This window comes from Urocitellus parryii, chromosome 5 (genome assembly GCF_045843805.1).
Source record: "Urocitellus parryii isolate mUroPar1 chromosome 5, mUroPar1.hap1, whole genome shotgun sequence".
NCBI lineage: Eukaryota > Metazoa > Chordata > Mammalia > Rodentia > Sciuridae > Urocitellus > Urocitellus parryii.
This window is the reverse complement of record NC_135535.1, coordinates 165706828-165987837: the sequence shown is the minus strand read 5'-3', so window position 1 is coordinate 165987837 and position 281010 is coordinate 165706828. Positions and strand designations below refer to the sequence as shown.

Sequence of the window (281010 nt, the reverse complement as noted above, 5' to 3'; positions counted from 1 at the left end):
CAGCCCCCTCTGCCTGCCCTGGCCCCCTGGCTCTGCCCATCATAGCCTGGCAGCCTCCCTGGGCATCATCTAGTACAGGCCCATGTTTCATGGAGACCTGGATAGAAGCCAGAACCCAGGCCCAGTCCTTCAAGAAGCACCCAACTTTCTTGCCATTTCTATCCTTGGAAAGCTCCCAGGAGCCCCTCAGGGGTAGGGGCAGCTCTGTCCATCTCTTCTGTGCCCAGAGCGAGCAAGACAAGTTGGCACCTGTGTCTTCTCTCCACGGACATGTTTCTCCTTCCTCCTCCTGGAGCCCTGAAGTGCGTCCAGTTGCCCTCCCACTTCTCCCTCTTGGACAAGAAGCCTCCAGACCTCAAAGCCAGGAGCTGAGCATCGTCCCCTCTACCACCTTCTCTCCATCCCCCCTCCCTGTTCTGGTCACTAAGCTGAGCCCAGCTCCACAGCCCCTCTGCACCCAGCTCCTGCATCTGGTTGGACAATTTGGGGTTCAAATCCTGCCTTGTAAATCCAGGACCATGGCATCTGCTGTGACCTGTCTCCACCTCCCTACCCTCATCCTGGGTGGGACACTAGGTCACCTGCCTGACTCAGTTTCCTCCCTTGTTAATGGGAATGAGAATGCTCACCTACCTACCAGAGGGTTGTGGCCAAGATTAAACTGCATAAGGCAGACAGGAGCTTGGCACATGGGGCACACTCAAGAACTGTTAGCCACTGTGCTCATCAAAGAGGTGGTGATGGCCACCTGGGGCCCCTGGATTTCTCTCTCGGCCTCCTCCCATCCACTTCTTGAGCCATGCGCTCTAAAACCTGCGTCCTGACAGGCTACAGGACCATGCCCACACCTTGCCTCAGAGCAGGAACTTGGATCTGTTGATTGTCCTTGGCCTACCGGCCACTTCCCTCCCTTCCCCAAGTACCCACATTCTGTTAGTCCAATTCTTTTGACTGGGCTTCTGCCCCAGTTCTGTTGTACTGTGGCAAAAGGCCCTTGCCAGGCACATAAATTTCTAGTCCTCCTTTTCCTGGGAACCTGACCATAGTCCTGCATCAAGGTGCAGACCACTTTTTATGGCCTGCACCCCCTGCACAAACTAGCTAGCCCCAAATTCTCTTCCCTGTGCTTTCCTTTTGCACCCATCAGCTGGTCCCCTTCTGCCCTCTGGTGTCAAAACTTGAGAACTACAACTGTTTGCTGGCTGGCAAACCTGTACTGCATAGGAGATAAATGGGGATTTTTTTTTTTTCCTTTCCCCCAATCCCAAGTGAGTCCTGATCTCCTTAGGCCTCAAGCTTGAGTAAAATTTCAAGTGGTAATATCGTGCTTTCTCCCATTGAATGTAAAAACAATGCATGCACAATATGAAGTGAAAACAACAAAGATAGGCAGAAAGATGTGAACACCCCAGTAGTACATCATTGTTTGTAAAAGTCAATCTTTTTTTTTTTCTTAATCACCTTTCTGTTTGGCATGGTGGAAAGATCTGGAATCAGAAGAGCCAGCGTTTGATCTGGCGGCTGTTAGAGGGTCAGTTCACATCCCTCTGCCCCTCAGGTCTTAGTTCCCCCATTGATCTAAACTTTCAGGACATTGGGTTCCAGCTAGAACTCTTTACTCGGGCCCTCCTGACCTGCGATTAAGTCTGGAGTGGACAGAGCCCACAGGCTGCCTGGAGTCATCCATGTAGTACGTCTGAGAGCCTGCAAAATCCCCAGAAGCCTAGGAATATATATAGTCACATGCTGCATAATTAATGTCAGTTAACAACACACCACATATACAACAATGGACCCATAGGATTATATTGCCTCAGGTCCTTGTAACCACCTTAGCTTATGTAAGTATACTATGAGACATTCACACAAGAATGCAATCATCCTGTGATGCAGTTCTCAGAACATGCCCCTTGAATAACATGCATTATTCAAGGCGTGATTATATAAGCAATCATATACTAATATTCCTTGACTTATGTTAGGGTCAATTCCAACAGCTCCATTGTAAGTTGACAGTATTGTAATTTGAAAATGCATTTGATACATTGAATCTAACAAATATCATAGCTTAGCACCATGGTATACTAGAGTACTGGTTGTTTACCCTCCTGCTTGCAGCTCTTGCTGCTATTGCCCAACATCACAAGGGAGTGTTGTATTGCTAGCCCAGAAAAAATTTCAAAATTCCAAATTCTAGTATGGTTTCTACTGAATGCATACTGCTTATACACCATTGTTACTCAGAACATCATAAGTCAAACTATCATAAATTGAGGACCATCTGTAATCAACAAGGAATTGTCTCTGTAAAATAAGAGATCTTATAACTTGACAACAAAATCACTAATTTAAAAACACACAAAGGCTCTGAATAGACTTTTCTTCAAAAAATATATATACAAAGGTCCAATAAGCACGAGAAGACGCTCAACATCACTAGCCCCTGGGAGGTATAAAAAACAAAATCACAATAATAATATTGTGGTTTAATAATGCCACTTTACATCCACAGGAAAGGCTAGAATAAAAAAGATAATAGTGAGTATTGGGAGGTGTATGTAGGGAATTGGAACCCTCACGCATTGCTGGTAGAATTGTATAATATAGCTATTTTGGAAAACAGTTTGACAACTCCTATGAAAGTTAAGAAAGTTAAGAATAAAGTTACCATTGGTATATAAAACTATTTTTCACATTTAAGTAAAATGTATGTCTACTTTTTATATTTAAATTAAAATATTATTTGCAATTAGTCTGTGATAAGTGAAACAATATGTAGTTTACCCCAAAGAAATCACTAAAAAGTAAGATGAAGAATTAAATCTAATGAGTCAATGAGATAGAAACGGAATCACTTGGGGGGAAAAAAAAATTAATCCAAAAGAAGAAAACAGAAGGCAGATGGGACCAATAGGTGGGTGGCTTAAATTTACATATATACCATTACATATAAATGTTCTAAATATTTTGTTCAATGTCAGATTGGATCAGACAGTAATGCTCAATGCTCTGGTTGTCGGTCCACTGTCTCTTAGCTCTAGAACCTCCCTTCTTAGCCATTTGTGACACTGACAGTTCTCCCTTGCCACTTGGAATATATTAGGTTATATCAGCAGAGGGCACTGCAGAGTCTTCAACATTTCCATTTGCTCTTAGGCATCACACTTTCCCTTTCAAAACATTGTGTTGTTTGTCTCTTGTTTGGATCCTGACTACATAAAACTGACACCAGGAGTGGTCCCACGAGATAATCCCCATAAAAATGGGATTTGGAGGTTGGTTTGGTTGTGCCCCTGGACTTGAAGGCAAAGCTGAACTACCTGCCAATGAGAAATGGTATGCTAATAATTCCTAGCATGCAGTGACATCCAAACTAGTCACATGTGGCCAAGTGCCAAAAGCATGTGCCTTCAGAGGCCAGTTGGCTGGAGATCTTGACCATTGTGACAGGGATGATGACCATGAAGACTGTGATGTAGGGTGAATTCTTTTGTGGCTACTTGATTGCTTACCAAATAAAAATGAAATACGTTTATCCTTTAATTCTCAGTGTAAGTAATAGTCTGAGAACCAGAAATCTTCCATGATAACTCCAAAAGATTCTCCAGTTTCTTGTAGACACTGGGATGATATCACGTGAAATGAAACAAAAACTTAATTGTGTAGGTTGATGAATCACACTATCATTTGAGTTCAGTCTTATCAAACAAAAACTTAATTGTGTAGGTTGATGAATCACACTATCATTTGAGTTCAGTCTTATCAAGTTTTGCATGTGAAAGGGCATTGACAAGAAAGAATGGGATCCTGAAGTTTGGAATGGGGATATCTGGTTGGATCCAAATGAAAGCAACAACTTGAAACCTTAAGTAACTCTGGTCATCCCTTACCAGTGGAATTAGTTTTCTCTCCTGAGCTTGAGATAAACTAAAAATACTGTGATAACCTCACCCAGGATAGGTGCTTTGAGAAGGCACACTCGAGACCCACCACAATCACCCCCTACATAAATAGGATGAATCTCAGCTTTTTGTTCAGACATTAAACCAAACTTGCATTCCTGGGATAAGTCACATATGGTTTGGCATTCATTAGGTATCAAGTGTGGCCAGGAATCTGCAGGTTTTACCAGACCTGGGATTCCTAGAAACATTGCTTTGGGCTTTACCAGGCCTAGGAAACATCTAAGAAATTTCTTTCATGCAGCAAAATTCTATAGAACTATGCACGACAAGTCGGACAAAGGTGAATCCTGTTTGATGTTTCTACAAAGTCCTAGAACAGGGACAGTTTATCTATAGTGACAGAATTCAGTGACACCTGGGAAGAGATTGGAGAAAACCTTTTGGAAAGATGGAAGTGTCTTAAATGGTACTTAGATTAACCAATGTATGTGCTTGACAAATCATTTTCATGCACACTTGAAACTTGCGAATTTTATTGTGTATAAATTATACCTCCATGAAATCATTTTGAAAAACTATCCTGTCTTATAAAAAAATTGATGTTTCAGACTTTTAAAAATATGTTCATATGGTATCAAGTGAGCAGGTGTATGGCTCATTGCTTCATTTATGCATTAAGTATTGAGTACATAGGACAAGCAACAAGCCAACATTTTCTTTGTGTATTACTTATGCTCTTGCTTTATATAAGAAATAAGACCAGAGTCAGGCTTTTGCACAGAGTATTGGGAGGAGAATTGCAGGGAGTGGGCTTGCCTTCAGAGAACTGTTTCTAGAAAACCCTTGCTTACCCCACCCCACCTACCCCATACACGACACCTCCAGATGGAGAAAACTACACCCCCTCCTAAGTGAGAAGGAAACACTGGATGATTAATTGAGTGAATATTCACAGACTTGGAGGGATTGACATTCTGAGACCCCTCAGAACTTAGCATGGAGCACGTAGGTCAAGCTCCAAGGGGCTATCCCTCAAATTGTCACTGCTACCTGGAGTGCCCCAAGTCAACAGCAACTGGCTTTGACGTCCAAAGTTGGTAGTAATCTGAATGTGTGTGATCCTAAGACCTTTGGCAATATGTCCCCAAAAGGAGCCTATGCCATCCCTCTGGACAAGTAAGAACCCTAGGTTCTAGCCATTGCTCTGCCAATTGTCTCACATGGTCACCTGGGGCTATTACCATCACTCCTGGATGATGTGATGAACATTTACCAGTTATTATTTGGATCAAGATCCCATTCCTCAAATGAAATCCCTTTCAGGGACTTAAGTAAGAAAAAATGAAGAATATCTATGATGGCAAAGGGACTCAAGGCCCATGCTTGCTCTACTCCTAGGCCTTTGAGAAATTTTTGAAAACTACCAGTCCTGCTGAGCTCCCAGTCCACATAGCTACACCCTGAGTTCATGGAAACTCCATGATTCAAGGACCCAACCCATCACCATGACCTCAGAGTGACTACATCAGCCAGTGACTTCATAGAACCTGACTCAGGAAAGTCTGTGTGGACGGACTCTTGGTCTCAAGAGTCCAAGTCCCCTCTCTAAGGACTGCCTGCCTGACCCCCCACCATCCTGACCACATAGGGCTCTGGTGTTTAAGGAAGTTTTTTTTGGGGGGGTGGGGTGGGGAGGTACGCTGCTGGGGATTGAACCCAGGGCCTTGTGCATGCAAGGCAAGCACTCTACCCACTGAGCCTCTTAAGGAAGTTTTAATCCTCCTACCCTGAATTCTACCCTCCTTGTAAATTCAGAAACAACTGGATTCCAAGTTAGAGTGGCACATCAAGAACAGGAAAAGAACTGAGGCTCAGTGCTAGAGTGTTTGCCTGCCACACATGAGGCCCTGGGTTCAATCCCCAGCAACACACACACACACACACGAAAAGTCCACTCCTTACCTTAGATGCTGGAGGCTCCTGGGCTTAGGCATCTCTCTCCTTTCCTAAGATCCGACCCATGAGCCATGTCATCATCCTTGTCATTCCAAGTGCTGATCACAGTGATGTGGCAGGCACTGTGCTATATAGTATATAGCTCACATGGATCATACCTAATCCCTACCATCCTGTGAGGTGAGCTTCATGCACCCATCATGCACCCGAGGAAAACTGAACCTTGGGACACTCACAGGCAGAACCAGGACTTACTTGGAGCCAGTGCTCATGGTGGGGCATGGATGCTAAGATGGAGTCTGTCTGGGCCTCGGCTTCATCTCTGAAGGGGTGACAACAATAATCCCCTCATAGGTTGTTGGATGATTAAATGAGACAGTCCACACAGAAGTCCTCAGCATAGGGCTAGGGCTGTACCTCAGTAGTAGAGCCCTTGCCTAGTATGTGTTAAGGCCCTGGTTCAATCCCCAGCATTGTAAAAAAAAAAAAAAAAAAGTCCTTGGTACAGTACCTGACACTCAAGAAGCTGAAAGTGCAACAAATTTTCCTCCAGCTGGGCATGGTGGTGCCTGCCTAATCCCAGCATCTCAGGAGGCTGAACTAGGAGCATCATGAATTCAGAGTCCGCCTCAGCAACAGCAAGGTGCTAAGCACCTGTCTCTAAATAAAATATAAAATAGGGCTGGGGATGTGACTCAGTGGTTGAGTGCCCTGAGTTCAATCCTTGGTAACCACCGCCCTCAAAATTTTTTTTTTTTTTTGCTTCAATTTCTTTCTAAATCCATAGACACCAGTCTTTTGTAGAAAATAGGATTTATTATCACATTTAAGGTGAACACTGAATGTTCTAGAAATCTTTTATATATATGATCAGTAGTTTCAATTTATTCAACACACATAAAAAGCAAAGCCCACCAGGAAATACTTTCCTCCTGAGGACAGGGCACTTACAAGCCACTTCCATTTTTGACACAGTGATTCACATTGACTTGGCACAGCTAGCAATAGGTTTGTTCCCAGAGTCACCTGCTTCCACCCGCAGACCCTCCTCAAAAATGAAAGCAGCAAACCAATGGGATTCACAGTGATGGAAGGAAAGGCATCTTGGGAGTTTCTACAAAAGCCCTGAGTTATGTCTCAAAGGTCAGGCTCTCAGGTTCTGAGTCCTGTGCCACCAACTCAGTCACATCACAGCATGATATAGTGTCACAGCTTCATTTCTAGGCAATTTTATAAAATTATTACAATTAGGAAGACAACACTGAACAGGTATCACAGCCCTTTTGCAGCAAGTGGCTGTCCCCCAGGTCAAGGATAAGGTAGAAACCTTCACTGGACGCTGACCTGTCACCACCACCCATGACACAGATGAACTTGGGCTGGGCGATCATCAGCAATGCTTGATGAGGGGTGTGTGGCCTGATGTCATATTAGATGCCCAGAAATGGGGTCGTGAGGGGGGAACATCAGGAGAGTGCCCTGGGGTCCTGCAGAGGGGCGTGTCCCCAAGCCTTCCTCAAGCTCACACACAATGACAGTGGAGCCAGCACTGGCAGCTCTTTGGGGCACCTCCGTTAAGAGCCCTGGGCAGTAACCTGGGCAAGTCCTAGCTGCCGTCCCAGCACCTTGGCTGTGGGTTAGCTTAGCTGGCCACAGTCTGTGATGACAATCTTCTTGGATGTCTTCCCACTCTTAGAACCAAAAGATTCAATTTTCTTCACAACGTCCATGCCCTCTTTGACGTGGCCGAACACAACATGCTTGCCATCCAGCCTGGGGTGCGGGACAAGCAGACACAAGAATAGCACAATGTCACTCAACAGCCCAGCCACTCAGTCATGGGAACATCTGCCAATTCTGATAGACCCCACTGATCCACTCCTGAAGCCCCCAAGCCCTGCTGAGCTCCCCCAACACACTCCAGCAGTTGCCCAGTTCCCAAGACAGGTTCTGCCACACACATTGTGACCTTGCCCCAGGCCACTTGGCCTGAATCCTGGTAACCTGGTCTATGACAAGTGAGCTGTCTGTGACAAGTGTTCTGCCTGGGGAGATGATGGGATATTGAACTACACTGAAGTAAGATGTCTACGCAAGGGAACCCCTTTCACAAACAGGTGTGGAGGGACACAGAAGCCCTGAGCACCTCTTGATTTGAGAAAGTTCCAAGAATGTGAAAGGCACTTAGTCCTGCTCCAGTGAAGTCAAGAGTGTAACAGCCAAAGGTGGAAGTGGAAGGCCCATTAAAGGCTCCATGGAAGGAGAGAAGACGGGCAGCAAGACGGACCGCCCAGCCCTGACATCCCATCTTTCTTGATTGAAAGGGAGAGACTAGCAGGTGTGCATCCCACCTAGGAAATCCTGGAAATGAGCTTAAGTCTTGGCTCCCAGCCAGCTGTTGGGCCCCCAACCCCAGTGGCCCAAGGCTAGAACACTAGGGACTCCAAACAAAGAAACTTATCTCTTAATAGAAGATTTGCCAGGGAAAAGACATCCCCGGAGCCCACAGGCATGTGGGAAAGGGGGCCAGAAGGGAGTTAGCTGCAGGCCTGAGCTAACACAGGGCTCGATGAAAACCTGCCGTGAAATCCAACCATCTACTGCGGTGTTTTCCAAGGTACATCCCATGATGAGACATGGTGGCCTGGACTAAACCAGGGGAGAACCCGCTTCTACTCAGGCCAAGGTGAGCCCTGCTGGCTGCGGCACTTTCCAAGAATGTGTGGCAGAGAAACCCTCTTGTGTGTGTGCACAAAATACACAGCAATGACAATAAGTCTGATTATGACAGAGTTGTAGGACAACCTGAATTCTCCCTCAATCCTTTCACTAACTCTCTCATATAGACACACAGGAGAGGGCTAGTGTCCCAGATGGGATATGCACAAAGTCTCCTCCCTCCCTCCTTAAGGGCATCCCTCATTCCCAGAGCGCCTGGGGTGGGGAACTCACCAGTCTGTCTTTATGGTACAAATGAAGAACTGGGAGCCATTGGTGTTGGGGCCTGCATTTGCCATGGACAGAACACCTGTCAAAACAAGCAGAGGTGAGCCACAACACCCCAGGGGGCATCTACTAGGAAGCCATTCAGAAGAGAGGATGGCTTAAACCACATCAAGGACGTCTGAGTCTGCAGATCAGAAAACCAGAAGAGAAGCAGGCTCAATATGCCTGGCCTTGCTGCCTTCAAGGAAAGGGCCTTGGGGAAGCTCTCAATGAAAGAGCTGAGCAGGATCCCCAGTCCTGACTTCTGGACTTTTCCACACTCCACCATGGTCTCTCAGGGGATAACATGCAGGGTTTCTGCTTAAAGGCCCTCCCCACCCAAGTTCCCAAAGGGAAGGCGGTGTTCCAAAGTCAGAACCTGGAAGGAGAAAACTCCAGGAAAACCCAGCGGGCGCTGAAGGAAGGGAGGGGCACCCTGAGATCAGACTGCAGCCTCCTGGGGCCCGCAGCTGGGAGCTTAGAAAGGAGGACAGCAGCGCCACTCACCTGGCCCCACATGCTTCAGCGTGAAGTTCTCATCAGGAAAGCGGCTCCCGTAGATGGACTTGCCCCCAGTGCCATTGTGGTTGGTGAAGTCACCTGCCTGCACAAAAGCACCCTCTGAGTGGTCCCATACCAAGCTGGCGGGAGATGGTTCTCTGGCACTGCCAGCAGCCCCCAGAGACTCAGGGCCTAGACTAGGAAGATGCCAGTCCAAGCTCCTGGATGCACTCAGGGCCCCCCCAGCCTGATAGGCATCCAGTAAAATGAGGACTAGTAAAATAATGAGGAAAATGAGCAAAAATAAAGTATAGTATTTTCTGTCATAACAACGACCCTTAAACAGTGAGCTTTTTTTTTTTGTCTGAGGTAATTTTTAAGTAATCCTCCAATGAACCATTCTGGACTATTTCTTAGTGACCCAGGATTTTCAACATACAGCTCTTAGAGGGTAACAAGGAAGTAGCCAGAGGCCATGTTCCTGAGTGTGGTCTAGGGGAACAGCAGCTGGCTCCAGCCAGTTCACATTCCCTGTCCTGGCTTCATGTCCAGGGGTGCTGTTTGGAACACCCAGAACAGGGTCCCCCGGGGCTGGCATCCTTCCTCAGAGATTGCCTAAGATCTAGGACTTCCTTGGAGTGCTCTGACCAGAAGAATCATGTGACTGCCCTGTGCCAGTCTCTGGCCATGGGCACACTGCAGTTTTCCTGAGATGGGATACTCAGGTGAGCCAAACAACCTACCCATTCCAGCTAAAGCATCCACAGATGCCTGGCAGGTGTCCCCAGACATCAGGTCTGGGTCTCTGAGGGCCATTACCTCGTGCCACAGAAAGCTCTCCAAATTTGGAAGTCCTTATCTTGACTCAGGATAGCCACCTTAGCTCCTGCTTCACCCCTCAGCCAAAGGAAGAACTGTAAACTCTGCAGCAGAAAGGCCAAAGGGCTGGGCCTGGCTGGGCCCACAGCCACAGCCATGCCTGCCCTTTCCTGCCTTCACCCCCTTCAACACATATATAGGCATCACACAATGCCAGGAGTCTCGGCCCCAACCCATTGCCAGCCACTGGGTCAGGGTGGAGGGAATGGGGATGGAATTCTGGGCAAAATTTCAGAAAAATCACACCATCCATGCCCCTGCCTTTAGGCTCCGCTGGCCCCAGGACATTAACCCCTGACTTTGAAGGTCTGCCAAAGAGAAGGCAATCTCAACACTGCCCAGGTCCTGACCCCTGGGAAGTTCTTGCTGCCAAGCCTAATCCCCAAGCCTCTGACACAGCAATACTAACTCTTTTGAAAAACGGGTAAGACATATTACTAAAAAGCACATTCACTTAACAGAGAAAAATGCCCTTCATGGAACAGAGGCTCCAAGTTCAGGCATGCACATTCCTCTCTGCGCCCCGTCTTCCTCCTCCTACCTCTTTCTCTCCATCCCCTTTGCCCAGTGTTCAAGGGATTATGCAAAAGGACAAGGCCAGGCACTGTGAGTCTGCTGCTCCTTCAAAGCCTTAAGGTCCATTCCCTGTGCACATCTATACCCCAACCCAGCTTGTCCCTTGAAGCCATTAATCTCCCTATGCAGCTAGGCAAGGCCATCCCACCACTGGCTCTGTTGCCTAATTTCTGGGGCAGGAAAGGGTCATAGCAACCTGGACAAGCTGTGGACTCTCAGGGTGAAAGGACAAGGCAAGAGAGCAATGAGAAAAGCCCTCTGCCCCTGACCTTCTATGCAATGTTTACAATAATCCTTGGAGGCAGCACCACATACAAAGAAGAGGCACAGAGGGCTGTGTTACCTGGCACATGAAGGAAGGAATCACCCTGTGGAAGGTCGAGCCTTTGTAGCCGAAGCCCTTCTCACCAGTGCACAGGGCTCTGAAGTTCTCTGAGGGTTAGAGGGAGAGGCAGGTCAACCGGATGAGTCCCCAACCTCAGGGACTAGCAGCCTTGGGTCCCCCAGGAGGTGAGCTGGAGATTGGCAGACCCTGGCCCACTTCCTGGATCTGCTCTGCCTGACTCACCTATGACTGGGACAAGTCACTTCCCTCTCTAACCCCAGTACCCAAACATTGACAAGAGTATACAGTCCTGGCTAAGCTAACCAGGTCACTGGGACAAGGAATCCCAGGGCTGTGGGCACATTGGGCAGAAGGGAGGAGTTGTCTCTGGGAATTTATATGTGCCTTCCACTGGTTCTGAGGCTCTCAGCTACTACCAGACAGGTGGGCAGAGCCAACATGAGGCTCAGAGGGAAAGAAGGTCACCCCATGGCACCCAGCAGCTGAGCCTCAAGTGGAACTCCCACCTGATCATGGTTTCTGAGCCAAAACGCTTCCCACCAGCCCACAGGACTTACTTCACCCACTCCCTTCCATCTGGACACTAAGTTGCCCTTACCTGCTGTTTTTGGTACAACATCTGCTTTCAGCTATGGGGAGAAAAGAGGGACAAAAGAAGATAGTTAGTCCAGAGGTAGGCGCTGAAAGGAGCCTCCTCACCACCCTAATCCCACAGTGGCCAAGGAAGTGTGAGAAACAACCACATGGCCATTCCACTCCTGTTACTCCAACCCTCCCTCCAGGAGGCAGCCTAAGCAGCTATCATTTCTGGCAGCCACTTCCTGAACCCAGGGCTGGGAGGAGGCAGCCTCAGTTTCCTAATTTATCAGAAGGGACTAACAATATCACCCTGGCCCACTTCCCACTTCCGGGGCAGAACTGACAGAGGGACTGGCCCCAAACCGTCAGAGACTCAGGGCCTAGACCAGGAAGATGCCAGTCCAAGCTCCTGGATGCACAGATGGGAAACTGAGGCCCAGAGAAAGGCAGGAAGGTATGGGTAAGGAAGGGAGGTTGGAGCTCCACCCAAGGAGGCCGCTTGCCTCTCACCTTCAAAGGTCATTCTTACAGTAGATGAGGGCAGGGAGGGTACTCCCCATTTCCCAAAAGAGAAATAAATAAATAAATACCAAGGGTTCCCAGGAAACCAGATAATCCATACTAACTGACCCCTTTATTCAAAGTGGGGATAGACTAGGGCTTCCTCTCCATTACTTTGTACATCAAGTGTTTCTTGTTTTGCTTCTGAGAGAGGCAGGTGCTGAGTGTCCACCCCTAGAAGGAGGCTAGGACTGGGGCTCCAGACACCCTGCCCCATTCTCAAGAGCGCCATCCCGAGTTCACCCGGTGGTCCGGCCGTGGCCTGCGGGGTACTCACCACCCAGAAGAGAAGGGTCACAGCCTAAAGCCGCTTCTCCCTTCCATTACCCAGCACTCCGCGCCTCGAGTGTGGGCGGGACGGCTGCGCAGACCCAGGGAGCACCTGGTGTTACGCAAGGGCTGCCACGTGAGCGCCCAGCGGGCCTGCGGCCGGTACCAGACCCGACACCTAGGAGCTCAGCGCACAGACCCGGGCCTAATGGGGCTCGGCACCCTCCCCCAGCCCGCCAGCAGCGTGGCACTGGGCCTTCACCCTCTACAGGCTGACCTTGAGCTTCGACCTCCCTACAGGTCTTTCCTATCGCCTCCACAATTCCGCGGGAGGCTGCATGAGACCAAGCTGATATCCCTTCTCAGAGAGGGGAAAACTGAGGTTCAGGACCCGGAGGTGGGAGGCTCAAGGTCATCAAGCGCGCCAGGCACAGCAGAGGGCCGGGGTCCAGTGCTGCCCCAGGACGATCCCGCACGCCCTGGCCAGCCCTGTCGGGGCGAGTGGCTTACCTCCAGCACCACGCGGCCGAGTGGCTGCCCATCGGCGCCGACATCCAGGTACACAAGGGGGTTCCCGGAGGAGGAAGAGGGTGGGTTGTGGGCGCCGCCACTGCTGCAGGTGCGGGCCGCCGAGAGGCGCAGAGGCGCGGAGCGAGGGACCGGGAGCAGGCCAAACAGGCGGGAGCCGCAACGCAGCGCCAACATTGCGGGCGCGATTGGGGCGGGAAGCGATGCGAGAGAAGACTACGGCAGCAGAGGTCACACTCCCAGGAAGCGATCCTAGATGACCGGGCGCCGCCACTTTTATTGGCCCGGCCGGCTTCGAGGCTCCGCCTCCGTCACGCCCCCTCCAGGCTTGTCCGCGGGCGACCCCTACTGGCCACATAGGACTGAGCAGCCAGTTGGTGGAGCTGAGGAGCTTCAAGTCTTTTGATGGGCCCCTGACAGGACCAGAGACCCTGGGGGACAAACACGACCGTGCAAGAGGATGCAGCTCCATTTTTATGCGGATCTCAATAGATTTTTTAAATTTTCTATTTTAAAAGGAAAAAATCTGGACTGGGGTTGTGGCTCAGTGGTAGAGTGCTTGTCTAACATGCATAAGGCACTGGGTTCCATCCTTAGCACCACATAAAAATAAAATAAAGGTATAGTTAGTCCACCTAAAACTAACAAATAAATATTAAACAAATAAATAAAAGAAAAAATCCTAACTGCATGGTTAACTGCAAAATATCACCATCCATGTTTTTCTTCTAATATAATGGAAGTCTACTTTTGTGCCTTGTATATGGAGACAACTCAAGCCAAATGACCCCCTGCCACTCCTCTCCCTAGAGGTGCTGCAGACAGAAATACAGAAAGATGATTTAGCACTGAGATTTAGAGAAAGGTGGAGATAAGAAAACTGATTAGAGAGGGCAGGCAGGAGGAAGCAGATAAGCAGAGACACCTCGCAAGTTACCTCACAAAGTGACCACAGGCCTCCTTGTCCTGATCTGAGCCTATCTCTAGATACTTCTAGAGACCAGGCCCTCTTCCATAAATGCACTGTGGTCCTACAGTGCTCCTGCCAGGTCCAAAGCCCTCTGAGGCTGACTCCTCCTCCCCAAACCCACAGACTGACAGCTCTGGTCCACACCAGCCAGGCCAGGCAGCGTCCCTCCCACCAAACACTCACCCTGAAATAGAGAGCTCCTGTCCAAACTCACAGCACCTGCAGGTAGATGCACAGCAGCCATCCCATAGGGAGTGCAAGGAAAAGTGACAAAACATGACACAGAAGAGAAGGGACATCAGAGAGGGGGACCACAGCAGGGGATTTAAACCCCAAATTACTTCATACAGCCTGGGAGGCACAGGAGGCCCTTAGTAAAGGAGTACCAGCAAGGGCCTGAGAGGGCATCTGGGCTCACCCCTGTACTCTGCGGATGAGAAACTGGCCCAGAAACAGCAGTTTTCTGACCCTAGAGGATCCTAGAGTCCCGCTACCAGTCAGTGCCAGTCCTTCCAGATACCTAGTAAAGGAGTGATGATAACCCTTACCCTGCTTTCTAACCAAGTCTGTTCTAAGGGGAAAAAATGAAGGAGAAAGAGGAATTAATCAACTGTTAGCACTGTGCCCAAGAGTGTCAGTAATGGATAATGTAGACCGACTGTTTGGGGCTTGGGACTCAGACAGCAAGGAGTGTCAACTGCAGGGGCCCAGAGGCCTGAGGTAACAAGAGAAGGAAGCAAATTCTTGGAGGCAGGTGGACTTGAGCTGGGACCTGCTCTGGACTAACCTACCCCAGTCCTTGAGTCAGCTTATGGGAAGGGGTTGGGCAGCCATATAGGCAGAGCGGTGTCCTAGCCTCCTGAGCATGCAAGCTTGACCCCTTTTCTGGAAATTCACAACGCCCTTGTCTATATTTCTGTCCTAGCAGGGGTCTGGGCATTCATTGAAGCCTCAGTGGGATGCTGCCTAGGTCCCAGTCCAGCTTGGGGCTTCACTTTGCTCTGGGGAGTGGCCCCTCTTTTCTTGTGATTGTGTCCTGAAGTAAGCAGGCCTGAATGGGGAACCCACTTGCTCCCTACCCCACCTAATCCCTTAGTGTGTCCTCCAGACCCCTCTGATATTCAGACACACTGTAAGATTTGAGGGAGGGCAGTGGCTCATCTCCCAGGCCCTGCAGTAAAGCTTTCTGAGAGCCAGGGCCCCCAGCAGCCAACCCTAGCCCCTGAGCTCACACAGCCCCCAACCATATCAACAGGGGTCTTTGGAACACTGCTCTCTCTCAAGCCTGCTCTTGGGACCTTAATTTATTCCCCACCCTGATGCTGCATGAGCAGTCCTACCCAAGGAGAGCTGCTGTCATTCACACAACCACTTCTACTCTGTATTTCCCCAGCCCTAAGCTCACCTGCTTATCACATCTGCCTGAAAGGCAACCCCATTTACAGATGGGAAACACAGGCCCCAAGAATTAGGGGAGTGAATGGCCCAAAGATGGTGTTGGAGCTGCGCCCTATCTGTCTGACTTCAGGATTGGGGTTATTGCATGTCAGTCCTCCTTGCCATCATCAAGGAGCTGGGAATTGGGACAGAGTGGGGTGGGCAAGAGAGAAGTCTTGGACAGATGGTCCAGAAATACAGAAGCCGAGGAGGTAGCCAAGAGCTATGGATCTCAGGGATCAGGGAGAAAGTTTCCACTGGGGGATCAGCTCTGACATGACTGTGTCTGAGAGACAGACACAAAGATATAAAGAGGTGATTCTAGAGGGGAATAAGCCAGTGCCAACCCAGACAAGGAGAGGTCAGGGCACTGATATTGAGCATGAGCCCAGAGGCCTGTAGAGGCCCAGTCACAGAGCCTGGAGGCCAGGCTGAGGTCAGACACTGTTGGATAGCCCTGGAGAGCCACAGAAGGTGCTATGCCCCCACCCCAGCTTTCTTCCTTCCGATTATTTCTCCTTCCCTTTTTGGAAAATCAAACATCATCGTTGCCTCCTGTCTAAGCCAGAGAAAAGTTCACCTTCCCCACGGGCTTGGTTATGATGTCATCCCTACCTGTGCTGTCCTCAGTGGTATCAGGAAGAGAGACAGTCCCCAGGCTGAGCCATGGCTGAACACATGCTCAGCCCTTGAGGACACTGGGCCCAGATGAGATCATGAAGGTGTTGGCACTCACCTGGCTCCCCAGCTATTTGTGACTCTGTGTCATCCTCAGAGACAGCAGTATTTCTCCCCACTCGGCCCACGTGACTTCTTGTCCAGGGTGCAGATGGTTGTTGCCACCTGGGGATCCTATAACTGTGCCTGTAGGCTTCACAGAGCTGCAGTGCTGGGCTCAGATTCATGTTTGGCACCTGCAAACAAAGGTGCTTGTGGGAGCTGGCCAGGTGACATAACTGTGATACCGGTGGAGAAGACATAAGTAAAAAGGGGAGGGGACACTCTATCCAAATGGCTAAGGCATAACCCAGTTAAAGGGTCACTGCTGCCAGGCCAGCGCTTGTAGGTGGGACTGTGGGTCCAGAGTAGCCAGCCAGGTGTTCTCATTCTCCAGTAAAAGCTGAAGACTTCAGATGTCATGCAAATCTAAATTTTAAATGTTGGTAACTAATTTTAAAATAAAATTAACCACTAATGAGCCATAAACAACATATCTGCAATCCAGATGAGGCCTCAGGGACAAGAGTTCCTAAGTTCTGAGGGAGAGAACTGAAGCTCAGAGAGGTACAGTGACTTTTCCAGGTCACACTGCAGGGCAGTAAGTACTAGGACTATAGCCAAATCCCTGTCTTCCCTCTTTCCAAGGTCCTTTTTCTTCCTGTGTGCTGGGCCCTGAGCTTCACCCTGGGGACAGGCAGTTAGAGTGCAGTGGCCTGGGCTGCTGCCTACCTAGTAGTCCTTAGGTAGAGTAGGCCTTCATCTCTCTTGGTCCTGCTTGAGGGGCTTGGGGTCTGAGCCAGCACCTGGCACAGAGGTTCTCGGCGACCCTGCTGAGAGGCGATTGTGAGAGCTTTGCTCTGGGGCTGCTCCCCTGGGGAATCTCCAGGCTTCATGCAGTTCACTTGAAAGCTGTAGCTTGTGCTGGCTTCCAGGACCCAGATCAGTATGGAGGGCAGGGAGAGGCCAAGACCTGGAGTGGGCGGGGTGTCCGCCTTAAGGCCCAGGGTGGTGACAGGCACAATGACCAGGGAGACACCCCAAGGGGAAGAGTCCAGCTGTGTGATCAAGGTCACCGCAGGCCCCCAGGGGGCTCAGCAGGGAATGGCTCACACTCCAGCTGCCTGGTTCTGACCCAATCTCCCCAGCGCAGTTACCCAAACTCAGAAGTCCAGGGAGCTCACCTTCCAGTCTCTGCATGTCCACTGTGGGCTGGGTGACCCCAGGGACTGAGAAGACTTCCTGAGAATCCTCCACCTAGGGGAAGAGCTGGGAGGACTGGAGAGGCAGGCCGCTGGGAAAGGGCAGCTGTCCACCAGCCTGGGCCTGGCAGCGTGGGCTTTGGAGATGGCAGAACTCTGATGCAGACCTGGCTCCCCACTCCTTCCTTCATGAAATGAATCCATGGCGTCCCTCCATCGTATTTTCTGAGCCCCTGCCCTGGGCTCCCTGCTGGTCTAGGTCCTGGAAATAGGTGATCGATGGACCCAGGGGCAAACTCACATTCTTAGGGAAAAGAGAGTCAAAAGACTTTCAGAGATCTGTGTTACATCAGATGCATTACATTGCCATTTGCTAGAGTGACTGAGTCAGAGTCCCTTCTAGGGAGGCTCCATGTGGCCTGACCACAGAGGGGACATTTGGACCCAGTCACAGGTGGCTGTGTGGGCTCAGGGAAATATTCTGCTTGTTTTTGTTTTGTTTCGTGCCTCAGTCTCCTCATATATCATGACGAGTTAATAACACCTGCCTCGCTGAATTGCTCATACTAGGAAGAACAACATTACAAAGGCCCTTGAACCTACTAGGAGCTCAGGGAATCAATGAACGAATTAATATTGATTAGTGAATGAATGAATGAATACTGCCCAGCCCAGGCCAGCTGAGGATTCAGAGAAGGGCGATTTGCATGGATGATTTTGTACCTTATGGTGGGATCCTGTGGGGGTTTGTGGGTGGGTTTTTACTACTTCCCATCCCAGGCTCTCCTTAGAGAATTAATAATGCCATCCCCGCTTCTAACTGGCATATGACATTTGGAGTCTTCCTTACCTGAAAGTATACTCAGTGCCGTGGCTGCTGCTGCTGCTGGATTTTTGTTTTGTTTTGTTTTTGGTACTGGGGATGGAACTCGGGGGCACTCAACCACTGAGCCACATCCCCATCCCAGTCTTGTATTTTATTTAGAGACAGGGTCTCACTGAGTGGCTAAACACCTCGCCATGGCTGAGGCTGGCTTTGAACTTGAAATCCTCCTGTCTCAGCCTCCCAAGCCGCTGGGATTACAGGCATGCGACATTGCGCCCAGCTGTGACTTCTTTTGATCCACACAGTGTGTGAGGCTGGCTGGGCGGAGTTGCACTCTCATCTGATAGAGTAGGAAAGATGGGGGCTCCAAGTACATGGGGGGGCAGCCCAAACAGCCAGTGTTTAGGTTTGGTTTCTCTCCACTCTATAGAGAAAAAGTTGTCATGCACCCTTTCCCCATTCCCCCCCTTACTGACAGTCTTTAAGTGGCTCCCCGTGATGCCTGAGAGCCTGGTACAGTCCCCTGGCCTTGAGTGCAGGGTAGATCAACTGATCCAGATTCTAATGCACACAGTACAGCTGGCATTGATGGGTTCATTAAAGATAAGGTTATAAAGTGACGATTCCGATTCCGAGTGTCCTCTCCACCCCTCCCCACCATCCCTCCATACACAGACACACGAATCACCAGCTCCAATGTCATGAGGACACCGGGCAGCCTATGGGGAGGTCCCCACAGTAAGGACCCAAAGCCTGCCAGCAGTGTTCTTGGACATGGATCCTTCAGCTCCAGCGGGGACTTGGGGTGACCATTGCCCCAGCCCATAGCTCTGCTGCAACCTCCTGAGAGGCTCTGAGCCAGAGGCGCCCAGCTAGCCCACGCCTGGATACCTGCTCTGCAGAAACTGGTAATCCATGATTGTTGGTTTAAGCCACTAGGTGTTGGATCATTTGGTCGGCAGCAATAGATAGCTAATACACAAAGCATCTCACGCCCACCCCCAGCCACAGCCTTTTGAAGACTCCATTGCCTCACACACAGCCGATTGCTGATCTGCCAGCTCAGCAGCTTCAGTCACCAGCTGCTCTTGGCAGAGACTCCACAGGCACAGTCAGGGAGAACTGGCCTTGCAAGACAGGACTTCCTTGTCTTTGTGGAGACAGGGAGTAGGCTGGCTCATTGGTCTCATTCCTCTGAAGGTGAGTGGATGGAGCTAGAGGGAAGGAGCTGGAGGAAGTCTTCAGCAAGGGGGCTCGAGCCTCGTTTTACAACTATGTACTGGGTTCTGTACAAAGGTGACACCCTGAGCCATAGGAGATCGTTAGCCCTGTCTTACAAGTAAAGGGATGGCGGCCTTGAGAGTGTAGCTGGGTTGCCCAGGTTCACACCAAGACAAAGTGGAGAATGGAATTCTGTCTTGGCTCTGTCTTTCTTCGAGACTTGATGGGCTCCCAGTGGCGTTCTGAGATGGATTATGACAGACTTCATCTAGTGCATGAAGTCTTTTTCCAGCTAGCCTTACACTGTGCTTAGCAATATAGATCTATGGTGCCATCCTGTCCTAATGATAATGGCACAGGAGGGTCTCTGGTTCCCATGTGATAGATCCCAGGTGGCTGAGTTGGACTTGACCCCTTGGCTGACTCCAAAGTCTGCACTCTCACCCACTGCCCAGGTCTTCTTGCCCCAGGGAGTCTACCCTTGGCCTCTAGCCCTGCAGTGCCAGCCTCCCACACTGGGTGGGAATTGTGTAAAGAGCTCAGTGCTGTGGGTTCTGTACTGCTCAACTGTACACAAACCCACAGCACTGGACTGTTCACACAGCTCCCACCCAGGATCAACAGGAAAAGGAGTTGGTCAGCAGGACCCAAGACGTCCCCAAGCCAGCCTAGAGTGGCCCTTTGTGCATGCTTCATTCCCACCCTTATTTACTGTTTGCTGATTTTCAGTGGCTTTTCTCAACACCTCATTATCTAGGGAAAGGCCTGAGCCCTTGCCAAGGCTGGCTTGCTCAAACCTCACCTGACTCTGGGCTCTCCACCCAGGGAGGCAAACAGCCATAATTCTGCAGTCTCCTCTCCCTTTCTTGGTCTGTTGATTGGCGCAGTTTTCTTGAGTCTAGGGACCTGACCCTCTTAATCTCTACTTACTAATTCTGAGAACTTTCTTTCCTCTGTTGAAATAAATTCTCTTCTAATCAACAATGTTTGCCTTCTCATCGATATTGCCCACCATTGATCACAGGTGTTTATCTTTTCTTCCAATTAAAATAAGCACTGCAGCCTTAAGTGCTTGATAACAATAAGAACAGCTAACCTTTATTGCAATTTAATAAACTGCACTCAGCAAGTGTTTATAATGTTATTTATTAATTCCTGCATGGCCCTGGAGAACTAGCACTCACTGCTCTTTATAAATGTGGCCTCCAAAGCTGACAGAAGTGTCACAAGCCATTCCAGATCACGTGGACCTTCCTTCATGTTAAGTAAATGGCCAAGCAGCTGGTATTTGGTCCTGCTCTGCCTAAGCCTAGACTTTGGCTCCTGCCTTGAACATGATCTCTAGTGTCATTAAATTGTAGCATAAAATGTCAGCAGGCCAGACTGAGAGAAATCTCAGTTTATGTGACAAATATCTCAGATTTTAAGTGAGCCATGGCTCAAAAAGTTGATTGACTCACAGGCTATATTCCTAAGACAATGTCCATGTCACAGGTCCTGGATTTGGCTTTCCCAGGCACATCTGGGGAGCACAACAGAGGCCTCAGCTCCATGGGGACAGCCTTGCAAATTCAGCAGAAGTCCCAAGGAGATGGGGGCAGGGATCCTGTGAATCAAGGGTGTGCAGAGCAGGTCTGGCTTCTTTATTCACTAGAGGAGCAGGTGGGGTGGACACAGTGCCACCTCCAAAGAGATGAGAGGTGCATTGAGTCAGATGCCATAGCACAGAGGTCCCACAGCCAGGTCCAGTGGAACCAGATTTGGGTTAATTTAGGTGAAACAGCTTTCTGTCATCAATGGTGTTGCACAACAGTTTAATAAGTTTCCCGTTGCTGGAGGTGTGCAGGAGATGCCAACCAGAGATGCCCCCAGAGTATACCTACCCAGTGTGGGTGGTATGTCCAGGTGACCCAGGAGGTTCCTTCCAATTCTAAGACTCTGATTTAGTTCCCCTAATTCCAGGCTGCCTGGGGAAGAAGAAAGTTCAGTATATGATCTCAAAGTGCAATATCCAAGTCCTTTGTTGACATCTTGGACAATAAAGTATAACATGAGAAATAAAAGCCAGAAGAGAATATTGGTATATGGTTACTGGTTTCAAAATGGTTCAAATTTTCTAAGAAGCCTAGAAGCAAATGAAAGGAAGTATAAGGGAAAATGTGGAACTATTTGGTGGTCTAACTTTACTACACCTGTGCTTCAAAAAGCGCCCCTGGCCTCACTGGGGCAGAGTAACCTGGCCTTCTGTATTCCTCACTGCCCTGTTCCCCTGGGCTCCAGAGCAGGTGCACCTCAGAAATGAGAACAAAGATGTCAGTATTTGGCTTTGAACTTTCAAAAAATTCCTTAGGACCTAGACCTGCTTTGGAAACTACGCATGAATGTCCAGCCTGTCTTCCCAACTGGCCTCTACCTCTGTCTTCCCCCAACCTGCCAGAGACTCTCAGGTTGGAGGAAGAAGAGAAGGGCACAGAGTGAGACCTACAGAGGGAGCACGAGGACCCCCAGATGAGAAATCTAAAAGCAGAGGTGACTGGCGCTGAGTGGGTTGAGCCCCAGGGAGGGATCACGCCTCCTTTTCCTGATAGGTTAGGAATGTTGTGTGGAGTGTCCGTGGTCAGCTCCAGCACTCCCCCAGCCATGGTATGGCAGAGGCAGCAAGGGACAGATTTCCTGGAGACCCAAGAGGGCACAGAACAACCCACAAGCCTAAAGAACCAAAGGCCTGAACGACCAATAAAAAAAAAAAAAAAAAAAAAAAAGAACCAAAGGCCTCAGAAATAACAATAGGGGCTCTGCAACGGACCAGAGCCAGATGGAACGAAGGACGTCGGATAACACCACAGGGATCAAGAAGGACAGCTGTAACAGATGCCCTCAGCCCTGCCATCTGGGCACCTCTGGAGTCTCCAGGAACTGAGAGGCAATGCCAGAGAAAAGACAGGGCAAGGGGCTTCACCCAAATCACTAAACTTGTGAAAGAAAATTAGTTAAGTTATAGAAAAGTACATGATTAAATGGGCAACCAGGGAAGATATCTGGGATATGTGAGTGACTTTAACGCAAAACGATTCATGGGAATCAATAAGGAAAATTCTGACACTATAGCAGGAAATACCTAGAGAGCATGATCAGGCCATCCCCACAATGCAAAATATCAATGATCAATAATTATAAGAAAAAGAATGTTGGAACTCTCTAGAAGTCAAAAGCAATGTCCATAAAAGGGATGTGACGTCATTTGGCACCACTGGCCTTTTTCATTGTTCGTCATTTATCTTTAAAATACCTCTTGCTACAGTAAACAGGGATGAGAGGTGGGAGGGAAAGGGAGTGAGAAGGGAAATTGCATGGAAATGGAAGGCGATCCTCAGGGTTATACAAAATGTCATATAAGAGGTAAGGAGGGGTAAGTCAAGAGAATACAAATGGAAGACATGATTTACAGTAGAAGGGGTAGAGAGAGAAAAGGGGAGGGGAGGGGAGGGGAGGGGAGGGGAGGGGAGGGGAGGGGAGGGGGGATAGTAGACAATAGGACAGACAGCAGAATACATCAGACACTAGAAAGGCAATATGTCAATCAATGGAAGGGTAACTGATGTGATACAGCAATTTGTATACGGGGTAAAAGCGGGAGTTCATAATCCACTTGAATCAAACCGTGTAATATGATGTATTAAGAACTATGTAATGTTATGAACGACCAATAAAAAAAAATAAATAAAAATAAAATAAAATAAAATACCTCTTGCTTGTTCGTGCTTCTCTGCGGCAGCCCAGGCTCCCTCATGACTGCCCCATACGGCACCTTGAGGATGCACGGCTCACATCTCTGCCTGCAAGGAGCTCCCAGTCTGCTGCACCCTGAAATCTATGGCCCAAATGTCTGTCCCCAAGCCAATGGCTGAGTGTAGCAGGCATCCTAAGGCATCCCTTCCTGGGAGACACAGAGCCCTCTGATGGCCAATTTTGGCTAGTGGGCTCCTCAAAGGGCACCCAACCCAACCAGATTTGGGTCATCATCCTGAAAGATACAGTCCCAAACACCATCATTCCAATTGCTGAAATCCCCAAAGAGCAAAGTGCCTCAAGTCTAAAATCCAGAAAGATCAAGATCTCAAAAATATAACTCAGGAAAGAATCATTTTTAAAAAATCTTTGAAAGACTTTTGTTTTCATTTAAAAAAAGAAATTTATTGAGAAACATAAAAACATGACAGAGCTCTTTATACAATAATAGACCTCTTTATACAATAATATAGGCAATAATAGCATGCATACTCTTGCAAGCATAGAGGCTCAGGTGTTCTAACAACAGTCACAGGCATAACCGTTATGAGCAGACAAACTATATTCATAAAGAGCTGGGCATGTTGGCGCATGCCCGTAATCCCAGCTCAGGAGTCTGAGACAGGCGGATCGTGAGTTCAAAGCCAGCCTCAGCAACAATGAGGTGCTAATCAACTCAGTGAGACCCTGTCTCTAAGTAAAATACAAAATAGGGCTGGGGATGTGGTTCAATGGTTGAATACCCCTTAGTTCAATCCTCAGTGCCCCAAAGTAAATAAATAATGAAAAAAAAAAAACTGTGATGGGTTGCCACCACGTGTGCAATTGTCTGAAGAGCTGAGTATTCAAGAAAATTTTATCTTTCACAAATGTAGATACACACAAATTTTTTCTCTTTGTTTATTAAGGAAGTTTTGACCATTTTACACGCATGCACAGTGCCCGGACATAAAGTCAACATTGTGATAATGCCCTTTGCGTGGTCAAATTTGCAAAAGAAAATACACAAATGAATTTGAATTCTCTAAAAGTCTTTATATGGTTTACATCTTCAGTTTTGGAAATGATTTGAAGATGAACTACACAGCATGGAGAATTGTAAACAACGATGCTGACGATTTAAAATAATGGGAAAAATCTAAAAAACGGAAAAACTAAAAAGAGCATTCAGCCCGTGACACAGTGGGTTCGAGGGATAGGTTACAGGCAACTGCACAGAGCTGTTCCCAAGAGTGGGTGGACCTTCACAATCTTGCTTGATACCTACTTTCCCCCCTTTCTTTCTTTCAGGGCACGGCTCTCCTCGGGGAGTCTGCTCACATTCATTTGAACGTGCTGCTGTTCTTTCTCAAATTCTTTTCTGATTCCCTCGCTGACATGACTGTTCCCTCTTACATTTTCCATCTTTTATGCCATGACTCTGTGGCCGTGGGTTCAGAAGCCCCCAGCCCCCAAGCACTCACTCCCGTACAGACCAAGAATGTGCCTGGAACCGCCCTGGTGAGGGGAGCTCAACCTCACTGCACAAGGTCTTCTTGTCCCACTGTGCACATAATGATTTTTCAACCAGTCAGTAACTTCACTGGCGGCTTCAGGCAAAAGTGGCTTTAATTCATTAAAAGCCCCCAGAATCTCATCAGCTGGAAGGAACATCAACGCCGACAAATGAGGCATTTTTAAGCTCAAGTTTTCATAGCTGGCTTATTGCGTGGCCAATGCCTTCCCTGGGGCTCAGTTTCCTGCCCTCTTCTGTAGCTTCCCCCCACCCCCTGCCACCGGAGTGATGGTTTTCAGGAATTGTAGTTTGCAAAATATTCCGGATTTTAATCTTCCAGGATTGTGACTTTCAGAATTTGAATTTGGGGGAGTATGGTATATGGGATCAGCTCTTGGGAATCATGATCCGCACCACACACGGACCCTCCTTCCTCTCTCCCTCCCTCCCGCCTGCCTTCCTTCCCTCTCTCCATCACTCAAGGTCCCACGTGACTCATTGGGACTTCTCTTTCCCTCTTTCCTGCCTTGGTGTCTGCTTTCTGGAGGGGCCTGCTAACACCCACTCATGGACTGGCTTCCTGCCTTGGGGGTCCATGGCCAGCCAGGTGGGGCCCTGCTTAGGGAAGACAGAATGGACTGCAGGATGGGCAGGGGTAGCCTCAGACGGTGACTCTGGTCTGCCCCAGCCTGGGCCCCCCTGAGGACAGGCTATGATGGGGGAGCCCCACCCTATGGGAGCCCCACCCTACCCCAGGGTCCCCTGGCTAGGCCCACTGCCCAGTGGTTCTGGGCCTGCCGGGAGAGTCTGACTTCACATTCGAGGTGACTCCTATAGGTGCTGTTGGCTCTCTGCACTCTTTGCTGCTGGGCAACGAGTTCTTTTCTGAAGGGAAACCCTGGGACCACCCGCCCTAGGTCATCATGGATCATCCTCCTGGATTATCAGACAATCTGCCCCCAGGTCTCTGTCTCTGCCCCAACTCCGTGCCTAGAGCAATAGTTCTAAAGCACAGCCATCACCCCGGGAAACTCACAGAACACTCCTCACCTACTGGAGTCAGCAGATTACTCCCTCACCAGCCTCTGCTGGGCATGCAGGGAAAAGGCTGTGGGCTCTGACAGCCTGACCTACAGCTGGGCTGCCCCCTGACTTTCAGGATGACCTTGGGAAAGTGACTTTACATTGCTGTTATTAAAACATTTTCTGGGCTGGGGTTGTGGCTCAGTGGTAGAGCACTTGCCTAGCATGTGTGAGGCACTGGGTTTGATTCTTAGCACCCCATATAAATGAATCAATAAAAAATAAAGGTTCATCAACCATTAAAAAAAAAATTCTGAAGGTGGCTGCCAGGATCCAAGGAAATGGGACAGGTAAAGTGCTCAGAAGAGTGAGCAGAGGGTCCACTCTCAGCTTCTCTGCCTGATTGAGGGCCTGTCATTACTGGCAGGAGTAGATGTGGCCCTGAGGCCCCAGGTAGCAGAGCCCTGTGAGGTGGGCCGAGCTGGGTGTGGAGAGGTCAGAGGGCACGGGAGGAACCTGCTCGTGAGGGACATGAGTGGTTGCTCGCTGCTTGGTTCTGATCCCAGTTCTAGTCCCATCAGGCTCTGTGGCTGGATTGTCACTCACAGTCCTGGCCTGCCCCTGCCCACTGGCCACTGTGTAGGAGCCTTGTTTGCTGAGTTCCCGGTCCCGCCTGGCGCCAGCCTGTCCCACTCAGTTCAGCCCTTCCTCAGGGTTGTCCCTACAAGCCATCTCCCCCAACAAAAGGCCAGTGTCCTTGGGAGGGCAGGTGCTGCCCAGGCAGGACTGCAGCCTGGCCTGCCAGGGAGCTCTGGGCAGTCAGACCTCAGAGCAGCCATCCGGGCCTGGTCAGGCCAAGGGCAGGGCTGGGCAGGTTCTTGGTTGATGTTTTTGGTTTTGATCCACTGTCCCCAGGAAGAGGTCATGGAGGTAGGCCAAGGCTTGGGCCAGGGAGCTGAGGTGCATTTGCCAAGGTGGTGGCCAGAGGCCAGATGGGGGCCTCCCAAGAGGGATGCTGGCTCTCTTTCCTCCCCACTACTGGCCCCAGCTCCACCTCAAGCCTTTAGGACACAGCTTGACCTGAGGCCCAGCTGCAAAGAGCTGGAGTCTACCCCATTTTCAAGCCAGACAGGAAGAATCCACACTTTCACAGGGGAATCTGGGCTCCCCTTCTGCTCTCCCCTCTCATTTTCTGCTCTGTCAGCCCTAGAAGCTCCTGAGCAGGCCCACCGTGTGCCTCTCTGCTGCCAGTCTAGGCTGCCTACCCATCCCACAGGGCCAGACTTCAAACACACAACTGATCAGAGATGCCCTCTGAGGGTCACTTCTCTGAGCACAGCCTGGTCACAAGCAAGATTTAAGCCAGTGGTGGGCCAGGGCTACCAACCATCTCTGACCACATCAGTAAAGCCCACGTATCTAAAACAAGGGAGGAGAGAACCGTCTTTTCTGTTTGCCGCTCAGACCTGCGGGAATCAGACTATCTACAAATATTGGAAGGAGTGACAGAGAACAAGGACAAATAAATGAAAGTTTCAGAGACTAAAGAAAGCTATAGACTTCAGGACAACACGAGGATAGATAGAATTCTGTCAAGGATTTTGTGTATGTTGTATTTCCCCCATCGGGCCTTAAGCTCCTGGGGGGTCTAGTTCATCTCACTAACTGCTCCACTCTCTCAGACGCTCACTGCCCATCATCACTCAGTGGTAGCAATAAATATCAGATCACTCAATAGATGGGTAGATGGATGAGTGTGTGGATGGATGGAGGCCGGTGGATGATGGCTGAGCAGGGAAGTTGATGGACGGATGGGCTGCATGGACGAGGATGGGTGAGTAAATAACTCTGACACCAGAGGGAAGATGGAATGGGAACTGGTTTGACTCTGACCAGCACAAAACCTAAGCTTGTCAAAGGTTTCTTACAGAGGATGTCAACAGCCCTCAAGAGAAAAGGTGGATGACTTTGATTTCATGAACACAGGTCATGCCCATTCAATGGAAGACATCACTTCAGAAATGGAATTAAGAAATGAAGCCATGAACTAGGTAAGGTGGCACATGCCTGTAGTCCCAATGACTTGGGAGGCTGAGACAGGAGAATTGCAAGTTCAAGGCCAGCCTCAGCAACTTGAACTTCTGTCTCAAAATAAAAAGTTTAAAAAAAAAGGCTAGAAGGTAGCTCAGCAGTAAAATGCCCCTGGGTTCAATCACCAGTGCCAAAAAGAGAGAAAGAAATGAAGCCATGAAGTGGGAGGAAATATTAAAAATATATACACATGAGCAAATATATCTTGTACATGTAAAGAATTCCCACAAATCAATAAGAAAAGGTAAACAGCCTGATAGACAGTAGTCAAATGACTTGTGCAGGAGTTTCACACACACACAGACACACACAAAGGTATCCAAATGACTCATAAGCATGTGAGAAGGTACACAGCATCACTAATCATCAGGGAAAAGCACAGTAAAGCCCCAGTGAGATACCTACCAGACTGGCTCAAATTAAAAAGGATTGCTGGGGATGTGGTGTAACTGGAACTTTCCTATGTTGCTTGTGGGAATATAAATTGGTACAATCATTGTGGAAGACTGTGTGGCACTTATCTAGTAAACCTAAAAATATACCTATCTATGACGCAGAAATTCTTCTCCTAGGCATGTATCCAAGAGAAATAAGCATGTATGTCCCCACTAATAGTCTATCAGAACCCCAAACTTGAAGCAATCAAAATACCCATTATCAGTAAACGGACACATGTAAATGTACTTCCTAACAATGAATATTACTCAGCAATAAAAAGGAATAAATTATGGATATACGTAATAACATGACATCATGCCAGAGGAAGATAAATCATATACTGTATGATTCTATCTGCAGGCAGTGCAAGAATTAGCAAAAGCTCATCTATGGTGACAGAAGTCAGAGTTCTTTGGGGATGGGGCTCTCTGGAAGGGAACACAGGAGCCTTTTAGAGTCCTGTGAGTGCCGCCATCTTGATCTGGTGTGGATGTGTGTAAACAGTTGTAACTTGACATGGATGATGTGTGCACTCACCATATTTATATGTTAGACCTCAATAAAACTTTTTCTAAACCAGACACATTTCCTTTATTCTAGAACTCAGGGTGCACCAGGGAAGAGGGAGGAGCCCAAGGCAGTGTTAGTTCCGCCCTTCAAAGCCACAGGATTATCAGGATTCAGCGCCAGATGGTTCAGAGGAAACTTGAGGGAAGAGGCTGAATTTTGTCCGAGGCCAGGGGCTGCATCAGATGGGGAGGAGGAGGAGGCTCCTACAGGGAAGTCTGTGGGATGGGGAAGATCAGGACCGGGTGACGCACACCTGGGATCTTCCCACCAGTGTGCCTCCGGCCACGCACACCTCACCTGCGGACATCTGCAGGAAGCTTGCCAGGGGTTTCTGTGCCATCCCGTCCTACCCTTCGCTGCCCCCTTTGAAAGGTTGTGACCCCTCATGTGCTTCCTGCCACTCTCTCGAATGGTGTTCCTGGGAAGGAGGATCTGTGTTGGCTTCTGTGCCAGCTGCCAGATGAAGTCAGAGGTATGTAGGAGCAGGTGGGGAAGGGAAGGCCACAGCTGTCTCCTGCCCCCAGCAGCCTCTCCTCTGTGACTCAGGGAGGCTGAGCTCCACCTTCAGGTGCTTCTCCACCCCCTGGAGCTGAGAGGGCTCACCAAGCTCCTGCGCTCTCCCGGCAGCAATCACAGCTGGAAAGCCTGAGGGTTCAGTCTGCTGACCTCACTGAGCTAAAATCACCTGAGCCCCTCCTCTCATGAGTCAGGGAGTGTCATAAGATATAGGCACAGGTGACAGCTTGTGAGGCCTCCCTGTCGGCCATGGGACAGCCAGGACCTGAGCTGGCTCAGGCAGGAAGCTCACAGATGGAATGGAACTGGGCAGAGGGGTTATCACAGGTGCCAGGAGAGGAACCCTCAAGTTGCCCTCACCTTTTCCTCCTCTTGCCAATCAGGCAGCCATGGTGCCCTCCGTATGTCCTCAGCCTCCTGCCATCCGTCCTCCTTATTCTGCAGCCCCTGCCCTAGGACCAGGCTACAGCCTCTTCCCTTAGACCCTGTGGGAGCCCTTGCTGCCCTCCAGCCCCAGCCCCTCAGTCCAAACCATCGGAGCTCCCAGGAGGAGCACTTCCCCCTCCTGGGTCCAGAAATGATTGACACACAGTAAGATGCACAGACCTTAAGGGTGGAGTTTGAGGAGTGTTTACCTATACATATCCCTGGGCAACCAGCACCGCAGTCAAAGAGTCAGTCATTTCCATCACCTGGGAAGGTTCCTGGATCCCTTGCAGGCAACCAGCCTGCCTCCCAAACGACAAGGGTGCTGACGTCTACCCCACAAAGGAGTTTTGCGGAGTCAGGAGTTTCACAAAGAATGGAATTTCATATTAGTTACATAGCAATACTCTCTAATGTGTGGCTTCTTTCACCCACAACATTTTTCACCCCTCATTCAACTTTTGTGACTTTTATTGTGGGGTAAGTTTCCATTTTATGATTGTAACTCAATTTGTTTATCCATTCTTTTATGGGTCAATAACTCGGCTGCCCTGGTCTATGACTGCTCTGGATAATGCTCCTCTGACCTTTCGTAGACAAGCTTTTATCTGGACATATCTTTATTTCTCATGGGTAAGGAGCTATATGTTGAATTGCTGGGATGTATAGTCAATATATGTTATTTTTATAAGGAACTACCAAACTTTTCCAAAATAGTGGTCCCATCATGAACTGCCACCAGGAATAGGTGGAAGTTCCGGTTGCTCCACATATATGACAGCCCCTGGCATTGTCAGTCTTGTTAACTTGAGCCATTGGAGGATGTTTTTAAAGGCCACATCTAAATGACTTATATGTCCATCAACTGGCGAATGGGGAAACAAAAATGTGGCAAATCCATGCGATGGATTATAATTTGGCAATAAAAAGAAATGCAGCATTAGCTGGGCGCAGTGGCCAATGCCTGTAATCCCAGTGACTCGGAAGGCTGGGGAAGGAGGAATGTGAGTTCAAAACCAGCCTCAGCAACTTAGCAAGACCCTAAGTGACTTAGTGAGACCCCAATCCTAAATAAAATATAAAAGGACGGGGATGTGGCTCAGTGGTTAAGTACCCTTGGGTTCAATCCCTGGTACCAAAAAAAAGAAGAGAGAGAGAGAGAGAGAGAGAGAGAGAGAGAGAGAGAGAGAGAGAGAGAGAGAGAGAGAAAGAAAGAAAGAAAGAAAGAAAGAAAGAAAGAAAGAAAGAAAGAGGGGGGAGGGAGGGAGGAAGGAAAGACATGAAGTATTGACACGTGCTACAACATGGGTGAACTTTGAAGATATGCCAAGGGAAAGGAGCCAGTCATGGGAGACCACATATTGTATGACCCCTTTTATACAAAATCTGCAGAACAGGCAAGTCTAGAGATCCCGAGAGTAGATTAGCCTTGCTTAGGCTGAGGGAAGGGCAGGCCTAGAGGGTGATGGCTTATGGGCAAGAAGTTTCTCTTTAGGGTAACAAAGTGCTCTAAAATTCATTGTGAATATATTAAAAGCCACTGAATTAAAAGTTGCTTTAAATGGGTGTGCACTGTGTATCAATAAAGTTGTCCAAAGACCAAAACTCACCACATCTAGTTAGTAGCTACCCCCTGTGCCCCATTCCACCACCAGTGTCCTCAGGGTAAAGATCCAGATGCCCAAACCTAGAGTCATCATCTCCCTCTTCTAGAGCTGCCTCCAGATGTGAGAGACACCATCATGCCCCTGAGTGTCCGCACACGCTGTTCCCTCTCCCTGGAATGCTACCCGCCCCCCTGACTCATCCTTTCTGGTCCAGCTCATCTGACAGCCTTCCCTTCTCCTCTTCTGTTCCTTCATCCATTCCTTGATGCAACATTAGGCACCTGCCATGTGCCAGACTCTGTTCTGTACACCAGGGAGACAGCAGAAAACAAAGCAGACTAAATCCTTCGTGGAGCTGATGTGTCGTCTGCTGGACAGGCAGGGACTGAGCACTTAGCAAATACACAGTCTTGTGTTCCAGGCCCCACCCTCAAACCTCCTCCACTTCCCCATGGTGATTGTCCCCTTACCTCCTACTTTTTTTATTTTTAAATGCAGTACTGAGGAATGACCCCAGGGGTGCTCTATCACTGAGTTACATTCCCAGCCCTTTTAATTTTTTATTTTGAGACAGGGGCTCAAATTGCACAGGCTGGCCTCAACTCCAACTCCTGTGGACTTGCATGATTTAGCAGTGGGTCTCTCCTGACAACAGGCTAGAAACTCCAAGAACTCCAGCTTGCTCTCCTGGGCACTAAGGCAAGGCTGATAGTGTTCTTCACAGTTTATATCCCCTTGCACAGTTCTAATCTCATCTGATCAGCAAGCAGGGAGTTGGGGAGACACCATGTGAAGGCAGGATACTCACTGCCCAGATGAGATAATAAGACCCTGAGAAGAGAATGGCTGGATTGCACAGCTGCAGGACTGTGAGAGCAATCTGGCTTCTCTCACTCCCTGCCCTGGGCAGCTCCTTGTGGCCTGGCCATCTCTGAAGGCTGAGGATGGGTGAGCCCAAACCAGGGAGTGGTTTCAGGTCAGGCTGGGGCAGCAGGGGACAGGGGCAGCAGTGAGTCCTTTGAGCCTCATTCCCTGCCCTCAACCCAGCTCAGATGAGTCACTAACACCGAAGCATGAAGATGTCCCCTGGTCTCCTCCCCCAGTGGTCATGTAGTTCACAAGAAAAGCCAAGGACAGAGGCCTGAGGGAAGGCCTCCTTTGTGGAGTGTTTAATCCTCATGTGGTTCCAGGCAGCCCTCCTGGTGGCACTGTCCTTCAAGCCTTGACATACACCGGCTCCTTTTTTACTTGTTCCTTCTAGTCTGTTCCGATGGAAGCAGAGGTGGGGCCTACAGTATCTGGGGCCTCGTGGAACCCACATCCCTGGTCCTTTCTGGCTTCTTTCTCTTTGGCTGTCTGGGGACAGGTCCCAGATGACTGGTGGCCTCCCAAGGAAACTAGTAAGAACCTGGCTACATCTGCTCTTGGTTCCTGACTCGCCCCTGGCCATCACCTGACCTGATTCACCTGCTCTTAGTCACTTGCTTTTGATTGACTACAGATAATACCTCTGCCACGTGGGTCCTTGGATCACCTTCTCCCAGGCTCAGTCTGTGGACATCTCCAAACTCCATTCTTCCCAAGGAGGTGGATTCGAGACTCACTCTCCTGCCTCCAGGTTGCTTTTGAATAACCCTTTCTTTTGCAGACCTTGTCATTTCAGTGATTGGCAAGCTGCGTGGCTGGCCAGACAGGCCTGGATTGGCCACAGGAAGCACTTTTCTTCAGCTTGGGCCCCCTTCTGTGTTCCTGGAAATGTAGCCCCTGTGAAAGTGCTGAAGGGGGTGGGCGACACTTGAAAGTCTCAGAGACATTGTGGCTGGGAAGAGGAAGCAGGCATTAGCCCATGGAAAGCACCTGAATGTTTTCCTCACAGACAAAAGGGGGTGGTGGGGATTCTCCCCAGGCCTCTGCAAAGCTTCAACAGGTACCTCAGATTATTTTCTCCATCTCTTCCTACCATCTCCTCTTTCCTCCCCTCTTTCTCTTAGGTTACCCCATCTTTCTTGAAGCCTAAGCCCTCTGGGTCCTTGAACTATCATCCTGCTGGGACTGGCAAGGAGAGGAAGGAAGGATGGACCCCATCTCCCATTCTCTGGGCTGTGCTCTTCTCAGATTTCTACAGATCTGCACATCCGGCACCACAACAATGGCTTCCTCCAAGGTGAGGGTCTGCTCGCCATTATTGAGTGGTGAATAACCCTGGAGCAGCTGCTTCCAATAATAACTGTGGCTGGTCCTGCCCACGGATCTGGAGGCTGGCTGCATTCACCTAGGTGGCTCTGACTCGAGGGGCGTGCGGCCTCATCCAGGTAGTGACGGGGCTGGGGTCCTCACTCAGGTCTGATGTCAAGTTGAAAAGACTTTGTTTTTCCATATAATATAATTGCTTATTTATTGTAAGTCTGAAACAAGCCACTAAAAAGCTATTTCTATGTTCAGAATGTTTGTCCCTCCAAAACTGAAGTTGAAATTAATTATCAATGTAATAGTATTTGAAGGTAGAACATTTAAGAAGTGATTGGGCCACAAGGGCTCCATTTTCATGAGTGGGTTTAATGCCTTATTCAGGAAGGCTCTCTCTCTCTCTCTCTCTCTCTCTCTCTCTCTCTCTCTCCCTCCCTCCCTCCCTCCCTCCCTCTGTCTTTCCATGAAATGATGCAACAAGAAAACTCTCATTAAACTTCCCACTCTCTAGAACTATTAGCCAATAAATTTCTTCCTATAAATGTCTCTGTCTGTGGTATTCTGTTAGAGCAGCACTAAACATATTAAGACAGCTATTAAACTAGTAAAGGATTCAATAAGCCATCAGACACATGACAACTGAAAAAATTCAGAACTGATTCATATACAAGCAATAATTAAATAGAAAATATAACAGACATTGCCTCCTCAAAAGGGATAAAAATGTAAATACTTAGAGTTAACCCTAAACTGAAAGTCTGCAATACTTATATGAAAACTACAAATCTTTACCAAAGAAACAAATGCTACATGTTCTCGAATAGGAAGAAGCATTTTTTTTCTTTTTTTTTTATTTGTTCTTTTTAGATATACATAACAGAAGGGTGTATTTTGATATATTATACATATATGGAGTATAGCTTATTCTAATTAGGATCCCATTATAGATAGACTTTTTAAAAGGAATAATTAATTTTATTAGTATGAACAATAGTCGGGTATCCTTTAGCACGTTCTTTGCTTATAGTATCAGAAATAAAATGCAATTACAGAGCTCTTTATCCTAAAGTCAGAAAGAACTGGTGGATTTAAACCTTACTCCCAAACTACAATTATACCAAATGGAAATCTTGTTTAAAAAGCTGGATTGTGATTAGAAAACCTATTAAAAATATGTATTTCCAGGCTGGGGCTGGGGCTCAGTGGTAGAACTTGTGCGAGGCCCTGAGTTCAATCCTCAGCACTACATAAAATAAATAAATAAAATAAAGATATTGTGTTAAACTGCAACTAAAAAATAAATATTAAAAAATATGTATTTCCACCATATTAGTAGGAAGCATTTGGTGACTTTTTGGACCTGATTTTTAATCTCCTTCCTTCCTTCTTTCCTTCCTTCCTTCCCATTCCTGAAAAGACTTTGGCAGCCAAGGCTGGAGCATCCAGAGCTCTGCAAGCATCTTTCACTTTCTATGTGGTCTTTCCATGGGCAGCTTCAGAGGACTGGACTCCCAACAGTGTCTGAAGGTGACTCGAGGGTCCATAAGAAACAGTCCAGTGTCTCTGTGGTTTATATGAACTTGACGCTTTTCCTGACTGTAACCTTGACTTACTGGGCACAGAGAGCCCCCTCTCCTCCCAGTACTGGATTGTACTGCAAAGCATCTCTTCCATTACTGACAATGTCAATGAAGGGCATCCTGTCCAAAGCTTTTCACTTAATTCCTGGGTTTCTCCTGGATAACAGAGCTGGTGGAGAATTTCAATTTGAAGCCACTAAAGATCACACACACACCCTCTGTCCTATTTGGTTTCTCAGAATTCTTCCCTTTTCTAACAATACTTTTCTGGACGAAGTCTTCCTTCCTTACATTTTCTGTCTCTGTAGGTCAATATATCCAGTGTCTGAGCCCTACTGTGTGAGCCAGGAGTCTGCAAACTTTTCCTTCAAGAATCAGATAGTCAATATATAAGGTTTTGTAGGCTAAGAGGCAAAATTTACAGTATGATATCAGTATTTATATAATCACTTAAGATGTAATCACTTAAAAACAGAAAAATCACTCTTAGTGTATGAGCCATGGAACAGAAGCCTGGCTAGAGTTGGATCCTGGACCTGTGGTTTTGTTCACCCCTGGTGTAAACCAAAGGGGTTCCTGGGGCACCTTCCATCAGACCCTCTCTCATCATCAGGAACAGAGGTCTGTAGAGGTGGGGAACAGTTTTGCCTGTGAATTCATCTTAACCTATCAGGTGCCTCCAAGCAGGAAGTTCTACCAGGACAGGGAGAGAAAGTTGGAATTCCTTCATTCTTTCTTGTACTAGTCTGGATGAAGCCATCAGTTCTTGTTCTCAAGCTTGTCTGGGACATGCTCCTGCCTGTTCCAAGCTTTTTTTCCATTTTCCCTTCACAACCTCTCAATTCACCTAGCAGACAATGCTATTTGTTCTTTCCTGAGGGAATCAGAGCAGGATGCTGTTGCTGGCACCCAGAGCGCCCTAATGTGAATAGTAGTAGTTTCACTGTGCCTAGCTACCACAGGATCTTCTGAGAAAGCCTTCCAGGGTGCAGGAACCCAACAAATCCTGGGATGCTGGATTCCCAGAATCCAAACTATGGTCCCAGAATTTAAGATCCTACTCATTTGGGCTCTGGAGTCTCCAAGTCCTCAGAAATCTCACCCCTCTGCTTGGGGTGGGAGACATCCCAAGCTGGGAGGAGGGAGAGCTGGCACCAGCTCTGTCCAGGTCGATATCTCTTGTGACTCTTCCATTAATCCATCTCTTTTCACCAGTGCAGCCATTGCACCTTAGGCTTAGGTTGAACAAATAGCAAAGACCTGCATTTTCCCATTGTTCCTTCATGGCTAAGTTGTGTCTGGCAGAAACCTAAGTCAAACTTGCTTAGACGAAGGGAATTCCACTAGCTCATATCCCTGAAGAAGACATGGGATTGCTGGGATTGTAACTCAGTGGTAGAGCACTTGCCTAGTATGTGTGAAGCCCTGGGGTTGATCCTCAGCACCATATAAAATAAATAAACAAAATAAAGCATTGTGTCCATCTATAACTAAAAAATATTTTAAAAAAAGAAGAAGAAGACATGGGACTGACTGAGAAGCAGGGCTTCTGGGCTGCCCAGCTCTTTCTGTTGCTCTTCTTTGCCCCTCTTTGCTTGGCAGCTCCATGGTCACCTACTGCAGGCTCCTTCTCCACGTGGCCTGAGACATGACAGCCACTCCCAAGCTCATATGCACACAGCTTCCTGGCTAGAGGTAAAAGGACTTCTCCACCCTAGCACCAGAATGGAAAGTCTCAGGGAAGGATTCTGATTGGCCTAACCTGGTTATGGGCCCACCTCCTGGACCAGTAAGTTCTGGAAGGCAGGATTGTATTGACTTCCTTGGGAGGATGCAGCAGAAGCAGGCTGTGGTAGATTGCAATTGTCCAACTGGAAATATCCCCTTCCATTCTCACAGGCCTCTGTGCAGCAAGACATTGCAGCATCGTCTCTCCATCTCCCCCAACCCCTGTTGAGTGGAGGAGTCCATTTCCCCAGTCCTTGAATCTGGGCTGGTGTTGAGACTTGTTTCAACCAATGGGATGGAGTAGCAGCTATGACACTGTGCCAGTTCTGAGCTTTAAGAAGCCTGTGCACTTCTTTCTCATCTCTCAGAACCTGCCACCACCTTCTGAATAAGCCTAGGCTGGCCTTGTAGGGGATGAGAGACATGACTGGTTTCCCTATCACCCCAGTTGGCTATAAGTCAACTACCAAACATGTGAGTGCAGCCATCCTAAACCCACCTGCCCACTGACTGCCGACACGAGGGAGCCCAGGTGAGATTACTAGTGTCTTGCTCAAGTAGCAGACTAGACCATGCTGAAAATTAAGCAAACAAATGGTTATTTAAGGCCATGAGTAAGCAGTTGGTATTTCACTGAATGTGGTGGCACACACCTGTAAACCCATGGTTCAGGAGGCTGAGGCAGGAGAATGGCAAGTTCAAAGCCAGCCTCAGCAACTCAGCGAAGCCCTAAGCCACTTAGTGATATCCTGTCTCAAAATAAAAAAGGGCTGGGGACGTGACTCAGTGGTTAAGCACCCCAGGATTCAATCTTGCGTACGAAGGAAAAACAAAAAATGTAGCTATCTGTTATAGTAGCAAACGTAACTGATCTACAGACTAAATAATCATCACATCTGCCTTCCAGTTCACAATGACTGGTCCAGGGAGCTGGCACAAAGCTCAGCTGGACTCATCAGAATCCTTCTCTAGGTGCCTAACTCGACTACATTTCTCTGGATCCTTGCCATCTTCCTGAGCTCCTCTCCTACCATATTGGCAGCCAACTGCAGCCAAGTGATAGCGCTCTAACCAATGAAATGTGGGCCTGGCCCTTAAACTCACTCCCTACAGGATGTGCCTTGGTTTTTCCCCATCTGGCAGCTGAACACAGGGAATTTCAACATCCATCTATTAAAGCAACAAGGCCCGGCTTAGGGAGTTGGGAGGGGCAGACAGAGGAGCAGATTCCCAAGAGGAAGCTGGCTGCGTTCCCAGAGGAAGGGAGGGGTGCTGGCAGGAAGGACATCAAATGTCCACTCAGAAGCCGGGAGTCACCTTGAGAGTCAGGCTACAAAACCAACCCAACAGAAAGCTTGGAGAGCTGCCAGGGCAGGACCTGGGGTCCACGTCTCCTTGCCAGCTGCAGTTGAGGGCAGCACTTGTTCTTGACTTGCAGGGAAGACACCTGGTCCTGGACAATGAGCAGTAATCACAGAAAGAAAGGGCTTCCGAGTCCACTGAAACCAGGACCCTCCTTTAGTGTGACATCTCTTTCCTTTTTATCAGATATGCTTTCGGTTAAAAGCTGTCATCTCCTTTTGTTCTAATGACAGGGGTCAGAAAGCTTAACTTTTTTTTTTTTAAATATCTTTTAGTTGTAGATGGATACAATATCTTTATTTATTTATTTTTATGTGTGCTGAGGATTGAACCCAGGGCCTTGCAGGGTAAGACAAGCGCTCTACCATGGAGCTACAGCCCTCGCCTCAGAAAGCTGAACTCTCGATATCAAAAATTCATCTTTAAAAAAGGAAATCCTGCAGTCTGATGAGGAGGGAATAAGTCAAAGAGAAAGATGGAGCCTAGTAATAGATTCCTCAAGAGCAAGGGAAGATTCTAGAGAGGAATCCAGGCTTCAAACCCAACCTGGCTGCAGGTGGCCATTCTGCAGTCTTGGTGCCTCGGGGCAAATTCTTGACAGAGGAAGCCACAGGATTGCTCACTGGCCAGAGGATCCTCAGGTTACACAGGTCCATCCTGGTCTAACAGGTGAGGTCAAGGGAGGTTTGAGCTCATAAGGGACAGGTATGGCTGCCTTTCGGCAGAGGCCGGTGGCAGTTTCCAAGAAAGGAGGACGGGGTGCTCAGGAACTCTTAGGAGTCTACCATGGCATCCTAGGAGGAGAGACGGTCATTGGCAAATACACAGAAGTGTGGGGGTGGCTGAAGAGATAGGATGGTTCAGTGACAGGGATGGTGGGAGATGGGTCATGTCTTTGGGATCCTTGGACCATGTGTATCTCTGAAGGGCTTCAGGCAGGATGAGCCCTTCCAACTGCTCCAGAGGTACAGAACATGGTGGTTAAGTACTGTTCACTGGATTCTCACAGGGCTGGACTTGCATCTCGGTTTTGCCACTTAAACCAACATGTGGCCTTTAGTCAGAGGTCAGGAACTGGCGGACATTGAGGCAGACACAAACCACATCTGGGTTTAATTTGGGTAACATGGTTTCTGAGCATATTTATGTTTGCTAATTTGCAGCATATATATTTATCTGTATACACACACACATACACACACACAAACACACACAAACACACACACACACACACACACGCCCTTTGGTCCCAGCCAGTGCTCTCTAATTGTCCCCATCTCTTCATCCCCTAGCTTACTGTCTGGTTCTAATGCTCTGTGTCATTGACCTTCTGCATCAGCTTTCTGTGCTGTTTATCGTAGCAGAGAAATAATTTTTGTATCTATGTGTAGCAAGCAGAATAATAGCCTCACAAAGATGTCCATGTCCTAATCCCTGGACCCTGGCCCATGACCAAAGGTAATTAGGATTGCAGATGGAATTAAAGTTACTATCAGCTGAGCTGACCACAGGTTCTTAAATGTGGCAGGGTCAGGAATGGAAAGGGAGGAAGACTCAACCAGCCATTGCTGGTTTTGAAGATGAAAAGGGTTATGGGCTGGGAGGGGTTGTGGCTCAGTGGTAGAGCGCTTGCCTAGCATGCATGAGGCACTGGGTTTGATCCCTGGCACCACATAAAAATAAGCAAATAAAATAAAGGTATTGTGTCCATCTACAACTAAAAAAAATATTTTTAAAAAAAGGGTCATAGGCCAAGGAATATGGGAAGCTTCTAGAAGCTGGAAAAGGCAAGAGAATATTTATCTTCTAGAGATCCAGAAAGGAACACAGTACTGCTGACCCCTTAATTTTGAGCCCAGTCAGACCCATTTTGGAATTCTGACCTTCTAAAATAAAAGAGGGTAAGTTTGTGTTGTTTCAAGCCACTGACTTTGTGGTAATTGTTGATGACACTAGAAAATTAATACATCCTGTCTCTCTTTATTTTTTTATAAATATTTTTTAGTTGTAGTTGACACAATACCTTTATTTTATTTATTTATTTTTATGTGGTGCTGAAGATTGAACCTATTGCTAGGCCTCACATGTGCTAGGCAAGCTCTCTACCACTGAGCATCCTGTCTCTTACCAAAATGAGCATTAAACCAAGAAGGTAATGTCCTTTGGGAAAAATCATATGTCTTAAAGAACATGAAGAATATTTTTATTTCTTGTATTTAATTTGTCTGCAAATTATATGTGACACCTGGGTTTTTCATTCACTATTCCTGTCTGGATCTGAAGGCATTTGGGACCTGCTCTTTCAGACAATTATGATTGGCCCTCTATATCCATGGAGCCTACACCTGTGGATTCAATCAACTATGCATTGAAAGTATTTGTTAAAAAAAATGGGTCAGTACAGAACACGTATGGGACTTTTCCCCTATTGTTATTCCCCAAACAATATAGTACAACAATGATGTATGTAGCATTTACATTGTATTAGGTATTCTAAGCAATCTAGAGATGACTTGAAGTATACAGAAGGATGAGCACAGGTTAGATGCAGATACTATGCCTGCTTATGTGATGGACAAGAGCATCCACAAATTTTGATATCTGAACCAATACCCTGTGGACACCAAGGGATGATTATACATAAACTTTCTGTTCTTCACTTTTCTTTTTGTAAAATGGATCCACTTTATCTTTTTTGTCATAATAAAAAAATTTAAGCAAATGAAGACATTAATGTAGTATCTCCTATTGATTTGGTGAATGTTTACTCAATGGCACTATGATTAGAATATGAGGATGAATACATTAGAATGAGATAAGCTTTGCTGTAGTAACAAATTGATTCTTAACATCATTGACTTACTATAATAAAGGTTTATTTTTATCAAGCCACGTTTTCAGAATAGAACAGTGGAAGGCTCAGCTCCCAAGTCATTCAGGGACCCAGACTGCCTCATTTGTAGCATATGGCCTTCTGGTCACTGTGGCAGGGGAAGGCCTTAAAATGGCCTAGAAGTGACACACTTTATTTAGGCTCACAACTCATTTTCCAGAGCTATTCATATGAGCCCACATGCAATTTGATGGGGAAACACAATACTCCCAAGTGCCTAGACAGTTAGGAGAACCAAAATGATTCAGTGACAGAAGTCTCTAGTCTTCGTTTTGTGTTGCTATAAAAAAAATACTGGAGACTGGGGACTTCAATAAAGAGCTCTGTTTAGCTTATAGTTTTCCATACTGAAAGTCTAAGATCAGGCAGCCCCAGCTGGCTGGGCTCCGGTGAGGAGTGGATCATAACATGGCAGATGGCATCCCATGGTGGGGGTATATCTGGAGGGAAGGTCACACGGAAATACAGAGATGACCCACTCTCTTGGGAACTAATCCAGTCCTGTGAAACCAGCCTATATTTCTTCAGGAAGACAGTCATGACCCAATCACTTGCCACTAGGTTCCACCTCTTTAAGGTCCCAACACTTTCAATACTGTTATATTGGGGACCAAGCTCTCAGCACATAAATATTGGGGAGACAAAATACAGATTTTCTACCACAGTGTCAAGAATAAGAATGGGACTAAGGGACCAGTTAAGAAGCTGTGAATTTGTGCAGATGAGAACGCATGGTGATCATGAGTTATAACATCAGCATTAGGGATAGAGAGAAGATGCCACCAAAGAGATAATAGGAAGTAATCAAAACCTCTTGGTTAAAGCTATAGGAGGGGTTGAGATGCACTGAGAGAGACTGTGAGGGAGAAAAGGGCCTCAGGCTAACCTTTGACACTGTAAGAAAGAAGAGCTGTTGTCTCAGGTGGAGTTCTGTGAGGCAGAGCCCGAGTTGCAGATTCTTTTTTTTTTTTCACATTGATAAGACAATTTATTCAACTTGCCATCAGAAATTCAATTAAAATAGCAAATAATATATTTTTTTGCCAGTTGAAGACCTTCAATTCTAACAATGAGGCAAAGAAAACCAGCACATTTGCATGATACCAAGAAAGTATCTGGCTCTGCCTGTCACAAATTAAAATGCATAATCAGAGAAATCTAGCATAAAGAAAAGCATAGTATAGAATGATATTTCAACAGCATGTTCTGTATAGGCAAGAGAAAATGCAGTCTGAATGTCACAGGACAATGGCTGAATACACTGCAGTACATCCTTACCACATAATGTGATGCACAAATCCAGGAAGGCCTTTGTGAAGCCGATTTATTGAGGGACTGCTTGTTCACAGCCTGTGAGAGTGAGAGAAGTATGGTAAGGAGAAGGAAGAGGTGAACAGCAATAGGGTCTCCAGGAAAGGCTCTCCTTGGTTGGGCCACAGAACCAGGGCATTGGAACTAAGGCAAGATGGCGGGCATTTTATACACAGAGCTAGTCAATCATTTTGTGTGGGTGTAAACTCCCGGGAGACGCAGCTCTTGCCACTGAAGGGCAATTGACTACAGAAAGGGAATCTGTGAGCTCTTGGAATCAACCCTCACCGTAGCTGAAGGATGGGTGCATGGGCAAAACCCAAGGGAAACATGGTAGAGCTCTACAGTGTCTCCTGTTCAGCCCCTGCACAGCGCCACTTGCTTCTCACATTAAGTTTATTCTGTCTGCCTATTGACAGATGCATGATGGTCATTGATTTAAAGTGACTAGTGCAAGCTAAAAGATAACAAGCCATCTTCTTCCACCTCACAGGTGTAACCTAGTTGGCCCCTCAGCTATATCTTTATGAGCTATTCTATGCTTTCTAGGTCATCAGTTTCTAGATGGTGCCACATGAGTAGGACCAGTGGATCCTATAGTCACCAACCTACTGGCATACTGCCCCTGCTGTGACTTTGTAGCGATGCTGTATGAGAGCCTGCACCAGTAAATCACTCAGCCTGAGAGTCCTAAGATCATGGCAATGGCCTAAGGCACCATCAGAACAGCTTGACTCATACCCAAAATATACATGGCTCCTGGTCAGAGTGACTCTCTACCCTTCTCATGATCTCTTTATTACAAAGGGTCCCATGTAATAAACTTGCCACTGAGTGGATAGTTGGCCTCCTCATAGGATGTTACCATATCAGGGTCTAAGCTTTTGTCTCTGTTGATCACCGGTTGGACATTCAGCAGTAGCAGAAGCTACATCAACCTTGATAAAAGGAAGCCCAAGCTTTTGGGGTTATGTTTAGATTCATAATTGTTACCATGATCAGGTGTCCATATTGTACAAGCACTACCTGAAGGGCAAGGGGCATTGTCAGGGACTGGCTGATGTCCCTTGCATGAGTCACCTTGCCCACCTGCTTGTTGAATGCTCTATGTACATGTTACAATGTCACAGGGTGGATCTTCACGCATTTTGCTGACTCTCATAGGGCCACATGCCTCTTTCCCAAATGTCTCTGATGGTCCAGTCTTGCTGTTTCCAGCCCTCTGACCAATAGCTAACCATTCACTACCCACCGCTAGTACACATATGTTCTTATCTCAGGTCACATCTCTTGCCACGCCAATGGCCACTCAAATCTACCTGCTGGAGGGATTTCTTCTCATCATGGTCTTTCAGGGTCACCTTCATTGGGCTGGAGTGCAGGTGCAGCTCACTTTTGGCTGGCCCCATATACCAAGTTGGCCCAAGCTCTGGAATTGTTCTTCTTCATTATCGGGTGGATATAAACCCTCTGTGTGGCAGTATGTGTGTGCCAGTGGAGAGGCATTGTTGCAAATGTCCCCATTCCAAGATTAGGGGCTCGATTTGGTATAAGAGACTGTCTCGATGGGGAATTCGGCCTTTTCTGTCAACCCACTGCTCTTGCGCAGAAGCCCTCTCCCTGATCCTCACTCTGTCTGCCCTCTGGCTGCAGAAGGTAAATGTTTTCAAGGCTTCCTGCCAAGAGGTTTCGTCTGACTCTCATCCTTTGTTTTAAATTGTCGATTAAGAGCTGTGCAGAGTAATTTCCTTTCTTCAGTGCATCATTGACACTTAGCAATAGACACCCAATGCCAAGGTCTTAATTCCTAGTCATTCTTCCCTTACCTCTCCAATGCCAGAGACTTGGTACCAGCTGGGACAGTAGCCTGCTTCATCCTATCCAGTTAGCCCAGGTGACACACTGCCACCCCTTGCCAGCCTCTATCAATCTTTACCTGCCACCAGTACATCTCCAGCCTTCTGCCTGCAGAAAGTTTCCAGGAAGGAACAGTAGTGGTCACATGTGCCTTTGAGCCCACTGTCTGAGAGCAAGAGGTTGCTGGTGAGCTGGCAGGAGACGTCTCAGAGGAGTGGGCACAAAGCGGGCATGTGGTGGGGGCAGAGGAGAGTGAACAAGAGCCTGTTCCTTGACTCTCTAAGGAGCCTGTGTAAGAAGGAGGGGAAGGCATCAAAATCCAGGATTTGGGAAGCCGGGGTTAGACCTCACAAGGGCAGGGCTGAGGCCCAGACCTAGGAAGGAGGAAGGCAGGGGAAGGGGCTCCCGATGGAGTGAAGTGCTGATGGAAGAGAAGCAGGTTCTGGTGTCAGGGGCTGGGGAGGAGCTGGTCCCCACGGGAGGGACACCACCTCCTCTGAGCCTGGGCTGAGGAAGGATGTATGGCTGGGGGAAGATGGATGTGGGCCTGTGGGTTGGGTGGACAGCAGTGGGCATCTGAGGGTGGGGCCCATTCTGAGGTGGGCATGGCTGAATGGGAGGTGGGAGCAGGACATGAGAGCAATGGATGGTAAGAGGTTGGCTGGGTGACCTGAGGACCTATTGGGGCTGGAGACCCCAGTGTGTTCTGGCATCTCCCTGTGAGGCCAAATGACTCCCCCAAGTAGCATCCTGCAGGCTTCTATGGGGGCTTTGTGAAGTGGGCTAAGGGAACCCCCAAGATGACCTGTGATGTAAAGCCCAGGTGTGGGGAGGGCTGAGCTCCTGCTGCCCTGAGCCAGGGCCTTCCCGGGGCTTTATCAGTAAACTTTTCTCATCCTGGGGTTAGGGCCCCAGAAGGAAGTACTCTATCTCGGGAGGGAGAAGGATGGGCCAGCTGGTCTCTTTGAAGCCTTGGGTCAGCCACAGGCTTGTATCTGGCTGTCTCCCTGGTTCAAGGTGTCCAGCTGAAATGACAGGGAGGTGTGCTGTTTGTCGTGACGTTGGGGAACCGCACTCCCTTCCCTCTGCTCGCCCACTTCCACCTTTGGCACAATGCCATCCCAACTTTTGTTTTTAAACACAACCCACCGGTTCAACACGCGTGTGCATGTATACACACTCACACATTCACACCCTGAAAGTGGCCTGATATACTCCCTCCCTCTGTCCTGTAGGGGACACTGCTGATATTTTCTACTTTATTTTCATTCAAAAGTGTTGGCCACGCTCCGCCATGCTGATTGACAGCTTGCTGGAGGGTCAGGCTATAAGGAGCAGGTGCAGGACCTGCCCCTCTGGGAAGTGCTTCCTGTTGCCCACCCTGCTCAGTCACCCTTAGAGCAGCAGCTCCGAGGGAACGGCACTGTGTGTTGTGGCAGAGGGCAGTGCCTGTGGCTCAGCAGCAGCCTGGATTCCAGTCTTAAAGTAAACCCTTCTCCCTCACCTTCCATCTCCTACCCAAAAGAGAAACTCTGGCCACCTCAGTGCCACTTAGAGTCAAGGGACTTCTGGGCACCCAGACCCCATAGGCAGTCCGTTGCCACCTCAGCCCAACTTAGGCACACATTACACCCCTCACTCAGTCCTGCACCCTCTCCTGACCCACATCCCCACAGACATTCCAGAATCACACTAGCACATAGATTTGGGGTCCCTGCCAGCCCCCTACTTCCCCGTGGCAACCATGCCTGTTGTCTTCCTGGTGTCCCGTGGTCAGGCTAAGGGGAGTTCCAGCAATTGACTGCTGAGCTCTGCCAATCAGATTCACTTCCCCAAAGTTTAAATGGGACACACAGAAGAGCAGCCAGTCTGTTGGGTGCTGAGGCTGTGAGGCTGGTTGGGACGGTGGTCTGGGTGGGAGCCATCATGAGACCAAACCCCAGGGAAAGCACAGTCCTGGAGAAGAGAAATCCCAAGCTCCCCTCGGAGGGGATGAGGATGGGTGTACAGAGAAGCAGGTGGCCAGGCGGAGCTGGGGAGGGAGAGCAGCTGTTAATACTCCACTTCCTGTGAGGCCTGGCTAGGCCTCTGTTTTTTCACTCTAGACATTTTGGATCCAGTCACCCCTGGGGGGATCAACATGAATAGGTTCCTGCTTTTTAATCCATGGGGGACTATGGGTGACAGCCACCATTAGACACCCTGAGTCATGCTTGGCTACAAAGACCTGGATCTGTTCAGGCCCCATTTCAGCCACACACCACTCACTACCCACTCCATCTGCCCCACCTGCCTGTCAGGATCAGGGCCTGCTGGAGACAAGTTCCCGCCAGAAGCAGGTGAGGAGGGTACAGGGCTCTGAGCACTCACTTGCCCACAGCTCCCAGGGCGCCCTGCAGGGCTCTTCCAGCTTCATACCCAAAGCAGAGTGACAGGGCGGGGGTAGTGGTTTAAAAACAACAGCCAAAACACCCAGACCACTCCTTGGCAGCCACAAAATAGCTGATTCACCAAAACCTTCATTTTTGTCAATTTATTTAGAAAAAAATTAACATGGGCAAATGAGATACCTCAGTGTTACAACAGAGTATAGAAATGTCTAGCAATAGTCAAATATTTTGATCTTTAAATACAAAATAACCACATGAACACCTAATATACAGGTTTCATCTGAATACATATTTATTAGATAAATATTAGAGGTTGTCACATCATCTAACTACATACAGCTTTGCAAGACTAGAAATCACAATTAGTTTTTCTGACCAGTTGAAAGTATGAAATGATTGCATTGTACATACGATGTACAGAGACGATGACGGTTTCTGTGGGAGTCACTTCAGGCTGCACGTGTGGGTGTGTTTATGTGTGTACGTGTGAATCACCTGCGATCATGATATCAAAAATTATACAAAGTATGAATTTGGTTACAATTTTCTTCTGAAATCCCCCGTTTCTTTTCATTATTTCCATAGCACCCTAAAAAGTACACAGGTGGCAGGACTAGTAGACTGAAGCTAAATAGTACATGTAGGTAAAATAAAAACAAAACAGAACAAAAATGCTTTTCCACACAGGGTCAGAGTATATTACATGAGTGGGACAAAATGTGGAGAACTCACAAACGCTAACAAACAGGATCTAGTTTTTCCACGTTAAGATGGAGTTCCAAGCCTTTTTTTTTTCTCGTTTTGTTTTGCAAAAGAAAAAAAAAAAAAACAATACACATTCCGAGAGAAATGAATGCATCTGCTGACGTGTGTCTATTTCTCATTTACATATATACACGTCCCTCGAGTCGCTGCTGCTGACGCTGCCCTGTCTGGACGGGTCAGGCCCGAGGCCTGCTGGGAGCAGGCCTGTAGCTCTCTGGGGGTGGGGGTGGGGGTGTTAGGGCCTCCATTAGGGAGAAAGCATTAGAAGTTTCTTCAAAAATAAAATGGCTACAGGGAACATGATACATGGATAAAGCTTCAAACCAAGAAGATGGGGTGATGGCCCACAGGGGGCTCTTTCCGTCTGCCGGCTGCCTTCCACTCCACCTTTGTGGAGAGGTGGCAGAAACGTGCCTATGGGGTGGGTCGATGCGTATCATGGAAACGTGGCTTGCTGAGGCCTGTTTTTTTTTTTTTTTTTTTTTTTTTTTGAGGTTACTTATGGCTCCAAGTTGTCATCTGAAAGGATCAGGGAAATATCTTTCCAGAGCTCAGGCCTGCCTCTGCTTACAGATGTTGCTCTTATGTGCATCGGTCACTACTAAGGGACAGTTCCTGCCCCAGATGTTGTTGCTCCTCCCTCATACCCAAGACAAGCTCCAAAATTACTGTGGGAGGGGGATGTCCCTGGAGGGTGGGCTTCGGGCAGTGCCGTCCACAAGGAAGCTCTTGAATGAACTAGCTGGTGGAGGCTTGCTTGGGAGGGGGCCTAGGAAACCAGCCTGAGGTGTCCAGCCCAGAGATGGCCAGGAGAGGGGCCTGGAGGCCTCGCTGCCAGCACATCTACGGCTTCTCCACTAACGCTGTGGATGGGTCTGTGGGCGGAATCTGGGCACGCAGTGAAAAGGACCAGCAGGGTCCCAGGCCTTGTCAAGGCAAAGGATCATGGCAGGAAGCAGGATCATCTAAGGCAGGCGTCTGTCAGTCTGTCTGAAGGTGAACATTCCAGATGGTCCAACCTAGACCATGGCTTCCCGCCAGGCCACAGGCCCTGTGCAGGGACGGCCACAACACCACCTGGCATGATCTTGTACCCAGAAGCCCACTGGGTATGGCTCTCAACTGTGAACTGCCTAGTCTTCCGACTCCCAGCCTAGCCACCCGTTCTATTCGTCCCTCATCTGTACAAATAGCCCTGGTTTCTTTTTTTGTTTGTTTGTTTTTTTTTTAAAAAAAAAAAAGGACTCGAGTTTTTGTTGTTGAGTCAAGGTATTTTAAAAACACCAGCAAAGGCTATAACCAGGTCATGAAAATGTTGAATATTATCAAAGACAATACTAAAATATTCACAAAGATATTTACAAAAGCGATTCTTAAAATAATTGATTTGCATACTGAACAACACACTGTTTGAAAAAACCTTGACAACGGGGACAAAGGAAGAAAAAGGGCGGGGGCGATGGCAGCTTTCCTACAGAAAACCTTGTGCCATTTGGTACGGTGACTGCAAGTCAACAGCTGAGGCCACCTTTCTGGTATAATCCGCAGAAGAGTGCTGGAGACCACCCACCGCCCAGAGGGAGACTGGGAGATTGATGGCAAATGAGGATACCAAGAGTGGACGGGAGGGCAGGCAAGGGCCCTGGGCAGCAGCAAGAAGGGCGCCAAGAATTTATAGCTAGGACCCAGGTGAGGGGACACTCTAGCATCCCCACATGCCATGAGGCTCAGGGGCACAGATCAGCCTGGAACAAAGTGGACATGTGACAAGCTCCCAGGGGACACCTAAGCCAGATGGAGTGAAGCAGTGGAGGAAGACCAGAGGGAGCAGGAGTGTGTGCGGAGCTGCGGGTGGAGGGGGATGCCAAGAGCAGGCTGGCGGCCACACGGACACTCACACCGTGAGTTGCCTGCAGGGCTGTCCAGGTGCACTCAGCGATGGCTGGGCTGGAGCCAGGGGCAGCTTTGAGCATGGGGAGAGATGCGGGTGCACTGGCCACCTGCTGCCCAGCTCCAGTGCAGGCCTCACCCGAGCCGCCCTTGCGCCTGCCCCACCTCTCCACCAGTTACCACTGCTGTCTGGCTGGACAAATGGAACGAGGACACAGAGGGAAGCGGGTGTCCCATGGAACAGTCTTGGAGAGGCAGGAGACGGGCCACAGGAAGGAACCAGCACACGTGGAGGGAAACTGCTTGCTGTCCAAGTGCAATCTTCCTTTCCTCCAGGTGACTTCAGGACTTTCCATGTGGCCATCTCCAATCAGGGAGTAGCTTGGAGCAGAGTTGTAAGCGGCTGCCCTATTTGACTCTGGCTGGTGGCAACCCCACACCCCCCTCCAGGGGCATAATCATTTGGGTTGGGTGTACTCTCTGCCCTCTGAGGCTGAGCCTTGAACTGAGTCCAAAAGGTTGTGAAACCCTCCAATGCCTCGTCCTGTCTCCCGGGAGGCCCTGATCTCCTTTCCCACCAGTCCCCAAGCAGGAATGGCAGACCCTCTCAGACACAGAATCTTGTCCTTTTTCTCTGCTTTCTGAGAAAGTTTACAGGGTATCTTGGCTTAGAGGTCAGAGGCCAAAGTGATGACCTTTGGCCTCTGAGATGTTCTCCTTCCCAGAGGTTTGTGCTTTTCTGTGGTGGGTGGTGGGGGGCAGGCCATTCCCCTGCTGCCAACTGTCACTGCTTCTCCAAAGTTTGGGGTTCCCCAGGTCTTTGGGGGCCTTCTCTCAGGCTCCAATCACTTGCAGGAAGCTCTGGGCTGGGAAGCAGGGAGGCAGGGCTACAGTTTAGAAAGTGGAAGAACCCTTGGGGACACTGGAAGGTCATCTGGAGTCAGCACAGACAGAGGGACCTTTAGCCGCCATCAGCACAAGCCTCTTGCTGGGCCGGGCCCCCCTCAGTGGGGGTCATCCCGGGGCCTGCTCTGGGCATGGGCCCCTGCCCAGGGCATTCGGGAGACACGGGCTGCAGACTCACAGGCCTTCCGGGTACACCCTGCTCACCCTCCAGCCTGTGGTCCCTGTGAGGGGCAGCCTGAGGCATGGGCTCCCGGGTGGAAAAGTGTGTGGGACAGACGGGGTAGGAGGCAGAGTGGGGAGGGATGGCCCCAGTGGAGGGGTGGCCTTCAGTTGTTCTCAAAGAGAGATAGGAGGTCATCGTTGCTATTGCTTGGAAGGTCGGGGGGATCCAGATAAGAGAGGAGCTCGTCAGGATTTGTGAGTTCCGGCAGGAGCTGGAAAAGAATGAAGTCCAGATGAGGTGTCAACTGGGAGTGGCCCAGGGAGGGAGTGCAGGGATGCCCGCCAGCCTGGTCGATCCCCTTCCATCTGCCCCCCAAGACCCTAGCCCAAAGAGGGACCCTAGCAGTGTTGAGTGTGGGCCTTCTGGCTGCCCACACACATCCAGGCCACTGGGCCTCGTCCATGCTCATTTCAAGCCTAGGGCAGAGGAACTGGACTGCCGAGACCTGGGCTGGGCTGGGCTGGTCCTTCTCAGGCACATACATCAGCCCTACACCCTGGGAAATCCAGTGGTCTCTGCAGTGCTCACCACCCTGGTCCTCTCCCCAGACCTCCTAGAAAAGCCTGTGGCCCCCTGTCTCCTACCCTCTACCATGACACCCCCACGGGCCTATGTCTGGGTGAGAACCCAAGATGGCAGCACAGTGAGTCCCACCTGCTGCAAAGCCTCTGCTGCCCAGTGGGCCCAGGAGGTGGAGGACAAGTGTCACTGAGCGGAGGACAGGCCTCCTCTGGGGAGCGTCGACGTAGAGGTGTAGGCCAGTCACTGCCCCCAGCAACCAAGGCGGGGATGGGAACAGCCAGCGTCCTGCCCCATACCTGCCAGTCCGTCCAACTAGTGCTCAGCCTCAGTCATTCCGTGTCCCACCCTAATTTTCCAAACTGTTTAGGCCTCAAGGTGGGGGACCCCTGAACCTCAGTTGTCCCCTGATAGTGACCCTGATAGTGAAGCTGAACTTCCTGCCCCCCAGCTTCTGTCACCCCACACAGGGGCCTCTTGGAGTGAACGATGGAGCAAGCGGAAGCAGGGAATGGACAACACGTGGACAAGAAAACTGCAGACAGACAAGACCAGCAAGACAGACAGAAGGGCCCTGTCACTCCAGCCCCTCCCGTGCCTCAGGCCAGAGAGGGTGCAGACACAGAAACAGCAAGCTCAACATGGTGGGGAAGTGAGGGGAGGAGGTTGGGAAGAAGGGCAGGGACCCTCCTGTGCTGCCTCCAAAGCCCTGGCCCCAAGGGAACCTGCAAGGACCTGGGTGGAAGGACTGTGGTCAGGGGACTGTGGGGAGGGGCCAGCGGAGCAGGGGTTCTCAGTGACACTTCCCCCTGGTGGGGCTTCCTGGTTCTGGAGCCAGGGCAGACTGGCTGGGGTCCACCCACCGCCCACCCACCTCTTCCACCCGGGGCCTTGAGCCCTCAACACCCACCCCTTCTCTCGGGCAGGTCCCGGTGCCAGGCCTGGCCCCAGGCCAAGGCGCATGGTGACCCCAACTTACATCCAGTGAAGGCTCCGGCATGTCGGACGCTCCCTGCGCGCCGGCCTGACCCTCTAAGGCTGAGGAGGGGTTAAAGGTCAGGTCGCTGTGTGGATGGTTGCTGGGAGCGGCCTGTGGCGGCTGCCGGGGAGGCTGGGAAGGAGGAGGAGGAGGAGGAGCCCCACTGTGATGTAATGGAGGCCCTGACTGGCTGCTGGGGTGTGGTACGTGCAAACCTTGTTGTATGGAGGGATGGGGCTGGTCAGAACTGCCAGCGTGTGGCATCTGTGGAGGAGGAGAGAGCAGGAGAAAGAAAGGTGAGGTGACGAGGAACAGCCACGAGATGCCTGGAGAAAATGAAAACCAAACAAACCAGGGAAATAACAACCCCCAAACAAAGCTGCCCCCTCACAAGGCTGAATGGTTGTTGGTGGGAGGGGGCAGAAAAACAAACAAAAACCCTGTCCTCCCCTAAAACTGCCAGCCAGGGAGGCCGCGGAGAGGAAGGCAGGGGACCGGGCCTCTCAGGCTGCACGCGGCCCCGAAGGGCTTTGAGACAGGCGCAGATGCTGAGAGCAGGCCCAGGCCCCTCCGAACCCCTCGGCCTCCCCACCCCAGACACCATCACAACGAACAACAGCAAGGGCAGAATGAAGAAGCAAAATGGGCATGTTTCTGGGGAGCGGGGAGGCAAGTGGTGCTGCCGGCAGCGCGGTGCAGGCCCCCAAGGGCCAGGGCAGCAGAGAGCAGACGCAGACACATAGCACGGGGCAGGCGTGCAGCTCAGGCCCGGGGGCTGCACCCCCCAAGTAGGCCCAGGAAAGGGGCAAGGCTGGGCATGAAGACGATGCACCCTGCCTGCCTCCAAGGATGGAACTCAGCTGTGACATCAAAGGGTAGAGCAAGGTGGGAACTTGGGTGACCAGGGGCACCTCAGCACACTGCTGGGCCCTTCTTCCTGGCCAACCCCCTCATACCAGACACTGAGAAGGCCAGGCACCTTCAGGCCTTGTTGAGCCCGGAGTTGTCTCTAACAGATCTAGGTAATTCTTTAGCAAGCATAAGCACCAAAAAATGGGTTGTCTGCAGATAGGTGGGTAGTTAAGATTGAAACATGTACCCTGCTAGTCTGTCTGTTGTTCCAAGCAGGCCCTCCCTCAGAGCAGAAGGCCTGGCGAAGGCTCTGAATGTTGAGCCCATGCCCTTATCCCCACTCTAAACATCCCCACAGGGCCCGCAGCCCACTTATGTGCTGCCAATTGGAACAGGCAGCCTGGTGACCACATGTTTTCTTAGTCTTCTGGGCCCCCTCTCCGTGCCTGGCCCCATCTTCTGGGCCACACAGAAAAGCAGTTCTGAGTTTGCAAACAGTAGTCACGCTACCCCTGGTCTTCCCCAGACCCTAGTTCTTCTTCCTGTTTCTGCTGAGGGCTGTTACCCACTTCTGCTGTGGGCTGGCCTCGGCCCACAGTCCAGGTGGCTTTTCTTCTGGGGATATGGAGCCGCACCCCAATACGACGTGGGACAGCACAGTGCTCTTCCAGCCCCCACCCTGAAAACAGGGGATAACCACACGACCATGGGGTTTGGGGACCTTGGAGAAGCCACATGTGGGATGACCTGAGGAAGAGACTGGAGGAACAGGCCACTACAGCTGTCAGTGAGAGGCAGATGCCCCACAGTGTCCATTCTCGGGCAGCAGGAAGGGGCTCCATATTCCTGTAAATAGCCCTATTCTGGACAGATGGTCCTTGGATCTTCTGACATAGCCGTTCCCCTGGACCCTGATATGGGCTGGAATATCTCAGAGCCTGGAGGGCCAGGTGTTCTCTGAGCCCTGCTAATACGCTTGTCAACCTTAACCTGGCAAGGGAGAGTCCTTGGGCACATCAGCACCTGGTGGGAGCTGTCCAGCCAGTCCTGGCATGCAGGGTGGGGAGGAGGGTGAACTGGCTACCTCTAGTCGTGCAGGTGTGCTAGGAGTTGACCTGTGACTGCTCACCCCACCTAGTACAGCTGTGCTTCTGGGTCTGCTTGCCTTCTAGTGATAGGCCAGAAACAAAGGAACATCCCTGGGAGGCTCTGAAGTCAATTCACAGGCTCAGGTCCCCCTGCACAAAATGCCAGTGACACGGCTAACAGAAGACAGGAGAGCATATGGCCTTCCCACTGCCATCTCCCAGGGTCAGGACGTGTACAGCTTGGGATGTGTGGTGGGTGTGGAAGTGTGATCTGGGTGTCTCCTGGGTGCAGACTGCTGAAGTCCTGGGAAGCAGAGCCAAGAAAGGAGAGAAGCCCCTAGAAGTTGGAAGCCCCATGCAGAGGAGTTAACATTCAGACTCTCTGAGAATCCAGGAAGCCTCTTGCCCACAGGACAGCCTCTAGCTCGCAAGAACAGCCTCTGGCTCAGCGGCAGAGCTAATTCCATGTTAGGCATGTGGAACAGCACAAGCCAGAAGCCCCTTTCTTGTAGGTTATGTGACAGAAGATCAGAGGACTAGAGTGACCAATTAAATGTAGGTGCCCCCGAACCCTGCTGCCATGTACTGTTGAGATTCCAGACCTTCTAACTGGCTGGTATGTTCTTTGGCAACTGCCTGTCCTCCCCAAGGTGAGAGAGCAGAGTAACTGAGGCCTCGGTCAAGCTACTTAAGTTTCTGCAAAACGCTCATCATTCTTGCTCCACTGTGGAGGCTCCAGAAATTGTGCTCCATGAGCACAAGGCCCCTGTTTTTAGTACTGGGGATTGAACCCAGGGGCCTCGCACATGCTAGGTAAGTGCTCTACCACTGAGCTAATAATTTAATAATTTCCTTTTGAGAGAGGGTCTCACTAAGTTGTCCAGGTTGACTTTAACTGTGTGATCCTCTGTCCCAGCCTCTTAAATGGCTGGAATTAAATGTATGTGCCACCATGTCCAGGGATCCGTCTTGCTTACAATTGGCACACAACTGACGTAGAGCATGCCTTAGGAAACAGTTGCTAAACAGAGGAGAATCCAGCACTCTGTAGATGAGAACCCTTGAGGACAGCTGGGTCTCCAACCACTGCTGTCAGGGCTACAGGAAGGGTAGGTCTTGGGTAGCATGGGACCCCTTGCCCCAGAGAGGCTTCCCCAGCTATTTGGGCTGTGTGTTAATCATCGTGAAACAGGATGAGGAGCACAGACTCCTAGGGCAGTCAGATTTCCTAGCACTGTCTTTTGTAATGACACCCTGAAGACTCAGACCCTTGGGGAATAGGTGCCTGGGTTTGGGATCAAATTCTAGGTGGCTGGAATCATGTGCAAAGGGGTGTCGGGAGAGAGAGGGAGGCAGAAAGAAAGAGAAGGAGAGAGAAGTAGGTAGTGGTATGTGTGCACGTGTGTGTGCGATCGCCCAAGTACCCTGTGTATGTAACTAGGAGCCTGGAGCTTCCTCAATTTCCAGAAAATCCAAATTTTAGATGAAACAGTCAAGTCCACGGATGCAGATGAACCATATCAGGCCCCTTACTCCCTTCTGAGCCACCAGGCCCAATTCTTGGTTATCCCCTTTGCCAAGGAAGGAACCAGGGTACCAACATCAGGAAAGTCCCAAGGGGGGCCTTGTCCTAGACAGCTCCCGACAAGCTGGAGTGCGGCCTGAACCACCGGGCAGTGGGGAGGGTTGGGGAAGGAAGAGGTACTCACAGTTTCCTGCATGGGGTGACTGAGGGGTTTCTCGAGGGCAGCCATGTTGTTTGGCATGTCCGGGGGATGGGAGAGCTGGGGGGGCCCGTGCATGAAGTCATTCATGGATGTCCCGCCAGGATTCCCATGGGGGAAGTCGAAATTGCCATGGCCCTGATAGTTGTTGCCTGGGGAAGGAATGAGATGGGGACATGGAGTCACCCAGCGCGGTGGTGGCCACCCCCAAGGAATAGAGAGAATAAAGGTAAAAGCCAAGTCCTTGCCCCTCAGGAGGCTAGCAAGGCTCCTGCAGCCTTCCACTTCTGGGCTGCACAACGGAGCAGCAAAGACACCTCCTCTGGTGGGACAGGGTATTCTGGGGCATGCGCTGCTCTACTGTGGATGAGAGGCAGAGCTGGAGAAGGGGGACATGGCACAAGGCCAAGTCTGAGTGGTTCCTCCTGATGGCCATATTTCATAATGGGAAGACCAAAGCACAGAGGTTCTTTTGCCAAGTCCACAAAGCCTCCAAATGTACCAGGCTCAAAGTGACATGAGAGGGGACAGCAGTCCAGCTTCTTCAGTCACCACACTCTCTACCACATGGTGATGGTGAAGCTCCGAGGGTCAGCATGCTGGCACACTGGAGTCCTCAACAAGCCATGGGACATGAACCAGGTGGGCTAATGTCTCTGGGCTGCTAATCACCCAGCAGTCCTGGGGACCTAAGATCAGGGATCCTGGTTAGGGAGATGCCACCCTCTGATTTTTGGGGTGGGATATTTTTTGGACCAAGTAGCAAGCAGTAGGGGTGAAGTGTAGTCTGGCCAGCAGGGAGTAAGAGCCAGTGATGGTGAGCTGGGTAGTCAAAGGCCCTGGGGATCCAGGTACCCGGACTCTGTCCTGGGAGAGTGGAGAGTTGGAGGGACAGGGACAATAAGAGATGTCACAGAAAAACACAGAAGGGTCTGAGGGAGGCAACAGGAGAGTGGCTCTGAGGCCTTGGGCTTTGGCTGCCCTCCCCTCCAAGTGCAGTGATTTTAGGATTCCTGTTTGGAAGTATGTCACCTCTGCCTCTTCACCTTCCCCTCTGCACCTGCTGCTATCAGCATAGAACTTCTGTATCCCCACTGGACTCGGGGCTCCCCCACCTCGTCTGGCATCACCCACCTTGGCTGCTGTAGTCGTTGGAGTTGGTGCCCCCGGGGGGAGGTGGGAGTGGGTAGGGGGATGGGCCAGGGCCCAGGGCTGCAATCATATCCATGACGTTGGGCATGATCATCTGGCTGGGGCTCATGGTCTTGAACCGCTTAGAAGGGATGCCGTCAGGATCGTCCTTAATGTGTAGGTCTGACTTGATGGGCACTGGCCGCCAGCTGCACGTGGGGTCAATGGTGACCTCTTCAAACTCAGAGCTGTGGGAGCAAGGGGATCAGAGCTGAGGCTATGGGGTGCAAAGCCTCCTGCCCCATTTCACCACACGCTGTAAGAACGGAAGCCTGGTGGGGATGTTGACAGCTCTGGGAGATGTGGAGACTGAGGCTAGGGAAATGAGTGGCTGGCCTAGGGCCCTCAAGGCCTGCCACCCAAGGAGCTGCTGCGGGGGTACTGCCAGCTTCCTGTCCTGGCTAGTTCTGTTCCTTCAGAACATGTTGGAACATTCATTTGCCCCAGGTCCAGAAAGTCCCAAGATAAAGTTACAGAGAGGTCAGGGATGTGGTCAGGGTTCTGTCTGTCTGACCAGGGACGTGACTGTTGCTATCTGCACCCTCCCTCTCCTCCCCGCCCCCAGTCCCCCAATCCTGGCCACAGTCCAGCCAGAGACCACTTACTGTTGAATGGCGTTCAGGATCCCCCACATGTACTGATCCACCTCCAGGCCCTCGAGCAGAGCAGTTTTACTGGAAGAGGAAAGGAGGGCCTTGGCCTTAGCTCTTGGGCTCAAGGAAGTGGGACACAGCTGCCTGGCCCCACCCGTGCCCACCAAATCCCACCCCTGCTGCTGCTACATGGGAGGCGGCCCTGTGACAAAGGTTTCTTGCAGAGCCCATGGAACCCGAGCTCCTCTGCTGGGCTTTGGTTCTGTTTTGCTTTTTGGCAGGTGAAAGTGGCTGGAGCCCGGAGAAGGGGGACAGCCAGAGGGAGGGGGCGCTCCTCCCCTTTGCAGCCCCGTGGGGGAATTCTCTGCCAGGACAGTCATCACTCACTTGCACACAGGACACCTCCAGGTCCCTCGCTCACAATTCAATTGTAGATAGGACTCCAGGTCAAAGCACTGCAGAAGTGGAGACAGACAATAGACAGACAAATGTTGAGACGAGGCCTATCAGAAGCTGCCTTGTGCACCTTGGGGAGACTTGGAAGACTGCCCTACCAGGGATGGAGACAGGCAGAGGGTGCAGCGAAAGGCATACCAACTTGTTTGCATGTGAACCAGCCCCTAGTCCCTCTGCCTGGCACCCTTCACACCCCTGACCCTACCTCACACCCTTTGAGATGGCTTCCTGGCCCCACATCCCAGCCAGGTTGCCCTGTGAAAGCCTCTCAGAGAGGACAAGGGCAGTGTGGACTCTGACCACCCCTCTAGCCCAGCCCAGACACTGAGGACAGCTCTGATCACATCCATCCACCCGGCTGGTCAGATAAACAAAGTGACCAGGACATCCATCACACTCAACGTTCTCTCAGAAGGAGGGAGGCTCCTGTTCCCTGGCGTAGCCCTTGGGACCAGCCATGTTTGACCACAGGGTTCCTGGTGACGGCCCAGTGCCACTCAGCATGCCCTTATGGGCTGGCTCCTCACCCCTCTTCTGGGAGACCTTGCCTGAGCAGTCCCTACACAATGAATCTCTCCCAGCCTGGACTGTCCACATGCTCCTAGAGCCCTGTCACAGCCTACCTGGACTGTGACAATCCCTCATGCCCTCTCCTGAGTGCCTGCTTGAGGCAAGGCCCTGGACACAGCAGCTCACCAGGCAGAGGTGTCCCTGCTCTCAGGTCCTGGGCAGGATTCCCAGTCAGATCTACCATCTGCCAGGATAAGGACTCTCTAACCCTGATCCTGTAGCCCTGGGGACCCAGGCCCTGACTTGGCAGAAAGGGTGCCCCAAGCATAAATGATGGCTGCAGGAGTAAGTGAAGGAAGCTGCTGACGGCGTCCTTGGGGTCAGAGACAGGCCCTGCCGGCCCCTCACCACCCCTGCCCACTGCAGGTGCTTGTCTTAGAGCTGCCCTGGGAAGGCTCACCTGGACGTGTTTGCAGTCGTGGCCTCGGGCAGGCAGCTGGATGCGCCGGAATGTGATGGGGCACTTCAGAGATACCTTGATGGCCGTCTGCTCCACGCCGTCCTCCCCGTTGAGGGTGGTGTTGCCCGAGGAGGCAGCCACGCTGCTGAAGTTTCGCTTGACTGTGGGGCGGGAGGAACAGGTGGTTGAGGGGGCCCAGGGGACGGGTCTGCACACACACCTGAACACACCCTGGGTCCTCCCTGCCCCCCAAGCACTGGAGAATGGAACTCATTCTTTCAGGGGTCCTGCGGCCTGGCAATGAGGAATAGCAGCCTCCCAGTGTGACACGTGGGAATGCTCATGCCCAAGGTAGGGACCTGCAGCTCCCCAGTCTCTGCAGAACAGGATCGGCCTTGGCTAGCAATGGGGGACTTTCTGCAAAGCTCAGAAACCGTCTGGCACTTCTCTGATTTACTGGGTCAGCAAAAAAAAAAAGCCCCTCAGGCGCCTTTGCACTTGATTCTGGAGTATGGAAACGGAAACAGACGATGGCGCAAGGTGGCAGTGTGAAGAGCAATATCAGAGGAGGAGGGGGTGTCTACACCCCCTGCCTGGGGCTCTCCCCAGGACAGGACCCCCTCCCAGGCCCAGCCGCAGGCTGTCACTCCTATGCCCACCCAACACCCACTCACTTTTTGTGATGCAGTGCTCTGCAGGTAGGAGGCGCTTTTTGAGGAGGCCTTGCAGCACGGAGCGCACAGAAGGCCGGTGCACCAGCTGCAGCACGAAGAGGTGGGACTGCAGGAGAAAGCAGGAAGCCCACTCAGTCCCCGCCACTGTCCCCAGCCCTGCCCCACCCGTAGCTTCTATAGCCTCTGTTGCCATGGTCCAGACTTTTGAGATCTCACGGTATTGCATCTCTAGGAGAGAGTCCCCCAGGACCAGGGACAGAGCCCAAGAATAGTCAGTGTATTCTGGGACTTGCAAGTCTGGTGCCTGAGGCTGGGGTCATGGCTATCTCTTTTCCATGTCGACAAGGTGGAAGAACTTATGGGACATGTGGCATCAGGAATGGAACCCAGCTGGCTTCCTACCCACCCTCACCCCGTACTGCTCCCATCCTGCGTCTTCAGCCCTTCCTGTCCCAGAGCGATGGGCTTTCCCCCCTCTAGGCCACTGTCCAGGACTGTCCACCCAGCCTCCTCACACTGATAGAGGAATGTCCTTGCCTAGCTCCCCTAGTCCTGTGATTCCCAGCTCTGTGGCCTCAGTGCTCCTGTGCTCACAAGCACAGAACCAGAGCCTCTCTTCTCCTGGGTCCTCAGGGAGACCAGGAAAGCAGCGCATGTAATTCACCCCATGCAAGCTGCCCCAGTACACCCCATGTGCCAGCCCTGATCTCCGGGACAGCATGGCTCAGTCATGGTCCCAGATCAATGACTCCTAGGCTGGAGGGACAAGTGCTCACAAGTGTGGCACATACCCCTCCATGACAACAGGGCTGGTGGAGAAGGACGGTTAACTCTGGACTTAGTGGAGGTGGTTCTGGGGGAAAAGGTGGTTAGAATATGAAACTCTCATACAGATGAGGTGAGTGCAGGCCCTGGCTTTGAGGGATGCACCAGACTTCACAGAAGAGGGGTGCAGGTGGCCAGGGGAACCTGAGGAGTAAGGTGGAGATACGTGGACAGAGTGGAGTATAAAAGGGGAAGAGGCTGGGGCTGGGGTTGTGGCTCAGCCGTAGAGTGCTTGCCTACCAAGTGCAAAGCCCTGGGTTCAATCCTCAGCACCACATAAAAATAAATAAATAAAATACTGTGTCCAACTACAACTAAAAAAATAAATATTAAAAAAAAAGGAGGGGGGAGGCTGAGTCTGAGATCAGAGCACAGTGGCTTCGATCACTCTGACAGCTGTGGGGTGGGGAACAGCAACCCAGGACGCAGCTGGAGGGGACCCGGGGATCCCACACGCCCCACCCCACCACACACTCACACAGCAGCAGGCGGTGACGGTGATCTGGATGGTGTTGCGGCCCGGCTGGCACACGTGCTTGAGGTGCAGCGGCTTGTGTGAGGTCTTGTTGTCCCCACGCTCGATGGTGAGGGGCGTGGCATTGACACTGACCTGCACCGAGGCGGGCCAGTTGGTGTTCATCTGCCGGTCCTCATGGTGGTAGCACTTGAACTGCAGTTCCAGGTCGGACCTGGGGGCAGGGCTCAGGTCAGCTCTGTGAGGCACCCTGGTGCCTCCAAACTACCATCACCCCTGAGTCCTGCAGGACCTGACCCCCACTGCTGCCCATTTCCCTGCCTGACCACCTCCTCGCTCATCCTGGAGATCCTGTCTCCAGTCAAAACCCACCCCCGCCGAGGCCCACCATTCCCACATACCACCGGCACTCTGTCCATGCTTGCAGCTCTGGCTACTAGCTACCTGGTACCCGCTCCCTAAAAGGGTGACTCCCAATACCTCACAACAAAGACAGAGGGCCTAAAGGACAGACGCTATCGACAAGATCGACTGTGAGGTGGTTACACCCATCTCCAGGCCAATCAGGGGAGCAGCCTTCCACACGGGGCTCCCAGGTACGAAGTATGGGTCAACAGGGCCCACCTAGGTCTGCCCATAGGTGGAAAGTCTTGGCCCCTCCTGAATGAGTGTCCCAGCTCCTGTGTCCTGAATGCCCACTCACACAATAGCAAGGTGTGTAAGTCTATGAGTGAGTGTGGAACTGTGTAAGTCTATGAGTGTGGAAGTGTGCATGTGCCCAGAGCAGAGACCCATCTCCAGCCCTTAGGATGCTCACAGGGCAGCTGTCTAGTCCCAGGAAGGGGGAGGCAGCGTGAGGGAGCCGTGCCTGAGGATGAAGGACCCAGGGGTAGGGGGTACAGGCTGGTTCTGGCATCCAGAGACCCAGGCCCAAGTCTTGGCTCTGCGACTTGCTAGCCCTGAGAACTCCCACCCTTTAAAGCACTTCTTTAGCCTTATTTCCTCAGCTGCCAAAGGGGAAAGCAATGTCACCACCCAAGATCACAGCAGGTTGTGAACACAGGGCCTGGCCCAGGAGGGGGCGCCTAGACCCCATACTTGAGTTCCCCGTGTGAGTGGCAGTCCTGCCCAGTGGTCAGCCCCTTGCCCAGCCTCATCTCTACATTTGAGGGTCTGGCCACGGGAGCCAAGTTCAAATTCTTGACTGCTTTTTCCCTCTTGCCAACTCAGGGCCTCACCCGGGACAGCCTCCTTCTCAGCCACCTTTGTGGGTGGGCAGTCTCCCCGACACTCAGGACCTGGGTAAGTGATACTGCTTCCAGCCCCTGGGCCACTGCGAGTGTCCCAGGAGCTCCCCAGAGCCTCACACAGGGCAGGGCCCAATCAGTGATGCCGAACAGGTGAAGGTGGCAGGAAGCTGCTGCTACCACCCATGCAAGGCCACACCGGGCCCGGGGCAGTCTGTGGCGTTGTGGGAGCTCCCCCGCCCCACCTGGGCTGCGCCCCGCTACACTCACCTCCACATGAGCGTCTGGTGGACCGTGGGCCGCAGGTGAAACACGTGGTTGCTGACAGCCAGGTTGTGCTCCAGGCGGAAGGGCTCCAGCACCACGCCATCCCGCACAGGGAACGTGAGCCGCAGCTCGTCATTGTGGTTGGCTGGGTAGGGACAGGGGCCAGATGAGCCACAGGCTGCCACGGGAACAGTGGCATAGGCTCTGGGGCCTTGGGTGGGACTCACCCCCGTGAAACCGCCTGGGTTGCTAGCTCAGAGGAACTTGGGGCTGGGCCACAGAACCCCAGAAGCTGGGCTGTGACCAAGTACACACCAGGGAACCAGGGAGCCCACCTGTGCCCTCCCATGGATTCCGTCTTCTCCCCTGGGCCTCCCTGCTCCGGAATTTTAGGCTCCTCCTCCTGGCCTCCTCCCCAGCCTTTGGCCACCCAGGTGGGTGGGCAGCCCAACTTCTAAGCCCCCTACTCCTGGCCCACTGGGGAGCTCCCAGGTGACAATGACTGGAGAGGAGACTGCGGGGTCCTCACCTGGGGGTGGCGGCAGAGCGCTCATATTTGGCTTGATGTCAGGTGGGAAGGGCGGTTTAACATCTTGACTGGGGGACAGGTAGGGAGGGATGCTGCTCCCAGGGGTCATGGGGGGCGTGGGGTTCCCTGGAACGGGCGAGTGTGGGTAATTTGCCACAGGAACTGGCCTGGGAGGCTGGAAGGAAGAGAAACCACAAGTAAGATATGGGGTCACAGGGAAGGAAAGGACCTGGCTGTGGACACAGCCCCACATTCTCCAGGGCCCACGAGGGTGACCACTCACTCCCCCTAGTGGAGGAGTCTCCCAGGAAACCACTGTCTCCTATGGACTCCGCTCTCCCTGGAAGAGTACACCCCACCCTTCATCGGATCTCACACCATGAGCTGCTGCAGTACCAGGAGAATGCAGATTTCCAAACCCATTTGACAAATGGGGACACTGAGGCTCAGGGTAACTGGGGACTTGTCTAATCTACCCTAGGAGGAGAGGAGAGCTGGGACTGGCCAGGCTGCCTTCCCACATCAGGACTTGAGGCCACATCCCCCAGCCCCAACCCATGGAGGTCCCCGTCCCCAGGAGCCCTTCTCCTCTCAGTCCTCGCCTTGTTCCCTCTCAGACCCACAATCCTCGTCGGCTCACCACATAGAACTGTGGGCATCTGGGCCCCAAAGCAGATGACCAGGAGGTGTATCCCCCACCCGTGGACACTGCCATCCAGAGAGGCTGGGCAGGCACAGCGAGGACCTCTGGATCCTCCTGCTGCCCGAGGGTGAGAGGTCTGATACTCAATGGGAACATACCCTGTTGACATTCCCTTGGCTGTAGTTACTGTAGCTGCTCCCCGAGAAGGTGTTATTTTGTCCATTAAACTGTTCTGGCTGTTAAAACAAGAGAAGCAATGGTAGGAGCGGAGCGGGAGGCAGGGGCGCCCTCCCTTCTGACGGCGCTGGAGACTGCCTGGAGAACCAGGGGATGCTGAGGAGGCTCTGCCTGGGCGGGAAGGAGGGCGGAGCAGGGTGTCCCCCAGGGACCGTGTTCTGCCCCCTCCATCCATAGTGACTAATTTAGCAAAAGAGCCCAGCAAAATAGCAACACCAGCGCTGCTGAAGTCAGAGCAAAAATGGTAAACCCACGTGGCAGATGGCCGCGTACGCTGGCACGGTTCTTTGGCAAGTAAATGCAAAATAGTGACGTCTTCTTCACGCCTGAGAATGTATTTTATAAAAATCCGGAAGGAAAAGTCTGGATGCCTGAAGAGGTTTATCATAGTATTATTTCAAAAGTGAAAAATCAGAAATAACACAAACATCCAACAGAGGGAGAGAGTAGTAAATCAGGGTGAGATTGTTGGAGTATTAGGCAACTGTGAAAAGTAAGGATGAGCCAGGCACGATGGCACATGCCTGTAATCCTAGCGGCTTGGGAGGCTGAGGCAGGAGGATTACAAGTTCAAGGCCAGCCTCAGCAACTTAGTGAGGCCCTAAGCAACGTAGCAAAACTATCTCAATATAAAATATAAAAAGGGCTGGGTTATGGCTCTGTGGTTAAGCATCCCTAAGTTCCAACCGTGGTACCAATACAAACAAACAAAACAAAACCAAAAAAAAAAAAAAAAAAAAACCAAAAACCCACACAGAAAAGAAAAAGAAAAGTGAGAGTAACAGAGACACTATAGCAATAGGTAGTATGCTTATTAACTCGGATTAGGTAAAAAAAAAAGATGCAAAATTATAGGTGTAGCTGGGAACAGTGGCTTATGTCTGTAATCCCAGCTACCTGGGAGGCTGAGGCAGGAAGGTCACAAGTGTGAGGCCAGCTTGAGCAATGTAGTAAGACCCTGTCTTGAAATAAAAAATAAGAAAGGCTGGGAATGTAGCTCAGGGTAGAGCACTTGCCAAGTATGTGTGGGGCCCTGGGTTCAACCCCCAGTAACAAGAAACAAAAAGATCACAGCTGTAATAAGAGTTTTATAATGTGTTGGTTTAGAATAAAAGTTTAGAATAAAATGTTAATATAGTCAGAGTGTGTAGTTTTCTTTTGAAAAAGGCATTTCCTTATTGTTATTATCTTGTGTGTGCCATTTATGAGCAGGAAAGCCTCATCTAAACCCATAAGAACAGGAACCAAGGGGCTGGGGATATAGCTCAGTTGGTAGAGTGCTTGCCTTGCAGGCACAAGGCCCTGGGTTCAATCCCCAGCACACACACACACACAAAAGAACAGGAGCCAAGAGAGAGGCCAGTCTGACTTCCTGGCCACTGAAACAGCTCTGAGCATACCCAGAAAACCAGAACCGCCCCCACCCTGCCCTCTGGTGTCTTGGGGGGACTCATGCAGCCCTAGAATGTCACCAGTGAGGTTGAGGATATGAATGTTAGGAGGGTAGTGAGGTGCCCGGAGGTGATGGGACTCACCTTATAATACTGCCCCATGTTGACCGTGGGGGGCGGGTACTGCCCGGTGCTGGGCTGGCTCGGCATCCTTTGCCCAGGGTAGTTGGGAGAGGTGAGTGGCCGTGGGGGATTGGGGGTGGGGTACTGGCCTGGCTGGGTGGGGAACTGGCTGTTTGGTCCGTATTGCTGGTTTCCATAGTTGGGCTGTGGTGGCAGGAAAAGGAGAGGGGAGAGGTCACCAGTGTTTTGTAGCCAAGCTGCTCACTCCAATGCCGGGACCAGGCCTACCTCCCGACCACGGACCCTGCTGTCTTTCTACCCTGAAATGGCCCGCCTGGTGGAGAGGAAAGGCTGAACCCAACGATGCCGAGCCCTTTCTTGCCTCGACACCTGGGGACATTACACTCTGTCTGTCCAACTCATGGGACACCTCTCCATATGGTCATTTGTCCTGAGGCACATGCCCTGGGGACTCTCGGGCCACTTCCAGAGCTTCTCAGTCCTGCCATTTTGAGGAGGCTCTTTCTAAAGTCCCCCTCTGTGTCTCTCCTAGTGTTTGCTACAGGTCCATGTTCCCCAGGATGCACCTAAATGTGACAGGGAAATGCAAGCCACAGAATGCTCTTCCAGAAAGCTGACACCCCCAGTTATTCTGAGGCTGAGTCTGGGTAGCACTGTCCCTGAACCCCACACTGAGCAGAACACACACACGTTCAGTTCCAGGCCATCACCAATCAGTCGTCCATGCAGAGCCTGGGAGACCTCTCCAGTAAAGGGACAAGATAACCTCTCCCTGGAGAAGCAATTTAGAGAAGATTCAGCGCCACTCTCCAAGTCCAGAGTCAGGTGATGCTCAGGCCCACCTACAGCCCAGACCCCCAGAAAATGACCTCCCGTGGAGTCGCTGGTTTCTTCTTCCTTCTCTGTTGACATTCTTGTCTAAGTGTCTCTCCAGTCCTCTTGGCTTAGAGATCCAGCTGGTGACCATGCCCCAGTGCCTGGCAGGAAGCGGGAGCTCAACCAACACTCGCTCACCAAATGAATGAAGGGCTTGGGGCACACACGAGTGGTCAGCGCTGAAGGACCTTCCACGATACACACTGTCAGGACCTGGTGGCTGCTCTGTGAAACTGTGACCCTCCTTGCTGTAGATGTGGACCTGGATGGCATCTGCCCTCATCTGGGACCAGATGACCTGACTCCAGCCTGCCCTAAGGCTGATCATTCAAATGCGGAGGCGCCATAGTGAGGAGGGGGCGACCTTCCCATAGGGGTCAGGCCAAACAGGTGGAAGCATCCAGCACTGCAATCCAGGACCAGGCAGTTTGTAACGGGACAGCAGTGTTCCAGGAGGACGACAGCTTCTTCAGGAAAGATGAACAGGAACTCTTGGGGTGTTCTCCCGGGGCAGGCATCACATCGGTGCAGGTGCGGGCTTAGCCTTAATGACCAGGGCTCTGCAGTAGCCATGTTTGAGATTACCTGCCTTATGCTGGCTGGCCAAGGTTCAGCTCACAGAAGCAACCCCAGGGCAGCCAGTGGGGACACTGCAAGTGTCAGCACAGGGGGACTGAGAAGAGAGCTCAGAAATAGCGGGGGCTCTGCGCTAGGAGTGAGGCCAGCCAAGGCCTGGGAGGGGGTCCATGGTCCTTTGCTGGCCCCTCCCTGAACCAAGGGATCAAGCCTTGACCCAGCCTCCTGGATGTTTGAGGACGGCTCCCAACCTTTGAACGGCTCCCCTTTGATCACAGGACACCTCCGCTGGTGCCAAGTCACCCAGCTTGTGCTAGAGGAGATGCTGAGGGGACTGCACAGACGTTCAAGGACCTTGTGCTCTTTGGGATTGAAACTCACTGCAAGCCCGACCTGAAGGCCACAGCAAGGAACCAGGCAGGAGGAGGAAGTGGACCTGACAGAGAGCCGGGGCCTGGTGCTCTAGAAGAAGCTGCAGAGGTGAGCAAATGGGTAGGCTTCACGAGCATTCAGGACTCTGGGTCCCAGTGTCTCCTGCAGGTGAACTAAATCCACACGTGGTACCAAGATGGGCCAGTGGCTACCAATTTGTTCTCCCGTGTCACTGGGGGTCTGGTAAGACTCCCTTTCTCTGGCCTCCTGTGGAGTTCTGTACCGCCTGCAGTGTTCCTTTATGGGTTCCGGTTTAAGTCGTTTCTTTTCTGCTTTAGTCTTGGGTTCCTGAGGCAGGAGGTGTGGGTTTTGCTTCCTTGATTCTTCCCCAGCACCTCCCCTTAGCTGACTGTGTGCCCAAGAGCCAGCCACTGCACCTAGCATGGCTGAGGCTGATGGAGATGTGTCCCAGTATTGTGCAGCTGCCTGCCAATCATTGATATCTCTCTCTCTCTCTCTCTCACACACACACACACACACACACACACACACACACACACACACACACACACACATTTACAGGGCATCGTCTCAGCTCTTGCTCTTAGGGGGAAGCCGGGAAGCCCTCGTGTGGACGTGAACCCCTGTTCTTCATGCAGTCACCCAGGCAGCATCTGAGGCAGGACAGAGAGAGTAGCAGCAGTGGCTACTGGTTACTAAGAAGGACTTCTTGTACATGACCTCAGCCAGGAACCCAGGCAGCCCAGTAGGTGAACTGGACTGTAAGTGCTTTTACAAATGAAGAAACGGTGGCTCAGGGAGGGGGCCTGACTTGCTCAAGGACTTCTGGGTGGGAAGCAGCAGAACCAGGTCTCAACCCCAGGTGCCCCAGCTCACAGAGTCCTGCTGCGTGGCCCAGGTTTTCTGCTGGTCCAACTGTACCCTTTCCACGGTAGCACCCACAGCCCTGGCATCTTCAAGCCCAGACCTCCCACTGCCCTCTGCATCCCCGCAAGCTGCCGCCACTCACCTCTCCGGGGTATGGCCTCTTTATGCTCTGAATGGGAAGGGACTGGGGTCGGGGGCCTGGATAGGTCTGCTGGGGCATCCGCTGCCCGTGTGTGCCAAAGGGGCTGATGCCGGGCGGCCGGGGCTGGTTCATGCCCATGGGAGGGCCGCTCATCCCCGAGGGTGTCATGCCAGCCGCCATGCTGGCAGGGTTCATGCTGCCCCCCATGGAGGCAGGCCCCCGAGGCCCGGGCTGGTTCATGAATTGGCTGTTATACGCCTGGGTGGGACCCATCTGGAAAGAGGAACAGACCTTCAACGGGAGAAGAAGAAGAAAAAAAAAAGAATAAAATGCCACATGCATTGAAAGTGCAGGGAAGAAGGGGGGTTAGGGGAGGGAGCACTTTCCTGGGTGGCTGCTGCTGGAGACCAGGCCCCAAGGGACCCCGTCCTCCTGGGCTCACTGCTGTCCTCTGCAGGCCGCACAGGGAAGATGCAGCTCCAGGGTGTTATGGAGTGGGGTGGGGAGCAGTCACTCCAATGCACAGGCAGCATTTCCAGGGAAGCAGGCAGGGGACGGGGAAGAGTGTGCAGGGTGAGGAGGGACATGGGGAGTGGCACTGGAGGGTGGAGGCAGATGAGGATGGAGGCTGAAGCCCCTTTCCTGGAAGTTCTGGTCCTTGGGTAATGGAGACACACCCTCCGTCCACAAGGTCTGACTCAGTTCCAGTTTTCACTTCTGCTATGTGGTCCCCACCTCCACACCTCCTGTCCTGCATTGCTACGGGGGTCCTCCTGCTCACACCCCAGGGCCTTCCTGAACTGGCACAGTAGCAGATGCACCAGCGGACCTACCCAGGGCCCCGGCCCAGGCCTCCAAAGTGTTCTGGGAGACAGGTTGGTAACAGGACTATCTGTCGACACTGAGCCCACTCTTCGGTGAACAGGGGGGCCAGACAGCAATACAGAACCTCTTTCCTCGTATGCAGGCACACCAGCCCACATCGAACACACGCAAGCTTCCACATACCCGCACTGCACCCAACCAGGCTGCCACACTCACATCCGTACACGCAGTCTCTGTGTGCTTCAGAGAACACCCGGCGCACCCTGGCACCATCGGCTCTCCAGCACACACAGCCCCACAAGCATCTGCACTCTGACTTCCCAGGCTGTCTGTCCGGGCGAGGCTGGGGCAGGATGAGCAGGAACCCTTACCGGTCCATATTGGTTAATGTCCTTGTTCTGCGTCTCCTGCAATGCTGCCACAGTGGCTGTGGCCGTGGCAGTGGCTGTGGCTGCCGCTGCTGCTACTGCAGCTGCTGCAGCAGCAGCTGCCGGCTGAGTGAAATCAGCAGGTGGCCTGGTGTGCGGAGGGATGCCCATGCCGCCAGGGGCACTGGGACCCCCAGGGTAACTGCAGGGAGGAGAAGGACGGAAGAGTCAGACACTGCCTGCGCCTAAAGATGAACTCAGGACTAATCTGGGGCTGGGGGGTAGGTGGGGATGGGGCTATCCTTGGACTCCAGCTGTTGGGTGTATGAGGCACTCAGATGCAGAGACAAGAGGGAACAAGGGACTCCTGAGGTTGGCAGCCATGGTGCCACTCAGAGATGACCAGTCCCTATGCTTGGAGCCCTGGCTGTTGTGACACCCTCACCACATGCTCTTGGTTGCCTGGTCAGCTGTCCTCTAGGGGTCGCTGGGCCCCAGCAAGCCTGAGCAACTTGCCCAAGGCACTCAGGCACTGAGAGCAGAGCTGCAGATGCAGCACCAGGTGCGCCTGACACTTGAGTTTAACCAGCAGGGCTGAGGTCTGTACAGGAGCCAGGGAAGGTTAAAGCCAAGGTGGGGGTTTTGCTAGGGTAGGGTGGGCACCTCTGCTTGTCTGCGTCTGCCCTGCCTCAACATCCCTGGAACTCCTTCCTGGGGTTCCCTGCTTCCTTCACAGACCAGTAAGACACAGTGGCTTTTCCTTGGTTGTTTAACAAGCCTGGGCAAGTGGGAGAGCCCTTTCTAGCTGCTCTGCAGCTCTCCTGGTTCAGCTCTCTCGATGGCCTCCAATATAAAGATATGAGGCAGAGAAGAGTCACTGGGAGGAGTGAGAACCTAGTAGCCCTCCACTCCTGCCGGCCCGAGAGCGTGCCACTCAGAGATGACCAGTCCCTATGCCAGGACACGGCCCAGCTGCCGCAGCACTGAATCTGCACTGAATCTCAGTTGTCTGGGCTGGCTGCAGGCCAGCCCAGATAACTGAGGGGACGGCCAGGAATGAGACAAGTGTCAGCCCCTGCCCAAGCTTCTCAGGCTAGGAAGCATGACACTGGGAATTCAACTGGACCCTCGCATGTACATGGAGGGTGGACATACGGCCAAGCTCCCCGCTGCCCGCTCACCTGGCCCCGAAGCCCCCGCTGCCGGGGTAGTTGGGCCGGCCATACACGCTCTGCTGGATGTAGGGCTGGGCGGGGCCGGCCTTGGCCGAGAACTGCTGCTGCTGCCCAGCGAACTGCGGGGAGTTGAGGCCGGGGTTGCTGGTGGTCATGCCCGACGCCATGGGGTTGCCGCCTGGATTCATAGGGTTGTTGGCATTGGCCATAGGGTTCCCAAGGACCTGTGAGCAGAGAGAGTGGTTATCCCCCAAACTGGTACCCGAGGTGGCATGGAGACAAAAATGGAGAAACAGAGAGGGGGAGGGAGGAAGAGGGAAAGAGGGGGAGGACAACAGAAGAAAAGTAGGTGGCGGTGCAGAAGGACTCCCAGAGTTTACAAGGGGGTAGGCTGGGAAGCAGGCAGCGGCGGGGGGGGGGGGGGAGATGAGGGGACGCTCTGACCAAGGTCCACTAGGTCTGGGCAGTTCTGGAGAAGGGAGTGAGGCTGGGCCTGCAGCAGGTGGTGAGTACTGGACTCCTCGGTCCCTGGCCTACAACAGGGTCTGGATGCCCAGAGGGCTGGGCACACAGAGGCCCCGGGCTGCTACTCTGGAGGGCAGAGGACCCTGGCCAAGAGGCCTCCTGGGGCCTGAGATGACACAGAAGCACAATGGCTCACTCCAGCGTGGCAACCAGCCTTGAGCCTTCCAATGGGGCTGTGGCTGACAGAGGTTGGATGGGTGGGAGACCCTCTGTTAGGGAGTAAGAAGGGAGGAGGAAGGAATAAGCTGGAGACAGGCTTGACGAGGGGGATGGCTGAGGGCTTGTCACAAGGTCAGTGCATGACCTTTTTTGCTGAAGTCTGACCCAGGGCATCTAGAGTCAAAGAACCCAGACTACACAGGAAGTTCTCCTGCTTATTCATCCAGAGTAAATGTGGCTAGGGAACATCCTTGTAACCCGTCCAATGAAAGTCAATCTCCCAGGAAGGCTCTAGGATGGGGGCAGTCCACAGGGGCTCAGTTGTAGCCCTCCTAGGTAGGTGCAGACCCTAACTGGGGTGGAGATGTGCTGGCAGCTGGGTGCACCCTGAAAACAGGGGTGCCAGCTACAGCCTGGGAGAGCAAGGGGGACTGGCACGGCAGGGGGGCCTCAGGAATGAGGGGGTGCCTGGAAGAGGCTCTTACCTGGCTCTGGGATGTGTTGGTCACTCCCCAAACCGTGGTGACCACGGACAGGGAGCCGGGAGGCTGATTGGTGTTCTGCTGCCAAGGGACAGAGTCATAGGGGAATGACCCATCACTGCAAAGGGAGACAGAGGGAGGTCCTCAGGGGCTGGTGCACAGGGCTTGGGTGGGGCCATGTTCTTCACCCCATCATTCTGCCACTGCTGCAGCAAGTTCCAGGTGACCCCATCCCAGTTAGCACAACCCTCCATCCCCAAGCCTCTCGTGGCGCCTGGGACAGAACAGGTGGGCCTTGCATGGTGGCAGGCTGTACAGAGAGTGCCTCCCCCATCCCTGAGGGGCCAACCCTGTGTCCGCCTGCCTCACCTTGGCCCCAAGTCCACAGTCCATGAAACGGAAGGAAGCCGTGTGTCCTGAGGCTTGACCTACGCCCCTTCTGCAATCATGGTAACTCTGTGCAGCCCTCCAGGAAGAGCCAGGTCCCTGCACCACCTCCCCTGGGGGACTGCCGGGCCCCTTCTCAGCAGAGGCTAAAAGGGTTTGTGGTGGAGAACCTCAGCTCTTCCCACCCCCTCATAGCAGGCTGGCTACTGAGCCCAGCTGGCCTGGTCTTTGGAATGCAGGCTTCTTAGGTCACCCTTCCCTCCTGAGCGAGGACAATGCAGGTACAGGCCAACCTGCCTTAGTCCTTCCCCTGCCCCCTCCCATCTCTTGTGTGCATCTCTGCTGAGCTAATCCCCCGCAACACCTAAGACCCTCAGCACAATCAAAGTCCTTCAGTGGCTTCCAGTGTTGACAAGGCAAAGTCCAAACGCACACTGAGAATGATTTACCCACTAACTCCACGGACCCCACATCTATCCAGCTCTGCCTCTGAACTGCCCTGGACGCCTGCCCCTCCCTGACCTTGCATCAGACCTGCCAGTGCCCATCTGACCTGGTGAAGTCTCTCCAAGGAGCCCTCAGCATCAGAGCCAAAACTTAACTCCCCCCCCCCCCCCGTCCTGTCCCAGGCGAGGAGTGGCCAGCAAGGTCTCCTGCCAACCGCTGAGGTTCAGGAGCAGGGAGGGCGCCTGCAGATCTCAGGGAGGAACAGGAGCTTGAGAAGGAGCAGGTGGGGTCCCAGCCCCGGTAGGGACTGAGCTGAGGCCACAACACCCCTAGAGCCTGTGCCGGGTCTCCTGTACCACCCTGCCAGGGAGGCCACAAAGTCCCAGCACACAGGCCCCAGGAAGGGCCCCAGCAAAGCCCACAGAGCACCGTGTGTGCGCGCACATGCACACACGTGAGCCACGCTAGAGACAGGGTCTGGCAGAGGGCAGGGTGGTGGGAAACAGCTCGTGCCTTCCTTAGGAGACTCGGTCCAAGGTGAAGGCTCACCTGAGCCCTGCCCGAGGGGCCATCCAGTCCTGGAGGCTGGGGTGGAGGTGGTGGAGGTGCCGAGGGCACTGCACTCATGGGAATGCAAGTGGGTACGAAAACCAGCCCGAGGCCAGCGCTCCAGGAGGGAGTCCCGCGTGCCAGGCAGGAGTGAGGAGCCAGCGCAGCTGCTCTGGTGCCTGTGCTGCCTGGGTGGGTCCTTGGCGATGCTGGTCAGGTGGTGGGACCCTGTAGCGGGCTGTGTCACTGGGGCTCACTTGCCCTTCCCCTGCCTTGGCCACCTCTCTCCTGATCTCCTTCTGCCTGGGGTCTCTTTTCAGAGGTCACCTGTGTGGAGGGGCTGGCCCGGCCTAGCCCTGCCCTCCTAATATAAGAGCCATCTCTGCCCCACACTCCTTCTCTCCCTTTCCCTGGCTTTTGAGTATTTCCACAGCACTTTACCACAGTTATGATCATCTATTTTGTTATTACCCTCAGCAAGAGCAGAGCCCTGTGTTTGTTCAGCATCTACCTGGACCCTGAGAGTGAGCTAGACCTGGATGTCTGCAGTCCTCAGTGAATCGAAATACTGAGGGACAAGGGCGCTGGCCTGTGGCCTGTCTCTAAAGGGAGTCCCTGAGCTCTAGGAAGCTCCTGCCCACCCTGCACCAGCACAGACTTCCCCCCGTAGACCAAAGGAGGTTTCCAGGCTCGCCCTGCACAGGGTCCTAGAGCAACTCGGCCTCACTGTTCTGGACCCTGATGCCCATCCAGAGGCTGACCCTGGATGCAGGTCCTGGTTCTACTCCTCACGAGCTCAGGGTCCCAGTGCAAATCCCCACATTGCTCCTTACATAAAACGGGCAAGCATGATGCCCCCCTCTATTCCCTCGGTGTTTTCTAGGTATAGGTCACAAAAACACGAGTAGGTCAGGACACTGAGCCAGCACGAGAGGAAAAAGTGATCAAGCCTGAGCTCACAGTAGGACGAATGCTATTCCTTAACCTTCTGTGTTGGTCTAAAACACACGTGGGCTCTGGGGTACTGTGTGTCTTCACCGTAGGTCTCAGGTGCTAAGACTGATGCGGCTCAGAGACGAAAAGGCTTCCTCAATTGGAAAGTGACACACTCATGACTCATGATGTCTGACGGGGAAAGAGCAGGAGTAGAATCTGGGGGAGCGATGAACTCAGCCGCACAGACAGGATGAGGGTCAGCGCTGCTGCTGGAAGGAGGGAGCACAGACAGCAACAGAGCTGGCAGCCTGGGGACCAGGAGCCTAGAGGAGCAGGCTGGAGCAACATGGGAAAGCAAAAAAAAAAAAAAAAAAAAAAAAAAAAACCTAAGCAGGCTCTTTGGGAATCTGTGCAAAGGACCCCCTGTTCTCCCAGGGAGGCAGCTGAGCATGAGGTGGCTCCAGGGTGGCAGAGCAGCATCTGGCAAGGAGGCCCTGCAGGAGACGGTTTTAAAAACAGAGATCCCCAGATCCCTGACACTCACTGTCCTGCAGGGCTCGCAGCCCAGGTGTGCTGGATAAACACAGGTTCCCCCGGCAACGGAGCAAAACACAAGCTTGAGTCTGTTTTCCCTCCCCAGAACTCTAGCCCACAAGTTCCCACTGACCCTCCAGGCTGATGGTGGTGTAGACAAGGTTTCTGTCCTTTTAGAACTTGCCTGGCCATGCTCAGGAAGTGACCCCCCTCCGGGGCCCAGGCAGCTGCTGGCTCACCACCTCTGCAGGGGAGGCCCCTTGCTCATGGGGATACTGTGCTGGAGGCCCACAGGCAGCTCCTGACTGCCCTGCAGCTCCGTGGGTGGGCCTTGTGGGAGGAAACTGGTTCCTTCCTGTTTCGCCCACTCCACCCCAAACTCGGTGAGAAGCAAAGTTGACTAATGTTCCCAAAGTGGGCATCCCACTGCCTGGCTGGAAGGGTCACTGTCCCAGAGCAAAAGTGCATGCTGAGGATGCGTGCATATCCGGGGCTCTGCTGCTTTGCTGCCTTGCACACTGGGGGCAAGAGAGCGCACTGGGGAGCGCGGTCTTGGTCTTGGGGCCTCCGTGTGCACCTGCTACAGAAGCAGAAGTGGCAGCCGTGCTGGTGCAGCTGTGACTCATCCTGTGTGGGACAGATGCTCCTGCCGGCACTGAGGGCTCTCGCCCCCGCAGGCCGCCACAGCAGCCAGCCCTCCTGCGTCCGCCTGGACTCATGTAGTCCCAGGGCGCTACCCGGTCCCTGTGCCCAGGCAGGGGCTTGGCTGTGGTGGGAGGGAAGCCTGGGGCAATATAGAGAAGGCCCCAGGGGCTTTAGGGGATAACTGGAGACCCCTTCTGATCCCCTGACAAGCACTGGTGACCCTGCAGGCACGCTCAGCCCCGGGCAGGGGTGTTTGGCCTTTTGGGACTGCCTATCAGGGGCCACGTCCCTTCCCTGTCCTTGCCTCGCTGCAATGCAGAGGGAGGCCTGAGCTCCCGAGGTCTGAGAAGCCCACTCTGGGCGACTCTGCTCTGCTCTGTAGTGAGCCAGCACGCACCGTCCCCACCTCATGTCACACAGTGCCCTCAGCCACAGTCCTGTCCAGGCACAACCGCCCCAAAGATCCTGGTCCATCTGCTGTGAGGCGGAGAAGCTACTTGTGTGGGCTCTGGGGTCTGACTGGGGTCGAACCTCAGCTCTGCCTTTGCCAATCCTGTGACCTTTACCACTTCATTTTCCACCAGCCTTAGTTTCCTCATCGGTAAGTGGGACTTAACACTTTCCTAAGAGGAAAGGTGAGAATATGGGTGAAATGCCTGGCAGTCAGACCCTGCGCAGCTGCCCTTTCTCTCCCTCCAACTCTCCCCGCCAGCCACCTGCAGGTACCCATATTTGTTCAAGGATACACTGAAAGTGCTTAGAAGTTTTACAAATATGCTATTGATGAGAGGGGCCGTTACCATTCCTCTCGGTCAACTAAAAAGAGTTTTCCAAGCCTCTGAGGCTTACCTTGGTATTCTCCTGCCTTCCCATCTCTAGCTAGTGAACTCCTACCTATACTTCAAAGCCCAGCCTGCATACTCCCTTTCATGACTTTCCTAAGTAAAACCAAGGGCGCGTTCCTCTGTTCCCTCAACCTTTTTGTGAATATTTTATGGAGAGCTCTTCCCACTGCAGTTACAGGAGATGGCTTACATGTCTGTACCACTCCGTGGCACCCAGCGAGATTTGCTGGATGTGAGAAAATGAGGTAGGCCTGGGGTGAGGAGTGATGGACCCAGGCCGCCGGGTACTCCCAGTGCCAGTGTCTGCACAGACATTCATGGAAGGCGGGGAGGCTTGCGCTTGTAGCTGCTGCTTTATTTGGGAGAAATAACCAATTCTCATGAAGGGTCTTGTCAGAGCCTAATTAATTTCCCTGATCCGGCTGCGTTGGCCCTGGCTCCGCACAAGGCTGTAGCGTGGCTGCTAATGAAGCGCCGAGCCGGTGAAGGGCCTGCGCTCCTGGTCTCTCTAATTTAGGGGAAGCATTAACATGTTCTCCATCATCACGATTACTGGGGCCTCCTTCCTCCCCTCCCTGCGGGGAAGTCGGGAGGCTTCCACAGGAAGGAGGAACAGAAAAGACCTCTGCGTCTTAGCAATCTGGAGCAGGTGGGGCAGGAGTTAGGGGTCTTTCAATTCTTTCTGTGCTTCTCTTTGAAAAAAAGAAATTTTCTGGGGGCAAGAAGGGCTCATGTAAGCTGAGCTTCGCTGCTGCTATGCAAAACAGAGCCAGAAGCAGCAGCTGTGATGACGGTAGGGAGGTGACCAAAGTGAGGGGAGAGTGGGGCTGGTTTTGACTGACCCATCTCTGTGGGTTGACCAGGAATGAGCAATCAGGGCCAAATGGCACCAGGCCAAGGCTCGGGACAATAACGACTAATCTGTGGGACTCGAGTGTGCCAGGGTTGGCCATAAGCATAGACTTCCAGCCCCTGATGCTACGGCCCTTCTATGGATGGGAAAGCTGAGGCACAGAGAGGTTAACTAACTACCCAAAGTCACCCAGCTAGAAGACAGCAGAGCTGAAACCCAAGGCCCAGGAGGCTGGCTCCAGGGCCTGTTCCCACCTGCTACCCTCAGGGGACTCCTCCTCTGAGTGTCAAATCCCACACCTGGAACAAGGGTGGTACCCTTTGATCTTGGAATCTTCCCCAGTTCCAGCTAGCTTTAATTGTAATCAAATTAACAGCATAAACAAGATTTATTAGGCTTTTAATTACCTTTGCAACACTGATTTGCATATGGACAATGTGCTAATCACAAATGACTTTCTTAACCACTCGTTAAGAATCCAGGGGAGGAAGGCAGAAATAGTGGTTGGCATCAGGTCTGGGTCACTGCAGGGACACAGAAGGTGTCCTAGTGCCCGCCAGTGTCTGGAACCTCACAGGACCACAAGGCACCCCCTGGCCTCTCCTTCCTCTGCCACACACTGTGTCCAGTAGCAAGGACAAAGTGGGCTCCTCAAGACTTTCACAGTGTCCACATTCCTGTGGCCATTCTCAGAAACTGCCACAGGGCTACGGTAGCCCGAGCTGTCCCTGGCACCTCACTCATAGTGCTGAATGTCCTCGTGTCCCCAGAGGAACTGTGGGACTCAACTAGGCCAGCACCACGCGTGCAGCCACCACCCTGGGAGGGAGAACAAGCCGGGACTCTCAGCCTCACCCAGTGGCACAAAGTGGACATGACTGTGGCAGTTGAGCCACAGGAATCCTGCAGTCACCAGGGACCTTCCAGGGCTTGGGGGCGGGGCGGGGGGGGGATGGACGTCAAACTTTCAGGCTCCTTGGCCCCGCCCCTCTGCTTGTCCTGGGACCTGAGTCTTCAGACAGCCAGCCCCCTCTGAGCAGCACGTCCAGAGCATCCCAGAGCCCAGCTCTCCCTGGCCCAGCGTCTGTCTCCTTAACATAAAGGCACAGAAGCCACCTTCCTCCAGGTCGCTAAGGTCATGGCTGAAGGTGATGGGTTCTGTTTTCCAACTCTGAAAGCTCTCAGTCTTCTCTCCCATTTCCTTCCCCTTCCCGTTTAGGAAATTACATACGGGGCCTTAAAAGGTGAAGGGCTGTGCTGGGGTTCCCCTGGAAACAAGTGATTTCTCCCCTGGGACATTCAGGAAGGTCACAAGGAGAGACATGGCTAACTTGACCTGAGTCTTCAAACAGCCAGACCCCTCTGAGCAGCTGTCCTTGGAACAGTGCTCGGAGAAGAACAGGATGCTGGCCCTTGTTCAACTAATGACAATCTTCTTCCAAATTATTACTCCCAAATGAGTAACAGGTGGATTGGATCAGAACAGTAGGTGACCCTCTTCCAAAAAGACCCCCTTGATCACGCTGATAACTAGATACCACTGACCTTGATCTAGGAGTAGCAGGGTGACGGTGGTGTGCAGAACCCTGCTCTGCTCCTTACTGGCTGTGTGTTCTTGGGCAAGTCTACCTTCCCACTCGAGGTCCAGTTGCCCTTTCGGTTCTGCCACTCAGAAATGGGGAGGGCATTATCCAGAAAGCCCACCATCTTGCTTGGCTGAGAGGAGCCCTTATTCCATGGGACTGGTTGGTTACCCATCCATACTTAGCAAGACTTCTGGCCCACGGGGCTCTCCTTTCTCTGCAAGACCATCTGGGTCTGCAGAATAAACGCCAGCATGGTCTTTGAGCTCCCGGACCACCTGCTTGGCACTATCTGTCATTTGGCTGGACCTCTGGGGAGCCAGACTTGAAGTGGTGGCAGAGGAACAGGGCCTGGGATGCTGGCTGGTGGCTCTTTGGCTCATGGCACTTCTTGGCAGGGCCAGTGTGAATTCATAGAATGCATGTGCTTACGCCCAATCCAAGTCCTTGACAGTTAAGATCCCCGTCCTCTGAGCAGCCTCCTGACACTCGGCCCTGCTCACCTTTCTCCTTTTGAACCCAAAGTTACTTAACCCTAACCCTGCCTGGATCCAGTGTCCAGATTGCCCTGTGAGCCTTCCTTCCCTGGCTGGCTTTCTAGAGCAAAGACACTCATCATTTCCATTTGGGATGGAACAGTCTCATGCCTGAGCTCAACTGACAACTAGACCTGCAAAGGGCTGGCTGTGGTCTAGATCTGTAGCCTGATTATGGTCAAGCAGGTCTGAGGCGGGTCTCTAGTAGAGAACAAGGGGGCTCCCGTCCATCATCAGCATCCACTTTGCTGAAATGACTTGGAGGAGAGAGGGTTGGGAAGGAGAGGATACCTGGACTGACGGGTGCAGGGATTCTGGAGGGATGGCTGGCCAGGCCAGAATCCTGAGCTAAGGCATCACAAAGGCATTTTCCAAATAAGCTGCTTTGGTTACTATTCAGCCACTGCCTGTGCTCAGAGGCTGGGCCCCAGACACGACCTGCAGAAGCTGGAGCTGGAGCAGGGATCGCAACACAGGAGGCAATGGTTTTCAGCCAAAGGTGATGCACTGCTCTCCAAAATGTGTGAGGGTGCTTTTTGCTTGGTGGGGAGAGGTCAGTCATGAGAAGACTCAAGCAGACAGCGACCAAGGGAAATGTCCTGCGAAATCCTGCACCACAGAAAATTCCCCTGGCCAAATGCCAACCCGGCCGAGCAACACTGCCACAGAAGGGAGGCAGAAGCAGTTGTCAGTGTCCGGGTCCAGAGTCTAGCAAGGCAGTGACCCTGGGTGGTGGTGGGCTGGCTGTGGTACGAGGTGCCCCTGACCGAGGCAGGGCACCACATGTCAGGGAGATCCTGCCCAGGCAGGGACTGGACTTGATGAGCACTAAGGTCCTTTCTGGCTCTGAGAGTCAACAAGCCTTTAATTTGATTTATAAAGCATGGTTGACACTCGAGTGCCCAGCAGTGCCTCTGTGGTGCAACCCAGGTCTGCCTGCAGCGTGCTCTGGGCTGTGGATTCCTCGTTCAGGCTGGATAATGAGAGCAGAGCTCTGACTGCAAATGCCCCTCCCGGTCATTAGCAGGGACCCGCACAGGGAGTGCAGACAGCATGACAGGCTCCGTTGTTCCAGGGTCAGCCTGCAGAGTGCTGGAGAGAGCATCCCGGCTCAGCAAGGGACTCTCGAGATAATTAACTGAGGGAATTGCCGGGCTTGGCCACGTGCTCTTCTGAGGCTAGCGCAGGGCGGAATGGCCAGTCCTTTGGTGCCTGAAGGCCTCCAGCAAGCCTGCTCCTGCCTATGACCCCAGACTTCCGGCAGACCCAGCCCAGACTCACTTGGCTCCAAGGTGATTGACCTGAGCTGCTTCCGTCCCCACCTGGGGCAGGACCACCAGCCCTGTGACCTTCCTGAGACTTTGTATGCTCCATTTTTTTTCTGTCTTCCCAAGACCCTGAGTTCAGGACTTTTTAAGATTCCTGCAGAAGTCCAGAATCTACAAAGAAAGAGCCCCATGCAGGAACAGGGCAGTGGGGCTGGGTAAACCTAGTGTCCTTGACCTGTTCTGATGGGGGAGAAATGTGCTCACCAAGAGGATTCAAAACCCAACTGTATCTTTGCAGACGGGGCATCTTTTCTGTGTCAGAGGCCCCTTCCCAGTCCTTATGCTTGAGGGGTGTTTCTAAGGAGACCAGGGCACCCACCCGGGCAGCCTGGCCCCGCCCCCTGGTGGCCTGTGCCTGCTCACCTGTGCGACAGAGTGGGTTTCATGGAGCTCATGGAGTTGAGGGGGGGCTGCATGGGGAGTTTCCCGGGGGGGTCGCTCTGACGGCTCTTCTGATGTCGGAGCAGCAGCAGGCGGCCAAGCTCCTCACACCAGGAGGACAGCAGGGCTGCAAGGAAGGACAGGATGGTCAGTGGGCACCTGGCGGCCATGCCCTGCCACACTTGGTCCCCGCCTCACCCTCCCCGGACTGGGTGGTGTTGACGCCAACTTTGCTCCCGGATTCAAGGGACACCAGGAGACTCACTAAGTCATCTTGGGAAGCCTCAGCGTTCTCAACTGTAAGATGGGACTAGCACCTCTGAAGGAGGATTCAAACGCACCTGTTGTCAAGAGTGGATTGGAGGAGGGTTTTAATGGCTACCACACAGAGTGGTATCAGTCGGGGCAAGAGATGGAGGAGAGGGTCTAGACACTGAAGAGGAGGGCACAGACGGAGCCAAGGTAGGGACAAGGGATTAGAGGGCCTGACACGCACGACCTGTCGGGGCCTGGGTAGGCACTGCTTGCCGCCCCCAGACTTAGCCCATCCCTTTACACTTGGAATGGTCAGCTCAACGTGGCTTCTAATCATGGGCATGGTCAAAAATTTTAAGTTTGGACAAAATCCACAGCTTTCTTGGAGCCTGCTGACAAGCCAGGAGTGTCTGCAGGACTCTCCCTGAAATACCTGCTAAGCACACAAGTGGGTTCACGCCTCTTGGTCCCCACACTGCTGGGAGGACAAAGGGTTTCCATAGCAGAGGGTGGTGGGTGCTGAGCAGGAGACTGCCCAGGTGCAGGCACATGCAAGAGCTGTCTGCATCCAGGCCGAGTGGCCTCGACTGCCCTGGGTGAAGAGGAGAGAGCTTTTCTTTCATCCTTCACTGTCTCAGTAAGTATGGCTACCAGGGGCCAAAAGCAAGCTCAAGATTAGTGTGTCTCAGCCTGGGCTCCAGGCCGGCTGATCCTTCCAACGTGCAGGACGACGGAGCCAAGGTTGGAGGGGGGTCAGGAAGCCTGGGCTCTGTCACCATCTCTCTGTGTGATTCTAAGCCACTCACAGACCCTCTCTGGACCTCAGTTTGCTTGGAGGGAAAGAGGGGCAATATCTCTTGCCCTGCCTTCCTCCCCCGGCTGTGGGAAGGGGCAGGTGGAAGAAGCCAGATGGTGTAGCCCAGGGAGACCCCTCCTCAGCAGATGCCCCACTCCTGCTCCAAGCACTTCAGCCACAATGACCTCAGGGGTCGGGAGGCAGCTGACCTGTCAGAGGGCTCTGCTTAGCCATTTGGCTGGGTGCAAAGCCTATTCCCTCACTCCAAGGGTCACCCATCTGGACACCATATGACACTCTCCTGCGTCCTTTACTCCCATCTGCCCATACAATCCAGGACATTCCCTGTTATTGTTCCCATTCTACAGACGGAGCCTCAAGCAGGTTGAGTCACTAGTAACCACAGCTGGACAGTGGCAGAGACAAGCGACGGTGCCCCTGCTCCTGGCAGAGGCCTGTCATAAGGGAAAACCCCAGGTGGTCTCCTGGCTCCTCTGATTTCATAAGGAACCTTGGAGTCACTCCGACAGCATGCTCCACTGGTATTGGGGGAACGTGACAAAATACGCAGTGACCAGGAGTGGCTGGGCACTTCACAGAGTCCCCATCAGTGTAAGCCCCAAGAGGTCTTGCCAGGGCCACTGCGTACATCTGCTTGGCTCACGTGGGGAAGAAAGATGGCCATCCCAAGAAGGTGAGTGGGGGCTGCAATCCCAAAAGGGCACCTGGCTGCCTGGGGGTGGGCCATGGATGGTCTGAGTCTTAAAAGATGGGTCCTTTCTCTCTCTGCGGGGTCACCTTGCTGCCAAAGAGGGAGGAGGGTGTCAGAGAGGAGACACCCCCCCCTCAACCCCGACCTTGTGTGTCTTCCCAGAAACTGGCCAAGGTTCCTGCAGTGGGTGCCCAGCACACATCTGCTGCCGCTGGAGGGCGGGTGGCCTGCCTATTCAGAGAGGCAGGAACAAACAGAAACGCGTTTCCAGATCGCCCCATTCTTCTCCCAGGCCCCTAGTTACCGCTTCTTGTGTGGGGGCACTGGGCATCTGGAAACTCATTTGCACGCCAAGCACGAGGCCCGCCCGATCACAGCCGTGGGGACCGCTCGGTTGCCACACAAAGGACAGCTGCAGACGGTGCCGCCTGCTGCCCGCCCCTCCCCTCCCAGCCCTCGCTCCTCCTGGGTGTCAGCCACGCCATGCGCCATGGGGGACGCAGGGCTTTCCTTCAATGCCACAGGCTGCCCCCCGCTTGCTCAAGGACAGCCCTCGTCTTCCCATCCCTAGTGAAGTGGTTTTCTGTTAAGGAATAAAGGAAGGCCGCTTTGTGGCAGGGCTTGGCCGCGACCTCGCGTGGGGGAAAGCTGCATTCCTGCAAGGGAGAGGGGAAGGCGGTGCTGGCGACGGAGGTACAGGCCCTGGCCCCGCTGGCAGAGGCTGTGCCCGCACCCACCTTCTGCAGCTCCGCTCACGGCGGGGGGCGGACGCGGTGCATGTTCTCATGATGGCGCAAACCAACGTGAGTCTTTAGGAGGCAAATGCCAGGTGATGACAACACACAGGAATTTATGGCCAAAAAAGGAGACTGGTCCCTGTCAGAGGACCAGGCGGCCGGACAGGGCCAGACCGAGGCAGGTGGGGGATTACGCAAGGACAGGGTGACACGGGTCAGGCAGGGTTCTGTGTGTGCCTGGATCTCGGGTCACGCACACATCTGATCTGGGAAAGGCCATCTGCTGCAGCAAGGCGGGTCTGGCCTCCACACCTGCTTGACCTGCCTTTGTCCTGTGCCCTGGCTGGGTGTGGTACAAACAGCCCGAGGACGGGTGACAGTCCAGGAAGGTCAGGTGTGGTGTGCCAGAGTGCCTGGCAACAGGGCAGTCTCAGTCCTAACCAGCACAGCTGCCCCTTGCCTTGTCCTGAGAGTCCCACTCACCAGTGATAAGAAGGCTGTCCCCAAGTTCCCTTTCCCACATTAAAACAGCAGCTAGGATCACGCGTACCTTCCCCTTTTACAAAGTGCAGCTTGCCTGCTTCAGGGCAGCCCTGGGCAGCAGGTGTGACTGCCTCTCCTGTTGACAGCGGTGGGTGATGCACCTGTGGCCAGATGTGTACAGGCTACCTGCACAGCTGACAAGAGAGGTCACTGTGACCAAGGCCACCCTCAAGAGCTGAGCATGTCTAAGGCGAGATACCCCAAAGCTGACCGGACACTTGGAAGTGCTCTCTGGCCTTTCCGTGCTCCTTTCTGGCCACCTCCCAATCTGGGGTGTTGGCAAGGGGAGGACCTTCTGCCCAGTCAACACTGGGAATCAGAGGTCAGCCACAGCCAGGGGGCAGGTGGCAGGGAAGGCCGGCGGAGCTGGCCATGGAGATGAGCCAGAACCCCCCACCCAGGCTGCCCCCTCGCTCCAGCAGGACCTGAGAGAAATCCCCTTTGCCACCTCCCGTGGGGCAGGCCTCACACCAGAGCTGAGCTGGGCGGGGGCACCTGGGGCTCTGGGCTGCTCCTCCAGCCCCATCTGTCATCCTCACCAGCCCGTCCAGGGCCACTGGGGGCCCTTCCAGCTGACCTCATAATGCCTATAGAGGGGGCTGGGGAAGCAGTAGGGTCACCTGAGACCCCAGCTGCCGGGTTTGAGCCTCAACCACATTTCCAAGCACTCCCAGAACTTCTTGGCATACAGTGCACAACACACACAACCTACCCGTCTAAAACAATCCCTTACCACCAGGCTCCCAGCACTCCATTCCATTCCCATCTTAGGTACCAAGGCATTCGATCACCCACCCAGCATCCATTCCACAGCTTCTGAGCATCTACTGTGTGTCGGAGCTGCCGTGGGGAAGGGGACCAGGTCAGCACTCCTGGCTGAAACCCTGCATAGCTCCCACCACAGTCCAAGCCACTCAGGACAATTGCCAAGGCCAGCACTCTCCTCTCTCCTCACCGGGGAGGCAGCTGCCACACTCTGGCTCAGGGCAAGGAACCCCAAGAATCTGGGATCAAAATCCAGTTCTACCCTCACAGCCATGTGACCTTGGGCAAATGACAGAATCTCTCTGGGCCTCAGTTTCTTTACCTTTCAAATGGGCATAATACAAATGTTTACGACTTAGGATTATTGTGATACTTTCAAGACACTGATACCTGTATAGTTTAAAAGAGCATCTGGCCTGTAGGAGGTGTGGGGTCTGTGTTGGTACCTTGTGTGGGCGCAGCAGGTAAGATACCTGCAAATGCACTCTGCTCACTGTGGCAGGACAGCACCTCAGAGACGGGAGGTGGTCTCTTGTTCCTCTGTCTCTAGGCCCAGCAGGCTCCAGGGCCACCTCTCTGTGCCAATGCCACCACCTCCCCACATGCCAGTCCCACGAGACATGATAAAATTTCCCACCTCTTGGCTACTGCCTAGAAAATACTTCATCGCTTCCTCCGGGAAGCCATCGACCCCTCTCCTGGGTGTGACGCGGGCCAGGCACCCAAGGGAGAGGCTGGGAAGGCTTCCTGGAGGAGACTCCATCAGAAATGAGCCATGATGAGATGCAGTGTAGTCTAGGCGGAAGCCAAGAGGAAGGAAGGCGCTTCTGCTCCCCTGGGGTCCCCCACAGTCCTGTCCAAGTGCTTTACCTAAAGTGGCAGCAGACTGGCTGGTCCAGGCTGTGTGCTGTGGAAATGGGAAGGAAAGCACGTGGGGACGGAGGACCAGGGGGGTTTAGGAAGCAGGTCTGAGTGCAGGCACTAAGGAAGATCCAAGCTCCAACACCTGCCCCCAAGACCTTCCAGCAGCGCCCCTTGCAGCCAAGAGCCACCACAATGTCTTAGGGAAAAGCAGCAGGAAACTAGGTTAAGGGTGAGGCGGACCTGGATGGAGCCCCAGGGTGCTGGAGTCTTGGCTGCCCCGGCATGTCCTCCCTGGGGGGCCGTGACAGGCCTGTATTTGCCTCACCAGCATTTCCCAGCAGAGTGGGGGTCAAAGCCAGGTTGACCAAAGAGAGGAGGCAGAAGGCAGAAGCTGCAGTGCCCCAACTTGAGACTCGCGGGGACACTAGGTGGGGAGGGGGGAGCTGCGCCGTTTCCAGAGCCGCGGAGACCAGCCTTTGTTGGTGGCTGGTGAGGGGCTGTGGTGGAGGGGAGAAACAGGCTGGCTCTGGCCCCCACAGGGAGCAGAGAGGCTTGCCCGGGCACAAAGGGAAGGCTGCCCCTCGCCAGGCTGCGCTTCAGCTTGGAAAGGAGCAAGAAATCAGAGGCGGCAGCGGCCACAGGGAAAGAGGTGATCCTGGTGGAGCTGGGTGGGGAGGTGTGGACGGTGAGGGGAGGCCTGGAATGCTCGTTCCAGGTGAGATCTGGGAGCAGGAAGGCTGGGAGAGGCCTGGGAGGGATGAAAGGCAGTCTGAAGGAGGGGACAGGGACCCGGATGTAAGGGCAGAGCAGGCGCTTTATCCAACGCTGCAGCCCCGGGAACCACACGCCAAACGAAACAAAGGCGGATTGAGTATCAAAGCATGTGTCAGCTGCTAAAAGGCTGCCAGAGAACAGAGGAGCTGTGTGTATGTTCTGGGGGAGATTCTGAGACCCACGAGACCCCCAGGACAGCACAGAACTCAGACATGCCCAGCAACAGGCCTGCGAGGCCGAGGGCCTCTCATTCTCAAACCATGCCCAGGGGAAAGGACAAGGGCAGAGTCTCAGGCAGAGGAACCGGGGGGAGAAACCTTGGGAGAATGCAAGTGGGGCTCACCATTCCAACAAAATACCAGTGAGGCATTTTTAAATGCTTCTATACCATCAGCTTACTAAGGCCACCAGAGACACTCTGACTCAAGGGAAGAGGGTGAGTGGTCCTGTTCCCCTGCGGGAAGCTGGGGAGCATTGTGTGATGAGTAGGGGCAAGAGAGCTGGGCCCCTCTCTCCTTCCCCTTACCTTGAAGACATGTTCCTGATCCCACATCCTCTGGAATCCCAGGAGTACCTCCAGTCACCTCTGGAAGACATGCCCTGCCCCATGCCCCCCACTGTCATCACCTGCATTTGGATCGTCTTTGCAGCCGGCTCCTTTGCTCCTTGACTACTCCAAGCCAACAACCTCTAGCATCCTTGACGGTTCTCTCTGAATTATGCCAAGAGTGTCCTATCATTTGTCTCAGTCAAGAGATCTGCCTCCTGCCAACCCCCCCTCCACGTGGCTGTCAGAGGAATTTTTCCCACACATGCATTCTGGCCACCTTGGGCAGATGGGAGATGATCAATGGACACAGATGTGAATCACAGCCTGGCTGGCCAGGGGAAGGCATGGGGTGCCATGGCGTGGGCATGTGCCCCCAAGGGCCACAACAGGGTTGAAGAGGCTGGCTTCTGCAACCCCAGCACGGGGTTTAGCACATGCTCTGCAGCCAACACATGACTATCAGGTTGCTGTGAGTCACACACAGAAATAATCCAGCATGCAGGGGCAAAGAGATGGTCACACACAGAGCCCAGCCTCTGGGACCCAAAGGTGGGGGCAGTGCCCACGACCCAGTGCCCTGCGCATTTTTAAACTTGCCAGCAGCTCATCATTCCTGGGGGATACCCAGCCCCAAGGGCAAGAGTCTCAAATGCAATCCTGTCAGAATGTGTTCAGAGATCGCCAAATAAAACCCACAAAGGAGTCAAGCAACACCTGTCTCACAGCACACACAGCCATGCACAGCCGTGCAGGTAATGTGAAATAAAGGGTTTCTGGTAAAAAGGTCCAGACCACACCCTCTGACCCTCTCATCTTCTTTCATCTCCTATAAACAAAGTCCTGGGACCTCTGCTGAGGGGATGGGGGTCAGAGCCTGTGCCCAGCACCATTCCAGACCCTATTCCTGTATGCAGAAAAATGGTGGAGGGGAGAGGCAGGTATGTGGGGTCAGGGGGACACGTGGTTTGAGATGACCCAGGGCTACTCTCTTCATCCTTTCTGTAAAATAAAGGAACAATAAGGAGTCCTTCCTATTCATTGACCTGGTAAGAAGAGACCCAAGATGAAGGATAAATGAGCTTTGTAGTCACTTGAGAGATGGCAAAATCTTTTTTTTTTAATTTTTGGGGTCCTGGGCATTGGACCCAGGGTTACACTACCACTAAGCTGCCATCTCCAGCCTTCCATGATTTTTTTTTAAATTTTGAGATGAGGTTTCCCTCAGTTGCTGAGACTGGCTTTGAATGCACCATCCTCCTGCCCTCGATTCCCGAGCCGCTGGTACTACAGATGTGCAACACTGAGCCCATCAAGAGAGACGTCTTGAACAAAAGAGTCCCAAGTAGAACCCGGGAAGCTAGAAAATGCTGACTACCACCTACCTTCAGAAGGCAGAATGGCCAAAAACCTAGGCCCTGGAGTTAGATTGCCTGGGTTCAAATCTCATCTACCCACAGCTGTGTGACCTTGACATTTTCCTTAAGCTCTCTGGGCTTTGGCTTTCCTTACAAGGATTAAACAAATGCACACACACGATGCTGGTACAATGGCCGACACGCAGAAAGCATCCTATGAAAGAAACTGTTGCCTGGATGGCGAGACCCCGATGGGACCACCAGGACACAAAGATAATCCTTCCATATTTCCAGCTGCTCTGCACTTCTGCTTCACAAGGGGCCCTCAAGTGGTCGCCTGAGTTTGCAACTACAAGATTGTCAGTGGGGAAATTAAGACCCAAGATGGGAGATCCGAACACCATCACTCCACAGGACAACAGGCCTGCCACTAATGCAGGAGGATTCCCTTTCGTACCCCAGCCTGTGACATCATGCCTGAGAGTAGGCACTGGCACATCCCCAGCTTTGTGTCCAAATCTGCTACCACTTCCTGCGTGCCAACGGGCAACTTTCTCCCCTCTCTGGGCTGCATGTGGGAGTGGGTAGGCAAGCCCCTCTGATCTTACAATGGGGCCACATCTCTCAGGGCCTGGGTGGGCCTCAACCTTGACGGGGCACACTCCTCCACCCTATGATTGTGCTGTGGGAGGAGCTGTCCACCCTCACACCTGCAGCACCCTCCTGAGAAGCATGAGGCGGAGGTGGAAGCATCACCTTTCCCCAGGGCCCAGGTTAGCAAAGCAGAGCCAGCAGAGGGGAATGGGGTCAGGGAGATGACACAGGTGAGATCCCGGAGCGTGAGTCAGCTGGGAGCTCTCTGCAGCCTCAGCTGACGGGCCAGGACTTCTCCTTGGTTACAGGAAGTGTCCTTCCTTGGGGGCAGTAGGATGGACTTTGGTGGCCCTGACAGCTAACTGCTGGAACCTACAACCAGAGTGGTTTTCCCTGAGGGAAAAATCTTACTATCCTGCAAAACAGGCTGTTCCACCACCATCAGCAGCACGTGTTCTGGGTTTCAACTGCTTCTGGGTTTTCTAGATCATTCCTGCCTTCTGCTTCCTGCTCTGTCATCTCCATCACTATGTAGGCAGGAAGGACAAAACTAGGAGAAACCATCTGATGGCCCTTTGGCTTTGAGTCACTGTGACACCCTGCCCACCTCCTTGCCCTTGCATGTACCCAGGCCCCACATGCAAGGGGCTGGTCTGGGGTACAGGTGGCCCAATGTACAGACACACACAGCTTGTCCCCCTGATGCTACCTGCTCCCACAGCCTGGGTATGTCCTGCCTTCTCGGGTCCTGTGGTCCAGCCCAGGCAAGAGAAGGCCTCAGGCTGTCCGTCTCTCCAGAGCACTCTTTCCTCCTCCCACTCCTCTCCCCAAGGGCTCCTGGGTTGGCAGGAGCTGGAGTCTCCGAGTGTGTGAACTCACCCTGGGAACTGAACTCTGGGGGACCTCGGAGTCTGCAGGGCTGACTCCTAAACCGGTTTGGCTGTTCCGCACCCAGCGTGGAGGCTGGGCCAGAGGAACAGGATGCAGGGACCAGGAGGAGATGCCAGATGGTTCGAGCCTCTCTGTGGGCATCAGGAAAATCCCAACCTGAGAAATTCCCTGCCCACCTCATGCCACTTTCTGGACCTGCCTGGATAAGGCAGGCTCAAGTACAAGGACACCTCAGTTCCAGATCGAGAGCATGTTTTCATCAGAAAGTGAATCCCCCTTTGTGCTTGGGAGTTGCATCTCTCTGCAAAGCACCCCTGTCAGTGGAGAGCATCGGGCAGGGAGCAGTGGCTGGGGACTGCACCCCTAAGAGGGGCTGGCCTGTCCTTCCCTCACTCCCCAGGCCCTCACAAGCCTGAAGGAGTAGGGCCTAGCCACAACTCCCATCTTGGGGAAATGAGGTAACCTGCCTCAGGACACACCTGAGTGGGTGGCACTCATACCCTGGGGGTAGGTATTTGCTGACTATTGGGGCAAGGATGGGGGAGCTCCAGACCACTTCAGAGGGAAACCAGGTAGTTTTAATAATGAAGCAAGTGTGCGGCGGGCAAGGCCTGAGGAGCACAGTTACAATTCCCCTCTCAGGGCCCTTGGCCACAGGCCTGAGTCCTCTCTTCCCAACAGACTGACGCCAGAGGCGGGGGCGTCAGGGGCTCTGTGTGCCTGCCCTCTCTGTTCTGGGAGGAAGTGGGCTCCAACACGACAGATCTCCTAGGCCCTCGAGGAAGCACCAGTGAACATGGGAGTGCTGCTGAGAGCCAAGAGTCCCCCTGCCTCCACTTCACCCCCAAGGACAGCCTGAGCAAGCAGGTGGAGGAGAACCCAGGGGTTCAGAGCGGCCACTAGGCCATGAGGTCAGCCTCCGCAGGGAGGTGAGGAAGCTCTCCCCAGGCCGGCGGTGGGTCACCACGCAGCACTGGGAGGTGAGAGGCGAGCCACACCCGCGGTGCCCGGTGCCCGGAGCCCTCCACCCCCAGGAGCCCTGGAGCTGCACGCAGGTCTCATTCCAGCAGGAGCCACCCCGAGAGGCTGTTTTCCATTCTGCACGCACAGCCTCTCCTCTGGGCTAAACACCACTGCCCGTTGCTCGCTCTCAGGGAGCTGGAGGGCTAAGGAGGGGTTACAGGAATCAATTTCTTCCCTGGGTAATTTACTTTTCTGAGGCTTCTCAGCGGGATGCTCGCAGTCTGGCTGAGTCTTCCCCACCAGCATAAAATGGAGAGTTTGGAGGGAGGCCAGGCCCTCCTAAGACCCTACAGAGCCCTGGCTCTCAACATCTCAGCCTTCAAGAATGGCAACAGACCATAACTTTGGGTCCTAGAAGGCCTTGCAGTGCACTACCTCTATTTGCTCTGGGTCCCATGTCCAATCCCAGACCCTTGGCTCTTGACCAGGGAGCCAACAGCCAGTGACAAGCCCCAAGACCCCTCAAATGGTGGTTTCATTCAACCTTGTCTAAGCTTATGAAACCAGAGACTCGGTCTTGGGGTCCCGGTGCAGACACTAAAGCCTTGGGAAGCCGCGTTTGACAGTGGAGCCACCTGCACAGCTGCTCAGTCTAAAGAGGGACTAAGGGAGGTATGCCACGGTAACAAGGATCAGAGGCACTGGGCTGAGTTTTACTGGGTGATCTACACCTTCAAGGGCCAAGTTTGGCTCCAGCCATTTGAACCCCTTGCCTCACCCCACACTTACCTGCTTCTGCTTGCCCTGGCTGAATGACTTGGGTAACTTCTAAAGACCTCAGGTTCCTGATGCAAGAAACCCAGAGAGTAACCCTTCCTTCCGCTCTGGGCTGGTGAGCCTGAGATTTAAAGCAGATCAAGCCTGGGCCTCCGGGCAGGTAGGCCTTGGAGGTCCGAGGCGGGCTTCCTGCCAGCTGTAGGTATTTCATGCTCAGGAGGCATCTGGCACTGGCGCTGCTCTCCAAGCACGGCATGCAGTGGTGGAGACAGTCTCCCCTGACCCCACACTGTGGGAGATGACAACCTTCAAAGCCACTCTCTTTTACCCTCTCATCCAGTGAGCCAGGGGCAGCTTGCACGCTTCACGTTTCCCCATCCGGCTTCCTGGCTGGTGATTTTATGCCTTTTCCAAGAAGCCCCAAGTGTCGATTCCTTATGGGGCTTGGAAAAGCACCCTTGCTGGCCATCACGACCTCTCCAGGTGCCCAGCAGGTGCTGGAAGATGGATAACCCTGCTGCCTGAAACGCCTGACTGACCTCTGCTCATTCCACCAGGTCCTCCTAAACGAGTGTCCCTGGCGCATTTTGGGAAATGTCTGTCCATTTCATAACACTATCTGCTGTTTTCATCACAGCTGTCATTTGTTCTAGTCACACACCATTCAAAGAAGACCTGACACAGAGTGTAAAATCATAGACCACTGGAAGGTAGGGCAGGAATCAGAGAATTTTCTCTTTGATTCTTTGGGAGGCTTCTAAATATTCAGTTGCTTTGTTGCAATGAAAATAAGAATGGGTTACGAGGACTCCGTTTACATCTAGTGCTTCTGGGTTACACCTGTGGCTCAGGGCAGAACACATCTGGGCGATGTCTGGGTGATCCACATCCTGGATGGGGGACTTTCAGGGCAGGACTGAACAATTTGGATCTCCAGGCCAGGGGTTCTCTGTTGTTATGGTTTAGATATGAGATGTCTCCCCCGCCAAACTCTCGTGTTAATGCAGGAATATTCAGGGGTAAAACAATTGAATTTTAAGAGTTGTGACTGAATCGGTCCACCCTAGTTTGAATGACTGGGTGGTGACTATAGGCAGGTGGGGCATGGCTGGAAGAGGTGGGTCCCTGGAGGCATGTCCTGGAAGGACATCTTCTCTGTGACCCATTCCCCCCCAACAATCAGCTTCCTTGCAGCCATAAGTGGGGAGCAGCTTCCTTCCAGAACACCCCCCTTCCCTGATGTGCTGCCTCACCTCGGGCCCAGAGCAAGGGACTGCCCATCTATGGACTGAAACCTCGGAAACCGTGAGCCCCAAATAAAATCTACCTCCTCTAAGTTGTTCTCAGGTATTTTGTTCACAGCGACAAAAACATCCACCTGGCCAAGCATCAGAAGCATTTGGAAGGCTGGTTACGAAGCCCCAGTGCTGTGCCCCATCCCCAGTGGGGTTTGGGACGCAGCGGGTCTGGGGTGAAGCTAAAGACCCCGCAGCCTAACCCATTCCTGGGCTCTGCTGATGCTGCCGGTCCAGGACCTCATTTTGAGAGGCACCACTCTGGACCCGAGGGTGGAAGAGCTCAGAGCCTGGTGAGACGAAGGGCTCTGCTGATGTGGGATGGGTCTAAAGAGCAAAGGGGTCTCTCTCCCCTGGGGTTCCAGAACACTCGAGCCCCAGGCTGCGGCTGACCTCCCCTCGCCTTTGCATTCAAGGCCCTAGAGGTTTGACCCTGGACTCTTTCCCTGGCCTGTGGGAAAGGAGAAAGAACACTGAGCAGGGAGTCGGAAGTGGGTGGAGCCCAGGCTTCATCTATTAGTTGTGAACTCAGGGACCTCAGATAAGGCCCCAGCGGGCATGCACACCTGTTTCTTCACCTGTAGGTAAACCTTCCTCACCTAGGATTCTCTAAAGGTGTGATGGGGTAACCTTGACCATGGCCGATTCAAGACAGGCCCCGTTCAGAGCACTCCACACGCCCGCACGCACTTGTGGTCTAATTAAAGCTCCTACTCTAGGAGGTAGCACTGTTGTTCTTCCCTAGTGGCACTGGCTCTGCCAGTGGCAGGTATGTCAGCTGCATGCTCCTGAGCCTTCTCTGCCCTGGGGCCCGTGGCACAGAGTGGCTGTAAGGACTGAGTTAGGTCTTGCCAGGTTCAGCATCCCTGCAGGCTCTCAGGAAGCAGCCCCAGGTATGTCAGGGGACAGACGCAGCCTGGACCATCTGCAGCTCAGTCTGGCTCCTGGTTTCTCTTCCAGAGCCGCTGGGGGAGGGAGCGTCATTTGTTTAGGCCTCTGCAGTGTTTAATCACCACGCAGCCCGCCCTCCCTCTTCCCCCTCCAGCGCCTGCCTCTCCCTGCAGGAAACAGCTCTCTGCCTTCTGCCTCTGATGGAGGCCATGAGAAATTAACACTGCACACACAGAGAGGAGAGAGAGAAGGAAACACTGGGGCGGAGGGGTCGGGGCTGGAAGATCAGCTGGACAAGCTTGGAGCCAAAGGACTGGCTCAGCCAGACAACTGACCACCCCTCAGGGCCACAGGGTTCAGGAGGGAGGACAGCCTGGGATCTGGAGCGAACTCAACTCCCCTGGAGGAGCTAGGTTACAGTCGGGACCTTCCTGGGGGGTCTCAAGCCCCTGGAGAATCTGAGGACAGGATAGGTCCTCTTTCTCTGCCCTTAAGAGAGCCAGGTTATACAAGGACATGTCCTCAGGAAGGTCAACTACAGACCAGGCAGAAACTCGGAACATCCCTTTTCTCCATTCATCTTCCTGACAATCCTGCAAAGTGGAAATCACTGCCTCCATTTTACAGGAGAAAACTGGCACTCGGAGAGGTTAAGGAACCTGCTCAAGGGCAACCAGCAATAACACTCCATAGGGTAGAACTATTCACTTTTAATTAATAAAATTACTTTTTTACTTGCATAAGTAATACACAAATCCCACTCCCTTTGTAGAGTTAACACTTCAGGTAGAGCCCAAAATAGGGATCAGGACCCACGTCAGCAAGCTCTAAACCCATAGTTCTTCCGTTACATGTGATGACTCCATCTCACAGTTCCATTTCCTAACTCAGAAGTGTTATTTTGAAGAGGTAGGTATGTGCATGTGACTAGAAATATAGGGAAGTAGCTGGGCGCTGGGTTTGCATGCCTGTAACTCCAGCTACTCAGGAGGCTGAGGCAGGAGGATCGAAGTTCAAGACTGTCTCAAAATAAAAAATAAAAGAGCTGGGGATGTGGCTTAGTGGCTGAGCATGTGTCTAACACACACGAAAGCTTAGGTTTCATCCTCATACGAGAGAGAGAGAGAGAGAGAGAGAGAGAGAGAGAGAGAGAGAGAGAGAGAGAGAGAGAGAGAGAAAAGTAGAAAATTGTTAAGTCTTGAAAAATACAACCCCCTCATCTTCTCCCCAGGGGACCACGGCTGGTGGCTTGTGGCTTTTCCTTGCAGGGTTGTTTTATCACGAACTCACATCAGGGTTTTGCAACCTCTGCCTGCAAGGTTCTCACCCAAACACCCCCCCAAGTCCTCCCTCAGCCAGGACTTCCCTGACTTATGCATCGCAACAGGCTCCTGCCGCCCGACTGCCCCTATTTCCGCCCTCTGCTTCACTGCTCTCCACAGCACTTGCTAGCTTCTGCCTTAGGAAATCTTATCAAGCGACTCTTCACTCTCCACACTGGAACCGAAGCCAACCAGTGCCAAGCTGCCATGTGCTGCATGCACAACCACTTCCACGGCGCCCAGGACAACGCCTGGCACTCAGGGGCACGGCCTGTCAGGAGAGAGCCACCCCCTGGACAGAGTCCCTCTCTACATCTGTCTTGAACCCTCTCTGCAAAAATGCATACTTCATATCAAATGGCCTGCCACTCCTGGAGGACAGGACCAGGTCTCTGCTGTCTTCTCTCTTCCAAGGACCCGAGCTGGTCTAGGCCCCTGGGAGATGCTCAGAGTGACCTTGATCCCTACCTCACACCACAGACAAAACAGAGTGAGGGAGACCGGAACCACATGGGGCAGGAGACGCTCAAGGCTCTGGAGGGTTGGGTGACCCACGAGGAGGCGAAAGGTGGCCTCATGTCACTCCTCCCCAGTTCCACCTTCCTCTACCTCCTCCATGAAAAACCAGGGACTTTTAGAGAGACAGAAGAGCCCCCGCCTGCTTCTCCACCCCATGCAGAGATAACCAAGGAGGAAGAAACAAATTGAAGTGCCCAGGAGCCTGGCAGGGCCTCGGGTAGCTTGACTCGACAGGGCAACAGCGTTTAACGAAGCGCACCTCATCCATCACTCGGGCCCAGTCATTTAGATACTGGGCATTTGATTAAACTAATATGGGCGGCTGGGGCGAGGCATGGCTGGGCGCTTCCTACCCTCGCCTACAAATTAGACCGTCACACACAATCCGATTACTCTGACTGCCACATTTATCTCAAGAGAGGAGCTATCCATCACTCCTCAGCTGCTGGCTCTGTCGCCCCACATTAACTCCATCAGGAGGGGAGCCAAGTTCGCCTCAAAGTTTCACCAGGCAATGTTTACTAAGTCATTCATCCCGTGAGCGGCTCAACACCTACCTGCCCAGAGCACCCCGCGAAAACCCTGTTCTTGCCCACTTGAGGCCTGGCAAGGGGGAGGTGTCTGGGCAGGTGATAAAGGCACCTACAGTGTGCTGACACCAGGACCCAGAAACTGCAGCCGACAGGAAGCTCAGCCCACCTCATCCAGCTAAGACCCTGGGGCTGACATGTTACAGATCTGGTCCTCAATGTCACACACTGTGAAATGGGATGACAATGTTGTGCGTCACTGTTTCAGAATTTCTGCAATGATAGAAATGTTCTAGATTTGTGCTGCCTGAAACCAGAGTCAGGGGCACTTGACCCTATGGGGCACTTGACCTGTGGCTACTGCAACCAAGGAGCAGAGTTTAAATTCCATCTAACTTTAATTCATTAAACTTAAGTGTCTATTGCCACATGGAGCTACTGGCTCCTGGGCTGGACAGTGCAGATCTGGTGGTGGCTCTGAAGGGGAAGCCAGGCAGCCTTCACGTGACCAGCACAGGGCTCTGCCCCCCACAAGTCCTCTGCAGGACTCAGAACCCCCCCCCCCTTTCTGGATTCCAAGACCAAATAGGACAGCAGCCTCCCGCGGCCTTTGACAGAGCAACAGCGTTTAACAAAGGGCACCTCATCCACCACTTGGGCCCAGTCATTCAGACGGCTGTCACCCCTTGAGTCCCATAGTCTCAAGACGCAGGTCGTGTTCCCATTTTAAAGAAGATGCAGCTCAGAGGTAAAGATGGCATACACCATAACATAGCAGAGGCAGAACTTCATGGAGGAACTTTGTGGCTTTAAACCCCGTGTCTTTGCACGGATGCTGGTGGGCAGGCAGGGCCCCGCAGCCTCCTGTCTGCCCGCACCCAATGCTGCAGAGGCCACACTGCCAGAATCTCTTCCAGATCAGTGGCTTCCGTGTCGGTGCTGGAGGTGGGTGCAGGCAGTCACCCCAGCCTGCCCCAGCCCCTCAGCCAGGCCAAAGGCAATACCAAGCCCTCAGAGCACAGGCCCCAAAGGGGCAGCGCCCGAATTTTGGTTCTAAATATACTAACTCCAGATCAGACCCTGCCCTGAGGCTTTTGCAAGGTGACCAGGGTAGTCCAGCAGCAGGCCTTGGTGCCATGGTGACCAATCAGAGAGCTCAAGGCCATGAGGCTCTCTCCTCCCTTACAGGACACCTGTGAGCACAGGCTTGGAAGTCTGGCGGGTAGATGGGGTCAAATCAACTCTGTCACCAGGAATCTGAGGGATCCCCATTCCAGCCCTTAGTGCCCTCTCTGGGGAGCTGGCTCTTCCCTCCTGGTGCTGTGTGGGGACAGGAAGTGCTGATGCACAGATGGAACACACACGAGGAGCAAGCCCCTGCTCACGGGGGCCTGTTCACATGGTTAGTGCTGCCCGAGGTCTTGGGGGAGGCCAGACTCCAGGCCAGAGCCCCAGTCTGCCCCAGTGCTGCTCACCTGGAACAAGCCTCCTCACCCCACCAGTCTCTCTCTCTCTTTTTTTTTTTTTAAATCAACAAGTGAGTAAAATCACAAGCAGCAGCTGGGCATGGTGGTGCACCCCTGTAATCCTAGAGACTTGGGAGGCTGAAGACAGGAGGATTAAAATTTCGAGGCCAGCCTCATCCACTTAGCAACAACTCAGCAACTTAGTAAGACCCTGTCTCAAAACAAAATAATGAAAAGAACCACAGATGTGGCTCAGTGGCCAAGTGCCCCTGGGTTCAATCACCAGCGAACCCCCATCTCCCCCAAATCACAAGCATTTGCAAATCCTCAGTGAGGGTCAGACAGGATGTGCAAAGGCACGTGCAGCCTGGCCTGGTCACACATGGCAGGGTCTGTGTCCCGGTGGCAGGCAGGCGTTCCCAGTAGCTTCAGAGCAGCCTGACCCCAGAAAGCCATCGCCGCCCAGAGCAGATGTGCACCCTGTAGAAATAGCTGGAACCTAAGAGTCCAGTCTTCAGGCGCAGAGGCGCCCTGCTGGCCAAGGACTGTTCATAAACCTCAGGCTGGAGAGGCCCAGACCCGGGTCACCTGAAGCTGCCTGTGAGACCCTCCTGAATGTGCCTACAGCAGAGACCGGAAGCCCCCCCCCCCCCAGGAGTGGCTGCCCTGGCCCACCTGGCAGGTACTGTGGGCCCTAGCTGGCCTGGGAAGGATTCAGGGACACAAGGCAGCTGTGGGAGGGAGGGACAAAATGTAGGAGGTTCCTGGCCAGAAAAGCCTGGAGGGATGAAGCAACTTAGAAAAACCAGGTGAAAAGAGTGGTACCAGCTCCCTAGAACACCCCCCCCTCCCAAATTCATCCTTTCCATCATCCCAAAGGCACCCATAGCCATTCACACATTGGTATAAACGAGGGTGTAACTCTGCCAAGACAGGCAAAGAGCAGTAGATGAAGGGAAGAGAATAGGGGGGCAGGTAGCTCTCCTTAGCAGGCTGCCCCCTCAGTGCCAAGCAAGGCACTAGGGAACTCCTCATGGGGACCCTCTTCTGCCAGGACCACAGCATTCCCTCCACCCCTCCCCAAAATGCCAAAATGCCAACACTCCTTTGTTGCCACTTAAACCAATTTGGGGGTAATTCCGCAGGCAATTGTCTTCCGATTTACAATGCGGCTCTGTGATTGCATCCAGGCTGATGGTTCAGGCTGTAATTGTATGGTAATCACTTCTGTTTATGATCGATGCGGAAATCACTATTGTTTTCCAGCAGGCTTGTTAAATCAAAGAAGTGGAGGGGTGGGGAGGGAGGGTTTATTTCTGTGAGTTGGAGCCCCGGGAAAATGAAATTAAGCAGAACAACCCAACGTGGGGGAGGTGGCTCACAGGCACCCTCATGAGCTCAGAACCAGAGACAGAGACATGCAGGGACACGGAGGTGCAGAAACACATGGGTAGAGACACGGGGATGCCCAGACCTTGAACAGCTCAGGACAGAGATGGTCGGATACCCGGATGCACACAGAGATGCCCAGAAGGACCCCACTCCTCAGACAAACAAAGGAGTCAAGATGGAGATATGCCGTGGGACCCCTCTTTAGACACCCACACCCACATTTACCAGACCTGCTCTCACTTATTGTCACAGGAAGGCAGGGACAACCAGGTGCCAGGTAGCAGGCCAGGCACTGGCTGCCCCTCTGGATTGGAGCACCATACCTTCCCCACCTGGGATCTCTCTGCCTTCTCCCAGCCCCTGTCCTGAAGCCGCCCACCTGCCACTAGAAAACAGGATTGGCAGATGGCACCTGGGGGCCCAGGTGCCAGCAGCAGCTCAGGGTTGAGAGCCGACCTGCTGCTTCAGGGAAGGCAGGGAGCTGCCCACCTGGCGGGCAGAAACCCGAACCTCCCAGAGGCTGCAGTGAACAGGCCTGGGCTGGGTGGGGGCAATGCCTTCCAGGGTGTGGGGGAGGTACCACAAAGCACCAGAGGACTGAGCCCACCCAGGCTGGAGGCCACCAGCCCTGCAGGGCGGGAGCAGGTACCAGCTGTCACAGGCAGCACAGAGAAACCTCGAGGTCGCCGGCTGAGCGTGGCATATGTTTCTTCCTCTCCACACCCTTTTCCCCCAGCCAGAGTGGATGGGGACAAGTGGACGACATGCTAGAAATCAGCACTGTGTGAAAAGTATCAGGTGTTTCCATTCCAAAGCCAGCAAGGGTGTGTGGCATCCCCTCTGCCAGTTGTCCCCGTGGTGGGCCCCCTCCTCTGCCTAGCTAAACCGTACTTGGTATTTCACGGTTCTCCTTCATCCCTGGAGATGCTTCCCTCACCAAACTGGACCCCAAGGCACCAAATGTACACTGACTGCAAGTGCAGGTCTTGGTCACCCCAGACCTGGCTCTAGGTGTGGCCTAGTTCCAATTAGCCCGTGGTGACTTTGGCAGGTTGCTTTAGCTTTGCTTGACAGCGAGTGGGGACAAGCAGGCTATACCCTGTCATAGGAAAGTTGCATTTAGAGCAAGAGGGGCATTCATCAGATCCAGACAGGGGAACGGCCCGCTCAGACCTGACTTTGTGGCTTCCCTCAAACCCAAAGCCAACTCTGCTTCTGTGTCCTGCATGGTCCTCCACGAAGGCAGCCAGAGCCCTGGGATGGCGGGTGATGACCTCAGCCCATCCCTGGATAGAGGACAGGACTGGCTCCCAGACCCTTCAGACCCTGCTGGGGTCCAGTCCCTGAGCTTGCTGGCCTGGCCCTCAAACATGCCAGCCCCCCACCCTGTGGGGCCAGAGCTGGGGCATCCTGGATGTTTAATTAGGGGCTCAGCAGGGCATGACAGAAAGTGGCCGGAAAACCTTAGAAGTGTAACAATCGCTCCTAATTGGACTTCTAGGACTCATCTTAAAAAAACCAGACTGCTTCTCCCTCAGGGATTCTGTTTCTGAAGTATATACAAATAAGTGATGGTTATTCGACATTAACAACAAAGTTGGTTAAAAATGAGAATTTAAGTTATAATTAAGTTTTCTAGATGGAGAGGGAAACCCCAAGGGCCGGGCCCATGTGAGTGTGTGCATGCATAGTGGGTAGCGGTGCATACGTGGTGCACACCCGTGTGTCCAGATGGGGCACATGGATGCAGAGTTGGGGGTTATCATTGGGGTTCCAGTGTCATCCTCCAAGTCAGGGGCTCCTAAGCATGTGGTAGACCCCAGTGAGGCTCTGTTGTCTGGGCCCCAAGAGTCCCCAGGGCGCTGTCAGGAACTGAAGACCAAGGTCCTCACCTGCTTTCCTGGTGGCTGCTGAAGACAGGCCTCTGGAGGCAGAAGGCCAGGGTTGGGGCCTGGGTTCCACACAACAGTCCCACACTCCCAGCCTGGGTTCCTCTCTCACCTCCTGGAGGTGAAGAGAACATCTGCCCTGGGGAGAGAGGGCCCCAGAGATCACAGATATAAGCAGCGCCTTCTGGACTGTGAAAAGCTCTAGAAATGTGGAGTGAGCCCAGCTCTTCTCCAACTTGTAACCGCAGGCTCCAACCCCTGGCCTCTGTCTGCTTTGCACTGGAGCTTAAGTGGGGTCCTGGGTCTCGGGCTTTAGGTAAGGCCATGTGGGCCAGGAGTTCTCCATCCCTGTGCCCCTGAGGGTGATAGTAGCCAGGGTGAGTAGGCAGAGTGGTGGTGTCTCCATGGAGAGGCTAGGGCCAGTCTGTGGGGGAGCCAGGCCACCCAAGGAGCCCACTGCTCCTACCCAGGAGCCATGCCTGAGAGATGGTCCAGAGGCTCCACCTTCCCTGGGTCCTTCCACTCTGGTGCTAAAAACTGGACCAGAACCAGAAAGAAGCAGCCCAGTTTTCAGATGGGGAGAAGAGGGACCAGGAGAGGCAACTGACTTCTTTCAGGGGTGAAGGCAGGTGGGCATTCTGAAAATGCACAGCATTCTTCTGTCACCACTGAGACAGGAAAAGAGGAAGCTGTGGAGACTGGGGTGGACTTCCCCGAGGGGCCACCAAAGGTCCCTTCCTGAAGATCTGCGGTCATGTTTCTGAGGATGGGATGGACTATCTTGGACCCTGCCATTCCTGGGGTAAGCCTGGTCCCCAGTCCCTGACAGCAGTGAGGCCAGATACTCCCTCGGGGGGGGGAGGCGTACCCCAGAAATACTAGGCCTCAAAGCCAGTCCTGTTAGAATCGCTGCTCAGTCCTGCAGGAGTGTGCCAAGGGCTTGCCTGCACGCAGAGGTGGCCGCATGGGACGCCATCTCTCCTGCCACAACGTGGTGCTTATGACCAAGATTTTGTCAGGCACATGAACTCGCTGGGTCCCCCTGACAATCTCAAGGTCATTGCTTATTGCTATCTCTGTTTCTGAATGTGGAGGCTGAGACATCACTGAGCTTTAGAACAGGCCTGAAGTCACAGAGCCGGTACTCGAGGGGCTGCCACACACAGCCAGCCCTTCTCCTCCCTTGTGTAGTGCAGCATGGCAGGGAAGGACAGTGGTGACACCTGCATGCCCCAAAGGGATCAGGACATGGGAACTCCTACACTCATATGCCACATGGCCCTCCCATGTTGCAGACATACTACTGACACCCCCGTGTTCGTAAGCATGAACACACTCAAGAGAACCAATCCTATACCCTCATCCAACCAAGATTCAGCTTGGAAACCCCCTTCACATGTTGACACGGACATACCCACGTCCCCCTGCACGTGTACGTGATGCATGCACACAAATGCAAAACCCATGTCATATTTGCAAATGTTCCATCTTACGCTTTTCTTCACCAGCACACATTCCCTTTGACAGGCTCACCCCCATATCACCCTGAGATGTGCATGTGGCCCTGTACACTGGCACCTTCCAGACCTGATGCCTTCATTCTGGGATTTAAGTTCCCAGGGGGGCAGAGGCCCCACCAGAAGCCTGTTCTTTTTGTTCATTCACTCATTCAAAAACACTAGCACACATGCATTGCTGACCTGGACACTAAACGTGCAAAGCTGAATGAGCTTCAGCTATGAACTGGAAATACCATCTTTCCGCACAAGCCCAGGGTGGTACTGAGTGCTGCAGTGATGGTACAGGGTACATGGTGGGTGTCTCAGGTGTGTCCATTAATATAAGCACAAGCAGGAGAGGTACACACCCAGTGTCCTCAGCGGGATGCCTGCACACATGCCTGCCCAGCGCGAGCCACTTACTTAGTGGCTCTGGCTATGACAACAGGTCTGTGGGTGAGGATGTCTCATTCTACAGAAGAGGAACCTGAACATGCTGCCCAATGAGAGAGAAATCCCAAGCTCAAGACCCCTGGGTGGGTGATAGCAAGGCTTCAAGACACAGACCCAGGACCAGGACCAGGGGCTCCAGGACCAGGGAGGAGCCCAGGAAAGCCCAGGGAGGGTGGTCTGGGCCAGGCCTTACCAAAGGCTGGTTTGATTTGGGTAAAAGCCCAGAGGACACCACTGGGGGAACCCCACATCCTGGGAAGAAACCCTAGAGTGGAAACCTCCATCCCAGGGGCTGTTACCTGAGGAGAATTTTATCCAGGTCACTGAAGGTATTTCTAGAGAAAGTGCAACACTGTCCAAAGCTCAGAGGATTATGGGCCCCTGATGGACCTGATGCTGGAGAGGCTTAATTCTCAGGCCAAGAGTGGGCTTCAGGAAACTCTGCTCACCAGGGGGTGCCTGCTCAAGAGGGAGGCCTGGAAGTGATGGCTCCCCTGCACGTCCTACTGGCTTGCTTGCTGCCCACTGGGACCATTGGGTGGCAGTGGTACCAGGAAGGTCAGGTGCACAGGGAGGAGGTAATGCCTCCATTTCAAGGATCAAATCTGGCCTGGATGGAAGGAGCCGGAGACTGTGCTCACAAGGAAAGCAGTGCTGGACTCTTGCTCTTCCCCTGTCCTGACATGACCTTTGGAAACCTCCTTCCCACCCGCATTGGTCTCTCAGAAGTCACTAGAAACTAGTTCCAGTGGTCAAGGCTGCACTGGATCCAGGGGGTTAGGGTAGGGAGTTTCTCTGCTTTGGGTGCTACTGCCTTGAAACCCTAGGTTGATGGTTTTGTCCTCCTACTAGGGCATCCCTGGGACTGTCCTGGAGCTTTGGGGGACAGTCATTGTCAAACAACAATAAAAAAAAGACACACCTGTGCATGATAAGGGCAGTCCCCAACACCCTGCAGAGAAGCCACAGGCCTTTTCTCAGCAAATACTGAATGAGCCCTAAGCTCCTGACCAAAAGCCCCAGAGGCTCCAGGGCAGGTGGAGACAGGCAGGGCATGGTGTGTACCAAGATCTCTCAGGCTCAGGGGAAGCTGGGCATTCTGCATCTGCCACCAATTTGGATTGTGCTACAGGGAAAGCACTGCCACACAGGTACACACAGGAGGGCTGTGCAGGTGGGCTGGGGCTGTAGTGGGTGAGTAAGAGGCCCCTGCTGGGAAGGAGGAGGAAGATGTGTCCCCAGAGGAGCAGGCCTCACACACGAGCAAGGAGCCTAGGTCCTAGGACCATGCTCGAGGCTTTGGCTGGAAGAGGCTGTGTAATCCTCTCATAGCCCTATGAGATAAGCACTGCCTCCCATTCTACAAATGAGGAAACTGAAGCCTAGAGAGCGTTCGAGGCCCCAGTGTGTGAAGTGCATGAGCGAGCAGGGACGAGGTGCCAGTGAGCAAGTCTCAGGTGGGGGACTCTGAGGGTTAAGGGCCTCCAGTCCCCACTGCGGGGAGCCATGCCCTCCCCATCTGGAACCTACTGCCATAGCACTCCAGAGGAAGCCTGCCCCAGAATGCCCAGTCTCACCTCGCCTCTCCCCATGGCGACAAATGCCCAGGAAGCACCCTCCGCCCTCTGCAGCAGCCTGTCTTCTTGCTGTGCGATCTGTTCCCTGGGAGCGTGCTGCTGCCTTGCTCCCCAAGGCTGGCTGTTCTGCCTCTTGGAACCCCGCCCAGCACCAAAAGCCGGGCAGAGGCCAGGGCTTGTGGTGTGAGGAAGCAGTTTGCTGGCCCAGGACCTCCAACTCCCAGAACTTGTTTTCAACCAGGTCCTCTCCCGGAGGCCTTGGGGAAGAAGGAAGCCAGGCTTGGTGCTATGGGTCTCCCCCCCGTAAGCCCACCCTTTGTAGGGCTGCAGGGACCCCCTAAGAACTACCACAACATGGCTGGGCTCATACACCCTGTGCCCAGAACTCAGGGAGTGCCCAGGCCCAACAAACCACAGGTGGACCTCAGAGGGGAAGCTCCAGAGGGCTGTAGGCATCCAGGGTTGTTTCCCCTGAGGGAAATGAAAGTGGGTGCATGGGTGCCGGCCCTCGAGCACCTCCTCCAGAGCTAGGACATGCACTGGGTCCCCTCTGACAGCCCTGGTGGGGACAGTCCTACAGATGAGCACAAGAGGCAGATTTGAGCCCCTCTCCCTCCTCCTTCTCACGATCTCCCCTGACAGCTATCACTTAGGAGGGAGGAACAAGCACCTCCCCGGGTCCTGGCAAAATCTCTAGTTACAATATACAACGTGAAGACAGGCAGGAACAGGCCACATGAGGAACGGAGGCCCAGAGGGGGCCATGGGGAAGCCAGGTCAAGAGAGCACCGAGGCTCTCGGGCTTGGGAACCAAGAGAACCAAAAGGCAGCTGTTTTGGAGCTAAATGACAGAATTGTCAACCCAACGAATGGTAAGTGAATAAAAGCTGCCACTCATTGAGCAAGTACCACATGCCAGCCACCAAGCCCCATGTCACTAACACCCCACAGCAACACAGCCAGCTAGGTACGGCAGCTCTTTCATTGATTAGGGAACAGAGGCTTGGAGAAGTGAAGTGACTACCCCAAAGTCACCCAGGAAACAACAGATGTGGGTTTCATAATTACTCTCTGACACTGTCTTGGTAAGACTCTGAATGGCTCCATTTTAAGAGCCCTGAGGGGTTGGGGCAGGGAGGAGCTGCCGGTTGGGGTGAGGGGGTGGGTGAGGTGGGTAGAAGCAGCCATGGGAGCTGCTGACAGGGAGGCAGGCGGGTCCTTGGTGTCTCAGGCCCCCTACGGCTCCGGCCTCCCATGGAACCACAGGTGACAGCTGTGAAACCTCGGAGGCTCTCAGACACACACAGCACTGTTCAAAAGCCTCCGGCCTGATGGAGTGGTCACTAGTGACACCATTCAGTATACTGGCCACTAGTCCTGGGGGGTTGCCAAGAACTTGGAACTGGCTACTGTAACCAAGGAATTGAAAACAATTTGATTTTACCTAAAGTATAGCTCCACGGCCACATGTAGCAAGTGGTTGGTGTACTGGATAAAATCCAGGGCTGCTCTTTAAGGATGGGGACATGAAGAAAGGAAGCACTCCCTTATATCACACGGCTAATTTGGGACCCAGAGCTGGGCGGCCTCTCATTGCCTTCCTGGGTGAGAATGCCTTTGCCACAACCCACCTAGGCGCTGTGCTGGTCATTTATCAGACGTTTATGCAGCACGTGGCATTGAGGTATGTCATGGCTGGCCTGTTCCTGGACTCACAATCCAGCAGGGCTGACACCTGGTGGGCAAGTGATCACATAAGACATACCAATGTCTTGTGGTGGGATGTATAAAGGGGCTTAAGGACACTCAGGGAGAGTGCCCATGTGTGCTGGAGGTGGGGCCTGGGCAAGGCTTCTGGGTGGTGGCATTTGAGCTGGGCTGAAACACAGTAAACTGAGAGGAGATACAAGGCCTCCTCCCCCATCTGATGAGTACACATTGTATAGAGGTGCGGAAGGTTACACTGTATACCACGAACATGTGTGTTACTTCCTCAGAAAGGAAGGAAGGAAGGAAGGCCTCTTTTCATTCATTCATTCCTGGGGCTGCTTTTCCCTTCCTTGCTGAAATCCCCTGCCCAGTTCTTCCCAGTCCTCCCTCCCACACCTAGGAGCTGAAACAGACCAAGTTACAATTTCTCCTCCATCAATCGGTTTACAAACTCTTGGGAGGCAGCAAGGGTGCCTATAGAACACCAGTCACTTCAGGCTTTGTCCAAGGGGGCAGAGATTAAATACTGGGGCACAGAGAGAATGTGAGAACAGAAAGCCCAGAGGCTGTTTCCTCTCATCTGTGTGCTCCAGCCCCAGCCCTGGGGAAAGGCCCACATCAATGTCAACCTCTGGGGCCTGGCTAGAACCCCTGAGGGACAGTTAGTTCACAAACAGGTACAACTCTTTTTTTTTTTTTTTTCCCAGAGGCGGCCCTGGTGGGGGGTGGGGGGGTGGGGGGGGGACAAGTTCCATCAAGTTCCCAGAGCTCCACCACTGAAGGCAGAGCCAACTGTCCCCATCCCCCACCACAGGCAACTGCACATCAGGAACCCTGTGACAACAGACTTTCCATTCCCGCAGCAGGATCCTGACCTCCTCACTTCCATTCCTGCAACTCAGCTGCGGCCCTGCTCCTGGAAGCCACAGGAGTCCCAGGGGCTTCTGTGGCTCCAAAGCCTTCAATGGCTCCCTGATGCTCTGGAGATAAAACCTGTGCTCTGGACTGGAGTTTCAGCAGTGGCCTGACTTAACCTCTAGAGGAGGTTCTGCCCACCCATCCCTGCTTCTCCTCAAGTTCCACACCTCTCCTAGTTCTGGAGCCCGCGTCCCCACTGTCTTGCCACCTGACATTCATTCCGCTCAAGCCCCTCCCACACACTTCTAGGAAGAGTTTGGGGCTGCTCCAGCCCTAGGCCCTAAAGTCACCATTTCCTCCTTTTCCTTCTACCACTTTTTGGACACAAACCAAGACCTCTCTCCACTGCACCCCTTAGATGCCAATGGCCCCTTGGGCAGGACCCAGCTTCCTTCCTCCTTCTCCCCACCTGTCTCACATGCCCTGTTGGAGGCTAGTGGTTGAAATCCTAGAGTGGAGACTGTCTTTCAGACATGAAAGAGATGAGACAGCAACATCCTCAGGACAGAGATGAGAACACTCGGGTTCCCCACAGGGGACGTGACTTGCCAAAGGTCACACACTAATCCGGCACCACAGCATAGATATTATCACTTGAGGGCAGGGCTGAGGAGCTGCGTTTCCACCAACAGCATCAGAATTCTGTGGGGGGAACTTTGCAAAGCCAATGCCAATCACAGAGGAAGGCCCCACCCCAGAACTACCGAGTCTCCAAGGTGATTCTGGAGCCTCAGCCTCAGAGAACAGGGTTCTCCTGGCTAAATACCTTTTCACCAAACACACATCAATCACCCACTGCTGCCCTGGCCTCACCCTGTGTTGTGGGTGGGGAGAGGCAGAAGAACCCCAGCAGGGCTGCGGCGGCTCAGAGAAGGCCCTGAAGAAGTCTCCAGAGCAAAAGTCAGGACCTTAGCTGGGACTATGGAGAGAGAAAATGGGCCTGGACTTCCTAAGCCTACCTGGGTAGGGGGCAGTAGGCCAAGGGTCCTCCTGCTCTGGGGGAAGCAGGGTTTGGCCTCTGAGTCACTTTTTAAGGACCTGTGGCTATGGCTCATGAGCCTGTGGAACAAGAGCCCTAGGCATCCCTAGGTGGTTCTGCCTGGCTCTGGGGAAGGGTGCAGTCTGCAGGGGCCCTAACCATCCCCTCTCCACGTCCTCATTTAAGAGGACTGGAAACCTGGAAATGTGGACAAAGGACCTCTTATCTCTCAAGCTGCCTTGGAAAGGCCTTGAAGATCCCATTTTCTGGTGTGCTAGGGTCCATTACAGACCGCCACCCCTCCAGCCACCTCAAGGCACAGGAGCCGGAGTGCAGTGAAGTGGGCTGTACAGGACATAGGGACAAGGCCTCAGATAAACTAAACTCACCTATTGGAGCAAGGACCAGAGAAGAAGGGGCCAGTTAAATCATAACCCTCAGGCTCACAATGGTGGACTGGGATTTGCAGTGGACTGTGCAAGGGTCTTTGCTTCATCCCAGGTCTGCCCAGCCATGTGACCTTGGGGCAGCAAGTCCCTTCACCCCTCTGGACAGCAGTTGGCTGTCCTTCTCTGTCTGTGGGTGCTGCCCAGGTGTACCCAGGGGAAGATGGATGTGCTCCAAGGATAGGGGCCTTGTTTTTCCCCAAGCAGGCTCCCTTGTGAGGCTGTGGCTGCTTGGCAAGCCCTGGGAGAGTTTCCTCAGCAGCTGAGCCTTCTGGGAAGCACAAAAGCAAGCATGGCCCAGCAGATACCCCATCATGCAAGGGACGGTCAGCTCCTGGCAGAGTGAGAGCAGGGGGCAACTGGTACCATTTGTCAAATGTCCAGAAGCCTTACCCCTCCTTGGGCTCTGACCTGCACCCCTCTGTCTGGGGAAGTGCTGAGCAACCAGGCTACTGACAAGGAGCTAGCCTCTCCAGAGGGACCAAAGCCACATCCAGCAAGGTAAACACCTCCTTGCCCAGAGTGCCTCACCCTCTCAGCGCTGCCAGCACAGAACTATCTGTTCCTGAGGACAGGGCCAAGCTGGCTCTCCCGCCCGATCGATGGAAGACTTCACAGACACTGACGCCTGCCGGCACCAAGACGGTCCTCAGGGAGGTCTGAGGATGTGCCTGGGACCGCTGCCCACCCATGCCCCCTGGCTGACCTCTGCTGGATGGTGAAGCACTGGCTGAGGAGGGGTCAGAGACCTGGGGCTCCTATCACTCCCTCACTAGGTGACCTCAGGCAAAATAGAACCTCAGCTATCTCCTCTGTTCCAGGCGAGCACCTGGCTGGTCTAGGCTCCCCTCCCAGGGAGGCTTGACAGGAAAGGCTAAGAACACAGAAAGCCTCTTTATCTCTCTGACTGGCCACACACTGTCACACTCACAGACTCTGGGCTAGTGTCCTCAGCTGACATCTATCCAAGTCTCCACCCTTCTAAGCCAGAGCTGTCCCATACAACTTTCTGCCTTTGTTGAACTGTCCTATAATCTGAGCTGCCCAATAAGGTAGCCCCAAGCCTCATGTGGCTGTTGAGCACTGAAGTGTGGCTAGTACCAATAAGAAACCGAACTCTCACTCTGGATTAAATTTATAAGCAGCCACATGTGGCTAGTGGCTACCATATTGGACAGAAGTCTTCGACCCAGCTCTATCATCTCTTGCTCCCTGGTATGTGGACCAGAAAGAACCATTCAGGGGGTCCTCATGCAGATCTCTGGCTAAAAACCTGTGGTAGTGCCTCTCATTCTGACTGGCTGACCCCAGACTAGGAACTAATCTTAGTGTTCCCAGGAACTGAGGATGAGCTGGGTGCTCAGTAGATGCTCAAGCAATGCTGCTAAAGATTTAGAAGTGCTCTTTCAATCTCTCCGCCAGACTCTCACCTGCACAGGGAAACAGCATCTGACCAGCTTTCTGCTCAAGCAATCACTCAGCAGGCACTGGGAACCCACTATCTGCCAGGCACCATAGCTGATGCTGGAGAATACAGCCACAAGTAACATGCAGTCCCTGCCTTCAAAGTCTTGCTCCAGCAGGAGCTACGCTCAGTTGCCTCCATCTCCTACTGGGTAGTCTCGGACACATTGGTTTTTTCACCTGAAACTGGGGCTCACAAGTGCTTGAATGCACAAGACGGATGGGAACTCAGAGGCAAGAAAGAGAGAGGTGAAAGGGCTCTGGGCAAAGGGAGGACCATGCAAGGGCGCAGAGATGGTGTTAGGAAGCAAGTCTCAAATTCTGTGTAGGCTGCTGTTTCCGGTAAAGACCCAGATTCTCACCAAAGCATTGCTGTTTGGTGGTTTCTCACTAAGGAAGTTCAGGGTAAAAATAGCATAGAAGGGACTTGAATCCAGCTAGTTACAGAGTAGTCACTGCCTCACTAACATAAAAAAGGGAAACAGGCTTACTAGTAGCCATATGAACCCCAAGATTCACCAGCCCAACCCACCCACCCACTTTGGGACGGGGGCTTTTCACTCTGTGGTGTATGGGAAATGAGCTTCAGGTCCAGAGTCCCAGATTTGGAGAAGCCTAAGTTCCTACACACTATCTGGGGTTGGGGTTTCCCTGATTTCCGGGTGACACAGCCTTGATCACTCTATCTCCTTGGCCTGATTTCTGGCCCACTCTCAAGGATGGGCCACTGCAAAGCACTCTGGCACCAAATCCTTGCCAGCTGCTTCACAAACCCTTCCTGTTGGAAGAGCCATCAGCCATGCCCAGTGCCCATATGGCAGTCCTGCCTGATGGTCAAGGGCAGGGCACCTGGGCCCCCACTGTAAGAATGATGCTCTCCTGGAGCCCATCTAAGGAGTTGCCACCTGTCCTCTCCTAGTCTCCCCCAGCTGGCTTCCAGTTAGACTCAGGAATTGGGATCTATTTGATGCCTGGGACACCAATACCAAAGCTACATTCTGGGGACCTCCAGCAGCTGCCCCTTACTTAACCCTGGCAGTGTTCCGAGAAACCTGCTCTCCAAAATCTGGTACAAGATCCTCACAGCCTAATGTCAGGCACCCCTGGAAGGCCCCTTCCTGCACTCTATTGCAGACCCATCTCCCTCCTCCTCGACAGCTGGCTTCCCAGCAAACACTTGTCAGAAGTGCACCCACCACCCCTGGGAAGAGCGCCCTGCCGCAATGGTGGCTTCATCAGCGCCCATGGAGGTCTCCTAGTGCTTTGGAATCAGGCATGCATTCTGACAAAGGAGCAGCTTGAAGTTAAGACCCTCAGCCACTACCTGCAACGCTCGCTTTCTAGCTGATTCTTATTTTTGCAACGAGAGCCTACTGAGGACGGACAGAGCCTTGTAAAATGCCTGCTGGACAGCCAACACTTCACCTTCGAGGAAGGGGCAAAGGGAGCATCCTGACCTCCACCTCTGTGGGTGCACAAAATGGGCCCGGCGCACGCTGGTGCCACTCTCGCGGCCAAGCCTCGGGCTGACACCATGCAGCACACGGCGCTACCCACAATGCACCGGCCCTCCTCTGTCACACACAGGCACGCACACTCGCCCCCGCGCCCGGAGGGAGCCGGGGCCCGGCCAGCGGGCGCCCCGCCGCCGACCCCTCCAGCCCCGTACTTACCTAGAAGTTGCACCGGCCGCGGTCCCGCCCTGGAGCCCGCGGGGGGCTGGGGCCCGGCCTGCCGCGGCCGCGGCGAGCGACTCCGGGCAGGGTTCAGCCGGCGCCGAACAAAGGCTGCGCGCAGGCAGCGGGCGCCGCCTGCATGCCCGCTCCGCGCCCGGGCGGCGGCGGCGGCGGCAGCGGCGGCGCGGGGGCCCGGGCGGCTCCGGCGCCCGCTCGCTCCGCGCTGCCCACTCCGAGGGCGCTCCGGCTCCCGCGCTCCCGCTCGCTGCTGCCCGCCACCGCCGCCGCCGTCCGGCTACCGCACCGCACACATCAATTATTCATCTCCCGTCTCCAGCTTCCCGGGCGAAGCCAATCACAGGCGGAGGCTCCGCTAATGGGGCCGCCGCCGCCGCCGCCGTGGAGGCAGCCAGCCGCGCGCCCGGGCACAAGCGACAGCCCTCCAGGGACGGGGATGGGCCGGGGGCGCGCGGGGGGCGGGGGCGCAAGGGGCGCGCCGGCGAAACTTCCCACGGCCCGCGCCCTGCGCCGCGCTCCCGGACCCTGCGGGCGTGACCACCCACCCCGCGTGCGCCCGCGTGGGGCTGTGGACTCAGGGGAACCGAGCGCGCCGCGGCTGGGGGAGGGGAGGGAGGAGGAGGAGGAGCGCGGGAGGAAGATGAAAGGCGAGCAGACCTGCCTCGGCGTCTCCAGGGAGCCCCAGCTCGCGCGCGCCCTCCCCTCCCCGCGAGCCTAGCCATCCGCACCCCCGCCCCCCCAGCACGCCGCCCGCCGCCCGCACTCACTCGTGCGCGCAGACCGTCAGCCCAGCCACTTTGCTGCGAGAGAGCGCGAGCGAGTATGAATCGGAGGCAGCTCACATTTCAAACTTGCACGCAGGGGTGGTGCTGGTGCACGCCGCCGCCGAGCGAACGCACGACCCGACGAGTGGCGCTCCAGCCTCCGGGCGGGGGCGGCGACCAGGCCCCCTTCCCTCCCCCGCCTAGGCAATTAATTGCAAGCAACACTTGTGCGAGTGGGGCTCCTGGAGCGCTGTCGCCCGAGGGGGCCGCCGGGAAGGCGCTAGCGGTGGATGACTTCGGGCGTCTCCCACCCCTCAGCGAATCCTCCCAAGTGGTCATGCTAATGAGGGTCCACGGAGGGGCGGGGGCTAAGGGAGCCGGGCTGGTGGCCGGGGGAGGGGAGGGCAGGGGCGGGGCAGGCTAGGGGTATCCAGATTAAACCTCGGTTTAAAGGATTTTCGGAATGGGCTAGGGGGCGGGGAAGGTCCGCAGCCAGGCACCTTACAACCCTAGCACTGGGGCCCTTGTCACCCTTGGGATTCCCCGAGTTCAGGGCCCAGGGCAGGGCGAATGTGCGCACGTACTCTCAGGCTCCCCGACTTCGGGGAGTTCCTGTGCGTAGGAGCTGGTGGCAGGAGGGAAACCGGGGGAGGCTCTGCGCGCGGCCCCGCCCCGCTCCGGAGCTGCCTTCCTGACATTGCATCCTGTGGTGACCGGCCTCTTCCTTCCAGCCAGTCTGTCGCAAGGCCTCCAGGCTTTCAGCTCCAGCTTGCCCATTTTTCTTGCCCGCAGACACGGCTGGAAGCACACTCCCTCAGTCGGTTCCTTAGGGGTGGGAGCCCCTCCCTCTTTTGCCAGCACCTCCCACCTCCATCACGCCCTAGCGGGAACCTATTTTATAGCCCCCTTATCCCAGTCCCGCCCACTCGCCAGGGAAAGTTGTTTGAGTGGTTACCTAAGTGCCCCGAACAATTAGGAAGGTAAGCGAGGGCCCCATCATTCGACCCCACAGAAAGGTTGCCAGGACCACCTTTAAAATTTCTGTAGTGGGCTGTGAACTGCTGACCTTGCATTGGGAACCGACCCGGTTTGCGTCCTTTTAGGTTGCTTCCCCTGTTCTTTCCTCCTTTTCAACCTGAGCAGCTGATTTGCCTTAAACCTTCCTGTCTGTCCTGCTGCCCGCCCTAGAAGTGGCTGAGACAAATCACTTATCTAGAAATTATGTTCTTGCTCCTTGTTTGACATAAATCGTTAGCAGGCGCTAATCCCACCCACTGCCACTTGAAATATCACTTTCGGGATGGCATTTGGAAATGCAGTTGTCATGGGCTTTCCCTCTGAGGAGCTGGTTAAATGAATTAATTCATACTTCATAACTTGCTGGCTTTTGGACAAGAAGTAGCTTCCTGCAAGAGATTAATTGACATCCTCTTCCTGCTGGACCAACCCCAGGGCAGCCAAAGGAGGGACTTCCCTCCAGTTTGCACAAATTCTGGGCCCTGCTCAGTTCATCTCTTGTGGGGTTATAAAAGCTTCTTTGGGACAGTCATTAACTTACTGAGACATTCATTAGAGCCCTGCCCCTCCAAGCAGCCCCACAGGATTTGAGACCCCAAGAGGCCAGGTGAAGACTCTTCCATCTTTGCTACTGCAAGTCTCCCAGACCTCTGATTCACTCCAAAGCATGCTGCTCAGCCTAGAAAAGGACAGGACATGACACTGTGTTGAGAGCCACAGCTGAGTAGGGATGGCGCCTAGCATTTTGCCAGAAGGAGTGGTTGAGAGGTGACGCCAGCGAGTCATTAAGATGATGAAAATTAAGTTAAGCTGTGTATAATTGCTGTGACTGGATGATGCTGGATTGAAACAGGCTGTGTGTTCAGTTGTATATAGACCCCTGCTGTCCGACAATAGGGCTGCTCCTGCTGCCTGGCGCCCGATACTTTTGAGTTCTGGCTACTTTGGAGTTCCCCTGGAGTTCTCCTGGAGCCCCGGGGGAGAGCTGAGAGAGTTCCCGGGAAGTGCTCGGAGAGTGCCCGTGGAGTTCGGGCAATAAAGTAGTTCCTGTTTGAACCTACACGTGCCTGGTGGTGGAGGCTCGGTTATTTTGTGCCCAGCCAGACTGCCGCAACTTTGGCCTACATTTCAGAAGAAAACACTGCAAGAAGCCTCTAAGACCTGGTTTCTAATGTTAATCTGGTTCTAACACAATGCCAGTGCTTGCTTCTCAGTTATGTAAAATCAAAGAATTAAGCCCTCAAATAACCAGAATACCACCACCAACTCCGTCTGCCCTCCCAGAAGTTCTGGAAAATGACCATTCCTCACAATTTTAACCTGATTCTTAGTACCTTCTGAACCATCAAAGGGGACTTCTAAATTATTCTTAAGAGACCTCACATATGTTGGTATTCTACATACTTAATTCAGAAAGAGCTCTTATAGGTTGAACCAGAATTCAGACTGGAACTGAGCAAATTTGCATCTGAGTTACAGAGACCCGGTGGCACCACCTGGAAAACTTCAATAAAGACATCCCGCTGGCTCATCTTCCTGCCTCACCTTAGAGTACTCCCAGGAACCCAACTTGGGAGAAGCCCAGGAGAACCTACCACAGTTTTAGATTCCTCCCTGGTAAACCACCCCCCCTTCCCCCCCCCCCTCACGTAAATACTCTCTTCACTAGCAGATTTACATAATTAGAAGAACAAATTGTTTTTAAGCATCCATTCAGCAGCCTTCACTGGAGGCCTCCAGCCCCAAACTGGCCCTTTTCACATGCTAATTTCAGAGCCAGCTCCCCTGCTACTCAAGCCCCTATCTGGCCCACTTGGTTAGCAAGCTCTTTTGAGTACTGCGCGACTAGAATCTACAGAAATACAGTAGTCAGAAGGGTTTCTCCCTACTTGTTCCAACTCCACTTTTCCAACTTCCAAAGATTTGCTCTGAAGCCTGGGGCCCAGAGCAGCCCGCTCCACCCCCAGGCATTGCCTTGATAAGGATCTACAGCAAAGAGACCTCAGACAAAGGCTCTCTGGGCCTCGACTGGCAGGCCCTCCTCAAGCTCTCAGAGTGACCTCGGCAAGGGGGGCCTGGCCCCGGGGGGATGACTTGGGAGGGAGAAGAAAGGAAGAAGAAAGAAGGAGCTGCAGTCCTGTGCTACGACTCCTTGATGAATGCCCGCCAGCACTCGGGAGGCCTGACGTGGGATCAATAGCGGGTGGCTTTTCTTGGGGATTCTGAACTCCTCCTGCCGCGGGCCCTGGTGAGGAGGAGCCACCAATAAATCATAGCTCTGCAGTTGGAAAGTGTCCTCCAGAGAGGGGACGCTTCATCGGCTAGGGAAGCCTGTCGTACAGAATCCACCTCTGCAGGACCAGCTGCGCCCTGGGGGTGGGGAAGGGATGGCTAAGGTCAAGCATGGCAGCTCAGACCAGGGGCCTTCTCCAGGGCTCTCCAGTTCAGTGACAGAATAGGCTTTCTGGATCCTGTCCCAGCTCAGGTCAGTAAGGAGAAAAGGAGTCACGCCACCTACCTGGGATGTAGGTCATTTGGGGGTCAAAAGTGGCTCCAGGCGGAGTCACCTTCTATATAAAGCTTTGTGTTGAGGAGGCTTAGGGGCCCTGAGGCCACTGGAAGAAAGGAAGGAAGGACCTGCTATACAAAAGCCAAGCTCCCTGTAAAGAGGGCAAACAATGAACCCAGAAGTGGCTTTCTGGACACTGGGTTCTGAGCCATAGAGCTGTACTTTTTTCAGACCGTTGTGGAAACAGTGGGTCTGAGCATGAATCCTGATAACTGGGGAGATGTCGCCTAGAGTTCTCAGAGGGAGGGTGGGATCCAAAGGGATGACCCAGATAGGTAGCCAGGTGAGTATGACAGACATGAGCTCAGGCCCTGGGAGCTGCCTGTGCTGACCATTTTTGCATACCTGTCCTTCTCCAAGGCACATGGAAGAGGTCATAGGGCAGAACACAAAAGTGCAGAACTGGCTAGAACACTGGGTACACAGCTACGCTGCCCACAGAAGGCTCAAATGCGGCACTGGCATGGGTCAACTCAGTGCCTCTGTCTCAGAGACCTCTCTTGGGGCTTCTATTCACTTCTGAGGGCGCAGGTGCAAAGTCTACATCTCTCAAGATCACTGTTCCCTCCACCTGCTCTCCCTGGTCCTTTGCCCTGACAAACCTCCTCAAGTCTGCTTTTACAGTCTTGAAGATGGGAGGCATGAGTGAGATTCAGCTCCTGGCCAATGTGCGCAGCCCCACCAGGCCCCAGAACCCAGCCCACACTTGGGGATCCAGTTTGGGGGCCCATGCTGGATCTGGCTTCTGTCCTGTACTAATGCAGAGCTCATGGCTGTAGAGTGCCTGCTGGTTTCCAGGCTCAGGTGCTGCCCAGGCACTAGCACACAGGATCCTCCCTAGCAGTACTGTCTGGCCTGAGGTGATTATTATTTACATTGTACAGAAGGTAAAATTGAGACACAAGAAAGGTTTAGACAACTTTTGATGAAGGATTTAAGTTACTCTGCAACTTGGTTGTAAAGCCTGCACTGAAAACATACTATATTCTCAAAGTGGGACTCTTAAGATCTGGGAAAGGACAGTGACCATTCAGGTGACACAGCCAGTTACCTCCATGGTGAGAACTCCTGTCCCCTGTTATATATTCTCTCCAGCACACCACATTACATCTACTGAAATAATATCTTACTTTGTTTCTCTTAAAAGTTTAGCATCTGTGCATTTGGTAAGCATCAATTTGACATTTTTTTGTTGCTGGGGCTCTACCTGAGGAGGGATGAGACATGGTGCAGAATGAGACCTCTATACCTTCCAACCTCCTGTCACTGAGCCCTGCTCCCCTTCCTGGATTCAACCCCCCAGAAGGCTGTATCCCAGATACAGCCTGGGCTGCATTGTCAGAACTCTGTGTCTGGCTTCTGCCCACATCCTATAATCATTTCATTTTGAAAACAACACCACTCTCTACTACCCCACACCTCTACTCAGCATGTCAGAGAAAGCCCTACAATTTCAAGGTTATTGGAGATCCAGGAAAACCTCCTGTTGGGCTGAAGTTGCTGAGGAGTGGTGAGGAGGGGACCTATAAACCAAAAGGTCCTTCAGGTGACTTCAGCCTTGGGGAGCTGCCTGCCCTCTATCTGCACAGCTGGGGAGGTGCCAGGCCCATGCTGTATGCTACTGGGACACCTGAGCTGGATGCCTTGTGGGCAGGGAAGCTGGCAGGCAGGGTTGGAGCTGTCCCCAAGATCAGAGTACGGAATTGGCCATGCTTCTTGGCTAACTGAGGGCCTATGGAGGGAAGGGATGTGCCTGGGTTTGGAGGCTGAGGCTCAGGAAATAAGTAGTAACTAGCTAGTGGCCATGGACAAGCCAAATAGGCTCTCTACCACCCCCTATTCCCTGCCTTTGCAAAATAAGGGTGACCTAGAGAAGGACCAAAGGAGAAAACAAAGGATAAGTCAAGGTAAGTTGACAAGCCACCACATTAAAAGTAAACTGTGTGCCCCCCAAAAGTGTTGAAGTCCTAGCTCCAGGACCTGGGAATAGGACCTTATTTAGAAATGGGGCCTTTGCAGATGATCAGGTTAAGATGGTCATTAGGGTGGGCCCTAATCCTACATCACAGTGTCAGAAAGGGGAAATCTGCACACAGAGTCAGCCAGACAAGCACACCTGGAGAACAAGCATCCTGTGAAGACTCTATGTCACCACAGCCACTGAACTGCCAGAAGCTGGGAGGGAGGCCAGAATGGAGCCTGGTAGCGCTTCAGAGGGAGCATGGCCCTGCCAACACCCAGATCTCTGCCTTCTGGTCTCCAGAACTGTGAGGCCATCAATGTCTGTTTGTTAAAGCCCCCAATTTGGGGGATTTTGCTGTAGCAGCCCTAGCAAACCCACACGCACGGTCCTTTTGAAACTAAGCCACAGCACATCAGTCCTCCAAATGCTCCTGGACGGTCAGTGTAAAAACCCTGCATGACCAGTATCATGTCATCTCTGTGACCTTATTGCATTCCAGTCCTCCTCTGTGTACTCTGCTTCAGCATCTGGGCCCTTCTTGCTGCCAGATGCCCCACCCCAGACTTTGCCAGGAACACTGTTATCCAGGTAGCCTGGGCTCCCTCCCGTTCCTTCCTCCTGTAGGCTTTCCATCAGGTGACCCCTTCGCAGGGAAGCCTCCTGTCACACTGTCCTGGGCTGCACGCAGCCCCTCCTGCCACATCCTAGGACTCTTTCCTGAGTTGGCTTCCTCTTGAGCATCTATAACTGATGTGTTTCAATTATTTATCTTGTTTAACGCGGTCTCCCTCACTAAAAGGCAAGCACCACATCAAATGGGACTTTTTGTCTGTTTGATACTGTGTTATGTTGACAGTATCTAAAACATGCCTGCCAGATGCTTGGTTTGCTGTATGAACGAAACAAGGACCAGCTGCCTGAATGAATGCGTCAAAGAACGAATGAATGCACAGTGAATTACAGGCTCCAAAGAGCTATGGTGGCCCAGCTACCCCACTGCCAGCCCAGGGACTAGGTCCCCAACCTAGGAAGAATGTGGGCTATTTCTCAGGGAGGGCGGCCTGTTCAGCAGGAAGCTCAGGCCGGTTAACAAAGGGGCTGCCGGAGGTGTGGGGCCAACGCCACCCAGGCCACTAATGAATCTCTTCCCATTGATTTCTGAGTGGCCTTTGATGGGAGGGATGCAAAGGCAGCTCGAATGTCTGTGCCTCAGCAGTCCTGGGGTTTTATTGCTTCTCCAAGGACACAGCTCTGACAGGGGGCTTCCGGATGGCCCCAGGGTTGGACTGACATAAGCTCCCTGCAGTTGGAAATGCAATTTCCCTTCCTGCTGGAGCTGTCTGTCTGCTGCACACCTCGCTGTCTGGGCTGGAGCTGCCTGATTCCACTTCTGATGCTCCCTGGGCAAAGGTTCCCCAGGCTGCCAGGAGGTCACCATCCATCATGGAGAGGACAGAGGTGAGGCTCATGTAGGGAAAAATTTGAGGCCACATGCACAACCATCCGGACCCCCGTGCCCCTAAACCTCGCTGGCCTACGGTTCTCTGACTCTTTTAGGATAGAGCCCCTGCTTGCCCTGTTTGAATTGGCAGCTCATTTAGACATTTCAAATGAGGCAACTGAGGCTCAGAGAGGAGGTGAGAGCGCAGTCACACAGCAAATTAGTGGTAGAGCTGGGACAAGAACCCAGGACTCCTGGCTTGTTCTAGAAGCACAAACTGTCTGTGCCCTTGCCCACTGTAGTGCTGATGGTGTGTTCTCCAAACTGTAAAGTGCTTGACAGATATGAGGGCTGTCACTTCTAAAGAACTCTCATGCATCAATCGCCTCTGTCACATGGGGGGGGGGGGATTCATGGCTTCCACCTGACTCTTCCTCTACTCACAGGGAGGTTGGGGGTCCGACCTCTGACCCTTCAGCTCCTCCTTTCTTGATCCATGGTGGGAGTCACCTACATCATCTTTTAAGTGTGGGCTTAAAAGAAAAAAGACTCCCCACGAGTGGCAGTGAGCACCTTGTCACCTGAGGTGTGTAAGCTGAGGATGGAGAGTGGTAGAAGGGATTCTTTTGGAAGGCTTATGGCTTCCGAGGCTCTTGGTGCTTTGGGATGCTAGGTAGATGAGGTTGGGAACCAGGCCCTAGGGCTTCAGTGTCTTCTGGGCAGCAGTGTAGCTGCTTTATGAACTTCCCAAGCCTACAAAGGTCGCCAGGTGTGCTTTATCACCTGAGGCCACTGTCCCTCCCTCCTCCTGCAGCTGTCCAGGGAGAGGGGAGCTTCTCCTGGATGCCAGCGCCCTTCCAGCCCCTTGTTCTTGGCCCATGGCAGCCTAGGGGATCTGTTGGCTTCCTTCGCTCCCCAGTGTGGCCCCAGCTGTCCCCCACCTGTGGACATGAACAGACAAGCCATGTAGGAATGTCTGTCTGGAAAACATCCAAAGGTGGCCGCCAGGGCAGGGCAAGGAGGGGAGGCCTGGTGTTGAAATCAGAATCTGCAGAGCTAAGATCAGCAGAGTAGCACATGCTTGGTGCAGCAAGCCAAGTACCTCACTGAGATGAAGGATGCCTAGAGTTTGGGAGCTTGCTGTGTGAGCAAGTGTGGACCACTCTCCCTCTCTGAGGCCTGGTTTGCCCATCTAGATGCAGTATATCCCTTTATTGCTAGAGGCAGAAGCCTCCCTGGGCCTGGCCAGGTAGTCCCCAAGAAGTGTCACTATTATGACTAATGGATAGCCAGCAAATTATAGTCCATGGTGGTGGGATTTCAGCTTTATTTTCTTTATAATTTACTATATTCCTTGATTGTCCAACAAATAGAATTATTTTTGTGGTGAGAAGAAGAACACCATAAAACCATTACCATCTTGGAGTTAGATAAACCCAAAGTTAAGATTTTTTTTTCCCTGAAGGCTGCTAGGTACCATCTTCAGACCAGTAACAAGAAAGTCAAGCAGAGAGTGGTCTTGAGGTCATGTCATGTCACCAACCAAGCTTCCAAGGCCCAGCCTGTGGGTGACCCAGGGCAGGACACCGTCAGTGGGCTTTGCTGCAGATTCATCATTCCTTTCTCCACTCACGACACACTTCCTCGCAGCAGGTTCTTGTCCCCACAACCGCGCCAACCTCCAAACTGTTACCTGCTGAGGCTTTCTAAAAGGCAAACTTGTGACCACATCACTTCCTTGCCTAAAACCTTCCCTGGCTCCCTAGGGCTGTCAGGATCTGTTTAGGTCCAAGTTCCTCATATCAATGAGGTCCCTGCAAGAGTCATGCCTGGACTCCAGAAGGGCCCTGGCACTGCTCTCTGCTCTCAGCCAGAGCTGCTTGTGTCTGATGTCTCCAGCAAGTCCCTGGGAGGTGCATCTAAACCCTGGTTTGCCCAACTTTATGCTCTCCCACAATGGCTATCTGCCAAAGTGTGGGGCAGCAGCCATGTGTGCCAGCCTGAAACCAGACGGGGAAATGGCTACAAATCCAGGAGCGGCAGGGAAACTGAGTCCCCCTGCCCCACCTACTCACCAATCTCTGGGATTTTCCAGGGGACCTGAAGCCAGGACTGCTAATATCTTCACAAGGGAGGGCAAGTCCCCTGCAAGCAGCTTAGACTGGGTTCTCAAGGAGGAAAAAATATCAATCCTTGGGGATCTCAGCCCTGGGGATGCTAATGGTCTGAATGTTTGTGTCCCTCCACAGTTTACGTGTCAAAATCTAATCCTCCTTGAAGTCTCAAGGAGGTGATTCAGTGACAAGGGCTCCGCCCTCTCAAACAGGACCAATGCTCTTTTAAAGGGCGAGAACTTTTGTTCCTGTGGTGAGGATAAAGCAAGAAGGTGGGATCTACGAAGAATGGGCCCTCACTGAGGATGAATCTACAGGCACCTTAAACTTGCCTCCAGAGCTGTATAAATTTCTGTTGTTGATATATCACTCAGCCTAAGGTATTTTGTTATAACAGCTCAAATGGACTAAGACAGAGGCCAGGTGGCATCGCCTGTCCCCTGTCACAGTTTCCCCATCTGGGATGTAGGCCATGTCCCAGGCTGCATAGGGGGAAGGCTCAGCCCCGGGAACCACACCAGTGCTCCTGAAGGCTCCTCAGCAAGGGGAGGCTGTGCCCCTCTTGGGCCCCAGACAGACCTGGGAGTATGGTGTGTAATTGAATTTGACCCAATTACCTAATTATGCTCATGAACAACCAGTGCTGACAGTCCCCAGTGTTGGGGTGGTTGGAAGCCAGGATCCAAGAGGCAGCCTCCGGTTCCCTAGGCTTTCAACGAACCAGCGCTGGGCGCCAGAACCTGTATCGTGCTTCCCTTCTTGGATGCTTGGAACCCCAGGGGCAAGTGGCACTGTTCCCATCCTACAGATGGGACAGGGTCAGAAGACGTGGGGAGGAGAGTGGAGCCCACCTGTAGGGGGGGCCTTTGAACACTTTCCTTTGCCAGCGGTACCCTTCTCTGCCCTCCTTTCCGGGCAGATTGCGCTTTGGAGCCTCCCAGCAAGGGTTATTTCTCAGCAAAGCCTTCCCTAAACTCTTCTCCTTGAGCCCCCCCTCCACTGTCCTTCATAGAACCATCATGATGCTGACAAAGCCACTGTCAGAGGTCACTTGTTGCACGTCTGTCCTGCCTGTCAAGCTTCAAGTCCCTGGAGGGCGAGGATGATGGCCACCTTACTTACACTATGTCCAGGAGCCCAGCACAGAGCTGGGGGCATGGTGACACAATGAGTGCTTGCTGAATGGATGACTGAATGACCTCATATACCTCTAAATTCTAGATCTTTCTAGACAGTCCCTGGGTTTCCAGGCTTTGGGATGGGTGCCTCATCTGCAAGAGGTACAGTACTACAGGCTGTGACGAGCATCCCCTCGGATCACAGGGGCTGGAGTGAGCCTACAGGCCAGACATGTCCACTTACTGACACCTGACCAGGAGGATGGAGACCCCTCTTGGTGAGGTCCTGAGCTGGAAGCTCAGATAGTCAGAACTGTATGAGTCTGGGACCTGGCCCCCTGTCTTCCTCTGCTGTGGTCAAATCTCAGAGTGAATGAACAGGCGGACAGAGGAATTTCAGGTTGGCCAGGTGAGGCAGGACAGGGACGGTCAGATCCCCCAAGGAGGCAGCTGCCCTCTGGCCTGAGTCGTAAGCCACGCTGCTCCCGGGGTGCCCCTAGGCCTCCACGCATCTGGGGGCCTCTTCAGGCCTTCTTCCTCCTTCTGGGAGGCGAGGTGGACTGGAGACCCAGGTGTGGTGTGCCTAGAGATGGACTTCCTGGATCTGCATTCTAGCCTGGCCACTTGCTAGCTGGTGGCCTTGAGGAAGTCATTAACCTCTCTGAGTCACAGTTTCTTTTCTGTTTTTTCGTTCTGGGAATTGAACCTAGGGGCACTTTACCACTGAGCTATGTCCCCAACCTTTTTTATTTTTTTGAGACAGAGTCTCACTAAGTTGCTTAGGGGTCTTGCTAAGTGGCTGAGGCTGGCCTAGAACTTGGTGATCCTTCTGCCTCAGTCTCCTGCGTCACCAGGATCACAAGAGTTTACTATTAAGATCATCGAGTCCCAGCCTCTGCTTAAGATTTTTGTAATGATGCAGGAGGGGATGGTTGTGAGCTCTTTTCCCCAGCATTTGGAACATGGTAAGGACTCAGTAAAAGCTAACTGCTTAATTGAGTAATAACAGTACAGGTTGACTATCCCTCACTGAAATCCTTGACATCAGAAGTGTTTCGGATTTCAGATTTTTTTTTTTTGAGATCAAAATGAGAGGGCTGGGGATGTGGCTCAAGTAGTAATGCGCTCACCTGGCATGTGCAGGGCGTTGGGTTCAATCCACAGCACCACATAAAAATAAAATAAAGATGTTGTGTCTGCCGAAAACTGAAAAATAAATATTAAAAAAATTCTCTCTCTCTCTCTTTAAAAAAATGAGATATCTTGGGGATGGAGACCAAGTTTAAACTAAAATTCTCTTGTGTTAGATATATCCAAATTATAGACATAACCTGGAGGTGATTTTTTTTTCTTTTTCTTTTTTTCATGGTGCTGGGGATTGAACCCAGGGCCTTGTGCATGTGAGGCAAGCACTCTACCAACTGAGCTATATCCCCAGCCCACTTGGAGGTGGTTTTTTTCCACATTTTTAGGGCACCTTGTTTTGACTATGTCCTGCTACATGAGATCAGGTGTAGAATTGTCCCCTTAGAGCACCATGTCAGCCCTCAGAGTATGGGATTTTGGACTTCAGATTGGAGATGCCCACCCGGTAGGATAATAGTATTTAAAGCCACAGGTGGGTGGTAATCACAGCAATAGCAGCAGTCGAGATGGCAACTGTAGTAATTGAAAGTACTAGTGCTGGGGGCAGTAACTAAGTAACAGGAAGAGTACTAGTGATGAGTCCTTGACGTTGCCAGCCTGGCCTCTGGCATGAAAGGGACACTAGGAAGACTGTGTCCCTCCTCTGTGCCAGTCTCTTCTCAGATAAAAGTAGGTGATTGGGTCAACTGATCCTAAAAACTCCTCTAGTGCCTACATTCATGTCAGAGAGCAATTGTAAGAATAACGCAGCACTCCTGCCCATACTTATTTACACCTAAGGTTGCCTCAAGAGCTCCCCAAAGGCACTGTCCTCCTGCTGCCCCTTCCCTGCCCACCATCTTCTTCCCTATTCGAGTCCTTCCTCCCACATGTGATTCTTTTTCTGTGTGGGGAGGGTGCTGTCTCAGCCCCTGGGGCAAACAGCTTTTCCCTACCTCATCCCATCTACTCCTCAACACAAATAACCCTGAGAGAGAGGTATCCCCATTTCTTGATGCAACAACTGAGGCTCAGAGAGGTCACGTCAGTTCCATAAAGCCACTCAGCACCAGGGTGGGTGTAGGACAGTGGAAGAGTGTGGGCTTAGCATGTGCAAGGGCCTGGGCCTGCTCCTCGGCACCCATAAATCCATAAATAAAGCCACGTAGCTCAAAAGGAAGAGAGAAGGAGGCAAAGCCAGGACAGACTCTCTCTGGACTGACCTGCCTTCCTGCATCAGTCATCATCTGTCCCTGACGATGGCTCAAGTGATAGAGGGTTGATGCCTTCACTGGCCACTGAGAGCCACCTTTCTACCACACTGGGCTGGTCATAGTGTCTTAAATAAGAGGTGGCCAGCAACAAAGAAAAAACACTTGCTTTCTTGCAGAATCCCCATCCTGGCAGTTCTGAGCATGTGTTACATGTGGCCTCAGGTGGACCCTGGCACCATGGCTGTCCTGCTGAGGGGGCTGGGAGCTTTGATTCCCCAGACCTGCTTCTTTCCTCCCGCTGAGGTGCCCCCTTTGTATCACCTGTCTGGCTGGGTGGACGTGCAAATCTGACACAGAGCTATGGCAGCCCTTCCCACCCAAGGCAGAGATGGGACCAGAACCCCCAAATCTAGCCTTGGCCCAACTGGAGCCCTACTGCCCTCAGGAGACCTGACCTTGGCCTTGGGGCCACCTTAATTTCCTACACTTGTTCTCCAGAGTGCAGGACTCTTGACCTGCACTCTCCTTCAGAAGACACAGAAGTTATTTGGAGAGCCAGACACAGAGGCCCCATCCCCAGCAGTGGGTGTGAATCTCTCCCAAGGGGACCATCCAGGCTTCCACACCATACAATCAAGAGCCTGGGCCTCCCCACAGCACTTTGCAGCCTGCCTGGCTTCCCCGTGGAGCTCAAGGCGCACCAATTTCCCGCCACCAGAGCATGGGGACGGCAAGTTCCCATTTCCTCTCTTCCCAGTTTGCACAGGCGTGTGCCCTGCGCACAGGCAGTCCCCTGCCTCTCTGCAGACGCTTAATTAGAGGAAGTGATTCTAAACATCTGGGGCACACATCTGAGAGGGGCTCAAGACCACATGGGGCCCGGAGGAAATGGGGATATTTGCAATTATGTCACTTCCTGAGCGGGGAGTGCTCAGGAGGGGGCAGAGCAAGCATTCTAGGGCTGGACCAGAGCCATGTGCCCCTTGGACAGTGGTCCTGGGGCCTAAAGCAAGAGGCTGGCAGTGGCTCTGTGGCTGAGCTGAGCTGTAGCCAGCAGGATCAGTGGTGCCTGAATCTGTGGTCCCGAGGGGGAAAGGAAGAGACAAAGGAAATAAGGAGAGCAGGAGCGCGGGAGAGAGGGACAGAGGAGGAAGGAGACAGAGTGAAAGAAAAGAGGAATGGGGAAGGGAATGTGGGAGGGAGTGGGGGAGGGGAGCGGAGTGAGGGTAAAGAACTGTTGGACTCAGAAAGAGGCCTCGGGCTTCCAGGAAATGGAGCCTCCCCCTGGCGACATACCACAAATGGCAGCAACCCCGAGGGTAGGCTGACCCAGTTCTGATTTTGACCCAGCCCCTCCCCAGCTGTGTGACTCTGAACATGCCACTGAACCTCTCTGAGTCTCAGTCTCTTCCTCTGGAAAAGGACAGGAACATTTCATCTTGAATTGTTGTAAAGGGCTCATGTTCCTAAAGGGAGGGAAGGTGGCTGTCCCTGAACTGTCCTCCACTGCTCAGTCTAGGCTGGGAACTTCCAGCTGGAAGTGGCTGGCCCAGGGGCTTCTGCATTCCTGCCTCTCAGCTTCTCCACCCTGTGATATGGGCCTGTTGACACTGTCTACCTGCTGAGCATGTCCCTGCCTGGTCTGGGTCTGCAAGTTCTTTGAGGGTGCAGAAAATCTCTAGGGTTACCTAACGTCAATCACACAGTTTGCACTTCATAGGTAACCAGGTGCTGTGTGGCAGGGGTGAATTTAGTTTATCCTTTGCACCCAGTTTCTGCTGTCATTATAATTATGAGCTTGTATGAAAGGCAGACTCCTAATTTTTCCCCCCAGTAAATCCTGTTTCCTGCCAGAGACAATAGTGTCTCTTCATCTCAAACAGGTGAGACTGGGTCCCCTGGAATTCCCTGCAGGAGTCCAGCCCGGGGCAGTGCTTCCCACCTGGCCAGCCTCAACAAGCCAGGAAATGTTCCTAGGAAGAAAATGAAGCATCTGTTCACGACTCTTCAAGGAGAGCCACTGGACGGAGCTCCCAAGCTCTGGGCTCTGTATCTTTCTGGGCCCAGGAACAGCACTTGCAGCTGGCATGGCCAAGATGGCTCTGCTGCCTTCCAGCCACCTGGCTGGCCACCACCCTGTCCCCAGTGAGGGGAATTACCATCTTGCAGAGCACCTTGCCAGGGTGACGCCATCCAGATTGTCTCTTGAGAGACAGCTGGGTTGCCATGGAAACAGAATCGCTGCTCCAGCCAAGAGACCTGAATTCTAGATCTGCTGGACCCCAACTTTAGAGAGGTGTAGTGATTTTCACAAAGCCTGGACTGCCAAGCAGGACTTAATAAGTAATCAAAACTGTTGTGTGGGGAGCCCTGTGAGATGTCTGTTTGTGTGATGTACTTTGTATCCATCATTTTATGAGGCTGGAAGACAAAGCTGGGGTCACATATAACATGGAAGTGGCAGAGCTGAGTCAAAACCATGTCATTTGATCCTGAAGCTTGCCCTAGGCACTGGGCTCACCCTGTGCTTGAGATCAACCCCATCCCAGAAGCTCCCTCGGCCTGATTTGAGAGCTGCTAAAAGGTGGAGGTGAGCTGGATCAGGGGTCCTGCAGGCCGAGACCCAGAGATTCTAGGGCCTGGTCCCCTGGAGCACTTGCTCTTCTGCATGCTATGACCTGGCAGCTCATGCTGGGCAAGAGGGCCAAGTCTGCTGGCCAGGGCCCTCTTCCCTGACCTATATGTCAGATGGACCCTGGGGACAGGCGAGGGCCACACCCATGAGTAAGATAAAATTACTAGCACATATACAACAATTTCTAGACAACAGGCCCTGTGTAAGTGAACTCACTTAATGCCTATGATGTAGGCATTGGTAGGATCCCCTCTTAATAAATGAGGGTACCATGGCTCATGGAGGTTAGGTGATATTTCTAACCTGGTAGGTGGAATTCAGAGCAGGAAGGCTGCTCCACAGAACACATGTTTTAACTATTCCTCTTCTCTAGGAAATAGCTGAATGGTTTCTGGAGACAGTATTTGAAATTGGGGCCAGGCCAAGCTCTCTGTTCCTCTTCACCTGCAGGGCTGTGAGTGTCGAATGAGCCCAACGACGGGAAGGTGTTCAACCTACCCATGGGGAGAAATCACTGTCACATACTCAACACAGCCACCTGCAAACAATTTAGGTGATCTTGACAGGTGTTATGAGTCATTATCATGTCTCTCCCAGGATTTCATGTTAACTTGTTCAGAGAGCAGGGTCAGCAGATGGTTTTAAGGTCAGATTGGTATGTAGTCACAACTCTGGCTCCTTGTAATAAGGTTGCTTTGGTCAAATGACTTCACCTTTCTAAACCTCAGTCTCCTCACCTGGAAAACGGGGCAGACTCGAGTCGCAGGAGGTGAGATAAGTGAGTTATACTCGCTGATCACATGTTTGCTGTGTCCTGACTAAAAGGGGATATAGATCAGATTTGTTCCTAATCCAGATGTGCTTCTCTAACTTGCCCCAGCCATGTCAGTCTAAATAGGCAAGACTGATAAAGACTGCACCGTTGTTAATTCCTGTCTGTCTAACCCAGAAGGTATTTACAAGGCAATGGCTTGCAACATTTGCTAAGAAAGTTCCATAACCAACTTGCCTACTTCCTGCCAAGCCCCTGCTCCATTTCATTCTCACACCCTCGAATCCCCTGAAATCCCTCCTCTGGGGGCGAGGATGCTAAGCTCCATCTTAAAAACCAAAGCTCTGGCTTCCTTAATCCTCTTACCTGGCTCTTTTCTCTGCAGAATTAATTGCTGCTGATGGCTTTATTAAGCCATAGCATCCTCAGGGCACCCTGGGGGAGTGCAGGGGGATTGTTTTGGCAGGACCTCTGTCCTGAGTGTACCTTTGGATTGGGTGGCAGGAGGCAGATACGGAAAGACTCAGAAAGGCAGACTTGTGCCTGCAGAGTGACAACTGTGGTGCCTTCAGGGTGATAACACTGTGGACTTGCATCTCCAGACAGTCTGTTCCAGTTATTTGGAGGCACCAGTGGGTCCCTGGCAGGGATGTCGGAGCTTTGATCCCCATTTCTGCTTCTGCAGAGACCACCTGACCAGCCCTGAGGGCCTCAGTTTCTTCCTTAAAATGGAAATGAGCCTGCTTTGGGGTTTCACAGAGCTGGACCCTGACGGCAGGATTCCTGTCAGAATGGAGACATTTATTTCAAACCACAAGAGCAAGGCCTGTGTGTGTGTGTTGCATTTCTATGTGTCTGCAGGCCTCTGCTTAGAAAAGGGTGGACCTGGCCCCGGAAGCTAATCATTCCTTGCCCTTCAAAGTCCTGCAGCCATGAAATGGTGCAGAGGTCCCGAATGGAGGGAGAAATTGTTGGGGCACAGGCTCCCCATGTCCCCGCATTCTCCCTCGGGGTTGTCCTTTGACAAGAGCATCCTCATGTGTGGATGAGATGACGTGGCCAGTAGGATGACGAAGGTGCTCATGGGCCCCCGTGAGGAAATCACTGCCTCATCAGCCATCCTCCAACTTAGGGTGTAGTCACTCCTACTTTGAGCTGCATCTTAACCCTTTCCTGAACTCTCTCATCTCTCCTTACAACTGGGAGAAAAGGGGCCCAGGCTCTAGCTGTTGAACAGATGAACAGACACCCGTAGCTCAACTCAGGCACAAGACATGGCTTCTACTGTCTTCATTTTGACAGCTTCTGAATGTGGCAAGGGAGCCTGGCCCTCCAGTTACGGTAATAAAACGTCCTTTTACAATTTCCATGTGGAAGTTAAAATAAGTGAGTAAACTATGAACAATACGATCATAATCCGAGCTGATGGGAATCGGCTGAGGTGGTGAGGGGAGTGTTCAGAGGACTGAAATGTGGACAGGCCTCCAGGCAGGCCCTGCAGGTGCCTTGTCCACCACCCTCTGCTCACTGTACTCCATGACCCTGCCTGGGCATTGTCTGTCCTCACACAGAGCTGTGTGAATGCTGGAAGGTTCCTTCACCTACCCCAAGCAGCCTTCAACCAATAATGGCCATGGTGTGGTGGATAAATACCTCCTCTCCCCGAGGCTCAGGTGGTAGGGGAGCATTCTCCTTTGTCTGCCAGAGGTCCTGGCAGGACTGAGTCCCAGGTGTCCACTGCCAGCAACTTAGTTACCAATCACACTCTTCCTTAACTTCCTCCCCTTCCGGTCTCACCTCCTCCACTTCTCTATCAGTGTTTTCCGGAATTCTCCTAAAGAAGTGTCATGCCCTGGAAGCTTCATCTCAGGGTCTGCATCCGGGGAAACCAATCTCAGAAATGTGACATTCTGTGGGAATCTTGCAGCAGTTTGGCCTCATGAATCCCCCCACCCCTCCACTTCCAGACCCCCTGTCCCAACCAGGAGGCTGGGGGGTGGCGTGGATTCCCAGCAGGAGCTCTAGACTAGGGTTGCCATTTGGGTAAGAGGAGCAGGCCCATTTTGAGAAGGGTCCACCTGTTACGGTCCCCGGCTCTCAGATGCCCTCTCCCCACCAGAGATACCCCCACTCCAAAGCCTGGAAATTCCATGTCCACTGGCTGGACCTCAGGCAGCACTGTCCTCACACACCCTTGCAGGGGTGGGAGTGGCAACCATGAGCTAATCTGGCAGATGTGAGGGAGGCAGGAAGGGTGGCCTCTGGACAAGCTGAGGCCTGACTCCTGGGGCTCTCAGGGAACCCGAGAGAGCTGTGCCTGGGAAACTGCTGAGCCAGCCAGGAGACAGGGCTCTCCAGTCTCACCCACCCCTGCCAACTGCAACTGAGCTCTGAAGAAAGGCCACAATGACTCTCACTGCTCCAGAATACCTGTCCCCTGCAGAAAACGTGGGAAATAGAAGTGTCACATGCACGCCCTCATCCAGATAGATCTATTATTTATAAGTTGACATTTCGGATATCCCCATCTGTTTTCTGTGCCTAGATGCACTCATGTTTTGTTTCTGTACCTGGCTGCGATCATACCCCGTAGACCATTTTGTAACTGTTCTAAGACGTTAATAATATGACTACGTTCTAAGCGTTTTCCCACAGGTCTTATTTTGAATGGCCATGGAAATCCTTAGCCCTCTCTCATTTCTGGGGTGGCTCTGCCCTTCCTCACTGTGCACCCCAGGGACCTTTCAGTAGTTATCTCCCCAATTCCTTGGCTTGGGAGGAGTCTGCTCACAAAGCTCCTCCTGCTGTCCCTCTTCTCCAAGAGGTCACTCTGATCCCAGGCTCATCCCTCAGGGAACGAGGGGGGAGGGGAAAGGCCAAGGCTACTGCCCCAAGACAGACTGCCCAGTCATAGTCACTCAGAAGTTTGGGTAGCTCCCTGAGCAACAGCCCTGGCCTCCTGGAAGCAAATCCTGCTTCTGGTAGCAGGAGCCTTGTAAGCTGGGTCTGTCTTTCCCCCTCCCAGAGCCTCAGTTTCCTCCTCTATAAATGGGTGTGCTGGTAAGAGTCCCAGACCCCCCTACAGTGTGGACAGCAGGGGCAAGGGCCAGGTTTTCTCCATGGCACAGATCTGGCCTCCAGTGCCCTTGGGCCTGGTGATGAAGTCCAGAGCCCTTTCCAGGGGACCTGACTCAGGGGTAGAGACGGCCCAGCAGGAGGAAGGAAGCCATGTCCCTCTCCTACATTCCAGCTCTGCTGAGCTCAGATGTGGGGGTGGGGTAGTGTCCAGGAGGAAGTCTGTCCTTGGCCTTGGAAGGGTGCCCCAGCCTGCTGGGCAGCCTGGTGTTTCAAGGGCATGGCCTCGCCTACCTGCTGTCTCGGGGGAGCCAGCAGAGTTAACAAATCCCCTGCAATTTGCACCCACCAATCCCGCCTGCTCGCTGGGCGGCCGTGAGCCGTTTTTCACGGAGAGCTGCGCACAGCTTTGTCTTAGAGAGACAGCTCTGGCAGGGTGTCCCTGAATGAGGCCATTTGTCCTCCCTGGTGACGGGAAGGCGGCTGTGTGGAGAGGGCAGAGGCAGAGAAGGGTGGGGAGAGGCTAAGAGGGAATGTAAAGGTGGAGATAGGAGTCAGGCCTTCGAGAGTCACAAGAAATGTCCCCACCACCACAGGGGTCTGAGAGTCCCCTATTTGCAAGGTGAGAGCCCGAAGGCTTGGTTTCAAAGACAGCCAGAAACCGCAGCGACCTCCTGGCTCAAGGAGTCCTGAGTAGAAGACATGGGAACCACCTGGCTGGCCTCTGATGCCTGAGTCCCAGCCCAGCCTCTGTGAATGGCAGGACACTAGTGCCCCTGGGGTCAGGGCCTCTCTCTAAGCCTGCACAAGCCTCTCCCAAGCCCCTCCTAAGTAGACTGCAGGCCACAGAGAGGGGTGAGGCAGGGGACACCACATTCTTGATTCTTCATCTCCAGGGCCAGCTGGGGCCCAGAGCATGTCTCAGTCTACCTCCTGTGACCTGTGACATGCCCCATGACGGTTCGCTCCTCTGGGGAGCATGCCAAGGAGACCCGACCAAGCAGACGCATGGGGACATAAGCTAGCAGCCTACTTGGGCTGGGATGTGTGAGTGTGCTTAGAACAGAGGTCAGACACATGTGTCACAGGGCCAGGCTGGTCTTCAAATGCACTGGGTGTAAGACAATAGGGAGGAGGGGGGCTGGGCACAGCACTGCTCCAGGGGGTATTACCCTAACCTAGTCACTAGGGAATGTGGTCTCGAGGCTTCGATTCAAAGGAAGTCAGACATTTACCCAACAGGGCCCTCTCTTAAAGAGCATTTATGGGCAACTGATAATCACTTTCTAAAACTACTGAGCAGTCTGACCCAGGTATCTGCAGGCTGCATCCAGCCCACGAAGGCCAATCGGCACTCTGATTGACAAACATTCTCCGCCTGTCCCTAAGGAAGGTTGGCCTCCTCCTCATGATTTCAGGGACTGCCCCTTCCTGCCCTGACCACTCTCCACTCTCCTGAGTTCTATGGTCCTTCTCCAAATGCCCAATGGTGCTTCTCAAGATGGCCCTGGGATGCCCCTGCCTCCCACAGCGCTGTGTACATGTTGACTTTACCAACAGCCCAGGTGACACAGCCGTCACACCTCAGGGAAACAGGAAGGGCACTAGGAAAGGCAGTGGGCCCCCCAGGCCCCCTGGGCTTCCCTGTGACTCGGGGTGGGTCCTCCCCTCTCTGATCCCTGGACTTTCTACCTCCGGGGCTCTGACATTCCCTGTTCCATTACTTCAACACACACTGGCTGCTCAGTGGGGTCAGCTGAGGTGACACAGATTTATTCAAGCATGGACACGAGCTGAGGCATGATGGCTCCCGGGGACTTTGGACATGGCGACTGCCTGGTGCTCTCACCCACGTAGCCAGCGTGGACAGATGAGCGTGATGAGGCTGACATTTCAGCGCTGCCTGCCAAGTTGCTGAGGGCTGGCACGCCGGGCGGGTGGGGGCAGGGTGGGTGCATTAGGGAGGAGGTGGAGGCAGGGGCGGGGCAGGTGACCTTCTGCTCTAGGTGTGTGTGGGGAAGCAGCTGCCCCAGGAGTCTCCGATGAGGAGGATCCTGGCCCTGTGCGCGCCTGCGCTCCTGCTCCCCTGTGAGCAGAGGCTAAAGGCTGCACCAGAACAAAGGGCTGGGGGCTGGGTACCAGGGCCCCACGTGCAGACGCCCGCCTTGGCTGCTGCAGTGTCTGCGGCTCCAGGCGCCAGCTCCCCTCTCTCCCTCTCTCTCTCTCTCTCTCTCACACACACACACATGCATGCACGCACACACACGTGGCACACGCTGCAGCAATGCTGCCCCCAGGCCCAGCTCCTGCTCCACAGCCCCAGACGGATGCCCAGCCCGGCTCACCGCCAGCCATCCTGACAAAGCTCCTCTCCTGTGCCGCATGAGCTCATCCTGCTCCTTGGCCCAGCCCGGCTCCTGACCAGCCAGACAGGGATGGGGCCGGAGGAGGGGAAGGGGAGGCACCCACCCAGGCGGCCATGCACACACACAGCACAAAAACAATTGTGCACATGAGGCACACACACACACACCACACACAGGGACACGTGCAGACTCTCACACATCAGACACAGCCAAATGCACAGGCATGCACGCGTACACACAGCCGCGTACCTCACACATGCGCCGCACAGAGATGTGCGCATATGCACATAGCCACAGACACACCACACAGGGGACAAGTCTGAGACCTAGAGAAAATTCAGAAAGAAAGCAATGGGAAGCTAGACATGGAAGGGAGAGATAGACAGACAGAGGGTTGGGAAAGCTGCACAGTGATCAGACAGAGCAGGAGCCCAGACAGACACAGACACCGGAGGGAGGAGAAGCAGCTGGCTGGCTACAGAGGCTCTGGGGACAGAGAGCTCTGTAACTGCAGAGGCCACCCGGGAGAGGTCTGAGAGGGACACACACACACACACACCAGGGGCAGGGTACTACAGGACATGCACCTACCCCAGAGGCAAGGGGAGCCCCAGGAGAGGCAGCCTTGCCGGGCAGTGAGGGCCAGTTAGGAGGATGCCAAGCTGGGGAGAGATGGAGGTCAGGAAGTGGCACTCACTCGGTACCCATGTGGTCAGGTATTGGGGGGTCCCACATTAGAGAGCTTGCTGAGTGCTCAGAGACAGCTGAGGGTGTGTGTGCCCTCTCTGTAGGCCAGGGCACAGCTCCCAGGTGGGGAGGGTGGCCAAGGAGGGGCCAGCACCAAGCTGCCCTTTAAATTTGGGGTCTCTGCTCTGCTCCCTGTGGCCTCTGCTTGTTTTATGTCCCAGCCTGTCCCCAGCAGATCCTGCATTCCGTGAATGAAACCAGCAGTTGAGGCCCACTCAGATGACCCCCTGCGCTTCCAGGCAGGGGGATGACCCAGACTTCACTGGCTGGGAATGGTGGTGGGTCATGGCTGTCAGCCCGACAAGGGTTGGACTCCTAGGGAGGGAATTCAAGTGACAGCCAAGCCACAGGCTTGCTGTGCCTCAGAGTTCCCAGTGGCAGAATGGGTGTCTGAGAACTCATCTGGGGGTCCTGGGACACATCATGTGACTCATGGGACACAATATATGAGAAGGGGCTCTGTGACCTGCTAAGAGCTATGCACAGCTGGAGTTGCAGGTAAAGGACAGAAGGATTCCCTGTTTCAGGAGAAGTGATGCTGGAAACGCCACCTTAGGAGCATGGGGTCTGGCTAGAGAGCCCCGCACATGTGACGCCTCATCCGAGGGGAGTGGCTTCCCAGATCCTGGGACAGGAAGCAGAAGTCTCCTAATGGAGAACCCTGACCAGCCCTAGAGTCAACTGTGATTGAACAGGCAACAGCCCTCAGCTCAGAGTCAGGCTAGAGTTCAAGTTCCAGCTCTATCATTTATGAGATGTGTGACTCTGGGCCAGTCACAGGGCCTCTCTGAGCTTCAGTATCCTCATCCATCAATGAAGATGTCTTGCAAAGCTGAGAATTGTGGCAAACCACAGGAAAATACCCTGCGCGTGCCAATAAGGCCAGGGCTTAGGAGAGCCCCCTCCTCTCTCTGCCAAGGAGGGGGAGCACAGGGCCCTGAGCCCCTCCTCCTCCACAGGGCCAAGCTGAGACTTCTGGGGCAGCCCAGTCTTCTGTTCTCCTTACCTCTCTGGCTGTGCATCCTTTGTCTTGATTTGGGGCCCCTTCCCCGCCCTCCCTTTTGTGTGTGTGTGTGGGGGGGGGGGCGGGCAGGGGGGCAGGCCACAACCTCTGGGCCTCTCACATTCTTGGCAAGTTCTCTACCACTGAGCTCCAGCACCAGTCTGGTTTTGCCCCTTAGATCTCCTTTTCTCTTCCCTTCACTCCACTCTTGTCTTCCTTTCCAGCACCCCAAACTCACCAGTGACCTGCCAGCTGACCAGCACCCCCACTCCTCTGTGCAATTTATTCTTTGGTAGCAGAATAAGTTTTTACAAAATGAGGATTTAACCATGTTCCCATTCCCTTAGGACAAAGACCACGACCTTCAAGACGGGCCCTGCGAATTGAGCTGCTGCCTTCACCCGCCTCACCCTGGCCACATGTCCCCCAACTCGGGGTTCCAGAACCACTACCATTATCTTAGTCTGACACAAAGCCATGCTCCCTCCTCACTCGGGGCCTTTGCACAGGATGCCCCCTCACCTACGAAGGACTGTGCCCTCCTTTTCTTTACCCACTAAACTCTTAACTTTCCAAAGCGTCCCCTGACCCCATGGTGGTCTGTGCCCCCAACACTGCCACGTCATCTGATGACTTCTGCTTCACAGCACTTAACACAGCTTGACTTACACACATGCACGCGTGCATGCACACACACGCTCCTGTAATCATTTGATCAATGGCTTCTTCTTCCTGTAGGCCCGGAGCCAGGAAGCTACTGGCTATCACTCGTTTTTATAAATAAAGCTTTATTGGAACTAGCCATACACATTCCTTTATATATCATCTATGACTGCTTTTGTAGCCCACAAGGCCTAAAATAGACACCATCTGGTCCTTTATGGAAAAAATTTGCAGAGCCCTACCCCAGACTATCAGTTCCTGCAGGCGGGACCCTGTCTGGTTCCCCTGGTGACCTCAGTCCTGGTCCGTATCTGCACAGAACAGGCGCATGAGAGACGCGTTTCTTAAGATGCAATTTTTCCCTCGTCTAAATTGTATTGACTTATTATTAAAACTGCAGATTCCGACAGGAATAGACGTTCCCTGTGAGATTCCAAGACTGTTTTCTGGCAAGCGATTCTGTGCACAGCAATATCCCAGCTCAGGCTGGCGGAGAAGGGGTTTCAGAGAAGCTATTGGCTCACGAGACCTTCACACACGGTTTTCTAAGTGAAGCACACCCACGTTTGGGGACTGTAAGTGTTTGCGGAGGGGAGCGTAAACCGCATTCAAGACACTATGGATGAGCAGATTTATGGAAACCCGTTGTGAGACTTCCTCTGAGCATTTTCTTGAAGGCTACTTCCAAACACACACCAAAGAACTGACTGGTGAGTCTAATGAAATTGTCTGCTTTATTGTCATGCAGAAGACACGCGATTCCCCCCGCCCCCCTTCAACTACCGGCCCTGAATCAATAAAGAATGTTTACATTCAGACACTGTGCCAGATACTTTATATATTTCTAGAATTTACCATGACCCCTGCAAGGCAGGTCTCATCATTCCTGCCTTCCTGAGGCTATAAACTGAGGCCCAGAGACTAACACTCAGCATGTGACAGCTAAGAGGCCACAGGTTTGTCCGCTGTAAAGGTTGCTGGGTACCTGCTGTCTAAGCCAGGTTATGAGGATGATGGTAACTGTAAAACTCTATCTTGGCTTTTTTTTTTTTTTTTTAAAGATAGGTCTCACTTTGTTGCCAAGGCTGGCCCCAAACTCTGGGCCGAAGAGATCCTCCTGTCTCAGCCTCCTGAGTATCTGGGACTATAGCGGCACCCAAGCATCCATGCTAAAACTGCATTGTTAATGTGCTTAAGTCCCCCATAGACAGACTGTTGATTGGCAACTTCTGTGGCCCTTATGAAAGATGGGGTCAGGAAGCTCGATGCTTCTGCAGGGCAGGCTTTTAGGAACACTGGATATATCGATTCATTTTGTTTTGATTTTCAAGAAATGGGTTTTTTGAATGCAGTGGAGTGTAAAGGTTTAGCACGCTGACTCTGGAGTATAGGCCTGGACTTGAATCCCAACTCTGTTGCTTTCTAGCTTAGTGACCCTGGGAAACCTCTTCTGCTTCTCTGAGCCTCAGTTTTCTCACCTATAAAATGGGGCTGATCCAAATTCTTATGCCCAGGGGTCATTGTGGTGTTGGAATGAGAGGATGCATGTCCTGCCACCAGCACAGTGCCTGCTGTTGGGGTGCATCATGCCTTGGAGCCCTCTGTGGCCCTGCAGTGCATCTAAAGTGCCCCAAGACACGAACATGTGCAGGGACAGACATAGGGCTGACCCTCGCCTGTGGGCTCCAGAGCCTGGCTGCTGAGCTGCTCCTCCTTGGAGCTCACACCACACCTAGATGACCCAAGGCACCCAGGTGGCAGACAGCCCTGGTAGTGTCTGGTCCCCTCCCACCTTCCAATGACACCCGAACAGACGCCAATAGACGCTTACCGGCAGACTTGGGAGTGAACTTGTCTCGGTTGGCGGCACACACGGCCAGGAGTCTGTAGCCGAGGTCCAGGTCAAACCCTTGCTGGGCTGCCACTCGGCTGACCACCTGCCAGGAGAGAGGAAAGGCAGGCGTGAGTCACCATTCGTGCAAAGCCTGGGAGCCCGGGGTGGGCGGACAGGCCCGCTTCACAGGTGCACAGGGGAGATCGGCTGGTGAAGGCAGGTCCCCAGGTCAGCAGGGCTGGGGTTCCACTGTGCCTTGTTCCACCACTCAGCAAGGGCCCCAGTTGGCTGTTGGCTGGGAATGCCCTGTGACCATCTTTAGGGTGGCCTGAGGCCAGTTCTCTGCTCCACCTGTGGGGCTCTGTAACTTACTTCCGAGTCCTAGCACCTAGGGGCCCTCCCCTGCCCATAGTTCCCTGCCGCTTCCAAGCTCCTGCGCCCACCATGGTGGGCACTCCCGACTCCTCGCTACTCCCCGCAGCACCAGCACATGTTGGAAGCCTGTTAGAAAGGCAATCTGTTGCTCAGCCCCGCAGACGTCAGGTTCTGTAACCCAGAAAAGGCAAGGAGTTAGGACACATGGCTTCCCCAGAGCTCAGGGAAGAGCCATTGGGAGATTTTGGGCTGCCCTGGCTGGGGTGGATGCACGCAACCCCACTCAGCACTGGCTCCAGGCCTGGCCCCCCGTGGCCCTTCACACCCAGCTTAGAAATGCAGCCTGGGTCTCCAACTCCAAGCTCTGGTGTGGCACATATAGCGCTCCATAAGAGTGACAATGTCCTTGGAGCCAACTCACCACAGGGAACGCTGGGAGGGCTGCCAGTTCCCTGGGGGGCAGTGGAACCAGGGTGCTCCTGGGGCCCCACCAAGACTCTGGAGGCTTATGCCCATCTGGTTCCACTGTCCCTCCCCATTCCCAGGTGTCCCATGACTGCCAGATCTACTCATTCCCACCCGCCTTCCTCATTAAGAGCACCAAAATTAGGTTTCCTTATTAAGAAGGAAGGACCTTGTAAAGCGTGGAAGGCAGCTGGGGCAGCCATGGCTGAATGGGAAAGGCGCATTCTCCCAGATGTGCTGGGATCCTGCGCTCCAGAAAGGGGTGACGCAGTCATCACGTTCCCAGGGGCCACCTGCTCCAGAGCCTCTGAGGGGCCCCTGGATCCATCAGAATAGCTCCCCTTTATTGTTTCTATTTTAGGGGTTTCCTGCAGGGGCTCTAGGGCTAAAAAGGGTGGGAAAACCACGCCTCTGGGCTACCTCCTCATTTAAACTAAAGGGACATGCTGGAGGTCCAGAGAGTGTCATGCTGAACCAGGGAGGAGTCAGTCCCCTTCCCAGGACCACCAGTGTCTCTTGGAACGGAGCCTTGGGCCCTCTCCAGCCCTCCCCTGGGAATGCTCCGGGCCGGGCTGGGAGGAAGAGGGCGGCTGTCACGTTAGGATGTCTGCCCAGCTTCTCCCCTGCGAACAGTAGCCCCTGACCCAGAAGCCTCCTGCTCCCCCCAGGCCTGTTTCCCACGGGCTCTCTTTGCCCCTCTGCCTATCCCAGAGTCTCTAGGCCACCCCAGGGTAAGGGCATCCTCCTCCTCCATCTCCCTGTCCAAGTCGGAAAACCAAGGTCCCCAACCCTTTCTGGCTTGGGGAGGATTTCCAGTTTGCAGGCGCACACTCTCAGGAGAGGCAGGAAGCTTCTGGGCTGGGGGCTGCTGCAGCTCTGGCACTGCCTCCGGTGCCCTCTTTCTTTGGCAGGAGAGCCTTGGGTGGGATGTCGGTGAGCATAGGCGTGCGGCAGTGTTTGGACTGGTGTAGCAGTGAGGCTGCTGGGTGGGGAAGGTCAGTGGCCTTGAGCAGAACCCCGAGATTGCTGGCTCCCAGGGAGGGCTAAGTAAATGCTTTGTGGGCCACAGAAGGCCACCTTGCCATAGGTGGGTGTTATCGGTTATCCTGGGAGGAAGCTAAGGATGGATTACGTCTCAAGCCCTATCAAGGAGAGAGGCAGAACATGGTCTCAGGCACTTAGGCTGCAAAGTCTAGGCTTTGTCCATGATGGGACCTCTTTTCCAGCCAACAAAGGGTTAAGTCCGTAGTTCCCAACCTGCCTGGAGGACTCCAGGGCCTTGGGTTCAGGGCAGGAAGGCAAAGGTCCCCATGTTTAGCCAATACTGGCTAATCCTGTTGCTCTGGTTTTTAAAAACAATACTAGCTGCGTTGGGCAAGAGGGCCAGGGGCTGTGTGCAGGCTGCAGGATCACAGGCCAGGGAAGCAGGGCATGTCTGCTGGCTGCCAAGTCCCCAGAGCCCTGGCTTTCAGAAGGACTCTTGGCTCCAACAGCCTGCTTTCACTGACAAGGAAGACAAGGCCCAGAGACAGCAGGACCTTACTCAAGGTCACACAGCATAGAAGTGATAGAACAAGCCAAGCTGGATCCTGTGACTCCAGAATGCCTCATGTGCTGCTAGCCCCAGCTCCCCGGGGCCTAGGAGCAGAGTTCTGAGAGGCGGGGTCTGAGGGGCAGGGCTGTACTCCAGCCGCGTCCTGGCTCTATTGCGGTTCTACTCAAGCAACTGGAGCTTGGCGAGGCCTGGTTTCACCTCAGTGGGCAAGGTTCCGTCTGGCAGGGGCCCATGGGGCATGACTACCCCCTCCCCTATAGAGGCCAGAGGTGAGCAGAGGCCCTCTGCTGGCTGCCAGGGTCCTGCAGGTCTGGGTGGCCCAGAAGGCCCTCCTGAGACTCCTACACTCTGGGGACCAGTGGTACCAGCCTGGGACTGGGGTAAGCCGCTCCCCCTTGCTAGGGTGCTTGAGGTTATGTGCTAAGTTACATCAGTCCCCTGGGGGAGTGCGTTGCCCTGACAAGCTGTGAGCTACCTGCCAAGGAACAGGCTGGAGAGGTCTTTGCTCCCTGGAGGGGCTGGTCCCCAGGCTCCTCTCTGACTAACAGCCTCTGAGGAAGCAAGGGGGGCCCGGACCCCACTCCTGCCCCACCGGTCCTGGGCAGCCTAAGGCAAACTAGTTCACCTCTCTGAGTCTCAGATTCCTCTTCTCTGAAGGTACAAGAATGGTTCCATCTCCAGGATTGTGCCTGCTGGGCTCTGGCTGTGTTCCAGCTCCGTCTCCACGGTTACACCCGATCCCCATGGGCTGAGCCCGTGTTTCCCACTTGGCTACCCTTCTCAACCTAGAGGTGCGGGGACAGGTACCTGTGGCCGTGGCTGCTGTTGCTTGGAAGCCAAACATGACCCTGGAGTCTGTTCCCGCCCTGTGCTAACTATCCCACCTCACCCAGGGACTGAGCCTCTTGGAGATCCATTTTTCTCATCTGTGAAACGAGTGCATGTCCCTTGGTGGCAGGATGACAGGACAGCACCAGGTGCGCGGGTGACATGCAGTGAATGCCTGTGAACGTGCTCCCTTGGGCCACTGGAAGGTCACAGGGAATTCCTCACTGGGTGCGGGGACAGCCAGCTGGGTTTCACTTCCCTCCCCATGCCCCCTGCACCCTGAGCACCAGAGAGAGCCTCCCAGTTTCCCCAGCATATCAGCAAACGCACTGCCCTCCAGGGAGGGTGAGGGTCAAGGGCAGAGAGGTCATCCAGCTGTGGGCGGGACACCCAGAGGGGTGGCTCAGCACTGCCAGCGGAGGGGGTGGAGGGAAGGTCCAGCAGAGTCAGAAGGTCATGGTCCTGGGGAGGAAGGGTGGTCTAGGGCAGAGACCACCCCCCAGGGAGGGGCCTGGGACCTGCTCACCTTCCTGAATTCTCTCGAGGTGTGAGGGGAGGGAGGGGCAGGCCCTGCCTGCAACCCTGAGGTGGCCCAGCCTCTGAGGTGCTTAGAAATCAGTGGCAAAAAAACGTGTCCATTTGCTGCCTGAGGCTAAGTGGTTTTAATTTATACCCTTAAAGTAAGCTCCCAGAAATCACGGAGGGGATCTGGGCCACCTGGAGGGCTTGGCGGCCACCTGGATGGGGAGTGTGTGACTTGGCATGGGTGTGTGTTGGGGGTAAGGGTCAGTGACCCTGCCCTGCCTAGGTCCCCTGGGGTCTCTGAATCTCCCCCAGCTACCCTCCCTCTATGGGACAGTGCAAGGGCTAAGGGTGCCCAGGGGTGGGAGGATTTGCAGGAGGACCAAGAGGTTGCTGGGGGTCAGTGGCCCAGGCAGGGACTGGGGTAAGCTGCTCCCTCTCTCTAGGTGGCCTTGTTTTTGAAGGTGGCCTTCTCTGGCCCTTCCTGCCACTGTCTCTGCTGAGGGCTAAGGACAGACTCAGGCCGCCGCAGCCATGGCTGGAGGGTTGGGAGTAAGAGCTGGCCACCAGCCCAGAGAGCGCCTGACCTGGGGGCAGAGCGAGGGAGGCCAGGGAGGCTGTGCCTCTGTCCACAGTCTCCCCTGCTGGTAGAGCCATGGCCTCCTCTGTCCAGGCAGTTAGGGTTAGGTCCTCCCTGTTTTCCTCCTCTATGGAAGCCCCCCGTAACCCCCCCATTCCTGCCTCCAGGGATGCTCCCTGACAGAGCTCCTGTTCCCACATGAATCATCCTCTTCACTCCCCTGCTTACTATCTCTTGCCACCCCACTGCCTTGGAGAGCACCAGGCTCTTCCTGCTCAGCCCAGGGGCCCTGAGTCAGCTGCTCTTGCTTTAGGCCTCCTTTTGGTTCCTTGACCAGATCTAGCCTCAGGGCCTTTGCACTGGCAACTCCCTCTGCCTGGGGCACCTTCCTTTAGTCTTGGCTAGGAAGTCAGCTCCCTGGGAGAGGTTTGCTGACCCACACCCTGGCCCCTCTCCAAGGGGCCCTAGCTTGTCCTGGCTTATTCCTCCGCAGGGTTATTGTCAGTCTCCCCACAGATATGCCAGCTCCTTGAAGGGTCTAGCAAAGTTGGCTCATGGCAGGGACTCGGTAAAGGTTTGTTGAATGAATGAATGACAGGGCCATGGAAGGGCCAGTTTCTGGTCCATCCCGGCTGCCCAGGGCCACTGTTGACGCAGTCTCGAGTCTCCACCATTTAAGCAGGGCCGGGCTTGGGCAGTGGGCTAGGGGACTGTGGTGGCCTGTCGGGTCACTCACTGTGTGTGGTCCTACCTCCTCCTTCCTCTGGGCCAGTGGCAGCTGGGGTGGGGGTGAGGGGACCTTGGGCAACATCTGTCTCTGGACATGGGCTTAGGCTGAACCAGGATCCCCACAAAGAGGATTAAGGGAGTCGGGGGAGGGAGAGGAGCGCCCCAGGGCTGAAGGATGAGGAAGAAGGGGCAGTGCAGGTGGCTGCCTGATCTGGTCTGGTGGCCCTGAGGGAGCCATATGGTGTCTTTTCTGACAAACAGGGGGCTCCTGGGAGGGTGTGGGCTCCATCCCTGTCTGGCATTCCTAATGGCTAGGAAGGAACTCCTCTAGAGGCAGGCAGGCCCAATTCTAAGGCGGTGTGACCTTGGGACGCCAGTTCAAAGTCTTATTGGGTCAGAGAGTCTGCAGGGCTGACCTCACAGAGCGCACTCAGGGAGCCAAAACACTGTGGGCTGGCTTAGCCTCCGGCTCCAAATAGGTGCCTTACCCTGCAGCCCTAAGTATGGTCTCCATTTCTTCTCCTCTGAGACAGGGCCAAGCTGGGCCTCTTGTCTCCCTGTCTGGAGCGTTTCAGGACACATGGTGCCCCTGGACTAGTAGACCCACTTTTCTGCCTGGCCAGACACCCTTGGTCCTTCCTCTTCAGGCCTGGGGAGGGGAGGTACCTGGCTCTCTGCTTACGTGCCTTCCCTGCAAAGCTGGCTCAGGCCTTTGAGGACACTTAAGCATGCAGGCCACGTGGTGGGGGACATCTGCCTACTGTGAGCAGCTTCCACGTGGCTCTCTTCTGCCTGGTGAATCATGCCACAAGCCCTGGACCTGGCCTCTCTCAGCTTGTACCTAGAGCTTTACCCGGTTCCCCAGGTTCTTTGGGCATCTGTGCCTTTGCATATGCCGGCCTAGCGTGCTCCCGCCCCCAGAGGGGCTTGGCCATTCCCTAGGTATGTATAAATGTGCCTTTTCAGTTTTCTGTGACTTGCTGCACCTTCCAGGCAGTTGAGGAACTCCCTTCTCCGTGCTGCCCTCACCTGGTACATGGCTTTCACAGTCATCATCTCTTGAAAGAGGAAATCGGGCTAGGCAAAGTGGTCTTCAGCCTGGCTGCCCAGGACTTGGCAGAGGGGATCACACAGGGTAAGCAAGGGATCAATCAACGTGCATTTTGCTAGTCTGACAGGCATGATGGGGGCTCAGTGAATGCTATGTGGCTGGGTAGGTGGGCGGGTGGATGGATGGATGGATGAATGAATGGATAAATGGGTGGATGGATGTGTGGGTGGATGGATGGGTGGATGGATGGGATGGATGGATGGGTAGATAGGTGAATGGGTGGATGGATGGATGGGTGGATGGATGGGATGGATGGATGGGTGGATGGGTGGATGGATGGGGGTTGGGTGAATAGGTAGATGGGTGGATGGGTGAATGGGTGAATAGGTGGATGGGTGGATGGGTGAATAGATAGATGAGTGGATGGATAAATGGATAGCAGGCAATAAAAAGGTCAATAAATGCCGAGTGACTGAAGGATTGCATAAAAGTATGGCTGAGACCCCTCAGAGTCTTGCTGCTTTGCCTATGACAGAACATTGACCCCCCAAGCGAGCCCTGAGTCTCAAGTGTGGAAACTCATGTAATTCACCTCCCCATCAGACCCAGATTGGGGGCATACATGGCAGGGCCGTCCCCACCAGCACAGTGTCTTCCCGGCTGTCACTCCCATTACCTCGCATATGGACAGGCCCGCATCCCCCCCCCCCACACACACTATGCAGTGCAGAGGCCCAGACTCACCGTTAGACACCCCATCAGGCTCTGCTCGAAAGGCCGCTGGAAGGCTCGCGGGTCTCCACACCAGTCCAGCAGCTCCGTGGCGGCATTGTGGAAGTTGGCAGGATTCTGTAGGTGCTGTGGGAAGGAAGAGGAGGTGGCTTGAGGTGCCCAGAGTGAGGCCAGCAAGAGCTGCACTGGGGTCTGGGGCAGGGAGGACACAGCCTCACCAGGAGATGCTCAGAGAGGGGCCAAGGGGCAGGGTGGGCTGTGAGTGGTCCCACACTCACTCCCATCTTCCTCTGCACATCGACCACCCTCACCTTGTAGGGAGGGGACAAGCAGCCACACTGCAGAGACAGGAATACCAAGGTCTGGCGAGGCCAGTGAGATCAAGTATTCAAGCCCACTCTGGATGCTGGGGTTGGAGGGGGTGGACCCTGCAGGGTTCTGAAGGATGGCACAAGGCCTCCCTGATTGGGGACTGACTCTCTGACCCAGGATGGGCTGCCTGGGGATTCCCTCCTGATGAGCACCCATCTAAGCTCCCAACCCAGACTGGACTCCCAGCAAGCTCAGCCATAGTCAAATAGGGCAGGGAGCAGGGGAGGCCACCCTCAGCTGAGAAGGCAGACCACAAAGCACATGGTGCTCAGGTTGTGGTCTGGCGTATGTGGCTTAGGGCCCTCCCGGTTCTCCAGGCCCTGTCTGCCTCAGCTTGGGGACTGCTGGCATTGTGGGGAAGGGTCTCCTCCTGGTCAGGGAGTGAGAATTCTGGGGCCAGAGTGCTTGGGCCCCAGATTCTATCTCAGGCCTGGTTAGAGGGGCGCCAGGGTACAAAGGGGAGGAGGTGGCCGGTAGGTCCCCTTCATTCTAACAATCCATGTCTTCCCAGGTCCTCTGAGTTTGCCACTGAGACCAGGAGATAAAAGACTTGCCCAAGGCCAGGCGACAGGTTAGAGGGGCATCTGTGACTCTGTGGTGGGGCTTGACCCAGTGCAGGTTTGGCTGCTGCTGTTTTCCGGGGGGCCTGCATCAAGGGCAGAGGGTACACAAGCTGCCCAGCTGCAGGAATGGTGGCAGCTCCTGAGTCCTGCTGTCCTGGTGCTGGGAGAGACAGCAGAAGAGTGACTGGCCCACGGTGGCCCCAGTATGGTGGGTAGGGCCTTGGGCCTACAGGTCCTAGGGCGCTACAGGTCCCTGAATGGGAGTAGGGAGAGAGTGTTGCGGGAGTCCCTGTGGGGAAGGGACCCTGGTCACATTCTGCCTCCTACTGGCTGCTGACCTAAGACGATCCCCTCACCTCTCTGAGTTTCAGCAGTCCCATCTGCACTTAGGGTTCCATGGCTGTCGATTGCCACAAGGGGGTACGTGCAAGTCACAGTTTAAAGGCAGAGAAGTCTGTGAATTCAGTTAGGATCGTCTCTCTCCACAGAAACAAAGGAAAGGAAAGAGGTGAAGGGGAGGGTGCGGGTGAGCACGCAGAAACGAGCCCCCGTCCGGCGCTGGGGTGGGGATTAAACAAGATGAGGCTTACAGGCCCTGGCAAGGCGCCTGGCGCGTGGGTGCTCCCACGTGGGGCTGCCCTTGGCCCAGCCTCTGCCGGCCAGCGTCCCCCTGGCTCCTGGAAGCACAGCTGCCTCAGGATCGAGGGGCTTCTAAGAACAGAGCTGTGCACTTCGAGAGGGCAGCAGCGGTCCTTGCTTCTGCCTCCCAGGGCGGGCCTCCTCTAGTATGTGCCCCTCGGAGGCCATGGAGGGCCTTGGTCTCCGTGTGGAAAGCTGCACTCATCAGCTCCCCACTGCTAACCGAGTTGTTCCATTTATTTGTGTGATGTCACACCCAATTAGCAGGGTCACCTGCCACTGCATGCTGCTCTCAGAGCTGCCTGCTGGCTCACAGGTGGCCACAGCACCCCTGGGTCTCTGAGTTCACGAGTGACCTCTGAGGACCATCTTGGGCTCAGTCTTGTTCTGGAGCCTGAGCACCCGCCTTTGGTGTCTTGCCAGCTGGGGACCCTTGCCTTCAGCCTGGATGGCTGGCTCCCTCCGCTGTGGTGCATCTGGTGAGTGCAGCCAACATCAGGCGTTCCCTTGGCTGGCTTCTGTGCATAGCTCTGTAGCCTTGCCTGAGCCCCCTCCTCCCTCCGTGTCTTTGTCAACTACGAGGTCACTGAGTTGCACAGAAAGACTGAGTGACTTGGGGACACATGCAGAACGCACCTCGTCCAAACTCCCAACTCAGCCACTGAGCCATGCAGCCCTGGGGACATGACTGGGTTTCAGAGTTCTCATCTGTAAAGTGGGGGTGATTTCACCCTGGGGGGTGGCTGTAGAATTTGGAAATGCTATGTGTAGCCAGGCCTGGTGGCACACACTTGTAACCCCAGTGACTTGGGAGGCTGAGGCAGAAGGATGGCAAGTTCAAGGCCAGCCTGGACAACTTAGCAAAAAAAAAATAACAAGGGCTGAGGATGCTGTTCAGTAGTAGAGCATCCTGGGTTCAAACCCCAGTACCAAAAAGAAAAAAAAGAAGGAAGGAAGAGAGACAGACAGACTGGCTGATTGTGCGTAAGGAGCTCATTAAGGAGCAGGTGCCGCGGCTGCGGTCCATGGCCTCTCACTAATCTTTCCTGTTCCTCTGGAGAGTTCCTCAAGTGTGGAAACAGCCTATTGCTTATCCTTGGAATCCTTAAGACTGGCACAAAGGGGGTTCCCACAGGAAATTGCTGGTGGGCAGTTAACTGTCCAAAGAATGGCCCACCTGCCGAGCAGACAGAAACCTGGCCACTTCACAAGGGGACCCCAGTGGCATGGAGTAGGGAAGAGGCTGTCAAGGGCAAGTGTGGCCAGCTATGATGGCCCTGGAGTGTATATTGAGTCACAAACAGAGTGTATATTGAGTCAGACTTGTTGGTGCTGGACATTAGTACCCTGTCCCCCATGAAAAAGTTGATCGGTCTCCACATATTCTCTGAAGGTTTGGGTGACATCTCCTGGCTGCTTAGTCTACGGGTGAGAGTAGGGCACACCAATGCCTGGACCAGGGCTGCCCACCCAAGAAATGATGGATTCATTTTCTCATCAACCTAGTCACTCACTAGTCCATTTGGGAATCAAACGATCCTTCTATCCATACAGTGCATTCACGTATCCATCCATCCATCTATCCATCCATCCATCCAAAATGAATCAATTCATCCATCCATCTATCCACTTGCCCATCCACCCATTCATCCATTCACTACTTTATCTGTCTCTCGCCCATTCATTCATTTATCCACATATCTACTTATTCCTCCAGAAGTCAATTATCCAGCCACCCACTCATCCATCATCTATACCCGCCTGCCCATCCCTCTAACTACCTATCTGTATGTCCATCTATTCCTTTATGCGTCCATCTGTTTGTCCACCTGTCCCAGGCACCTAACCAAAATACTTGGGTTCCACCCTGGGCTGGGTCCAAGGTTAGATTCTGTAGGCTTAGAGATAAATGTAGTATATCTGCCCCCAGGAACTCATTCTGGTGGGGAGCCCTGATGCATGCCCACAGGACTTAGAACTTGAAGGAGAAGGGGAAGGATGGGTTGAGGCTGTAGGTGGTGTGCAGGTACTGAGAAGAGAGCCGGGGAGTTGGGGAGTTGCAGGGCTCTCTGCCTGGATCCCAGCTGCCTGGGAGCTGTGAGAGGAGCACCTTATAGAGAGGGAGCTCTCTTCCTCCCAGCACTGAGCAGCTGAGAAGGGGAGCCATAGCTGGGCTGGCGGCCTGTGGAGAAGTGGGCCACAAGGGGCTGGGAGTGGCGAGTGTTAAGGATGGCTAGAGCCAGGTTGAGTGGGGTGGGAAGGCTCGGCTGGGAGGTGAGGCAGGGCTGCGTGTCCCCTGATGTGAGCCATAGCCCTTGCTAGCCCAAAGTTCTTCCAGCCTACACGTCTGTCACCCTCAGCAGAGAGCTTCTCTTTCTCTTCGGATTAGGTTACGGGATGCCTGAGAATCAACGGTCTCCAGCCAGCAGCCACCCTCTGTGGGACAGCCAGACACCAGCCCTGAGCTGTGTCTGATGGGAGGAGTAAGAGAAGGGGTATGGAGGACATTGGCGGCTCTGCATGATTCAGGGGCATCTGGATAACTGCTTGCACTCCCAAGCGTACCTCTATCTGTCCCAAATGCAGGGCCCTCTGAGCTACATGCGGGTGTAAGGACAGCCGGGGCGGGGGGAGGGTGGTGCAGCTGGGGCTCCAGCCCTTGGTGCTGAGAATACATTGGCTATGATGCCCTTTTACAGACAAGGTAAGGCAACGTATCAACTGAATCAAGGCCATGTAGCTTCTAAGTGGTGGACGCAGGCTTGCTGACTTGAAAATCTGAGCTGTGTGTACCAAGCTACAGGGTGAGAGTGGGGCACAGCTACAAAGGGGGGCAGCTCCAGAGAAGGGCCAAGGGAGTGAAGGTCACCCTGACTCCTGGTGGCACACAGCTAGGCAGGGGAGAAAAGTCAAGTGGAGAGCAGGTCTCAGGGGAGCTGTGTGCCTGGTGCACGGAGGGGCTCAGGAAGAGGAGATAGGTCTATTGAGGGTGGGGTCACTGCTAGCCAAGCCCTGGGCAGGAGAAACTGAGTCAGAGGCAGTGCTGGGAAAGAGTGCTGGGAGCCTGACGGGGGAGACGGGCAGGGGGGCACATGGTCTGGATTCTACCCCGTGACCATAAACAGAGGCAAGTAATTGGCGATTGGAAGACTGTCCGGCTGGGTTCAGTCTGTAACAAGTCTCCAGTTTGCTCTTCCACCTGCACAGGCTGCAGAGTTTGCTCTGTTAGGTGCTAAAGAGAGGACACCTCCCTCACTCCTGCTGAGTAGCCACAGTTCACTGGCTGGGCACCTGGGGGTGGCTCCCTGGGGCCCTGGATTGTAGGGAAGGAAGGCAGGAGACTGTTTCCTGAGGCCAGCGGCTGGTTCCCTGAGCTTCCTGCCCAGCCTGCCTGCCAAAGGACTGTGCCCCAGCAACCACCTGCCTGAGATTCCGAGAACAACAGTCATAGCTGCCATTAGCTCGTCACCTGCCGTCTGCCAAGGTTAGGCTGTGTGTTGTCACCCACAGTGCTGCCGTTGCCATAGCGTTGAGTGAGGTGGGCCTTGTGGGCCCCATCTGACATACGGGGAAACTGAGGCTCAGAAATAAAGTGGGTGGACTGAGGTTGCCCCATGGGGAGCAGGGAAGTGGACCCTGCATTCTCTGGAAGCCATGCCCCTTCCTCCCAACTCTCCCGGGTCTGTGCAGGGAAGCTGCCCACTCCTGGTCACCTCTGGGGGCACCCATGAAGGGTACCCCACCTCCCAACAATCCAGACCAGGGACACTCATGGGTAAACTGCCTCTTGCTTGGTGAGAACATGAGCAGATGGGGAACTGGCCACCTTCCAGCACCACTGGGGTCCAGTTTGGAGCTGGGTGACTTCTGTCCACCTCTCCTCTCTGTGCCTCTTTCCTTTTCTGTAAAATGATGGCGTTTCCCAGGACCTTTCCTCCCTCTTGTAACCTTGATTAGCAAGCAGCGGGAGCAGAGGGGCCGAAAGCTTAGGTCTGGGGAGAAAGGCGGTGGAATGGGTGGGGGTTGTCACAATGTAGGGCAGTTCACTGCATCCTCACTGCAGCCCAGAGAAGGCAGGACACTGGCCTAAAATCACACTGCTGGGAAGACAAAAGGCAGGACTGGCATTCAAACCCAGGAGGGAGTAATTCCAGTGTTAGGCTGGTCTGTACCAGCACGCCTGCCACGCTGTCACTAGGCGGATGTCGGGAGCTGGGGCAACTGTTCCAGGCCACCATTCCTGCCTCCTAGCCCACAGCTCCTCCGGGCCTGGCCACACCCACCTGCTTGATGCACTGCAGCCGGTCGTTGGTCTGCTGGATGTGCCTGTCCATGGAGTTCATCCTGGCCGCTTTGCTGGGCTCTACCCGAGAGCCATGAACGTGGTCCAGCCTGTGAAGAGAGGGGAGAGGATGTCACTGGGGTGTCACCAGGCCTGTCACCCGGCATCCGTCCCCCAGTCCACCCTGCCCCCCACCAGCCCTGACACTTTGGGGTTCCAGGGCCCTTTCCAACCCGTGGTGGCCTCTTTCCAAGCTGGCCCGCACCCCCTGGGCTGAGGGCAGGAGGTGGTCCTGGCTACTCTCCGGGGGTGGCTTGTGTGAGCACTGGGCAGGCAGAGCCACCAGGAGATGAGAAACTGCACGGGAGGGGGCACGCATTTCTGTACATGTGTGTGGGGGACGGGGTTGGTTGTGGGGAGACAGCAACCCCACCCCCAGAGTCCTGGTTCAAGGCTAGTCCACTTGACGTGGCTGTGTGTGGGGTGCACCTGTGTGAACGAGGGGACCTTCCTGTATGACAAGCTTCACGGCACGCGGGCTATAGTGTAGCTCTCCTGTCACTGGTGCCACATGCCCTCCTCAGGTCCCTCTGGCTTTGGAGTTCTTCATGCTTTTAAACCACTCACAGTCGGACGGTTCCATTTACCCCACTTTGCCGTCCTGGCCAAGAAGGAGGGCAGGAGTTAGCACCGTGCCCGTTTTCCAGACAAGAAAACTGAGGCTCAGAGAGAAGAAGGGAGCCATTGGGGTCATGGGGTGTCCTGGTTCCCACACAGGAACCAGGGCTCCTGGTGCCAGCAGGTGGCCACATCTACTGCACAGGGCAGAGTGGCTGTAGATTCCTGTCCTGATTCTGGGGGACCAGGGACATGGACAGGATGCCTACCGAGCCTGGCCTTATCTCCCACCCCACCACACTGCCCTGCAGAAGGCCTCTCATCTCCAGCCATGTCACAAATAACCCTTTTACCAGACACTCTCTGCATGCTGGATACCCACGTTCTCCCCTTTAGAGGTTCTACAGGGGAGGAAACCGAGTCCCGAGACCTGCCAAGTCTGCACGGCTAGAAGAAGTGTGGACTGCGTCGGCCTGCTCTGCCCTGGCTCTTTCCCTACAGCCTCAGCATATTTGTTGAGGGGCCGTCACCACTTTCTGGCCCTGGCCTTAGAGAGAAAGCCCTGCTCCTTCTCTAAGGAGCCTTTCACCCTGTGGCTCCTGAAAAGGCGATCATTTGCACAATTCAAAACCCAGGACATCCACAGGGGTGTCCAGGGGCAAGTCCTGGCTCTGTCCCCAGCCTTAGGGGCCTTTCCTGGGAGAACCTGAGTGGCTTCCTGTAGAAGCAAATACCTATGTGTACTGTCCTTGCACGACTCTTTTCAAAACATACACAGCAGCTCTCTGCCCCGTCTGGACCTTGCTTTTTCCCCCCGTTAATGACAGAGCTCCAACTTCTTCTCCATCGAAACAGAAGGAGCCTTTTCATTTTTTAAATGGTGGCACAGTGTTCCAAGCACAGGAAACATTTACCAACTAACATCGGAGTGAATGTCTACACCGGTCAGGGGCTGTCCCACTGCCCTAGGTCCTAACCAGGCCCTTGTACTCAGGAGGCTACCTCGGCCACCCGGCATGAGGGAACCTGGAGCCATTCATCATCAGAATGACCTTTCATAGTGACACCTCGCCCAGGTGTGGGTGTTCTTGGAAGTGAAGGGGCCGGGTCATTTGGACATTTGTATTTATTTATTTGGTATTAGGACCTGAACCCAGGAGCATTTTACCACTGAGTTATATCCACAGTTATTATTATTATTATTTTTAAAATTTTCAGACAGGTTCTTGTAGGTTGCCAAGGCCAGCCTTCAACTAAAGATCCTCTTGATACAGCCTCCAGAGTAACAGGGATTATAGGCGTATGCCATGGCACCCAGACGGACATTTTATTTTTAATAAGTGCTTGATCATGGAATTCTCTGGAAAGAAAGTGACAGTGGGGGTTGTTTTCTCTGCCAACCACCCCCACATTCACAGTACCTGCCACATCTTGCACATACTCCCTGACACTTAGCTCCATATTCACCATGTATCTACCTCAGCAGCCATCTGTCATTTGTGTGTCTGTCCACTCCCCCAGGTACCCATCCCAGCACCCACCCCTAGTTGGAACTTGCTCCCCTGCGACTGCCTCTACCCCCAGTAAACACTCTGTGATGACTCTGCAGAGCCAGGTCCTATGTTGGGCTGCTCCTATGAATAGTCTGGTGCTGGCGCAGGACCTGGCACACACAGACACTGCTCTACACTCTGCAGATGAGGAAACTGAGGCTCAGAGTTGATGGCAGATCTGGTAAGAGTCAGCTCCAGAATCCCAGCTTCCCATTACCACCCAAGCTCTTGAACAGCAACTGGGGAGGGGCCAGGGACCCTGCTGGAGGCTGCCATGGTGTTGCTGGGGAAGACAGGTTTGGTTCCCCTTGTTGCCCCCGAGGTCCCCCGACCATGTACCACCTGCGTGTACTTGCACTGTGCCTCAGCCAGCATTCACATGACAAAAGTTTTCTGGAGCCAGGGCCAACCTTGGGGAGTAGGGGCACGGGAGGACCTGGAGCAGAAGTAAGCTCACATGACCTTCCATAGGCTACCTCGGTTCCTGTTGCCAGACTCCATCTGAGTCCAAGGGACATGAGTGAACAATGGCAGCCAGGATCCCAATAAAGAATGAGGTTTCCACATCCTGCCAGGACAAAGACATTGAGCCAAGGACCCATTAACCAAGGCTGGAACAGCTCGGTGGAGTTTGAAGGGAAGTTCAGAGCAACTCAAGGTCTGGTCAGTCCTCTATCCCCTGTCCACAGGCAGCAGCCAGCCAAGACAAAGGGTCTACGGTGACCAGGCAGCCAGCAGGGGGTGCTGTTGACAAACCTAAGTGCCCAGAGGGCTGGAAACCAGCACCCTAAAGGTTCCAGGGTTCTGTGTACCCCCCCCCACCCCAGGTGTCCCTAGTCACGACAGGCTTTGTGCAGCCTTGTCTAGCTTCTAGGCCTTGGTGTCTCCATCTTGTAGAACAGGATAGCATGAAGGGAGAATTAGGTGGTCTCATCATGTTCTGCCCCTAAGGAGGAACTTCCCAGGGTGGGCATGGCATTTAATAAATGCTTATTTAATAGCTGACAGTTTCTGGAGGCTCGGAGTGCTCAGCCCACCCAGGGGTGCCCGAAGCAGACATCAGGAGCTCAGACCTCCCTAGCCGATAACCTCGGGGTGCTAAGGCTGCTCTTCCCTGTTAGGCCACAGTGGAGTGGAAGGGATTGGGGGCAGGTCTCACATTAGGGAGCAAACAGCAAAGCCAGAGACAGAACTGTCAAGTTCAGGCAGGTCTCCATGCAGCTCTTAGGCAGCTGTCTGGAGCCTGGTGGCTGGGCTGCATCAGGGGATTCAAAGATCCCAGGAAATCAATGGGGAAGGTACTTGGAGTACTCCCCCGCACCAACATTTCAGCTGGTTTTATCTGAGGGAGCCTGAGACCCACAGGTAGTTTTTTCAAGGTCACATGGCACATCTGGGCTGGGTCCAAACCCCAGGGGGCTTTTCTCCTAGGCTATTGCTCCATTTTATGGGAATCAGATAGAACCTGCGAGGCCCAGGGGCGGGTAGGCAGCTGTCAGGAGAGACATCATAGATCACCGAGACAGGTGCGTGTCCTCTGTCTTGTAATCTACAAAAGGATGAATGTGTTGCTGAATTAAGGAGGGACCCACAGGTGAGGTGACATTGTTAAACTGCTGAGATCAGTGGTAGAAAACTGGGATTATTAACACCAGGAATGGATGGCACAGGAGGCTCCTGTCCTCACAATAATGGGTATAAGGCCTTGAGAGCTAGGGTCCTAGGCATGAAGAGAGAGGGGTGGGCTGAATGAGGCACCAGAGATGTGGCTGGTGAGGGTGGACTGAAATCTTCCATTTGTTCTGCACCTGCTACCTGCTGGCATGAGGCCAGGACCCATGCGCTGCTAATTTTCTTAATCCTTAAAAGGCTCAGAGAGGCGAAAGGACCTGCCCAAGGTCACACAGCCAGGAAACTCCTGGCCTAAGATTTAACCCTCTGCCTTTCTAATCATTAATGTGTTATCCTTCCCACTCTTCAAAGACTGGTGGTCAAAGCCTCCTGCTTGGCCCCACCTGAAGGTATGACCCAGTCCTCAAAGACGTCCTTCTTCCTCCCAAACCCCTTTAAACCAGATTATGGTTCCAGGGTCTGAGCTTTGTGTTCCGACTGGCACAGGGAAGCAGGAGCTCCTGGCGGCCAGCAGAGGTCGCCCTCCGCCGTGGGACCCGGCTCAGGCTCCGAAGCTGCCTCTGCCTCAGGGGGCCTGGACTCTCTCAAATCTTTACAAGTCATTACAAATCTGTGGTGGCTGCAGCTCCAGCACCCACAGAGGCCCGGGCTCCCACCTGGCGGGTCGCTGTTGGCTTGCCCAGGCCGTAGCCCTTCCTAGTGGCTCTCTGCCTCTGGACGGGCGGTCACACCCACCCCGCTCAGGGACCTGCATCTCTCCCCTCTGAGCAGCACCTGTCTGCCAGCAAAACTTGTGTGCAGACAGAGCTAGCCAATCTGCAGGTGGGAGAAGCCTGCTCTGCCGCCCTCTTGCTGGGTGAACGCGCAAGAAGCTGAACGTCAGTTTCCCTGTCTGTAAAGCAGAGTGTCGGGCTAGTTAGCCTTTGGTGGCCCATAAAACTCCAGCATCTGAGGATTCCTGTGCAGGAACTCGGGCTGTTTGGGACATTTCTCCCCAGGAGTAGAACCCTTGGCTTTGAAACTGCAAATCCTGTCCCAAGGCAGGTCCTGGGGAGCCCTCCAGCCTGGGGCCTGCAGAGAGGCCTCCTTCTGGGGTGGCCCAGGGCCACAGAAGCTACCCCTTGGGGGCTATGTGCCTTATGGAAGGTTTCAGAAGGTGACATGGGGGTTAGCTTGGTCTTCCCAACTCCCAGGGGCCGTCTCACAGGGCTGCGCTTCCGTCTGTACTTCTCACCCCCCAGCAAAGAGCAGGTTGAGTCCCCCCATCGTGGTGCCCCTTACAGAAGACACGGTAGGAGCTGCCACTGTACCTGTAGAGCTGCTTGCCCGAGGGGCTGGGGACCAGTCTCTCCCACACCCTCTGTAGCCGGGTGAGGGGCAGAGGTAGAGAAAGGGAGAGGACAGAGGGGGTGCTGAGGGCCTGGCTGGGCTGGACCCCTCTGGCTGTTCTACATGGGGCTCTGGTTTGTCTCTGGGCTGCCAAGATGGGGAAGGCAAATGGTCCATGGTGGGATTCTCCCTGGACACAGGGACGTGTGCTCTTATTGTCCCGTGGTCATGTGGAGCCCTAGAGGCAGCTCCGGAGGGTGGCAGGCTGACCTATGAATTCAAGTGTGTTTTATTCTCATTTTCAGGACTAAGTAGTTCATCTACACACCTGAGGCATCTGGGGGAGGAGCATTTGCATATCACAGGTGTGTACACAGGCTCAGGCCTGCAGGCCCCTTTGCACAATTCAGAGCAGGTGTGTGCTCACACTGGATGCTGGCACAGATGTCCTTGGGCACACATGTCTTGTACCAGCTTGCACAGGCAAGTGACATGTCCCCAGGGACCTATGTGAGCAACAGTGTGCAGAAATGACTCAGTCACCTTGCATAACTGCAGCCTGGGTCCCCCAAGGTGAGCAGAGGCAGGGGTGGAAGGCTTCACCTAGAGCCCCACAGTGCAGGCCGTGCTTCAAGACATGACCATGACCAGCAAGCTGGGGAATGTCCACTGCTTGTCTAACAGAAGAACCTGAGGTCCAGAGTACCCATGTGGCCAGCCCCTTCACTAGCTTCAGACTTTGAAAGGGACAGACATGATGGACCCTGGGCTTGGCAGTGACCTACTACCCTGTGTGTGCCAGCACCATCAGGATCCCATTTGGCCTGGCCATCACCTTCTGCCTCTCCCAGTTAGAGCCCATGTTCTCCTGGGGCCACCCATTGCCTCCTAGGCTGAGCTCTGATGGCCATGCCCCCAAGTCTTTGCACTGAAGCCCCTCAGCCCAGAATGCCCTGCCCTTCCATCCATCAGGGCCTGGCCCAACTGTCACCCCAAGCAGAGGGGCTCACTTCCACTCCTGATCCCTTAGCCTCATGTCATGCATCCCCGTGCCAGTGGCCCTAGATCAGTGTTTCTTTGTACCTGTCTCCCCATCAGCTGGGATGTCCTCCAATTATGGAGTCCAGATTCTAGCACCGGTACCCAGTGGGGGACTATCCGATGGATGAACAGATGGGTGGATGCACTGTCATCCTCAAGTGTGCACAGGATCCAGGGTGGCAAGGGCTGAAAGCCCAGTGTCCCAGCTCTGACCAGAGGATCCTGGGACTGGAGAGACATCAGCCACCCAGACCAGGGTTCCCAGATAGTAATGCCCATACTACCAGGGGGACCGGGTTGATTTTAGGTGGTCTGTAGACAAACCTTAGAAATTTTCATGAGGTTTTTAGACCAGGAAAATGATCACAGGTGAGTTCATGAATATTATTGAGGTCAAAGTTAGATTAGGTAGCGATGGCCAGCCTACATGGGGTGAAAGTGACCAAGATCAGGAAGCTCTGGTGTAGACCAACGGCCTCATCATCTTAGAGGGAAGGAGCGGAAGCCTGGAGAGGAGCTGTCTGGGGTCACCCAATGGGGATGCTGCATGGCCAGTCCTTGGTGGTCTGCACAGGCACCTGCCTGGAGGCAGGGGAGGACTGAGATGGGGAGCAAAGAGAGTGGGTGAGAGTGACTTTGACCTTGGGGCTCTACCCATGGAAGTCAGAAGGAAGGACAGAGGGAGAGGAGACAAGAAAGGAAAAGAGGGGGGAGCAGCAGTACCAGGCGGCTGCAGGGGCCGCTGTTCCCCACTCCAGGCCTGCAGCCTTGCACAGGGTGGGGCCCCCTAGGCAGGGTCCCTAGAGCCAGACTCTCTGGCAGTGAGGTTGTGGGAGGCCATTTCACCTCTTTGATCCCATGTCCTCAACTGTCAGCAAGAAAGAGACCTGCTCCTTTTCCCACCGAGCTGAGAAGCTGAGTAGGTGACATCACTCAGGGACAGTGTTCTGGTTTTGGATCATGGATCTTCCAAATCCAGCTCCTCCTTCTTCATCCTGAGCAGTGCTCTGTGCCAAGGCTTGTGGGCCCCCCACGACTTGGCCACTTGGTCCGGATGCTTTTCTCGCACACTTGAGGCTTCTGGAAGGGTGGACCTACTTCCATGACCCAATCTCACAACACCCACCCAAGTCCACACACACCCTCTTCCACTGCCGGTTAATGGATGAGAAAGCGTAGCCTTGGCATTTCAGAGTGGGGGCTTCCCCAGGGCAGGCCCCACGCAACTATGCCTGACAATGTGTCCTGGACACAGAAGTTAATCTAGAGGGAGCAATGACAGACTGGGGGACACTCATCAATGCCACACTGACTAAGGCGCAGCCTCTGTCCTACCCCACACTGGGCTGGGAATCCAGCTGCATTCGGGTGTGCCCTGTCCTCTGGGCACATGATGCCATAGCAGATCCGGGCCAAGCCCTCCTGCCATCCCTCTGGCCAGGCTCCAAGTCCCCGACCTCAACTTCCCCTGGCGGCTCTCCCCACAAAAGACAACAGGGGACAACTCTGAGCAAGTCCCCTGCATTTTCTTTCATCCCCAAAGTTGTGCTCCCACTTTCTTCTTCCTCAGAGTGGAAAGAGAAACCGAACAACTATTGAACCTATATGTGCCAGACACTAGGTCCTCTACACCACCTCACTTAAGCCTCACAATTCTACTGTAATGTTCTGATTTCTCTTGCCATGCTATAGATGAAGAAACTAAGGCTCAGAGAGGTCCAATGTCTGGCGTAAGGCCACTCCACTGAGATGTGGCAGTGCCAGAATCAAACCCTGGTTTGATGACAGAGCCCATGTCTTGTGTATCATACTCTCCGTGGGAACATAGCAGGCTTTCTTCAACTGGACACTTCCTTCCTTGGCCCCAACTGAGTGTGAGGATGGTGACAGCTGTTGCTGTGGAGGGCTGGGGATGGTACAGAGTCAGGGACATATAGGCCTGAGGGACAAGTCCAGTGCTGGGCGTGGGCCACAAGCCTCTCCCAGGGTGACAGTGCCTGACTGACTCCTGTCCCTCCATCCTTCTTCCTGACCTCATGCAGCGACTCTGACCTGGCTCTGCCTCCAGGCTCTTGCCTGCCATGGGAGACTCAGCTCTCCCCATGCAGTGGGGGAGGGGGTGGGGGGGGAGAGGTACTCAAGTGTGCCTGGGAGATATGGGCAGCCGTGGGGCTGGACGTGGAGGAAGGGCCTTCTGAAACACCTGCAGATGCTTCTAAGCTCTAGCTCTGGGACAAGGAGGTGCTGTGGACTGTCCCTTCCTTCCTCCAACTCCCAAGCCTCCAAATCCACCCCCATGGCATTCTGGAGCTCCAGACTGGCAGGGCCAGCAGCATACCCCAGGGAGAGGCAGACATGGCTGGACAAGCCCTTAAGGACCCCCTGGCACAGGGCTATGGAGCCCCCCCAAACCAAGGCCATTAACATGGCCAATCAGTCACCACTCTCTTCCCACCATGTCCAGACATGCCCAGTCCATCCTCCACGAACCTCTCACCCTGCCACGCTAAACCACCTGGGACCTGGCCATGGAGACACCAGGTGGCCCACCTTTCAAAGAGTGAACAGAGACCTGGAGAGGCGAGGCTGAGCTCGAGGCCACCAGGCAGGCTTTGTGGTCTTTCTGGAAACTGGGAGTCAGAGTCAGGCTCTTCCCAAGTCAAGGGCCCCATGGACAGACATGCACCAAGCATCCAAGCTTCAAGCCACATCACACCGTGGTCTCACGCTGGCCTGTATTATTCCATCTTGCAGATGAAAACATCGAGGCTCTGCACGGCTCACGGGAGGCATGCCCCCCCCCCCCCCCCCCGCCCAGCAGCTGCCCCTCCTGGGCCTGTGCTTTTATTTTACTAACTGGGCACGCCTTCTCCTTCAGTTAGTGACTAGTAACTGTCAGTAGGTTTTTAAAAAGTTTCTCAAAAGCTTAAAAAAAATTAGAGCTATTCATTTGAGCTAAAAGAGGTAGATGGGAAGAGACAAGGAACGAGCCCCGGCTTAGATCTAGAAGGAATCTGGGGGTGCGCTGGGACCCATTTAAACACTTATGAATGAGGAAACTGAGGCCTGGATGAGGGTGTGTAGGGGACGAACAGAGTCACGAAGGTCCCTGGGGGTCCCACCTCCAGACCTTGGGAGCCCCAGCTGCCCTGAGCTTCTGGGCTCTCTCCTTGTGTCCACCACATCCAGGCCGGCCCCCTACCAGGCCAGGCTTGTGCAGTCTGCAGAGAGCTCAGACGGGGTGTCCTGGGAGCTCCCAGCCACCCCAGGGTGGGGTTGGCGGGACTGGGTGACATGCCAGGGGTGACAAGAGCGGGGACTCCATGCCCACTAGGAAGCACCTGAGCTGTTTTCTAGAGCCCCGTGGGCCCCAGGGTTCCAGGTGGACAGCTGCAGCATCCCTGGGTGTGAGGGTTCACCTGGGCTGAGGCTGCCACACTGTCTCCTCGAGACCCTGTTCTCTCCAAAAGGTGCTTGTCATGTAGGGTGGATCCAGCCAGGGCTGGTCCCCATCGTGTGGCCTGGCCTCTTGTCTGTGCTCCAGGAGTCTCAGGGTATGAGGCTACTCAGGGGCCTGGTCCACTGATGTCCCAGACCAGGCAGCCTCCAGGGATAAGGTCTAACCCACCTGCCAACAGCACCCACCACGGGGTTGGACCACAGAGGCCTGGGTTGGGCTGGGGGCACCCACAAGCTTCTGGAGGAGGAGGGTAGGGCCAGGCTCTGAGGGCTGGGAAGGGGCACTAGGGGGACAGTGTGGCTAGGCAGAGGGCTAAGATGTGGGGATGGGCAGGGGAGGCCTGACTTATTTTGGAAATAAAGCCACATGCCCAGTGTCCTCTTGACCAGGCCGGGCTGGTCAGCCTGGCAGGGTGGCAGAGGGATCTTTCCTAAAGGAGAAGGTACTGAAAGGAAGCAAGACCCTCACAATGTATCCACTTTTTAATTAACTTGCCCTGCTGCCTTAAGTGATTCCCTGCTTACGCTGGTTCTTTTGAAAATTCCAAAGTGCTATTTCTGACCTGTGATTTACTATTGCCTTACGTCTCCATAAGCAGTGTTTTAGCTTAAGTGGCAGTTGCATATTAATTACAAAGTTAATTATGTGCTGTGTAATCATGCTGTAATTCATTAGTTTACTCTACACTCTGAGAGTCTCATGTTAATAGCAAGATCTGACAAGGTTTCAGGAATCAACAAAGATCCGCTGAAAATCCAGAAGAGGGCTGAAAAGGGCTGGGGACCCTGAGGTACTTCCTGGGGACCTTGCCTCTCCCCAGAGCTGGTCTATGCCCTGCTTGGAGCGTCACGTGGACAGAGCACTGGACCCACAGCTGCCTAGGACTCTGCAAGGCACCCCTCTCGGAGCACACGCCGCCTCAAATTGCAACCCTGAGTCTACAGAAGACAGCGGAAAACGCAGCTGGCTCTTCTCCCCGCACCCACACCCCCCCCCGCCCCCCGTGGAAGAACAGGGACAGGAACAGAATTTGTTTAAAATTACTTACGGAACAGGGAGTCACTTTTAGGTGAAAAATTAACTGTTCAGATTGAAAAAAAAAAAAAAAAACCCAGGGAACAGAGACCCTGGGGGGCAGGCTGGGGAGGGGCCTGGAGGACTCAGGAACCAGACTGTGGTTCAGATAGGGAGGGGAGGGGCCTGCGGGGCTTTGGATCAAGGTCCTTCCATCTCTCTTTCCTCCTCTAGTGGATTCTCAGAAGCATTCAGGGATGCCCAAGGGGACCCTGGCCAGAGCCTTTCTGACTTCTTTCCTATTTTGTCTCCAATAGCCATCCACAGGGCTTGGCTGTGCTCCTGACTCTTCTTCTTGGATGGTCCCAAAGGCTCCAGGAAGCCCAGGTTCCTGTCTGAGAGATGAGCGAGAGCTCCCATGTCCTGGCCTGGGGACCACATGATGGACAGGGACGAGATCCCCCGGCCCATCCCTTGCTGAGGTTGTTCCAGGTGATTCTTTCCTAAAACCATCTCTCCCAGGCCCAGTGTTGTCAGCTGAGAAGAAGCTCCATGGTCTCCAAAGGCATTTAAAAGTCAACCTGAGAGAGACAGGCCCGCTCTACACACCCGCCCCTCGCCAATCTGCAGATCAGATTTCAAGCCCTGGTGGCAGGAGGGGGTACCAGGCCTGTGACCTCCCCCGGACATAGCGATCTGGTGGCTGAGACCCTCTGCTTTCCAAATATAAACCTGCCTGTTTATTTTTGCTGACAGCTGAACGAAAAAAAAAAAAAAAAAAAAAAGATGTGGAAGTCCTTTCCCTTCTGGCTTCAGTCAACAAGAGGAGAAAGACTCAGAGCCCCAGCTGGCAGGGGAGGAAGATAAATAAGAAAAAACAAAACATGTCCTTGTGCTACAGTGGAATGTTTTTAAAAGAGGTGAAAAACACAAGGTCAGGGGCAGATTTCGTTTTCTCTCATTTCCACAGTCTCAAGGAGGGGGCAGGAGGCTGTCTACTGGATGGTTTCAGAGGAATCGGTTTCGGAGGGAACCTATTTTCGGGGGGAGCACAGGGGCACCTTAACAGCCCAACCACTGTGGTTTCCTTTCCAGGGAACACACTGGTTTCCGTGGCAACGAAGAAGTCCGGCCTCCAAAGTTCTGACGAGAGAGCCCAGGCTTGGCCTGGGATGCTCCTGACAATTATCCACGGCCAAGGCTTCACTGTCCAGCTCACCCAGGCAGAGAGCTGGGAGGGAGAGGTGCAAAAACGTCAGCTCTGCAAAAATATGGGCCCTGGTCCCTGCCTCCCTCCCCCCTCCCCGCATTGTGCAAGCAGCAACTCATCCCAGATTCATTGCTTTCCGGGGCTTTATGGCTGAGCAGGTAAAAATGCCTGAAACAGCTTGGAAACCAGCCCATGTTTGACAGCACCCAAGGACCCTGAGGAGGCTGTAAAGGCATTGGGGTGGGAGGCGATGGACCCGCAAGCGCTGGCTTCCTGCAATAGCACACTTCAGCTGGCTGGCGTAGTGGGCACGGGGGACCTGGATCAGAACAGGGCAGGTCGGGTTTTCTAACGTCATCTTCCATCCACGTTCGCTCGGGGTTGTTCCAGAGGCGCCTTCTGGATTTAAAGCCCATCTTCCCAGAGAGAAACATTGAAACGTCTGGCCTGGGAGAATGCGGTGCCTGCGCATCAGGTGCGCGAGGGGAGAGGGGGGCGCGTGGGAGTGGAGAGAGGAGAGGAGGCAGACAGGGGCCGCGATTGCATTTGCAGAGCACTTATCCAGCTGCCGCCGGGAGCGGGGCTAAGTGCTCCATGTACATTATCTCATTTAACTTGCTCTCCAGCTGCCCGGTGAGGCAGACGCAATTATCCTTCACTGGAGGGAGTGGAGGGGTTAAGTGACCTGCCCAAGGCCACCCAGTAAGTGCATAGCAGAGCTATGAGTAACACCTGCTCATCTGCAATGCCCATTCTCACGCCCACAGTGCCTTGTGCATCAGGGTCGGGAGAGGGGTAGGAGGGAGGCCGTATGGCTAGTGGTTTCTTCCCCTGTGGTGAAGGAGACAGAGGTTCCTGGAATTCGCCCCTCCCCAGAGCCTCCTCTCTCTCCTAAACACTCTGCACACTGTCCTCCCTCAGCAAGACAGGCCACGGAGCAGAGCCACCTGGAGGCTCCAACCCAGAAGCTCCAGCCCCTGTACTCCACCTTGAGGCAGACATGTCCCTACTGGCTGACATGTCCCAGGTTCTCAGATCACATCCTTTATAAGCATTATCCCCTTTAAGCCCAGAACAACCTTTGGATGTAGATAGTTAACAGTCCATTTCATAGCTTAGGGGCTGGAGGATCAGAGAGGGTCGGAAGCATGTCCAAGTTCACACAGCTAGCAAGGGGGCAGAACTGGGGTTCAAGCCTTGCCCTGACACCAAACCCCAAGTATACTTTTAATTGATGATGAAAAGATGACAACCAAGCCTTCCTGAGCTCTTACTATGTACTCTGCTCTGTGGGGGGCTTTTTGTTTTTGTTTTGGGGCACTGGGGATCAACCCAGGACTTCTCTTGTGGTAAACAAGTGCACTGCTACCAAGCTACCTGCCCAGCTGTTTTTATTTTTTATTTTGGGGTAGGGCCTTGCTAAGTTGCTGAGGTTGGTCTCAAACTTGCCATCCTCCTGTCTCAGCCTCCCGAGTACCTGGGATCACAGGCATATGCCACTGTGCCCTCTTCCCAATGTTTTAAGTACTCTATACAGATTAACTTATTTTATTCTCTGAATTATATGCTTTAAATAGCCCCATTTCATGGATGGGAATCTGTGGTACCAAGCTTTGAAAGCAACGTGGCCAAGGGCACAGTTACTAAGTTGCAGGTTCAAAGACTGAGCCCAGCCAGGCTGTTCCCAAGCTCACACCGGTCACTCACAGGATGTGCCGTGTCTCCACCCACTTAGATTCTAGATGGTTCTGGGATCTTGCTAGAACAAGTAGCATTTCGGGGAGCTGGATCTTCCCAGTGTGTGGCTCCTGAAGCTCCCCGCTCCTGCCCCGGGAACATGGAGCAGGGCCTGCACTGAGTGGCGCATGGCGGGTGCCTGTGAGTGGCTCTGAGCCTCAGGCCTGTGCCGCACTGGGGATGTGCGTGCAGCTGATTTATAACCCCAGAGAAAACAGAATTGCAAATCTCACCCACAAATCTTCCTTATCGAGGTACTCGTGACAGGCAGACACGCCGTGAATTCCCCAGGACAGGCAGGCTGCCCCCCGGCCTTGGCTCCCTCAGCCTCCCTGCTCCTCGGGGCCTGAAAGGGGACATGTGTTGGTCCTGCGAGGTCCCTCTAGCTGCCAGCAGCCTGGTCACTTACCCCTGGGGAGGGGTGGCTCCCCTAGGTGGGTCCTGAGGAACCCAGCCCAGGAGAGGCCCACGGGGCCCCATAACACCCCCAGAACCGAGGAGGAGCAGGGCGAGGGTCTATTTAACACTCCAGGCGGCGTGGGCTTTGCCTCCCTCGGTGTTTCAGGCTCATCTTCTCTCGCTGTTGAGGCTCAGGGGAGCTGTGACGTGCCCACATCACGGCAGTCTGACTCTCAGAACCTCTCCACCACGCTGCCTCAAATCCTCGCTTCTCAGGTCCTCAAGCCACACAGGCTTGCTCAGGCCCTGGCCCTGGCCCACTGCGGCCCTCCTCTGCCCCACTAGAGTTGGAGTCACCTCATGGGCACTTAGCCCCATCTCAAGTTTCACAGAGGTGGACCACAGGGACACGTTTCCAGCTCCTGCACATCCACAGCTGATGCTGCCACACTGTGAGTACGGCTCATGAGGGACCCTCCAAAGCCACCGCGATTGCAGAGCACTCGGTGGGAAGCACTCTCTACTCCCCACTCCCCTGCAGAGCCTGACCCATCAGCTGGGCCTTCTTGGAGGTCTATGATGACCTGGTCAATTCCCCTGCTGCCCCTGTCCCCGAGGATGGTTAAGGAGAGCAAGGAAGAGGCTGTCCTATCAGTGGCAGTTGGTGGCAGGGCAAAGGCCAATCTTGGCTCTGCCCTAACCTGCTGTGTGGCCCAAGCCTATCTGCTGCCCTTTCTGAGCTTTGTCTTTTTTTCTGTCTGGAAAATGAGCTGGGTTTGCCCCAGGATCATTAGGACTATTAAATCACAAGTATAAGAGAGGTCTTGACCTTCAGAAGAGGCTGACACACACACACACACACACACACACACACACACACACACACACACACAGAGTTCCGGAACATCAGGTTACTGGAATTCCCATCCCAGCCCAAATAGCACCACGCATGAGCCCGCCCTTCCCGTGAGGTGTCTCTCTCTGGCCTGGCACCAGGGAGAGAGTCCCAGCTCCTCCTCCTCCAGCTCAGACTCCCTCAGCCCCAAACCTATAATCCCCAGCAGGGAAAATGACAGGCTTGCCCAGCAGCCGCCCTCGGCCAGTGGGTGGGGAGCTGGGCGGTGGCATGGTGGTGGCTGGGAGGCGGGCCCAGATCCTGCAGCTGCCGAGTCATGAGAGGTCAACAGTGGGGACCTAATGCCATGGGGACTGTGGGCTGTGGGCAGAGGATGGATGAAGGAGGAGGGAGACCCCTGGGCTGGCCCGAGGTCGACCTTCTGCAGGACAAAGCCCAGAGAGAGTCAGCAGAGGGTTGTTACTCCAGAAGCAGGGCCTTGAGAAGGGACTTCAGCCCGAGAGGCTGAAAGCACAGGGTCCCAGGGCCAGGCCCCTGGTCGCCCAGCTGTGAGTGGGGAAGTTACAAGTTCACCGAGCCCTCGCTCTGCCCCGGCCTCCCTGGACAGCCGGGGAATCTGCGTTTTAGAAATCGCCTCTGGCATCTGCTAGCTGCCAGCTGGCTGTTCGGGAACCCCTGGATCACCTCTGCTGTCCCCTTGGCACCCACCCCCACTTGGCAGGAGGGAAAGGCTACTACAGTGCCATTGGCACCCTGACCACGTCTGCCGCCCACTCACCACCTGTCTCCGCAGACGCACATGCCTGTTTGCGGGCAGGGCCATCTGACTGCCCCCCGTTCACTCAGGCTCAGAGAGAAGTTCAGGCCTGGCTTAGCTCCTGAGCACTCCTCCTGGTCCCTCCCCACAGAGATGGCCATCCACGGAGGAGCTCACATCGGGGAGCTCTGGCAGGAAAGCTGTAACCAGCCTCTGGAGGAGTTTTCTTCTGGATCCATGTGAATTCTTGGCCCATCTCAGGGGGTTCCAAAGGCCTGATCTACCACCTCCCTCACACCGGGGCCTTGATCAAGTCATTTCCCTTCCATTAGCCTCCGTTTCCTCATCTAACGCAAACATGGGAGGAAGCTGGGCTTGGGGACATGGGCTAGGGAGGGGAGAGAGGACGCTGGGTGAAGGGGTGACTGGAACAGAAGCTGGCAGTGTGAGAGCAGTTGGGACCTGTGCAGATGGGCAGGCCTGGACGATGCAGCAACTGAGTGGGCTCTGGGGCTGAGGTCAAGGTTGAGACTGGAGCTGGGGAGGCAATGAGTTTCTCTGACTGGCTCTTTCTGAAAGGGTTGTCTGTGGGCACTTGGTCCCTCTGCAAAGTGGTGCTTGGCAGTGGCCCCCAGTGTCTCTGGATCACATGGAGGGACTAGGCTACCTGCTCAGAGGAAGGTGGCAGTGCTTGTTGGTGCCCCTCTGGGCTCCAGCTAGGGCTCCTACATCACCAGGGAGCTTGGAGCAGGAGGGAGGATGGGCTGGTGCAAAGGAGGCAGCCTAAATCCTAAGTGGCAGGGCTGGGCCGACCTGGACAGGACAGCTTACAGGGCAGAGAAGGCAGGCAGCCTCCAGGGCCAGGGAGAAAGGGACCATTTGAACATCTGGCCCAGGTCAAGGTCATGGGGGATGGCCTAGCTTAGGCCTAGAACCGAGGATACCCCTCTGGTGCCTCCTCCCCAGGCTGCCAGGCTGGACTCCCTGCTGTCACTCCATCCTAGCCAGTCCATCCAAATGTCCTCCCAGATGCTAGAATCCAGCCTCTTTTCAGAGGTCCTGCTGGAGGAAAGGGTCACTGGGATGATCCTGGCCCCAGCTGTGATGTGTGCAGCCTGGCATCCTGGGGCATTTCCTCCATCCACGTCCCTGAGAGGCCAGTGGAACCCCAGGGCTGGTCTTTGCTGGGGAGTGGGCCCAATGACCCTCTCCTGGCTCCTACCTGTCCCCTCTGCCCTCACTCTCTCCATCTATCTTCCCGAGCTTCAGGATGGTGTGAGGCCTGACCCTGACTCCACTCTTGACACCCCTCCAGGAAGGGGACAGATAGACAGGAGGTGGGACAGGTGGACGAGAAGCCAGTCAGTGGAGGATGGTGCCTGTCTGCTATGTCCCTGCTGCCCCTCTTTGCCCCACGATGTCGATCGGAAGCGGGGCCCCTGAGAGAGGGCTGGTGGCACAAATGGCAATTGTTCCCGTGGCCTGCCTGCCCAGCGTGCCTGCTCACCCGCTGCCCGGTCCCCACTTGCCTTGGCCTTGCCAGCCCCTTCCCTGCCCCCTCGCCGGCCTGAGATGGCTGTCTCCATGGCAACCCTGCTCATTCAATCCGGGGATAATGAAGCCAATGTGTTTTTCATTTCCATGAGCTGGAGTGCCGAGCTGAGCAGAGAGTGGGGGCTTTCCCCTCTGGCCCCTCCTTCCTGTGGAAGAGACAGAGAGCAGGGTCCGACCAGTAGAGGGACAGACACTGGCTGGCAGGAAGGGGGTGAGACCTGAAGCCACCAAGCTCTCTGCCCACCATAGCTGGAATGGCAGGCCACCCTGCCAAGGCTCAAGCCTCGAAGAGGTGGCTTGGTGCCACCAAGAACAAGTAGTGGTGCCGAAGCCAGGCAGCTCTGGGCTCCATTTCTAGCTGTGTGCTTCTGGTCCACATTCTTTACCGTTCTGGTCTCCCTTCAGTAGAATCAAGTTTACCGGGCACTTATTGGGTCCTACCTGAGTGTTGGGCTTCCTGTTGTCCCCAGGGAGCCACAGCCCCTTCTCTTCTAGAAGCCCCCAGGTTAGTGGGAGGAGTTTGTACTTTCTCAGTTGGAAATTGAGGCCGGCAACTCTGACCTGCTGCTACCAGCAGCAGCACAACTTTGAGTTACTTACTGCTGGCGGGCACACAGTAGGTATTTAATAAACGGGAGTCTCCCTCTCTTCTTCATCCTGGGGCCCCTGGTCTGCAGCCCAGAGGCAACAGATGTTTCAGAAGTTTCCAAGTGTGAGTCAGCAGTCCCAGCGGCCGGGACACTTCTCCTTCCTCTCGGGTCTGGAGGGGACCTGCTCTTTCTGCTGGAGGTGAAACTGAGGCCTGAGTGAGGCTGGACTCGGGGGAGGCCAGGCTCTACTGGGGGCCAGAATCCAGGGAACAGAGCTGTCTGGCAGCTCGGTGGCCCCGGGTGGCTGCCATCACATGCCTCCCCAGCCCCTCTCCAAGGGCAGAGAGCCAAAAGCACTCACGCAGAAAACCCGGGCCTGTCTCCCCCACTGATTCAATCACCCTGGAGGCCAGCGGCCCTCTCTCCTGGCTGGGCCCACAGATGAGAGGGGGAAGGGAGAGGAAGTACAGGGAGGCAGTGGGGTGGGGGCAGGGAGGCCAGCATGGAAAAAGCAGAACCAGGCTTGAAAAATGAAGAAATAAACCTGCCAGGAGGGAGACAGCCTCAATCCGTCCTCCATAAAGCTGTCTTAGGGCCACCAAGGACGTTGGTGGGGTGGAGGGAGCTGGAGATGGCTCCTCCCGGGACCCCTGCTGCTCCCGCCGCCCAGCTGAGGAGGGCTGGCTGGTTGCAGGTCAAAGAGGGCAGGGGCATGGGGCAGCACTGGGCTCTGGTCAACTAGATGCACCCACGACAGCACACAGTAGGCCCTTGATATCCATTTACAGACCTACTAAGTGGAGGAGCACCTGCTGTGTCTGCAGCCAGCCAGCAAGCAGGGTTTTGTCACAGGAGTCCATTCACCCCCTTCACAGACTGGCCAGAGTCTTGCAGAAAATCACAGCCACTTAGGTTCCCCAGCACGGGGGTCCGGGCCAAGCTGCCTTCACCTGGAACTACACTGCAGGTTGGGGGCATCTCCCCACAGTGTCCCCAAAGGCATCCCATCACCCCAGACCAGCCCAGGGCAAGGTGACTGCAAAGGGGGACACTGCTCTGACCCCTCCACAGAGCCATTAAGAATCACATTTTATAGGAACATTGAGTGACCCTGAAATCTGCTGGTGACTTAAGTTTGAAAAAGAAGGAAAGGAAATTACAAAGTGATGAGAAAGAAATACAGTGAACGACCCACCAGGATGACCTCTGTGGGGGAGGTTAGAGGCAGTTTTATTTTTCATCTTTCACTTTTCTGGACTTCCTGGCTGTCTACAACAAGCAGTATTACCAAGAAAAAAAACCAAAAAACAAAAAAACAAAAAAAAAAAAAAACCAGGACATCATTAAAGTTACTTCTGCAACATATTACCCCTGTTATAGGACAAAGTCAAAGAAACTCCTGTTGAATCAGGCAGCAACTTCACTGAAACAAAGAAGCCACACACGAGGAGGGCCTTCCTCAGTGGCCTGCAGATCCTGCAAGCTTTCTTGGGGCAGGACAGAGAGGACCAGGTCTGCCCACACCTTGCTGTAGGATGCTGGGCAGGTCCGGAGTCTCTCTCACTTCACAGTGGGAGGACCAAGGTGTGGACATGCTTGCATTAAGCTTGAATGATATCATGGATTGGGGACACAGGGCTCCTCTGATGAGAGGGGACTGTCTGGGGCCGAGGGGCAGCTGAGGTGCCTCCAAAGGCAGGGCGGGCCAGGGGGCAGGGCGGGGAGGCTGGCAGGCAGTTCCAGGAGGGGAGGGGAGGCCTCATCCCCTGTTGACAGTGGAAACACAGACTTGAAAAGGTTTCACTTTTCCACTGTTTTTGTGGCAGTGCTGTGGGGAGTTAGGGCTTCCTGAGAGCGAGGCCAGCTTTCCAAGGCCACACGGAGTCCAGCCCTGAGCTGGCCTCCAACAGGAAACATCGTGTTTTCGATTTACAGGTCCATGCCAGGCGCTGCGAGCAGGCTGCACGCTCCATCAGCCTGCCTGTGTGTGGAGAGCAACTCCAGGCCCTGCCGCAGTGGAGAGCTGCACAGGGACCTCGGTGCTCCTCAGGGACCCTGGCTCCCAGACAGCTTCACCACAGGTGCCCAGCACAATCTGAACGCTTTTGTTTGTTTTGGGGGTACTGGGAGTGCAAATGCTAAGCAAGCTCTCTACCACTGAACTACATCCCCAGCTCTTTTTATTTTGAGACAGGGTTTTGCCAAGTTGCTTAGGCTGGCCTTGACCTTGTGATCCTCCTGCCTCAGCCTCCTGAGCAGCTGGGATTATAGGCATGCACCACTGGTGCTCAGCTAATTCATATGGTTTTGTTAGCAGCAGACACACTCAAGACGCCCACTGCACAAACTCCACTCCCTGTGCTCCTGGCTCCCACATCAGCCAGTCCTGCCCTTCAAGGACAAATGGGGAAACAGGCCCTCGAAGAGAAAAGGCTTTGCAATAGCACCAGGTTATGAGCCAAGAAAGCATGCACTCAACTTAGATTAGCAATGTCCAACCAGGTCGCCTGGCAAAGTGGGACTGTCCCACCTCCTATGAGTGACAGCCAAGACAGCTGTTCTCTGCTACCTACCACGGGGCAGGCAGTGAATGCTCATCGAGGCTGTAGGACATGCTTGAGCTGTCTGTCCTTTACATCTCACAGCTGAGGAAACTGAGGCCCAGGGGAGTTAGGATACCTGCCCAAGTTCACGAGGCTGGGTAACCCCAGAGCTGGGGGTCTCAACAGAATATGCCAAGCTGCCCTTCCCTGCCCTGCCCCGCGCTGCTCTCAGCTCTGCTGCTTGCTGTCTGGGGCCACCCTTGCTCAGTCTGTCCAAAAGCCTCACTACAAGCAGGCCCTGCTGGCCCCTTCCATGCCCAGGTGCTTCTGGGAAATTCCCAAGAGGGAGCGATGCTTACAGCAGGGGTGTTCGTTCATGAGCCAGTGTGCACAGAATGCCATGGGCTACACTGGTGGGCAGGAGGCTGTGCCCCGGCACACAGGAGGGTCTCAGGCTAACTGCCCCCAACTCGGGGTCTCAGCTCCATGATCTGGGAAAGGGACCAGCTGGGCTGTTGGCAAGGCCTCAGAGATCCAGAGTCTCTGCTTCTCTTCTCCCTGCTGGACTTCCAGTTCCATAACACAGGGACCTCATCTTTTGTTTACTGTGGTGTCTCAAACACTTGAATGCTGGCATATAGTAGGTACTGAATAAACACTAGCTGAACGACTCAGGGGGAGTGTGGGCAGGAGCCTCTGCCCCCTCGGTGGGTTTGACGGGGTCTGGGAGCTTTTCCCACTGTCTGTGTATCTATGAAGTTTGCAGGGGAGAGGAGGCACAGTCCTGGCCTTCAGTCTCCTGTGGTCGGTGCCTTGGTGCGGCTGCCCCATCCCACTCCACCGCGGTGGCTTCCAGCCCTGGCCTGGCAGCACAGTGCGCTCCCTGTACCCTGCTTCTTACTTTCTGGGACTCCTGAGCGCCAACTCTAGAGAGACAAAGAGCACATTTTCAGGGAATAGAATCCCTTTCTTGTTTGCTTTTTTTCACAAACTGTCCCTTCTCTGCCTCTTCCCATCCAGGGCACTCCTGCTCCCAGATGGGAGCCACTTTCCAGACCAGGTGATGGCCAGACTCACAGGGGCCCCTGGGATTTCTGGGCCAGGAAGGTCTGCTGCAGACAAGTAAGGAGCCCGTTTGGCACGGGGAGCCCCTGCGGCCAGTGAGTGGGTGCTCCAGACTCTGGTTTGGATTTTGAAGGCCACACTTTGAAGGCTCAGCTCCAAAGGAGATCCCCAATGTGAGCAGCCATGGCGGTCAGCAGCCAGGGGAGCAGAGCCACTGTCCTGAAGGCATTTGGGCTCTGTGCTCTGACACTGGATTTCAAGGAAAGGCCGGTGAGAAATGGCGCAGTGTCCTCTTGCAGATCAAAACCTTTGCTGGCTCCTCACTGCCCGCAAAACAGAGGTACAGCCCATCTGTGGGCCAGGTCCCCTGTCCGCCTTCCTACTCACCCTCTGGAGGCAACAACTGGGTGCCAGGGATTGGCCTGCCACTGTCTTGCTTCACTCTCTTTCCTGTTTGTCCCAGCGTTTCCCTGTCCTCTCTGCGGGAGCTGCGTGTCCTGGGCAGCCCTGGAACTCACCCCGCCCTGGCTCAGCGGGTAGAGAACACTGAGAACATCTCCTCTCCCAGTGGGTGCAGCAAAGGGCGCCACGCCACTGCCTGATGGGCCGGGCCTGACCCACGCCTGGCAGGGCAATCTGACTCCTACAGGACCATCCACTGGACCTGGGATGGCACCTACTGTGTGTCTAGCCCTCCCAGCTCCTGGTGTGGAGGCTCTATTCTTGTTTTCTGAGGGTGAGGAAGAGTCTCTGGGAGCTCGGGGGATCTGAAGGTGACAGACCAGGTCCACTGGAGATAAGCCTCTGATGTACTCTCCAAGCAGCCTCCTCTGCTCTTCCTGGTTGGCAGGGGGTCTCTGCCCCTGGGGTCAAGGCTGAGGGCTCGGGCTTGAAAGTCATGCTTTCAAGTTCTGGCTCCACCTCCTATGGGCATGTGGAGTGAACTGACGAACTCCCTGTTCGTCAGTTCACTCATTTCCTGAACAGACTCCTGTGAAGGTTAAATTAGATGATGCATACAGAGAAACTGGAGCCAATGCTAATTAGTGCACCTACCATTAAGATTTTCCCAACCCACAGCCCATACTCTCACATGGTCACGGGTGGCAGTATTATACAGTGATGAACAGCAAGGTTGGGGTCTTAAACCCTGGCTTGGTGGCCTTGGGCAAGTCACTTGCTCCCTCTTTCTCTGGTGATGGAGATATGTTCTTAAAAATTTTCCTTATTACTCTCGGAGAAACTCTCTCCCCCTCCAACACCTCCCAAAAAACAAAATGGCAGGTTGTCCTGGCACCTAGACATTTGGGTGCCCTTTGCCCCTTTACTGTTCTCCAGGCATTGTCCCATCCCAGGGAGCTCCTCAACCCAGAGCCTCTCTGATGGAGCCAGGTTGGCCCTGCCCCAGGGAACCCAGACTCAGGCAGCAGGACGGTGGGGTCTTGGATCAGCTCATTCTTCAAGTGGAGCTGGCAGATTTGGGAAAATCATGTCTTAGTACTGAGATCAAGCGCCTTTCATTCCTGCTGAGTCCCCCTCTGACTCACTGCCCCCTCCCCTGGTTGGCCCCACGCTCATTACCATTTAAACACCTGAATTATCACACTGTCCAGCACCAAAGGCTGGCAGATAATTTACTTCTGTTACAAAAGGGCGATTCAGGGGAAGGCCCATTCTCTCAGCGCTGGCCTCCATCTCTCCCGCGGAGGGGGAAGGCAGGGGAAGGAAGGGCCTGTGCAGGTATCGATAACGGGAGACATTCAACAATATTTTCTTGAGAGTTTGTGTCTTTCTCCTCTTTTCCAAAAACATGCTATTGAGTCCTTGCGTTGCACGCGTTGCCTGTGAACATTGGATAATCAGACCCCAGGTCAGGTGGGAGTGGATGGAGTCAGAGTCAGAGGATGTGCCTTCCCTTCCCACTCCTGCCACCCGGAGGCCCCAGCTCCTTCCTAACTTCCCTCGGCCTCAGTTTCCTCATTGGTGAGAAGGAGATGACTGGGCTGGGGTTGTAGCTCAGTGGGAGAACGCTCTCCTAGCATGCATGAGGCACTGGGTTCGATTCTCAGCACCCCACACAAATAAAAATTAAAGATATGTGTCCACCTAAAATAACCTTAAAAATAAATATTAAAAAAAATGGAGATGACTGGTCTTCACCTCCTGGGGTGCTGTCAAGATGGGGTGCCATGATGCTGACCCGGCCGTCACCATCTCTGTTCTCCTAGCTGTAACCACCTCGCAACTCTGTGGCTCGGCTCTGCTCTGACCTCCAGTGGTGAAGGACCCTGGCTCTAGGATGGGTGGGTATCTCTGGGACAAGTCCCCAATGTTGTTACCACTCTGCAGCTGGGCCCTGAGTGTCCTGCTCAGCCGGTGTCATAATGGGCCTTCAGGAAGGTGAAGCAGGTCTCTGGAGGACGCCCTGGCAGGCGGGGTACCCTGGGTTCTGCTGAATTAGCTGCCCTTGGAGCCATCCTGTCCCCAAGACCTCACATGTACATTCTGTCCCAGTCCCTGCTGCTTCCTGGCCTGGTTCTCAGTTGCTGCATAGGTATGTGGGTGTGTGCTATGTACCCTCCGTTCAGTCTGCATTTAGGGAGTGCCGGCGACATGCTGCTCGTCCCCACGACACTTACAGAACAGTTACTTAACAGGCCTATGGCCTACCATGTACTGGGCCTGATCTGCAGCTACCTCCACCACACGGGTCCATCCCCACTGTCTGGGAGGCCACTCTGTCACTCCCTACCCAGGAGAGAGCAGGTGTGTGGCTACTGATGCTCTGGTACAAATGCTATCAAGGCGCCCGCCCAGCCCAGCTGAAATCCTGGAGGACTGAGTGTCAGTTGGCTCTAGTCCGCCTCCTCCAGGAAGCCCGCCACGAGCCTCACCCCCAGGCCCTTCCTCTTGTACTCTCAACACGGCTCCATGGGCTGCACGTATCACCAACTGCTCCTGCACCAGCTTACACGGTGACCTAGACCCCGAGCTCCCTGAGGGCTGGCACAGGTCTACTTTTTTGTTGGCCCCAAGAGCCGAGCATGAAATCATACAAAGAGTAGGCGCTTACTACATACCGCTACCTTCAGATGGAGAGTACCAGGAGGTGGGGTGACTTGTATAAAGGCCTGGAATGGAACCTGTACCAGGCACCCAGCTGGGGATACTGGCCCGGGGAGATGAAGCCACCCATTGTGGCCCCACACTCAGGGAGGCTGTGCCAGCAGGATGCCAGTGGTCAGACGAGCTCTGGCCCTACATCTGAGGGACAGCACCACCCAGACAGACTCTAAGCCCCAGGCCGTGACATCACCCAGGTGGGAGTGGATGAAGGCCTGGGGGATAAGTCCTTCTCGTCCCTTGTCATGGCTGGTCCAGCCTCAAACAAGCCTCCTTAGGACAGGACCAGCCTTTCCCTCTCTGGGCACTGACTGCCCTGAGTGCCCCAGGGTGGCAATGGGGGTGGGAAGGGAGTGTGGGGCCTTCTCATGTCTCTTGCTTACTCACTGCCCTTTAGACACCCTCCATGGGCTGCCCTGGGGACCGGGAGTGGCCTAAAGCACTGTCAGCTGATTTAGGCTGACAGTGCAGGTCAAGGAAGGGACCAGTGTCCGGAGCAGGCGGCTCCTTGGCCCCCCTCGGGGCATGGCCCTGTCTTTTCCCAGGGCTGCAGAGGTTTAGGGCTACCATCTGGGGGGACTGCCCATCCCAGGTAGCCTGAGGGGAGACCTGGAGTACAATGCAGCCCAGAGACCAGACTGTGGGCCCAGAGATGCAAAGTGTCCCCTGCTCTCTCCCTGGGTGGTCTGGCAAGGCCCCTCAGTTTCCCTACCTCTAACAGGAAAGGGCTCTGGGAGCCATCCTTCAGTTCAGTTCAGCCCGAGGACCCCGCTCCACTCTTGTCCCCTCCCTGCCCCCCTCAGCCAGCTCCAGACGAGCGGTCCGCCAGGCTTGTGGAAAGTCCTCAGATCTTGGTGGAGCTGTTAGGTGCCTGCTGAGCTATAGGGTCCCTGGAAGGCCCCAGGGGTTGGCCATTAAATGGCACATCGTGCCCAGGGGATAGCTTCTTGGTTTCTAGGGCTGGTGGGAGGCCGAATGCTCTGTGGCCAAAGGAATGGGGCAGAAACCCACAGTTGACCTCAGGAGCCTGGCCCTCGGGACGTCAGGGTAGTCCCATCAGGTCACCATAAGGTCTCAAGAGAAGGAGGAGCCCTCACGGATCATGGGGACCCTTGGTTTAATAGTGCTGATCCTGGGCCACAGAGAGAGACAGGCCTTGCCTATGCCAGTGGGGCCACGTCACCATCCAGGGCCCTGCCCCTAGTCCAGCTCCCCTTTACAGGCTCTCACGTATGGCCTGACCACAGGGATTATCTGGGGCACCTGTTAAAGCTTCAGAGACCCGAGTCCAGATCCAGACCCACAGAATTAGACCGCAGGAGAGAGCCCAAGAATCTGCATTTAAGCCAGAGCTAGCCCAGAAGGCCCGTGTGTGCTGGCAGGCTTGGCCGACACTGTCTCTGTCCTGAAGTGTCATCCCCAAGATTCCCATTTAAAAGCTTCAGAAAGGACTGAGGGGCCAGTGTCTCTCAGGAGGGCAGTATCTGGTTACCAGAGCTGACGGATGCCAACCTCAAGTGAATGCTCCTGTCTGGGGGCGGAGTCAGCCCCCCAAGGGGATCAGTCTACAGTGAGCAGGGGCCATGGGCCCCGGGCATCTCCGGCTGCTTTCCATTCTTCCACTCCTGGCTTCACAGAGGAGAAACCAGAGGGGAGACAAAGATAAATCACCTTGTCCAGTCTCAGAAGTAGCTGAGAAGTAGCCGAGCAGGGATTCAAACCCAGAGCTCTGTCCCTACACCCACACGGTAACCACATGCCCTACTGTGTCCTTTACCACCCTGAATTTATAAGAACAAAACTGTGTCTGAACAACTACTGGAAGAGCTGCGGCCAGCATGGGATGTCCTTTGTCAACCCTCCTGGAGCTGTGACTGGGGACGGGCTGAGCTTCCTAAAGGATGCTTCTTTCACACAGAGAAAAAGTGTTCCAGATTGTTTGCAGGTACAAGGTCATGAGAGTCCTCCTGGCTCAGTCACTGGCCACCCTGCAGCTACTGGGCAGGAGGGGGCTAGGAGGTGCAGGATGCAGAGCTGGCTCCCGGGCAGCGAGAAGAGCAGGGATGGGTGATGGGTGAATGTGATGGGGAGTCTGGCTGGGGCTGGGGCTGGAGAGGGCTCATAGGGCCACCCAGGGATGGATCTCAGGTTAGACCATGCCAGATGGAGATGGCACCACGGGAGAAAATTCCACGGAGGTTATGAAGCAGAGACACTCCCTCAGGCTCCAAAAGGAGCCCCTAAAGATGCCTCAGGGAAATGAGGAAGGGTCCTGAACAGATGCGAGACAAGATGTGCTGCTTCCAAACTGGAACCGAAGAGGGTGAGATGCACTTATCGGGAAAGGCAGATGGGAGGGGAAAGTCTCTGGAAGCTTGGAGACCACAGATTCCCTCTCTCCATTAACCAGTCAGCTCACCGTGGGCTCTGGAAGGTTCTCTGGGGAGCAGCTCACCCAGCAGCCAGGGTGGACAGTCACCGGTAGGGATCACACTGAGGTCACTGCCTCTTCCCGCCTCCTCAGCCCAGAACTGAGAACTCGGTGCCCAGGGAGGGAAGTGGGGAGGGCAGGTGTGCACCCCTCATGGTGCCTGATGCTATTTTTCACAGAATCTACAGGAAAGCCCCAGAACCCTTCTTAACCTAGCCCATCGAGCTCTGAGAGAACCAGCATACTAGAGAAACCTCTGCTGTCCCTGTAGGGAGCCGAGGGCACACAGCCTGAGTGCTGAGGCTTCTGCTGCCCTCCAGCCCTGGAGCGCCAGGAACCAGGATGAGGATGCGGCCTGGAGCTTGCCCTGAGCCTTAGAGGACCTTTAGGTCCAGTGGGGCAGACAGCAGGCAGCTGGTGTGAAGAAGCAGAAGAAAGGAAAGGTCATGGGTGCAGGGGCTGAGGAGGGAGATGGGAGAGCACATGGAGAAAAAGAGGGGGCTTTTGGCTCAGTGCACGCAAGCTCTGCAGCTGGAGGGAGGAGGAGGGTCCCTGAGAGAGTGGCCGCTGCCCCATGGAGGGAGATGGCTCAGCACCTGAACCTTCCATGACACCCTGCCACGCTGCCTGGGCAGAGGCAAACAAGAGAGGCAGCTGTAAATGGAGCCCGTGGCCAAGTGCAGCCGGACGGGGTTTGCAAGCAACCAAGAAGAAAATCGGCTCCGGAGGGGGCTGCTCTGCTGCCATCCCGCTCCCCCAGAGAGACCCCATCTCTGGAGAACACTTTCAGACTGGCGGGTCAGCCCCAGACTCCAGGGAGGCAATTCTCTTCCTCCTCCTATGCTCTGTGCTCAGTGTCTAGAAGCAGGGAGGAATGAGGGAGGGCCAGGACGGCACAGTGTGGGGGGCTGCCCTGGACTGGGGCTACTGGGGATGAGGTGGGGGCTAGCCTAAGCTCACTGCAAGCCCTGTTCACAGGGAGGGTCAATCGTGTGGGGTCCAGGCACAGTTCCGCCTGCCTCCATCTGTCTTTATGGCCTCAGTGCCTGGCTCTGTGCTGGAGCACGGCGGCAGCCTCGCCTACAGAGAGAGCTTGTGCTCTGCAACACACCCTCTTCTGGGCCTCAGTTTCCCCACTGCAAAGTGAGGAAGCTGTTCCCTGCCAGCCTGTGCCATCTACCAGGCACTCGGAAGGCCCGGTGGTGGATGAACAAAGAAGAGATGCGGACGTGTTGAACACACACCAGATTTCCAAGACTCAGAATGGCAAATAGAATGTAAATCATCTTCCCTGCGTATCTAATACATCATCACCCCCATACGTGATCAATAAGAAACAACACAGCGGCCCACCCCATGCGTAATTTCAAGGGCTCCAAAAGCGCCAGGAGGAAGGGCCTGGAGTAGAGGAGAGAATGGGAGGGAGCAGGTGTCAGGGACCCCAGGGGCAGAGGTGGGACGGGGAGAGCATGCGGTGGGCGGGAGGTTGCTGGGGGTGGGAGGGCTGTGGAGTGCAGCAGGTAGGCAGGGTCCCTGCAACCCCAGGGCGCTGGTGGAGGCTGGCATGTGACGTGGCTGGGAATGGAGGTGGTGGCCAGATGGTGGCAACTTCCCATACTAGGCTGAGTGGCCAGGCACATAGTGGGCACTTCCAGGAAGATGCTGACCAGGGACTGGGATGGAGAGAGCTCCTCAGAGGGCGTCCGGGTGACTGAGAACCCCCAGGCAGGCATTTCCCTGGGAGCCCACCCTCCATTTCCCTCTTCCCTCAGGAGAGGACAATTTATTTATTCATGAGCATACACAGGCTCCCGCCAGGCGGCCAGCTCCTGCACACCTCACTGCTAATTATAGCAGGGATTTCATTAATGCTGCGGGGAACACCAGCTTTCCAACGGTCCCGCTGGTGGGCACAGGCCCCTCTGTTTCCCGAGAGGTGCGCAGCCCTGGGGTGGGTGGGCTCTCGGCCTGCGCTCAGAGCTGCGAGATCCATCTCCACCCCGAGTGGCCTGAAGAGCAGGTCAAGATCCCCAGGGAGGGGACAGAGCCACCTGGTGCCCCCACCACCTGGCCACACACAGAGCACTGCTCTGAAGGCCCGGGGGTGTGGGGAGATGCCTGGGACACCTCCAAGTGCAGGGAGGGAGGGAGCGAGGGAGGCAGCGGCGTGTTGCAGGATAAACATGGCAGAGTTGGGAGCCCGGGAGGTCTCAATGCCGGAGACGACGGAGGGCGTGACACACAGCAGACCTGCCACCGGGCTGCCTGGTCAGGAGAGGATCTGAGGGAAAGGGCAGCAGAGGTGGGGAGGCCCTGGAGCTCAGGGAGGCATTCCAGAGAGAGGGGGGCGTGCTGAGGAGGGAGCAGCAGACGGGGGCTGCTGGGCAGGACAGCCAGAGAGGAAGAGGAGACAGACAGCAGGGAGAGGCAGGACTATGGCTCTGCACCCAGGAGAGCCCAGGTGTGCACACACACACACACACACACACACACACACACACACACACATACACACAGCACCACCTGCAGCCCAAGGCCCAGACAGAAGCCACAGGGCCAGGTTGGGCCTGGCTGCCGGGAGGACTCCCCTAGAAGACCTGGCCCACCCACAGACACTTTCTGGGCCCATCCGGACTTCACCTTGGAGACACCCAAAGCCTGTTCTGTCCGCTGTGGGAGGGAGGGAGGCCGGCGCACTCAGGCCTGGATGCCATCTCCTCTGGGGTCCCTTGGGAGCCCACCTTGACCCCCATGCTGACCCTCGTCAGGGGCCCACCCAGCCAGTCTGAGTAGGGAGTCGGTGTGAGGGTCTTCATGAGGCGCTGCCTCTGCGGGGTCTCCACAGACCTGGGGGTTTCCCTGTTCCTGAACCGACCTGGGACCTGGCCCCGAAACCCCACACCCTCACCCTCACACCTTTTCACCCCAGCGCACATGGGCTCACACAGCTGAAGTTCAAGTCCGGAGCCTACTCTAGTTCCCACTAGGGCCATGGTGCCCCTCCTGGGTGTCTGGGTGGAGGTCCAGAGCCCCACAGTAGAGGCAGAGGGAGAAGTTCCTAGGGGGAAGCTGGGCTGTGTCAGGCCCACCCCTGGCTCCCAGGCAGAGGAGGGGGCTTCAAGGGGAGGGCTTGGAAAACATGCCCCAGCTGCGGCTCCCTCCTAAAGACTGTGGCCCAGATTCTAGGGAGGAAAAGGGAATTGGGGAGGGCACATTGAACATGACCTCCACGGACCCATGTCTGAGGCCCCTACTCCCAGACAAGGGCCCTCTGTTTCCCCCCATCCCATCCTAGTCCCAGCTGGAGAACCCCCTGGTTAAGGAGCCTGGGTCTTTCCCCTGATGCTCTTCAGTGCCTTGGTGCCCATGCAGTGGGGCCAGTCAAAGGAGGGAGGACAGTATCAGTGTCCTGCATGGACAGTGCCCCCTGCAGCCCTCCCTGGGGGCCTCGGGGAAAGAGCTTTGGAGGGAGGGACTTCCCCCTGCCAGTCTAGCCTCTCTGGCATCTGTCCTAGGGAGCTTCATGTTTGCCCTGGCACTCAGGATGCTCCGTGCCCCTTATCTGCCCTCTGGATGCCCTGAGCAACCCCAACTCCAGCTTGTGCCCTGGGAGAACTCACTATTCCCCAAGAGGAATCTTAAAACAAAACAAAACAAAACAAATCTCCAGACAGCTCAGACTCCTGGAAAGTTGCATTTGAAGAAGCCAAGGAAACAGCAGGGTTACCACTGTGTGGCCCAAGCTCTCCTGGCCAGTGGGCCTGACTGTCCTTTCCTCTTTAGTTTGGAGAGTGACACCACTGGCCCATCAAACCTGACGGTTGCTCCACATTATCACAGAGCTGTAGCCTTTACCACTTCCTCAGAGACCCAGATAACCATCTATGCACTCATTAAAATATCAGCAGTGTGCACGGCTCCAGGGTAACTGTTAATATGCTTCTCTAGTCTATGGCTCACCCTTCACCCATTTTACAGATGGCAAAGTTGAGTCCAGAGAGAGGCAGCAACTTCTCAGAGTCACTCAAGGAGCTCATGGTCAAGAGCAGAACCTCATGCTGCTGTGGGCGCTGACCATCTGCCAGCCCTGGGACAAAATGGAGAAGGCTGCCCATCTGCCACCCCCAACCCCAGGCGGAAGTATTGATTACCACCTTGCCTTGGAGGGGTTCTCTTTTCCCATCAAGGCTTCTGTTCTTTGTTTTCTTTTTCTTTTTCTTTTTTTAAAGAATAATACTGGAAGCCGCTCCTATGATTAATTACCAGCTGCCTAATGCTCCGCCACTGGCAATTTCTGGAAAGGGAATGAATTACCTTGAAAAACATCCGAAAAGAGAACCCACCGTGAAGGAGAATTTTAAAGGTTACCTGACAATTAGCAGTGGGTTCCCCTGGCTGTGCCGGATTGCCAGCAGTCCCCAAGGGGGAGGGGAGTTGCCATCTGCAGTGGGGGCCACCCCTGGCTCCAGAGAGCAGCCAGCTGGAAGGACAGGGCCAGGCAACTGTGGCCCCACCTCTCTAGAGCCCCAAGAGCCGGTTAGCTCCCCCGGACTGCGGTTCAAATCCCCACTCCCCACTTACAGCTCTAGGGGTCCCTTCACCACACCAAGCCTCTAGAGAACGAGGCATTAAACAAACCTCCTCAAGGGACTCTTGTGGGGAGCAGAGTGCCTGGGGCGAAGCTCACGGGACTGTAATGTTGGAAAGGATTCACAGCTTCTCTGCGGCCTCGGAGCAGCGCCATCTACAGTGTGTCGTAAACAGTGCGTTTTCAGGTGGGAAACTGGCTCTAACCGCAGAGAAGGAACCTGCCCAAGAGCAGAGAGCTGAGGAGCAGGGAGCGGGCATTCCTGCAGCAGGAAGGGGATGAAGCCCGCCTCGCTGGTTCCAGAGCCCGAGCCCAGCTGGTCTGCCCTGCCTGGGGTCCACTGTGAACACCCGGCTCCACAGAGAAGCTGAGGGCAGCGAGTGAAGCCTCCATGCCACAGTGGAGTGAAGCCTACATGCCTACATGCCACAGCTTTCCCAGGCTGATCCCTGGGGTCATGACACCTTGGGATAAAGCGTCCTGGCCAAGGAAGCATGTCTGTGAAGGCGTCTCCGCTCTGGGTTGAGAGCCGCAGAGCAAACCGGGATCGCACAGGTTGCCCCTGGGCGTAGGGCCAACGGTGATTAACCCTGAAATGCCACCCTCTGATGAGACATGATGATGACCAGGGCCTAAGTCCTATTTGCAGGCTCAGCCACTCTCAGGAGCCCCCTGAGGGACCCCAAGCCCCTCATCACCAAGGTGACCAGTGCATGTCTATCCTGCTGTTGGTGGGTCCTCAGGAGGAAGGGGATGGGAGGCATGTGGGGGGAGAGAGGGTCCCTGCACCCTTGAAAACATTCTGTGCAGTGTGATGTTCCCTCACCACGACAGTGGGGGCCCCTCCCCATCGGACAGACGGGTAACCCGAGGTGCGGGGTAGCCGTCCAGGATCACAGTGGACAAGTGCTAGACTCGGGATTTTCAGCGCCCCCTTTGGCCTGTTCAGGTGGGCACCCATGCCAGGGCACATGCCACCCTGCCGCCCAGGCCTCCTGAGTGGCTGCCTCGTTTCTCCATGGGGGGGCCCGAGCCCCAGGAGGTTCAGAGCAGTGTACACAGGGACAGAGACTGGGGATGCCAGGCCTGCCCTTCTCCCCAGGCACCCCCATTCCATCCCCTAGTCATGGAGATACAGCCAGGACAAGAGACCCTGGGGCGCCGGGTCCAGGGCCCCACTCACGATGGCCTGATGATATTCCAGCAAAGATCATCAGCACCCAATCCCACCCACGAGGGCTGAAGTCCCCAAAGGTGCCAGCACCTGTCCTCCAATCGGGACAGCTAGGCTGCAGGCCTACCTCTGTGATCTGCAAGTCACCAGTGTCCCACGTGCTGGTCAGCAGCTGGCAGCCCTTCCACTTCACTCCAGCTCCATCCTCCTGCAATGAGAGGGGTGGTCAGGGTCCAGTGCCAGGGTCTGGGCACTCATGCTGCAAGAGCTGTTGCCTGCAGGAAGTCCATGGCCAGGAAAGCCCCATCAGCCCCCTCTGACCAACCGGAACTTGAAGGAGCATGACCTGGACACGCTCCCGGGCTCCCTGCCTTCCAGCTTCCTCATGGGTCCAGATGGAATCCCAGTCTCTCTCTCAAGGTTGTGGGAGGATCCAGGGAGACAGGGTGACATCACTCATTCACTCAACACACATGTAATGAGCACTGGGTGCTGTGATTGTGGTCCCCAGCCTCGTGGGGACTCAGACAGTGAGCCGGGAATAAAACAGTACACAGTTCAAAGTCATGCCTGCCAGGAAGAACAAATGCAGGGGCCACTCAGCAAAATACAGGGTGGTCTCTTTAAGGAAGTGAATTTGAGGATGAGTCAGGGAGAAGCAGGTCAAGCTACAGGGAACAGCATTCCAAGGTAGGGAAGAGTATATTTGAAGAGTCTGAGATAGGAGCAGGGAGCCTGGTCCAGTGGAGAACTGGAGAGTGGGAGGGATACAGAGAATGGGGGGAGAGGTGGTGTGAATGGGGATGGGGAGGCAGAGCCCATCACAGAGATGGTAGAGGGAAGCCATAGGAGCATCTGGGCATCTTAGGGGCATGGCCCTAGATGTCTCAGGACACAGGAAGTGGGGAGAAGCTGCAGGACCTACTGGTAGCCTGGGCTTATTGGGAGGGTGTCCAGTTGGCCCACCCCCTGAATGCTCCACCAACATGCCACCCACCCCCTCCACCCATGGATCCCCACAGGAACCCAGGACAGTGAGACCCAGAGGCCTGGCTGGTGGGCATCAGTGGGATGCAGAGCCCTGAATCTGAGTCCCCCTGGGAAAGTGCCTGGCTCGGTGACTGTGGACCTGCAAGGCTGTGTGTCTCAGAGGGAAGCCATGGCTAGCAGCAGGAGAGGCCATGCAGGGGCCACAGCACTCTGGATTCTACACAGGCCACGGGGCGAGGTGGAGGCCCTGGCTTCAAGGTCTGGGGTTTGAGGTTTGGACTCAGTGATAAAAACCATTAGATCCAACCCTCTTACCGGGTGTGTGGTTGGGACATATCCTAAACCTCTCTGCATTGTCTCAACTATGGAGGGGATTAGGGTCCCCCCAGAGAGATGCACAGATGGTCTACGGTAACAAAGGGCACAGCACCCGCTGCACACCAGCTAAGGCATGGACTACCTCAAAGGGGTCAGCATTGGGCTTCATGGGGCACTGGGTAGCCAAGCCCCAGGGTCAAGAACACAAATAACTCTTGGACTCCACGGCCCCAATTTTCCCATTTCACAGAGGAGGAGACTGAGGCCTAGAGAGGGTCCCAGGGTCACACAGCAAGTCACTGGCTGGGGCAGGAATCAGTCTCTTGCCTTCCTACCTCCTACAGCTCAGTGTCCCCGAAGGCGAGCTGGCCAGCTGAGCTGCTGACAAAGAGAAGATCATCATTCCGGCAGCTGAGACATAAGCCAGAGTTGGAAAGCCGTCTCTCACTCAGTGAACCTGGTCCAGGCCTCAAGGAACAATGCCCATCCCTGTCCACTCAGGGTTCTCCAGCTCATGGTACACACACATGGGCCTCACTGCCCCCTGCAGCTCCAGTCCCTTGGTGTGGGGCAGGTGAAACCAGAGAGGGGAAGGAACCTGTCCCAAGTCACACAGTGATAGTAGAGGATTCGAACCACAGGCCCTGGTCAGGGACTGTGGGCCTGCACTGGACCTCCCATCTGGAAAAGTCAGGAGTAAGAGATTCACATTATGGAGTCTGTGTTGTGGGTTAGGCCTGAGATATTTCCTTTAACCCTCAGAGAACTGTTGTGAGGTAGAACCCGGCAAGTGAGCCCAGAGACTCTGCCTTGTTAAGGTCACCTCGTTAGCAAGGAGCCAGGGGGAACCATGGAGAGGTGGGTGAGCGCTCTGCCCTGCCCCTGCTCTGTTCCTCCTGTCGGCCCTGGGAGCTGTTCAGCAGACCTGCTCAGAGCCCGGGGGCCCTGGTGGCCCTCACCCCAGGGAAGGGGACACTCAGGAGCCCAGACACGGAGGTAATAGAGTGCTCCCACCCACAGCCCTGCGGGTGCTCTCCCCTGAGGCTCACAACCTGGGAGGGCTTGGCCACCTAGCCAGACCAGGGAGAGAAGGGGCAGATGCTGTGTGTCCCCTGGAGCAGCCTAGAGGGTAAACACCACGGGTCTGGAAGGTGCTGTTCTCTTCCTAAATCAAGGGCCTCTGAGCCACGGAGAGGTGCAGCCTCAGCCTCAGGGACCATGATGAGTTGTGGGCATCCCCTGGGCCCCAATGTCCAGAAGGGGTTTCATGGGTGCCTTCTGCTCAGGACTCTCACTGGGCAGGGGGCAGGGGGCCCCTGGTGGAGGAGGAGGTGGCTGGGGGTGTCTGAAGTCCCTGGGAGAAGGGCAGGCAGGACGGATGCCCATTTTGCAGAACAGGATCCTGAGTGAGGTTCCAAGGCAGGAGGTGTCATGCCCAAGGAATGACCAGGCTAGATCTTGGACAAGGCAGAGGTCACTGAAGGGTGGGGACCATCCCGGGACGAAGATGAGCTCCCCCACCACCTGCCCTCACCTCTCCACCTCCTCCGAGAGTCCCTTAGGAGGAACTGGGTGCAGGCTTGGGGTGAAGACACCTGGGTAAGTCCACATTCTGGGCCGGAGCCTTGGCCCTGGCCAGTGTGGTGAGGCCAGGGGGCAAGGGTGGGTACAGCTGGGTCTGGATGGGGATCCATCTCTCCTCCAGCTCCTCCACCTTAAGGAAGCTGCAGACCATTACTGGGGGAGGGGTCAGATGGCTCCAGGGTGGTCCTTTGGGCAGACACCATGGCGCCCCTGAGCCTAGAGTTCAGGGCTCAGCTCCTTAGCCACTCACCCTTGCTCTGGCCACTCCTTCTTCTCATTCCCTGTGTACCTTGTGCCCGGGGACTGTGGGCTGTGCAGACACAGGGGCCATTCAGGAAGAGTGTGGGGGATGGGGACTGTGGAAATGTGGGGAAGTGAGTAACTAATTGCTCAAGGTCATAAACAGCCACGTGGACATCAGAACCACCTTCCCGACGACGGGGTCTGCCAATCCTGGTCCAACTGCCACTCCCACGGCTGAGCCCATCTGAAGCAGCTCTGCCACACTGACCCTCCGTCCCTGGGCTAGACTGGCCAGCTGTTTCCACTTCACCGAGGGACCCAATGGCTGCATGTCTTGTGGCCAGGGCCGGGAGCCCCTCCACTGTCCCCACACATTCTCCAGAGGGTAAGGCTTTCCTTAGATTGAAGACCCACCTGGAGGTGCATCCCCTGACATGACCCTAGGGACAGCCCTCCCTTGGTGGCCAAAGCTGGCTCCAGCAGCAAGGCAAATATTTACCCCCATGGTTATCCAAACCCATCCAAAGGGGCCAGCCGCCCGCCTCCTGCATTCCTGGAATACATGTGCCCTGACCTCACCAAGTTGGGGGCTGGGGATCCAGACCCAGGAGAAGAGCTGGACGGGGCTCCTGGGCCTCAGTGGGGACCCAGGCCTGCTAGACGCAGGGCAGGCAGCTTTTGGTCACCCCTTGGCCACCCACCCACTCCGGGAATCTCAGACTGCTCTTGGAGAGCCGTGGGTGCTGGCGCTTGCTGGGGCACCGGTCAGCACACCACAGCTGGCCAGGCCTGGGCTGCCCAGGGTGGGGCAGGGGCTATGCTGATGCCACATGAGAGCCTTGGTTCAGAGCTCCTGTCTCCTTCTAAACACACACACACACACACACAGCGACGCAGCTTGCCAACAGGGCAGATCCTTCTGCCTACCAGCGAGGGCTGTACTGCGCACCCCTTAAACAGTCCCATCACTAGGGAGCAGGAGGGTCCCACTTTACAGAAAAGAAAATGTCCAGCAGAGCCCAAAGGCCACACGGTATAAAGAGGCAGAAGCTAGTGGCCTCAGCCCACACCGCACCCCCAACCACGCATCTCCGTGGCGCCGTGGCTGCCCTCGGAGCCCTGTCCACCTTTCGATGCCCAAAGGACCACCTCTTCCACGCTGCTTTCCCTGAGAGTCCCTCAAGTGACCTTCCCCTTCCTGAATGTCCAGAACATCCTGATAGTGTTTCTCTCCTCCTTGAGCAATTAAAATCAGGTGCCTAGTGATCCTTTCAGCCATGAGACAGCAACCCTGTCCTCATCCAGGCGGAGTCCAGCCCAGGGGTCTGGGGAGCCATGAGTGCTCTGGGGAGGAGTCCAGCCCAGGGGTCTGGGGAGCCGTGAGTGCTCCAGGGAGGAGTCAAGCCCAGGGGTCTGGGGAGCCGTGAGTGCTCCGGGGAGGGCTGGACATCCTCTGAACCATTTTACCACAGAGCAGTCACAACAGTTGGCTTCAAAGAGCAGATAAGAAACACAGACTTGGCAAGCAGGTAGCTGGGGTCCAGGGAAACTCCTGGGCAGGGCTGTCTTAGAGTCACGAGGTGCCCTGGGTCAGTAACCCCGTCTGTCTTCACTTCCCCTGAGAACTGTTCCACAGTCTGCCGCACCCAGCCCAGGGAAGCCCAGCCCGGCCCTGCCCTGCCGCCCAGCAGGCCCCTGGCTCTGCAGCCTTCCTCTCTCTTGCTGGAAAGTTTGCAAGGACCTGTGGGAGGAGCAGACAGGCAGCGTCTGGCTGACCTGCTGGAGAGGTGGCCATGCCAGGCCTGGTGGCTCTGGATCATTGGGAGATAGCAACATCTGCTTCTGAACCCTCCCAGACACCTCCATGTGTGCAAAGCTTATGACCCAAGACACTCTATGCAAACCTGGGGCCACACTCTGGCTCCGCTGGGGACCCAGAGTGCCTGTCAGGGAAGGAAGGATCTAACCTGTCTCCTGCTTAGGTTCTCTCCTTTTCAAGATGGGGCTGCAAAGTGACTTCCAGGAGTTCTTTGTTCACTTATTCATTCATTCAATCATCCATTTCCTTCTTTTAATAACGAATGGCTGCTACTATCTGCCAGAGGAAAAGGAGTGGAGGGTGGGGGCAGGGCAAAGGGTCATGCGACACAGCCTCCCTAGGGTGTCCCACCGTCTAGGGTGAGGTGGGAAGGACAGGGGATGGGCAGAGGGTTCCAGGTCAGCTAGGGGTGTGGGGAGAGAAGGCTGGAGGGTGTACCCAGATCGGCCTTGGGGTAAAATGGGGACTTGGGCAGAGTCTTGGGGTGAGGGGTCAGCACTCCGGGGCACAGGCCCAGAGGTTTGGTAGGGAAGAGGCTGGGGCTGAAGATAGCGCTGTAGGTGGCAGAGCTGAGGCCCCAAACACCATGACATAGAGCTGCAACTGGGTGCCACCATCCGTGCTGTGCCCTTGTGCCTTGGTCAGAGGAACATTTGTTCATTTGATGACTTAGGAGGAGGGAGACCCTTCCTTCCCTCTTCCCCCAAGGTAAGTGGGCAGGTGCCAGAGCCACAGGCCTCTAGTTGTTAGGAATTGTTGCTGGGGCAGTTGGGGGTGGCTTTGGGAAGGAGGTGAGCCTCCCTCACTCTTTCCCAGAGGGGGATCTAATGCAGACTGTCAGGAAGGGGGACTCAGTTCCCAGCCAGGGCCTGAGTTCAAATCCAGTCTCCCATCACTATGTGACTCTGCATGGTCTGTTCCTCTCTGGTCTCGGCTTGTCTCTTCCCGTGGCCCCACACCAAGCTAAAGCAGCAGCGGTGGTGTTTCGTGGGGCTGAGCACCACCCAGCAACAGGAGGGTGGCCGGCATCCTTAGGGGCTTGGATGGTGCTCACTGAGAAAGCGTGCTGTGTGGTACTGGGTAAGGAACTTAGCCTCTCTGGACCTCAGTTTGATCATCTGTAAAATGGAGATGAAGAGAGTCCCTGTTCTTACAGAGTTGAAGGACTTAACAAGATTCTGCCAGTACTGTGCTTGCCAGGGAAAGGCTTAGGGTGCAGGGGTGACCCTTGTCACAGTGGCTCGGGGAGCTGCAAGTACAGATGTGGGGTCCTGCCCAGGTGAAGGTTCTAGACCCCACAACACAGAGACAGAGACCTGTCAGGCCCCTGGGGAAGGCACAGTCTTTCCTTTTGGGGGAGCTAGGGTCTCACCAACAGGAATCCACCAGGCTCCCAGCACCCACTAGGGCTCTGACCACTTTTGGAGCCAAGGCCCTAAACTGAAGTTTCGTTTCTTGTCTCTGCTCATCTGGGGCTGCCCTGGAATCCTGGGGATGCCTCCCATCCCCAATCCCCTGTAACATAAAAGGGCTCTGGCCCAGGCTCTCAGAAGAGCCCTCAGAGGTCCCCAGGGAGCCCCGAGTCCAGGCCTCCCTCCCACAGAGACTCGGACACAAGCCCCGAGAAGAATGGGCTGGGACCATGAACGGGATGGAAACCCAGGTGCTGGAGGTGGGCTGAGGAGCTGGGGGGTCCAATCCTGGTCCACAAGCAAGTCACTTGATCCCAGGTCTTGGCTTCCCCATCTGGGCTAGCACGGGCTTAAGGACTAGGTGAGCCAGGTCACACCCACTTGGTGCAGGAAAGTCGAAAGGCTGAAGGGCACAGGCCCCTCGATGGCCATGCCAACAGCCGAGCTCCGCGTGTTCCCAATGACCCCCTTCCTGGGCCAGGGGCCAGCCTCCGGCGGTCACGTTTCCCAATCAGGCATCCTTCTGGGATTCTGGCCACCGTGGACCTGGCCAGCACACAGTGATGGCCAAGGCCCAGATTTATAAGTGCCAGACAAAGGAAAGCGCTGTTCCTGCTAGCAGGAGGTGGCGGGCCCCAAGACAGGCGCCGCAGTCACCCAGGCCCGGACAAAATCCCATCTCTGCTGCTCACAAGCCAGGTGACCTTGGCCAAGTAAGTCCTCGTGCCTCCCTGACTCCGTTTCCTTGATGGGGTGACGGGAAGAGAGAAGGTCTGACTGGGTGAAAAGTGCCTGACCCAGTCTCTGGCCCTTGGACGAGTCCTGGCACCAGGAACTCTTTTCATTTATTGAATCATTAAGTCCCCCACCCCATCCAAGGGCGGCCAGTGGTGGTCTTCAGGGAGCTGCTGGAGGCTCGGGGAAGAAACTGGACAGCGCTCTTGTCAGGCTCCCAGCACCCATTAGGGCTCTGACCACTGTTGAAGCCAAGGCCCTAAACTGAAGTTTGGTTTCTGGTCGCTGCTCATCTTCACTCTGAGGCCTGTCCCAAGAGACTTCTCCAGCCCAGACTCTGCAGAAGCTCACCTCCACTCCTGACCGGGAGGGGAAGCTCAAGTCCCACCTTTGTCTTGCACCCTTCCATGAGCTGGGGCAAGTGCCCCTCATCCCTTGAGGTCCCCACCTCTCTATCTGCCAGATAGGAGAAGAGGCCTGCCTGACCCAGGGTTGCCAGGAGGACTCTAAGAGGAGGCGGAGGAGGATGCAGTCAGGGTCCCCAATCTGTGTGATGCACTGCCTGCCCTGGCCAGGCCTGCTCCCCTGGGCTTCCTGACTCAGCCCTGACTGAGTCAGCTCACACCCAGAGCAGGGCCTGGGGCCCACCCAGAAGTGCTAAGGACCTTGTCAGCTGCTTCCCAACTGTGGGCCTCAAGGCAAGACCAACATGTCCCTTCTTCTCCCTTGAGTCTGGGGTCTCCTTTGTTCTTTTGGAAAGCGGGGCTTTCTCAGCTTAGCGGTTTAGTTGGATTATCCGAGGATCCACCCCTCACCTGCCCATCTGTCCACAGGACTGACAGAACCTGCCCTCTGGGGCCCTGGAGGGACCTAGAAGGACCAGGGCCAGCTCTGGTGTGGTGCAACCAGCACTGGCCATGCAAGATCAGGAAGGAGTGCTGCAGTTTGAAATTGTCCTGAAAGTTCCTAAGTTGGAAAGAATCCCAAAGTCATATGTTCACGGTTGTTGGAGGTGGGACCCCATGACAGCATTAATGACTTTATGAAAAAAAAGGAAGGAGACTCAAACTAGCACTCTTCCTCTCTCCATGTGATGCCCTCTGCCATGTTATGCCACAGGAAGAAGACCCTTGCCAGATGCTCTTGGATTTTCCAGCCTCTGGAATCATAAGAGGCAAATAAACTGTTATTCTTTACAAATGACCTGGTCTCAGGCATTCTGTTATAGTGGAGAAAATGGACCAAGACCAACTCCTGGTCCCAGAATGTTGGTTGGATGAATGAGCAGTGATGGCGGCGAGTGGCACCAACCCCACTCAGATCAAAGATGGAGGCAGGTGGCAGCTGCACAGAGCTTACCGCACCTGCTCCAGGCCAGCTCTAATTGACACTCTTCATACATGGGAAGCCATGGTGAACTCACTTAGTCTCCAGAGCAATCCTATGAAGTGAGTAATGCTAACCCCATTCCACAGAAGAGGAGACTGAGGCTCGGAACCATGAAGTCACCCGTCCAGTGTTACGAAATGGCAAAGCTGGATTCAGCACAGGCTCTGGGCTCCAGAACTCACGCGCTGATCCGGAGGGTGACCTTCCCAGAGGCCCTTGGAGAAGGTAGCCCATCAGAGGCTGCAGGCCTTCCCCAGGGGGAGGACTTAACTTGTTGGGGTGGGTTATATTTTGAAGTTACCCTGGACCTCACCTGGGGCCTGGGCCGAGAGCCCTGGGTCAGCCCAGAGAGGGAGGGAGGGGACTTCCTGAGTGGGGGAGCCTGGGACCTGGAGCTGGATCCCTGACTCCTCTCTCCTGGGTTTTGAGCTCTTGGAAACAGAGTACCCCCACCTCAGGGGAGCAGCCCACAGGGCCCAGATGTAGGCGGGAGAGATGAGCAGACAGGCTGGGGACGTCAGCACAGCATGCAGCCAGATGACACACAGCGCCAGCAGTTCCTGACTCAGAGCCACCCACCCCAGGACTCCACCCACTACCAGCACCCCCACCCTGGCTTGCGCCCCGTGGTCCATGACAGCTTCTGGAGTCCCCTCCCACTGAGGACCAGAAAGCCACAGAGGGAGGAAGGAGCAGTGGGCCCCACCCAGGGCTGAGTGGGACACAGGGACACCCAGAGGAAGAGGTAAGGGGCATGGCGCCAGTACTGGCTCTGCCCAGCCCTCCAAGCAGCACCCCACCCACCCCAGCCTGCGCTCAGCACCCTAGTCAGGAGGAGCGAGGGCCAGCCTGGGTCCCCTGGTGCTGACACCCACTTGGGCCAACTTCTTACCACGTGACTCTTCCTAAATCAGGTCCCTCCTCTGGGATGTGCGCACCAAGCTCCCCTGAGGCCAGCTCCTCTCTCTAAGGGCATCCCATCGCCGGTGACTGGTCATCTTTCCTAATTGTGCCTGGACCTTCCTACCTCTGCACCATTGCCTGTGCTCATGCTGCTGTTGGGACGGTCCCCAGTCCCTGTGGTCTGGCTTGCAAGCAAGGGCACAGGGGGTCGGCTCTGTGCTCCTAAATCTTGAGGACTTCCCACAGCACCCTATGGCCCATGTCCTGAGCCTCAAGGGGTGATGTGTCCAAAGCCACCACACTCAGCTGTCACTATGCCCTGGGGAGTGGCTTGGGCTGTCCAAGTGTAGGGACTTTCCCATTGCTGAGGAGCTTTGAGCTGGTCCCAAGGGTTCAAGGTGGCCCTCTGGTCTGTCAGTCTGTCCAATGTTACTGTGACTTGGGCTGGCTTGCTCGGTGCCCCGACCTCTCCTTAGCTCCTTGGGACTCAGTTATAAGTCCCTGCCACTATCCCTGCTGACCATGGGCTGGGTTGAGCTGGGGACACCTCTCGGGAAAGAGGAGAAAGATGGCGTGGGGAGGGTGGCAGGGACCTTCCCACAGTAAGATCCCCCTGTCCCCTCCCTGTCTTCCGTCACAGACCCACTAACCTGGTGCCTCTGCCTGGGTAGAGCAGAGCCTGGGGAGAAGGAAGGGCTCCTCCCAGCCCTGCAGGGATGTACGAGGGGGTCCTGAGGAGTCACCCCAAGTACAATCCGGCCTCCCCCAAGTCCTGTCTCCAGTGGGATGCTCATAGATGGAGGAGCCTCCACCTCTGCCCTGGCCTTCTACAGAGGCCCAGCGTTGGTGAGTGACTCGTCCGAGTAGACCAGCAAGCTGGTGGCCCATCCCGGACCAAGGTCCCAGCCTCCAGGCTCCCAGACCTAGCCCCACTAGGAGGTTTCTCCTTCCAGGCCCCCAAGAGGTCAGTGACTCCAGAGGAGCCCAGTCACCAGTGTGTGTGGGCTGAGGGGTGGGTGTGGCCCAGAGCTCCTGCCAATGGGAGGCCCTGGGGGGGGTCAGGGCAGGTCAGACGCAGGGCAGCCGACAGCTCAAGGTCGGGCTTCCTTTCTCAGAAGGGCATGATTCCTGGAGGCAGCTCCCACGGGAACAGGAGAAGCACCAGCCCGGGGAAGCTCGGGTGGGACACAGGCGGTGCCGGGCAGGGTTTCCTGTTGGGGGTGGGTGGCCCTCGCAGAGGCAGGGTGACCTGAGCGGCTGTGCCCCTGGGGACAGGCCAGGCTGGGTTTTGCCTCATCCCTGGCCCTGGCCCATCCTCTAGCCGGCCCTGGCTTCCTGTCCCACTGGCTCCACCCGACCCAGGGGAGAGGGAGGGCCCACGGAGGCCTCCTCAGAAGTCCCCGTGTTTTCTGGGGGCAGAAGTGATCAGGTGACTCTCGTGTGCTTGGTGGCCTTTGGCCTCTGGCCTCCAGGCCTCCAACCATTTGTTTTACAGGATGAGCCCTCGACAAAAGAACCGCTGGCACAACTGGGAACCTTGAGCTTGCTCCACCCTGGGCAGCTCGACAGTATCATTTTGGAGACGTCACGTCCAGGAGACCAGGGTGAGAGAGAGAGGAGGCCAGACCTGCTGCAGGCCTCAAGGCAGAACGTCCTGGTGTCAGAGACCAGAGCAGTATAGCGCTGCCTTTGGAAGGCACAGCGTCCCAGCAGGCAGTGCAGCCCTACAGCCCCTCACCAAGAGGACATGATGTCTGACCGCAGCCCAGAGGAAGACCCTTTCCCCAACCCAGCACAGCAAGCCTGGCGCTCACAGTGTCAGGAGAGCCTTCCAGAGACACCAACTCCATTCTGGGTGGTGCCAGGAGTTAGGGGCGCACCTATCCATGGCTGGGGGCATGGCAGGAGTGGAGGGGTGGCGGGTCAGATCCAGTGAGTGAGAGGAAGGGATTGGAAGACAAGCCCCTGTGGTTCAGCTGCCTCCAGGTCCCCATCAAGGTGACTTAGAAAGCAAACAGGCCAGAGAGAGGAGGCCCTGAGGCCCATGGCCCACAAGGGCGCAGTGCTGGGGAGGAATGCAGCGGGAGGGAATGGCGCAGGGACAGAGCTGGGCCCCGGGTCTCCTGCCGGCACACGGGTGGCCCAAAGAGGACCCCATGAAAGCCAATCCACAGAAGTCCCTTGTGACCGAGGCCTCCTGACAGCTGGGGGAGTGGGCCTGCTCATCTCGGGCAGGAACCGACTGAAGCCATACCCTGGCTGCCCGGGCGGGACCTGGAGGACGGGCTCCCCTGACCGGAACGCATCTGCTGGGCTGTCTGTGGGGGGGAGTCTGGGGGGACTCAGGCACAGGACAATAAAGGCCTACGGTCTGTGGCCCAAGGCAAGCCGGGTGGAAGACAGGCAGACGAGTCTGGTGGGGGCCAGGAGGACTCAAGTCCACCATGGCGCCAGGAAGCCCGGGACCCTGAGGTGGGCCATGTCAGCCGTGGGCAGGAGGAAATGCGGAGGCAGCATTCTGGGGCTCGGCCTACCAGCCATACTCCTAGCCCTGCCCAGAGCCCATGCCAAGTGGTGGACCCTGGCGGTGCTCTCAGTCACTGGCTACCCCCCGGATCCCGATCCCTTCTTTAGAGCCAGAGTTTCCCAGTTCTAAGAGAATGGCCTTGAGCCCACGTGAGCACCACATCCCCGAATCCCATCACTGCAGAGAGAGGGCCTGGTGATGCTCTGCTGGCCCTGATGCCAGCCCCCTGTCCTTCATCTTGGCATCTGGTGGGATCATCCTGTGGGGAGGAGTGTGCCTCAGCTTCCCCAGAGCCCAGGAAGCTGGAAACGTCACCTGTACCTTGAACTTGGTCTCCACCCACTGCTGCCCCTCTCTGGGCTCCCCTCCCCTGGCCCTCGGGTCCACCCTGTGCTGCGTGGTGGGGGCTGGGCCATCAGCATCCCCAGGGCCAGGGGTGTGGCTTTCATGAACACAAGCCCAGCCTTGAGGTGGCTGCCAGGAAATGTTTGTCAAAGGGACAAAGGAAAGAGGCAGCTGGTGCCAGACAGACACACAAATGCAGGTGGACGGCAAAGCATGGCCCCCAAACGCCACCACAGCCCTCCTTGTCCCTCAGGCCCTGCGCTATCTAGGACAAGACACAGTGAAGGCTGGCAAGCCAGGGTGAAGGCCAAGGGAGCCCACTCAGGCTTTCTCAGGTGGGCCTGGAGAAGGGTCCCCGACGCCCAGGGCTCAAGGGCTCTGTGCCCTGTCCCCCCATTACATACTGGCTCTGGCTCCACCTCCCTGGAGGAAATGAACCCTCTCCCCAGCTAGAAACACCTTCTCTGTTCGGGAGGGACTCAGCAGCATCTCTCAGCTCTTTGCCCTCAAGTTGTGGCTCCTTCCTCTTGGAATGGCCATGGGGTGGGACATGGACATTTATGACAAGATCACGGGGGTCTTTGCAATGAAAGGGGATTCTGCCCAGACAACAGGAAGAACACACAGATATGAGATTCCACAGAGGTTCTGGACAGGTGCTCTGCCACCTCCCTACTGCTATCCAGCCCAGGATCTGGACACAGCAGATGCTTGATACATATCTGCTGAGTCCGTCGGCAGCTAGACGGATGCATGTGGAAGGCCTGACTTCTATTCTGCCAAGGTGGCCAGGGTCCTGCCGCATACTCCAGGGACCATGACTGATGGAGGCTGGGTGCACGTGTGCCCACCCCCATCCAGGCCAAGATGCTGCCTTCTGGGCTCTTCCAGGTCAGAGAATGCCCGTCCCCTCTGTTTCATGGTGGGAGGGGTCTCTGATCAAGCCCAGTGTCCACTCTTGCCAGACAGGAAAGGGGGAAGTAGAGATCCAGGGCCTTCCCTCAGCCCAGACCTTCCCATTTGCAGCCCAGGGGCTCAGGAACTCTGGGATCTGACCAGGGCCTGCTGCTGGCCCAGAGCCCACAGGCCCACAGCATGGTGGCTCCTCTCTTCTGTTCCGTGTCATAGCCTCCTGGCTGCCGCCAGCCTAAACTGCTTACTTAGACAAATAGGGAAAGAAGGCAGCCATGTGATGGCTGAGGTTTCCTTGACCCAGGCCACACACACACACACACACACACACACACACACACACACACACACACGCTACTCCTGTGGGTCAGGTGGTCATGCAGTCCTGAAGGACAAGGGCTGGGCCAACTTGGGTTTCTGTATCTCTGAAGGACAAGTGACTCGGTTGCCTTTCTTTACCCAGAAGAATGTTCTTTCTAAACACTTGCTCTCTTCTCCCTGGACAGGCCAGGGACGGGCTGGATGGGAAGCAAGTGGAGTGGGGGGTCCAGCCCAGTGGCCTCTATCTGGGCTTTTCCTTCTGGAAAACTGTGGCCACCCAGTCACTCCCCGAGAGCAGGAGAATCCCGAGCGGCACACGGGCTGGAGGTACAGGGAGCCGAGGCTCAGGAGGGGCCCAGGCTGCCCGTGTGCTCAGCTGGAGCACTGGTTTTGCAGCTGGACTCCAGGGCATGACCTGGGGAGTCGAGGGGATGAGAGGGCTGAAGGGGCCATGTCCAGTCCCACGTGGCAGGCCAGGCTCTGCCTCTGTTCAGCTGTCTGGCCAGGTCTATGGCCGGCGACTCGAGGGCCCCTGCAGTATTGAGGAGCTCTGTCCCCAGCCACTCTCCCGAGGAGGGCAGGCCACCATGGGTGCTCTGTCACTGCCCCTGCTCTGTGGGGACCGCAGCCTGCCTGGCCTCAGGCCTTCCTGCCAGGACCCCAGCAGCACAGAACCAGCAACCCAGCCCTGATCTCAGGTGGGCCGAGAGCTCCTAAACCAGGGCCAGTCCCCCACCTAGCCAGGAAAGCCCTCCACACAGTGCCTCTGAGTGTCCTCAACCCCAACTCAGGGGACCTGGGGCACTGAAACAAACACAAACCAACCTGAAGGTCCCCCACTAATTAGAGGTGGAGTTGGGATTTGAACCCACAGAATCCAGCTCCAGAGTCCTCGTTCTCCATCAGTCCCTACCCACAAGCCCAGGAGCTATGGCCCCCGCTGCTGGGCTGGGCCTGTCCTCCACAGAGCTCCTAACCAGGCTTCTGGAGGCCAGGCCCTGCTCCGCAGGGGTGCACAGGGCTGTCTGCCGGCCCCAGCCCGGTGACCCACACCCAGTGAGCTCTCCCCTTCCTCCTCCATCTGCCCAGAAAGCCCTGTTTTGTAGCAGCTCTCAGTGGAGGAGGAAGGAGGATGGGCAATGAGGGAAGAGGCAGAAAAGTGAGGAAGGGAGGAACACAGGGAGGGTCACAGACAAACACGGAGGAGGCACAAGAGCACAGGGAGAGACCAAGATGGGGCAGAGAAGGGCAGGAAAGCGCCGGGCGTGGTGGGGCACACCTGTAATTCCAGCGGCTCTGGAGGCTCAAGTAGGAGGATCACAAGTTTGAGGCCAGCCTCAGCAACTTAGTTGGGCCCTAAGCCACTTAGTGAGACCCTGTCACAAAATAAAACATAAAAAGGGCTGGGGATGTGGCTCAGTGGTTAAGCACCCTGGGTTCAATCCCCAGTACCAAAAAAGAAAACACAGAAAGAGGAAAACCTGGAGAATAGAAAAAAGAGGGAGGGGGAGATGAGAGGAGGAGGAGGAAGAGGGAGGGACAGAGAGCACGAGGAGGGCAGAAAGGAGGAAATCCGAGGGAAGAGGAGGAAGGGAAGGCAGGCGGGAGCGGGAAGGAGGTGGAGGGCGGGAGAGGAAGCCGGAGCCCAGGAGAAAGGCAGAGGGGCCAACAGGAGGTCGCAGGGGGAGAGGGCCTTGGAAAACGGAGAGACAGACAGAAAGCCAGCCCGCCCACCAACATTAAATACCTAACAGGAGATGACAAATCAAATGGGAATTACTGCGGTAAAAACATAATTAGAAACTTGATTGAAGTTAAACAGAATTTACATAACACTGCAAATTAACTTTACACGGAAACTATTCACTGGGAAGGCAATGAAGAGGCATTTCATTAGTAATCTATATTTAAACAATAGGCACAATGGAGGGAACTTGGTGCCTTCAGTCGGAGCGGAGCCAGTGCCAGAGGCTGCTAGAGGACCCAAAGCAGTGGGTGCTCCAAGCGCAAGTGGGCAGGGTCCAGGGCGGAATCGGGAGCCACTTCTGCCTCTACCTTGCTGTGCAGCCCTGGGCAAGTGTCTTACCTTTTCTGGGCCTCAGTTTCCTCACCTGCAAACTAGGATGTTGGAGAGGTGGTTTGTAAGTCTGGCTATTCTAGGGGAGCCTGGGAGATGGGAGAGGGCTCTGATAAGCTTGTGGGCTTTGCAGGGGGACAGGATGGTCCTGCCTGATGCCACGGAGGCAGGGGAAGGATTGAGGGAGAAAACAGCTAGAGACAGGCCTACAGAAAAGTGAGTCCGAAGATACAGGATTACCTGTCCCCTGCCCTGCCACACTAATTAGATGACCGCAGTGTCCTGCTATGAACACCAGTCCTGCACTATGCAAGTGGCTTCCTAGTCCCCAGTGCACAGTCAGAGGGGCATCTCCCTCACTGTGTCCTCGGGAGGGGGTCAGCAAGCCCCTGCCTAGCTCCATGCAAGTCTCAGCCTGGAGACGTCTCCGGAGACTCTGCTCACAACCCAGTCACGACACACCAAGTGGCTTCCGCAGGCCGACGGACTCTGCCCCTGTGGTTCCCATGGCTTGGGCACGCGAGCTCTGACCTCCTGCCCAGCTCAGCACTTCTCTCCTCAGCCTTCCTGGAGGCCCGACTGGGTGCCTTTCCTGCCGGAGGCTGCAGACTCCTGGTGACATGGAAGTGTCTGGTTCTGTCCCCGGCCCCCACCGTTCCAACAGGACTGGCAGCTGTGGGACAGGGGAGCCCTCTGTTGTCACCTCTGTAGGTGCCAACCTGAGCCCTGTGTTTGGCACAAAGCAGGCGGTTAGCAGGCTCCAGCGGGCAGTGGTCAGGGCGACCCTGCAAGAGGTGGGTAGGAGGTGAGGTGGACAAAAGGCCCAAGAGACCCTGCACTCTGTTCCCGAGGGAGAGGTGAGAGGCATGAGGGGCCAACCTCATACAGACAGGGACAGCTCAGAGACCCCTGGCTTAGTTTCTGGGGTCTCTGGGGCTCCCTGTCCCAGTGCCAGCTCAGGGCACTGCAGCTGCCGAAGTCCTCCTGCTGTGGGGGTGTGTCTGGGAGCTGAGGGAGGGAGAGCAGGCCCCAGCTCCTGGGACACACCTGCTCCCCAGGGTCCTACCAGCCCACCCTGGCCCAGGGGGGCCCTCCTGGGAGAGACTGAGAGACAGAGACAGACACCGAGAGACAGAGATCTGCTCCTCATCCACTCACGGCCCAGGACGGTTGCTGTTCCTTTAAGATAAAGGAGCCACTGGGTGCTTAGGAATTGCATAAGGCTGTTGGGTGTCCTTCCCCTGTGGGTAGCACCTGAGCTGCCACCTTGAGCCCTGTGTTTTCAGACAAGTGCTCCAGGTAAGGGGGTGTCCCATGAGCCCAAGAACCCTGAGTGGCAGCAGAAAGCAGGCGAGCTGGGTAAGGCTGCTTCAAAGAAAGTGCAAAAGTGGGCAGACAGGAGGGCAAGAGGCTCGGCTGTGGGGGTGCTGGCTAGGGGGACAGGGAGAGCCAGGTCAGGGGCCACTTGCACACCAGACAGGTACCTCCAGGACTTCACACCTGTGTGGCCAGGGGTGCGAGGAGGAGGCCTTGGATCCTCCCCTCCAAACAGCTCATTATGGAGACCTCAGAGCCTTGGTGTGCATTCCCTCTGTTCCACCCGCCTGCAGTGCCCTTCCCTGCTCTGTCCAGTAACACAGACAGACTCTTGTCCGTTCAGAGCTTGCTCCTCTGTCTGCCTCTTCCCAGGGCTGCACTTTTCTGACTGCCACTGCCTCCTCCTCACCTGCCCTCCTCCTGGGGGCCAGATGGCCATGACTCAGACTCAGGTCCCCCACCCTCACTCCCTCCCCGCACCTCGAGGTGACCTCAGCCGCACAGCCTGCAACTCCAGCTGTGCACCACACTCCCAAATCTGCATCTGTAGCCGGGACCTCTCTCCCAACCCCACCGCCACTCAGCCTTTCCACCCGGATGGCTCAAAGGCTCTCGCACTCCACGTCTGAAGCCCAACTCCTGGGCTTTGATCAGCCCTCCCCGGCCATTCTTCCCAGGCTGAGATGACCCCTCCCTTCTCCCCAACCCAAGAGCCCTCCCTGGCGGTCGGTCTGTAACCCTCCCCTCTCGCCCACCAGCAGGCTGTCCCCGGAGTCTCAGACACATTCTGACTCTCAGCTTCTCACCTCTTCCCCACCACGCCCTCCTCTACGCCTCCACCATCAGAGATCTACTCCACACTGTCACCTCCATGAGTGGGTCCCCACCGCCTCTCACCTGGTGCCCCTCACAGAGCACCAGCACCCGGCTTCCCTGCTTCTCACCCCAGCTCACTGCCTGTGGCATCTGCTCTCCCACCTGGAGACCCTGTGCCCTTTCCTGCAGTCATTTCTTAACACTTAGCATCACCTCACAGAGGAGAGATTCGACTTTCAGGAATTCATTGTCCACATCTCCTCAAAAGAACAGAAGCGCCCTGAGGGGGGAGTTTGTCTGTCTATTCCCTGCTATTATCCACCAAGCTTCAAGAGGTCCTGGCACAGCGACTTGAGGCATGAATAAAAGGACAGTGCCTCTCCCTGAACACCTGCTGAGGGCCCAACTACAACCCCTCCTGTCTCCCTTGGGCAGTGCCCAGCGCTGTGCAGTCAGCACCGCCCCACGGTAGTGAGCCCAGCTCTGGGATCCGGAGTTGGCCTCTGCTCATCTCCAAAACCCAGCCCTTAGTGCAGGTCTGACCTGGTGCAAAAGTCTGTGTGTGTCTGATGAATGAATTAAATAGAAAACGGGTGGATGGACGAATGGGTGGATGGACGGATAGGAAGGGGGATGGATGGATGGAGGTGGATGGATTCATGGGTGGGACTAGATGGATGGGTGGGTAGAGGTATTTAGGTACAAGGATGGATGGATGAATAATAAATGAATAGAAGAATAGGTGAGTAGATGGTGCAAGAATGGATGGATGGATGGCTGGATGGATGGATGAATGGATGGACAAATGGATAAGTGGGGGGAAAATGGACATGTGAGTGAATAGCTGGATGAATAGATAGAAGAAAGAACAGGTAGATACATGGATAGGTGGGGAGAAGGCTGATGTGTGGACAGATGGATGGATGAATCTCACCACAAGCACACAGTGGAGCCTAGCAGTGGCTTGGGTTCTATAGCAGTACTTCTCCGGGAGGATGGGTCAGACCAGTGCATGGTAAAGTGGAGATGCAGATGCAGTCAATAGGGTGGTCAGAGCTGGCTCTGCCAGAGATCCCTGGCAGACCCAGTCACTTCCTGTGCTTGGGTCTCATGGTCTAAGCATGCAGATAACTCTTGCCCAGGGCTGCCAGGGAAGCAGCGTGGAGTCTGAATGCTGTCACAAAGGAGCGCACAGGCACAGTGAAGCAGCTCTGGACGTCTGCCTTCCACAGTCCTCTCAGGCCCCACCTGCTGCTGAACTTGGGGCCACATCATGCTCCATCCCTGCCCCCCGCCCGCCCTGGGGCCCTGGCTCCACCCTCAGAGAGTTCAAACTGGGCCAGGCTGCTAATGTCACCTATCTCCAAAGAATAATTGATCCACCCCATTCACAGAACCTCAAGAATCAGAGTAAGCAGGGGGCCTGAGGCCAGCACCCAAGTCAAGGCACCCAGAAGCCCAGAGTGTTTTGTGGTCATAAGGACAGCTCACAGGGAGGTACAGGGAAGCCCGCGGCCAGGTCAAGAACAGCTGGGGGAAGACCACACCCCTGGGCTGGGGTCCACCCATCACTTCCCGACCTCGCCCCCGCCCAGGTTTCACATGACCTGGGCACTAGGGCCGTGAGGATCTGGTGTTACCTTTCAGGGTCTGGCAGCTCAGTGACGGGGGAGGCTCCTCTGCTTCCCTCACACACCTTGCAGCATTGGTCTGATGCCACGGGCCCCTTCTTCCTCCTGGGAACACAGGGGAGAGACGGGACACGCCTGAGCAGCCAGGCACACAGACAGCTGCCCGCCCCTCCTCTCTCTGTCCCACCACTGGACTAGTTCCCGTGGCCGCTGAGGCCACTTAAGCCCACTGTGGGATGCTTGATGGATCAGCCCGCGACATCCTCCCACCCAGCAGCCTCCAATGAGCAAGACGACTCCTCCTGGTGAGATTTAAAAAATACACGCACACACGTCTTGTTAGCTCTGGGGCTCCGCGGCTATTGTGTCTCTTCTTGGTGAGAAGAGCAGACAGCCATGGCCTTCCTGCATGGTCCCCAGGCAGGGTGACGGAGAAAAGCTGTCGGGGTATTTTTAGCAGGGCACACCAAGCCCTGGCCTGGTCTCCTCTCTGCGCGGGGCCTGGCTTCGGGGAATTATCTCACACGACTGCAGGCCGGCAGTCAGTTCCAAAGCCACTCTTGACCCCTGCCTGAATTCCTTCCTCATGAATTCCTCACCAGGACACTTTAACACCCCTGCACGCCTCCTTGGAAAACCAGCAGGGCACCCTGCTTCTCCCCTCCTGCACGCCTTGCCTTGGTTTAGCGCTGGTGAGGGAGGCCCAGAAACGAAGTCTAAAGCCCACGAGAGCCCTGGTGACCTCTGACTCTATGTGTTCCCAAACTTCAGGCCTTCTGCCGTGCCCTCGGCAATTTTGGGTAAGAACTGAGGCCTACCTGCAGATGACTCCATCAATACCCTGGTTTTAAGCTCTGATCAATCATGGCCATGAATCCCGGCATGCCGGTTATGTATTTCTAACATATCTTAATAAATAGATCTTAATAATACTACCCAATTCCAGAATCTCGTCACAGGCTACCAGAGTTTCCTGGGCCAAGCTTTGGCAAACTGGCTGCAGTGTGTCAGCCCCCTCCACTGACAGGAGAATGAGAGGGGCAGTAGGCTGGCAGGGCCCAAGGACCAGGGCCGGTAGAGGTAGAGGGCTCAAAGTCATGGTGTGCTGGAAGCTCCTAGTGTGGGCCTCTCCTTCCAGCACTGGTCACAACTAGCCTCACACCTGAACACTGCTGGGAAGAGCCAGGTAGGACAGGTGTCCCAAAGGAGGGCAGTGACACAGAGGCCCAGGGTTCACGATGGCTCATTTCTCAGCATTCCCTGAGGCCTCTGGTCCTGTCTTGGCCTTCCCATCAGGCTTCCCATGGCTGGAGTCAGTCCACGGGGACTAGAAGCACAGAACACGTCCCTGAGCCCCACACCTGAGCTCTTGTCCTTGATCCTGTGGACTCTTGGCACAGCTGCCAGCCCTCTCTGGGCCTGGGTGTCCCTGTATGTGCCTTGGGAGCTTGCCCTGATGATTTTGGTGGCCTCAAAGCTCTCAGGCCTCACCAACACTGTCTGTCCTCTCTGGGTCTGCCACAGGCAGGAGACCTCAGCTGGGCCCCTGGCTGTCCCCGCTGCCTGCCCTTCCCGCCCCTCCTGCTGAGCACAGGATGTGGGTGTCAGGAGGTGAGGGTTGAGTGTGGGGGTCGGGTGGGGAGTAGCCTTGGGACGGGACTTCCTGAAGCCAGATCGGTTTACCACAGTCAGTTGGGCACAGGACCGCACAGCTGTGAGTTATAAATGTCCCTGTCAGAGCTGGGGTGGAGAGAGGCCCTGCTGCAGCGGGGACACCAAGGGGCCACGATGCCCACCTGGGGGCCTCTCAGCCACTGGCCCAGCCTCCCGTGGGCCACTCCTGAGTCTCCAGTTTTCCCATGCACTGGTTCTCTGCACCCCTTTCTGAGATGCCAGGGTGATGAGGTCTGACACCACCTTCCCCTGCCCACTCCTCTCCCTTCCAGGTGTGAGCAACCCTGAGAGTTCCCAGAGAGTAGGAACCCAGGTCCTGCCCGGCCCTAAACCCTGGGCCCGGCACACAGTCGGCCATCTTACTGTTCCAAGCCAGCAGCCACTGCCCTCCTGTGCCACCCACTGGGGCACAGACTAGGGGCAAGGGCAAGGAGGGGCTTCCAGCCTGCATCCAGGGCACTCGGCCTATACAGAGCAGGCACAGCAGGGGGCCTCCAGCACTCTGTCCCCAAGGCTCCTTCTCTCTGTCTGCCCCCTGGGGCTCCTGCAGTCTGCCGTGAGAAGTGTGGAGCCAGCTCAGGGTTGAGTCTGCACATGGTGGGCTGCCTAGGAGAGCGAAATTAGGTCCCTCCAGCCCCAGAGCTGGGGCCATCCTCCGGGAGGGGCCACCAAGGTGGGAGGTACAAGACCAGCCACAGGAACATAATAGCCAGTGTGGTTTGGGCTTACAGGGGCTGAAGCTTACACAATTTTGGAGACCCTCATATATATATATATATATATATATATATATATATATATATATATATATATGTAAAATTATAAATACCTGTCTAGAATCAGAAATCACAACAAATCCCAGGAGGCTCAGGGCCCTGAACCCGTTTTTCAACCCATTTTGGCCTCTTAAACAGTTTGCCAAAAATGCCCGTGGTGAAAGCTCCCCATGGCACCTGTGTGCCCCAACCCAGAACGTGCCACAGCTCTCAGGGACTCCCAGCTTCCACCAGCTTCACACACTGCCCAGGAGTGCCCCTCCAGTCACGGTGACAGTGATGGAACTAAGGGTAATAATGATGTCCTAAGGGGCTGATACTAGAGGGGCTTTATCTGCACCATCTAAGTACTCTGTGAATTAATTCATTTAATCTGACCCCAACCTAGAAGTTAGGTGCCGTGTCCATTTGAATAGGTGAAGAAACAGAGGTCAGGAAGCCAGCCCAAGGTCACACAGTCCGGATAAGAACCCAAACAGCCTGGCCTTGGTGCTAGTGTTCTCTGTGACCTCTCTGGAGGGTCTAGAAGAGTTTTATCTTCCTGTGAGACTCCAGTGACCTCAGTGACCAAGCATTAAGTAAAACTCGTTCTCTCTCTCTCTCTCTCTCTTTTTTTTTTTTTTTAAAAACAACTTTGGTACTGAGGATTGAACTCAGGAGTACTTGGCCACTGAGGCACATCCCAACCCTATTTTGTGTTTTATTTAGAGACAGGGTCTCCTTGAATTGCTTAGGGGCCTTGCTTTTGCTGAGGCTGGCTTTGAACTTGTGATCCTCCTACCTCAGCCTCCCAAGGTGCTGGGATTACAGGGATGCATCACCATGCCCTGCATTAGGTCCCCTTTGATAACCATTCATACTTCCCACCCAACTGCCCTGAGTACACCGGGAACCCAGCCCTGGCAGAAAACGGGGTCTCCTGACTGCCTCTCCTTCCCAGGGCTGGCTGGCAGGGGTATGGGAGAAGCAGGTCCTAGAGATGGTTGGGCCTGTCCCAAGGAGACCTCAATGGTGGGGACTCCCATTTAGACTGCCCCTGGCATGAGAAGGGACCCCACTCTTGTGAGCTGTTTGCTCCCTACAGGGCGAGGAAGAGGAGGCACCGTCCAGGGGCACTATCGGCCTGTCAGCGGGCGGGGCGAGGCTGGCCCCACAGCCAGGGACCAGCCAACCCTGCCCTGCGTCTCTGCTCCTGCAACCTGTGGCCTGGTCCTCCCCCTCAGGCCTCCTCCAGTGTCTGCCACTTCAGGTGCCAGACACGGAAAGCCACATCTGTGCTCCATCCTCATTATTTATGTATCATTATTTAAATCACTTTAAACCAATCACTTTCTTTTTATTTAGCTTCATCTACAGCAATATTATCTGTGAAATCAGGGGTTTGATGAACTAATTATATATCTATATATATATTTTTTTCTAATCCACATAAAAATAAATACATAATATTAAAATTTGAAATTTAGTTCCTCACACTCGTCGAGGCGGTCAACAGTGCCCAAGAGCCTGGACACTGGGCAGGGAAATGGGAAGAGGCAGAGGTTTCTAGAAGACTACACAGAAGGTGTGGTTTGGTTCATGGGCTCAGACCAGGCTAAGCCCTTTCCTCCTTATGGGCTGGAGTTTGGGCCTGAGAGCTCTTCAGCCATCTTCCAGCAAATTCCTCCTGATGAGAGCAGGATACCGGGGCTGAGCACGGGAGTGGGACTCCAAACATGGCAGTAGCTGTCATCTCGGCCACTGTCTTGCTAGGAGGCAGCTAGGGCTCTCTGGGCCTCAATTTCTCTGTGTACAGAAACGGTGGAGGCGCTCCATCCATCAGTGCGCGGTCCCGCTGAACACCGGTGCAGCCTGGTGCTCCTGGTGACAGGCCCCCTAAGTGCCCAAGCACCCCCTTGGACCTCTTCCCCTTACACCTGCTCCGAGGCCTCGAGTGGTGTCTGGGGTGCCAAGGGGAGACAGGGCCATCCTGTGTGACAGCTATAAAATTAGATAATCAGCTAATCACCAGCAAATTAGCATCCCATCTTTACATAGAACAAATATAGTATTTACGTAAAAGTTGTTAGGAGTTTCTCTCTTTTTAATTAGCAGAAATAAATGCAAAATGAATGGTAATTAGGCAGCTGATGGATTCGGTAGTACAATTACGCCGGCAGCGGTGCCCCAGTCCTTAAACACTGCGTGCTCCGAGGAATCGGAGGAGCCTATTTATATAATTTATTTATAAAACAAAGTTAGCAGGAACAGAGGAGCAAGGCCTGGCACGGCGGGGGGAGGGTCTTGGCTGCAGGGGCAGAGCCCTGGGAGAGGAGCTAGCTGAAGCGCCCAAGGCCTGGCGGGAGGGGGCTGCTTGGCACTGGGCCGCGCAGAGCACCACCAAGGCCCCCACGTGTCTATTTCAGGCCCAGCACATGTCACCAGGAGCTGGGAGGAGCCCGGAGCAGCTGTCCTCGTCCTCCTTCCTGTCTGTCTCTTCCTCTTCCCTGGTGGCCACCTCTCTCCTCTCGGTGGGCTCTAGGCCTTCCCTGAGCACTTCTCTGCCGGGCACCTGGGGTGGGTGCCAGATCATCAGAGCAGCTCTGCCGTGGGAGTCCAGAGGCAGGAGGCCGAGAGGAGGCAGCCCCCAGGAAGTGACGCTAGTTGAGTTTTGAAGGATGCACAGGAGTTTTCTGAGAAAGCAGGAAGGAGCCAAAGGACCTGCCTATGGAAAGGTGGGGAGGCGGGAAATGGCACTGTGTGGCACTGTGTGGCACAGTGAGGAGCAGCACCTCGGGGCTGCGGGGGCAGAGAATGAAGCGGGGTCTTGGATGCCGGGCAAAGGAGTTGGATTTGATGCAAGATGCCACAGAAGAGTCGGAGCGAGGGAGCGGGCAGCCTCTTCCCACTCTTTTCTTGGTTTCCCCTCCCCCACCCCAGAGCCAGAGCGAGGACCAGGTCCACAGGCCATTAGAGGCAGCTGGTCCAGCTCAGCAGAGCGAGCGCTGAGCAGGAGGCTAACCTGATTACAGGAACAGGAGGTCTGTCTGCGAGGGAGGGCTGGCGGGGAGAGGGACTCCGCTGAGAGCGAAGGGAAGGGGCAGCTTCCTTGGGTCCTCTGACTAAGGGGACCGTCTTCCCTAGAACAGAGTCCTCTGCCCTGTCCTGCCTGGAGGACAGGAGCCAGCAGCGCCTGAGATGCTGTGTCAAACCCCAGCTGTACCCCTGCCTCGTGCTATGACCTTGAAGAGCCACTGGGCCACATGTTCTTGTCTCCAAAACAAAGGCCTGAAGCAGCATGGGGGAAGGGCAGCGAATCTGGCCCTCAGCCCCATCACAGGGCTTTATGGGCCTGGGTTGCCAGACTTTCAGGAATCTGGGCCAGGCAGGCACTCTCCAATCTGCCACAGTCCCTGCCACTCCCTCTTGCCTCACCCCAGCCCAGTTCCCAAGCTGGTGTGGTCCCTGCAGACAGCCCAGTGGAAACCCCTGCAAGATGACTGGGTCCTTCCAGCTGACAGCCTGTGACCTGGTTTGGGCAGACTGAACACCCAGGGCGGGTGGAGACGGAAAAATGGCTGGTAGTCAGAGTCACTTTTTAGCCTTGCAAGGGGGTAGATGGAGTCACAGCCACAGGCAGGCTGGGGTGCCTCTGCCAGGGCACCCAGCAGTCCCTCCCTCTAGTGGCTGCGTGGATTCAGTGTGCCCACCCAGCCCTGGGGGCATCCTAGTCAGAGTCCCAGGTGGCATCTGTGACCGTGACTTCAAACATGGTGGGCTTTCTCAGAGGGAAGCTGTCACACTTTAGTAGTGCTGACCACTGTCGCCGGCACCTCCTGTGCCTTGCAGACCCATCCAGGACCAGGAACGGTGCCTGTGTTGTCAGTGGCTCTCGGGGACATGCTCTGAACTTGTCAGGGAAGCCCAGATCACAGGGCACCACTTCTCCGCTCTGTACGATGTGATCCTGCCTTGGGCCAAAATCAATAGAAATCTCCAGCACGACTGTTTCCCCAGAACAGGGGCCCCAGCCCCTCGAGATGACATTCCACCCACGGCGAGTGCTGGGGGGTGGGGGTGGGGGTGGGGGGCTCCCTTTATCCAGTGACCTCAGCCTGAGAGCAGGCAGCAGCTGAGGATGGGGTGGGGCGGGTGGTGACACGGGAGGGCAAGCCAGGGGCTCAGGCTGCCTCCCCAAAGACACGCCCGGTGCAATTCATCAACTGGTTTTCAGGGCCGTGAGAAATCAATGGCATTTGTGCTGCAAACTCATCATTAGGACAGGAAAACTCTGCAATGGAATTGATTTGTTTAAATATAATAACACGATTTAACAGAGAACTCTGGGGGTGGGGAAGGGACCCAAGCAGCAGAACACGGTGAGACAGCTCAGACCCAGGGACAGGAGGTGGCCTAGAATCACCTTCTGGGGCTGCTCCACCTGCCCCACAGGGGGCTGGGTGGATGTGCGCTGTGGCCCTCAGCAGTCTGGGGATGGCCTGGCTGGTCACTGCCATGCTGTTCTTTGGAGGTGACTTTGTTTGGTGCACATCAGTTGCACCCAACCAACCCTTATCAGGCCCCGGCTCTGGTCCAGACACCTGTGTGGGCCGGGAGGCCACAGGATTAACAGCACAGAAGATGCACATGGGGATAGGGTAGGCTTCCTGGGGTCTCAGACGGTGTGAGAGAGGCGTACAAGGACAGGGTGAAGGTCAGTGGGCAGAAATGGAAGGTCTCTTCCAAGAGCGGGAAGAACCCCCTTGAAATATGGCCTCAGCTCATGGATAAGGTTCCTGTCTGACCTGATGATGACTGATGAGAGCTGATTTTATTGATCCCTACAATGTTCTAGGACATTGCGACTATTTTACATCTGCCACTTCACTGAATCCTGCTATCCTGTAAAGGAGGGACTATGATCACCCACATATCACAGATTATCCCACTGAGGCTCAGAGAGGTCAGAAGGACTGCCCTAGGACACACAGCTAGTCAGTGATGGTGCTGGGATCAGACGCTCGTATTTACCACCCCAGAGTCTGGTCCTTGCCCACTGCAATCTACAGTCAGCTTGAGAATGAGCCTCCGTGTGCCTGGGGAAACAGATGGCTCCTCCCTGCTCCAGAAACTGAGGCATGAGAGGCACGGGGCAATTTCCCAGCAGCAATTCAAGGTGTGTCTGAGGAGGGCGTAGGGTAGCCCGTGCATCCACACGGCCTTCTGGTCCTGGGCCCTGCAGCCCTGATGAGGCTGGAGTGCTGGCAGCCCGGAGCTGGGCCTGGCACTCAGGGGGGCACAGATGTCCTGGCACCTTGTAGGAGGAAGGCCCAGGTAGCTTGAGCAGCCTCACTGAGCTCACAAGGAGCCTTCATGGCAATCTCCGAATTTGGACCCTCTTCCTGGTGACTGGGAGTGGGAGGCTGGGAAAGGATTTTAGAGGCAAGAAGGTGAGGAGGCCTGATGGCTGGCAGGAGTGGGGTGGCCAGTGGGACACAGAGAGGGTTCAGGAGGTCAGATGCACTACTGGGCTCTGGGGTGAGGGGGAGGGAGGTCTCAAGGACCTCTAGGCTTCTTCCCTGCACTTGGGGCCTTGGGTGCCCAGCTCCCCTGGAGCACCAGCCGCCTGCATCAATAGGAACTGACCCGGGACTCTAGGGAGCAGCAGTCCCTCCCCCCAGGAAGCCCCGACCTGGGGGAGGGTGCTGCTACCCCTGGCTGACACCAACTCCATTCTGTCCCCTTGCTGACCTTTCTCCTTTGTCAGCAGCACACTCCATCAATGCCCCGGAAGGGCCCGTGCAATCCTTCCTGCCTGCCCTGCCCAGGCCGGCGCTGGGGCAGGGGCTCCCCTCTGCCATCCGTCTTTTAAGAAAAGAGGTTTCCAGAGTTCTCTAGGGAGCTAAGAGTAGGGCTACCAAAGCCCTCATGCAAAAGGGAAGACGGAGGCCTGGTGAGGGTGGCCCAGGGCCCACCGTCCACAGCAGGTCAACAGCAGGCACAGCCCGGGCACAGAGAGCCCAGCAGGCAAGATCCAGGCCCTTCCTGCTAGAGAGGGAGGGAGAAGAGGAAGCTGGAGAGGCGACTGGAGTCAGGGCTGGGGGTGGAGGGGAGCAATGACGTCCGGCTAGGGAGGCCAGTTATCAGGTGTGGGCACCAGCAAGCCCCCCGATCCAAGGAGGGGTCAGGAGGGCTCAGAATTGGAGCCAGTGCATTCAGACCCAGCCAATGTGGCCACCATCCTGGTTTGCCTGGGAGAGAGAGGTTTCCAGGATCTGGAACATTTGGTACTAAAACTGGGATGGTCCTAGGCAAACCCAACTGGCCAGTCACCCCAGCAGAGCTGATTCTGAGTTCTGGTTTTGGGTTCTACCATTTTCGGACTCCAGGTGGCCCCTGCACGCCTCAGTGTCCTCATCTGGAACACAGAGTTGACAAGGGTGCCTCGCGTGTGGTCACCGGGAAGGCTGAATGCAGTAATGGATGCCAAGTGTCGACACCCGACACCGAGAACTCAACCAGCAGCAGGTGGCCACGGATACTGCCACCAACTGCAGGACCTGCCTCACTACGACCGAGGCCCAGTGACACGGGCCCACGATCACCCGTACCAGATGCTCTTCTGAGTGCTGCACATTTGTTGTAACCGAACCCTCATGACACTTATAGGCTCGGCGCCACGATCGTCCCCTTTTCAGGTGAGGAAACCAAAGCACGCAGAGGCCGCTCCACATGCCCAGGCTCCCGCAGCTGGCAAGTCCAGAGCTGGAAAGCCACTTCTGTTTCCACTGGGCGGATTCCAAAGCCGGCCAGCCCCTGGATGAAGGCCAGTGTCCACAGGCTTCTGGTCACACTGACCCAGCCCCCAAACTGGACAAACACAGGCTGGGCAGGCACGCCAGGCCACTCAGGAGGGGCACAGGGAATGGAGCAAGTGTCCCTGACTTGGGGGAAACTGAGTGGCCAATTGTTAGCTTGGGTCTTCAAGACCTTTCCTTCCTGCCCCAATACATCAATCTCATGCATTAGGTTGCCAGCGTGTGTTTACACAGCAACAGAAAGAACAGCCCGAGACACACGCCTGCTCCAACTGTGCAGGGCCTCCACTCTGGCCACGCCGCAGGCTCAGGTGAGGATGCTCATTTCAGAGATTACAGGTTGGCTGGGGAGGTGGCTCCATGGTGGAGCACTTGCCCAGTATGTGCGAGGCCCTAGGTTCAATCCCCTGCACAACCAAAAAAAAAAAAAAAACCCGGGTTAGAGGCCAGCAAGGTGCAATTCCATTTCTGAACCCAGGCTCATTTCGGCCGAAGTGGCACCAGGGCAGGATGCCACACTGTGTGCACTGGGGCCAGTGCAGGTGAAGGGAGCATCAGAGGAGGAAGGGCACAGGCCCCTCTCCTGGAGTCCGGGTAGCTCAGCAGAAACCAGCAGCTCAAGGGAGGGTCCCCAGCGTCTAGGGAGATGGCAGCCACCTGGACAGGAAATGCGTACAGGGAGTCCGGGCACGGAGGCTGAGGTTCAGGCAGGGCACACTGCCCTGACATCCCGCAGACAGGCTGGCCTTGCAGAGATCCAGACCCAGGCTCAGAAGCCGCACACGCAAAGCCACTCCTGCTTCAACCCCTAGGAAGCCCCGGGCACAAGGGACCATAGAACACTCGCAAACACTTGGTTTCTAGCACCCAGGAGAAAGGTCGCTGAGGCAGGCAGGACTGGCTGGGCAGGGGCCCCAGGAAGCTGGACCTGGTTATTTTTAGCCTCTTGATTTTAGAGGGAGGAGGCTCTTCTCCTTACCAGGTAAATGTCAGGCCACTGGCGGACCCAGCCGATGAAGGCAGCGGGAGCCCAGGAGGGAGACGATGCCCCCCCCCCCGACACACCTGGCTTGGTGCAAAAGGGGGGCTGACCAGGGGTCTGGCCTGGCTGTGTGACCCTGGCCCGGTCTTATGCCTTCTGTGACTGTGCTTTCTGTCACTGACGCGGGGCCTAAGCCCATCTGATATTATGAATGTGATGTGACTCAGGGGTCATGAAGAGGCTTCTGAGTTGAGGGAGACTGGCCGCCCTCCTGTGGGGCGGCTGCCGTACTCTTCCAGAAACAAATTCTGGCTTCCTGAGCAGGAACTGGGCAGCCCCGAGCTGGCGCGTCCTGTGCTGGCGGCTGTGCAAATCGCCGAGGGGACTTGCGCAATCGCGGGTACTCGGAGTAATCGCGGGTACTCGGAGTCCAAGGAGCTGTCGCTGCTGCTCTGCTGATAGGAGGGAGGGGAGAGGAGCGGGCGGGCGGGTCAGTGGAGACACACAGGCCGCCCAGCCCCGCCACCGGGAGGGGCCACGCCCTGGGAGGGCAGCAGGTGCCTACGGGGCCTGCAGCAGACTGTGGGCCTGGCACCAGCACAGGAGGCTCCAAAGGGCACTCTGTCTGCGTCACAGTCTGAGCCCCACAGCCTTGTGGGGGGGCAGACTCCCTGGCAGGAGGCAGTGGCCGATCACAGGAAGGACAGGGGAAGCCCGATTCTCTCAGTCCACCCCCGAGCCCTCTCCGTAGGTGGGTCTGCCCCGGGGGCCTGCTGCTTCCTCCCAGGCTGGCAAAGCCGAGAGTCTGAGACCGACTCTTGCCAGAGAGAAGCCCTCCTTGGCCAGCCGCCCACCAGCTCCTGGGGGAGCCCTGTCTGCTCAGCCTAGGACCCGGGTACCTGCTCACAAGTCCCCAAAGGCAGACCCTTCCACCAAAGCACCAAGTGCTCCTGTGGCTCCAGGTGCCTGGAGCTCAGAGGAGATCTGGGGGAAACTGAGGCAGAGTGGGCGGTCATCTGCCCCGGGGACATTTAGCAAGTTAGAAAAAAACATTTCCAACTTCCTTCTTCTGCCATCTGGCCTCCAGGGGGCATCTGCACCGCCTTCCTTTCACCTCTGGCTCTTGGCCCTCTACCCAGCCCGCAGGTCGGCCTCGGTCCAGCTCGCGGTTCAGTTCATGGTCTGGCTCCTTCCTCAGGGCCCAGCTGCAGACCCACCTCCTCCAGGAAGCCCTCTCTGATTGCTGCACCCTCAGAAGAGCTGCAAGCCACTTGCCGGATATGCTTCTGTGGTTTTCCCAGCCTGCAGGCCAGCTGGGCACTCCAAAGGTCCCTGGCAGAGGGGGCTGATGAGGACACGGTGGACTCCGACTTCCTGAGTCCACTTTCCTTCCTCACCCTCTTACACCCTGACAGCTCTCAGGCCAGGCCTGTGGTCCCAGGCTGTCAGCTAGATGGACGGGGAGAAGCCTGTTGATGGCAGGTCTGGCTGGGGGCAGTCACAGGAGGCGGGTGAGGGAGGCGGTCACCCATGCAGCTCCCAGAGCCCACTGAGTGGGTCTCCACAGACGCCCTGAGCTTCCACGGCCTCCTCGCTGCGTCCCCAGCCCCTGGGAGTTGGTGCTGACCACCACAGGTGCTCTCCCCTGACAGCGTCTGCACCCGTGTGCCCTCAGCGTGGTTTAGGGTCACAGCTTGCCCCGCTGAGAGGCTTGAGTGCCATGTGGAGTTCCTGTGGGGTGCACCCTGCCCTCTCCGGGCCTCAGCTCCCCACCTGCGCTCGAGGGGCCTTGACCGACCGACATCCGGAGACCATTTCTCTCCACGAGAGAGAGTGGCCACCAGGGCTTTGCTAGGACTCAATAAAGATGCCACCCTTGCAGCCCCACCTGTGTTGCGAGGTCATCAAATCTTTGGACCCAGGGACACAGGACATGGGCCAGGTTGTTCTCTATTCCAAGAGTTTGCCTCATGGATTAAAGGCAGACAAACTCCGGGGCTTGGGAGAGGTGGTAAGAAACCTTAGAGGGAGGGGGAGTGGCCTGCCCTAACACCCACGGAGCACTTCACAGCTTGTCACACCTAGGTGAGTGAGGACATGCAACTGGGGAGGCATTCCCAGGATTCTGGGAGAGCCAGAGACACAGACTTGCCTCCTTGGGAAGGACACCACTTGCCTGAGTTCCAGTCTCCTATATTCACTATGATGCTGCTGCGTGTCTCTAGTCTAGTCTCTGGCTGTCTCTGATCCACCTAATCACTAAACACTCTAAGCTCCGAGCTGATGTCAGGCCCACAGGGGTTGTGGGTGGAGTATGGGTATAGATGGTGGCAGAAGCAGATGACACTCGGATACCCACCTTCATCTTTCAATCTTTGGGGAGGCTGGCATGTCCCTCCTGGTAGAGGGCTCCAGTGCTTGGCCAGGAGAGAGGCTGGCAGCAGCCCAGTGGTGCCAGGAGGTGTGGCCCCTGGAGCAGACATGCCCTCCACCCCCCTCTGGGCAGGCCGAGTCTCAGGCTGGGCCCCACTTCACCCTGGCCTACCAGTGGGCTGAGGCTAACCCTCCTGGCTTGAGCTTGGAGAATGAAGGCCAGGCCCTGGGCCCGGCCTCAGGGGCCCTCCAGAGCTGCCTCAGCTCCTGCTTCAGGGATCATTTCCTGCCACCTCGACTGTCCTGCGCCACCCCCAAGTGATGCAGAGACCCCAGGAAACCTCCAAGGAATCCAGCACACCGCCGCCTCCTCCAGGCAGTCTCCCCGACCGCCTCCTGCCCCTTCATCTGCTCCCCCATGAGGGCTCCCCTTCAGCAGCTGCACACTTGGGCTCTGTGAGCTCTGCCCAGGCCTGAGCTGCGTTCACCCAGCTCCTCCTCTGCCACTCACTTTCAGACCAGAGCGGAACACAGTGCTGAGACCAAGGAAATGACCCCCCACCCGGCTGTGCGAGTGAACGGTCACCCAGTGACCATAACAGGACCCATGAGCTGCGGTTTGACTTAGCGGGGAAAACACACATTTTACTACCAGGTCAAGCCCTGCTCCACCAACAGCCCCGTGACCCTTGGTAGGTTTCCTAATCCCTCTGTGTTCCGCGTTTCCTCATCGTCCCCCTAGTATAACCCCGCTTCACCGGGTTGTTGACACCCTTGAAGACGGCACTTTGTGACCCCTTGACCTGTCCTCTCTGAGCAATAAACAACTCAGAGAGAGACAGCGACTTATCCAAAGTCACACAGCAGGTCTGAGGTGAGACTGAGGCTTAAATAAGTCCCGCTCAGAAGGCCTGCCCAGAGGCAGCCTCACCCTGCTGCCCCAGAGGGGTGTTCCCTGCTCAGGCCGGAATGAGCAGCAGCCCCTGGACTATTTGCAGCTCCAGCCAGGGGTGGGGGTGGCCAGTTGGGGCTGCCAGCACAGGGGCCTGGGCTCTAGGCAACACATTCCAGGCCGGGGGAGGGTGGTGCGCATTCCCAGCTGGCGCCCGGGAATGACAGGCGCACCACTTGCGGACCCTGGAGCCCTAGGCTGGGCCTGGCCAGGCCCTCTGTGAGTGGGCTCTGGCACTCAAGGTCTTAGCAGCCAGCCCCACACCTGCCCCTGTGACCCTGAAGGGTGCTGACTGACAGGTGATGGCCCTGCAAGCTGGCAGCATGAGGCCGCGTGTCAGGGGCTGGTGGAGCAGAAGAGGAGGGCGCCCCCCGCGCCCCGGGCTGCCTGCAGCATGCTGAGCGGCAGCTGTTTGGAACCACCTCCTAGGGGACCCAAATGCAGCCCTGTTTTCCCCACCATTTTTTCCTAAATGACCATGTCACTATGTCCCTGCCTGCTCCAAATGACCACAGCCCCATGCAGCCCACAGTGATGCCCGCCACTTGTCTGCACGCTGCAGACTGCTGTCCGTGCTCCATGCACTGCCGTGCGCCCTGCCCAGGGACCTCAGTGACCTCCTCACAGTGGTCAGGCTGGCCCTGCTCTCCCTCCTTCACAGACATGGACACAGGCACAGAGAGCTTGTCACTAATCTGAGGCTGCAAAGAAAGGAGTGGCAAGACTGGAATCATTCCAAGGTCCAGGCCCAGAGCCTGCACCCCTAGTCACAGTAGTGTCCCCTCATTTATCCACCAAGTGTTTGAGTGCCTTTTATAAAGTGCCAGCTACCCGGAACAGCTGGTCACTCCCCTGACGTGGGTCTCTGTCCTCTGCGTCCAGCCTTTTCTGGCTGTTACTTTCCAAACCAGCTCAGGCTTCTCTCCTTGCCGAGTGTGTGACTCCCCAGGCTTTGGAGCCCCATTTACCTGGCTGTCCGCCGCCTGGTAACGTGAACCGAGCCACGTTACCCACAGGCCAGGGCAGGGTTGGGGGCCTACCTCCTTTACCTGGCTGGCCCTCAGGGGCCCACCAGGCCCCCCTCAGTCATCCAGGTACCTGGGACTGCTCCTGGACCAGAGGTTGGAGCCCTTTAACAGGAGGGAAAAGCCAGTCTCCCCAGAGGGCTGGAATGTGAGTCTGTCCCAGGGTGGAGTCCAGGTATGGTCTCTGCTGTCCCCATCCACACCCCGTCCCACGTGCAGCCCAGGAGCTTGGAGTGGGGGTTGCACTTTTCTGAGCCTCTGTTTTCCATCCAGCAAATGGGAACAGGGCCTCTCAAGGGCTCGGAGGAGGGTCAGATGGAATGTGGAAGGGGGTTGTGCTCTGGCAAGAGCCCCACAGAGCAAGGGGCCGTTGAAGGTACCTGGAGGAGGAGCCGGAGTCAGTCAAGGCTCCTTGGCATCCAGCCCGTGGGAGTGAGTTTGCCAAGAAGAGCGAGACGAACAGGCAGGGGGCAGTTAAGACAGAAGGCTCTGCAAATAAAACACAGCCGGCCTCAACCCACGCCCAGCCCACTCCTCACACATCTACCTGGCCTGGTGAGTTAGGAAAAGCATGAAAAATAGAGCACAAGACATGCAGGAAAGGGCTGGAAGGACGACAGGGGCAGGCCAGGGGAGGCCTGGACACCATGCCTGATGGAAAGGCTGCAATCTCACCCTAGCTGAAGTTTCCATCCTGGCTGCTTGGGACAAGCTGGCCACACCAAGCCTCGGCTGCAGGGAGGCAGACACCGATGCTCTGGGGGCAGCGAGGCTCACAGAGCTGAGGGGCACTTGCCCCAGGCTGCGGAGCCTCTAGGTCAATGGAGGAGGCTGCACACAGACATGGTTCTTTCCATGTAATCCCACGACTACTACGCTCACTCCACACAAGGCTAGCTTCATGGATAGTTGCCCAAGCTTACAAAGACCCCACTCTACTGTCACCATCTTGAAATTTCTAGTAACTTGTGCACAAAGGACTCTGCATTCATTTTCCATAGGGCCTCCCAAGATATGGAGCTGGTCCTGATTCTAGAAGATTCCTCTGGGCAGGTGCAGGCGCAAAGAGTTGTAAATGAACTCTCACGTCTCTGGGCATTGCTAGAACTGGGGCCACTGCTAGATCTTCCTTCTCCCTAAACATCAACCTAGCAAATGTCTCCTCTTCTTTTAAGGCCCAGCTAACTGTCACCTCCCGGGTCAGGCCTAATCCCTGCTAGCTGTGCTGGGGTCCGAGCAGTGTCACTGCAGCAGATTAAAGAGCCTGCTAACGGGTGTGGGAACCCACCTGCCTCCCCCAGGGCTATTCCAGGACTCCTAATGACCCTGAAGCCTCCTGCTGGCCATGTTTCCAAAGGACAATCCCAAGGACACTTTACCAAGGGGTCTCAGAGGAAAAGTTTCTAGATCATGCTAGACAGCAGGCCTCAGAGGACAACCCATCTTTTTATTTGCAAGAAAAGGACAAATATGCCCGGGGAATACTGAGCCAGGAGGAAAGCCCAGCTAACCCCAGAATCTTCTTGGGGAACCTCTCCAATTCAAAGTGGCCCCTCCAGGAAGGAGGGTGGGGATTGGATCTAGGGGTGCAGTGGGGTTAATGAGCACTAATCCTGGACCTGGCCCTTCCTGGCTCTGTGGCTCAACCTCTTTGTTTCCCTATCAGCAAAGAGGGCCTGTTCCTGGAGGGAGATCACTGGATTAAAGAGCGCAAACCCTGAGAGCCAGTGGCCTGGCCATGAACCCAGCCCAATACTTCTGAGCAGGTGTCCTAGAAACTCACCTAACGTGCTGTATCTGTTTCCTGTCTGCGGGGTTCTGTGAGGCCTCCCTCTTGGGCTTCTCAGGGGGGATTCAGAAAGCGTGTCAACAGTGGGCCAGTCTAACGTGATTGGTGTGCCAAAGTTCAGTGCCATGGACCCCCGAGTGTCCAGGAGTCCACAGGTAAAGGCATTGGCAGGGATGACGCGGGTTGGGCCTGGTGGCGCACGCCTGTCATCCCAGAGGCTGGGGAGCCTGAGGCAGGAGGATCCCAAATTCAAAGCCAGCCTTAGCAACCCCACAAGGCCCTGTCTCTAAATAAAATACCAAAAAAGGGCTGAGGATATGGCTCAGTGGTTAAGCACCCCTGGGTTCAATGCCTGGTGCCAAAAAAAAAAAGAATGGTGCAGACCCCACTGTCTTGGAGAAGACACCTGTTGTGCCATGATTCAGAGGGTGCCCAGGCCCCAGGAGGCCTGGATGGAGTCCCCAGGGGATGAGGAACAAGGACAGCACCCCACAGATGTCCCATGGCAGTGCCTACAACCGTCCCACTGAACCCATGACCCGTTTTCTTATGAGAAAAATGACTCCAATTCATTGAAGCTGCAAAGCACCGGAAATTGTTCCCAGCAGCCTCCATCTTGAATCCTCATGACCACCCACGGGCAGCAGAGGGGGAGTGCTCCTGTTTCCAGAGGAAACCCGGGGGGGCGGGTGGAAGGCAAGAGCTGGGCCTTGCTCAGTCACGTGGTCAGCCCCCCAACACGCCCACAGAGCTGCAGCCTTGGCCCAGAGCTGCTGGCGCCCGGCACCACGTTGACATGGATGTGAAGGAGCTTGCTTTTGCACATCTGCGTTCGTACCTGTGCGCGTGGCCAATCAAGCCTGTGTGCACGTAGACATGTCTGCACACTTGCACCATGTGCAGGCATGTTTGCAAGTACGCGGTCAGGCGCACACCTCTGTCTGTTTGCACACAGCCATGACTCTGGGCAGGGAGGCCTTGGGTGTGTGGGAAGACATTTGTGTGTTTATCTATACTTTCAATGAGAACATCAGGCCCCTGTAAAATGCAATGTCACCCAGGTTGTCTTCTTCCTCATGTATTTCTTGGCCCCCTCAGGAAATTCTGGGCCACCACTTGCTCCACCTCCTCAAGAAGCCTTCCTGGAGCGCAGCCTCCCCCACCCACTCAGAATTCCAAGGTCAACCTCCATCTCACACTGCCGGAGCTTTCCTGCCTTCATCCCAGCATCGGCAGCTGCAGAGGCTCCGATGTCCCTTCCCCAGTCCCTTGTGCTTCTCACTTTGGCTCCAGCAAAATTCTCTGAACTCCCACGGTGACTGGTCCTTGGGACAGCCCACTAGTGTCCTGGCTTCCAGAGAGGCCTTTAAAATGACTTTCCCAGTGCAGCCAAAGGGACAGACTCCAGCACACGGTTGCTAGTACCCCCCAACTTACCATGGGGTAAGTCAATGGCTCCCGCTGCCCTCAGGACCCACGTCCCAGCCTGGCCTTGATGGCCCTTCACAATCCCCTGTGCCAATTCCTTCCTCCTCCTGCCGGCTCCCCACTCAGTCACTGCCCCTCTCTCTCTACACTGTGACTCACTTTTAAGTCATCTACTAGACTTCCCCCCTCTAACCTCTGAGACCTGTCTACCACAGTAGAGGGACGTCCCTGCTTTGGCTGGACAGTCTGACAGGCCCCTCTCCCTGCAGGTGGTGCCTGCATACAGTAAGTGCTTAATACAAACTTAGGAAACTGAACAAGATGGGTAAAAATGGAGAGAGCCTTACCCAGCCAGCCTACTCCTTCTCTAGAGGGGACTCTGGGTATCACCTCGGAGGGACCTCACAGGCCAGGGCTGGTGGAAGCTGGATGGCATCCACTGAGTCCTGACCAACCCCCAGGCCAACCAGCAGCCTTGGAAGAGGTCCGTCCTTTCGCCTTAAGTAAGAGTGGGACCCAGCACTTCTGAGGACACTGATGACGTCCTGATCCCCACTCTCCAGAAGAAGCCAGGGAGGGGGCAAGGCCAGAGGCAGGGTGGGCCAGGGCTCAGGCACCTGGCACTCTGGTGCACACAGACCTGGGCTCGAACCCCCGGCTTGGCCTGGTGTATGGTCTTGGGCAAGTCACTTCCTGACCACAAGGCTCAGGTTTTCACCTACGCGATGGTGATGATGATAACTAGCGCCTCCTGGGGAGGTCACCAAGATGAAAGGTCATAACCACACAGGACCCAGCACACCCAGAGAGATAAGTACCCGAGCGTCAGAGGCATCACCATCACCATAATCTCCATCACCATCATCATCATTAATTCTATGTACTCGATAAGAAACCTGAGGCGCTCAGCACTGGAGGGACCGGGCTCCCCGAGGCTATGCTGGGAGTTGGGAACAGAATAAAAGCAAATGTCCCAGTCCGGGGCCAGGGCCCCCCTGCCCTCCACTGCCTGGCTTGGGAGACCAAGGAAGAAGTGGAAACTGGCACTGAGCCCCTTTCCCTCCTGGCTCTCCAGTCCCCCTGAACCCCACTGCCCTCTCTGGGGGCACCCCGTGCTCCCCGACCAGCACACACTGGCAGACACACAGACCCGGGGGCTGTTCCATCCCACTTACCTGCTGAGGTTTCTGCCAATGGACCAGGACTCAGGTCGCAGGTGTAGGGGACGGCGGCCCCAGCCCTGCTCTATCCAACGCAGTCACTGCGAGTCCTATGGGAGAGAGGGAAGGGGACAGTGAGCTTCAGGGTCGAACCCAGGGGCAGCCCCTCAGTCCCTTACCGACCTCTAGACCCCATCTGCCTGGTCCCTCTGGCCATCTCCTGGTAGACCAAGCTGGCCCACCCCCTCCCAAACTTCACGTTCAATGCCCTGAACCAGCCCCAGTGGCACTGCCCTGCGTGGCAGTAGCAGCCGTTAGCACAGCACAGCCTCCCGAGCCCACCTCTGGCGTGCCAGGGGCATACTTCTGAGTCCTTCGAAGTCCCACTGGCCTTTGAGAGCCTGCCCAGATGCTTCTGAGGGTCCCCTCGGACCTGCCCTGCTTTCTCTGCTCACCCCCAGGCCAGCTTTGGGCCCGGCTGGGCCTGTCTCCTCCAGCTTCTGCAAGCTCGTTCCCCTCTTACGATGGAGCCCCTGGACATCAGGAATGAGGTCTAGTTAGTGAGAACCAGAGCCGCTTGGTGGGGGTGGACGGTAAGTGGTGGGAGGAAGGTGAACTGAACAGGGTAGGCCAGCCATGTGCCTGACATCAGGAAGCCCCCCGAGGCCTCCAAAGCATCCCCCATCCTTCTCGCTGTCAGAGCCCAGGGAACGGGTCAGTCTGGCGAGAGGACAGACACTTGGTGAAGCCAATACTTCGCTTTGTCGTTTAATAAGTGAAGAAACTGAGGCCAAGATAGAGGAATGGCTCCTCCCATGGTCCCGTGTCTCACACAGATGAGGCCAGAAGAAGGACCTGCTCCCGGCCTGGCCCACCGCCAGCAGCTGTCAGGGTCCGTCTCCCCAGATCCCTTGTCTGCAGACATGGGGGTTCTGACTGTGGATGGTCAGGCCAGACATGAAAGGCAACTTCTAGGTAACAGAGACAAGGCAACGAGAGGACCAGGAGTTGGAAAGTGCCGCAGAAAAAGGCCCACCTGATGGCCCCACGTCCCCCAGCCTGGAGGCCTGGGGTTTGGGGTGGGCAGAGGGGACATCACAAGAAGCCCCTGCTAGTGTCTCTGCAGCTGCACAGGGTCAGAGGCATCTTGAGCTGGGAATCTTTCTAAATCCCCGCCTGAGCCCCCAAACACTGCTGCGGGGTCTACACTAGTCCTGCCACCCTGGAAAACTGGAAGTGCCTCCTACCGGGTTGCCCATCTCACCACCGGAGACCCCATTTCCACAGAAGCCACGCACTCGTTCACCAAAGACACACCTAGAGGGTTCCCAGCCAGTGCCGCACAGAACAGCCCGAGGACTCCCCAGCAGCCCCAACCACAGGTGGATAAACTGATGAACCCACACGACGCGTTACCCCACAGCCCTGAGAAGGAGGGGTCTGCGGCCGCATCCAGCAGCACGGAGGGAATTTGCAAACACGACATGGGTTTAAAAGGCCAGAGGCAGGAGAGCACATGCTCCTGAGCTCCACTGACACCAAGGTCAAGAACAGGCAAGATGACTCAAGCCGACTAAGTCCAGCCAGGGCATCTTCGTGGCTCCTCCTATCAAGAGGCGGAGTCGGCTCTCTGCCCCTGGATCTCAGTTGGCCTTGGGACTTGTTTTGACAGTTAGGATCCGGCAAAAGTGACATGGTGTGACATACGGAGACTGGGCCACAAGAGGTCCTGCCGTTTCTGACCTTGATGGAACAGGCAGGCCACAGAAAGGAACCACCTAGCTCTCCTGGAGGACCAAGGGGAACTGAGGCCCAGGGAGCAGCCAGCACCAACCGCCAGGTGTGACTGGGGCCATTCGACCCTCCACTCCACTGGAGACCACAGCCACAGGAGCCCGAGGCAGACAGGGAATTGTGAGATTGGATAAGGGGCTGTTTCAGGCCACTCTGTTTGGGGCATTGCTGGGCAGCTGTGGATAATTGGCAGTGGGCTGTTGCAAGTCAGCATAGGTCTGGAATGTTCTATTTCTCGACAGCATGAGGGTTACACAAAGGATGGTCACTTTCAGACGATTTGTGGTGCTCTACATGTAGGATAGGATCTTTTCCACACAGATACAACATGGATGTTTTTCAATAGTAGCTAAAACCAAAACAAATCCCGAGGCTCTCCACCCAGGAGTGGCAGGTGCCGCTCTGCCTTGCCTCTCCACCCATCCCCAGTCCTGTTGGCCTCACTTTCCTCCTCTCTGCCCAACCTCGCTCCCTCACATCTCTTGTTTCCCTTCCCCACCAGCCTTCAAGCCTAAGCCAGGCAGTGCCTCCTCTGGGAAGCCTTCCCTGACTACCTCCCCCACTTTATCTGCCCCTGTGCCCGCAGCATCCTCTGTGACCAGGCCCATCTTCTACTAGGTTTACAGCTTTTACTTCTGTCTCCCCACCTCTTGGAGGTCTCCAAGCAGACGCTGTGTTAGGGTTAGGCAGCACCTGGCCTCTTCTTCCCCAGGTTCAAGATCCCACAACCAGGCTGTGGTGATCAGAGCAGGCTCCAGGGACACAGGGGACTGGCAATCACAAGTTGAGTCACCTATCAGCACCAAGCAGGTGTTCCCTGGCCAACTCCTCCTACAGAGACCAAGGTGAGGCTGAACTTCAGGTAAAAAGAAGGTCTACAGGTGGACATGGGGCTCTCCAATTTGTAGAGGACACCCCCCCACCCCCCCGGAATTATCTATTAAAATAAGATGGCAAAATGGATGGGGTCATCATGCAATGCTCCACTCTGTGACAAATAATGCAAACTTCCCGAAAAGAAGTCAGGCTAGACCCAGATAAGGGGGTCCACCGAAATCCTTCCATGTACTGATTCAGGAATCCTCTCCCACCCCCCTGCACAGCCTCACATGGGTGACTGGGACAGGGTCTCAGCTGACCCCCAATGCCAGGGCCTCAGCTGGGACTCCTTAGGCCTCTTGCCCGCTCTTCGCAGGTCCAGCTCTGTCCTAAGTGGAGGTGTGACTCCTCCAACCTGGCTCCCCTCACCGTCATCTCCGAAGAAGACAGTCTTCTTTCTCCTGTGGGGACACTGAGCTCTGACAGGCCAAGGGGGTTCGGAGACCCAGTGCTTTCTGCCTTCCTCAGGGTCCCCACTGGGTTGAGAGGCTCGTGGTCAGCAGCAGGCTGTCGCAGCCACGCCAATCCACTCCACAGAGGCCACAGCCCCCTGTCCCCAGTCCCCTGTCTTTACTAAGAAAGAAAGCTCCCTGCTCAACAGAAGCACAGCCCAGGCACAGAGTGGCCAGGCTGGGTGAGGGAAGGACATCGGGTCCCTGGAGAGTGGCTGTTTTGAAGCAGAGGTGACAGCAGGTGCACAGGGAGCTGGCTAGGTCACAGCCTAGCATCAGGAAGAGCTCCAGAATGGAGCATCTAGGGTCTCACAGGGTGCGGGGTTGCGCACCCAGTGCCCAGAGGGAGTGGCCACGTGGCACTCTGGGTGCTGTGGGCGTGAGGAGGGAGCTGGACTCCCCCGATGATGAGAATCACCCCGGCTGATTGGTGAACCCACAGCCTGCCAGGCCACTCCCCTGAGGATGGAAGCCTGCGGGCCTGGAAGAGAGCCCAGAAATTTAAATTGTTAACAAGTCCTCCCAGGTGATCCCCTGCGTCTGGGAAGTTTGGGGGAGCACTGGCGAATGACCTTCTAGGTCCCTGTGGGCCCAGAGATGAGTGATTCTGAGTCTCCCCCTCCACGCCACCCAAACCCCATCTGGAAGACTCTGGCCAGCTGGGCGGCCGATCATTAAAATACAAATGATTTCAAAGCTTTAGGAGGGGGGCAAAGAAGTCAGGGGAAGGGGGATTCTCAGCCCATGGTGAAATCAGCCCAGCTCCTGGCTAGCCCCCCTGAGCCCCCAGAGCCATCCAGAAAAGCTCAGCATGGTGGGGGGGGGGCGGTGGCGACAGCTGTTCAGTTGCTGTTCAGTGAGGCCCCGGAAAAGCAATTATCTTGCTCTTAGCAGAGAGGCGCTGGCTTTTACCCGCCCCTTCCCTCCCTCCCCCTCCCTCCCACCTACACACACACACACACACACACACACACACACACACACACACGCAATCGCCCAGGCCAAGATGCTGTGGCTGACTCTGAGCCCGCCTCCTCCATCCCCCCTTCCCAACCCCAGCAGCCTCCAGATTCTCCAACTCCCTCCACCTCCATCCTCTGAGCACATTTCCAACACTTAAATCATTTAGCCAGCTAAACCGGAGACGGCAAAATGGGTGCTATTTCTTAAAAACATACAGAGAGCGTATTAAATTATTGATAGCCATTAAACAGGGGGAAAAAATTAAACAGCTCTCAGATCTTATCAATCATTCATGCAGTTTCCACTGGGGTGTTTTCTGGAGAGTGATCACTTGGGCAGCCCGGGGAGCCGGCTCCTGCTGGCAGGGAAGGCGGTGGTGGGGGGAAGTGGGGTGGGGGCCCCTCTAACCCCCGGCAATTGTGTTCCCCAGGGGTCAGGGGCAGGGAACAGGGGCAGGTCAAGCTCTCCACGAGTACACTCCCACCTTCCCTCTTCCCATTAAGGAAAGGAGACTCCAACACCGCCTTCAGGAACTACCTTAATTAAATCCAGCCTGCTTTTATTAGGCACCTACTATATATCAGGCCTGCAGGATGCACAGATAAACAAGCCTCCGGGCCTTCACGGGCTAATGGGGGAGTGCTTTGCAAGAAAATGTGATTATACTACATTGTGACAGTGTCATTAATAGAGGTCCATGGAGAGGTGGCTCTGAGAAAAGGGGACAATTTCAACGGGAGGAGTGGTTGGTTGCTAAGGAAGACTTCACCCGAGGAGTAATTCTTGGGTGAATTCTTGGGTTGGAGAGGGAGAAGTGTCCAGAGGATAAATGGGGAAAGGCATTCTACGGGGAAGAGCCGGGCTGGGGCCGAGCAGCATGAACGGGCACAGCTGTGCGTGGGTCCCGATCCCCTCCTGTCAACAGCGTACTTGAATGGCCGCTAGTGACCAAGTGGGACGGGAGGCCGGGCCCAGATGGTGCAACACAGAGCAGGTTGTGACCTCAGTGTGTCCTTTAGGCAATGGTCAAATCCAGGCCAGGGGAAGGATGTGTGAGGCCAGCACCACCCAGGTGTGAACAGGCAGGGTCAGGGTTCACCCCAGCTCCAGGGGCAGCAGCCCCCCCCCGCCCCCCACCTGGTAGATCCATTTCCTGGCTCTGACTCAGGACACCTAAGCCAGTGTGACGCAGGCCACGGAGGCTACGGGGCCAAGGCACCCCTGCTCTCGGCCACAGACAGGCCTGGCAGAGCTGCGCTAGGGAGACAGGCTCCCTCCTCCTCCTGAGCCGGGCCAAGGACTTGGGCACCAGGGCTACGGGAGCCAGAGGACACCTGATCCTGGCCTACCTCACCACCCAGGGACCATCCCCAACCAGGGGCCATCTGAGGCTCTGAGGCCACAGCAGCAGCAGGGAGCGCAGAGGCCCCCACCCCACGGCTGCCTCTGCATTCTTGAATGCCTTGCAGAAGCCTGGAGCCCGAGCTGGGAGCTGGAGCCCAAGAGGCCCTGCCAAGCGCGGGTAGCACCCTCGCCAGGGAAAGCTGCTGTCACAGGCAAACATTCTGGGGAGAGCAGTTGTTTACCACCAACGCCGGGCACTGTCAAGGCATCCTCAAGGAAATTAAATCTGCAAAGTTGTGAACGACACAAAGGAACCCCCTCCCCAGACTCCCAGATGCTTCATCCCCGAGGATCGGGCTGCTCCGATGGCTGGTTCTGGGAGGATGCACCCAGAGCTGCAGGAATGGGCGGCTGAGTGGGACAGGGCAGCCGTGAGCCGGAATCAGGAGCCAGGACCCTGAGCTCTGCCTCCCTAGGCCACCAGCCCTCCTGTCTCTGGGACTCATTCTGCTCATCTGCACAATGACAGACACACATTCAGATTCAATAAGGCCTGGTGGGTCTGGTGGCACAGAGGTAACCTCCAAACCGTCTGTCCCCAGAGCCTGCCAGGAACACAGAGAGCCTGAAGCTGACCCCAACACCTCTGCTGCACTCACTGGAGGACTTCGGGTGATGCCATCAGCCTGCTTCCCGTAGACCAGAGTTCGCACCCATACCTTGAGGCTCCCCTGGGTCCTTGTGGCCCTTATTTGGATTACTACATATGACCTCTTCTCTCTAACTCAGATTTCCACACAGGTGCAGGGCCCTGGGCAGAGCTTGGACCCAAGCTAGCAAAGAGTAGCCTGCCCAGAAAGGCTTGCTGACCAGCAGAATCAAGACCCAAATGAGTAAATACAAATACAGCTGTCCCTGCTCAGGGACCAGCCCTGACTCCCCGACACCAGCATGTCCCACTGCCAAATTCCCAAGCCATCCAAGTCCTTCACTCATGAGCTATGTTCAGTCCTAGAAGTCTCTCACACCCTCCATACCCCAGACATTCCACAATCAACCTTCCCTGGACTTTCATGGCCCAGGGCCTTTGCATATACCAGGGATTTCTCTATCCAGCAAAGTCCTGCTCTGGGTCAAGCTCCAGTTTGCCCTTTGTAACTGTTGTGCACTAGACTGAATTCTGGTCACATCTGTTCTGAACTAAATGGGGACATCATGAAGATAAATAGGATTCCTCTCATCGACACATGGCACACAGGGTCAGAGTGAGCCTTAAACTTGACTGCATACAGACTGACCACCCCAGGTTTCAGCCAGCTACCCAGAAACAGTTCATCCTAATAGCTAACCTGCATAGCTCCTGCTGTAATTTTGAAAACCATTCCCTGGATACTGGGTGCGATATTTTCAGCCAAGTGTAGATGAGACTGTATTCTTAGAGCTCCGGCGCCGAGGGAAGGAGCAGGCTTGGGAATTTCCAGGCAAACGCCAGCAGAAATTGGCCACAAATGAATCATTAACTTTTGAGTCGAGAGCTCTGAGTAGCTGGTGCCAAGGTCTCAGGCTCTGGCCTGTGTGGGCCACTTGGCCTCCCTTGGCTCAGGCCTGAGGTCACCCCCCTCCGCCCCTGCTGGCCATCTGCTTCACCCCACAGCCACTGGTCATCGAGAGCCGGAGCCATCTGAGCCAGAGCTGCCCAGATGTCTTATGGGAGAGGTCCGCCTTTCCCCGGGAAGGACTCCAAACAGTGCCCACACACTCGTGTCCTTCTGGAATGCTGTCCCATCCAGTGAGCTCAGCTCTTTGTCCTTCAAGGTCTGGCTCTGGCCCAGCCTGCCTCCGCTCTTGCCCCTGCACCTGGGCCCACCTTGGCCTCATGACCTCTGAGCTCTTGCAGCCCTGGCCATGTCCACGGGCTGCCCTCTTCCTGCCCTGGCCTGGGTGCCAGAGGCTCATCTCTCCGTTGAAACCCCTGCCAGGATAGGGCCTCTGCATCCTCTTCTGGATCTTGGCAGCTGGCCGGGGCGGGCACAGGCTGGGAGGTCACACCATATGGGCTCACTCATGGGCTCCTTCTGCAGCCAGCAGGGAAGCACCTGGGCCAGCACCTACGGGGCTGCTAGGGGGGTCTCCAGCCCACACTTGGCTCCAGTGGGTCATCATGCTTCCTCCTGGGCCTCCTTTCAGGGCCTCTGTGGTCTGAAGGAGGCATGTAACCGGATCGCAGGCCCCCCGTAGCAGGACCGGGTGGTGCCAAACACTGGTTCCTTAGTAGTCAGCAGAGATCAGAACCAACCACCTCCTTCCCCAGGTACCATGCTGCAGCTGGGGCTGCTGGCTGTACGGCAGCCCCTTGGGCTCCCTGAGGAAGGGCTTGGATTCTTCTCCAGTGGGGCTGCTGGACATCTAGAAGCACGGAGGACACCTCAGCAGCAGGCATCCTGCTCTGATGGCACACCATCTCCACGTGCTCACCGGACCAGACTTAGTGGCCCCTCACATGGCGGTAAGAAGCACCATTGCTATGCCTTTCTCCTAGATCCTTCCTCCCTTTGCAAAATGTGGGAGACTACCATTAACGCATCTGCTTGAAAGAAGAGGAATCCCAGGCCTACAGAGATTCCCACGGAGAAGAAGATGAGGTGGTCTACCCAGTCCCAGGGGAGTGTGCGGGCACATGGGGATTCAGACATGGATGTCTGACCCAGGGCTACGTGTTGCCCACACGCATGCCCGGCTCCCTGGTCTCCCATGCTCAGAGCCGGAATAAGTACTGTGAGCACACCCTGCCCCTGGGACTGACCGATTCTCAAACCAGTCCTAGGAGCTGGCCAGTGAGGGTCATTAGTACCCCCTTACAAAAAGGGAAACTGAGGCCTGGTGACCTACCCAGGAGTTTATGCCCTGCTTAAGTCCCCACCATGACCCCATGGGTGGCCATTGTTAAAACCATTTTGCAGATGGGAAAATGAGGAATGAGGGTTCACAAGGGATGGCCTGGTGCCACACACTAGGGACAGAGCCTGGGCTTGTGTGCTGATCAGCCTGCCTTTGGACCACATTTCTCATGTGACCCAGGGTGGGACCCAGGGCCTGGCCTCGAGGACATGAGGGACAGACATGGAGGTGGCCAGGAGACCTGGAGGCGGCTGCAGGTCCCTCCCTCTCCTCCAGCATCTGTATGGAAATGAGGCAGAGGTGCTCAGAGGACAGACGAGGTCATCTCCCCACCTCCTGCAGGACTCCTTTTCCTTTCTGACAGCAGAGAGCCTTCACAGTGAGCTTGTGAGCAGGCCAGGGCCTCTGGGCCACACTAGACACTGGGCATGTGTGTGAGTGACGCCCGTGATGGTGCACACACACCTGCCTGCTTGTTTAGGCACATGCATGAACTCCTGTGCACACGCACAAAAGGCTGTTGGCTGGAAGGCACCCATAGAAACAGGAGGAGGTGGGGGCTGCATGCTTGCCCCCCCCACACCTGACAGACACACCCATGCTCCCACACGGCAGTAAGCAGATGCCCAGCCCACAGATCCAGAAGCAGATGAACACAGACAGAGACTTCTCAGAGGCCATGAGCCCATAGAGCGCTGGCAGGCACACGTGTGTGTACCCGGCACACCTGTGTCCATCTGCTCTAGAGCAGCACACACCCACATGCAGAGCTGACGCAGTCTATGGGCCACTCAGCAGGATGTGAATAGCCTCTTGTGCTCGTGGACGGTTGACCTGTGCAGTCCACTCAGGCGTGGGCCCCGGGGCACGCGCATACACACGCACACAAGGAGTCCTGGTGGGGGCTGGGCCCAGGAGATGTGGAGGGAGGCAGGAGGCTGCTGGCCATCTGCAGATCCATATGAGGAGCCCTGCGCGGCCGCCATGCTGGTGTAGTCAGGCCTGTCCACAATGGCCCCATAAATCAGGAAGCAGCCTGCCGCAAGCGCTTAAATCACCATTCCTGAGACGCGGCACTTAGGAGAAGCTGCCGTCACCAGGCCCTGGCCCACCATCTGCATGGTGGGGAGGAAGGATATTGGTATTTGGCATTCCTTCTGCCCAGGGCACCTCCCACCCTGACCCCCTGCCAGACCCTCATCTTGCTAGCTCACTAAGTTCTTCTTCTCCCCCGTTCTAACCTCCTTCTTCCACACTCAGATGAGACCCCTGAGTATAGTCTCCCTCCCCCAGAAACCAGTGTGCAGGACCCTAGGGAATGGACTGTCAGTTTCTGGACAGGAATACTGTGGTTCCTCACTGGACTCAGTCACTGAGCTCCAGTGCGAGGAAGTCACCTCCCTGCACCTGGCCTTGTCTACGCTGTCTGTTAAGTGGGAATGGGATAGGGCCTCCTGGGGCTCTTGTCCTGGGGATCTGCGGTCCAGGAAAAAGACCCTCTGTGATGCTGGTTAATTATGACTATTAATAATACAACCGTCTGGGTCTCACGGAGGAGTGGGGTGATTAAAACTGGGCGCTGGGCCCCAGCGGCAGAATCAACGGGTCTCTGGGCCAAAGGGTGTCAGCACTAGCCTGAGGGCAGTGGTGATTCCTGGAGGGGAGAGCTGTTCACACTGAGCACACAGATGTGGGGAGGAGAACCCAGTGGGCAGCTGGACAGACAGACAGTGGGGAGCTGGCTCCTCAGAGGAGGAACAGTTGACAGGACTCTCTGTGCCTGACCCCGGGATAAGCCAACCTGGCCTCCCTCTGCTCCCTGGCTCACCTCCACCCCATTCAGTGCAGCCCAGAGCCTCAGCGGCCAGGGGTGGCATGGCGTAGTCCTCTGCCCAGAGGAGCAGTGCATGATGCAATGTGTCGGGGCCGAGGCAGCCCCTGTGACGATCTGGGACTGCACCATGTCGCATCTCTGCCTGGTGTCCTCTCTGCCTGGGCTCCTCCCAGCCTTCTGATTGCCTCCCCTTCCCCCATGGGGCCTGGCACCTCTGCCCTCGCCTGCCCATGGAGCGCTCCTTCTCTTTCTCTGGGTGCACACCCCTCCCCTTCTACACTGGGAACTGCTCCTGACCACCCTCACCTGGTACAGCTCACCCAATGAAGAGAGAAGACTCCCTCCCTGACCCAGGCACTGTGAGCCTCAGCATCCCCACTATGGACCCACGTGGTATTTATGCCCATTTATTTTATTTTATTTTATTTTATTTTTTTATTGGTTGTTCACAACATTACAAAGCTCTTGACATATCATATTTTATACATTAGATTGAAGTGGGTTATGAACTCCCAATTTTACCCCAAATTATGCCCATTTATTAATGAAGATACAGAGACACAGAGAGATTAAAAGTGGCCAGAAGTCACGTGACCAAAGTGGTTAAAACACAGACCAGACCATTTGGCTTCTGAAGTCTCATCCACGAGGCTACAAAAACTCCAAGTGAATGAATAAGTAAACTCATAAGTGAGATTTAAATACCAGAATGCGTAACATGTTTTGAGTTATCTTTGTGAATGGAAGGTGAAGTGGCCAGGAGACGGGTGCCCATGGGTTCAGCCCAGGTATCTGCATTAATTTGCTGTGTGACCTCAAATAAGTCACTTGCCAACCCTGGGCCTCTAGATCCTCATCTGTAAGATGGGGTCAAGTTGGGCTGCCCATCCACTAGCCAGACACGAAGGCGGTGGTTGAGTGGGTACCCTGACCATGAAGAAAGTGCTCTGTGCTGATGGCTATTCATAGGGCAGACAGGATGTCCACCCAGAGCAAGACAAGAAATGAAGGATCAGGCAGCAGGACTGTCCTAGAAAATCTGGGGGCACTCGGCTACCCAAAGAGGTTGAGGGTGAGGGAGCAGTAGGTGTGCACAGAGCCCGAGGATCTCCCCCACCCCCTGCTAATGGTTGTCCTGTGGCCTCTTCCCCTGGCTGCTCCGTCACGTTCTTAAGTCCTGGTCGCCTACGCTGTGTCCAGCCCTGGGTCAGCTGTACTGGGGAGGGCGTGTGGGAAGCACATGGGCTTTCTGAGCTTCAGGGCTATGTGCCATCCCTCTGGGGCCCACGATGCAGTGGGCATCCCCATGATGCACGGGGAACCTGCCACCAGGTTTGAGAACCTCAGAGCAGAGAGGGCTGCACGGTGGGCGCTGGCTGGGCTGCAGAGCCTCCTGGGATCTGGGCCACCTCCCCCACAGGAGACACTTTCCCTCAGCCTGGACCCAACACAGGGATTTCTGCAGCTCCTCTGTGTGGGACACAGTCACCCCCTCCCCATCCCCTGTGCGGAGGATGGAAACCACACGCAGGACAGTCTGCAGGGCTTGGCTTCCTCGGTTTCGTCAATTTCCTCCCGCCCTGCAGACTGCCAGGAGCTCAGTATTTTTCTTGAAATCGACTCACAACTTTTGCTGAAATACATTTATTTAAAAAAAAAAAAAAACTTTCTGGAGTTACCTTCAGTACAAAATGAGCATCATTCAGCACAGATACAGGTTCAACATAAAAGCAAATGCAGGGAGGATGAACACACACCGCTGGGCCGTTACCCGCCTGCTAGGGGCTCTGGTCCCCCGACCAGCTCGGCCCCGTGTTGGAAAGGGATGTTGGCGAAGGTCTGCATCCCAGGAGGCTGTCCTGGACCCAGGCAGAGGCATGAGGGGCCTGGGGAAAGAGGGGGTTTCAATCCTGATCAACATGTATCAAGCACGGACAGTCACCTCTCTGTACCTCCCAGGCAGGCTCAGGGAAGCGTACAGGCTCCAGGGGGTGGCAGGTGACAGCTCTGTGGGAGACAGGTGACAGAGGCTCACAGAAGCTGGCCCACTGGCCCCAGGTCACAGTGGCTGGGCCAGGCTGACGATGGGGGCCTTCTGACTGAACACAAGGTCTGGTGCTCTCTGTTGGCGCTGCCGTGTCTGTGTCACACGGAGTCACTTGGAGCAGAGTCACCCTGACCTGCGGCTGGCGGGGTAACAGTTTTTTTACACCTGAGGTTAACAACTGTGATTTAAGAGGTTATTTGTCTTAATTTTCAGAAATCAGCTTCTCGGGGAAGAGATAACTAACACATCAGGCACGGGAAGCTCATCTTTTAGAAAATATTTATAGCATTTCAAGACAGTTTGGTGGCAATTGGATCCAGCATCTGCTATTTTCCTCACTTTCCACCACAGCTCTAAAACCCATGGCAGTTCACACACACACACACACACACACACACACACACACACACCACAACAACACAACAGCAACCACATCAGTGCTGATAGGAAGTGGGAGCCTGTCGTTTCTTTGAGAAATAAGACACGGTGCTGGCAGGACTTCAGAGCTCAGTAGTGCCTCTGGTTAACACCCCAACATGCCCCTGTGAGCAATACCTACGGCCCAGGCTCAGAGCCGCAGCCAGCGGGCCAGTCCCCAAGGCCATGGTGAGGTTCACGGCCTCCAAGTTAGGTTTGGAAGGGTTCCCAGGCCCGGGACTGTGGCTCCCACAGGAAGCCCCGACAGCGGCAGAACTCTCCCCTAAGATTTGGATTCCAGCTGCAAAGTGGAGACGGACAGGGAGAGAAGGGGCCACCAGAAATCGAAGGCATTCTAGGGCCAGGCGCTGGGCTGGCTGTGCAGCACGTGTATTTACCCCCGATCTGCAGATGGCACAAGTTAGACTTGGTCAAGTCAAGGAAATTTCCAGAGGGCACAAGGGCTTGACCATCCCACTTCACTCTGTTGACGGTCCTTGACGTGTCTTCTATGCCACATTCACCTATTCCCAGAGCCCTGCCAGGCACCTCTGTAGTTCACACTAAAATCCACGACCATCTCAATGCCAAAGTTCCATAACCAAAATGCAGTGTATTATGTGGGGACCCCGAAGACCTTCCATTCTATCCTGGGGCCTTAGATAAAAATTCCAAGGCCCCGAGAGGGGTGAGGACATATTCAGGGTCACAATGCACTGGTAGGTACCAAATACAGAAAACCAAGTCCACTGTGAAAATCCCAAAATGTGTCGCAACTCCCTCTGGCCCTCAACCCCAGTCCATGCACACGAGGGACAGCTAGTACTTCACCATAAGAGGTCAACCCTGCTGAGAATGAGGCTGGGGAGTGACACCCAGGGCTCATGTCCAGCTGACAGCAGACACTGCTCCAGGCTCTGTGGCCAAGCCTTTGACCCCTCTGCACCAAGGCTGCAGCCCTGCTCCCCCACCAAGACTGCCTCCACACCAGGGCACACAAGGCCCTCATCTGTGGTGAACTGGGACAAACCCCAGGCCAGGCCCTGAGGGAGCACCGCCCACACGGCCTGGGGGCAGGCTGGCAGAGTGCCTGGGGAGCAGGGCCGCGCCAGCCCGGGGACCTGGTACAAGCCATGCGGCCACTCCCCTGGACTCCCCTCCCTGTTCTGGTGCCGGTGAACATCTGTATGTGCAGGATGCCATCCCCCCTCGCCTGCCCTCCCCTGAATCCTGTTCTCCTCCGCCCTCCACTGCTCCCATCAACTGCCCTTTGCCCCAGCAACCCAGGTGTCAGACCCTAAAATCAAGGCCTCAGTCACCTCCAGGCACACCTCCCTGTGTGCTGGCTGGCGCACTTCTCACCCCGCCCTATCCCCGAGGACGGCCCCCTGTGCGTCTGGCCCCACCCACTTTGCGAGGTACCGCCTTCTTTCCCTTGGCTCCTGGCCCCCTCCAATGGTTTCTCTGTTGTCCTCAGATGCCAGGAGTGTTCCAGCCCCGGGGCCTTCAAACTTGCTATCCTCTCACCATCTCCTACCCTCGAATTGGTTGTCTCCAGGGGTTCTTGCTGGTGGTCCCTGGCTAATATACACGTGCCACCTGTGATTTCCTATATGGTGCATCCTGCAAGCTGATTATTGCTTATATATGCACTTATTCTGCCCCACCGTGCTCCCACCCCTGTCCTTCCCAATGACATTAACCTGGGAGGATTGGCATATCCTCTGGCTGGCTTCCTGCTTCACATCCAGTAGCTAGAACAGCGGCTGCTACAAAATTAGCGCTCAGTGTGGCCGCAGGAACGAGGGGGCACACGCCCTTGATCTCCTCAGCGCCCCTCCCACCTCCCCCCAGCAGGTTGGAAAGGAGTCCGCTTCACCCACGAGGGGCTCTGGGACATCCAGAGGTGTGCACGTGCTTGGAGCACACCATGGGGGCAGTGGTGCTGACCTCCCGCCCCCTGGGCCTGAGTTCCTTCCCAGGACTGCCCAGGCCTGGGCTCCAGCCAGGCCAGGAGGGCACAAGGAGCAGAGAAGGAGCCCTGAAAAAAAAATCAGGAAACTCTGGCTCTAGCTTTTCTCCTGCAACTCGAAATGTCGCCTCTCAGAAAACCACATCCTGTCCCTATGAGCTGGCCGCAGCCTCAGCTCCGGGCCCTGGGCACCCTTGATGAGATGCCCCCAGCCCCGCCCGGGCCCAGTTCCTTTTCTGAGTGGGTTCTGGAACTCACTGAGCCTGCCCTGAGGCTGGCGGGGGAGGGGGAGGGGCAGGGGGCAAAGCCAGCCTCCTCTCCTGGGAGGGGCAGGACTCCGGGCTGAGCCAAATTCGGGTCACGCTGCTGCACCCACAGCCCTCGGAGGGCTAAAAATAACTGTGTTTACACACTTCCAGAGCTGGGATTTCTGCCTCTGTCAGAGGGGCTCAGGGACTTTACTACAATCCTCGCATCCCCCTGTGCCTCTTCCGTTTGGGCAGGGGGTGACCTGGTCCCACGCACACAAGGAGCAGGACTTTCACAGTCTGCTTTTAGGAGGAGATAAATTAAGGAAAACTGAACAAGCTCTTGATTCTGTGGCAGAGGGGTTTTTTTGTTTGTTTGTTTGTTTGTTTTTTGTTAGGAGACAGGCCCTCCAATGGCAGGAGGTGTGGAGAAGGTGGCCAGGTTCCCCACCACACAGGAGCCCAGCCAGCTTGACCCAAGGCCTCAGTTGCTGTAGTGGCCCCAGGAGGCTGGACGTCAGGTGGAAGTCCAACTTGCAGTGTGACCTGAGGCAGGCCACTTTCCCTCCCTGGTCTGAATGGTCCAGGTCTGCTGGTGATTGACAGCTGCTCCTCCCACCACCTTCTCAGTGGGAAGGGTTGACAGTGCATCTCAGTGTGTGCATTTAGGGCTGGGGGCTCTGTGAGAGAGGGTGCCAGCCCCTGGGTGTCCGTGGCTGTCTCTGTGCCAGATGACAGGGCACACCTGCCAGGACAGCTGTCAACAGGCCACCCGCCTTCCTCCCTCCGTCTCTGGCCTGGTTCACCCGGATGGACTTTAACACCGGAGGGGCAGGTGCCAGTCGCCTGCTTAGAGCGGACCCTCCCTCTGGGCAAACAGGCCCTCCCCTGACGCCGAGGCTCCGACGAATGCCGCACCATTAAGAGGCACGGGCTGCCCGAGAGTCGGCACCTGGCTGGTCACCCTCCTGGGGCTGGAAGTGGCCAGTAAGCCCTGACCTTCCCACACCAAACGTGCCCTGGGTGAGGACCTCAGCAGCCCAGGATGTCAGGCCCCTGGTCTCTCCTCTCTGACCGGGGAGGTCTGGATGACTGGCTGCCCCTAGGCAGGAGCAAAGTCCACCCCACTGGCCTGGCTTCGGGAGCCGCACCCCTCTGCCAACACCCCTCTGGCAGTCCCAGCCTCTGGCAGCGCTGTTCCCATGTCTCCCATGGCCGTCCCTCGCCACCCGGCCTGGGAACCCCCTCCGTGTCCACCTCTCCAGCAGAGTGCGCTCCGCAGTCTGCCTGCACTGTGCACCCCCTCTCCACCAGACAGTCAGTGGCTCCCTAGGGCCAAGCCTCGCCCTCCTCACCCCTCCACACAGGGCTGCATAGGAAGGCACAGGCAAATGTGTGCCTGATTACCTTCAAGGGCAGAGCTCGGTCCTCCTCTCTCCTTGCCCCTTCCAGATTTTACAATCTACAGCCGGCTCCATTCTTTCATTTTTTTGGTACCAGGGATTGAACCCATGGGTGATTAACCACTGAGCCACACACACAGCCCTTTTGTAGACAGGGTCTCCTTGAGCTGCTAAGTGCCTCACTAATCTGCTGAGGCTGGCTTTGAACTCGTGGTCCTCCTGCCTCAGCCTCCTGAATTGCTGGGATTACAGGTGTGTGCCACTGCGCCCTGCAACTGGCTCCATCCTTCTTCTCCAGAGCCTCCTGTCCTCTTGGGACCCCTGAAGGTCCAGCCTCCGTGATCCTCCTCAGATCTGAGGCTCTCAGCCACGCTTCTGAATGCACTGCCAGTATCTGCATGGTCAACCAGCGCCAGGAGTCCTGTACGCAGAAGACCCATGGCCAAGGGCACTCCCACAGCCCTTGAACTCACTCCCTGGGGACATCACAGCACCCAGTTCCCCTACCAACCACCAGCCACCCACCCCAGCCAAGAATCACTTGCAGCACTGCTCTGGCCCCTTCTCCTGTACCCAGCCAGCCAGTGGTGGCCTCATGTCCTCTCCCCTAGACAGGAACAGCGTTCAAGTAGCCACTGTGCTGATCACGCTCCATATTACACCCACTGACAGAGCTCCTTGCTGACTGTGCTTGAAGGGAACAGGCACTCAGAGCCCTCGGGGTGCACGCGGGCCCGGGGGAGCTCCTGGCTCCCCTCCTCAGCAGGCTTGATGCCTCCCCTGCCCTCTTTCTGATGAGTCCTGACTCATCCTTTGGGATACAACCCAAAGGTCACCTCCTCTGGGAAGCCCTCCATGAATGTCCTTCCACTGCAGGCTGACCTAAGCCTGTCCCCTGGAGGCTCTCCTTGGCAGGGCTCCTGTCTCCACCCAGCAGGCCCTCGTGCTGGAGGAAGTGCCTGGCCTGTTCCCTAGTGAGGCTCTGAGTTCCTGGGTTAGGCCAGGAAGATCACCCAGGGCCTGGCATGAGACTGCCACTCAACAGCAGCGTAGTCCTGAGCACCAGGGGGCCCAACCCAGCCCAAACCGTGGGCACAAGGGTCCCCGCTCTGGAGACACGCAGAGGGGCTAGAGATGTGAGGCGGCCCACATGGGGTCGGACCACAACAGCACAGCACAGTGCTCTAGCTGCCTCCGTGACCAGCCCCACCAGGAGCAAAAAGGGGGGCTAAGTGGCCCCTCCCTGTGCACCCGCAGCCACTCTGCCTCTAGCTCCCCTGCACCTCACCCCCATCTCCCGCACTCTCATGGCCAAGGCTTCTAGGGAGCCGAGGGGATACTTCCTCCAAGCTTAGGCCAGGGGGACTTATGGTCCTCCAACAGGTCACCTGGGAATTGCAGGACCAGGAAAAGTCAGGGTCTCAAGCTCAGCAGCAGGAAGGAGGCCCCCAGGGGCCACGAAGGTCCAAGGAAGCACAGAAGAAGCCTGGGTGGCCCTGACCCAGAACCGCCTCCTACTGTCAGAGCAGAGCGGCAGAGCGCCCGGGTCTTTTCCTCACCTCATCGAATATCCTTCCTCTTTCCTGAGGCCTCAGGGGGCCTCTAAGCCGCCCTTCTTGACTGGTAAACACAGATGCAGAACCAGCCCCAGGAAGGCCAGGGAGCCTTGGGCGGCAGGAGCACCTCCAAGTTAGCCTGGGGGGAACCGGGAGCCTCCCAGTCCAGAGGAGCCGGGGGTCCCTGTGCCCAGCCAAGTCCTGCCTACAGTCCGTGCTCCTCTCCTTCCGGCTCCCAGTGACCAGGGCTGCAGAGTGGGTGTCAGGGCAGCTCCTGACAGGGTGCAGCCAAGAACCCCCAAACTCTAGCTCCTTTGGAATTTGCCAGCAATTCCATTTACCTCATCTGCCACTCACTGTCACCCTTCTTCAGCCAAATTCTAGAACCCCATGCCGATCCCTTAAGGGCCTCTCAGAACTTCTCCAGTCACCACACAACTACCAACAAAGACCGAGCTCACTCCTTGTCCACCCACGCCCAGGTCATTTACATCCTTGCCAATGACAGTGACCCCACAGGCCAGTTTACTAAAGTCCCCACGCCTCTTTCTTCACACAGGCACCCAAGGCCCACAGTGACCCCAGCCCCAACAGTACCCTAGAGAGCCTGGCTCCCATCCCAGCTCTGCGTCTGACCAACTATGTGAGTTTGGATGTCATGTGAACAGTCATTCATCTATGCTCATAAGAGCCCTCAAGGTGGCTGGTCCTTCACGTCCTACACCCATTTAAGAGATGGGCAAACGGAGGCATGGATCAGTTGAGTAGCTGGCCCAAGGGTGCCCAGCTGGTGAGCACAGGAGCTGGGAGGCAGGCCGGCAGGCTGGCTCCAGGGCCTGTGCTCTCTGCTAAGCTGTGCCCAAGCCTTCTGCCTTCTCTCCAGGTCCACTGGGATCCAGCCTGGCCAAACTCTTCCCTCCCTCATAAACTTTAGGGTTCACCCAGGATTCCACGCCTGGGCCCAGCTAGTAGGTCCCTCCCTAGTCTGCCAAATACACTTCCACACAAGTTCCAACAAGCCATCCATTTCCCTCTTGACTCTTAGGCAGGAACGACCAGATGACCATCTCCACAGCCCTATGGCCTAGGCTTCCATCAGGATACCTTGGGGCCCAAGGGCATAGACTCACTCAGTGCCTTGCAGATTGACTGAAAGAGCCAAGGGATCAGGTCCTGCCTGTGCACACTGGCCTGAGAAGCCTGCGGTAATGAGGCCCCGTGGAAGGTTCCAAGTGGGTGCTGAGGCCCACTCCGGCGATGGCTCCCCTTCCTCACACCATCTGGGGTGGGCAGTTAGCATCTGAGCAGCCCCGCAGAGAGGTGCCATGAGGACCACATATGTAGTGAGCACAAAAGCCCAAAGTGACAGAAATTGATAAAAACTTCACCGCGCCGCTGACACCCCATATATCAAAGGCCCCAAATCTCATTCTCTGCTTGCCTCCAATTTCTATCAGAGCTTGCCAGCTGCACATTTATTGAGAAGTTTGTGATCTGACAGGCACTGTATTACCAACATTAATGATGCATCAGTCCTAGAACGACTGGGGAAACAGTCCAATTGATTTCATTATCATCTGGAGTTCTTCACATTTCATTCCAGGCAGCTCGCTACCAGGGTCTGAGCAAGGATCCGAGGAAATAAATGAAGGGTGCAGGGCCAGGGTGACCCCGGGCCAAAGGCCCTGCACTTATCTGGAGACCCTTGGCCACGGCCCTTGCACCCCTCGGCCTCCCTCTCCGCTTTCCTCCACCCTCCGTGATCCCAGGAGCCACTCAACTAGCAGGTGGTATCAAGAGTCGGAGCCATTCATGCAGCAAAGGTGGAGGTGGCTGGCAGGAGGCAGACACAGGCCATGATGTCACCATCACGTGCCCTTTGGCTGGGGCAGGGAATTGGCCCCATGTGAAACCCACCAGCAGCTCTGGGCCATGTCCACATCTGACCCACACTTACCGCAGCCCTGCTGGCTCTCCCAGGACAAGTGGAACTGAAGGGTATGTGCAGTGCCACCTCATCCCCACCTGCTGTGTCCCTTGCCTGCTGTCCCCCAGACACTGAGGCTTCCTTTCTGCTTCTCAGCCCATGCCCAGGCTGTTCCTGCTACCCGTGGGCTGTCTCCTGCACCCTGCTTGTTTCTCTCTGATAACTTCTGCTTTGTAAAGGTGTCACTGGCTTGACTTGTTGACTCATCTTCTCCCTTTGGCTCCCCACAGGCAGGGATCCTCTCTATTCTGGTCACCATCTGGACCCTAGAACTTAGCAGGGGGTGGGCCTCCATGCCCCAGGTCTGAGAGTAGACAGGACTGGAGAAGCCAGTTGCTACAGATCCCTGAAGGCAGCATTTGGGGTCAGGAAGTGCTGGAGAAAGCAGCCAGGTGTTTCAAAGCAGAGTGACCTCCTCCACGCCTGACCCCCGCTTCTAGAAGTTCTGTGAAATCCTTTGCTTTCCAGCTTTGGACCCATCCCCCACACGCTCAGCTTCCTTCAGGAACATCTGAGGCTTCAGGGCTGGTAGGAACGGAGGTCTGAAGTCGAGGCCAGGAGCCAGGTTCAAATCCTGGCCCCGCCACTTGGGCAGAGCATATAACTGAGCTCAGGTGTGCCCAGTTTCCTCCTCTGCAAAACGGGCTTTACATGCTGTGGCCCTAGTCATCTCTCAAGACCTTGGGGTTCTGCAACAGAGCAGATGAATCCCTAAATCATCATGACCAGGACACACCCTAGTCACCTCTGCGGTGCTGCCTGCCAGTGTTCCACACTACGTGGAGATTCAGAGACCCTGGCAGCCCCAGGACGGGGACCCCGGAGATGCTTGGGCTGAGCTCTGAGGGAGGCTCATTGTGCCCCAGTGGTGCAGGGGCCTGGGGACATCTCTGGGTGAACAGGTACCAGGTACCTTTTTCATGGTGACACTGGTGAGGTCATTCTAGGTCTGAGGTGGCAGGCTAGGCGCAGAGAGAAGGCAGGTGGAACCAGGAGTCTGCATTCAGAGCAGCCAGATAAAAGTCTAAACCCGCTTATCGAACCAGAGACAGCAGTGGACACCAGGAAATCCAGGAAGCCAGCGAGAGCCGCCGAGTCAGGGTCGGCTCTGAGTGAGGGTCCCCGTCAGGAAGCACACAGAGCAAAGAAATGGTCCCTGCCGGGGCAGGCTTCTAACTCCTGGCATTATAGTTATTATTGTTATTTAGTGCCATCTGGAATTAAATCAGAATATGTGATTTAATAGATAGTGTTCTGACTTGAAAATAGGTTTTTTCCCTGAAATAAATATTACTGACATAATTTATTCATGAGCATTCACCATGGGGCTGGCTCTATGCTGAGCACTAACCACATATTATTATATTTCATTGTCCTAACAACCCCGATTGTCCCTACTTTACATCCATGAAAACTGAGGTGGAGAGGGGACCTCCGATGCCTGACGTCCCACGTCTGAGGTCCCATGGATGGAAGACACAGGGCATGACATCCAGGCTGGTCCCAGAGCTGGAGCTCCTGCACCCTGTGGGGAGGGAGCAGTCCCTGGGCCCGAGGGTCCTAAGCCTCTGACTAGCTTCCAGCCCCATCACTTCCTGAGGGGGACAGTGAGGCCCAGGGAGGCCTTGGGCGTGTGTGGGATCACCCACCCTGCTGGCTCGGCAGACCTACCTGATGCATCTACTGTTGACTTCAACTCACTTCATTCTCTGAATGACCTGGGAAGTGAGTGGTACCCATGAGATGGCACAGGATTTAAGTCTCAAGAAAAAGAACCTCCTGGTGGTGGTGGCTGCTCCTGGCGGCGGCCCCAAGTTCTGAACGCAGGCCCCAGCTCTGGAGGCTGGTAACCACTGGGCAACTGGCTCCAGGCTCCTGGGACCTGGCTTGAGTGGTCCCTGGGGGTTGTGAGGCGAGCAGAGGCTGCCCAGTTCCAGCACTCACAGCCCCACATGGTCCCCATGACAGCGCTGGCGCGCTCTGCACCTGGCGCCCCATGCCAGCCGGCAGCCTGGATAAACAGGCCCGGCTGCAGCCGGACTCACCCGGCTTGCTTGTGCCCAGGGATACCAGGTCTGAGGACGGGTTCCTTGGCATTTCCAGTAGCCTTCTCTTACTCAAGCAGGCCTTTCTGTCCAAAGGGCAGCTGTGACGTGCGGAACAGGGCTGTGGTATCAATATGAGCCCAGCATTGTACGGCTGGGGACAGACAATGCCCTCAGCCGACTGTTTATTTATAAATCCAGCCAGCGCTCGCTGTGACCATGCATTGAGCTTCTCTCCCCAAATGCAAATTGACTTCTTCCTGTAAGTCAAACTGGCTTGGTCAAGCTGATAAAAATCGTCCCAAACAGGCACTTTTATCTCTCCAATATAGAAAGTGAGCTGCACCCACGCCTCCTAGAAAGAGGAAGATGTCTTTCCACTCCTTCAGGGGTGGGCCCAGAGGCCTGGGAGCAGCTGAGGGCAGTGGGAAAAAAAAAAAGGCTCTGAACCCCAAGGCCTGTGTTCAAATCCTGCCATCCACACGGCGTAGCTCTGCAGCCTTAATCTTAGTGTAGCACACACTTTATGCCTGTGGATAAAAAGGGAATCTGCATAGTCCCTCCCCCTTACGGTCCACTGGAGAATTAAATGAGATAATGTGCAAAAATGGCTTGGACGGTGCAGAGACCCTAAGAAGTGGAGGCAGTGGAGGTGAGGAATAATAAAATAACTGTCATGATTAACTGAAGTCTGGACCTGCCACCTGTCTGTTCTCTTGCTGGTGGCTTCAGCACAATCCCTTCTGACTTTGAGCCTCAGTTTCCTCCACTCTTCAGTAACTGCCCTGCTAGGTAGCTCAGCCCCTCAACTACCTGCATCATAATAAAACAGCTTTGGGGGTGCTATTTCCGGTACTGCCTCCCCACTCTGTCAAAGGCTTCTTTTATCAGAAAAACAAAATCTGCTCTTTGCAAAAACCCCAAACTGCCCCTTATGGGAAAGCCACATACCTGACCACCCCTCTGCAGCGGGCATCCCCACCAAGCTCCATTTAAAGGCACATGGCTTGTGCAAGGCTTGCTGGGGGGTGACAGGGGTCTGATAAGGGCACATTACCGACCAGACGAATAAAGGGGCCTCTGGGAGTGTGCAGGAAGTGTAAGTGAACACAAAATGGCCCTAGAAGTCACCAGAGACTGAGAGGCACACCGCAACCTCTTGGCTGAGGTCCCAAGGCTTCGAACTGGCCTTGCAGCACTGTCGTGGCAACGGTGCTTGCCAGGTGATTAGAGCCCTGCCCGCAGAGGGATGCCCTTAATGGCCGCCCAGGCCTGATGTCCAAGCGCACCAGCGCATACTCACCACGAGCCATGGGTGGCAGGAGTCATCAGGACAAGTGGCTCAGGGAGGACAGAGCCCGGGCCTACAAGAGGGTGACTGGCCCAAGGTCTCGTGGCTTGATAACCAAACCTAGAGGCCTGGACCGCCTCCCATCAGGAGAACCCAGGGAGCCCAGAGGCCACACACGGGCCATGCCAGCGTGGCCACAGATTTTTCAGCATGGAATGAAGCCTGGCAGTTAGCCCATGAAGGACTTCCCTCTGTGCTTCACTGACTCCTCCTGGGGACAGGCGGGAGGGCCGGGCAGGACTGTAGATTCTTCCACCTTGAGGATAGAGGCTCAGGCCTGGTACTCAGAGGAGCTGCCAGCTGAACCTGCACCAGACCAGACCTTCAGGACCCCCAGCCTCTGCCACCTGCTCCGCTTCAGCATGGAGGGGCGTGGTGAAGGAAGGCCCCGCCCCCACCCCCACCCCACCTAGGGACCAGGCTCACCTGTGTAATTAACAGGGCTCCATCTCCTCCAACCCCCACGGCTCCCTGCCGCCAGACTAATCTCCTAAACACTGCTCTGCCCCTGCCTCCCTGCATTCACCTCCCCCTGCTTCACCTGTAGAAAGTGTCCAATCCTGACATTTCCTTGGGATCCCCGCCATCCCCAAAGCTTAGCCATGGTTACTCCCTGGAGTGTCCAGGCACTGGCTGCCCACACGCTGCCCCCCCGCTGCCCCCTCCTGTACTGTGTTCATGCCCTTCACCTACTAGACGGGCCTTTCCTCCCCGTCCTCCTTGTCTTGTCCTAGCCAAAGCCTCCCCATTTTCAACACTGCCCTAAATGCCCCCTCCTCCAGGCAGTCCTCAGGATCTTCGCCTAGAACTTCTGCCAAGTAGTCAAGGCTTAATTTCTGAATTACACTGTGAAACTCCTTAAGATCAGAGCCTCAGCATTTTTTTTTTTTTTTTGTCCTTCTTCCATTTAAGAAATATTGTTTTAGCCTGTGCTCAGGGGACACAAGAGACGGGGCTCTGGCCTTCTCAAATCTAGAAACTGCAAATAAGCAGACAGTTGCTATGCAAAAGGCCGGACTATGGCCACAGAAGCAGAGAGGGTTACAGGGGTGAAGAGCCCCAGGTGGCTTCTCCCTTGGGAGCCTTCCCTGCACAGGTCCCTGCCTGCAGAGGTGCTCCAGGGGGCCAGTCCCCTCTTGGACTGAACTGCAGCGAGTGACTACAGAGCAGGGTTCGGGACAAAGGAGGCCGGGTGGCAGGGGTGAAGCAGCCAGGTGGCAGGGGTGAAGCAGCTGGGTGTGTGCTGGCCCCCAAGGCCAGGGTGCAACAGGCAGACAGGAAGGAGGCAGCACCAGACCCCCAGCAACAAGCAGGAAGCCCTGGGCCTGGGCAAGACGACGCGTCCCCCACGTAAAGGCAGCCAGAGAAAAGCTGGGCGTCTGCCCCGGGCACCGACATCCCTGGTTCCTCAAAGCGGGCTCCCCACGCGCCTCGGTTCCCGCATGGTGTCGGCGAGTGGGTGGGCACCTTTTTGTTTTCTGTTTTTCTGAGCAGGCCTCTCCAGATGGACCAGCCATCGGAAATGCCCGGCTGCACACCGCTGGCGCCTGGCCTAGCAGCCCAGCCTCGCCGCGCTCCCAACGTCTCAGCCAATGGCTCCATTGTTCCTGCCTCTCAAAGCCTTCTCTGGAGCAGGGCACAGACTTCTGGAGAAATAAATAAATGGGATCCTACATGCCAGTGTGGCGCCTCCTCTCTCCCCCCTACCTCCAGCTCTGTTACCCAGTTCATGTCCCGGGCCCACTGCAGCCCCCTGGGCCCGCACCAGGGAGGGGACAGAAGAGCCTTCTGCTGATCCAAGCACTTCTCCCCTTCCAGATTGGAGCTCCCTGGCGGGGGGGGGGGGGGGGGACGAGTCTGGAGCAATCTTGCCACAGGCACGGTGGCCCCAGGGCTGTCCTGGTGATGAGGATGATCCCTGCAGCTCCATTGTGCCACCCCAAGTCACTTTCTGCAGATTCCCCACCCCCACTCAGGGCATCTGAAAAAGTGGAGCATGGAAGGCAAGGGACCTGTGCCCCTCCCTGCCTCCCCTGGCTGGGTCCCCCCCTCTGTAAAGTGGGGCAGCAAAACTCAATAACGGGGCACCCTGTCCCCAGTCCCCACTTGCATTCTGACTTGATCACGCTGGAAGAGCCTGCAGCAGGGATGTGCCTAGAGCAAACTCATGCTCCAAAGGCAGGTGGGAGGAAGAGGAAGGTAGGATGGGGGGTGAGGTGGGCTGTCCAGGCTGCAGAAGCCTTCAGAGCTGGTAAAAGCCTTAATCCTGCATAATGATTTACAAAGTGACAAGTAAAATAGATTTACTGTGACAGCTTGAAAGGAGAACCACAGAAATAAAATTACACTCTGCTCATCCTGTTCTCTGCAACCTGTCTCCTCCCTTCCCCAAACCAGGAGTTCCTACAGACACACACGGGCAGAAAGGGAGCAGGTGGCCTGAGGTGGGGGCTGGGGGGAGTGGGAGAGGGACAAAGCAAGAGCAGGTCTGCCTCTGTCCTGGGAGGGCAACTGTCCCCGGTGTAGCCAGCGAGGCCTGACATGCTCATATAAGTGATGGGTCAGCAGGGAGACCTCCAGGCCAGGGAGACCCCCTGTACAGAGCCCATGAGCAGTTCCAACTGCAGGAGCACACAGCACACAGCACCTCCTGTGCCCTGTGGTCCCAGCATCCCGAGTTTCTCCAGTCAGTCTAATCTGCCACAGCAATCCTAGGACTCCTCTGGGTCCTCAGGGCCCCCCAGGAGAGGGTCTGTGCTTGCCCTGGGGTGAGGCCGGGACTCCAATAGCATTGACCAAAACCAAACGAGAAGAGGACAGAGAAGTCCAAAAAATACCAGCAGGGACAAGGAAAATAAGCCAGGTTAATGGGTAGCACCCCGCTTTCTTTGTCAGTGTCAGTGTCCCTAAATCTGTTTACACAAGTACCCAAGGGCTAATGAAGTGGGGCTCGCTCAGCTCCAGCTGGGTGGGGACTGAAGGAGCCAACCATGCAGATGTTCCAGTCGTGGAGCGTGGAGAGGCTCCCTTCTGTGGCAATGAACTCTGCCAGCTGCCCCGAGGCTGCCACCCACCTCCCCCAGCACACCACAGGCCCAGGCACTTGCTGGAGGCTGCCCTGTCAGAGGGCAGGGGCAGGCAACTGTGCCCATAAACTCATTCATTTGGACCAACAGACACGGACCATGTAGATAGAGAACGGGGCCAGGTTTCTCTGCGTAGTCAAGGGACCTGGAGCAACTTCACTCCTCTGAGCTTCGGCTTCCTCTTCTGAAAACTGGGGCTCCTACCACCCACTTCAGAGGGTTGCTGTGACCGTGTCAGGATCCTGAAGTTCGATGCTGGGTGCACTATGGGCGTTCCCAAGGATGGGAGCTTTGCCTCTGGCAAATGTGACTGAAATGTGTTTGCAGTGGGGACAGTAACTGGAATCTCTGGTCTCAGACCTGTCTTAGCCCACGCACCTGCTCACGACCCACTCACCTCCCGGGGACTCAGTTTGCTGCCAGCATTGCTTCAGAGAAAAGACGGCCAGAGACACTTAGGACCGCAGTCAGAGGCTGACTGAGAATCCTCCAACCTCCTGCAGCCTCTACTCTGCTTCTGGCAAGGGCTGGAGGAGCTGCGTCCTGGACAAGGTTTGTGGAGGCTCCCATGTGTTCCTCCCTGTCACCCTCTCGCTGACACCTGGCAACTCCCTGCTCAGTAAAATGCTGTCCTGCACCTTTAACTGACAGAGCACGGACGTGCCTAGGCAGGCCTGAACACCCATGTTTACCCAACAGAAGGGTGGCCCTCCCTCCCTCGCCCTCCCCCAGCACCGTGGCAAGCTGGAGCCCATTTGCCTGCAGACTCGCCTGGTGCGTAGGTTGCGCGTACGATCCCCTGGCCCTGCCCAGAGTCTTGCCCAAGAGGCCCTGCGGCCTGACCCGAGCTGCTGTTCTGAGCCAATTCTCCCAGGAAGCCGAGCCTGGGCGGGCAGCACCACGGGCACACTGACTCACTGTGGTGCTCAGAGCCCGGCTGCGTTGCCGGGCCCAGGAGGTGCCCCGAGAGCCCAGCCTGGCCCTCTGGTTTTAACTGGTGAGAGGAAGGCAAAGAGGGGCCCAGGGGTCAGACCAGGCCCAGCTGTGAGCCTGGTGTTATTGAACTCTTTCTCAAGCAAAGTGTGCAAGCCATTTCCAAGTCACACTTCTGGAGTGTAAATGCATCCGTGTGTGTTCCAAGCCACACAGCCTACCAGCTCGGTGTCAGGGAGAGCCGCCATTCATTATTCACCCATGCAGGGAGCATTTCGGAATGTCTGCTAGATGCCAAATGAGGTGCTGGGTGCTGGGGAGTTGGGGCCTGCCTGGGGCTGGGGTGCCCTGCCATCCTGCCAGGCCAGGGCTGGAACAGTGCCAGGAAAGAGTGCCTGTGGGACGAGGGCAAAGGGATGCCAATCCGCTCGACCCAGCTGGTGCACAGGGTGAGCTGAGGCTGGAGCAGGCTGAGCAGGATGCCCAGGAGCTCGACAGGCAGAGCGCGGAGGGGAGGGGGAACAGAGAGCACAAAACAACACACAGGAGGGTCCAGCTGGGGCCACAGGTGCCAGGCGGAGGACAGTGGGAGCCACAGAGGAGCTTGCAGCAGATCGGAGGAGGTAACAGGAGCAGAGGTGTCTTTTATTTGGAAGCAGGACAGGAAAGGAAAAGCTGGAGGGAGACCAGGGGGTGAGGGGGAGGACGGCTGCACAGTGGGCGGAGAGGAGGGGTGGCCTTGGAAACATCCAGAAGGTGGAGTTCAGAGCTGTTTCCTGACTCCGTCCTCCCACAGGCCAGGCTCTGGTTAGGGCACTGGGGACAGAGTCCCAGTGCCATGGTCAGCAGTCCCGTGGAGGAGTCAAGGTGACTTCCAAGTTTCAGCCCGAGCAGTGAGGCAATGTCAGCGCTACTCTTTGTCCTTATGGTGGCTCTGAGAATTGGAACCAGAAGACTGACCTACGCCTAAACGGCAGGCAAGAACAAGGTGGGTGTTGGGCCCTTCCTCAAAATGAGCCCTTCCTCAAAATGTTGTACCACCATCTGCCAGAAAATTACAATCTGTGGGAAGTACAGTGGGAGAGCCACACCCAAGTTGTGCTGTGAGCAATACACACAACCACACGCAGCCATCCTAGGAGATCAACGGCCACTAAGCAAGCAGTAAGGAGGCTGGAGGCCGGGGGCTCAGGCAGCAGAAAAGACAGACAAAAGTCTAATCCCCAAAGAGGTCAAAACACTTAACAAAGCAAAGAACAACCAAAGAAGTCTATTTACTAAGCCCTCCCTGTCTTTCGGCATAAGAAATCTAATAAAATGAGAGGTGTCATTACATACTATATGGGATCCAAAAGAGGAAAGAAAAAAAAAAAAAAGTTCAGACAAGGCAAATAAAGAAATACAAAAACTCAAGCCAGAAAGCACTGGTTGTGATAGACGGGGATTGGCCAAAGGTATAGAAAACCAGTCTCGGTTATGGAGCTTCCCAAAAAAAAGATGATTAAAAAAAAAAAATCCTGTATGCTAGCAAAACTCTAGCAAGTGCACATAACTGAGAGAAAGCTCCTCTGCAGAGAAAATTGGGCTCTCTGGCCAGCAGAACTAGCTGGGCAGCTGAGGGCTTTCATTCCATCATTCAATAATGCATCGAGCCACATCTCGGGCCTCTCTGCTCTGGTACTGTCTGGGGAGGCAGGAATGAGACAACGGCTAGCACTTCACAGGGAGAGAGGCCAGCGGGGGAGGAGGTGAGGCTGGCAGGGCCCAGAGGGGCACACCTGAGAGGCCCTGGGAGGAAGCCCTCACCAGCCTGAGCGCTGCTTGGGCAGGAAGGGTGGGTCATTCCTTCCTTCCCTGTGCTCACGGCCAGATGCCGACCTCGGTGATGGCAAGCCCTGGTTTAACAAAAGCGAGAGCTTTTCAAGAAGAGGTGAGATGCACACCATGAAATCTCGTGCGTGCGTCTGGTGTCAGAGTCTCACCTACCCAGGAGGCAAAATACTCTTCCAGACAAAGTCCCACCTGCCAGAGGGGGCCTCAGCGCACCACGGGCAGAGAGGACCAGGGTCTGACCCAGTCAGGAGTGGACTGGTGGCGGAGGTGGGAAGGGTGTCTCCTGACCCTCACCAGAGCCCCTTCCAGGTCCCAGTGCTGCCCCAGGGGTTTCATTCAGCCCAAGACTAGACGCACAGCAGCAGCCAGAGGCAGGGACGGTCCTTCAGGATGGATGCTCTGGTCACTGGCCGGGGGGGCACACGGGTCAGAAAGAGAGGGACAGGCCCTTGCACACAGAAAAGGAGTCTCGTTGGTTTTTCAATCACTTTTAATTATAGTGGCGCTGGTAAGGGGCTTTACCACCGACCGAGGCACAGTCCCAGCCCAGGATCCTCCTACTTCAGAGTTCAGGGTTAAGTTTCCCGAAGCAGAGACTTCCAGGGACATGCAGCCTGTACTGCCTGCTGCTGGAGGTCCTAGCGAGGGTTTATCGGGCTCCAGAGAGACAGGCTGCCTGCCTCAGCCTCCCCCCTAGTAGCCCTGGGAGGCAGGCACCTTCAACCCATTTCACAGATGAGCAAGCAGGCCCAGAGAGCCGCACAGGGCACTCCTCCCAGGTCTGGTGGGAAAGGCCCACCCCCTTCTGAGCAATGAAGTAGACAGAGGAGACAGGACGGCACTGCCCACTCACTCAGCCCCACCACTGTGGGTAGGGTGCAGCTCTGGAGCTACCCCAGGGTCTGCCAGGTCGGGGTCTACATTATACAGCAGCAAAAACACAGAGTGGGCCGGGCCCAGCAGAGACAAGGGCCACCCAGACCAATACTGGCTCAGGCCACCCGCAAGGTGAGGGAAGGTGAGCTGGGGCCTTCGCAGGTTCAGACCAGAGTTGGCCGGGCTGATCTCCCCCACCTGCTCACCCCCCCTGCTCCACCCACCAGCACCCTGGCAGGCCAATCGGGATTCCCTCTGTGTGCCCCTGCAAGTCATAAAAAATCCATGTGAGTTACCAGTGTCCGGCCAGCCCCTGGAACTCAATTCCAGAGGCACATGATTCAGGCAGGTATCTCACTGGGAAGAGGGATGGACAAGAGGAGGAAACTGATGCCCGCCAGGTGACAGCCTGTCTACGGTCATGTGGGAAGACGGCAGCCACAGGGATTTGGAACGTGAGGGCAGAGGGCCCAGTCACACCAACGTCCCCATCTTGCTTGTTCTGTTCCGTTTTTTCCTTCTTTTGTGGTGCTGGGGATCAAACCCAGGGCCTCCCACATGCTAGGCAAGTGCTCTTCCACTGAGTCATGCCCCAGCCCTCAAAGTCTCCATCTTACTGATAGGTAAACTGAGGCTCAGGAATGGGAACAGGCCTGCTGAAGGTGACTCTGAATTGATAAGAACCATGGCTCGGTCATCCTGGCTTGATCCTGTGGAACCAAGATAGTGCTGCCTTCTTTGACCCCAACCTCAAGTTCAGGAAGTTGCAACACTTCCGTGTTTCCATAGTAACCAGCTTCTGCTCCAGGAATACACTGAAATGTTTTTGTTCCCTCCTCTGTGCCGGCCCTGGGCCAGGCTGTGAGGACACAGAGCGGACAGAGCGGGTGTGAGGGGAGGCACAGGCCCAGTCTCTGCCTAGGAGGATCCCAGGCAATGGGAGGGAGAGAAGGGGGAGTAATTTTGGTGGAGACGAAATCCCCAAGGCCTGAGAGCTTCAGGGGAGGGAGTTCAGAGGAGGCAGCGTTTGAGCTGGTGCATAGGAATGAGTAGGAGTTTACCAGGTTGAATTGTGGGGGCTTGAGGAATTGGCATGTGCAAAGGCCCAGGGCTTGAAGGTGACTTTCATGTTAGAAAACCATAGTACACAGAGCAGAGGATATGAAAGCAGAGGTGGCGAAGGGAAGAGAAGCAGCTGGAGAGGAGAAGGGAGACCAAATGCAGTGTCTAAATTCCAGGTATAGACCTCAGTACCAGGAACACTTCTCCATGCCTGTTGTGCCAATGGTTACATGGGCAGCTTGTGACAGAGTAGCCTGAGCACAAGAGGTAAGCAGCATAAAAGGACTCAGACCCCCAGGATTCAGAGGCCGGAGGGTTCTCCAGCCTCAGCACCCTCAGTTGGCTCAGTCCCAATGGGCTTCGGGGCTCAGGCTCAGTCAATCTTCAAAACACATCCAGGATCTGACCGCTCTCATCATTCCCCAATGACCCCTCTGGTCCAAGGTACCAGCCTCCTTTTGGGTTTCACTAAAAGTCACCCGGCAAGGCTGGGGTGTAGCTAAATGGTAGAGCCCTTGCCTAGCCTATTCGAGGCCCCCCAGGTTCGATCCCCAACACACACACACACACACACACACACACACACAAAAAAAAAAAAAAAAAAAAAAAAGCTGCTCAATTACCATAGTTGTCCCCTGCAGTTTACCCTCCATTCACCAGCCAGAAGGATCTTCTTGGAGGGCACATCAGATAGTCTCAGTCCTTGACTGATTATCTGCTTCCTTCCAGCCGCACTGGTTTCCCGCCCTTCCTAGAACATGCAAGCACGGGTGCCCGTGCAGGGCCTCTGCACATGCCGTCCCTCTGCCTGCAGAGCTTCTCTCCCAAATGCTCACAAGGTTCACTCCCCACCTCTCTGGAGGGTCTGCTCAAATATACCTCTTCATGGAAGCCTTCCCTGACTACCCCATGGAAAGAGGCTCACACCCCACCCGTCTTCTTCTGTCACCTTAGCTTGCCTTATTTTTCCACCGAGTACTTATCAAAACTCAGGACATCATTAAGCTGTTGACTTATTGACTGACTGTCCCCTCTACTCGAATGTAAGCAGGGCTTCAGTCAAGTTCAATTCTGTCCCCACGGCCTGCAACAGCACCTGGTACTTAGCAGGTGCTCAACAAACAGGATGAACGAGTAAGTAAACCCATCTTTCCTGGGAGCTGGGCAATGGTAACACAGAAGGATTCCAGGCAGTGCTGTCCCCAGGGTCAGAGCACTGGGGGCCTGAGACCAGCCAGGAAACCTTGTTCTGGCGTGAGGGTTCACTAGCAGGAAACGTGAACTGCTCTCCCTGTGCCCGTGCACCCCAGACCTCAAAGGGGAGCAGGGCTTGGCTTGAGGACTGGAGGAGTCCTGAGAGCAGCAGAGCTGTGGCTGCTCTGCCCAGGGTTCCTCATTTCTGTGAGCACTTGGCCTGACAGGCCACAGACATCCTCAGGGGGCAGAAGGTGGGAGCAGAGTAAGGCCAGGCCTGGCAAGAACGGGAGGACCTAGCATCTTGCCAGCTCTGCAGGTTGATTCCCTCACTCTCTAGGCCTCAGTTTCCTCATCTGTAAGATGGGGACGAGAAATGGATGAGATAAATTATTTGCCCAGGTCCCTCCTGCTCCAACAGTCTGGGCATCTTTGGGTCTTGGGAGTTCTAGGAGGTCATATCAGGTTGGAACCATAGCCACAATCCAAGCCATGGTGTAGTCCAAGGCACCATCCTGTGGTGGCTAGGCCAGGCAATTCAGTGAGGGGTCTTGGGTGGGTTCCTGGGGTGAGATGAAGTGGTAAGTCCCAGGACAGCCAACGTCATTGCCACAGTTTTAAGAGAGCTCTCCCTGCACCTCTCTCCAGCGAAGGGCTTCCAAGGAGTGACAGGGTGGAGGCCAAGCCCTGGGTAGGGGCGCCTGGGTTTTAGTTCCAGCTCTGCTCAGGGATTGTCCCCTCCAGGGACAAGCTAAATGAGGGGGTTGGCTTGCACGGTCTCCACAGCCTTTCTGCACTGACATTATCGTCACTGTGCATGGTAATAAACCACTGTGCTCCCTGACACAGTGACACTCCTGCACTGCAGACTAGAGGCCCGCCCTACCACCACCTGACTCACAAGGGCCCCAAGTGATGCCGGAGCATGAGGCAGTACTGGAAGTTCTGACTCCAAATCCGGTGCTCCTTGCAGACAGCCCTGGTCTCTGGAGCCTGAGGACACTCAGGCAGGCTGGCCCAGGACAGAAGGACAGGGGCAGAGTCAGGCCAGGGAGAGAGCACTGCTCACAGCCTCCCCGCCTCCCAGCAAGGGCTCTAGTTCCAGTGACACATGAGCACGCCTTGCCTGGAGGGGCCAGGAAGACACACTGTCTTCCCAAACCACCCTCCCCAGCTGACCCTGCTCGATCAGCAGATGCCAGGCTACAGTCTTCCCCTGGGGCCCCAGTGACCCACTGCGGAGGCCTCCCCAGCCTACTTGCAGGCCTCATGACCTGAGCTGGGTTAATTCCAGTCAGATCTGACATCTCCAAGCAGCCCAGACTCCTAGCAGAGGCAGAAGAAACAAGGAGGTCCAGGGGTATAAGAAAGCCACCTCCTCCAGGGAGTTCTCCGAGCCTACTCCAGTCTCATTCTCAGCCTAGGGAGGAGCCTCTGAGGATCCCATCCCTGGCTCACGATAGAGGAGGGAGTTCTTGAGAACGGAAGTCACCATACCCTTCATGGTCGTAGAATGAGAACCAGGGCATGGGTACCCTCCTAGGCTCCAGAGCCTGTGGAACTTCCTGGATGGAAGAGGCTGTGAGGGAAGCAGGCGCAGCCAGGCCCTGGGGGTGCGCAGGCCCACCCAGGAACATGATCTGTGAGGATGCCGCCGATGGCATCAGGTGAGGAGCTGCCAAGGTCTCTTGGGGTCTTGGGAATCTAAGGTCCCAGGAATACCAGAAATAGAAGTGTGTGGAGCAGCATGACCTTTGGGTGGGGCAGGTCCCGCTGCCCAGGCACCTCCGGGGCAGAGTTAAGAGGGAGGCCATCTACAGGGGTAAAGCCCTGAGAATTCAGGGGCCCACGAGGATTGCGTCCCCCACCACGGGCCTACTCATCTGCAGATGACGCACAAGCAGAACGCTGCTGTCAGCCCAGGCCAGGGGGCAGGAACCAGAAGCCACCTTCTACAGCTAGGTGCAGAACTTAGAGCCCCAGCACCCAGCACAGAACAAGAAAGCACACAGGAGCTCTCTGCTCTTTGCCCAAGATCGGAGGCCAAAGGGGGTCCTTGGAGCCCAGGTGGGCCATGCACACCCACCATGGAACTAATGGCCAAGGAGTCCCCTTGCTCACTCCCTGACAGCCACACAAAGTGCACTGGTCAGACCCAAGTTGGAGTCCTCAGGACTGTGGGCCAGGGAAGCAACCGACTCTTCCACCATCACAGATGGGGGCCAAGGCTCTCCCTACTACCAGAAGGACACCCAGACACAGCACCCCTGAGTGACAGCAGCAAGGCCCTCGGATGAGTACGGGTGTTCTGTGTCAACCTCAGGGAGCCCCCAGCCCGTGGGAGGAGACACTGACCCAGGCAGGATGAACAGGCAGGGCCACCAGCAAGGCTGAAACTGACCTCCTGACCCAGAGGAGCTCAGCCCTAAACCAGTCCTGCCCAGCAGCCTTCCCAGAGCAGGGTGTGGGAGGGACTTCCTCCACCCTGATCCTCGGCTCCCTCTGGGGACACTGAAACCTGACATCTCAGAGAGGATGAGGCAGGCGGTTTTATGGAGAGGTCCATGGGCACAGGAGGCCACACCCAACCACCAGTTAACCTCCATCCTCCAGGGCCACCCCAGACTCCTTGCCAGGTCTGGATCCCGGAGGACTTCCACTGTCAATGGCCTCTGTCAAGTCCCTTCCCCTCCCCTGGCCTTCCCCAGTTTCCTCATCAATAAAACATCAAGCTGGACCCAGAACAGGGGTCATGAAAACAAGGGTCTTCCTGGCTGCAGAGGTCACACCTGAGCTGGGACAGAAGGCCCATGGAGGGAGGAGGAAGGCAGCAGCCTGACACTGCCATTCCACTCCGGTGCTGGGGACAGCAGACCCTGGGACCAGGGCCACGGCAGTGACACTGCTTTCAGTGTCCACACTTGAAGGATCTGGAAAAAGCTGTGGACTTTTTTTTTTTCTCCAGAAAAATGCATATTTGCAAAAAAGGTGTGCTGACAGGTATAGGAGGGAGGTCAGAAGTTTGGGAAAACTGCTAAGAAAGTAGGCTTCGGGGAGGATTTCGGTGTGGGTGGACCTAGTTCTCCTTCCCACTTTGAGAGAGCCCCTGGGAAGCGGGTTATGTAGCAGGTGAGTGATGGATAGATCCACGGATACCAGAGCATTTAGCCCAGGATTTTCTCAAATGTTCCACTGGTATCTCTAGTAGCTATTTTGCATAATAATGGGGGTACCAGGAGTGGCCTGTAGGTCTGGGAGCATGGGGTGAGGCAAAGGGCTGTCCATTCCAAGACTTCCCTTGCAGGCAAACAGGGTGGACAACGTCCCAGGAGAACAGGGCGTGCCCTGCCACCCTGAGAACCCATGTTAGGAAACCAAGAGGTAGTGTGAGCACATGATTATCAGATGAGGAAACTGAGGTTCAGCGGGGTCAGGGACTAGCCAATGGTCCCCACCGTCAGTCTCCTTCACATCCGATCTGCACAGACAACAAAGCCCCGTCCATCCCTGGTCTCCTGTTCACGTGGGAAGAGGCCTAAAGGGAAGTTCTATCCTCATCCGCCTCAGTTTACAGGAGGGAAAAAGAAGTTCTAAGACATGAACCAGGATGAGATCTGCATCCAAGGAGGACAGGTTTTCCTGGTGAGTTGAATGAAAATGCACTTGAGTTATCAGTGCGGGTAAAGGACAGACTGTGGACAATGGATCCGGAAGCTTTGGTTGTCCTGAGGCAACTTGACCTTGGGCGGTCAGTCAACTAGAGTTGAGGTGGTGAGAGCAACGGTCCTGACACAGTGAGGAAGGCTGCCTTTCCTGAGCACTTAGGACGCCCGGGGCACTACACACACTCCATCTTGTCAACCTAGTGGGAAGGAAGTACGTGATTATTGTTAGAGTAAGTTTTTGACAGATGCGGAGGCCAAGGTTTGAGATGTAAAACATACACTGCCCCAAATCCTTCAGTTCTCAAAGGATGGGGCAAAGAGGTGACCCCAGGCAGTTCCAGAAGAGTCTGAAATGAAGTGCTCACGCTCTGTTACGATAAGGCATGTTGTTTCAAGGGTATAATGATGTCACACCCAAGTGTGACACCAGTGGCACACTCCACCCCTTCCCAGCCATCCCCCACAGCCCACGAGGTGAGACACCCTGTTGCAGAAAAGTCATTTTGCTGTTCACACTGTGGCTGGTCCCTGCACCTCCCTAGGTGTTGAGGGCCACAGCCGAGTCAGAAGGACGCCTGGCATTTTGCCAGAGGGAATGGTTGAAAGGTGAAGCCAGCGAGCCATGGAGATGATGATGGGTAAGTTAAGCTGTGTATTCAGTGGTATATAGACCTTTGCTGTCTGGCAATAGGGCGGCTCTTGCTGCCTCGGGCATCCGCTACTTTGGAGTTCCCCTTGAGTTCTCCTGGGGTCCAGGAGAGTTGGCGTGGAAGGGGGGGGAGCTGAGAGAGTTCCCGGGAAGTGTGCGTGGAGTGCTGGTGGAGTTTGGGCAATAAAGTTTCCTGTTTGAACATACAAGTGCTTTGTGGCGGCTCAGTTATTTGTGCCCAGCCAGACTGCAGCACCTAGGCACTGTATTTCCCTACCCACATGCCAGAGGGGTGGACAGAGACCCTGGAAGGACCTTTCCCACTTGCAAATACCAGGAGAAAATTCTAGCACTCTTCCGCAGAGGTATCTGGACCCTGCCCACCCCTCGGTCAGATTGCTGGCTGGTCGGAGCTGTGTGCTGAGCTTCCCGACGGGGTCCAAGGTTCACCAGGGAGCAGGGGTAGGAGTTGTGCAGAAGCCCTGTGGACAGGGCAAGGTCCAGGCACTGTCATCTCCTCCTGCTCTTCCTCCTTGGCTGTCACCTGAGCCTGACACAGGTGACTCCCAGGGCAGAGCGATAAGGTTCCCTCGCTGCTTCCCTATGCACCGAGGAAGTGACAGCAGGACCAGAACAGTGAGCCATTGGCCCCGAAAAGGACAAAGTCAGCACAGAAAGGCTGGGGTGCAGGTGGAGGAAGTCACCCATCCTCTAGGTCTTCCCAGCCCAGGCCTTGGCAGATGGGAGACCTAGTACCCTCCTCAGAGGGATCACATCTGCAGTTCAATCAACCTTCAAAGCCATCTGCTGCCCAGGAGGACTCCATCCTCCCCAAGCTGCAGGGGACCTAGGGGTACCTCAGAAAATGTCCCATCCTTAGTCTCACCATGAGAGTTTAGAGGCAAAACCTGCCCTCCCCAGGTTCAGCTGGGCTCCCTTGGCAGGAAGAACATTTATTTATGCACTCAGAAGCATTTAAGGGGGCTGTGCCTGGCCAACAGTAGATGCTCAATAAATGTTTAATGAACTAATGGGCTGGGAAACACCGGGTTCCAGGCTGGGCTCTGTCATCGTTTGCTGCTGACCTTGGATGAAGCTGATCACTGCTTTCTAAGGTTCGGTTTCCTGGACTAAAAGAAAGGTCAGTGCTGGTAACCCAATGTGCCCCTAATTTTACATGCTTAGGTTTTCAAAGTCCAGAGATGGGGAGGTTCAAACCTGGAAGGATGATTCCAGAAGTCCCTCCTCACTGCTCCAGAGCTAAGAGGACAAGGTGGGGCTGTTGGGGGGGGGGCTGGTGAGGAGAAGAGATGGGGGGAAGAATGGTGAAGGGGATGGAGGAGAGAGGGTAAGGACTGGGTGCAGTTTCTATGCAAACCACACACACACACACACACACACACTTACAAATATTTTGGAAAAACAATCCATTGAAAGTAGAGATCGTATTTTTATACCGTTTCCCATCAGAGTAGCCTGGCCATTTCCCGATCTCCACTATACTGGGCAAGTATCTGGGAAAGACTGCTGGGGTAGGGGTGGGGGCACCCCCATTCTTGGAGCCTTGAGGAGGTCAGTAGGGGTGTGTGTGTGTGTGTGTGTGTGTTTGCAGGCACCAACATACACACGGGGGAGGGGAGGATAGGGTGGGTAGCTGCCAACTAGGGAGAGATTGGAAGACAAATGAGGGCCCTCAACCTCTGTATCTGGGAGTAGATGTCTCTGGAGCCACCAGCTCCTCGGAATTCCAGACCTGCTCTGAATTTTCCAGGAACAAAGATTACAGTCAGACCACGGGCACTGCCACTATTAGCCATCACAGTCCCCAGCCAATTCTTGTCCCTCTGTGGGCCTCAGTTTCCCCCTTTGTGCTGTAAGTAAGGCCTTTGTACCGCCAAGGGCTTGATCTGGGCAGTCTCCGAGGACCACGTCTACTCTGAAAGCCCAAGATGCTGAGATGCTATAGAAAAACATCCCCCTGCCCTCACTCAAGCCCCCACCATGGGGGACCTAGAAAGGTGGTCCCTGGTCCCCAGCCGGCTGTCTAGGGCTGGGGCTGAAGCAGAGCAGAGTCCCCACACCGTCTGTCCTCAACAGCCTGCCACGGCCGAAACCTTGAAGTGGTTACAATTACAGCCTGGCTAACAGGATTAGGGGAGCGTTGAAATCTAAGAAATCTAATTAGCTCAGACACCCCAGCCGCCCCAGCACAATCCTGTAGTAACCCCAGCAGCTGGGCCGGATGGGAGGGGCAAGCCCCAGGCCCTGACAGGCTGCACACATTACCTGCACAGGTGTGCCAAGCTGGGCTGGGCTTTCTGGGGAGGTGCCCACTGTCCTGTCCCATGGGCTGCAGCCTTGCCCTAGGGTAACACTCAGCTGAGCTCCAGAAAACCAGATGTATGGCTACAGGCTACAGGGCCAACGGAACCCAAGGGCCCCACAGGACAGCCATCCCACATAGCCTGGGGGCTGTCTCAGCCAGAGGAGGGGCAATACGAGTCACTCTCTGTATTCTCTGGGCTGCACTGGGAGCGGGGCTGGAAAACCCTCTGCATCCTGCTCCAGAGTCAGGTCCTGGGGTGAATCTGATGCACAGAAGCCCCCCAACACCTTGTACATGTGTGTCTCAGGCAGTCACTACAGCACCTGAGGCTCAGAGCAAGCTCTGGCAGGAAGACCCCGTGTCAAGAGGAGCAACACTGCAGGGAGCATGGAACTTGTGCTGCCAGATGGGGGGAGGGTGGACAGGGGAGGCTCTCCTTCCACCCTTCCCGGGAACAGCTCCTGCTTAACCTCCTTTCCCTATTCTTGGGGTCCATACCAGCTTCTGTACCCATGAGCCAGTGTATCTGGGGCTCTGGCTCAGTGGACCATAAGCCCTACCACTGCTCAATGGTATCTGTAAGGTCTAGAGCTGAGCCCTGACTTTTCACCTCTTTCAACCTCAGTTTCCTTCTCTGTTAAATGGGGTAATTCCAAACAGCAGTTAGCTTACCCTGTTGTTATTGGGGTTTCACAGATTTAGAGACCACTTCTAGATCTACCAAGTGCCATACAAAGAAAAGGGGCTATGATTATTAATGTCATCGTGTGCCCCATGGCAGGTGGCCAGCTGACAGTGGCTAATTATTTACTGAGACCGATCTTCCTCCCTGTGCTGGAAGTAAGCTCCTAAGGAGCAAGAACCATCTTATATAGTTGGGTGTCTCCACGGGCTTCAGTTTTCACACTATAGACTCTCAGTGGCATGAGAGACGGTCCCTGACCCGATTCCACCCTCGTTATGACCATTCTCTGCCATATCAGCTCAAAGGACAGAAAGTATCAACAAGCAAACCTGGTACCCAAAGGCAGATGACAGTGAGCCCCTCAGGCAGATGCTTCCCCCCTCCCCATAGGCTACTCCCAATAGGGGATGACAGCAGCCATTTCAAGGATATCCCCTGACCCTATGTCAGTATGGCTTGCCTGGTCACTGGCCTTGAACCCATAATCATTCAAAGATGAGTCTGTGGTCTGGGGGACCCCCAGCACCCCAAGCCCAGAGTGAAGGTCCAGAGTTGTGGATTCCAGAGGGCACGTAGCAGAGCATCCCGACATGCACAGCCTTGCATGGGAAGCAGACTTCCCAGAAGTGGTGAGCTCCTGGTCACAGGGGCCATGTAAGCTGAAGCTGGACAGTCAGTTGCCAGGGGGCTAAGCACGAATGAATGAGAGGCTCTGGAAAATGCTTCTGCACCCCAGGTCCAGCTCCTCTGTGTTCTACCCATTCTGCTCCACAGTCTGCTGGGGCCTTTAGTGGACACGTGCTGGGGACTCTTGTGCCAGTATCTACCTCATTCTCCCGGCTACCAAGTGAGATAGTAGAAGTTTGCCCTTGAGCCCATATTACAGATCAGCAGAATAAACTAACTGGCCCAAGTAGCCAGAAAGTGGAGGCCCCCTACATCTTTTCTTCTCCTGCATCTCCCTAGGAAATGGCAAGACCCACAGAATCATGATGGGCTTGTGGACTCCAGAACTCCAGAACAGTGCCTGAGATTTGTTCTACGCCTCCCTTCATCCCTGAGGGTAAGGCCCAGCCTCAGATTCATTCTTGGAGCTTATAGCCCAGGCAGGCCCCTGCCCTCCCCCAGCCTCAGGGACTTTTAAGGACAAAGAGTCCCCACTCAGAGGGCCTGGCCAAAGGGCACCGTGTCCTGCTGTGAGGTCAGGGCAGTCACCAGGCAAGGCTGCTGGCGTCCAGGGTAATTATGGCAGCCCAGCTTTTGTTGTCCACACAAAACCTAAGGGACCTCATAAAGATGTGGCCGTGATAGGAGCCAGGCCAGGGCCCACGGGAGCAGAGTTATAAATGAAATTGTGTGGGACCCAGTCACAACCTGGCGGGCCCTGCTTCCTGGTTCTATCCATAAGAGCGCACCGAACCTCCATGAAATAAACTTGTTGGTACAGAAATTTCTTACAGCAACATCTTGCTCTGAGACCCACAGCACAGACATTCATTGGACCTTGGGCAGGACCAGAGAACTCTGTATCCATGGTTTCATATGCAGGTTCTCTTGTGACCAGGTTCTCAGGACATGCAGACCTCCAAGCATCTTCCTTCCTTATCCACTCCTCCCCTGTCAATCAGGGAAAAAAGTGAAGTTTGCAACACTTCTCTGCTGGGTCCTTCCCCCTGCAATTTTCTGGATTGAGTCAACTGTGGACACCTGTCCTATGTTGGGTCATGCTTATGGGGACCAGGGATGGAGATAGTGCTTTGCTAGGGTAGCTAAGGGGTGTGTGTGTGTGTGTGTGTGTGTGTGTGTCTTAAAGGGGGGGACTATGGTTCTGTGGCCAAACCCCAGTTTCTGGGCCTTTCTTTACTTTGCTCCTGGATCCTCCTCCCTGCTTTTCTAGGAGGGAAAAAGAACATTTTGTCCCTACAAAGAAGCCAGTAACCCTTTTTTGCACAAAGGTATTTATTCAAAATTCTTCATACATCCAGCAATTTTTAATTCCCAAGTCTCTGTGAGCTGGACTCTGAATGCCTCAAAAACCCATCCAACTCCTGAAAACTCTCTAGCTCCTCCCTACCACCATGGCCACCAACTCTCCCAAGTCTAAACTTTTGAGATTTACATGTAAAAACAGCATTTCATAACCTCGTGACTTGGGACAAGGAGATGCTTCTGTCCTTTTGGGAAAAACAAAACCCAACTGAAATCATAAAACTCAGAGGAAAACACCAACTCCTCCAAGTGCGTTCCCTCCGCCAAAGTCACACGTGCTCCGCAGCAGATAGGGCTCTCAATGTGTCTTTTGTTTGATGCTGGTGTTTCAACATCCTCAACTTGAAGAGGGAAAGGTCAGCACAAGGCTCCCGGGTATCCACAAACCCCTATAACCTCTGCACAGGAGCCAGAAAGCCTGCAAGAGAGGGACTCAGAAGTGTCCCTACCTTGAAGACCCTCAAAAAGTGGTGGAGACAGAGAAAACCAGAGGTTTGCTGCCTGATCTAAACTTCCCACATAGCTTGCAACTTTTAAGGCTCCAGGGACCACAAAAGCCAGCCAAGCCAAGCTGGATTTCAACAGACAAGCTGCCCAGTTCTCCAGCCACAGTGCCTGTCCCTTTATCTGTACCTTCAAAAAAAAAAAAAAAAAACAATAATAAGCAAACCCAGGCACCTCTGGGAACAGCCTCTGGCCTCCTGTCCTGCCCTGTGTAACCAGCCTGTCCTCACACCCACGAGGAGGAGGAGACTGCACTAGTTAACCCTCTGGTCCACCAGGCCGGGTTCCCAGGTTGCAGCAGGAGGCAAACTGTTGCTCAAGAAAATCCTTCAAAAAACCCTTGGCACCAGGAGCCAGTTAAAGCTGGACAGTTCTGTACCGTCCAAACCAGGGGTTTCCAGGGCACTGCCCACTGCCCTTTTAAATCTCCGGGGATGGGCTCTACTCTCCCATGCCCGGGGCTGTCCACCCAGGGAGCTCCAAATGTCCGTGGCAGAGCAGAGAGGAAGGCAAGCATGGCCGAGCGGTGCCCTCACCCCGCCAGCCCAGCCGCCAGCTTCTTGGAGGACCTCAGAGAGAACATTTGTTTGGGCTGCCAAGTTAAATCTTCCTCCCTCATGTCAGGGCATTGGAAAAGCAGTCAGGGGAGAGGGGAAGGGGGAGAGCGGGGGAAGGAGCCGCGGGAGGGAGGGCGGGAGGGAGGCGGGCAGGCTCAGAGCCCCAGTTACTCGGGCACTGCCTGCCCAGGAAGCCGCGGCTCCCGGGCAGGCGCAGCCCGGGTTCCGGGCACCGAAGGAGAGACGCTGCCGCCAGGCCTCCCGGGTACGGCGCAGGGTGCCAGGCGCTCTCGGTCCCAGCCTGGGAGAGGCTCTCGCTCTGTACCCAGCTGAAGGGGCCAGATGGAACAGAGAGGCAGAGGGAAAAGTTTGCGGCAGGTAGAGGGGTAGGACTCGGCGGCCCTGCGGCTGGGCTGTCCCGGGGGCAGGGGTGGGGGGCCCGGGCCGGCTGCCCGGGCGCGCTCCCGTCCGCCCGCCCTCCCGCCCTGGTTGTTTACATTCCTGGAGTGTCTTTTAAACCCAGGGCTGAGGCCGGCTCCCGGCCTTCTCCGGCGGCTCCGGGGCAGTCTCCCGTGAAAATCTGCTGGCGCACAATGGCCGGGAAGGCGGCCGCCCCTTGCCTGCGCCCCCACCGCTCCGGGGCCGAGAGCCTGCCCTCCGCACCGCGCCCTCTCCCCGTCCGGCCGGCTTCCTGGACAGATGTCCCCGGCGAGAGGGCGACGTGCGCCCGCTGCCTGCGCCCCAGACATCGAGACCGCGCTCTCCAGTTTTCACCCCAACCCAGACACCAGGAATGTGAAACAAGCTTCCAGAGCCCGCCCCCCGACCCCAGCTCCAGCCCCGGCCCGGCCCCTTCAACCTCCGCCCCGGCAGGCCTCCCACTCCCCCGGGGCCACCGCTGTAGGAGACGGAGAGGAAGAAAGAACACGGGGAAATTACTTTCGTATTTGCAACGCGCGCGCGCACACAACGCACATCTTTCCTCTGGGCTCCCCTCCTGGCTGGGGCAGCCCCGTCCAGGCGTTGGCCTGAAAGCCCCTCCGGTTTCCAAAGCCCCACAAGAAGCCCCTACTCACACCCCTCGGCATTCCCTGCTCATACCGCGCGCGGCGGTTCCCGGGGCAATTCCCACACAAACAACTTAACCGCGTCCCCACCTTTCATTTACAAAAGTGTGTTTTCCCTGTAAATTCAGATGCACAACTTAACGCCACCACCCTTGGTCACCCTGAAATCCGGCGCCTTCCCTGGAGGTTCTCGTATGCACACAGGCGCACAACTTCGCGTCTCCCCAAAGGAGACTAGGGAGACCGAGGCGGTAGCCCCTGTTCTTCCCTCTCCTCAGAATCCAGGTCCCGGGTCCGGCCCCCGAGTGTTCGGAGAGAGGGCTGTAGGCGCGCCGGCAGGAGGCGGGCACCCGGTCCGCGCGCTCACAACCGAACTCAAACCCCGCACACCCGATAAACCCCGGCCCCCGCGCTCAACCAGAGCCGGATCGGTGCAGCAGCCCGGTGCTCGCAGCTCGCCTGGGCCTCCGCCCCCGGCCGGCGAGCGGAGTGCAGCGGAGCCCGCGCAGCGGGCTGCTCACTCCACTTGCCTGGCCCCGGCGAACCCTTTAAGGGAAAAGCCCCAGGACTCAGCTCGCACCCCGAGTAGCCGCCGGGAGCGGGAGGAAGCCTGGGGGCTAACAGGCGCCTGGCTCAGTCCCCAAACTTACCGGGCTCTGCGAGCACCGCTGCCGCCGCTGGAGGACGCGCCGCCGCCACCACCGGGTAGGGCCGGCAGGGGCCGGGAGGAGCGCGGCGAGGGCGCCGAGATCGGCTCGGCTCCGGCTCCGGCTCCTGCTCTGCGCCGGCCGGGGCTAGGGTCACCGCGCTGCGCCGGCACTGCTCGCTCGCTCGGCCGCCCGATCGCTGATCACCTCCCGCCCGCCGCCCGGCCGCTTGCTCTCCCGGGCGCCCGCCGCCGCCGCTCGCTTTTTTAATGTCCACAGACAGTGAAAAGGAACTCGGCGTTAGGGGGTGAGTAAGTGAATCAACTCGCCCGGAGCCGAGCAAGTTGAAGTGTCAGATTACATTGGCTATTCTATTTCCAAAGGGCCCCGCGCCGACGGCCGCTCGCAAAAGCCGGCGCGGAATGAGGGCCGGAGCGGAGCGCCGCACCGCGGCCGCTGCCGCCAGTGCTCTGCTCGCCTCGCCTCCACTGGCGCTCTCTGCGCTCTCTCAGCGCTCTTTCTTTCCCTTTCCTTTCCGCCTCCTCTCGTTCTCTCATTTCGCTTCTTTCCCTCTTTCTTCCCCTCTCCCCAGTCTCAGCGCTCCCAAGCTTTCACCCTCTTGGCACTGACGGACTCCGCGTCAACCCCCCCCCCCACCACCACGGATGTTCACTCGCCAACCTCTGCTCCACCTCCCTCCGCAGCTCTCTAACGACCCTCGCCTCCCCACCCCAGCAAGTTTGGAGTAGCGGAGAAATGCAGAATCTAGGAAGGGACCACGTTGGGGAGGAGGACAAAATTACCCGCTCACCGGCATCCCCCACCCCACCCCGCGCTCGTACGCCCTCGCCTGGAGTGCACTCGGGGCCACGGGCGCTGCCAGGTACCTGAATTGGGGTGAGCGAGTTGCTAACAAGATCTCCAAAACCTTCCCTGGAGGAGATTTTGGGGTTGTTCCTAAAGCTCTGGGACTGGTGGATGAGGCGAGAAGGGACCCCCCTCCCTCACCACCAAAGGTGACGTTTAGGGAGGCTGGAGCGCGCTCCACCGCGCCCCCCCTTCCCGGCCTCGACGACTGGGAAAGAGCAGGGTGCGGTGCGCACCGCACATCCTCGGCACCAGACACAGTCCAAAGATGTGTGGATGCCCCAAGGCCTCGAAAGGAGTCCAGCGAGACCCGGGCCCAGCCCTTGTCCAGGCCTGGGAACAGCTCCAGGGGTGGCGGAGAGCGATAGCACTCACGAGGCGCAGTTGTGTGCGCCCACTCGCGGGGTTCCCCCTCGCAGACCCACCTCCAAGAGCATCCAAGAGCGCGCCCACTTTGGCTCACGTCCACTGCCACTCACACAGAAACTCCTACACAAATGGCACACACATTCACTCCCACCCTCAGCACTGCAAACATGCTATCACGCCACATACTCACAAACGCGCCCGCACACACTCACATTTTTTCTCACAAACATGCTCTGAGTACATGGCCTCAGTAAGCACACTCAAAAACACGCAATTGCACACACGCACGCACACACACACACAAACATCGCTGTGCACAACCCCACGTACACTAAAAAACACACACAAAAAATTCCCCTGTGCACTAAATCTCATGTTCACGTATATACACAAACACACCCCCTCCGCTTTCACACCCCTTTCTCAAGGTCCCCCACCCCTGATTAGCTGCACCCCTTCCCATTCCGAATCACAATCAGCGCGGGGGTTGGACACGAGCACGCACGCACGCACTCCCCTCCGGGGCAGGCGGGGGAGGCTTGGGCCCCGAGCCCGTTCCGGAATCCAGGTGTGGCGGCTGTTCCGCGTTCCGCGTTTTGCAGGCCGCCGCAGTGTCGGAGGCGAGGCTAGGAAGGGAGCTGGAATAACAAAGGCAAGTTGGGGAGAGCGCAAGGGGGCGCAGCCCTGGCCGGGACGCGGGGGGAGCCCTGCACTACCCGGGCGTTGGAGGCTGCAGGGTCGCGGACGAGGGGAGTCGGAGATGGGGAGGAAAGGTTGGGGGGGCGAGGGGCGGGGTCGAGGCGTGACGTCAGAGAACAATGACACCGCCGGGGGGCGGGCACCGGGAGGCGGCCCGGGTGGGGGTCTCCCCCGGGGCCTGGGGCTGGCGGAAGAAGTCTTGGCCTCGCCGGGGCTACTGCCTGATTGACGAGGTCCGCATGGGAGCGCAGACGTGCCACGAAGACTCGCGGATTGCTTGTGCCTCGTGGGCGGTGATCAGAGCGGACCCCAGGCCAACAGGGGGAGCAGGCCGTAGTACTCCCTCCACCGCAGATCCCCATTTTAGAACATCCTTCAGAGGACTGCTATGACCTCGGCTTGAACTCCTTTAGGGCCGGAGAGATCACTCCTTCCACCACAAGAGAGAGGAGGCAAAATGAAGTTGCCAGCTCTGAATTCATTCTCAAGGCCCTGATGGTCTGACAGCAGGTGAACTCAGCCTGGAATTCCTGAGTGCTCAGAGAACTGCAGCTCAGGTCCACAGGGTCGCCTGTGTGTGTGTGTGTGCGTGTGTGTGTGTGTGTGTGTGTGTGTATACCTGTTTGATTTTCCCAGGGAAATTCTGCCTTCCTCTGCCATTGAAGGAGGCCCTTTCCGGTCCCCAGTCTTCTAACTTGTCACATGGAATGAATGGACTGTTACCACTGCTGCTCCCCCACCCACCCACAGGTGGCAGCTGAGCATCCCTGGGGAGGGTGGGTGGTATGAAATCACTTCCAGACTCTATAGAGACAACAGGGAGGCATGATCCAAGCACATTCCTGTAGGAGGAAGCCCTCTTCAACCTATGGGAGACTCAAGTTCACTGCAGGGTAGGGGGTAGCCTAAGAAATCCCGGAAGACCTGTCTTGAAGGTGAAATTCAGTTTGCTGACGGTGGCTGGAACCACAGTTGTCCCACCTCCAGGGACCCACTGCATTGCAACAACCAGAAAGCCACCCCCACCCCGGGTCCAAAATCCCAGTATAGAGTTTCTGAGTGTTTTAAGGACTTGCAATGCAAGATTCCAGCCCTAGCTGACAACTGAGCAGGTTCCTATCGCCCGATAGCTACCAAGTTAGGGCACCCAGCACTCTCAACATTTTACCAATCCCTTAATGAGTACAGAACTGGCCACCTCCAGGAAGTAGGGAATGCAGGTAACCTCCTGCCTAGAAGTCCCCTGTCCCCATTTTCCAGCCAACATTTACATCTGGGAACCAGGAAGTGGCTGCAGAGGGCAGGAGAGCCAAGTAGGACCAAGTCTTAGTGACAAGGAGCCAGTGGTAATGCCAACCCTCCACAGCTGTGCAAGCCTGGCACTTAGGGCAGCAAATCTGAGAAATCCTGTTCAGGCCACGTAGAGCCTGGGCCCCAGTCCTTGAGCTCTAAGTCTCTTGCCACCTCTCTTCATCTCTAAGGGACATAACAGGGCAGGTTGGATCCCTCTGGGATCTTTGAAGAAGCTATGATTTATTTAGTGTCTGGTGTGTGCTGACCACTGTGGCGAGAGCATGGTAGGCTTTAGCTTATTGAATTCGTACATCACTCCATTTAGGAGCTCTTCCTGTCTCCCCTTCCGAGGAGACTGGACCGAGTGACTTTCCTGAGGTGGGTGCATACTCAGGCTTTCATTTACAAAGTGTTCTGTTGATCCCTCAGCCCCAGCTCTGCATCCTAATCTAGAGACTATGTGTTGCCCTAAGCAAGCTGTTTCCCTCTCTGAGCTTCTGTAGTTTAGGGGCAAGTTCTCATGGCAGTAATCAGACCTTGCTGAAGAATGGGAATATGTGTCCTGAGTCTCCCGTCTCTTGGCCTCAGCCTCTCTGGGCCAGGAAGTCTGGGGCTGAAGGAAGATGCCATCACATCCCAGCCATGAGAGGTGGGAGATGCATTCTGCTCAGACAGTGCAGGCCCATAAATCACCTGGCTCCAGAGGCAGCGTCAGGGCCTGCCCATTAGGGGGATGTGGGCTGCATGGGGCTGGGCTGCTGGTGCTGATGCTAGGCTGGGCTGGCACCCACCCTCCCAGTAGGCTCAATGCTGTTAATTTCCCTGCCCTGCAGAATCTATCAACACAACAAGGAAAAAAGGCAATTGCTTCGGCCTGGGTCTAGGTCTCAGAAGGCAGGAAGTTCAGAGACCAGGAGGAAGGTGGTGGTGGGAGGCCTGAGGTGCCTGTGGGACACAGGGTTCTGTAGAGTATGGTCTGTAACTTTCTGGGCTAGGAAGCCCTCAGTGGGCTGGGGGTGGGGACAGGCACACCATTCCTGCTCTTTAAGAGCTGCCTTCTCTGCCTCTAACCCTCACTCCCCCTAAGGAGCCAAGAGACACTGGAATTGGTTCTAGAGGTGGGAAGAAAGTCACCCTTTCCTAAGGCTTACTGTGGGCTAGGAACTTTGAAAAATTCTCTTCTTTCATTCTTTCCCCCAAATCACCCTTTCCCCATAGAGGGAAGGGGCTCAGAAGGTTTGGTGATCTGTTCAGGATCTTGGGGCTATTGAGTAATCGAGACCAGATGGGCTCCAGGTCTAGGCTGTGCCTTGGGTTGGGGGAATGGGTTCTTGCCCTCCACTCGTCACCAGGCTATGGTACAGAGGACATGACCCTCCCGGTACTTCCAGGGGCAAAGACTCACCCATCTACCAGGACATGATCGGGGCCCTTCCCATGGTAGGAGGGTTAGGGGGAGTACATTTAGTCTTCATCCCTTGGTAAATCTAGAAAGCATTTGAGCCCTCCCTGAGCCCTGAGCCTATGTGTCTCAGGTGTGGCCAGTCAAGTCCAGCAGAGAGGGCTTGTGTCCTTAGCACATTGGGCTCCCCTATTCTGTTTTCCTCCTGGTATTCCAAGTGGATCACCCCTCCATTCTAAGCCCACCCCTTCAGCACTTGGCCTTGGCTCTAGGACTCTTCCCCCAGCAAACTGACTCACTTTCCATCAGAGAGCTCTGCCCTGTGGTTGTGATTTGAGACCCAGCTTGACCAAAATCCCCTTCCCCTGCTGGGAGGCCCTAAGAGCCTGCCTCAGGAGCCTGCCATACCTGGTTGCCTAACCTACCACTGCCTGGCTCACTGTGTGACCTGGGTACATCACAGCCTCTCTGTGCCTGTTTCCCCATCTACCATGTGTGATAACATGAGGTACACAAAGTGGACAGGTATGGAGCTGTGGCTCTGATTGTCCTGTGAATCTTCACCTTTGGATTAACCTCAAGTTCATTTGGAGGGGGGGCCCTTCTTTGGGAAGCAGGGCCCCTTTGGTGGGTGTAGGAGCAGGAAAACTGAGGTACAGGAAGGGCGAGGAGCACCTAGGCCTCTGAAGTCTTCCCCACGGGAGCCTCTCATCCCCTGAGCTTCACGATGGCACGTGTGGGTGACTAACGTGAGTTCCAAAGGAAGGTGGTGGCTTTCCCAGGGCCCCACAGCTGCAAAGGACCAGAGCTGGAGTGAGAGCCAGATCCCCACGCGCAGCCCCCTTCCCCAGCACTTCTCCATGGAGCTCTGAGGCAGAGGCTGGGTGTGAGCCACAGGGGGCCCCTTCCGGAAGAACTCTGCTTCCCCATCCTGCTGGGGGGGAGAAGGGCTCAGAGCAACACCCTCTATTAAAATGAAAAGAGAAAGAAGAGGAAAGAGAGAGAGAGAGAGAAACAAGAGAGAGCAAGAAGGACACCCAGGGAGGCACACACTCCAGGCCTCAAGGCCCGCACCCCTGCCCTGTAGTCATGCCGGGTGGCCTCCAGGTTTGCTAGAATTATATACAGGCTCCTTCCTGCGGGTCCTTGCTGAAGTTCTTCCTGCCTCCTGGGACACACCCCTCCCAGTTTTGAGGCCATATCTTCAGCCACCTGCTGAGAGCCTACCCTGATGCCTCCAAGAGACCAGCTGTCCTCCTGTCTCAGCCCCACATGCTGCTGGCCCTGCCTCCCCATCAGTGTGACCGAAGCAAGATTTGTTCTCGCCATGGGCCAAGAATCCCCGTAGTCATTCTCTTGAGCTTCTCAGACCTTGTCTGAGCTGAGGGTTAGCTTTAACCTATTACAGATAAGGAAACTGAGGCATAGAGTTGCCACTTGCCCGGCAGGACACCATGGGCTAGTTACTGGGTATGCACTCAGTGGCCCCCTCGCCAGGGGCCCGGCTGCAGGATGGTTTACTCCATCCTTTGAGGTACACAAAGTGGACAGGTATGGAGCTGTGGCCTAAAGTGCTGGCAGGTGGTCCAGTACAGTGTGGGGTATAGGAGCCCACAAGAATGGACCAGAGCCAGCCCTCCAGGGGCTTCCAGACTCCTAGGGAGGACTACCCACATCAAATACCACTTTAAGCATTTGGGGGAGGAGAAACATCAGCTTTGGGTGGGGCCTAGAAGGTGAGCTCTGGTGGCTGTGGGGAGACAGACCAGAGTGGAGCATGAAACTGCACAAGGTCACACAGCACTGGTGGGACAATAGTGGGGCTGAAACCTGGGGCTCATGGCATGATGTGCCTTCCTGCACCTCGCAGCCAACTGTGGGGCACCTGTGACTGTACTCTTTCAAGGATACATCGTCCCTGATGCCTCTGGTGCTGAGCTCTTCCATGAGTGACTCAGGGCCTTCTCCCCCTCTAGTAAAATGAAAAGAGAAAGGAGAAGGAAAGAGAGAAGAGAAATAAGAGAGAGAGCGAGGAAGACACCTAGCATTGTCCCTCACTGCAGCTGGTGCCAACCAGAGATCTGCTGAACGGAATGGAACCGGCGCTGGCCACCCAGGGGCCTGCTTGCTGACACAGGGCCTTTCTGTTTTGTTTTCCACTGGGGGGCCAAGCTGATGTTGCGCCCCCTCCAAGGACACTCTCCACCTGCCTCTCTGGCCCCGGCTCTGAGCCTCCCTCTTTGCAAAAATCAGAGCCACTTGGGAGAGCCAGAGGAGCTTTGCACCACCCCTACCCCTGTGCTTATCTTCTACATCCACCCCTCAGCCTGGGGTGAGCTGGATCCCCCTCTCTGAGAGGACTTCAGATGCCCTCCTCCCAGGAAGCATTTGGAATACTGTTTTGGTTCCAGGGCTGATGGATGGATCTATGAGGATTTCCCACCCCAACCCCATGTGCCTGGCTTCCACTAGCACATTAAGGCCATTTGCAGTGGCGAAGGCCTTGGAGGAAAAGTGACATGATAAACAGCTCTATGGAGACAAAAAAAAAAAAAAAAAAAAAAAGCTTTTTGTAGTTTGCCTTCTGCCTTTGGTTTAAGGAGGAAAATGATTCTTCAATACCTCCCATCTTACTTCATCTTCCTTCTCCTCCCCTCCTGTGAGCTGTCTGGCACCTGGGCCCCATCTCCCCAGGCCCTGAGAATGCTGGTCTGACCCAGATTACCCCACACATCAACCCTGAGACAGCAACACCCTGGCAGCTGGCCAGTGTCCACCAGGAACCTTTGGGTTGACGCAGCCACCACCGCCAGGTTCCCACGCTTGCTCCTTCCTCCTGCAGACCCAGCACTTGAGAGTCTGTGGAAGCTCGTTCTTTCACCTGCGCGTGCTGCAGCAGCTTCTGGAGGCAGGTTACCTGCACAACCCACCTCATAGTGAAAGAAACCGGGGGTCCAGAGGCCTGAGGTTTGGCCAGGGTCACAGAGGCCGAGGGCAGAGCTCTGATTTGAACCCTGGTCTTGATTCCATGACACTAAGCAGGAATGGACACCCAGGCATGGTGGTCTCAGAGAATAGCTCTTCCAGCCCCTCAAATGCTGTCAAGGAGACAGGACATAGGAACATTGATTCATTCAACAAATGTGGAGACCAGGTGATGTGCCAGGCACGAAACCAGGTGCAGGTCCCCAAGAGTAAAGAAGCAGATCCAGAGAGTGGGTACTCCAGTGGTCGAGACAGATGCCAAACTTTCTGCAGAAAGACGCTCTTGCTGTGCCATATTCCCAGGGCTCCCGCCCACATGCCCTAGAAGGAGCCCGGGGCTGAGAGGTTGGACACACAGGTCTTTGTCCTAGTGTCACCCCTAACTGTCAGTGTGACACTGGATGAGGTTTTCCACCTGTGTGATCTGGGAGCCCGTGGCTTCTGGCACGTTTTCTCAGGTTCCTGCCTACTCCCACCTTCTGGGTCAAGTGGTTAATGATTTCCTGGCATGAATAATTACCCTGATTTAGTGTTTTCTTAAATTCAACTTTTCATGGGCACTTGGAGCCAGAAAGGGACTTCCGAGGTCATCTGATTTGAATCCCTGGCTGAGCAGGAGCACCTCAGCCTCGGGCTTCCTGAGAAGCCAAGTTCTTCACTTTTACTGTTTCAGACCCGGGGTACTTGCTCCCTCCTAGAGCAGCCCTCTGCCCAGTGGTGTGCCAGTCAATGTTTAACATCTGGCTCTCCAAAGTGGGGACAACCTGGTTTGTAGTATTTGCTGATTTCCATAGTGTAAATATTCCCACCATGGCCAATTTCAAGCAGCCAGTTGAACATCCACCAGCTCACAGCATTCCTGAAATTTACCAGTCGGCTCTCACGAGCCAGTCCAAGCAGGCGGTGGCACACCACGGCCCCCGCCCCACAGAGGGGACTTGTCTGGCTTCACTTGCTGGAAAGTTCTTTCTGGTACTGAACAAAGCATCTGATTGTCAGGAACTCCAGTCCGGAGGGGGACCCCCATGAAGCGGCCACTTTTCCTGTGAGAGGGGGCAGATCTGGAGCCAAGAGGAGACAGCATACCACCCTCCCTTTCCGCTGGCCCACCTTCCAGGCTGAGGTCAGACGCTGTCCCTTTCCGAAGCCTGTGCTGACCTCCACCTCTTCCCTTCCCCAGCAGGCAGCTCCCGCCCTCCCAGAGCCTTTATCTCGCCGTTTGGCACTTATCACTTTCTACCTTGGATTACAGCTATTTGTGTACATGGCTTATCTCCCTGCCAGACAGAGAGGCAGCACAGGCTTGTTGAAAGAGTGTGGACTTTGGAGCCTCATGACCTGGCCCTCCATCCCGGGGAGCTCACACCACCTTTGGGAGCCTCAGTTTCCTTATCTGTAAAGTGGGGATGGTGATAACTACTTCCAACACGGTGGTCCATGACATGGGATTAGAGATGTAGACCCCCTTTCTTGCTCCAGCTTGGACTCCCATCCTCTTTGCAAAAAGAAAGGGTTCAATGCCTCCTTGTAGTGTTCTGGAAAGACCAATATTAATAATGATGGCATTGTCAAAATTGCCATTTCACCTCTAATCCATGAAAACAGCCGTGCCGTGTATAGCGTTGTTACTTCACTGCAAGTTTGTGACATTGGAACTCTATTTTCATTTCCATTCATGGTTGACCATGTAAGGCACAGAGAGGTTATATGACAAGCCCAAGGCCACACAGCTAATGAGTGGAAGAGCTGAGATTTGAACCCAGGAAAATCTGCTCTAGAGGCTTAGCTATTGTACTTCATCTTATATGACTGTGCTACAAAGGCTTTGGTGGCTTATGGAGTGGGGTGGCGAGTGAGGTGTGGATGCATCCCTGTCTTTGCACATCCCTGCCCTCACTTGTGGGATAGAAGTGGGGCGATACAGAGAAAGCCCTGCTCTGCCCTCTAGAAGATCCTAGAGGTAAAAGGTAAAGTGATTAGTGCCCATCAGAGAAAGGGGACTGAGAGGTCTCTCCTGGGTAAGGCAATAGGAAGAGGGTTCATGGAAGAGGTGGCATTTGCAGTGGGTTTTGACAAAGGAGTATTTGGCCTCAAGTGGACAGGCAGAAAGAGTAGCAGGAGCAAAGGTGTAGAGATGGGAGGGGCTTAGGAGGGCTTTGTCTGGGTGTCAAGATGGACATTTGCATGGTCTCCATGGGTGGGATGGATCTGAAGCCATGTACTGGGGGAAGGCCTTGTGAGCTGAAGAGGCTGTTGGAAGCCAGGGCCGACCCCACAGAACTGAGGCCAGCTGGGGGGCTCTGAAGGCAGGTTGGCATTTGTCTTCTCTATAAGCTGTTGTGAGATTCTACAGTCCTCCATTCCTGAACTGGTCACATCCATCAATTTCTCTGAGCCTCTGTTTTCCCTTCTGCAGAATGGGTGTGAAGAATGGACCTGGGGAGTCAGTTGAAGGATGAAGCAGGGCTCTGGAAAGTCTATCTGACACAGGAGGTGGTGGTTACTTGGAAGGGAGGGGGAGTGAAAGGAGCCCCTGTGCCTGGCCAGTGGGAGCAGAGTTGGGTTCTTCTGGCTCTGCATGCTCTGTTTTCCGGGCACTGCCAAAGGCTGCCCACCTCTCTGGCTTCTGCAAGGACAGCTCTGGGCTGGACCCTGTTCCTCTGGCCAACTCAGCACAGCTCAAACACATCGCCTCCGGGTAGCACTGATGGTTTGAAGAATCCTTGCAGAACATTCACCATGCACCAAGGGCTCATGTAAATCCTCACAACCACCCTAGAGGTGCCCTCATCCCAAATTAGGAAACTGAGGCTCAGAGAGGTTCATCCAGGTGGTCCCACAGGGGCTCCATGACAGGGAAAGGGAGGTCGAGGGATGGGGACCCCTGTGGAGCCTGAGAGGAGGAGGTGAGCTGGCCCGTTGAATCTCTTTCTGGTCACCTCTCCAAGGGAAACGTTACAGTCCTGAGTCCCACGCATGCTTGTGCCTTGTGCTGACATCAGAGATCTCAGGCGGCTCCAGAACCAGTCCTTCTACCCTTGACACAAACATGGGCACACACATCCACACACTACAACTCACAGGCACACACAACGCTCACACTCATGCACCATCACAGGCTCAGAGACATGTGTGTGCAGGCAGTGTGCCCACCCTGCACAGACACACACCGGACCCATGGGCTCCCAGACACCTGGATGCACGCACCCATGCCCAGGCACCCACATGACAGGTATGTGTGTGTTTGCATACAAGTGTGTGCCTGCTCACGTACACACACACAGGATCTGAGGACTCACAAGGCTCCCAGGGGTCCCGTGTCCAGGCTCTGGCTCAGGCATTTCCATTCCTCTCTGTTTCAGTCAGGGCTTCCCTCTCCCCTGAAGCTCCCACCCAAATCATTGCAGCTGCGCTGCCTCCTCCAGTAAGAGCTGGGACTCAGGTGCACAGTAGGGGCTTTTGGGATGGAAGGTAACCCTTCCCCCAACCCAGGCAGATTCCCTGGGCTTTGGAAGGAACAGCAGGAAGAGGAGAATGAATTAATCCTGGCCTCAGTCGCTTGCTGGGGGCTCACTATGATGTTAATTTCCTCTGCCTTTGATCCACCCCCCCCCCCCAGCCTGGGCCCCTAACTCTGAGTTAGAGCCCGGTGCCGAGCTTGGCCTGAGATTAGGGCTGCCCTGGGTGAAGCCCCCAGGCATATCCTTCCAAGCAGCAGATTGGGGTTTTGTCCCTGGGAGGGGACTGGGGGATTAGAGCCCTGGCTGCTGACCTGCATTTGCAAGGCACACTCGTTTGCCAGAATTTTCTCCTTCTCTCTGTTTCTCCTAGGCCAGCCCTCTCCTCTTCTTTCCAAGAGTGGGATTCTGGTTTTCCCATATTTCACAGGAGCCCAGCAAGGACCCCCAGGCGTTGGCCATGAGCAGAGCCACCAGGCTACCAGCTCAGACTTTCCAGACTCCAATTCTGCCCTGTTTCCTTGGAGGGTCTTTGTTTATTTTGATGATTTTTTTTTGAAACCAATATTTACAAAGGCTTCTCTCCAAACCAGGGGCTGCCTGAACATATATGTTCTCCCAGGATCCTGTTGTTGTTAGACTTGATTGATAGGTGGACACGCTGTCCTATGTACAGGAAGTGGTGAAATCTGACCAAGCCCAGGACACAAGCCAATCAGAGTCCTTCACCATATAGAGGGGACATGGACCCAGATAGGGAAGGGATGTGTCCAAATTCACGGAAATTGTTGGCCAGAATTCAGCCCCCATCATCCCCTATACCCAGCCTTGTTCTGAAAATGACTAGAATCTTCTATGGACCTAGTGGAGCTGGAACAAGAGTGCCGGCCCCTGAACTCTCTCTCCAGAGCAGGGATGGGACACCTGGGAGGATACCCAGCTCAAGTGATGGAGGATACCCATCTCAGCCAACCTAGCCTCAGAACAGCCCCATAAACTTGGGCATAAACACAATTAAAATTTTATTACATTATATTTCATACATATAAAAGACTATTTGTGAGCTATGAAACACATGAAGAGGAAGGCTCATGACCCCTCCACTTAAGAACTGGATGATTACGGACACCAGGAAAGATCCACCCCTCCTGGTCCCCTAATTCCTGGAGAGAACCTCTACCCAAATTTTGTTAATGGCTCCATTCCTCTTTTTTGACAAATAATTTTAGCAATGTGAGGACCCCTGGGTCCCATGCATTTTTGAGTCATTCTATTCTGCATTCCCAGGGGAAGTGCCTTCTTTAAAAGGGAGAGAGGAGGAGCTTTGAGGATCAGCCTGCACCCCCCCTCCAGTGCCCCCCCCCCCCGTGTTCCGGCCTATGCTCAGAACTCAGAACAAAACCACTTCTTCCTGGTGCAGCCATCAGGAACAGGGGTGCGCCCCGTGGGTGGACATTGCCTGGGGCGCCCTTCCCATCTGGGCTGCTCAGGGAATCGGGATCCTTCGTCCAACTCCAGCTCCAAGGGTTCATGTTAGAGAGGCCTTCCTGTTGGACCTGCCCTCCTGCACCCTGTCCTTGGGCATCCCTCCCTTAGCCCTTGTCCCAGGGCAGAGGCACCTGTAGTCAGTGCCCAGCTCCTAGGTTCCTTGGAGTCCTGCACCTGAAACTGATACTCCCAGAGAGATCATGACAGAATCCAGGGCAACAGTGGATGGACATCCATGTGTAATGTAACCCCAGGGGCCTGAACCTCTTCCGTGATCCTACCAATCTTCTCCAAGGTCAGTTTGGACCAGGACTGAGAGGCAAGGCTATGGGAGATGGCCTGGGGCTTGGGACTACACTTTTGTGTTGAGGTGCAAGCTATAGGGGCAGGTCAGTGGGCCTACTCACAGGCAGGTGTGATCAAAGGAATGTTCACATTTGCTCGTGTGCTTGCACACACCTGTGCGCAACATGGCCTGAAGTCCACAGACCTTGCGGAGCACATAGGGGTGCTTCCTTTTCCTGTTCTCAATTCCCTGTCCTGGACAGGCCTGCTTTCTCTCTGAGCCTACCTTTATGGAGTAACTGCTGTGTGCAAGAACCAAGGGGTTGTGACAGAGCTGTGTGCAGGGCAGATGGCCCTGAAGGGACAGGAATGACCGAACACTCATACACTGTCTTCTTATGCCCTAAAGACCAGCTGCCCCTGGCTCCACTCCCCAGATAGAACCCTGAGGTCCTGAGGCCAGAGTGGGCACCTGTTGAATCTACAGTGGGGCTGGGACAATGAGATCAGCAGCCTGTGACCAGTGCTCTGTTCTCCATCCTGAGTGCAGGATGCTTCAGAGCTTGCCAAACCCCTGACTTCCAGGAGAGAATTGGCATGGGAAGAGGGGCCCTGACACCTCCCCTGTGCTCCTCTTGCTCCCTGATGGGAACTGCACTTTGGCGGAGACTTTCCCTGAGTGTCCTCTAGGAGGGCGCCATAGCATTTAGCAGCAACAGGGATTAAGGGCAGCTCTGAGCTGAGCTACAGTGGGACACTGACACCAATGTCTGGAGACCAGGTCACCCTTGCTCCAACACGTACACCCATGCACACATGCACATGTAAGTGTGCCCGAGGAGGCCTGGGAGCTACCTAAGGACAGGCAGAGTCAAAGCCAGCTCTCTGCCGCCCAGCCTTGGTGAACTCTGTCATTTGCTCTGGCTGTCCCCAAAGCAGACCTATGGCTGGCAGCTTTCCTGTGCCCTCTGCCTGTCTGGCCTGAGAATCAGAATGCTGGAGGTTGAGGGAGACGAACTGAGGCATGGCAGAGAATTCCTCCCGGGACACCTTCAGCATACCTTTCAGGTGGCAGGGTGACATGGGTTATTAGCCAGTGTGAATACAGGGGCTGGTGCATCCCCGTCTTTGCTTCTTACAGTACCCGAATGTGGCTGGAAGCCTGAGTGAAGGCTGTCCCTGTCAGGAGCTCACGTGGGGTTTGGCAGGCAGAGCCTGGGGCTGTGGACGCTGACGTCCTGTGCAGAACACCAGCTTCCTCGCTTCCAGCTGTGGGACTGCGGAAAGACCATGTCACAGGGCTGAAGGTAGTCCCTAACCTGTGCTTGTCCCCTAACCATGTGGGACAAGCATTCTCACATGGCAGTCTGGACACCCGTGCTGGCCAAAGCCAGGGTTCAAAAGATGGCCTTTGGGGTGGCCAGTGCTTGTAAGCACCATGCCTGGTCAAGCTCTATGGTGTCTCTGCCCCTGGCTTCAGGGAAACATGAACCCAGTCCTGGCATTCATTACCTTTCTGGATGGGTGGCCTTGGGCATGTCTCAGGCTCCCCCAGGCTGTAGCAGCCTCAGTCCCAAATGAGTACACGGATCCCAGGGTCACATGAGGCAAGGATGACAGATCTGACATCAGAGGGCCTCGAAGTCACAAAGCTGTGCCCTTTGGAGGATGCTGGGAGACAGGAACAGTTACCTGTTGACACTCTTGTGCCCCTGTCCTTGTGCACCCAGCCTCTGGCTCCCAGTTAGGGGGTGAGCTTCATGTCCCCCACAGAGGTGGAGCCGTGCTCCTTCGGGGACCCTCCCAGAGCCCTGCATCTGCTGTCCCCACCAGCCTGAGCTGCCAGGTTGTTGCTCTCCCACTGGGGACGTCTGAGGCCCCTTTGAAGCTGGGACATTTGCACTGGAGGGGCAAAGGCGACCTGCATTCAAAGCGACTTTCCTGGCCCCTAATTACCCTTCTTCACCCATAGGTGAAATTTCCACTCAAAGAGCTCAAGAAAGGCGCCCACGCTGCCTGCCGCCAGGACCCGCTTCCCCGCTGCCTTTGTGTGGCAGCCGCAGCGCCGCGGTGGCAGACGGCTCGGGTTTCTGATTTTAATGATTTCCTGAATTCATTCCGCTTCCTACCTCAGGGAAAGGAGGAGAGGTGATCCTCTTGGAAATTCACATAATTGCTTTTATTTGATTTTTATTAAAATGCATTCAGGAATAATGTGATTGCCCCCTTTATTACGTTGCTCATCAATCCAGCATGGGGAATCAGCGGAGGAAGACGCGGTGGGCACAGGAGCCCAGCGTGGGGGGAGGGCACCCCGTGGCTCTCCCCGGGGCATCATCGCCATCTCCGGGGCCCCACTGCTGTCTGGGGAGGTTGGCCGGGCACACCGCGCTGGGAATGCTGGGAGCACATTCCAGGCACCCTCCCACTCCGGCCACCTTCTTTCTTTCTTCATTCTCTCGCCATGGACACCCCAG

General features: G+C 55.1%; 2 protein-coding genes across 6 annotated transcripts; both read right to left on the bottom strand.

Annotated features, from left to right (window-relative positions):
* Window positions 1–6839: 6839 nt before the first annotated feature.
* Ppif (peptidylprolyl isomerase F) lies at window positions 6840–13364 on the bottom strand. Its single transcript, XM_026390209.2, has 6 exons — window positions 13069–13364; window positions 11747–11777; window positions 11146–11234; window positions 9354–9450; window positions 8814–8889; window positions 6840–7634 (listed from the first exon to the last, which is right to left on the bottom strand). Exons 1-6 carry the CDS (start codon window positions 13261–13263, stop codon window positions 7499–7501), a joined length of 624 nt encoding a protein of 207 aa, XP_026245994.1. The 5' UTR covers window positions 13264–13364; the 3' UTR covers window positions 6840–7498.
* Window positions 13365–50126: 36762 nt separating this feature from the next.
* Zmiz1 (zinc finger MIZ-type containing 1) lies at window positions 50127–266015 on the bottom strand. Of its 5 annotated transcripts, XM_077798564.1 has the most exons (26): window positions 265691–266015; window positions 221440–221534; window positions 202478–202573; window positions 197907–198003; window positions 183257–183337; window positions 150457–150565; window positions 144612–144725; window positions 137760–137865; window positions 80705–80849; window positions 71702–71816; window positions 70539–70756; window positions 69361–69559; window positions 68165–68455; window positions 65311–65493; window positions 63697–63774; window positions 62896–63070; window positions 62370–62511; window positions 60856–61066; window positions 59553–59658; window positions 58879–59039; window positions 57840–57907; window positions 57465–57533; window positions 56803–57047; window positions 55654–55820; window positions 52005–52268; window positions 50127–50717 (listed from the first exon to the last, which is right to left on the bottom strand). In XM_077798564.1, exons 6-26 carry the CDS (start codon window positions 150514–150516, stop codon window positions 50610–50612), a joined length of 3225 nt encoding a protein of 1074 aa, XP_077654690.1. In that variant the 5' UTR covers window positions 150517–150565; window positions 183257–183337; window positions 197907–198003; window positions 202478–202573; window positions 221440–221534; window positions 265691–266015; the 3' UTR covers window positions 50127–50609. The 5 variants fall into 5 exon arrangements, with proteins under 5 accessions (XP_077654690.1, XP_026245972.2, XP_026245974.2 ...); XM_026390187.2 differs by lacking the exon at window positions 197907–198003; XM_026390189.2 differs by lacking the exon at window positions 197907–198003 and having other exon boundaries at window positions 68165–68437.
* Between the last annotated feature and the right edge of the window lie 14995 nt (window positions 266016–281010).

Excerpts from the sequence above, each read along its gene's own strand:
- Zmiz1 (XM_077798564.1), bottom strand. The coding sequence starts at position 150,516 with ATGAACTCCATGGACAGGCACATCCAGCAGACCAACGACCGGCTGCAG. Across the intron at positions 144,726-150,456 it reads GGCTGCAGTGCATCAAGCAG|CACCTACAGAATCCTGCCAA; the intron begins GTGGGTGTGGCC and ends TCCTTCCCACAG. Across the intron at positions 80,850-137,759 it reads GTTCACTCCCAAGTCTGCCG|CCCTGCTGTCCTCCTGGTGT; the intron begins GTAAGCGTCTAT and ends CCTTCCTTGCAG.
- Ppif (XM_026390209.2), bottom strand. The coding sequence starts at position 13,263 with ATGTTGGCGCTGCGTTGCGGCTCCCGCCTGTTTGGCCTGCTCCCGGTC. Across the intron at positions 9,451-11,145 it reads TTCCTTCCTTCATGTGCCAG|GCAGGTGACTTCACCAACCA; the intron begins GTAACACAGCCC and ends GCTTTTGTGCAG. Across the intron at positions 7,635-8,813 it reads TGTACCATAAAGACAGACTG|GCTGGATGGCAAGCATGTTG; the intron begins GTGAGTTCCCCA and ends CCCGCACCCCAG.